We start from the raw sequence: 257009 nt of genomic DNA on the forward strand, positions 1-257009 counted from the left end.
GCGCACCACCTGCCGGCCATGGTGCTGTGAGCACCTGCGCCTGCGTGCGCGGCCCCGCTTCCCGCGCGCGCCCCCGCTCACCTCCGCGCGCCCCCGCCGCCCAGACCCCAGGCCGCCGCGCGACACCTGCCGGCCACGGTGCTGTGAGCACCTGCGCCTGCGTGCGCGCCCCCGCTCCCCGCGCCCGCGCGCCCGCGCCCCCCATTCCCCGGGCCGCCGCGCGACACGTGGCTGTCATCTCTCCTGACACGACCTCTCGGCCGCACGCGGCCGCCGGACCCGGCTCTGTAGGCGCGCCCCAGAAATAACGTCCAGGCTTACTCTCTTGGCCCCAATTTCTCACAGGGGGACCCTGAGGGGCGAAGTCCCTCTCCCAGGCCTTCCCTCCCCTCTCCCCGACCTCGGCCACCTCTTCTTCAGACGGCCCCCGAGTCGCGCGCCTCTTGAGTCGGCTGACCAGGATGATATAGCCCCCTCGTGGGTGGCCGGAGAGGGGACTGAGAGCCTCCGAGGGTCCTCAGCGAGGGGAGGGGAAAGGGAGACCCTCACCACCCTCAGAGAGAGCCGCGTGCTGGGAATGGAGAGCGACCTCCCTGTCCCAGGGTGGGCACAGCGGGGCTGGCACGCGCCATCTCTCTCCTCCTCCCTCCTCAGGGACTGCTCTCCCGCAGTGTCGCCCCCTCCTTGAGAGCTGGGGGCTGGCGGGCTCAGGGGCAGCCAGAGGAGGCCGGAGAGACCTGCCCTTCCCTGCCAGGACGGGGTGGGGGGGCTTCTCTCCTCCGGGCCACCTGCCTCCCCCCAAAAATGGGCTCCCTGGGGACACACAAGGCACAAATGTGCCAAACAGGCTGAGAAGGAAGGCAAAACCGCGGTGGCTCAGCGGTAAAGAATCTGCCTGCCATGCAGGAGACCAGGTTCGATCCCTGGGTGGGGAAGATCCCTGGAGGAGGGCATGGCAACCCACTCCAGTATTCTTGCCTGGAGAATCCCATGGACAGAGGAGCCTGGTGGGCTTCAGCCCACAGGGTTGCAAAGAGTCGGACACGACTGAAGCGACTTAAGCACGCACCAAGGCAAAATAGAAATCCACTCCCTGGGATAAGGCCTGCCTTTATTTGGGCCTACGCTTTCCCTATCCCCATCTGTAAAATGAGAGAATTCGACCAACGCCACCTCGCCTTCAGCTCTAACGTCAAGCTTGGAAAGGGGATGCCGGGCCCTCCTAGCCACCCTCCGGCACCAGGAGGCCAAGACTGGCTTTTCGTTCCGGAAAGCATCTCCGAGCGGTGCGGATGACCAGGAGGTTCCGCCCTTGACTCCGTCCGGTTTCCCCACGCTCTGGGCCATGGGCGCCCTCTAGTGTCGCCGTTCCCACCTTGCAGTCATTTACTAGAATCCCGCCTAGGGCGTTTTGTAAAATAAACTATAATATTGATGAAAAGTATAAAATGTATAGAGTTTTCAAGAACCTGTGCTCTACTTCCAGAAAACGGTCACTTTAACTTTGTAAATACTTATCTTAAATGATATTTACGAACCTGTGATATATATTATTTGATTGTACATGTAGAACTGTAAATAATTTGTACCTCTCTTGTATTCTAAAATAAAAATTACTTGGAACATTTACCACTTAGCATCTGAATGGGTCGACGCTTTTGTCTGCATGAAAGGGAAATGTGGAAAATACCTAGGAGTTGGAGAGCGGGCAGGAAGAGTTGTTTCACCTACTGGTTTTTAAAATAACCATCCTTGCCGCAGCTGGGGCATCAGCTCCCCAGAGAGAAGGCCACAGTATAAAGCAGTCAAAGCTCACAAGGTGCTGGGCAGATTCCTCCTGGTTTCCAGCTGACTCTCAAATATCAGTGTTTTGCTTTGTTACTGCCCCCAAATCTTTGCTGCTTTTTTATTAATTTTCATGGACAGCTTGAAGGACTCCATGCAGCCTGTGCAGGTGGACCAAGATGGACATCAAGTACCCTCCCAATGCCTAGAATTTCAAAATGCTCTGGTGCCCATTTCGAGACCCTCCTTCAGGAAGAACAAAGAGCAGGGAGGCCATGAGTGTAGAGCCAGGCCCTGGCTGTCCTCTCCAGGACCTCCTGGCCAGGAGGAGGTGCACAAACTGGGAAGTGTGAGTTCACGCCTGTGCTCCGGCATGTAACAGCCGTGAGGCTGTCACCCTTCCAACCTGCTGGCATCCATCAGGCCCACCTCTCTGTGCATTCTAGCTGTGTACACACACACACCCCCCTGAAGATGCTGGAATTCACACTTGTACATACAGGCCATTCCCATTTGGAGCTTCAGGTATTCCCAAAGACCCAGTACTTCGGGGACTGATCTTGCTCGAAGGTCCTGCAAGTTGTCCACTTGCAGGTCTTTGGGGCCAGTGGGGGACGTCACTCTTTGTACTCTTCCGCTTCATCCCATTAGAAATCTTGCTTCGCCTTTGATTCCTCGCGAGACGTTTTCCGATGCCTCTGGTGGCCCCTGACTTTCCCCTCGTCTCACTGCAACGGCAGTGTCAGACTTCATAAAAGCCAGTGGGCCGGCCCTTGGTCAAAAATCTAAATTGCTTTCTGTAGGTAATTTTACGAAGTTCCAACCGGCAGATCTGAAGGGCAACAGCTCCTGCTCCAGAACCCACCTGGTGGCAGCAGGCTGTAATTGCAGACTAAAGGGCTTGTGTTCGATAGCGTTGCTGGCACTAGAGATAAGATGAGCAGGGAGGCATTGGCTGCCGGAAGGCCTGCACGCAGGTGGGGGCTTCCCTGGTGGCTCAGCTGGTAAAGAATCCGCCTGCAATGTGGGAGACTTGGGTTCGATCCCTGTGTTGGGAAGATCCTCTGGAGAAGGGAAAGGCTACCCACTCCAGTATTCTGGCCTGGAGAATTCCATGGGCTATACGGTCCCCTGGAGAAGGAAATGGCAGTCCACTCCAGTACTATGCCTGGAAAATTCCATGGACAGAGAAGCCTGCTAGGCTACAGTCTATGGGGTCACAACGAGTCGGACACGACTGAGCGACTTCACTTTCACTTTCACGATACAGCCCCAAGGGGCTTCCCTGGTGGCTCAGAGGTTAAAGCGTCTGCCCGCAATGCGGGAGACATGGGTTCGATCCCTGGGTCGGGAAGATCCCCTGGAGAAGGAAATGGTAACCCACTCCAGTATTCTTGCCTGGAGAAACCCATGGACGGAGGAGCCTGGTGGGCTACAGTCCACGGGGTCGCAAGGAGTCAGATACGACTGAGCGACTTCACTTTCACTTTCATACAGTCCCAAAGAGTCGTGTCCCAAAGAGCTGGACACGACCGAGTGACTTTCACTCCTCGCTGGGAGGCTTGATACTCAAAGCCTAATCTCTTACTTTGTTCACTTTTCCAGCAGGGGCCTCGGGCTCCTTTCCCAAGAGTGCACGCCCCCCTCCTCCCAACAAAGGCACACAAATACACCACCTCCCAGTCAGCCTGCAGATTCAATCCGAAGGGCTTGCTGCATATCCTATAGGCATGCGGTATAGACCAGCTGGTCAAGGGGTAAAAATAAATAATTAAAGTCTTTTAGGATATTCAAAAATAAAATAAGAAATAAAAACAGATCAGATTAAATCACTTCCTTGCTTAGAACACTTCTGGCAGATTCCCTTTTCCCCAAGAATGAAATCCAGGTTCATCTTTGCCTAACTCTGCCCATCTGCGACCGAACCTGCTCCCTTACCCAGTACACACGCTGCAGCCAGAGGTGCTGGTACCACGGATGTATGTGCTTTGGGCGCTGTCTTGACCTTGTAACCTTAATCTTGGAAAACTCACTTATTCATTCTTGTAGCTTTGGGGGGTTAAATTACGTAGGACCTCTATGTACATGATTATGTTGTGTGTGAATAAGGCAGTTTTATTTCTTTTCCAATCAATATGACTTTCATGTCTTTTTTTATTGCATGGTTCAGGACCGCTGGGTATAGAGAGTTCTAGATAGAGGTCACTGCTCTGTGTTTGAAACTCTACTTGGCCATTCACTGGCTGGGTGACCTTGGACAAGTGAATTAATGTCTGTGTGTCTCAACTTCCTCAAATGACAAATGAGGGGATACTTCGCTCCTCAGGAGATTGTGAGGACTAAGTGGGACAATGGATGTAAGTGAAATACATGACTTGGGATCTGGCATGTGGTAAGTGCTCAGCAAACAGAAACCATTGTTAACACAAGGATGCCTTTGGTGGAGTGAAGGCTTGTGGCTGCTTCTACCACCCACCTCACTGGGCATCCCCCAGGGGCATCTAAGGCAGCTGTCCATCACCCCACCTCCTGCCCTTTCCATTAGCCATTATCCTCGGAGCTCTTGAAATGGAGGAACAGATATTCTAAGCTCTAAGCTTCCTTCCCACTTTGGGGCTGGTCTGCTGGGCTGCATGGCCACGACGGGGTGGGGCAGATTAAGGACAACGGCTTGTTAGCACCCATCCTGACTGCTTCCCATGGCATGGCTGCCTTGGGGAAGTCAAACTTCGTGCATGTTGGCTCAGGGCTTCAAGGGTGGGTGTTGTGGGAGAACCAGGCTACCTGGTCTGTTCTGATGGGTCTTTGGAGTCCTGTAGAGGCACTTCTGACATGCGCTATCAAGGTGATGGACAGCTGCCTTAGTCACGAGTCTGCCCAGATGTAAGACAAGGAGGGACAGACTGCCATTCTTAAAATTTGTGGACATGCTTAAGAGCTGCCATAGGCATCAAAACTGTTTCTAATATTTTGGGGAGAGGCAGTCCTCAAAACATGAGGTCCTTGGGTGGAAATCTTTGTGCACATCTCTGATTGCAAAGCTTCTGGAAATTGGGGGGTGGGGGAAGGAATTCCCTGGTGGTCCAGTGGTTAGGACTCCATGCTCCCGAAGAGCTCAGGGCTAGAGGGCTCCTGCTGCCTGTTTTCACGCTTTTCCTGATTTCCTTCCTGGTTACTTTCACTCAGAGTTCTCTGTGGCTCTCAACCCAACTCCCGAGCGTCAACAGTTCCTGGCCTTCAAGGCTCATTCGAACACCATTGCTGTCAGGAGGTCTTTCTGTCCTCTCGCAACCCTCTGATCCCTGAGCTTCTGACCGAACACCCTGATGCCTGGGGTAGAAACGCTCCAGAAATGCTTGCGGAATAAGTTCATTCATTGCACAGATATTTGCTGAGTGCTGTTCTAAGAGTACCTGGGTTTGTTTTTCTATTTTTTCATCCTGTGACTGCTCTGCATGGCATCTGGGATCTAGTTCCCTAACCAGGGGAAAGTTCAGTGACAAGAAATAAAACAGGATCGAGTGATAGAAACAGGACTAGTCTAGATAAGGTGGTCAGGAAGGCTTCTCCGAGGAGGTGATATGTGAGCTGAGATCTAAGTGAGGAGGAGATGCAGGAAGACCTGGGAGCAAGAGCGTTCCACGCAGACAGCGCCAAAAGTACACACACCCTTGGTGCCAGCACCTCTGGCTGCAGCGTGTGTACTGGGTGAGGGAGCAGGTTCGGTTGCAGATGGGCAGAGTCAGGCAAAGATGAATCTGGATTTTATTCTTGGGAACAGGGAAGCTGCCAGAAGTGTTCTAAGCAAGGAAGTGATTTAATTTGATCTGTTTTTATTTATTTTATTTTTGAATATCCTAAAAGACTTATTTATTTTTACCCTTTCCCATTATGGTTTATTTTTAAAAAGTGAAAGTTAGCCACTCAGTTGTGTCGGACTCTTTGTGATCCCGTGGACTGTAGCCCACCAGGCTCCTCTGTCCATGGGATTACCCAGGCAAGAATACTGGAGTGGGTTGCCGTTTCCTTCTCCAGGGGATCTTCCCAACCCAGGGATTGAACCCAGGTCTCCTGCATTGTGGGAAGATTCTTTTACCATTTGAGCTACCAGTGAAGCCCTGGTATGGTTTATTACAGGATAGTATATATAGTTCCCTGTGCTATACAGGAGAACTTTTTTTTTTTTTTTTTACTTTATGTGTCTTGCTCATTTTTGTTTCATTTTTAGTTACACGTTTTACTGAAGGGTAGTTGGTTTATTATGTTGTGTTAATTTCTGCTGTACAGCAAAGGGATTCCATTTTATGTGCTCAGTTGCAGAGTCGTGTCCGACTCTTTGCAACCCCGTGGACTGTAGCCCACCAGGCCCCTCTGTCCTTGGACTTTTTCAGGCAAGAAAAATTGGAGTGGATTTTCATTTCCTATTCCAGGGGATCTTCCTGACCCACGGATTGAAACTGTGTCTCCTGCGTTGGCAGGCAGATTGTTTACCACTGTGCCACCTGGGAAGCCCCATTCAGTTCATATATATATGAACATATACAGTTTTATACATATATGTGTATATATGCATTCTTTTAAAATTTAATTAACTATTTAGTCACATTGCCATAAAATAATTTTCTTTTTTTCTTTATTTTTGTATACATTCTTTTTAAAAAATATTTTTTTCCATTATGGTTCATCAGGCTTCCCTGGTGGCTCAGCTGGTAAAGAGTCTGCCTGCAATGTGGGAGACCTGGGTTCGATCCCTGGGTTGGGAAGATCCCCTGGAGAAGGGAAAGGCTACCCACTCCAGTATTCTGGCCTGGAGAATTCCATGGACTGTATAGTCCATGGACTCGCAAGGAGTCGGACACGACTGGGTTACTTTCACTTTATGGCTTATCACAGGATACTGAATATAGTTCCCTGTGCTATATAATAGGACCTTGTTGTTTATCCGTATATAATAGTTTGCATCTGTTAATCCCCAGCTCTCAATCCATCCCTCCCCTATTTGCCTGGCAACCACAAATCTGCTCTCTCAGTCTGTGAGTCTGTTTCTGCTTTGCAGATAAGTTCAGCTACCTCTGTCTGCTGTACAGAAATTGGGTGTAGGCATGGTAAAGGTAGAATCAAGGAACTGAGCTAGGTGGTGATGCCATTGGCTTGAGGTGATGGCCTGGTCCTGCACAGATGGGGAGGTAGATAGATATGGGAGGAAATGGTGAATGTTAGACCTGTTCAGAAATTAATATCACTTTGGGAGTTCAGACACCTACTCACAGACTTCTGGACCCCTCTTACAAAACCCCAGTGCTTAAATCTGGACTCAAAAACCAATATTTCTAACAAGCCTCTTGGGGATGTGATGCAAAGTCATCCATCAAGGATCATCATGCCTACCTCCAAGATGAGCTGACTTTGAGGAATGTAAAACACAATATTTTCTTGTTTTTGTTTTGGCTGCGCCAAGCGGCTCGTGGACTCTAGGGTCCCCGACGAAGGATCAAACCTGGGATCCTGGCAGTGGAAGCACAGAGTCCTAACTATTTGACCGCCAGGGAATTCCAATAACATAATGTTTGCTTAATGCAAAGCGCCAGACGCTCAGGATGTGCAGGCTCTAGGGTGAAGCAGGTGCAGTCAGGAGGAACATGGCCCTGCCGCCAACTGCTGTGTGAATTCCAGTCCCTTTCGGGCCCTCAGTTTCCTCCTCTTTAAAAAGGGACCTTTGGTGGACTGAATGTTTATGTCCACCCCAAATTCATATCTTGGAATCTTAACCCCAAGGTGATGGTAGTAGGAGGTGGGGCCTTTGGGAGGTGATTAGGTCATGAAGGTGGAGCCTTCCTGAATGGGATTGTGTGCCTTGTAAAAGAGACCCCTGAGAGCTCCCTGGCCCCTTCCACCATGCAGGGGTCACAGGGACCCCCTATCTGCCACTATACTAAGATCCACAACCCCAATATTGTGAAAGGCTCCATAAGCACAGCGCTGTGAGAACGGGAGGGATTATGGTTATGTCCATCCTTCCTTGAAACTGGATAGTGCCAAGACTATAATCCAGCATGCAACTATAGCCCAGGACTAGAACTGGTCTAGGAGCATTCCCAGGCCTGGCAGCCTGACTGAGCTATACTGCTTCAAAGGACACCACTGCCCTCTTCTGGTCGAGAGCAGATGCAACAGACGCACCCTTTCTCATACTTTTCTTGGCTCCAGCCCCTTCTCCTCTGTCCTCTGTCTTATGAGATGGTTGGATGGCATCACCGACTCAATGGACATGAGGTTGAATAAACTCCGGGAGTTAGTGATGGACAGGGAGGCTTGGCATGCTGAAGTCCATGGGTTCGCAAAGAGCCGGACATGACTGAGCGACTGAACTGAACTGAACTGAACTGAGCCCCTTCTCCAGGCAAGGAGGAGGGCAAGTGTCTGGTTGTCCGTTTACCGATGACCTGTGAGCAATTAGAATCTATGTAACTGACTACCTTACAGGGTTGTCTTTCTAGACAAATGTAGTTGTGAGCCACACTTAGGTGAAAGAAATGCTATCCTTTTGAAGATTTACCAGGCTATTGGTCTGATGGGTCTTCAGGAGAAAACAGACTTAATTTACTGGTCTCAGTGAGTAGTACTGATGTAACTTATTTCATTTCATCCTGTTTAGGATCCCTGTGCTGGGCTGTGCTGTGCTAAGTCACTTTAGTCTTGCCTGACTCATTGCGACTCCTGACTCTTTGAGACTCCACAGACTGCAGCCCACCAGACTCTGTCCACGGGATTCTCCAGGCGAGAATACTGAAGTGGGTTGCCGTGCCCTCCTCCAGGGGATCTTTCCGACCCAGGGGTTGAACTTGTGTCTCTTATGTCTCCTGCATTGGCAGGCGGGTTCTTTACCACTACCGCTACCTGGGAAGCCTGCATGAAGAATTATCACCTCCAATTCCCTGAGGTTGAAATTAAGTCTGTTGTGAATGCTGTAAAGCATGCAGGGCAAGGGTGAGGGAGAGGGTAGGACCTGGGGAGAGGGACACGCGAAATACTCCTGACGCCTAGATAAAACCACATATCCTTCCCTCTGTTCATCACTGAACCCTTAGGACAGCTCCTGGCTCATTTCGCTGTGTGAGTAAATGTACACGAAAATCTTTGTATTGTGTCCATTTGTCCTCCCTGTCAAAACACACCCGCTTGGCAAGATTTAAAGGTGTTCTTAGACGGTTTCTTGCTTTTTCCAAAAGAAATACCAGGGAAGTCAGCTCGCTTAAGAAAGAATGGAAACAGCACCTGCAGCACTGTTTGGGGGTGTAGGTGATGGTTGGTGTTGAACTAGCACTCACGAAGTGACAGTAATGTAGAATACAGGGGCTACGAGTAACAGTACGAAAAGAGGCTCTTTCCTCTGTCCAAATGGTGTTTTCTCCTCTTGATCCTCCTGGTCAATCGCATACCACCAAAAAAAGAGAGATTTCAGCAGCTTTGAATTGGAAGGAAACTCAGAGGCACATTTCACAATTATTTCTAACTCTGGAAAACAGTAAGTGAGATGAGCACAAGAGTTTTGCTGAAAAGTCAAGCGCTATGCAACCTGAGATTTTATTATTTGACAAGAGCAGCCTTGCCAATAGTAAAAATGGCAACTTGACTCCTTCCTTTCCTTCGTGTTAACCTAATGGTTGCCAATAGCCAACATGGAGGCCAGACCGTGAGTTCCCATTGGCGGCTGTTCTGAGGCCCCGCCCCTACAAGCGACGGCTGGGAATTGCGGAGACGGAAAGCGTGACTCCGAGTGGGGCTGCGCCTGCGCTAGTTATTGGCGCCAAGATGGCGTTGGAGATGAGGCTTCCCGTCGCTCGGAAGCCTCTTAGCGAGAGTCTGGGCCGCGAGAGTAAAAAGCACCTAGTGGTGCCGGGGGACACGATCACCACGGACACAGGCTTCATGCGGTACGTGGGGTTGTGGGGACTCTGGGCAGCAGGGGCGGCTGCATTGCTCTCTCTCCGCGTGAAACCTGGGCCTGTGTTCCGCATCTAAGTGCCCGCGGTACCCGGGGCGCATCTGCTGAGCGTCAGTTGCCTCGTTTTCGAGGCTTCGGACTTCCTGCTCCCTGCATCTTGTATGTCCCCGTCTGCAGCTGCCTCAGCTCCCCCGAAACCTTCCTGTCCAGGTCACTGGTAGCCTTGACTCGTGGGTCCTGTGCCTCAGGCCCCGATTCTGAGGCCTTCCTCGTTGAACCTGCAGCTGGGGTCTCTTCACGGGTTTCGGCGGAAGGGATGGTGGGTGTTTTTGACTTCGTCCACTTAGCCCTCAGCATTCCATCTCCTAGCCAGGGGCACGGTTTTGGAATGAGCCATTGTTTGGGCTTAAAGAAAGAAAGTGAAGTCGCTCAGTCGTGTCCGACTCTTTGCGACTCCACGGACTGTAGTCTACCGGGCTCCTCCGTCGATGGGATTTTCCAGGCAAGAATACTGGAGTGGGTTGCCATTTTGGGCTTAGGGGGCATGCAAATATATTATGTTACATGCACCAGAATAGGTAACTTTGAGTCTGAGGGCAGGCTCCAACTTAAGGGCAGCTGGGGTTCCAGTCCTGCTGCCATCACAATATTAGCTGTATCACCTCTCCGAGGTCAGTTTCCTCGTCTGTAAAATAATGATAATAACTATTTCAGAGAGTGGTGAGGATTCCATGAAAGCGTGGAAGAGTTAGTCCCGCAGTCGTGTCCGACCCTTCACCACCCGGTGAACTGTAGCCCGCTAGATTCCTCTGTCCATAGAATTCTCCAGGCTAGAATACTGGAGTGGGTTGCATTCCTTTCTCCTGGGATCTTCACCACCCAGGGATCCAACCCAGGTCTCTTGCATTGCAGGCAGGTTCTTTACTGTCTGAGCCACCAGGGAAGGATTACATGAGGGGTAATGATTATGAAAAAAACTAAGACTCACCGTTGTATCACCATCACAGTGGTCAACACTACTCATACCTCAGGCAGCCTCCGCCCTCCCCCCATACTCATATGAGAGAGGTACCGCATTTATTCCATTGCCCTTTAACCTCTTAGTTTGGCATTATTGGTTCCCAGGAAATCTTAAGATTCAATCCTTTATTCATGCAGTCAATAAATATTATCTGTGGTTGGGGTATAAATTGAACAAAGAGGAAATTTCTGTCCTGGTGGACTTTATGTTCTGAGAGAGACAGATGAGAAATAAGCACAACAAACAAGTTATTTAGAATATTTGCTGGTAAATGCAATAGAAAAGAATTAGGAAGTGAGGCAGGGTAAGCAGAGCATAAGTTGGAAGTATGATGGGGATGGCAGCCAAACAGGGCAGGTGACTGTTACAAATGGGAGCGTTGAGGAAGGCCTGGTGGAAAAAGTGCCATTTGAGTCGACTTGAGTACAGTGCAAGAGGTGGCCACGTAGGACTCTAAAGAAGGAGTGTTTAGGCAGAGGTGGCAGCCAGCACAAAAGCCTGTCTTTGAGGCAAGAGGAATCAGGTTTGAGGAACACATTGTTCTGGCTGCGAGAGGTCACCTCAAATATTACCCTGGTATCCTTTGTATCTTCCTGTTGCAACAGGGGCCATGGAACCTACATGGGAGAAGAGAAGCTCATTGCATCTGTGGCTGGCTCCGTGGAGAGAGTAAACAAGTTGATCTGTGTAAAAGCTTTGAAAACCAGGTGAGAGCAAAAGGTGTGTATTTTGTGGCATCTGAGTTGCACAGCCAGGTCTTTTTGGCCATGACACACCCCCTACCCCCAGCCCTGCCTGCCCTGTCGTTCTGTAGGGCTGGGATTTCGGGAATATGACTGGAGGAAGGGTAGAGTTGACTGTAGGTAAGGGCAAGCTTCAAAGGTTTCCCTGTGATATCTGACCTCTTCAAACTTGGGTTTCCTCTCCTGCAAAATGAGACCTTGCCTGACCTCCTGGGTAGGATTTTCCTTGGAATTCACCAAAATAGTGTGTATAAAGTACTTTACACAGAGAGCCGCCTGCCTTGAGGGCTCAATAAAGGTTAGCCCCAGAACATAAGCCAGTGGGGTTGGAACAGAGTGAGCAGGTGAGTAGTGGGAGCAGGTGCAGAGAGGTGAGGTAGGCAGTCTGCATGCCCTGCAGCCACGACAAATGTTTCTGACTTCCACTTTGTGCGGTCTAGGAAGGCCCTGGAGCAGCTGGAGCAGAAAGACATGATCTGCCTTCTGTTTTAATGGAATCACTGTCTGCTCTTGGGGGCGGGCGTGGGGCAGGGTTCGGGAGACAGATTCCTGCTCTGTTCTCATCATCTGGGTTGATGGTGGCTTGGACTGAGGTGATAGCTGTAGAAGTGGGGAATAGTGATCAGTTCTGCGTGTATTTCGTGTTCTGCGTGTATTTCGTGTTCTGCGTGTATTTACCGTGAAAAGCTGTAGGATTTTGTATGTGGGCTTTTCTACACGTAGGACTATGTCTGTGAGAAGAGATCGTTTTACTTCTTCCTTTGGGATGCTTTTTATTTTCTGCCTACATTGGTAAGGCAGAGGTACTAGAATCTGCTGCTGGACCTGTCCTGGAGCAGGAGAGAGAGGGGAGGAGGGAAATACACAGGGTTCCTCCAAAGACTCCAAGGACTGTGGCTTGAGCAACTGGAGGGGTGGAGTTGCTATTTCCTGGGCTGGTGACAATTGGGAGAGGATCCATTTGCTATAGTGGAATTGAAGGGGCTGCTAGAAAGCTTTGTTTGAGGTTTGTAACTTATGCAGATTCCTATTAGTCACGTAAGTGAAGGTGCTGGGTAGCCAGTGGTTGACTAGAGCTAGAGCCTGAATTCAGGGGAGTGGTGGACTCATCGGTGGTATTTAAAGCCATTGAGCTGGGTAAGCTCACCAAGTGAGTGAGGGCTGGAAAGAGAAGAGGCCCAAGGACTTAGCCTTCAGTGTGGAGGCTCTAATTCATCATTAGAGTTGGGAGGAGGAATTAGGAAACGGGTCCGAGACATGCAGCCAGTGGCTGGAGGAGATGTGAGTAGACCGGTTTGGGTGGTACCTGTCTCACTTTCCTTTCTCCTCCTCTGGCTGATGCAGAACTCGTCTGTGTTCCAGAGCCCACCAGAAAATATTCCATGCATATCCATTTTTCATGCAATTAACAAAATAAGGGGTTTCAGACTTAATGAACTCCTTGCAATAAATGGTGTAAGAATAGTTGATGGAGACTTCATATGCAGAGGAATGTTGGAAGTTGTCAGTTCCTGAAACTAAGTTCGAACAGCATGGTTATGTGAATTTACCAAATGTGGTGCCTGATCCAGGCCTGCGTGCTGTTTAACTGAAATCGCAAATGGTACTCGGTCTTGTCATGGAGTCTTTTCACTGATGGAGGACCTTCTGCTTTTTCTTTCAGATATAATGGTGAAGTGGGAGACATTGTAGTGGGGAGAATCACAGAGGTAAAGTCTTATCAGATTGGTTTTTACAAAGTAAAAGTGAGCTGGTGATCTAATGAATGAGATAGTCGTCCTATTACACGCAGTTACACGAAAGAAGGATTCATTGTGTTTGGCTCTTACATGACCTTTGATGTAAACAGTTTGTTTGTAAACAGTTTGATGTAAGTGGTTTGTCCCATCGGGGTTATTGTTCATTTACAGTGTGAGCTCTGGCCTCTGGAGTATGTGTCCAGGTGTGGGGTTCCTCTGTCTTGTAGGTTCAGCAGAAGAGGTGGAAGGTGGAGACCAACTCCAGGCTGGATTCAGTCTTGCTTCTCTCATCCATGAACCTTCCCGGAGGAGAGCTGGTAAGGATCTCCAGCTAGGACTGTTATAGCTTGCTGGTGAGACTGCTGGGATCCCTTGCTCCACCAGAGAACTTTGCTTTATACTGAGGTTGCCACTTGTCCTCCTGTTTGTCTGCTGTGAATTTTGCTGTCTGGACGTGCATGTAGGCTTTTCACTTGGCCCACGCCTCCCAACTCAGGCAGCAGTTGGTATGTGGTAGAATCTGGGATGTCTGTGGGGAAATCCCAAAGGAAAGTTGAGAGAAGCTCTCTCAGATGCTTGGTGCTAATAATTTTCCTTTTCTGGGTGTATCAGTTTTGCTCAGTGAAGGTCTTGCTTGAAAAACTGTGTTTACAAATCAGCTTTACATGAATCAAATGGCATTTGATTATTCCAGACAACCGCAGTACCTAAGCTGCTTCCTTTTGTAAAATGCCGTGCTTCAGCCTTATCTTCAGGCCAGCATCTATTTACAGAGAGGCTCGTGGTGCTTGGCTGGCTGGAGAACGCCAAGATCCAGGAGGCATGATTCAGTTCCTGAAAGAGCTTAGACTAGCAGGGACTGTGAGATAACTGGTCTAAATACCCGGCAGTCCAAGAGTAAACAAGTGTGTGATTGTACAAAAGGCGTGATTAAATTCCCCGTGAGAAGCTTACAGGAAAAATGAATGTTGGAAGTTGATCCTATCCTTGAAGGATGGCTAGAATTTTAACAATGAGTTCAGGAGTCTGAGATGAAAGGAAACGTGTGAGCAGAGATACAGTTAAGCTGGAGTTGGCCGGTCCTAGTGGAGCATGGTGGACCGCCACGGCAAGTAGGCAGGCTCGACTGGGTTTGGCAAATCACATAAGGAGTCTGAATATTATTCAGAGAAGAGGAGCCACGGGAAGGTCTGTAAGACGGAAAGTAGTGGCTATAGCTTTGTCTTGAGTGGCACGGGTTACCTGCCCTGGTGTGTGCACACCGTGGCTGCCTTCGGAGGTCTTGGGAGAAAGTGAAAGAGAAAGAAGAGATGGAGCGAGATCTTGGTTTAGGGTCGGACTCCCTAACGTGACCTCCTCCTTGTGTGTTTCAGAGGCGAAGATCTGCAGAAGATGAGCTGGCGATGAGAGGTTTCTTACAGGAAGGGGACCTTATCAGTGTATCCTTCACCTTGCATTCCAGCATCTTTATGTTTGCTGGGGAATGGGGCTTAGATTGTCGGTCTCTCAGAGGAGAAAACTGTAGTCCTGGCCTCGACCAAAAGCCAAGGCCTCTGCTGCAGCCTCTCTCTTTTCTTTTTACATTTAAAAAAAATTGAAGTATAGTTAGTTTTGGGGGCTTCCCAGGTGGTGCTAGTGGTAAAGAACTTACCTGCTAATGTAGGAGACGTAAGAGACGGGGATTCAATTCAGTCCTTGGGTTGGGAAGAGCCCCTGGAGAAGGCAATGGCTACCCACTCAGTATTCTTGCCTGGAGAATCTTATGGACAGAGGAGCCTGGTGGGCTACAGTCCAGGGGGTTGTGAAGAGTCAGACATGACTGCAGCAACTGAGCGCGCATGCTCACAATTAGATTTATGTGTATAGCAGAGTGAATCAGTTACACATACACGTATGAGAAGACGTATATTCTTTTTCACATTATTTTCCTATATATGTTATTACAAAATACTGAATAGAGTTACTGTGCTAGACAGTAGGTTCTTGTTTATCTGTTTATGCATAGCAGTGTGTATATGTTCCTCCAAGATTCCTCATTTATCCCTCCCTGCCCCATCTCCTCAGCCCAGGCTACCCTGCAGCTCTTGGTCAGACCTGCTGCGGCTCAGTCGGGTTTTTGGGTCTTGTAACTTATGGTGGCTCATGCTTGAAGCCAGCTCAGAGTTTCCTGGTGATGTTAACTTTCATCCCAGGAAGGAGAAAAGGTGGTGTTCATGTCAGGATATTCATGACAGCCAAGGGGGAGAGGTTAGGTCACAGCAGTGTGACCTCCGAGTCCATCTACAGCTGCAGGCGGGACTGGTGGACACAGACGCGAGGATGGAGGGGGAACCAGGGACACAGGTGATGAGAAAGTGTTTGTTCCTTCATCACCGACCAGGCTGAGGTCCAGGCAGTGTTCTCTGATGGAGCCGTCTCTCTGCACACGAGGAGTCTCAAATATGGAAAAGTAAGTTGGTCTCTGGGTGTTCTCACTGGATGAGTGAGACTTCAAATCCATTTCCCGGTCTCCAGCTGTCTCTGGCATTCTGGCCTAAAGCACCTGGAAGTTAAGCGCTAACAGGCTGGCACTGCACATGCTGACTTACGCGGTTGTGGGCCGGTAGCATCGTAAAGCACGACAACACTCACCCTTTTTCTGCGGAGTAGATTGTTCTGGCAGAAGAGCCCCTATGACCCTGGGGCCTTGCCCCGCGGCTGTCTCACTCTCTCCCAAGGGGTGTGGTGGCTTTGCATGGCCTTAGTGCTGAGTTGCAGCCAACGGAGCTCATGCACTGATGAAACGCGATGGCCCCCGGCCCTTGAACAAACATCCAGTCAAGAAAATGGATATTATTGTTAAGAAAGATGGGTTTGTCACTTGAGCCTCTAAAGGAAATTTTGTTGCTTTTCTTGCTATAAGGTGACAAGACATTATTGAGGCTATTTATTTTTTTTTAATGACAGCATGTTTTCCCAAACAAATGATGACTCATTAGTCTTGGCTTTGTTTGGGTGAACTTGCTCATTTTCTGAGTGGAAAAGAAACCTCGCTGGTCAGTGGAGTGGCTGCAGCCAGCCACGCCTGCACCCTTGAATCAGGAGGGGAGACAGGCTCACTGCCTGTGCTGACCTTTGTGGGCCCGGGGCCTGTAGCAGACGCGCCTTCTGCGGGATGTGGGCCTTGAGCTCACCTGCCAGGACTGGGGATGTATTTGTGCCCAGCCCTAGGCCAGTCCCCTTCTCCAGTGGCATATCTCGTGGGCAGGACAGGCGGTTGGGGTCAAGGTGGAACAGGGCAGTGCTCCTTGGCCCTCAAGAGGCTCAAGCCCACATCTTCATTGGCTCCACCTTCTCTCAGCCGTCACACCAGCCCTGGATCAGAACATGATGACGCTTGCAAAGGAGAATAAATGGTGGAGAAGAGAGTGAGAGTCACCTTCTGTTGGGGTGTGTAAGTGACACCTGCCTCCGGAAGGTGTCTCTCTCTACTGTGCGCATGCGTGTCATGGCAATTATCACCAGCAAGGACCCCGATTCCAGCCTCCCTAGGACACAGTCTGTACTCTGCTTTATAGTCGCCTCACTGGTGATCCTAGTGACTTAATGTACAATATATATTTTTTTTAGCTAGGTCAGGGTGTTTTGGTTCAGGTCTCCCCCTCCCTGGTGAAACGGCAGAAGACCCACTTCCATGACCTGCCGTGCGGTGCCTCGGTGATCCTGGGCAACAACGGCTTCATCTGGGTCTACCCAACCCCCGAGCACAAAGAAGACGATGCAGGGGGCTTCATCGCAAACCTGGAGGTGAGCACACACCTCCCGCCATTGCCCTGTTGGATGCAGAGGCACGGAGTGGGTACTGTGCTTCTGCGGCAGGTGGGGGCGCTCTCCGTCTCTCCCTGCTGCGTGGCTGTAGTTTGAGCTGGTTTGCATTTCGCTGAAGTCTGCTCAAAACATCGTGCTACCCTCTCTTGTTCTGGAGAGATGAAATCAGCGACTTTGATCTCTGTTGGCCCAGATGGCAGTTGCAGGGTAATAGCCAGAAAGCCACTGGGGGAGCCGTCCTTTTTCATCTTCCCTGGAGTCAGCAGTTTGCTTGGTTTGGAGTCCCAGAGTGATCCCGCCTCGGTTGTAAGTGGTTCCTGTGATCTGCTGTAACCGTTCACTCATTCTGGTCTCGATTCTGTTTGCCTCCCCTGGTAGCCGGTCCCCCTTGCCGATCGAGAGGTGATCTCCCGGCTCCGGAACTGCATCGTCTCACTGGCAACTCAGAGGATGATGCTCTATGATACCAGCATCCTGTACTGCTATGAAGCCTCCCTTCCACATCAGGTACACCACCCAGGGCTCCCCTTCTCGCTGTTGTGTGAACAGGCGTGCCGTGTCATCCGCTCCTCGTACCCCCACGTCCCTTCACCATGCCCGTCAATATGAACTCACCTGGTGGACTCCCTTGTTGGCTGGTAGAGCTTTCCCCGAGATGCTAATAATATTCTCAATGTCTGATGTCCATGTGAGGGTTTGTGGGCAGTTGGAGGTGCCAGGTGGGGCTGGTTTATGACAGCGACCCCTTGGACTTCATCTTGGCCATCCCAGTTTTAGCTGTCTTTCTGGTGAATGCTGGAGTAATAGCTTTGTTGTTCTTGTTAGCTATATCTCAGAGAACCTTGCTGATTTATTAAGCTAGTTCTAGCAGATCCTTTCTTGCAATACGTAGCCTCTGATAAATGAAAGGAAAACAGAAGGCTCGTGTTAGCCAGGCTTGGTTTCTACGTTTGGGTCGGCTTGATGGTGTGCTTACTGACTGAACAAATTTCCTTTTGTCTTTTCTTTTTCAGATCAAAGACATCTTAAAGCCAGAAATAATGGAGGAAATTGTGATGGAAACACGCCAGAGGCTTTTGGAACAGGAGGGGTAAGAAGAAGCATCTGAAGGCCAGGACTGTGTGGACCCGAGCAGAGCAGTCCTTGAAAGTGGAGAATCTGATTGGCAGTCCCTGCGTGCAGCTCAGTGAAGAACGGGAAATTCATCACTGGACCTACATCGGGCTGCCTCTACCTTGAAGACCTGCTTTCTCCTGTTTTAAGGCAAAGCGAGGGGGAAGGTGATTACTGCTGCCGACCCCTTGAGTTGCCCACAGACTTCGGGTGCTACAGGTAGTTTCAGGCCCTTAAAAGCATTCCGAGTTCCAGCTGAATAGACTCCTATCCTGGAATCATACGGGGAATCTTTCGTCTTGTAGTCACCGTCAACTCACCAGGCACAGTGCCCCATGAAATTGCCCCTATATAAAACGTAGCCTCCCTGATCTCCGCAGTTGTCTGCTTTGGCCTCCATTCCCACCTCCTCTACATCTCGAGAATGACACTGCAGAGTCTAGCTTGGTAAAATGAACCCAAGAGTCAGTGGAAGGACACAGCGACCAGGCAGCCTTTTGCTTGGTTGGTTCTCATTTCCTGTTACATGTTCTAGTGACAGATGTAAGTACATCCCCGCCAGGCTGCCTTCATCTGTCCTGCCTTTGAGGATGATCTGTAAGAAGCTGAATAATTGAGGACAGAGAGAATGAATGTTTTGGGTGCTCTGATAAATGTGAAAACAAAGTAAAAAAGTGGAGATGGAAAAAGAAAAGGTTTTCCTCCTATAACTGAAACAGCAATGCATTTACTTTTGAATAATTCAGGGTTGAAAGATAAAAAGATACTGAAGTTCTGTCTAACTGAGGATGGCTAGAATTCCTATGCATTCTTTTTCCAATGACTTTCTAAACATGATGCCCTGATTTGGGTTTGGGGTAAACAGTTCTTTTAAAGTCAGTATATGAGAGTGCTATCTGGTGATTTATTTTTTTTTTTTTTTTTTTTTTTTTTAATTTATATATGTGGCATCACTGTTTCTGTTCTTATATTCTGTTTAATACTTGGGAGTTAAGTACAGGTGAAGGATGACTTGGGAGACAGAAATTCTTCTGACAGAGACCCTTAAATTTAAACCCAGAACACCTAGTACAGTTTAACCTTAGGACAGTTTCAGTAGTACTTGGAGCATATGACCGTTTTGAAACATAGCTCAGCTCTTGTTAAATTGTACGTCTTTATAATATTCAGTCTATCTCCTGTTGTGAGGAGTTTGCAATCAACTGAGTATTGCACAGGCTATGTTGTGGCTGTAGGTTTGCTCCCTGTTTTTGAGATCATGTTCTAGGTTGTATGTCCCTGAAGAGAAGGGAATGGGGAAGGAGGGGAGTCTGCATGCCTGGTCTGGGTTGGTTTTGATCAGGGCCGTAAGTGGGTTCGTTGAATGTTTGCCCTTCTCACTTGGTCTGCCAAGCTGCCAGCCCATACTGTTCACTCAGTATATCCTGAATAGTGATTACCTACTAAGTGGTACTTTTTTTGTGGCCCACTAGAGGGTGCCCTTGTTAAGCATAATTTCAGTAAGTATTTTTTTTTTAAATAAAGCTGAAGTTTTTACACCGGTTCTGAATTCCTCTAGCACTGTGTAGGTTGCTTTGCTTTATAAGCGTGAGCACAAAATTAGGCTGAACTACGTCACTCTTAGTGGAATATATGAGCTTAAAGGGATTTATTCAAATTTGGCAACGTTTATTTACTTCTGTTAGGCATTTGCTGGGCTCTGGATTCTAGTTTTAAGTCCTTAAGAGTATCATTCTACAGCGTTACACAGTGCATCTCTGGAAAAAAATATTATAGTCTGGCTTGGGGGTTCACCTAAAACTAGAAAATAGCAGGAAGTAAATCGTGAGTAGGGATAAACCTTTAAATCAAGTGCTGCTGGCCTCTAAAGCATAGTTAGTCTCAATATTTATGGGAAATAGTCTTATTTGATTCTCATGATAACCTTGTAAAGTTTGATATGACTCGTTTATAAATGAAAGCCTTTCAGAAATTAAAGTGACTTCATTAAAGCTCATTAGCAACTATGGATCAGTAGGCTTAAGCTCTTTGGATGAATCATAAAGCAACCCTTGAGAGAAGGGGTTGGACTGATAGTGAAAGGATATGGGGTCCAGAAATTTCATTTCCAGCACTGAGACCTACACTTTGGATTATTACTCATTTTGTACACTGCCTGTCCCTCCCATGTCTGCTGTGGGAGACAAGGATGAGTCCTTCCACCCCCACGCTTCATTTGTACCCCAGCACCTAGGACAATGCTTGGCCCATGGGCTGAATAATGCTTATGAATGATTTATTAGTTCAAGAAGTGTGGGTTAGAGTTCTGATTTGATTGGTCAGTTTTAAGCTAGAGAGTGAAGAATGAAGATGCGTAGGAAATGATGAAAGCATGAAAAGGAATAAAAAGTGAAATCTTCAAAGAGAAAGGGTGATGGTAAAGAGAAGGTGATGGGTAAATAGAGGGAACAGGGTGTTGATGCTTGAAGACTGATCTGTAAGCCAGGATGATGTTCATCAGCCAGACTACTCAGTGACAGAGCAAAGCTAACCCAGTTAACATCTAAATTCTGCTTCTGAATTTGCTTCACATTCAGTACCTCCAAGGAACTCTATTTTTACAAGCTAGTATCTATAAAATCAGCACCATTTCCCAATCCAGCAGAAATATTTCTAAAATACACAACTGAACATGCAACACCTATAATGCTACTGGCTTTCCCCTACCATCAGTAGCAATTTCTAAAATATCAACTAACATTAGGTCAACAGTTACTTGATATTGAATGGTACAAGAGAAAATTCAAGGCTTTGGAGTAGTATCAATCTGGGCTCAAATTGTCACATGACTAGGCCAGTGACCTTGAGTAACTCACATCTTACTTGGTTTTCTCATCTGTATACAGGGGATAACATTACTTGTGTTACTGGGCTACAATACAGTAAGGATTAGATGAGAATATGGTTTATGAAGAGCGGAAGACCATAGTGTAGATCAGGTGTGATGAGTGGATTCCCTTAGAGATGGGTATATCCTGGCAGGTGCATTGCTCTGGGGAGATGTGGAGAGTGAAGAAGGGGACCAGGAGGGTACATTTTAGTTGCATAAAAATGGGTTATGGCATGTGTGGATCCGGTTGCATGGGTCATTAGCTAGTTCTGTAAACTCAACAGTTTCGGCTAACATGTTTTCATGTGACTGTGTACACCCCTGAAATTAGATCATGTAATCTTTTTCTACTGTTCCCCCCTCCCCACCACCAGTTTTATTGAGAAAAAGTTGACATACCACTGGACAGTTTAAAGATTCTTTCTCACTCAAACACCTATGTTTATACGATGCCTCCGAAAGGTTCTTAAAATGCTGTTAATGAGTGGGCTCCCTGATACTTCAAAGAAACAATTCGTTACCAATATGTCGATGCTCTCCAGTTGTTTATTTTTCGCTCGTTCTAATATTTATGCTTCTTGGAGTCAAGGTGGAAGTTCGGGGTGAGGGGCGGCAGTGGAGGCACCAAATAACGTCGGTTTCCTGGAGCGAACTAAATTCTCTCTCCTAAAGAAGCTCAAGGAAGCGATCCAACTCCGGTTCTGGGGAAATCCAATCCGCAGTTTTCCCCTTGCTTTGGTTCCTCGCCGGCCTTACCAACCCGCTTAGGGAGACATTGGCCAGCCCTGTGCGAGGCCGGCTAGAGTCCACCGGCTCCCGGGAGGGCGGGACCGACGCTCAGGAGCCGGGAGCAGAGGGCAAGGCTCGGGAGAGCGCGGGCGGGGGCGGGGGCGCCGCAGGACCACAAATCCCGGCCTGCCCCGCGGGCTACGCCGAAAGTGGTTGGCTGGGAGCTCTAGCCCCGTCGGCCAATGGGATGCAGGAGAGGGAGCTGACCCGGATTCTCGGGGACCAATGGCAGTGCAGGGGAGGCGGGAGCTTCCTTACCACTCACCTTGCCCCTCTGGAGAACCACATTTAACAGGTCATACGGGGCCAGGCCTTGGAGGGCTGGGAGACCAGAGCCGAAAAAAGCCGCAGCGTCTCCTAAGGCGGTGTCTGGAGGGTCCCGGTCCCCACGCGAGGCGTGCACCGGACGTCATCGGGAGGCGGGGCCGGGGCGGGGCCTGGCCTCGTTGTGGAGCGGCTAGTAATCCATCATGGCGGCCGCGGGGGTCGGTGACCGTCCCTGAGCAGCGCCGGAGCCGGAACCGGTTCCTGGGTCCTGCAGCTGAGGAGCCCGCCTTGCGTTGTCCACGGCCCCTACTTGGGCGGGGAGGCCGGGTCTTGCGACAGAGCCCGGGGGATGTGACTGCCTGGCAGCGGCGGCCGTAGCCACGTCCGGGCCCGGGGGAGGGGGGTGTCTCGGACAGAGACGCCCCCCCAGGCTCGAGGCAGCTGAGACGGCCGGGCCTCCTCCCCGTTCTGCCCTCCACCCGCCTTCGGGGCCGCGAGAGCCCGTCGTCCCTTATCAGCTCCATCCCGGCTCTGGCACCCTGGGGTTGTGGTCTCTTTCCCCAGACCTGGGAACACCCCGTTTCCTGAGGCTTGGAGGAGCGTCGCCCCCCGGAGTAAGCCGCCCGTGCCCCCCCCCCCTCCCGCCCCGGCAGCCTCCCTCTTTACCCCCGAGCCGCCCCTTAACTCCGAGTCCCGGCCTCAAGTTTGGCCTCGGAGCGCCCCCCTCATTCAAATCCCCTCCCTGCTGTCAAGTGGCCTCCCCTCCCCAGCCCCCCAACGTTGCTCCCGTGAGCCTGTAATGCCCTGACTTCTTCCAATGTCACCTACGGCCCCCTCAGCCTCAGCCCAGCCAGAAACTTTAATGCAGAGGAAAAGCCTGGACTGGTTTCACAGGCCTTTTAAAAAGCGGACTTAAAAAGTTGCTGGCCATGCATTCCTTCTCGTCAGAGGGCCAGCTCTCGCTGAAGTCGGGGTGACCCGTGTCCTTTTCCGGAGAGCAGAGTAGAGAAAAAGCAGGAGCGGCAGCTAGTGTGGCAGGAAATTTGTTGGAAGATGGAGACACCAAGATAGGGGGTGGGTGACTTCCCCAGGAAAAGTTCTGGAGGAGCATTCAAAGACCGATCCACGTTTCCTCGATGTGTGGAAATCGACACGACTTTAGCCTCACTGACCGTTGTACAGCATCCCCTGTGAATATTTCTCTTTAGGTTTTTCTCCTTGAAAGGGAGGAAACTTAGCCAGTAAAAGACACTTGAAATCCAGGAACTTTGAGGTCGCACTGCAGTTACATTACTTCGAATTGATAAACTGCGAATATAATCGGAACTCCTGTTTGCACGCGTCAACCTAAAATCTTCACTTCCTTTTTTGTGGAAGATGTCTTGTGATTGACCTCAGTTACTGACTGGTGGAGATGCGGTGAATGTGAAATCCCACGTAAAGACCGTTTCCTTCTCAGCTCACTGATCATTCTGAAAGATCTTGAACCCTCTTCTGGAAAGGGGTGCCTATCCTTGCTTTATGGGGCAGCAGCCTGGAAAAGTTCTTGGGGACCAAAGGAGGCCAAGTCTGCCTGCCCTGCACTTTATCAAAGGAGCAGGCAAGAAGGAATCATCGAGGCACGGGGGTCCACACTGCAATGTTTTTGTGGAACACGGTGAGTGCTCTTCAAGATTTCTGGTCCTATTTTCCGCTTTGCCATGCGTAAGGAACTTTGGAACCACAGGGCTTGTGTTGGTTCCTTCCAGTTCTATTTAAAACTTCAGTTCCTCTAGGTATCTTTTAGTCTCCGGTGGAACTTTCCTTGTATAAGAAAAAGTTACTTGATGACACTGGATGGCTTTATTCGAAGTCTTACTGCTTATTTCTTGCCTGATTCCCTATCTAATTCACCGTTGACCTTGGACAAGCCATTTTACTATTCCAGCTTCCTGAGGAGGTTGGACTTAGGGGATTTCTCAGGATCCATAGTCCATGATTCTGCTCTGACCTGTGGCCTGGGCTCTTCCTTCCTCTGAGGTACATGGATCCTTCACTGCTTTATCTGTGGGGAGCTTTCAGTCTTATGCTCAAAGGGGTTTGTGCACCTGCCAGAGCTGAAAACCACAGGCCCTAGTTGACACTAATAACCTTGATCTTTTCAATCATAAGTAGAACTTGAAAATCCTCACTTTGGAGCTCTGTGGAAACAGCTGAGGGGAGGCCACATTCCTTGTGAACTGAGGAGCCCCAGCTTTCAGTGGTTTCTCCTGAGACGGGGAGTAGTCCTTTCCTCAGAATGGAGCTTTTTCCTCCTCTCTTTGTTTCACATGACACTTGGGGCAAGAAAGGTTGTCTTTGACATTTTTATGAACACCACTGGCATTTGAGTGCTGACAGTACATATTATTCTGGTCACATCCAGTAATTCTGTGTGAAGTTTTAACGCTAAGGATCAGCTTAGACCGATGTCTGTGCCAGGGGCCAGCCACGCACCAATTAATTAGCATCCTGTTTGTACTGTCACGGCCTGACATTTTTCAGACCTAGTACTTATTTAAGTATCAGTCAAGCCCACCCACCCTCTGTAAGCAAATGGAAGACGTGTGCAAGTAGCATATACTTTGAAATTCAGTCACAAATACCCTTAACAACCTGTGACTGCAATAAACAAAGTTTTCTATTCAGTGAACTTGTATTTGACAATTGAGGTTTGATTTTCTAAATAATCTGGGTACTTGGATTTTACTTTTGCCTTGAAACATGCTGGATTTTACTTTTGCCTTGAAACACGAGTTGTATTTTAGCATTGGTTTTAGACAGGTAAATAATGTATTATGGTACTTCCCACGATCAAGATTTGTAAGTGAATTATTTGCATTTCAACTAGTGATGATCATGCAGCCTTAGGTAGTGAAAATTGTTCAGTCTCTGAGTCACGTCCAACTTTCTCCATAGACTGCAGCTTGCAAGGCTTCCCTGTGCTTCACTGCCTCCCGGAGTTTGTTCATATTCATGTCCATTGAGCCAGTAATGCCATCCAGCCATCTCATCCTCTGCCACCCCCAGTGAAAACTGGTACAGACATTTTGGAGAGCTTTGGCGAATCATATCTGAATTTAAGATGTACATAGCGGTGACCCAGTAATCTCCGTTCTAGGAAGCTGTCCTAGCATGGAATAGTGTAGTGCCCTTGGTGTGCCTTTCACCCCGTCAGAGGGTCCAGAGGTGAAAACTTTTCATATTAACACAGTACTAAGATGCTGGGCTTCCCCAGTGGCTGAGCAATAAAGAGTCCACCTGCAATGCAGGAGTCGAGGGTTCCATCCCTGGGTCAGGAAGGTCTCCTGGAGAGGGAAATGGCAACCCATTAAAGTATTCTTGCCTGGAGAATCCCATGGACAGAGGAGCCTGGCGGGCTACAGTCCATGGGGTCACAGAGAGTTGGATATGACTGAGCTGACCTTAGCATGCACTCACACAAGACGTTATTTGCAATTTTTGCAGTAATGGTGCAAATGTAATGCAGCTTCTAAGCATGAATCAAGGTTGTGGCAACTAACCATAGTAGCCATTGTGTTCTTCATGCCACGCACTCATAGTAAACTAGTAAAAATAAATACATACATATATTTTTTGGTTTTCACTTAAGGATGTTCCTGATGAAACAGCAAAAAGTATTAATTTTATCAGTTCTCAACTGTTATGTTTACATCTTTGTAATCTTCATTGAAGTACTTCTGTGTGCTCTTTGTCTCTAGGAAGAGCTTTGGGCAGTGGTTAGTTCAAGCCGAACCTGCTGCTTTTTCATAGACTACCATTTTTACTGACAAATTGTGGTTATTCAGATTTAAAAAATGTATTAAAAAGTGTTTCAAGGAGAACAGCTGGTAGTGTCTGTTGTCAGTGAAAACATCTTTGCTTTCCAGCAAAAATTAGGGTTTTGGAAAACTTGTATCTGCTCCTGTGAAGTAGAGATTGGTGGTAATATTTATAAACACACTATTTTGATATCTTATAATGAAATACATTATTTGGAAGACCTGCATGATTCAGTGAACTGATATTTTGTAAATGAAAACACATGATGTTATAAAGTCAAGCACAGGTGAAAAAGATTGATTCAAGGGGCAAGATGGACCATTGAATTTTAATGTAACAATACAAATATTAATTGATAAGAGTTTTAGATTCTGTATCAAAACTAGCCTTTAGGAAACTACCGCTTATTGAGTTTGGTGTAGCTTCAAAGAACAGTATCTACAGTTATCTACAAATGGGGGTAAACAAGGCATTTCCCAGTGAAAATAAACATGTTTATTTTTAGGTGAACAAATGAATAATTTAAAATTTTCAGCTTAAATTTATACTATAGTAAATATTGATGAGATAATCTATATAAATAAAAGCACTCTGGGGTTCTATTTAGTTTTCAAGAGTGTAAAGAGGTCGTGAGATAAAACTTTTTAAACTATTGCTATAGAAAGTCTATCAAGAAGTCATATAAGGGAGTGAGCAAACAAACAGAAATAGGAAATCACGTAAGGATGTTTATTGCCAACATACTGTAAATGCCAACACGGAAAGCTGTCTGTGTAATGGTGAGTGGAAAAAAGCAATTTGGGGATCAGTCTACATGGTGTGGCCCCATTTTTGTAAAACAAAAATTAGCTATTTATTTGTTCATGTACAGAAAAAAGTATAGAAGCATTTAGACTGACATAATTGTTAATCTCTAGGGAATTGGGATTTAGGTGGAATAGCAGAAAACTTTCACTTTTTACTTTGCATTTGTGATGTTTCAGACTTTTTACAACAAATTTGTTCTATTTTGTAATACCCAAATTAGGAGGGTCTAAAGAACAAATTGATGGCATCTCAACCAAATAGTCAATTCTTTGTAATAAATATTGTTTAATGAAAGAAATTGCCTAGATCATGTTTTAACTGAAGACAAGTGAATTTCTTTGGACTTTGGGTATACTTTTCCCAGGGGAGCAAATGGTTCTTGATCTCTCACAGGCTGATCTTTCTAGAGTTGGTTAATATTCATATAGTTTGGATTAAAAAACTTGCAGCCATTACATACAGTGTTGGACCAGACATGAATCTGGAAGCCAAGAATAATGTTGTGTGGTATGGTGGTGGTGATGAACCTGAATGGCAGCTTTTTGCTAGGATTATTCAGGTCAAAGGGCTAGCCATATGTACAGGCAACGGGGGGAAGGAAACCATGGTATTGTTTCATGGACCTTCTGTTCCTTTCAAATTTCAGTGTCTTGACTAAAAATTCACTTTTGTGAAAGTTGGTAAAACAGGATTGAAAGCATTCCTTAGTAAACTTGTTTACCTTAATGTGTCCTTCTTTTCTCAGCAAATATTTATTGAGCTCACACTATGTACCAGAAAGTGTTTTAGTCATTGGTGATACATTAGTGGGTAAAAGCACCTCCCTGCCCTCCTCAAACTTACATTCTAGTTGGTGGGGTTGTTGTTCATTGTTCAGTCGCTAAATGGTGTTTGACTCTTTGTGACCCCATGGACTACAGCATAGCAAGCTTCCTTGCCTTTTACCATCTCCCGGAGCTTGCCCAAACTCATGTCCATTGAGTCAGTGATGCCATCCAACCATCACATCCTCTGTCGCCTCCTTTTCCTCCTGCCGTCAATCTTTGCCAGCATCAGGGTTTTTTCCAGTTAGTCAGCTCTTCACATCAGGTGGCCAAAGTATTGGAGCTTCAGCTTTAGCATCAGTCCTTCCAATGAATATTTAGGGTTGATTTCCTTTAGGATTGACTAGTTTGATCTCCTTCCTGTCCAAGGGACTCTCAGGAGTCTTCTCTAGCACCACAATTCAAAAACTTCAGTTCTTTGGCATTCAGCCTTCTTACTGGTCCAACTCTTACATCCATACATGACTACTGGAAAAACCATAGTTTTGACTATATGTCAACCAAGTGATGTCTCTGCTTTTTAATATGCTGTCTAGGTTTCTCATAGCTTTTCTTCCAAGGAACAAGCATCTTTTCATTTCATGGCTGCAATCACCATCTGCAGTGATTTTGGAGCCCAAGAAAATAAAACCTGCCACTGTGTCTACTTTTTTCCCATCTATTTTTCATGAAGTAATGGGACTAGATGCCATGATCTTTGATTTTTTAATGTTGAGTTTGAAGCCAGCTTTTTCACTCTCCTTTTTCACCCTCATCAAGAGGCTCTTTAGTTCCTCATCACTTCCTATCATTAGAGTGGTTTTATTTGCATATCTGAGGTTGTTGCTACTTCTCTTCGCAATCTTGATTCCAGCTTGTGATTCATCCAGCCCAGCATTTCACATGATGTACTCTGCATATAACTTAAATAAGCAGAGTGTCAATATACAGCAAAACCTTTCCCAGTTTTGAACCAGTCCTTTGTTCCATGTCCGGTTCTAACTGTTGCTTTTTGACCTGCATACAGGTTTCTCAGACAGCAGCTCATGTGGTCTGGTGTTCCCATCTCTAAGAATTTCTTGTTGTTTTTTTCATCTCTAATAATTTGTCATAGTTTGTTGTGATCCATACAATCAAAGGCTTTAGCATAGTCAATGAAGTAGAACTAGATGTTTTTCTGGAATTCCCTTGCTTTCTGTATGATCCCATGGATGCTGGCAAATTGATCTCTGGTTCCTGTGCCTTTTCTAAATTCAGCTTGTACATCTCTAAGTTCTTGGTTCACATACTGCTGGAGCCTAGCTTGAAGGATTTTGAGTATTACCTTGCTAGCATGTGAGATGAGCACAATTGTGTGATAGTTTGAACATTCTTCAGCATTGGCTTTCTTTGGGATTGGAATGAAAACTGACCTTTTCCAGTTCTGTGGCCACTGCTGAGTTTTCCAAATTTGTTGGCATATTGAGTGCAGCACTGTAACAGCATCTTTTTTTAGGATCTGAAAATAGCTCAGCTGGAATTCCATCACCTCCACTAGCTTTGTTCGAAGTAATGCTTCCTCAGGTCCACTTAAATTCACACTCCAGGATGTCTGGCTCTAGGTGAGTGATCATACCATTGTGGTTATCTGGATCTGGTTTAAAGGGTCATTAAGACCTTTTTTTTGTCTAGTTCTGTGTATTTTTGCCACCTCTTAATCTCTTCTGCTTCTGTTAGTTTTTTGCCATTTCTGTCCTTTATTGTGCCCATCTTTGTGTGAAAAGTTCCCTTGTATCTTCAGTTTTCTTGAAGAGATCTCTGCTGCTGCTAAGCTGCTTCAGTCGTGTCTGACTCTGTGCGACCCCATAGATGGTAGCCCACCCGGCTCCCCTATCCATGGGATTTTCCAGGCAAGAGTACTGGAGTGGGTTGCCATTGCCTTCTCCATGAAGAGATCTCTAGTCTTTCCCACTCTGTTGTTTTCCTCTATTTCTATGCATTGTTCATTTAAGAAGGCTTTCTTGTCTCTCCTTGCTATTCTCTGTTGAGTATATCTTTCCCTTTCTCCTTTCCCGTTCACTTTTCTCAGCTATTTGTAAGGTCTCCTCAGACAGCCATTTCACCTTCTTGCATTTCTTTTTCTTTGGGATGGTTTTGGTCACCGCCTCCTGTATAATGTTATGAACTTCTGTCCATATTTCTTCAGGCACTCTGTCTACCAGATCTAATCCCTTGAATCTATTCATTATCTCCACTGTATACTCATAAGGGATTTGACATAGGTCATACCTGAATGGTCTAGTGGTTTTCCCTACTTTCTTCAATTTAAGCCTGAATTTTGCAATAAGGAGCTCAGCACCAGCAACAAGTAAAACATAGAGTTGCTGAGGAGCTGAATAACAGAAAAGGGGACAGGGAATGTTAGGGGGTGACTTTAGTTAGGGTGGCCAGAGGGGCTCTTTGAGAAGGTGGGGTTTGAATAAAGACCTAAAGAGGAAGGTGAGGGAGCAAGCCATGGAAATAATGGCTTTTAGGCAGGAGGGGAATCAAGGCATATGGGGGCCCTAGGTAGAGCTTGCTTAGCAGGTTCGAGAAGCCCAGAGTACCTGGAGCAGAGAGAGTGAAGGAGGGTTGCAGGAGATGAAATGAGGGAGCCGGGAGGTTGGCTGGAGAAGAAAGTGGCCTTGTTGTCCGTTTCGAGGATTTTGGCTTTTCCTCGTGTGGTCTTGGGAGAATTTCGAGAGAGGATGACCACAACCTGATTCACGCTGTAATGCAGTCTCTCTGGCTGCTTCGTCCTGAAGGGGAGCCGAGGAGGCAGGAGCGAGTCCACTGGCTGTTGATAGCACTAGTCTGGGTGAGAATGGCGCTGGCTTGGTCAGGGCGGTGGCCGCGGTCAAGGGGTCAGATTCTGTGAGTATCTGAAGGCACTCCTGACTAGATTTGTTCTTAGATGTGGGATGTGAGAGAAGTCAGGGGTCCGGGGACTGAGTGACTGGAAACATGGAGTTGCCTTTTCCTGAAATGGGAGCCAGAGGGTGGGAGGGTGAGGAAGCGGCGACCACCTGGAGCTGCTGCTTGTGCTTGCTGCGTGTGCGGTGCCTGTGCATGGGTATGTCAGATATGCATACATGCATGCTCCAAGCTTGAGTTCAGGGAAGCACTCCAGGCTGGAGAGGGAACTTGAGGGCCACCAGGTTCTCGCTGGCATTTAAAGCTACGAGAGTGGATGACATCCCCAAGGGAGAACCTCCGTGTATGTTTCACATAAGCAAGGTGCCGTTCGGTAGTTTATGAAGTTAAGACTTGACGCCTTTATGTAGGATTAGTTTGATTTTTTTTTTTTCTTTTGTGGGGGTCAGGGTGGTGATATTCAAAATTTTACAAGAGAATGATTTTAACTCATGTTTAAGTTTTAAATCCCATTTCTCTAGGTTTTTCCACCCTAAATCAGAAAGTTGCGGAGTTAAAAAAAAATTTGCACACAAGTTTTCCTGTTTTTCTTGGTAGTAAATGTTTTTAATATAAAATCATTTCAATTTGTAAAGCTTTGTAATGCTTTTCTAGTTAGTACTTTTTAAAATTGAAGGTTTTTTTTTCCTCTAAATTATTTCTAGATTTTCTAATTTTTAAGTTAGTACATTCTATGTCTTTCAGGGTATTACTTATTTAATTTGTACATATCAGATGTTTTATTATGAGCTTAACTGAAAAATGATTATAAGAAATTATTTACTCTCAGTTTAAAACTATTTCACTGTTTTCAAATAAAACTTTATTCAAGGTAATCAAATAGGAACTTGATAGAGCAACAATATAGTTCTCACTATTGTTAAATTACACTGTGCAACCATACAGGTTAGGAGGTGGGAAAAAGTACAGCTGTTGAGTCTTATAGGTATTGAAGTTCAATCAGGTCTTTAAATAGGTTGTTTGGAAGGATTATATCATGTACTTTATGTTAGGGATTGGGGTTGTGATACATGAACTAAGATGCAAAATTGTATGTTTGTGCATTTCTTCAGGCATCCTGTTGTTTTTCATAGTCTAATACATTTTGTATGGCTTTCTTGTTTTTCATAAAATCTTATTCCCCATTTTTTTGAAAAAAACTTATTTTTGGCATTACAAGTAAGTTTTTTAAAAATTTTATTGACCTATTACTTATTTTGGCCAAACTATTTTTGGCTGCACTGGGTCTTCCTTGCTGCATGCTGGCTTTCTCATTAAAGCCTCACCTGGCTTTAATTGCAGCAGGTGAGGGCTACTCTCTAGTTGCAGCCCACGGACGTCCCATTGCGGTGGTTTGTGGAGCTCTAGACACTCGGGTTTGAGCAGCTGCAGCTCCAGGGCTCCAGAGCACAGGCTCAGTAGTTGGGCACGTGGGTTTAGTTGCTCTGCGGCATGTGGGATCCAACTCATGTGCCCTGCGCTGGCAGGTGGATTCTTTACCACTGAGCCACCAGCGAAGTCCCTTGTTCTCCTTTTTAAGAAATAAGCTAATAATGTAGAAGAAAATAGAAAATTCAGAAAACAGAAAAATGGGATTAGTAACAGAGGATGATCAAAGATGATTTAACTGAGTTTTTACCTTATTTAAATGAAGCAACCTAGCAAAGAAAATAATAGAAATTGAAGAAAAGAAGAAATCACTTTGTATTGTTTAGGGACTTTGCCTGTGCCACAGATCTCCATGTGATAACCACTGGTGTGTTGTGAAGTGTGTTGCAAAGAAATGCATTTAATGAGTGGGAGGGAAAAGGACGAGTTAACATGATTGAGTTGGGAATTATACTCATAGGAGTATGTCAGGCATATTATCTGAGTCTATGGGCTAAAAAGATTAAGACCGCTACTTAGAAGATGAGCTGCAGTAAGGGGAAGCACTCCCTTAGGGCCTTCTGTGTACGTCTTCTGTGTGGTGGTTGTGCCCCGGACATCACTATTCTGTGTGTTCAAAACCCATCTGCCTTTCAGAACTCTGCTTGACTCCCCTCTCCTTCTTAAAGGCAGATTTTGATGTGTTGTTTTTAAAATGTTTAATTCCCAGATATTTGGGACAGTCTAGATATCTTACTGATTTCAAACTTAATTCCATGTCATCAGAGAACATCCTCTGTAAAACTGCAGTCTTTTGACATTTACTGAGATTAATTTTATGGCCCAGCCTTTGACCTGTCTTACTGAATGTTCCATTTGTACTTGAAAAGAATATGTGTTCTGCAGTTGTTGGTTGTAATTTTCTGTAAATGTGAATTAGATCAAGTTGGTTGACAGTGTTGTTTAAAATCTTCTACAGCCTTACCTATTTTGTGTATACTTATTTTATCTGTACTTTTGCTCAGTTTCTTTTTTGGTGTGTTTTGTTGTTGCCGAGCCTCAGATGTTAAAAATCACAGCTATGATGATAGATTGGGGGTTTTTTTGCTTTTAATTCTATCTTTAAATTTTTTTTTTTTTTAGCTTTAAAACCTTTTATTAGAAAACAAAGATGGTGTGGGAGAAGGGGGTAACTAAGCATTTAATTAAAGAAGCTAGGAAAGCAGAGTAATCCTACAGTACACAAAAGAAGAGGAGTGGCAAGAATAAAAACACCAGCTGAGAGATGGAAATGATCAAAAATGCCGCAAGCTGGGACTCCCCTGGTGGTCCAGTGGTTGAGCATCTTCCTGCCAACTAGGGGACTCAGGTTTGATCCCTGGTCCCAGAAGACGCCATGGAGCAACTAAGCCCATGCATCACAACTCCTGAGCCACCTTGCCTAGGGTGGAGTCATCCCCACTGCTGAGCCGGGAGTGCACCCCAGTGAAGAGAAGTCCCTGCTCACCACAATTAGTGCAAGCCCACTTGCAACAGCAAAGACCCAGCACAGCCAAATAAGTAAATAAATAGATAAAAAATTTTAAAATATACCAAAAGCTGACTTTAAAAGAAATTTGTCAAATAGGCAAACATCTAGTGAGATTGATGAAGAAAAAGAAAAGGCATACAAAAGCAATATTTAGAATGAAAATGTAACTATAGATATTCTGTTAGTTTTCATGTCATATAGTTTGAAACTCTATTAAGTCACCAGACTTTTTTTTTTTTCCTGTTTTTCAGTTGAGATACTTTCTGTTGATCTACAAGTTCACTAACTCTCTGCAGTTTCTAATCTTCAGTTTCTTTAAAATTTTTATGTCAGATATAATCAGTTTAAATTGTAAAATTTCCATTTGGTTCTTTTTTATAGTTTGAATTTTTCTATTGAGATTCACCATCTTTTCACTCATTAGGTCCATCTTTCCTCAAAATTCTTGAAGGTAGAGACCTGTCTGTTAATTCAAATATCTGGGTCAAGTGAAAGTGAAAAGTGAAAGTCACTCAGTCATGTTCGACTCTTTGCAACCCCAAGGACTATACAGTCCATGGAACTCTTCAGGCCAGAATACTGGAGTGGGGTAGCCTTTCCTTTCTCCAGGGGATCTTCCCCACCCAGGGATCGAACCCAGGTTTCCTGCACTGCAGGCCGATTCATTACCAGCTGAGCCACAGGGAAAGCTCAGTCTGGTTCATCTTGGGGTCTATTTTGATTGATTGCTTTTTCCCTGCCTTAGGAGTCACATTTTCCTGCTTCTTTGCATGTTTATTTATTATTATATATCAGATGTGCATGTTACACTGTAGGGATTTTCAGTCTTGTCTTACTTTAGAGAGGTTTTCATTTTGCTCTGACAGGTGCTTAAGTTACTGACATGTTCTTTTGATCCGGTAGGTTGTTTGTATTTTGTTAGAGTGAGTCTGTTTTTGGATTTATCCTTAGTCCAGAGGCAAGGCCCTTACTGTAGAGGACATTCTTGATGCTAATGCTTGACTTTTCTGGAATCTGGTGTTTAGCAAGGTCTCTCCACTCTGGACTGGCTGCACGTGCGTGTTTCGGGCCCCATGAAATCTTGGTACTTGTGTTCACTGCTCACCCTCGCAGCCGACGCTGCCTGTTGAGCCTATGGAATCTCCCCTTGCATGTGCGTCAGCCACCTGTGTTGTCTTACGCTTTCCACTTCCCAAAGCCTCCGCCTCTCGGCTGTCCTGCCTGCAGTTCTAGTTGCCTCAGCAGTCTGGAGTCCAGACCGTCTTCCGCAGCTCACTGGGACTGCTGCTCTGAGCTTGGGTGCCATCATCTCCCTGCACCACAGTTGGGAAAGTGCCCTGTGCAGGAAATTGGAGCTTCCCTGCTGTTTTCCTCTTCTCTAAGGGTCACTGCCCTGCCTGCTGTCTTATGCCTGTTTATTTTGTTCAGTTTTGCATTTGCTTAGGGCGAAAGGATATCTGATACTGCACTGTGGCCAGAAGCAGAGGCTCAGGTCTGCAAGTTTTTCAACCCGAGCAGTATATATCTATGTAGATTTCTGTGCTTTGATAGCTTCTTACATTCCACGTTATTTTTTATAAGATTGATCCATGTTGTTGTAGGTATTGGTAGTTTGTTCATTTTCATTGTTAATTAGTGTTGTGGTCTATAAATGTTCAAGAATTCATTTACACATGCTATTATTGATGGCCATGCAGATTATTTTCAGTTTTAGCTACTTACAAATAATGCTTCTACGAACGTTCTTACTATATACCTAGAAGTGGAATCGCTTGTTTACACGGTTTAGGCATGTTCCCCGTCAAAGAACTTTCCAGTCGTTGCATGAGTGTCGTTTCCATCAGCAGTAGAGGAGACTAAGTTTCTTTACATTCTTGTCAAACCTTGATTCTGTCAGTGTTTTAAATGTCCACTTTTCATGGGACTCTGCAGTAGTGTCTCATTGTGGTTTTAATTTGAACTTTTTTTGTAACTCATGATATTAAGTACCTCTTCATATGTTTATTGGCTATTTGGATATCATACATATATACACATACATATATGTGTTTCTTATTGATTTATAGGAATTGTTTATATATTCTCAATCACTTTTTGAATGCATTTATTGCAAGTATCTTCTCATACTTTGTGGCTTGTATTTTTTTTTTCTCTTATTCTCTTAATGATATCTTTAATGAACCAAAGTTCTTAATTCTAATGTTCAATTTAACAGTCTTTATGATTAGTGCTTTTTTTTTTTTTGGTCCTGTACAAGAAATATTTGTCTACCCCAAGGTCATGGAGAAGTTTTATTCTATTACCTTTCGTATTTAGACCTATAGTTCCCTTGAAATTGATTTTTTCCATATAGAGACAATGGTTTGTTCCCCTCCCCCCGTATTTAACTGGTTCTTTAACTGAGAAGAACGTCTGCTGCTGCATAAATCAGGTGTCCACGTGTGTTTAGGTCTGTGTGGGGACTGCTTACTTATTTGTTCTATATGTCTGTCCTTGCACCATGTCATGTAGTCTTAAACACTGTAGCTTTCAAGTAAGTCTTAATAGCCAGTAGAGTATGGAAAAGGAAATGGCAGCCCACTCCAGTATCCTTGCCTGGAGAACCCCATGGACAGAGGAGCCTGGGGGACTACAGTCCATGGGACCGCAAAGAGAAGCACAGTACTGAAGCAACTTAGCCCAGAGTAAGACTTGTTCTTTGGGATTGCTTTGGTTATTCTTGTTCCAGATACCTTTTAGATACATTTTAGAATCAGTTTAATTAATTTCTATACCAAAGTATTACTTAGTATCAATAGATAGTAGTAGTTGTAGATATTAAGGTAGATACTATGTTGATAGCTACACTCTCTTTACTAGTAATGCACAAGGGTAATTGTATCCCCAGAGCCTAGCTGAGAGCCTGTGATATCAACTTTGGGGACTTTTCAGTAGGAAATAGTATCTTGGATTTACTGTGGGTTTAATTTAATTAGTAGCTCTCCTCTGAGTGAGGTTGAACATTTTTAACATGCTTAAGGGATGTACGTGTTTATGTTGCTGCGAACCATCTCACCAGGCTCACTGTGTGGCAGACCCTAAAGAGGTAACTGCAGGGCCGGGTTGCTTGCCTGCATAGCCCCTACTGCCCTCGGCTCCTTCACTGCCCTGCACTTCACAAGGAACAGCCCCACCCCAGCCTCCAGAGGGGTTCTCACCAGGCAGTTTTTAGCTGTCGCTCTGTATTAGAATCTCCTTGTGTGTTAGTCACTCGGTCGCATCCTACTCTCTGTGACCCCATGGACTGTAGCCCACCAGGCTCCTCTGTCCGTGGAATTCTCCAGGCAAGAATACTGGAGTAGGTTGCCATTTCCTTCTCCTTAGGGGCTTGAGAAGACTTCCATCTAGGTTCCACCACTCGGGAGGATTTAATTGGCCTGGGGAGATACCTTGGGGAGCCTCAGTTTTTTTAATTTGTTTTTTAGCAGAGAGAGATTTTGCACAAAAGGATTACTGCCAGGGAGGGAAAGGGGCTGTTGTGCTAGAGAGAACACTGTGACCATAAGGTCTGCAAAGTGTCTCCTCGTTTTCGTTCTTGTTTTTAACCCTCCAGGTGATTCTGACAAGCAGCCAGGACTGAGCACCCCTGCCCTCAGACCCGCACAGCATCTGAACTGACCCTCTGATGGAAAGCAAGGCCTTCTTCCCTGGAGCTGGGGGAGGACAGCCTTTGCTTCTGGCAGTCAGTGTAAACCGTGAGGCAGCACCTGCAGGCCGGAGCCCGGAAGCCTTGGGAGGCTCGGCACTGGGGTGGAGTCGGGGAGTGAGGGGGACGGCGTAGGGCTGCTACTGCCAGCTGACCTTTGGACTTTGAATTATGTGGCATCACACTGCTTCCTGATTGTTTAAGCCAATTTTGTGTTGGATTTACTGTTACTTTTGGGCTTCCCAGGTGGCGCAGTGGTGAAGAATTCACCGGACAGTGCAGAAGACACAGGAGATAGGAGGGTTTGATCCCTGGGTTGGGAAGACCCCCTGGAGAAAGAAATGGCAACCCACTCCAGTACTCTTGTCTGGGAAGTCCCCCGATCAGAGGAGCCTGGTGGGCTACAGTCCATGGGGTTGCAAAGAGTCAGACACAGCTGAGCACGCCTGCACTTTCCTATAACTTATACCACCGGTGTTCTCGCTGAAAAGGCAATACATTTTAAGGTGATCAGTTATTTCACCGTTCCATTTTTTGAAAGAAAAATGGCAGATTCCATTGACAAATCATAATTATATTTGTTAGGCTCTGCGTTAGTCTTATGGATTCCCTGGTGGCTCATACAGTAAAGAGTCTGCCTGCAATTTGGGAGACCTGGGTTTGATCCCTGGATCAGGAAGATTCCCTAGAGAAGGAAATGGCAATGCACCCCAGTACTCTTGCCTGGACGATCCCATGGATGGAGGAGCTCGGCAGGCTACAGTCCATGGGGTCACAAAGAGTCGGACACGACTGAGTGGCTTCACTTCTGCGTTTGTATTCTACTTTCACACTTGTTTTTATGTTTTGTGAAACTGGCAAAATTCTGTCTCATAAGGATGCTTCTCCCTACCACTGACTTCCCTTGTGACTCAGCTGGTAAAGAATCCACCTGCAAAAATAAGTTAAAAAAAAGAATTCACAAGCAATGCAGGAGACCTGGTTCAATCCCTAGGTTGGGAAGATGCCCTGGAGAAGGGAAAGGCTACCTACTCCATTATTCTGGCCTAGAGAAGTCCGTGGACTGTATAGTCCATGTGGTTTCAAAGAGACACGACTGAGAGACTTTCACATATTTGGGCTTCCCTGATAGTGCAGTTGGTAAAGAATCCACTTGCAATGCAGGAGACCCTGGTTCAATTCCTTCCTGAGTCAGGAAGATCCACTGGAGAAGGGATAGGCTACCCACTCCAGTATTCTTGGGCTTTCCTTGTGGCTCAGCTGGTAAAGAATTTGCCTGCAATGCAGGAGACCTGGGTTTGATCCCTGAGTTGGGAAGATCCCCTGGAGAAGGGAAAGGCTACCCACTCCAGTATTCTGGCCTGGAGAATTCCATGGACTATATAGACCATGGGGTTGCAAAGAATCAGACGTGACTGAGCAACTGTCACTCTCCCTACCACACTGTACTAATTATATCCCTGAAGTATATTGCTGGACTGCCTTGTTACAGCACCACTTTGTTAAAGATAATAGGTTATTTTTATTGCCTTTAAACCCAGTCCTCGGTTGGTAGTGCGGCCTGGCTACTGCCACTTCTTGGAGACTGACTGGGTCAGCCAGTGCCAGCCCTGGCACAGTGCCTGACCCTCCTATGCTTGGCTGTTCCTGTGGTCAGCACCCCAGCTAATGTGCTGAGCTCCGGGTCAGTTTAAAGAACACAGAACCTCTGGCTTAAGGAGCTATTGTGTTTGTTCTGGACCATTTTACATGGAAGCCACATGGTAAAGCGTGCTGAGTGCCCAGGGTAAACACTGGTCAAAGACTCAGCTCATTTTCAGTGTCTTCCTTGAGGCCTGCTGGTCTTTTTAACTTGTCTAAATATTAAAACTGCTTCTGCCTCACAACACTATCTGTTCTTGAGAGATGACAGTTGGAAAACCAGATACAGTCATAATGCAAAGAACCTCAAAGTGTAAGATATTGTCAGAACATTGCCGAAGGGGAAAGAAATGTCATAATCGTGTTTACCTTTCAATTGCCCTTCCTTCCACAGTAGTAACTGGCGACATTTGATGAGTACATTCAGCTACTAGTCCAGTCACTTGTGATACATTAAGTTATTTAATACAACTACAGTTTCAGATACTTTTAACAGCAAGGAAAAAATGGAAACTAAGAAGTGATCATTATTAGCACATTTGGAAGGTTTGTTTTGAGAAGCACATCTGAGGTAGTTGCTGGGATCAGGTGGTCTGCGTGGGTGAAGGATAACATAAAAATGTTAAATCATGCTGTTAAAAGTAATAGTGACAGTTATTACTCTCCACCCCCCCACACCATTATTCAAAACAAAATATATTGTTCAGTGGCTACAAGGTAAGGAAAAGTTTTTATTCTTAGAAAAATGTGTGTTTCATTGGTGATATGTAAGCCTTTTCAGCCTAGCAGGGAAAATGGAGCTCTTGAAATACAAAAGTGCGTTTCTTCTGTTACGCGTTAGCAGGAAGCTGCCTGTATAGCCTTGTCTTACTTTGGCTGAGCCATGACACGTGATGTCTAATTAGTAGCACCTGCCTTGGCTTTGTCTAATCCACGATCATGCCATCATGTTATTGTCAGTTAAATGCATAGCGTTTCCTGATTTTTTTTAAAGGGCTCTTATTTTTGAAAAAAGTTTAAGATGTGGGCATAACAAGAGAAAGAGCTGAGGTTGTGGTGCTGGAGAAGACTCTTGAGAGTCCCTTGGACTGCTAGGAGATCACACCAGTCAATCTTAAAAGAAATGAACCCTGAATATTCATTGGAAGGAATGATGCTGAAGCTCCAATACTTTGGCTCCACCTGATAACAAAGAGGAGTTGACTCACTGGAAATGACCCTGATGCTGGGAAAGATTGAGGGCAGGAGGAGAAGGGGGGTGACAGAGGATGAGATGGCTGGTGACATCACCAGCTCAATGGACATGACTTTGAGCAAACTCCAGGAGACAGTGAAGGACAGGGAAGCCTGGTGTGCTGCAGTCCATAGGATTGCAAAGAGCTGGACACAGCCTAGCGACTGCACAGCATCAACAACGACATGACAGAGAGACGCCTTCAGGAAATACAAGATGTAGCACTTTAAAAATAGCTACTTTTTTCTTCTTACAAAAACAACATACATTTCTGTAAATTATTCAAAGAAGTAATTTAAAGTTCAATCAGGATTGTTCAAATGAAAAATTAATACTCTCCTGGAACAAGTAATACGTAATCAAAGTAAGAAAAATGTAGGTGTCCTACGACAGTTTTCAGGGTGCGTTGGGGTTAGTGTTTCCAAATTATGAAGTCATGGTTATGGGATGGATTCTGTAAGTTGATCAAACTCTGTATGACTTTCTAAGTTCACATCATTGTTCTGTAAGAATGCGTAATCATGACATAGATAGTGAGTCAGTGGAGTCAGTAACGCATGATTCTTTAATTGAAATGAAGGTTTTGTTTAAATTGGCTTGTGGGAGGACTTACCAGTAAATTCATAATGAATCCCATAATGAATGGCCACAGATAACACAACCCAAAGAGCCATGTCCTTGCGCCTGGGATGTCCTTGAATTGCAGGGCTGGAAAGAACTGGAAATCGGGTCCTTTTCTGTGCATAGGTACAAAGTTCCTAAGCTAAGTGGGCGGCTGCTCTGTGTGGTTGCTGGTCGTGGGGCTGCCTGCTCCCACAGACGCCACGGGAGACCCGTGAGCCTACCAGAGTGCCTGTGTTGGCCAAGAACTGTGGGTTACACAGAAGAGGGCAAGACCACACGTGTCCTCAGCCATTTACAATCCATCACAGAGAAAAACAAGAACAGGGTAAGGAAAATGTAGTGAAAAGGAAATTGGCTGAGAGCCTAAGAAAAGGGATAAAGTAGGTTTGTTGGGATTGGCAACGCCCAGCTGCTTGGCCACCGCATAGCGCCGGGTCTCTGGGGGCTGCAATAAGTCGGACCCAGACCTTCCATGCCCTTAGCAGAGCAGTCGCCAGCCCCATCGCCTGGGTCCTCTGTTGTGGTGCAGTGCTCATTCCTAGGCCTACTAAGGTTACAAGGTCACGTGTACTCTCTGGTTGTCTTTGGTTTGGGCTGAACTCAAAGGAGGGCCATCTGTGAGGGATAATAGTTCTCTTTCCCACGTACGTGGGATGTCTCCAGCTGCGTGGATGTCAGTCATTTTGAGGCTGTGCGCTCAGCAGTGAGTCAGACAGGACACACTGGGGCTTTTCAGTCATTAACCAATGCAGTGCACTTAGACAGACTTCTGAGAAGGCCAGACGACTACCTGCAAAAGCTTTTCTCCCCTGGCTGGAGGCTGAGTCCTATTTCAGCAAAAGGGCATTAGGTGAAGTGGAGGCTTGGACACCAGGCGTTGTCGTATACCCCTTACCTGTTGCGCCTGCCCCCGGAGTGCTTTCTCTGTGCAAAGCACCATGCAGAGCCCTTGCTGTGTTACTTTTTTAAATTATTATTTTTTACAATTTATGTCTAAATGTATTCTTTTTCTCAATTAATTTATTTTAATTGGAGAATAATTACAATATTGTGATGGTTTTTGCCATACATCAACGTCAGTCAACCACAGGTATACATGTGTCCCCCCACACACAGCCTGAACCCCACCTCCCACCTGGCGTATTATTTTTAAAAGTTACCAAATAATGCCAGAGCCCTTATGCTAAAGAACAATCTTAAGTGTGGGGTGTTGTAGCTTAAAGCCTTCTGGTGGTTCCTATTATGTGGAGCAGCAGTCTCTATTTTTGTAAAATATCACATACCTTTATCTCTCAAAAATTTTTGAGCAAGCAAATTATAGTTCCCAAATAACACCAGAGCCCTTGGGCTAGGGTGCAGTCTGGCGCTTTGTAGCTCAGAAACTTCTGGTGGTTCCCATTATATAGTGAAGCAGCCTGTTTTTGTGAAAAATTATGTACTCTTATCTAAAAATTGAGCAGGTAAACCATGTATATGTATATACATATTATACATATATATATACACATATATTCATTTTTTTTCTTTTGCTGAAGTTGTGTTAGAGTTGAATTGTTTTCACTTGTTTGCTTTTACAGAGATAAAAGTCGGCAAGAATAAAGGTCGGGAGGTGAGAAGGTACTCTCCCTTCCTTGGGACCTTTTAATTGTCTGGTGTGTAGGTGGCTTAGACTGGCCTGCCTAATAGACCACCCTGCAGTTTTGATTTGCATTTTTCTGTAGAAAGAAAAAAAATAAACAAACAACAGCATAACTCTTGATACCTCCTTGTTTCTCCCTTCCTCCTTCCTGCCTGCGAATTCTGGCTCACGATAGGAAATGGAAACTCCCGGAGTGAGGGGGAAATGACTTTCACATTTATGTTGATCATTCTGAAGCTCTTTCCCTCAGATTTCAGCCTGAACTCTTTTGATAACAGACTTTAGCTCTTGTTCTTTGAAATGCATATGGAAAATGTTTATCAGTGTTGAAATTGGCCCTTTTTTCCTTTCCTTTTTTTTTTTTTTTTTTGACCACACTCTGCCACATGGGGATCTTAGTTCCCCCTGCCAAGGGATCAAACCTGTACCCCATGCATTGGAAGTATGGAGTCTTAACCACTAGACCACCAGGGGAATCCTGAAATTTGTGGCATTTTTGATCTCATAAAACTCCCCATATTGTCTAATTATTAAACTCCTTCTTGTTTGATTGTGGCTGGTTCTGTTTTTGAAAGAGAAATTGAAGACTAAGTTAATAAATTAAAGTGAACCTGGAAAAGTAAGGCTTCAGAGAATGAGAGTATATGTTGAATCAAGCCTTCCCAGAAGTGAAAGTACAGACTGTGGAATATACAGGGGCTCTCTTGTCCCTTGACAGGTTCCTGCTTCTGTGTCTGCCTCCTTGTCCCAACAGGGAGATAAGGGTGATACTGAAATCATGATTTTTTCTGAATTCAGATTCCTATTTACCACTTACGAGCAATGTGACTGCCGATACGAGCATTGGTGTAGTTGATACTAGCTGAGGACATCCTCTGTGCTACACAGTTTGCTCGGTACCAGCAAAGAACTGCAGAGCCTCTTGATGAAAGTGAAAGAGGAGAGTGGAAAAGTTGGCTTAAAACTCAGCGTTCAGAAAACTAAGATCATGGCATCCGGTCCCATCACTTCATGGCAAATAGACGGGGAAACAATGGAAACAGTGAGAGACTTTATGTTTTGGGGGCTCCAAAGTCACTGCAGATGGTGACTGCAGCCATGAAATTAAAAGACGCTTGCTCCTTGGAAGCAAAGCTATGACCAACCTACTGCTGCTGCTGCTAAGTCACTTCAGTCGTGTCCGACTGTGTGCGACCCCATAGATGGCAGCCCACCAGGCTCCCCCGTTCCTGGGATTCTCCAGGCAGGAACACTGGAGTGGGTTGCCATTTCCTTCTCCAATGCATGAAAATGAAAAGTGAAAGTGAAGTCGCTCTGTTGTGTCCGACCCTCAGCAACCCCATGGATTGCAGCCTTCCAGGCTCCTCCGTCCATGGGATTTTCCAGGCAAGAGTACTGGAGTGGGGTGCCATTGCCTTCTCCTGAACAACCTAGACAGCATATTAAAAAGCAGAGATGTTACTTTACTAACAAAGGTCTCTCTAGTCAAAGCTATGGTTTTTCCAGCAGTCATGTATGGATGTGAGAGTTGGACTCTAAAGAAAGCTGAGCGCCGAAGAATGGATGCTTTTGAACTGTGGTGTTGGAGAAGACTCTTGAGAGTCCCTTGGACTGCAAGGAGATCCAACCAGTCCATCCTATAGAAAATCAGTCCTGCATATTCATTGGAAGGACTGATGCTGGAGCTAAAGCTCCAATCCCTTGGTCACCTGATGCAAAGAACCGACTTATTGGAAAAGACCTTGGTGCTGGGAAAGATTGAAGGCAGGAGGAGAAGGGGATGACAGAGCATGAGATGGTTGGATGTCATCTCTGACTCAATGGACAATGAAAACTCAATGGAGTTTTTTAGTAGGCTCTGGGAGTTGGTGATGGACAGGGAAGCCTGACGTGCTGCAGTCCATGGGGTTGCAGAGTCAGACATGACCGAGTGACTGAACTGAACTGAGCAATACAGCAAGCGGGTTTTTTTTTAATATATATATTTACAGTTTTATTTATTTGTTTTTGGCTGGGCTGGGCCTTCACTGCTGCTTGGGCTTTTCTTTAGTTGTGGAGAGCGGAAGCTACTTTAGTTGTGGTTCATGGGCTTCTAGTCGTGGTGGCCTCTCTTGTTGCGGAGCACACGTTCTGGGGTGTGAGGGCTTCAGTGACTGTGGCATGTGGGCTCAGTAGTTGTGGCTCCCAGGCTCTAGAGCACAGGCTCAATAGTTGTTGCACACAGGCTTTGTTGTGCCGAAGCATGTGGGATCTTCCTGGACCAGGGATCGAACCCATGTCTCCTGCATTGGCAGTGGATTCTTTACCACTGAGCTGCCAGGGAGACCCAGCAAGTCTTTTTAACTTCTCAGAGTCTCTGGTTCCTGATTGGCAAAATAGGAATCATAGTACTCCCCTTGATTGTACTGTTGATGGGAGAATTAAATGAGATAATAAAAAGTCTAACAAAGCCTGGAACTTAGCCTCTCAGTTCAGTCACTCGGTCGTGTCTGACTCTTCGACCCCATGGATTGCAGCATGCCAGGCCTCCCTGTCCATCACCAACTCCTGGAGTTTACTAAAACTCCTGTCCATTGAGTCGGTGATGCCATCCAACCATCTCATCCTCTGTCGTCCTGTTCTCCTCTCACCTTCAATCTTTCCCAGCATCAGGGTCTTTTCAAATGACTCAGTTCTTTGCATCAGGTAGCCAAAGTATTGGAGTTTCAGCTTCAGCATCAGTCCTTCCAATGAACATTCAAGACTGATTTCATTTAGGATGGACTGGTTGGATCTCCTTGCAGTCCAAGGGACTCTCAAGAGTCTTTTCCAACACCACAGTTCAAAAGCAGCAATTCTTTGGTGCTCAGCTTTCTTTAGAGTCCAACTCTCACATCCATACATGACTACTGGAAAAACATGACTACTTAGCCTCTAACAAATGTTAATTATTGCTGCTTTTATTATTTATAATTCTAGAATAATATACCTGTCAGTAATAAGGAGCAGGCCAAAAAGGACTAAACTAGAGGAAAATTAAGAAATAAACTCTAGTAGTGGTTGGAGAAGGCAATGGCAACCCACTCCAGTGTTCTTGCTTGGAGAATCCCAGGGACGGGGGAGCCTGGTGGGCTGCCGTCTACGGGGTCACACACAGTCGGACACAACTGAAGTGACTTAGCAGCAGCAGCAGCAGTGGTAATGTTGTGATGAGCAGTTCGCCAGAGACAAGGTTGCACAGTGTTGGTAATTATGGATTATCTGTAAACTCCATGGGTTATATCTGAACAACACAGGATGACACTGGAATGCAATGCCTCAAGAGAATTCTCAAGGAAACCCCTGCTTAAACTGCAAATACTTTCTTTAGCAAAGTACTTCCTTCAGGGTGGTTGGAGGATGTGAGCTGTAGAGCTCTTTCCATTCTTGCTCCTTGAAATGTGCCTCTGATCACCTGCCCTGAGGATTTCCTTGTCGTTTGGGCCTCCGGGCCGTTCTTGCTGTAGTGGCAGCGTCCTCTGACCAGATGCCTCTTTTTCTTTCCTTCCTGTAGTTTCTTATTTCTTCAGGACAGTTATCTAACCCTTAAATCTACTGCCTGTCATTTCACACACATTTTTTTTTTTTCAGCCCTTTTGTCAGAGTCTGCATAGGTTTTTATTTGTGAACCTTTGTAAATTCAGGAGGCACAGTTTGGTGTAACGTATTGTGGATAGGGACTTCCCTGGCGGTCCAGTGGTTGAGACTGTGCTTCCAGTGTAGGGGGGCATGAGTTTGATTCCTGGTCGGGGAACTGAGATCCTACAAGCCAGGCAGCACGGCCAAAATAAATAAATAAAAATAAGGAAATAAAACAATTTTAAAAATATTTATATTCATATATTGTGGTTACTTTGCTAGAGATTAAGTTCTGAGGTTTATAAGCAACCCTGCAAGCCTTTAATTTTCCTTGGTCAGAAAGATTTCTTACATGGGTAAAAGCCTAAGGAATTTAGTGGTCTACCAGAGCCTGGGGGGCTGCAGTCCATAGGGTTGCAAAGAGTTCGACATGAGTGAAGCAACTTAGCACACACATACGAGAGTATTTGCATTCTTTATGTTGTTGTGATGGCTGATTCTCCTCATGACTTTCTGGGCATTTGTCAATTTAAAGAAGTCTGTAGGAATTTGAAGTAAAGCCTAGACTCTGCTGGTTATTTGACAACTGGTTTTCCAGGCCCTTGCTTTCAGCTTCCTCCATTCCTATGCTATTTAGCCAAGTTATTTTTCACCAGCATCTTCATCTGCCATAGGATGAAGGGAAGAGGTGAATTTCTTTGAGGCTCTTCCAATACAGAATTATTTTTTGACTTTATGGTCCTTAGGCTTATGTTTAGTTACATAGTGAATGTGGGCTGACCCAGATGTCTTTGGAGAATGCTTTGGGCTCAAAGGTTATTTCATTCTTTATTACTGTGTTAGTGCTGATTTAATTATAGAAGATGCAGAGGGAAGATATAGAATAAACTATAAATAACTACCACCCACGACAACAGGACACAAAATGCTCTCACAGCCCCAGTAACCTTCCTCATGCAATTCCTTTGCAGTCACTCCCTCCCTTCGTCCTTAGCCGCTGGCAACCACTGGTCTGTTGTCGTCTCTGCGTTTTGTCTTTCTGAGAATGCCACATTTTGGAACCATGCACTGTGTCACCTTGGAAGACTGACTTCTTTCACTGAGCATAACACCTTTGAGATACATCCAAGTGTTGCAACTAGCCATAGTTTGTTCCTTTTCATTACTGAGTAGTAGTCTGCTGTACCGATCACCACAGTGTGTTTGTTCATTCATCAGTTGAAGGCCATTTGGGTCATTTCCAGCTACTGATGTGTATGAAGAGAGTTGTTATAAACCTCTGGGTACAGTTTTTAATGGGAATATAAGCTTTCAGTTCACATGGCATATTAGTTTCCTATGATTGCTAATAACAAATTACCACAAGCACGAGAACTTCCTTTCCCCACTGCTTTAGAAATTAGAAGTCTGAGACTGGTACTGCTGGGCTGAAGTCATTGTGTCGGCAGGGCCTTGCTCCTTCCAAGGTTCTAGGGAAGAACCTCTTCTTGCCTCTTCCAGCTTCTAGAGGCCACCAGCGCGCCTTGGCTTGTAATTCCTTCCTCAAATCCCTCTAACCTCTCACTTCTATCTTCTCCTGTTTTGTAGTCCTGTTTCCCTCAGCCTCCCCCTTCTTTTTTCTGTTATATTCATTTGCTTGTTTTATTATTTAGATTCCACGTATAAGTGATAACATACAGTATTTGTCTTTGTCTGACATTTCACTAAGCATGCTACCCTCCAGGTCTATCCATGTCCTTGCAAATGGCAGAATTTCATTCTTCTTTATGGCTTAGTAGTGTTCCACTGGAGAAGGCAATGGCACCCCACTCCAGCAGTCTTGGCTGGAAAATCCCATGGACGGAGGAGCCTAGTGGGCCATAGTCCATGGGGTCGCGAAGAGTCAGACACGACTGAGCGACTTCACTTTCCCTTTTCACTTTCATGCATTGGAGAAGGCAATGGCAACCCACTCCAGTGTTCTTGCCTGGAGAACCTCAGGGACAGGGGAGCCTGGTGGGCTGCCGTCTATGGGGTCGCACAGACTCAGACACGACTCAGCGACTTCACTTTCACTTTTCACTTTCATGCATTGGAGAAGGAAATGGCAACCCACTCCAGTGTTCTTGTCTGGAGAATCCCAGGGACGGGGGAACTTGGTGGGCTGCCGTCTATGGGGTCGCACAGAGTCGGACACGACTGAAGCAACTTAGCAGCAGCAGCAGCAGTGTTCCACCATACGTATGTGTGTGTACACATATGTGTGTGTGTATATCTCACACCTTCTTTATCCAGCCTTCTGTGATGGATACTTGGGTTGCTTTCATATCTTGGCTACTGTAGCAGATACTGCTGCTGTGAGCACTGGGGTGCATGTATCTATCTGAATTAATGTTTTTGTTTTCTCTGGATGTAGACGCGAGAGTGGAATCACTGGATCCTGTGGTGACTCTGTCTTCGGTTTTTGAGGAACCTGCACGTTGCTTTCTATAGTGGCCAGTTACATTCCCGTTGACAGTGTCCAGGGTTCCCTTTTCTCCACATCCTTCCCAGCATGTGTTACTTGTGGTCTTTTTGGTGATAGTCATTCCGACAGGTGTGAGGTGGTCGCTCACTGTGGTCTTGATTTGCATTTCCCTGTTGGTTAGTGATGTTGGACATCTTTTCATGTGTCTATTATGTTTTCTTTACCAAAAAATGTTTATTCACTCCCTCATCCCATTTTTTAATGTTTTTCTTTTTGATAATGTGTTTTATTAGCTGTTTATATATTTTGGATATTAACCCCTTATCAGTCATATCATTTGCAAGTATTTTCTGTCTTTCTGCAGGCTGTCCTCTCATGCTGTCACTGGTTTCTTTTGTTGTGCGAGAGCCTTTAAGCTTAATTAGGTCCCATTTGTTTATGTCTGCTTTTGTTTCTTTTGCTGTAGGAAACAGATCCAAAAAACTACCTACGGTTTATGTTAAAGAATGTTGTGCCTATGTTTTCAAGGAGTTTTATAGTTTCTGATCTTACATTTAGGTTTTTAATCCATTCTGAGTTTATTTTTGTATATTATGTGAAAAATGTTCTAATTATATTCTTTTACATGTTTTCTGAGTATACCAGTTATTGAAAAGACTGTCTTTTTCTATTGTATATTATATTCTTGCCACCTTTGTTGTAGGCTAACCATAAGTGTGTGGGTTTATTTCTCGGTGTGGGTATTACTAGGTCACCTGTTAAGTTTATTTAGTTTTATAGGAAACCTCCAAACTCTTTTGCAGAGGAGCTATCGTTTGACATCCCTACCAGTACCTTGCTGTGCCAAAATCCCCAGTTTCCTTACCAACACTTGGTATTATCTTTTTTTTTTTTTTTGCTATTCTTGTTGGATATTTCTTTCTGGTTTTAATTTGCATTTCCCTGCTGGCTAATGATGTTGAGAATCTTTTCATGTGAAAACTTTATACGTTTTAATTTTGCTCTTTTTACTGCCTTTATAAGTATGAGGGAGAAAAGGGTGAACTGAATCATAGCTGAAGAAAGAACATCATAGTCTTGGAGCAGAATCTGGCCCAACAGCACTGTTACACAGTATCGTTTCACATGCTCCTAAGTTTAAGCTCAAAGTCCTTCAAGCCAGGCTTCAGCAGTACATGAACCAAGAACTTCCAGATGCACAAGCTGGGTTTAGAAAAGGCAGAGGAACCAGAGATTAAATAGCCAACATATGTTGGATCATAGCAAAAGCAAGAGAATTTCAGAAGAACATCTACTTCTGCTTCATTGACTACACTAAAGCCTTTGACTGTGTGGGTCACAACAAACTGGAAAATTCTTTTAAGAGGTAGGAATACCAGACCACCTGACCTGTCTCCTAAGAAACCTGTATGCAGGTCAAGAAGCAACAGTTAGAACCAGACATGGAACAGCAGACTGGTTCAAACTTGAGAAAGGAATATGATAAGGTTGTATATTGTCACCCTGCTTATTTAACTTATATGCAGAGCATATGATGCAGAATGCCAGGCTGGATGAATCACAGGCTGGAATCAAGATTGCTGGGAAAAATATCAGTAACCTCAGATGATACCCCTCTAATGGCAGAAGCGAAAAGTAACTAAAGAGTCTCTTGATGAAGGTGAAAGAGGAGAGTGAAAAAGCTGACTCCAGACTCAGCATTCAACAAACTAAGAACATGACATCCATTCCCATTATTTCATGGCAAATAGGGAGAAAGTGGAAGCAGTGACAGATTTTATTTTTTTGAGCTCCAAAATCACTGAAGATGGTGACTACAGCCATGAAATAAAAGACGCTTGCTCCTTGGAATAAAAGCTAGACAGTGTATTAAAAAGCAGAGACATCACTTTGCTGACAAAGGTTTGTATAGTCAAAGCTATGGTTTTTCTAGTAGTCATGTACTGATGTGAGAGCTGGACCATAAAGAAGGCTGAGCACCAAAGAACTGACGCTTTTGAATTTTGCTGGAGAATGGGAGTCCCTTGAACCTCAAGGAGATAAAATCAGTCAATGTTAAAGGAAATCAAACCTGAATATTCATTGGAAGGACTGATGCTGAAGCTCCAATACTTTGGCCACCTGATGCAAAGAGGAGCCAACTCATTGGAAAAGACCCTGATGCTGGGAAGGATTGAAGGCAAAAGGAGAGGGGAGTGGCAGAGGACGTGACGGTTAAACAGCATCACCTGCTCAATGGACATGAATTTGAACAAACTCTGGGGATAGTGAAGGACAGGGAAGCCTGGTGTGCTGCAGTCCATGGGGCCGCAGAGAGTCAGACACGACTTAGTGAGTGAACAACAGCAACAGTACAATACCACATTGCAAATCTCTTTTATTCCATTTAATGTATCTTCTCTCAGGTTTCTTTATAAAATAGTATCTGAGTTGATGATATTCTTGATTGTGTTTTAAGAGGTGAATGTTATGTAGCTTTCTAATGAATAATTTTAAAAATCTAAAACATGTTGATTCTTTACCTAATTATCCTTTTAAATGAAGACTCTCTACCAGACCCTGTCTCCACCATGACCCCAAGCATGATATGAGTTTATCTTTTTCCTGCTGTCAGGCTGCAGTTCACACTGGTGTAACGTTGCTGTAGATCACTTTTAGGGAGATTTAATCATCATTTAGACTAGATTTGAAGTACAACCATTTATCTTCTCCTGAAGCAGTGGTAATTTATCGTAATAAATTGTGCTAAGTTGTTTTGGTCCTTGATTAAGTCCAACACACTAGCTTCTGATGTGTGAGTTCTTATTGAGTTATGAGGGGCAATTAAACGAATGCTGGTAACCATTATCTGAGAATTAAAAACCTCAGTTCAGAAAGGCATGGCAGAGTAGAGTAAATGAACTGATACAAAATAAACGACATATCTTTGTATTATTATGTTAGTCTAATTGTGTTCCTTTTAATATGACATTTGGGGTTTAATATAAATAAATAGCACCAAGTTTCAATCTCTGAAAACTGAAGAGCCCATTATTTAACCTAAAAATGGTCATGGCTCAGAAAATGGGATTCCATGTCATTTCCTTGCTACCTGCCAGAATCCACCCCTCCAAAGAGGTATCAGTTCCCCTGCTCCAGCTGCATTCTTTGCTTATCACTGTGGTGTTTATCACTCTGTTTTATAATTGCCTCTCTATCATTTCCTCTTACATGTCTTTAGAGCAGAGATTGTGTTTAGTGCTTATCGCATAGGATGTTCAGTAAGTATTCAGTGACTGAGTGTGTAATGAATAGTTGAACCTGGGTGATGTTTTGAGCTTGGAGAAGAAGAAACCAAGGGAAGGTGTGTTAGCTGTCTGAAAATATTTAAAGGATGGTCATGTAAGAGGAAGCTGGTCTCATCCTACACTGCTTTGGATGGCAGAATTACGAGAAGTAGATGGCAGTCACAAAGTAAAACGTGTTTGGGCTCAGTGTGGAAAGAGTTTTCAGACAGGAGAGCCGTTGAGCAATAGCACGAGTGCCTCGGAAAACCAGGATCATTTTATCACTGGGGTTATTTCGAAGGCGGCAAGATACGATGATAAAGAGGGATTCAGATTCAGTGGGGCCTCTCAGGATTCTTCCTTTCTGAGTATCTTCATTGAGTGCCCTAGGGAACGGTCTCAGGGAGATTATTCTTTAATAAGGGAGAGGAGATGTCTTCAGGTGGCAAAGGAAAAAGTTTGTTAGGAATGGCTTGGCTGCAGTAGTCAGGGTGGTACATGGATTAAGGCAGAAAGGCACTTTGGGCTTGCTTCAGCAATGACCTCAAATGCAGAGCCAAAGATTTGGGGGATATTTGGCAGCCAATGAAAGTTACAGAAAGTGAAGTCGCTCAGTCGTGTCCGACTCTCTGTGACCCCTAGAACTGTAGCCTACCACGCTCCTCTGTCCGTGGGATTTTCCAGGCAGGAGTAGTGGAGTGGATTGCCATTTCCTTCTCCAGAGGATCTTCCCAACCTGGGGATCGAACCTGGGTTGTAGGTAGACGCTTTACCGTCTGAGCCACCAGGGAAGTCGAAAGTTACAGAGGATTCCCATTAATCTGTTAGCATCATGAGAGTATCCCCGGTACTTAGAACAGTAGTTGACACATAGTACCTGTTCAATAAATGTTTGTTGAAGGAGTTTGTCAAAAGATCAGAGCCATGACTTAGCATAATCAGTCTGTAGTTTGAGAAGGAGGTAAGGAGAGCCTGATGAACAGCAGTGATGCCAAGAGCCATCTTGGGTATGGGCTTGACTGGCTTGGTCAAGTGGGCAGATATGGGCAAGAGGGAAAAGTGATTCTCTTGACCTTCAGTCCAGAAACAGCAGTGAAATCACAGAAGTAGGGCAGTTCCTTGTAGTTCTTGCGTGAGCAGAAGGTGAGGCTTGTTCTGGACGTGCTTCAGTAATGATGTTGGGTTGACAGTCTCCATCCACTCTTCTCACGGTGTTTTGCACACAGCTGTCACTTGCTCACCACTTACTTCCATGGTGTTCATGGTTCCCACGTGACTTGGGAAGTCTAGGTCTCTAGAGAGAATCAACTGTAATGATGAGAGTAAGTGCCTGGTCGGACTTACTCCCTGTAGATTCAGTAAGACATGCCCCTCACATGCTTTTCCTCCTCACTTGTAAGGTGTGTTTGATGTGTTAGCTATAATAGTGTGTAAATTAGGAGACCGTTTTGAGCGATTCTCTCCTTTTTTCTATCTTGGAAAAGCTAAGCAAAACTGTATTTTCTTGTGTTTTGGACACCCTGAAGCTCCTCTCCCTGGGCAGGTGGCGTTGTGGAATGAAGGCTGTCTCTGCAAACCCAGCGCCAGGGGCCTCTGCTTAGCTGCTGCTCTGCCTGGTCTCCAGAGATGGGGTCTGTGACCTGCCATCTGTGGGCACCTGCCCCGGGTGGCCAAGGAGGCCGGGGCTCGTTCCAGGACCTGTGCCTTTCACGCCTTTAATTGTGCAGAAAGAACACCCTTTAGCGTCAGGATAAGTTTCTGTCAGAATACCCAAGTGTCAACCACACTTCTCCTTTATTAAAAAGTGATCTGCAAACTGTGTGGTTGTTTCATTATGTATGCCATTTAGTATTTCTCTGTGAGAGAAGAGGCAACCACTTTTCTTATGAAGATGAATGGGTTTCGAAATGCAAAGATCAACAAATAGAAGCTGGTTCCCTGCTGTAGTAGCCTGCTTCCAAGTTTATACCGCTTTAGGAAAGCAGCTGAGTCTGGGAGGCTTTGTATTTTCTCAGTTCCTTTTCTTCTTGACTTTGGTCACACAGGGTTCACACAGAGCCGAACCCCCCGCCCCACCCCCCGCCCCAGGTCTCCTGCAGAGAGCTGCTTCTTGGGCTTTCTGCATCTGGGTGGGAAGTTTAATTAATTATGTGGTCAAATGAAAGGCATTTACTTCAGATCTTCTGTATGAAAGTGCAACAGACTTTAGATTTCCTGTTAGCTTATTCAGTGGGTCACTTAATTCTTTATGACTTTTAAAACATTTTGATGAATTCAGGCACAACAAAGTTGGTGCCTTTTTTAGCTGTTTTTCAGCACTGCTATAAATGGCCATTTTCTCTTCTAAACCATTGAAGTCCATTTCACTCTTAACATTTCCTCTTCACCTTTAGACTTACCTTGACAATGTCTAAGGCAGTCTGATAGTGTTTCACCGAAAAAGAAATAGGGCTGTAGGAGTTGAGGGGAAGATGTTGTTTTATTGCTGTTGTTTGCCAACTTATCTTCAAATGTCTAAGGGAACTTTTGTGCCCATGGTGCCAGCTGGCCACTGGCCTCTGCAGAATTAGCGTTGGCTGGCTATTCTATTATGTGATAACTGATCTGTGTCCACTTTGCCTTGACTGTAAGGAGGTTTTGAGGTGTGTGTGTCTGGGGCATTTTAAAAGGAAATGAAAACCAAACTCTTTCTTGCCCCGTCCTCATGGCTGTGGGATGTGGGCATTTGGAACCAAGCTCTTCCTTGCCCTATGCTCATGGCTGTGGGATCAGGGCATTTGGAATCCTCTAGAACCTCAGCCTGGGCAGAGCAGGGCTTCTCTTGGTGTTACCTGCTGGATTCGCTACACAGTTGACCTCAGGAAAAAGGGGAGAATCCTGAATGCTGGGTGGAAAAGGGGGTCTCAGGCCATTTTATTCTTCAGAATTTCCTTCTGACCTTGTGGGAGGGCAGTCTGGGGCCCTCAAAACTTGCTGTGTGAGGGAAGAAACGGAGATTGACTCAAGCATTCTTTCTCAAGAGCTCAGAACAAGTTGCTATAAGACGGGCTCTGAGTTCAGCCCACTGGGGAGGTCTGCTCGCCTCCTGGAGAACGCCAGATCCTGTTGAGAATCTAATGTCGTACAAGAAACTGGAGAGTTCGGGCAAGATTCTGAGAAAGCTGAGAAGCCATGGTCTCTCCAGGGCGCCCCCATGCACTGTCTTCTCTCCCCCAGGAGTGTTACCCCAGTTCCCTTCCTTGAAGGGATATCGTTAACATTACCTCGGCAGTCCCCTGACTTAGATTGAGGGCTTACTCTGAGTGGGCCATGTGCTGCTGTGTGCTCGACATCTCATGCCCATTTTGCTTTGCAGAGTGGCTAAGAGTTTGGGCCCAGGAGTGAGTCAGACCTGGGATGGAGTTCTGACTCTGTCTTTACTAGCTTCAGATCTGGCTGCTTGTTTTAGCTAAAATCATACCTGTTTCCTTGGGTTTGGGAGGGCATTCTCTTACTCATCAGAGCAGAGGGAGGCCTGGTAAGTGCCTGACAGCAGTTCCCCAGGGCTGGGGAGGCCTGGGGGCACCCCAAAGCTTGCCGACTCATGTAGAGCAAGGGGTGAGCGTTTCCCAGGATGTCTGCCATTTATTATAATTGTTGAGCATACCGTGTCTGGAATTCTCCTAGTCTCTGGCTTAATCCTCCAATCACGCTGCAGCGCCAATGTCACTAACTAGCCGCGCTTCCCATCTTCGCAGTGGTGGGCCTGGACGAGAGCCCAGGCTCCTGTCGCAGGCTTGGAAGGCTCAGCCTTGGCCACCTTGCAGCTCTTTAGTGTTCCCACTTTAGCCTGGTTCAAATGTGGTCTCCTTAGGATTGTCGCTGCCTTGCCTGTGGATCCTGGGGCTGTCGGGATGTCGTTTTGCTGTGCCAAGGAGAAGCAGCTGCTGGGTTCCGTCTCTTGCCCCCTCCTTAAAGGCAGTCCTTCGGTGTGGCGACTTCCAAGTGGCTGCTATCAAGTGGATTCCTGTTATTCTTGGGTTTGTAATAGACAGCGCCATCCTATAACAGGAGACCTGTTGTTTCGGAATTTCTTTCCATTCTCTTAACATTCACTCTTACAAATGTCAGGGGTTCTTGAAAGCAGGAAATACTCCATTCTTTTCCAAGTGGCTGCATAACTGATCCTTGTAAGAAGACCCCAAAATAGTAGGTGACAGCTTTTCTGCTAAAACATTAGGATAACACATCCTTAACATACTGCTTCTCTACTTTTTAACGAAGAAAATTTCTTTTATGTATTTTCTTGGTGGCTAAATGTATCCGTGCCGCCCACCCCACCGTGTTTTTGTGACTATTCATGGGCTTTGGCATATCATTGAAATCTGATAATTGACTTTGGAGTAGCAAATCACACCTCTAACCTGTCAGTCCTTCTCCACCCTGAAGCTTCTCCCAGCCTTTTCTCTTTCCTCTGTGAAGGAAAGGTCTTTTTTTGGAAGCATTTTAGGACCAGGAGGACAAAAACCAAGAAATGCTGAAATATCCTGTTTTAACCAGCTCCGCCTTTAATATTTTTGAAAAATCGTTGGTAGACATTAACAGATTTCTTCCATGCGATGTCACGAACATTGCATTTCGCAGCTACCATGTGACCGGAAGATTCTCCCAGCCAAATTATTCTGCTTTGAAATAATATAAATCTTCATTTAGTGGGTTATCCAGACACTTCTTCAAATTAAAAAATATATATATATTCAAAAAGGTTAGTATTGCCCTACCAGTGAAATCAATGTTACGTTTCTCTCCATTAAATAAGTGCTCGTTATTAGAGAAGAGAATGCGTGTTTTCCTATCCGGTGAGTCGTGTCTGTTACGTCACCTCAGTTGCGTCCGACTGTTTGCGACCCTGTGGGCTGCGGTGAATAGTGTGTATCTGTACATGTCTTTTGGTAAATACAGGTAAGAATTCTTGAGCTGCTAGCCATAGGGTGTGCATGTATGAATTTTTAATGAATACTGTTAAAGAGAATTCAGAAGTATAGAAAGGGATCACAAAGGAAGTAAAAGCTATCCACAATTTCACTGAGCTCTCCGATCCTGTTTAGAGATAACCCACTCTTTGTTCTGTGGAAACCTTTCAGATTTATTTCTCTGCTCAGAGCTATACTCCTCACATAGAAAAACTGTTCATTTGCTTTGAAAAACCTTTCACAATACATTGTAAATATTTTTCCATGCCACTGAATGTAGAATATGGTAACTTTTTATTTTGTGTTGGGTGCATGGGTGTGTACTTTATAGTGATTGCATATGTTTATACTGATTTTCAAATTGAGCCTTCCCAAAGGAAAAAAGAACAGTTGGGTGCATAAAGTCTGCCAGGCAGTGTGCCCCGCGCTCATACAGGAATCACCGCATCAGATCCTCACTTCATCTGGCCATGCGCACTGGCCTCCTCTTGCTTTCGGACTTTATGCTTTACAACTTATTTTTCATACAGAAACCTGAATAATCTTTCAGGAATGCAAATGAGATCATATTGCTCCTCTGCTAAAAACCCTCCAGTAGCTTCTCATTTTACTTTAGCTAAAAGCCAAATGCCTAACCAAGATCTGCCCCATCCATGTCCCCAGCCTCCCCCCACAGCCACATTGGCCCCATCTTGCTATTCATTAAACAGGACAGATCTGTTTCAACTGTAGGGTCTTTGCACTACTTTCTAGTTCCTCCGCCCTGGGGCGCTGGGTGATGGGCTTTCCTTCCTTTCAAATCCCAGTGTAAATTGAATTCAAGTGAAGCGAACCCCAGAACACATGTACTTGGTACGAAAACTTAATAAAACCTAGCTAAGGGGCTTCCCTGGTGACTCAGTGGTAAAGAATTCGCCTGCCAGTGCAGGAGACACAGGTTCAATCCCTGATCCGGGAAGATCCCACATGCCTCAGAGCACCTTAGCACGCGCGCCACAACTATCGAGCCTGTGCTCTAGAGCCCTAGAGCTTATGCTCTCCAGCAAGGGAGGCCACAACAGTGAGATGCCTGCGCAGCAACGGAGAGCCAGCACGACCAAAAATAAGTACAAGAAATAAATAAAATTAAAAATCTAGCAAAATGTAGGCTAGAGCATGTCACCTTATAAATTCCACTACTGACTCCACATTTTGGTGATTCTTTTCATTTCATTTAGTCCATTTATTTTTCTTTTGATGAAATATCTGCTGTATGCCAGCTCTGTTGTACTGGTGTTTGGTGGGGTTATAGCATTTAAAAAAAAAAAAGACAGTCATGATTCTTGCCTTTATGGGGTCCTTTGGGGTCATTAATCCTGCTGTGGAGAAGGCTGCCTGGTGGAATGATTCAGAACTCAAGTTCTGGAGTCAGACTGAAAGTGAAAGTGGTTCAATCATGTCTGACTCTTTGCAACCCCAGGGACTATACAGTCCATGGAATTCTCCAGGCCAGAATACTGGAGTGGGTAGCCTTGCCCTTCTCCAGGGGATCTTCCCAACCCAGGGATCAAACTCAGGTCTCCCACATTGCAGGCAGATTCTTTACCAGCTGCGCCACAAGGAAAGTCTGAGAATGCTGGAGTGAGTAGCCTATTCTTTCTCCAGCAGATCTTTCCAACCCAGGAATCAAACTGGGGTCTCCTGAATTGCAGGCAGTTTCTTTACCAACTGAACCTCTCAGAGAAGACTAGTGGGATTCAAAAATGTCAGTCCCACCACTTGTAAGTTTTATAACCGTGTTTAATTCTGCATCCCAGTTTTCCCATCAGTATTATCTGTTTCTGCATGACAAATCTCACAGATCTCCTCACAAATCTCCTCACAATGTAGAGGCTTAAAACAACAAGCATCACGTCACAGTGTCTGTGGGCCAGGAATTTAGAAGTGGGTTCCCTGGCTGGCTCTGGCTTGTGGTCCTCAGTGAGACTGCAGGCTGGACATCAGTCAGGGCTGCAGCCATCTGACAGCTTGACTGGGGCTGGTGGGGGAGGGGGGCCACTTCCAAGGAGGCTCCCTCACAGGGCTGGCAGGGTGATGCTGAGTGTTGGCGTGGGGTTCAGCTTTTCACCACGTGGCCCTCTCCACAGGCTACCTGAGTGGCTGCAGAGCAAGCAGTCCAAGAGACCACAAGGCCAAAACCACTGTGTCTTTTCTGACCTGGCTGCAGAAGTCACACTGTCATTTCTGCCATATCCTGTCGGTTATACTGGCCAGCCTTATTCAGTAAGGGAGAGGACTAAAGTTTGCCAGCAAAGGTCCATCTAGTCAAAGCTAGACGACCAGTAGTCGTGTATGGATGTGAGAGCTGGACTATAAAGAAAGCTGAGAGCCAAAGAATTGATGTTTTTGAACTGTGTTGGAGAAGACTCTTCAGAGTCCTTTGGACTGCAAGGAGATCCAACCAGTCCATCCTAAAGGAAATCAGTCCATAATATTCATTGGAAGGACTGGTGCTGAAGCTGAAACCCCAATACTTTGGCTACCTGATGTGAGTAAGTGAGGTCGCTCAGTCGTGTCCGACTCTTTGCGACCCTGTGGACTGTGAAGAACTGAGTTATTTGAGAAGACCCTGATGCTGGGAAAGATTGAAGGTGGGAAGAGAAGGGGATGACAGAGGATGAGATGGTTGGATGGCATCACCGACTCAATGGAGATGAATTTGAACAAGCTTTGGGAGTTGGTGGTGGACAGGGAGGCCTGGTGTGCTCCAGTCCATGTGGTTGCAAAGAGTCGGACACGACTGAGCCACTGAACTGAACAGAAGGTGCAGTGGAAATCACTGGGGACCACGTTGGATGCTGACTGCTATACCGGCCCTGCAGTGACCATCCTAACGGTACTCGCATCCTTGGGTTATAGTGAGGATTAAATGAGATTATACAGGTAAAGTGAGGAAAACACCCCAGGACACAGCAGGCACTGCAGGTGTCTCACTTGTGACTGTGTGTTGTCATTAACCACCACCACTACCTCCTCTGCCCACCCACATGAGAAGCGGCCCTAACATGATGGGTTTGGGGGGAGGGCAGGAAGAGGAGACATTTAAGCTGAGGCTGGACCGGGGGCAGGCTTCGGGGCAGTAAGAACTTTCCAGGCCAAGGAGCAGCACATGCGAAGGTCCTGAGTGGGCAGGCTGCTGAACGGGGAAGGGAGAGTAGCCACGACGGGGCAGAGAGCAGGTTGCGCCCAGCTACAGAGGCCAGGATGCAGCCATCACCGTGCTCTTTAGGGAGAGTTTCTTCTCTAGAAGAACAGCTGCGTTTATCCAGAAGGTAGCAGAAAAAGTAAGAGCTGAACTTCCTGGATTGTGTTTATCCTGCAAAGGGAGGTTTTTGTGTACCATGCATCTCCCCAGAGCTCTTTGTTTTCTTTCATTACCCCTGGAAGAATGTATGTCCAGGTCTTCTGGTTCAGACTAAACTCTGTCGCTGACCTTTCTACGTGTCAAACGTTCCCTCTCTTATTAGAGGGTCTGGGCTTTTTGTCTCAACGATGTGTTTGGTTTACTTAGCAGGATCAGCGGAGAAGGCAATGGCACCCCACTCTAGTACTCTTGCCTGGAAAATCCCATGGATGGAGGAGCCTGGTGGGCTGCAGTCCATGGGGTCGCTGAGAGTTGGACACGACTCAGCGACTTCACTTTCACTTTTCGCTTTCATGCATTGGAGAAGGAAATGGCAACCCACTCCAGTGTTCTTGCCTGGAGAATCCCAGGGACGGGGGAGCCTGGTGGGCTGCTGTCTATGGGGTCGCACAGAGTCGGACACGACTGAAGCAACTTAGCAGCAGCAGCAGCAGGATCAGACTCCTGTTCTAGTGAATGTGTGCAAAAACCTTGAAAATCTCTACAGATTTCTCATTCCTTGTGCTTGTATGTGTAGGGCCAGGCATTTTGTGTTTTGTGTTCCTGACACCTTGTGTGGATTAATTTAATCATTTCAGGAGATAACAGGTAGTATGGCAAAAACCACCACAATATTGTAAAGTAATTAGCCTTCAATTAAAATAAAAAATAATAATAGAAAAAGAAGAACCAGGTAGAGTTTGTGGTGTGCTTGGGGCCTGCCTCCAAAGACTGAATTTCCCCTACCCCTGTTCTTTGTGGTCAGAGTTGCCCATATTCAGAATTTGTTACCTTGCCAAGATGATTGTTTATTCTTTGTTTATTCTTAAATATAAACAATATGCTTCTCTTTGGATTTTGTAGGCCTTTTTGAAATTATATGCAGACATTTGTATATTCACGTGGCTTGTGTGTGTGTGTGTGTGTGTGTGTGTGTGTGTGTGTGAAGGCCTTTATTGCTTTCTCAGGGCAGTTGTTAGAGATGCGTGGAGAGGCTTTGCTGCAGTCATAGTGCTGTAGCCGGCAGCCCGGGCCACCTGGGTACTGCTCACCTGCTTCTCTGCCGAGTTCTCTCAGGAGGAGGGAGCACTGCACGCACGTGTGGCAGGATGGAAATCTCATCTACCTGGTAGATGCGGCCACGCCATGGTCTATTCTAATCGCCATTCACAAGCACTGAACGCTGTTGGCAGTTTTTCTCCCCAGGATCATCTTCATAATCCATTTTTGTATGTTATTATTTCCTCAGGAGAAGTTTTCTAGAAGTGGGATTTCTGCATCAGAAGAATAGGTACTTTTAAAGGCTCTGCAGACGTCCTTGGGAGTGCCGCCTGCAAGATGTGTCCAATAGAACAGTCTACCTGTGCACTGACAATAACAGAGCAGTGTTTATTTCTCTTTAGGAAGGAGGAAATTCACATCACTTTGTGGTGTGGAGCCGTAATTCCACCCGACAGCCCCTGTGTTTCTGATCTGTCTCTTAGGCCCCCAAGAACCCTTTTTGCTTTTTTTTTTTTTTTTCCGTAGCTTAATGCTTTAACAAATGTTGAGGTTTTTGAAAGTGTTATAAATCTAGCAGGGCATCATAGTTTGGCACATTTTCCAAATCCTGGCTCGAGCCAAAAAAATCAGTCCTATGCAGACGCTTAGTGGGGAAAAAAAAAAGCCTTATCAGCAGAGATAGGTACGGAGACATCACAGGGACCGGGTGCTGGTCGCCTGATGAGCGCTTCCCCGAGGAGGGCAAAGCCAAAGCAGAGAACTGGGCGAATTCATGAGAGCCTGTCTGGCAGCACGGAGACCAAGTGGGTGTGGGTCATCGCCCACGACAAGTTTCCCAGGGTTGCCGAGAAAGAGCTGCCCAGCAGGGGCTTCCGGTGCGTTGGTGCACGCCGAGGAATGCGGCCGTGGCCGGGGCATTGCACACACGCATGCCGAGCACACTTGCCCTCCCCCCCGGCGCCCCCCGCCCCCCGCTCCCCATCAGGCTGAACAGCCAGCGCAAGCTGCTGACCGCCAGCGTGGAAGGCGGGTCTGGCCGGACGGGACCGTTGGCTCTGGGAGAGAAGGGTGATCCCAGACAGACTCTCAAGAAGGACCTGGAGGAAAGAAGGGGAAACCTGTGGTGAACGGCCGCCCAGCCCACGGAGGCTTCTGGCAGGACCCGGGAGGGCCGCATAGGTGGGCTCCCCCGGGCAGCTGTGTCGGCCACAGCTCGTTAGGGCCCAGCTGAGAGTGAACCCTGTGACTGTGAAGAGGAAGACGGGCAGATGCTTTCAGGGTTGTTGTTGTTTGCGTTAATGGGTTCTCCCCAAACCTGGTCTTCGCATTGTGGTCCTGTCCTTTTTTTTTTCCCCATGGCTTCAGGCCTGGGGAGGAGGTGACAGCCTGTTACCATGGCATCGTCTCCCCAGGTGCCCGGCCCGCCTTCCCGTAGGTGTCGACCTGGACCACTCCCTCATCCCCACTCCTGCATCTGAGGTGGCAGCAAAAGCTCCAAGAAGAAGAACTTCTAGAATAAATCTTAGAAGAATCCTAGCATCCTAGAATAAAGGCTAAGAGCAAGTAAACACCACCCTGGCCCATCACCACCACCACCGCCTCTGTTGGGAAAAGTTCTCCGCCTTCCGGCCAGGTCTTTTTCCCCTCCGTGTCTGCTCGCCTACTGTCAGAAAGACCCTTCTGCAGACATCCGTGCCAGACCTTTTCACTTCCCAGTTTTCGTCCTCCGCTGGGTGCCCACCTCAGGAGGGAGTCCCCAGTCTCCCTCCATGGCCTGTGGGCCCTGTGTGGTCTGGGCCTGGTCTCCTGCTCAGACCCCCACTCCCGTCCTTCCCTCTGCCCACTGCAGTGCTCTGCCCTGTCACTGCCTGCCCCCCAGCCCTGCTCTGCCCTCTGCTGGGTACTGGTACACCAGCTCTGGTTACTGGCCTTTCAGATCATGCAGGCCCAGCTCACATGGCACCTTTAGGAAAGAACTTCTCCAGCAGAGCGCCCACGCCAGCACCAGCTCTTTCTCCCCCCTTTAATTTCTTCCCAACTCATGCCATCCGAACTCAACCTCGTTTATTTATGGAAATGGTTGTGTGTGCTAAGTCGCCTCGGTCCTGTCAGACTCTTTGCAGCCCCATGGACTGTAACCCACCAGGCTATCTGTCCATGGGATTCTCTAGGCAAGAGTACCGGAGTAGTTTGCCATGCCCACTCCAGAGGATCTTCCTGACCCAGGGATCGAACCCCTGTCTCTTATGTCTCCTGCACTGGCAGGCAGGTTATTTACCACTGGCGCCACCTGGATCTCCCAGCTGTCTATACTCCTAAAATGTGGAGGACCCCTTCATCACCCTACCGTTTTTATTTGGCCACACTGCACGGCATGTGGGATCTTAGTTCCCCAACCAAGGATTGAACCCATGCACCCTGCAGCAGGAGCACAGCATGTTACCCAGGGAAGTCTTTCATAGCCCTGTTCTTCTAAAGGCTTGCTTGGCCTCAAAATGCCCTGGAGAGTCTGACCTCATGAGGGAATACCAAGTTTTAGTTGTGAAAAAGTTGCAGTTTGTCTGAGAAACTCATTTGATTCTTTCAACCAGCCACAGAACAGCCCTCCAAAATAAAGTGTGCACACACATCCATCCCCGCCCGCCCTCTACACGCAGAAAAAGGCACCTCTTTTAAACAGGAGTCGTCACCCACAAATGAGCAAAGGAAATTTTCACAAGAAAAGCAACAATTGAAATTCAGCCCCCTAACATGTTAAACTTAGTCATCAAAATTTAGACAGAGGGCAATACTGGAGCAAAGGTCTTGGTTTATTTAGAAAGTGAATTACAAGAAAAAAGAAGTAACCACAGTACATGGTGCTTATTAAGATCTGAACTCAAGCAAACTGTAAAAATTGGAGTGGTGGAAATGCATTTATGAGCTGATTGGGGAAATTTGAACTTTAACTGAATATTGGATGATATTTAAGATTTACTGTTAATTTTTAGGTCTTATAACCAAAAGGATCATTATGTTTATAATAGACTTTATCTTCTAGAAGCACGTATTAAGATATTTATGAATGAAATTATGTAGTATCAGATATATGCTTCAAAATTATTTGGGCCAGAGGAGTGGGCCAGGGTCTAAGTGAAAGATGATCAGCTGTGCGTCAATACTTGCTGGAGCCAGGAAGAGCAGGACGTGGGGACACGGAGTATGTGGAGTGCCCGGAGGTTCTGATGCTCTTCTGCTTTGAGATACATTTTTTAAACTCCCATAATGCCTTTTTTTTTTTTTTAAACTGTGAGATTTTACCCCCAGACCCTGCATTTTTGCTTGTAGCTGTCTCCTGGCGCTGAGTCACTGCTTCTCTCAGTTGCATCTCTTAACATGGGGATCTTTCCCTGTGCCCTTCGTTCATGTGTACAACTGCCAGAGCCCACAGCCTCCTCTTTCTCTGTTTCCTTGTTGAGAGAAAGGTTTACTCAGCGGCCTCATTGGTGAACCTGTGAACTACTTTATGATTTGCCGAGCGTACCACTTCCTGGGACGCTTGGTGTGAGCCAGCATGTAGCAGCAGCAGGCAGACGAGTTCCGTTTTGGGAGCAGAGCTGCTCTAGGATAGAGTCCGCGACGACTCTGGCTGTGTGTCCTCTGTCTGATGGGGATGGAGGAAAGGCCGCACCAAGTATCAGGAACGGGAAGGCCTCCCCTGGCGGTCACTCTGCACCCAGTCCAGGCAGAGAGTCCCTCTGGGGCCCCCCAGAGCCCCTCTCTCATCAGCCCTGACTTGTACCAGTCGGGGGGCTGAGGGGGTTGTTACTGGTTACAGCCAGTGAAGAAGAAAGGTAGTGACTTAGGTGGTGGCCAGGAGTGTCTGACCTGTGCACTGCTGTGTTCCTGGCACAGAGCAGGATTTGTGGAAGGAAGGACTTAGTGTGTCTTTCCAAAGCCCTGGGGTACGTGTCTTTCCAAAGCCCTGGGGTACTTGTCTTTAATAGGCCCTCTCATTGTTGGGTCATTGGGAGAATTAAACTCTCTACGAGGAACCTACCTTAGAGCATTTGGAAGGAGTTAGGTACACGTTATTAGGGAATGGCTAGATAAATTATGGCCATGGTTCTGTGTAACATTCTGCAGCTGTTAAAGAAATAGAGGCAGCTTTACATAGACACGGAGAGACGTTGAAAGCATTCAGTAGAAAAGCAAGTGTAATATGGAATACAATCCCATTCATACCACAGGGAAAAGTGTGGGTCTGGACATGTGTAGAAAAAAGTCTGTTGATGGTGGTTATGTCATGGGAGTGGAATGGGTGCGGGAGTATGCTATGGAGAAGGGAAGGGGCGTTTTTCCCTCGTTATTTCACACGTGTCTGAAGTTGACCTAGAAGAGGAAGCAGTAAAGGGGAAGAAACAGAACAGTGCTTGTTACATAGTTAGCTCAGCAAACTGTAACTTTTATGAAGGGTAGTTATAAAGTTAATAAAGGATAGAGGTCAGTGACAGAGAAAAAAAATCTGACCAGTTTTTGTTTAACTTTTCTAGAATGCAACTTCTTTAGCTTCTTAAAATACAACTAGTCTTTAATTTGGAAAGACCTGTGGACCTAAACTGTGGACCTAGTCAGGTTTATTGAGGTATAATTTCCATATAGTATAAAACTTACTCTTCAGGGTACAGTTCTGGGGACTGTGACAGATGCGTGCAGTGGTGTAACTGCCACCTCATTCAGGACACACAGCCCTGCCCGCATCCCCCACATCCCCAAGCGCTGCTCCTTTGGAATCGTCCCTACCCCGCTCCCTCCTCAGCTCCTGGCAACCACGGTGAGTTTTCTGTCCTTATATGTACAGGGCATCATATAGCAGTCATATAGTATATGGCCTTTGGAGTCTGGCTTCTTTCACTTAGCGTCATGCGTCGAGTCATTCTCGGCGGTGCATGTTACGTGAGTCCCTCCCTTTATGTCTCTGAGTGGTATCCCTTTGTGTGGACGTGTTACTGCTCGTGTATCCAGTCACCAGTTGAAGGACAGTGCTCCAGCCTTTTAGAGCACAGACTTCTGGCTTTTGCTCTTAGCTTAATTTCTATGAATTTTACATCCTTTTTTTTCTTAAAAAAACAAAACAAAACAAAACACCCTAGAAGATTGCTGAGATTTTATAATATAGGCTGTTACTTCAGACTCCTTGGATGAGAAGAGCTGCATTAAATACAAATTATTTGGAGATTTTAATTTTTTTGTTTATTTGGCACATGTAGTGTTTACCGTGGGCCAGGCACTGCTCTAAATATTGCTTTACAAATATTTATACAGTCGCAGGCACATAGTGAGTGCCATATATGTATTTGTTAAATAAATAAATAAAATTGAAAGTTGCCAGATAACCTGCGCCTTATACAGAAGAGCTGTGGGGTTGGGACAGCGAGGCAGGAGACCGGGATTGCAGGGCCTAGCGATGTTGCTGCCCCATCTCTCAGCCCTGCCCCAGTTACAGTTGCTGTGGGGATTATCGACTCTAGGTCTCACTAACATGAAATCAGGATCCCAGCCTGAACCCTCCTGAAAAGACCAGGGAATATCTTATTAGACTTATATTAAAGTCTGATCATTTGTGAAAGTAATCTGTTGTACCCTATAAAGTGTGGCCCTCCCGTCCTGTTCTGGAGCACATAGCGCACCGTACTGGCATCTGTTAGAAGTGTGCTAAAGTCAGTCACCGCATGGTGGCACTCCCTTAAAAAGTGAGATTGGGAAAAGCTAGAGGTTTGGGCGTGGAGTTGAGTACAGGCGGCTGGAATGCCAGTGTATGTTATACATTTGTGCTTTGAGCTTGAGGGGACAAACCTAGAGCCCTTTCATTCTGTTGGCTCAACATATCATGCAGGTGTCAGAATATAGGAACATTTGTTCCTTCTTAAGCCCTGTGACATATTCATGGTACATTAACCAGTGCTAGACTTTTGAAATGCTGCAGATATCTTCACTCAGAAGCGTGTGTGCTTATTAGGGGAAAAAAAAAATCTGTAAAGAAGATATCATCGATATTTCTCATTCAAAAATTGGTATTAAAAATGCTGCCTGATAATTACTCTAGGGAGTGCAGTTTTAACATTTTAGTTGTGATTCTCTTGAAGCAAAGTGTACATGCCCTATAGGTTTAAAACGGATACTTCCAAACAGTTCTTGCTGTGACTGTCTGGATTTAAGTGATTTGTATCAGAACGTCAGGCTGGTTGGGCTTCCCAGGCGGCACAGTGATAAAGAATCCTCCTGCCGATGCAGGAGACTCGGGTTCGACCCCTGAGTCAGGGGGATCTCCTGGAGGAGGAAATGGCAACCCACTCCAGTGTTTCTTGCCTGGAGAATTCCATGGACAGACGAGCCTGGCGGGCTACAGTCCATGGGGTCACAAAGAGTCGGACACAGGCACACGGTCGGCCCTTCTGCACCTTTGGGAGATATCTCCCATTGTAATAATTTGCCCTTAAGGATTTTCATTCCCAAGTATGTTTAGAGATTCATTTGCCAAGTATTTATTGTTTGTTTACAGGAGCACAAGGCATTGTGCTAGAGCTGTGGGAGATTCAAAGATGGTCCTGTTTTTCAGGAACCAAGTTGAGAAGATGAAACACTCAAGCATTTAATTCAAATGCTAGCCATGATTTAGTTCCCATTAAGAGTGTAGGTGAGAAGAATTACAGTGGTCGAGAGGAAGGAGAGCCTGCCACTCACTAGGGTGATGGATCAGGGAGAGATTTGGAAGTGGTGTTGTTTGGTGGGGGGAGATGAGGAGAGAGAGCTTTGGGGCATATGTGGAGGCCAAGAGTAAAGAGGTGGGATTTCACTACAGCCCAGGTATGACTGTTGAAAGGAGTTAAGGGTACAGGACGAAGACACAGCTTCTGGGCAGAGTGTATGTCAAGCGCCCGAGGAAAGGAAAATACAAGGCCCGTAAGGATTAGGTTGTGATCCAACTCTGCTCACCCTCCGGGTTTTATTGTTGAAGGATCTGGGATGGGACGGCATAATGTCATAGGACTTGAGGGAAATTTAGCATCGCCTGTAAGCACAGATACAAGGGAGACTTTCACTGGTGACGTGACAGGTTAACTGTTCTGAAAATCCATCTAATAAAAATGCTTAGACACAATGCTTAAACAGATGACATCTTTTAGTAACTTGCAAGAAAAGGGAGAACTCCTCAAGGCCTAAAAAATAACGGACAAACTGAAAATTAGAGGCGCAAGCTGAAACCACAGCTGTCTTGGCGTCATTTGTGTTTTCAGTAATCAAGAGGCCTTTTCACACACCACCACCCCCAGATAGTTTTACTGAGGTGTAACTGACCTCAGTTCAGTTTAGTCGCTCAGTCGTGTCCAGCTCTTTGTGACCCCATGAATCGCAGCACGCCAGGCCTCCCTGTCCATCACCAACTCCCAGAGTTCACTCAAATTCACGTCCATCGAGTCCGTGATGCCATCCAGCCATCTCATCCTCTGTCGTCCCCTTCTCCTCCTGCCCCCAATCCCTCCCAGCATCAGAGTCTTTTCCAATGAGTCACCTCTTCACATCAGGTGGCCAAAGTACTGAAGCTTCAGCTTCAGCATCAGTCCTTCCAATGAACACCCAGGACTGATCTCCTTTAGAATGGACTGGTTGGATCTCCTTGCAGTCCCAGGGACCCTCAAGAGTCTTCTCCAGCACCACAGTTCAAAAGCATCAATTCTTCAGCGCTCAGCTTTCTTCACAGTCCAACTCTCACATCCATACATGACCACTGGAAAAACCATAGCCTTGACTAGATGGACCTTTGTTGGCAAAGTAATGTCTCTGCTTTTCAATATGCTGTCTAGGTTGGTCATAACTTTCCTTCCAAGGAGTAAGTGTCTTTTAATTTCATGGCTGCAGTCACCATCTGCAGTGATTTTAGAGCCCCCCAAAATAAAGTCTAACACTGTTTACACTGTTTTCCCATCTATTTCCCATGAAGTGATGGGACCAGATGTCATGATCTTAGTTTTCTGAATGTTGAGCTTTAAGTCAGCTTTTTCACTCTCCTCTTTCACTTTCATCAAGAGGCTTTTTAAGTTCCTCTTCACTTTCTGCCATAAGGGTGGTGTCATCTGCATATCTGAGGTTATTGATATTTCTCCCGGCAATCTTGATTCCAGCTTGTGCTTCTTCCAGTCCAGCGTTTCTCATGATGTACTCTGCATAGAAGTTAAATGAGCAGGGTGACAATATACAGCCTTGACGTACTCCTTTCCCGATTTGGAACCAGTCTGTTGTTCCATGTCCAGTTCTAACTGTTGCTTCCTGACCTGCATACAAGTTTCTCAAGAGGCAGATCAGGTGGTCTGGTATTCCCATCTCTTTCAGAATTTTCCACAGTTTATTGTTACCCACACAGTCAAAGGCTTTGGCATAGTCAATAAAGCAGAAATAGATGTTTTTCTGGAACTCTCTTGCTTTTTCAACAATCCAGCAGATGTTGGCAGTTTGATCTCTGGTTCCTCTTCCTTTTCTAAAACCAGCCTGAACATCTGGAAGTTCACGGTTCATGTATTGCTGAAGCCTGGCTTGGAGAATTTTGAGCATTACTTTACTAGCATGTGAGATGAGTGCAATTGTGTGGTAGTTTGAGCATTCTTTGGCATTGCCTTTCTTTGGGATTGGAATGAAAACTGACCTTTTCCAGTCCTGTGGCCACTGCTGAGTTTTCCAGATTTGCTGGCATATTGAGTGCAGCACTTTCACAGCATCATCTTTCAGGATTTGAAATAGCTCCACTGGAATTTCATCACCTCCACTAGCTTTGTTCATAGTGATGCTTTCTAAGGCCCACTTGACTTCACATTCCAGGATGTCTGGCTCTAGGTGAGTGATCACACCATCGTGATTATCTGGGTCATGAAGATCTGTTTTGTACAGTTCTCCTGTGTATTCTTGCCACCTCTTCTTAATATCTTCTGCTTCTGTTAAGTCCCTACCATCTCTGTCCTTTATTGAGCCCATCTTTGCATGAAATGTTCCCTTGGTATCTCTAATTTTCTTGAAGAGATCTCTAGTCTTTCCCATTCTGTTGTTTTCCTCTATTTCTTTGCAACTACTACTGTTTAAAGTGTACGATCTGATAAATTATGACGTATGTATACACCCCTGAAATCATCACCATAATTGAAATAATGGAAATATCACTCGTTAGGTTTTCTTATGACCTCCTGCAGCCTTTCCCCGTCTCCACTGCCCCGTCTCCTGCCAGCCACTTCCCTGTTTTCTGTTCCCATGTGTTAGTTTTCATCTGTGTAAAATTCTAGAAAATACAGTCATGTCCTGAATACTCTCACCTGTTCTGAGAGTCACCTGTACTGTTGTGTGTATCGGTAGTTTGTCCCTTTTTATTGCTAAATGCGACCCTTTGTCTGGACATGCCGCACTGTGTTTATCCGCTCACCTGTTATTGGACGTTCGGGTTGTCTCCATTTGGGGCTGTTACAGATAAAGCTGCCAGAACATTTGTGAACAAGTCTGTGTGGACATATGCTTTATTTCCCTTTGGTATATAGCTGCAAGTGGAGTGGTTCACTCATACGGTGGGTGTCTGTGAGACCTGGATTTTAAAGGCTTTTGGGGATAGGAGACAAAGTCTGGAGCTTGTGTTAAACAGGCAGGTGGAACTGAGACTATCGTATAAAGTTAGGATTATTGAAGTGCTACCTATTTCTCTAGCAAAATGGTAGAATGAAAAAATAAGCCCATTGGCAGATTTTCTCTCTCGTTTTTTTTTAAACTTGTCTGATTTGGCCTGTACTTTGAATTGCTGGGGCGGTAGGGGGGTGGTGTGGTGGTGGTGGGATTCTCCTTGGGTAGTTTTTACCCTAGGCCTGCCTTCTTGTGAACTTTGTTTGTTTGTTTACCTGACCTATGTAGTCTGGGGAATTCCAAAAAGAGGAATTATCTTAAAGAGATCCTGGGTTGATAGAGTTCCCAGATACTGGCAGTAGTCAATACATATCCTCTTTGGATATAGCTGCCTTTATTCTAGCCTTAGCCCAGGATTCCCAGAGATAAAGCCTCTCCAAACATGAGCTCAAAATCCTCACTTTAAAAACATGAGGAAATAAGCAACTGTGAGTGCAAGAGAGAGAAAAAAAGCAGTAGTGTGGAGCTTTAGATACTAGAATTATAATATAAAATTATAGCTTAAAAGCAGAGCTAAAATCCTATGAAGAAAGATCTGGAAGAATTGAAAGCAGAGATACATAATCAGTGAAGTTAAACCTTAGTAGATGAATCAAACCATGTGTTAGACATAGCTAAAGAGAGTCTTTGTCAACTGGGAATAAAGCTGAAGAAACTCCATAGAATACAGTATAGAAAGACAAAGATGAAAACTGTGAAAATTAAGTCTAAAGAAACAGAATGAGATAATTTAAAATAAACAGCGAGGCAGAAAAAGATAAAAGAGAGTGGGGAAAAGGCAGTATTTGAGAAAATGATGCAAAAATTTCCAAAAATACTGAAACTCAGAAATATTTACATTTAAGAATCAGAGTAAATCCCAAGTAGAATTAAAATTAGAAAAAGCATTATCCAGACAAATTAGTATAATATACCACCAAAGGCATAAAGATGATCTTAAAGGAGTCAAAAAGAAAATTGATTGCCTCCCAGGGAGGCTTCTCTGCTGCAGCAGTGGAAACCAGAAGATAGTGGAGCAGTGTTTTAAAAGGGTTGAGAGAACATGATAGCCAAACCTAGAATCTTAAACTCAGCTAAAATATAATTTTTTAATAATCAGGAAATAATGTTTTCAGATAAATGAAAACTGAGCTTTGACCTGCAGCAGACTCTCGCAAAGAAACTTTTATACTTTAAGGAGAAAGGACCCCAAAAGGTAGAATAGATGTCTGCAATGCAAGAGACTGTGTGTGCGCTTGAGTGGTATAGCCGCTGTGAGATACAGGAGTTAAACCTGAGGGGTCAGTCTGCTCTAGGTGGCCTCTGTGAAATTTGAATCAGGTGAGCTCTAAGTGAACCTCAGTTGACAAGTTGTGGTAGCTGATTTCCAGGCACCCTGGTGGCCAGGATGGTATCACACAGGAGAAAGCCCCGGAGGGGCTGGGCAGAGTAGGGAGAGTGCAGACCACCATGGAAGCCGTGAATCGGGGCTCTTTGTATTCTCTTTGTATTAATTTCATATTTGCCCTCCTGGACTTTGCCTTTTTTCTAGGGTTTTGGGAAATTTCCTTGACTACCTCTCAAGCTTTAAAAAAAAAAAAAAAAAAGTAATTAATTAGGCTGCCCCAGGTCTTAGTTGTGGCATGTGGGATCTGGCTCTCCCGCCAGGGATCAAACCTCCATTGGGAGTATGGCCACTGGACCCTCAGGGAAGTCCCTACTTTTCAATCCTTTTTTTTTTTTTTAAGAATTTCTATTTATGTAGTTGGTTATTTTTTGACTTCATTGGTGCACGGGCTTTCTTTAGTTGTAGTGAGCGAGGGCGGCTCTCTTCTCGCGGGCTCAGCAGTTGCAGCTCCCGGACTCTAGAGCACGGGCTTAGCTGCTCCTCCTCAGCATGTGGGGTCTTCTCGGATCAGAGATTGAACATGTCTCCCCTGCATTTTGCAGGCAGCTTCTTTACCACAGAGCCACCAGGGAAGCCCTCATTTATTTTTTTTTTTAATTTCAGCAGTCATGTTTTTAACTACCAGAGGGTTTCTTTCTTAATTTTTAAAATCTTTTCCCTAGCATGACATTCTTGATTTCTCAACATGTAATCCTTACGAGACTCTCTGAGGGTATGAATTAGAGGAGTTGTAGGGTCTTGTGTTTTGGTGCTTTAAAGTTTTTTTTTCCCCACTAAATTATCTGTTCCCTTCAGGGTTAATCTGTTTGTCTTGATCTCTTTCTGTGATGCTCTAGGCTTTCCTCAAGAGTCTGGTGGTCCTTGTTGTCCATGGAAAAGTGGGAATCGGGAGGCTGAGTGTGTTGTGTGTATGTGAGTGAGTAGGGGAGTTAAGAAACCTTCTCCGGTGGCTTCTGTGACCTCGGGGCATCAGTGGGCTGCATTTGTGCTCTGCAGACTCCTTTGGAGCAGACTCCTCCTTGCTGGTGGGGTGAATGTCCAGGGGTGCAGAGGTGGGTCAGGGGTGGGTTTTGGCTGTGGATGGTTTTGTGCTCAGGCTTGCATCCCTCAGGTTTCACTCCCCTGTCTCACTTCCACCCTACATTCTGCTTGCCATCTCAGAGCTCAGAGTTCTCCCGGCACATGGGCTCCCTCTTAACCACTCTCCTCTTTCAAGACTGCGCAGCGGTGATTTCCTCTGCTCCGCTTCACCAGACAACGTGTACCCATCCACTTTCAGATTCTAAAAAAATTTAAATAGAACTTCTAGTCTGATGACAACCCCGCTATCTTTTCTCTTCCTTGTCGTGGGTTTAGACTTCCTTTAAAATTCCTTTACTGTAATTTAAAGGCGCCGCCGTCAGAAGAGGAGTTGAGCACGCGTGCTCAGTCCATCATCTTTCCCCAGAAACCCAGTCATTATTTTCCCACCGTTGATGATGATGGATGACTGCAGATAGAGGAAAGCATAGGCCGTGGAGCCAAATATAGAGCTTAGAATTTTTTAGAGGTTTCTTATATTTTGAAAATTTGTCATTTTCTCCTTGAAAATTAAAAAGTTTGTGGCAATTAGGGAAGAAAAAACTTTCTAGTTGATTGAAAATTATGATTGAGATTTAAATATTACCATATATTGAGAACTAGGACTTAGGAATTTTCCTAACTACTTGTTCACAAAACAGCCCCTCGTGCGATGTGTTAGCAGCCTCTGGTCTAAGCAGCTGCCAGGTGAACGAAAGCCGAGCTGGAGCGACAGAGTGGCAGTACCAGCACTGGAGATGTGTATGCAGTTGTTAAGATGATTCAAGTGGTAGTTATGGCAACGGAGATCAACAGAGGGAGAAAGAGGGAGATACTGGAAAAGCAGCCGCACATTTTAGTAACAGTCATTATTCACAATGGCAAAGCTGTTTACTATAAAAATTCCATCCTCCGTTGCCTCTTTGCTGCCCTCCGCCATTTTTTACTTTATGTTAGAGCTTGCTGACTTATGGCTTAATGGGGTACAATTTCACCTCTGATACAAAGTCCTGTAAAGTCTTGAGATATGTTAAAGACTTTAGTCTCCAATAGTAAATCCCGAAAGGGCCTTGTACTGTTTATCCCTTTATGCTTGGGGAGGGGGAGCGTATACATTTATATAGAGAAATGAGTTCAAAGTGGTGCATTTGATGGTGAACTATCTTAATTGGGTGCCTCAACTAAGCACCCAGCAATACAGAGCGTGTGAGTAATCTGTTACCTGAGGAGCTTCTCTTTAAAACACTGTCATACTTCTGATACTTTAGGTGGCTGATGTGCCGCAAGGCTCCTCTGTCCATGGAATTTTCCAGGCAAGAATACTGGAGTGGTTGCCACTTCCTACTCCAGATCATCTTCCTGACCCAGGGATCGAACCCTTGTCTCTTGTGTGTCCTGCATTGGCAGGTAGATTTCTTTACCACTATCGCCGCCCATGTTGAAAGGATAAAATAGAAATATGATGAAGTTGCGTTTGATTTTGAGAGATACTACAGGCAAAGCCTGACATTTAGCTTGATTACTCGCTCAGCTGTTGTATCAATAGACCGCACTCAGCTTTCTGGCACCACAGATGCCTTTTATAATTTGAGTGTTCTCAGAAAGAACACTGTGAAAATGATCAGCCCCAAATGTAAACTACTTTTTTTTTTTTTTTTTAAACACGAACATTTTATGTTGGTTCAGTCTCTACCTTTTGGTCATGTGTTTTGGGAAGGAAGCAGTAGCGCTTTCAGGAAATGCGCTGAACCAGGTGACCCTGAAGTTACCTGGCTTTCAGGCCAGGCACCTGTAGCCTTACTTGCCTTTGCCACATTGGCGGTAATTGGGACTGTCTATGTGACCGGTCTCCGGATGAAGCCCCTTGAAGCTTCAGGCTCGGACTCTGTTCCCCTCATACTGGTTCTTATAGCCAGCGCTTCCTTGCCTCGGGCCTTTGTCCTTGCTATTTCCAGGTGAACTGTTCCCCCCGCTTCTCATATCCCACCCTCTCCTCTCCTTGGCAAACATCACCTCTTCCTCGAGGTCTCATCTTACCTGTCACTTTGAACGAGGCCTCTGCACTCTCAGCCAGATCGTCTAGCACCTGTGTTAGTCCTTGTTAGCACTTCTCCGTGCTCACAACGAATCCTATTAGTGTGACAGTCACTTAAAGCCTCCCTCCTTCACTAGACTGTCAGCTCTGTGCAGGGAAGGCCCGTGGCTGTCGGGGCCTGCCTGCTCCATCTCCAGTGCCCGCATGGAGCCCTGCGCGTGCCGTGGGCTGCTGCTCTTCGATTTTGAATGGCCGCATGGAAGTCCGCCACGGCCAGTCCTCCCCATTTCCCACTCTGCCCGTGATTGCTGGATGCAGTTGGGGACTGATGCAGGAGTTGAGGGGAACCATTCGCTGCTGTCTCTGTTAGCACTGGAAGGAATATTGAGTTACAGCCAGCTCTCAGTTTTTTCTAATAATGGGGCAGGAGAGCAATGATAATTGAAGTTGCCCTCCCACTCCCCACACACACAAAAAAAGATTAGAGGAGAGAACTGGAGATGTGTAAGAGACCCAGCACTGGAGCAATTTGCACTGGATTTCTTGTTTTCATTCTCCTTTTACTACATAACCAAGTAAGTCCAAGAAAGTAGACTGGACCCCACATGGGCAGAGAAGGTGGATCTGAGGTCCTGAAGAGGACAGGCAAGCTAAGAAAAGATGTGGAAAAAGTGGTCAGGGTCTTTTACCAGTTGAAGAAAGTTTTCAGACCGTGATGAAATTGAAGATGAGAAGCAGAGCATTCTCGTCACCTGCCCAGTCCTAGCAGTTGTTGTGCGAATGAGTGCCTGATGGATCTGTTGGCTCCCCAGACAGCCTTTGCCTGGATATATTCACAGTCTGTTTTGAAGTTGTACAGAGAAGCTCACTTGCGTCATTCTGAAGATGCAGTGAGTCAATATAGTCCCAAGGGAGCAGTAATGGCCTTAAACAGAAACTTGGAATGAAAAATAGCTGTGGATTTAAAGACATAGTACTTTCTTCCTATGACTTCATTTGGTGCTGGTAAGACTAATTCACAGATAATCCTCTTTAAATGATAGTCCTTCAACACATTTGGAATTTTTTTTTCCCCCCTTCACTTTTCTCATTTAACCTTTTAAAAAAGGTTGGGTACTTGGTTTGGGGAGACGCTGCTGATAGAATTCTCTACCACTCATTTGCACAGTCATGCACTGCCAGCACAGACACATACACATACGCCTCACCTTGGACTTCTCAGTGTAGTTTTCACTCATCGTTCTTGACCTCAGTCGTGTTGACATGCAATGGGATTTTCAGTGGAGAAGAATCACCAGAGAAGAATTTTCATTTAACAACTGACTGTATTTATATACACTATTTCAGCCGGAATTTTAAATGGGTATCTTTTAATAGAATGGCAGATAACATCTCACTGTAACAAACATCAAGGGGATTATCCAGATTCCTACTTGAAAATGTCTTTTATATTAGCAAATTTGCCAGCTGCATTGTTATCTATTAGTGTGTACTAAAAGTATATTATTTTGGCTTATATTGAGATTAGAGAATTCCCAGTGGAATTTTCCCTCTTAACTCTCTAAATCTGCATTGCTTTTTTTTCTCTAGTCTCCTAAACAGTGAGGCTTCTGGGCAGGAAATGAAAGCAGCAGCAGCAATATAGAATAACGCAGTGGTTTTCAAACGTTGTAACCTGTGTGGGGAACATATACGCTAGTACGATTCACTCTGTGTGTCTGAAGAAAATCTGTGAATTAATACACACCCACCCTCTTCATCCTGCACAGTGATTTTTCTGTTTTATTTCAAAAAGTTGAAAAATGCTGGGCTATGCCTTACTAGTGGATTTCATGACCAGGAATGAGTCCTGATCCAAGTTTGAAGAGACGGTATAAAGAGTATGGGCCCCAGAGTTTCTCTGCCCAGAAATCCTGACTCCACCGTAACTGGAGTGGGATCTCATAGTTACTGGGTTACTCCTTGAAAGCTTTGGCTCTGACTCCCATGAGATAGGAATGGTGATAACACACACCCACCTCAAAGGATTATTGAGAGGATGAGGAGAGGCCACGAGCTAAAGCTCTTAGCATGGTGCCTGCAGAGACCTCCCCAGTAATTGTATTTAATGGCTGCTTCAGTGGGGGTCAAGATTCCCCTTATTAAGATGCTGCAGCTGTATTGGCTTCATGGGAAGTCATGAAATTTCCTTTCCTGAAGATATTAAGAAGGATTGATTGTACTTATCAAGAACATTTATTTGATTTTCTTAATTTTTTATTATGAAAATTTTCAGACCGGTAAAAACTTGGAATAATAAGTGCAGAGAACAACCAGTCTATCCCTCCCCTTGATTCATCAGCTATCAACAACTGCCACACCCTCTCCGTCTCTCTTTACATACAAACACCTCCTTTTTACCCAGCCACCTGGAAATTGGCTGTAGACGCCTGATAGCCGAGAAAGGACCCTCTGTCTTCTACCAACGCAGCACCATTGGCCCACATAAGAAAATCAGCCTGGATCCAGTAGCATTGTTCAACGTGCGGTCCGTATGCAAAATTCCCCAACTCACAGGAATGTTTTAAAGATGAACCATTCAAAATAGTTAAGGATGAACCAGATGTCCTAGGAAGGTCCTCACTCCTGTGAAGATGAAAATAAACACCCAAAGTGTAGCTCTCACGTGGAATATTAAATCAGCTGCTGGCCTCCTTTTATATGAACCACAGAGAGCTGCTGAGATGAGATGGAGCCTGGGGTTGTCTCCTCTGTGTGGGGACAGCCATCACACCTGCAGTAGAGAGAGCATCCTTTACTCGGCCAGTTCACAGAGATGTGCTCTGATAGTAAAGTGAAGCACTGGAAAGGTACCCGCCAAAATGCAGAGAGGTGGAGCAGCAGGTTGCATGTGAATTTAGACAGCTGTGAATTGGGAACCCGTGTTTTGTTGGAATTAGAATGTGTCTGGGTAGAAATTTAAGTTCTTCCCTCAAATTGAGAGTGACCAGGGTGTCTTTTCGGAGAAGGCAATGGCACCCCACTCCAGCACTCTTGCCTGGAAAATCCCATGGACAGAGGAGCCTGGTGGGCCGCAGTCCATGGGGTCACTGAGAGTTGGACACGACTCAGCAACTTCACTTTCACTTTTTACTTTCATGCATTGGAGAAGGAAATGGCAACCCACTCCAGTGTTCTTGCCTGGAGAATCCCAGAGACGGGGGAGCCTGATGGGCTGCCGTCTCTGGGGTCGCACAGAGTCAGACACGACTGAAGCGACTGAGCAGCAGTAGCAGTAGCAGTAGCAGGGTGTCTTTTAAGGAGAGAATTTAAGATGAGTAGTAGGGAAGTTTTGGAGAAGGAAATGGCAACCCACTGCAGTGTTCTTGCCAGGAGAATCCCAGGGACGGGGGAGCCTGGTGGACTGCCATCTCTGGGGTCGCACAGAGTCAGACACAACTGATGCGACTTAGCAGCAGCAGCAGCAGCAGCAGTAGGGAAGTTTGTGCATGTGTGTTTTTTTAAGTACACACAGTAAGAAAATGAAAGCAACAAAGGAAGGTATTTGGTAGAAAGTAAGGTCTACCTTGCTAGTTTGTCCTGTGTTTTTTCAGAGCTACTTTAATTGTGAAATGTCCATTATTTCACACTTAAAAAGCTCTATAACAGATATTTTATAACTATAAATGGAATATAGCCTTTAGATTTTGTGAATATTGTGCACCTGTAACTTATATATCAATTGTATGCCAGTTTTAAAAAGTGGTTAAAAAATTAAAAATTGAGAAGAAAAACTCTAATATCAGGATGGATCTTATAGTAATTCTATTAGAATACCATGTGGTTTAATGATACATAAAGTAAATCTGTATCTCACAGTGGCGTCTTAGATGTGATGAAGTTTAATATTGTATGTATATACAAGTTAGTGTGTTCTTTTTGGTTTTTCCCTCTCTTTTAAAGACATATAGTAATGTAGACGAGTCACATAGATTTATATACTACCACCTGCTGTGCAGAGATATGAGAATCTTTTTTTTTTCTATAAATCACCAATCTGTCTTCCTCATAAATTGCCATCTTGTAGTGGCGAGAAGTGTTTTAATTAGCCAGTTAACAAGGTCTGATTTCCTTTCAGTTTAAAAATTACCTTCTGGTTAAGCTCTGAGGCGTCCACATTTCCCTCCTCCCCCTCCCCTGCCCTTCCCCAGGAAAGAATGGCATCTGAGTGGCTTGAGGATGATGAGGTCTTGTGATGAGGCCAGGCTCCCTGTTCGCTGCCTTTGCTGATCTAGTCCCGTCTGGTCCCTGGGCCCTTTGTGCAGACGTCCCCAGAGGTGTGTTTGGCAACCTTGCGTTCTGTTTTAGTCTTTGTTTCCATCAGGTCCGGCTGACTAGCCTTGTCTGCCTTTTCAGTGCATTCACCCTGTGGCAGATGACATGGCTCTTGACTTGGTTTTTTTTTTTCCGTGAAGCAGAAAAGAACTTCTGAGTTCCTTTCTTCCCACACAGAAACTAAGGGAGGCTCAGAGTGCTTCGATTCAGACTTTCCCTGTGTCTCATCCTGCCATGCTATGCCCCACTTTTATTCTGTGGCCTTCCCTGTGTATGGATGGGAGGTTGTCTCCTGCAAGGTGGTCCCCTCTCGAGTTTCAAGTGGGGCACAAGCCCATTATTTCCCCTCCGTCTACTAGCCTCCTCCCCTCCCGTCTCTGTGCCAGGTCCCCATTTATTGCCTTTCATCTCCAAATCTGTTTCTCTTTGCCCTGCTTTGTGACATGGGATCTGGACTCTGTAAGCATTTCTCCTTTGCCAGCTGGCTTCATGTTAGGCTTTGTCAGTAAAGGGACAGAGTTGAAGGGACCCCGCAAGGCCATCGAGGGAGAAGGGGTTTCCTTCCCCATTTCCGGTGTGCTGATTTTCAGTGGGGCGTGGCTTTTCATGGACTACGCCCAGTGACATTCAGCATCCCTCCCAGACCACCCAAGAGGCCACACTGGGAACTGGCTCCACCCATTCACACTCTCTCCCGTCAGGTTTCCCCACCGCTTGGCCCACGTCCAGAGGCCTGTGTTGCTCCCACTGGCAGGTGTCCTTGCCCCCAGCTAGCTGTGTGTTCCTGCAGTGGAGCAGGACCTCTCTGTGCAGGGTCTGAGCCTCATCCTGGGAGTGGCGGGGAGGCTCTTCTAAGTTGTTAGTTCCTTGCTCTTGTGCTTTCCGTTGGCCCTGATTGACTTAGGGCAGGGGAAGTACCAGCGGGGTGTGTGAGAGCTGGATAAGGATGTGGTTTGGAGTGAAGGCTCGGGATCACGGGGCCGATGTAAGCAGCTTGGCTGGGTACTTGGGCCCTGTAGTTAATGGATGCCAAATAGACACATAGGGACTCTTAAGAACACACAGTTAGAAAGCCCTCTTACTAGTTAACAACTTTTTGTTAGTTAATTCTTTATATTAAAATTTCCCTGCACAAATTACTGCTGTGGTTTCTGTCTCTTGACTGATACGTCTGTCCCTGACTGATACGTCATCCCTGCCCTCAGAATGTTGCAGGAAGGGGAGGTGATGACATGTCTGTCTATTTGCTTCTTCCTCTCTTCTCGTCACACTTTGATATGGGAGGCTTAGACCTTCTACTTCTTTCTGGTAGGACTTAACTCCTCTTATGTTGTCTCCTCCCTCTTCCCTAAGGCAATAAACATCTCTGCCAATTTGTCATAGGACATTTAAGTTGTTTTGCTAACACAAACAGTGCTGCAATGAAAATACGGCATATATTGAAATTAGTCATTAGCTTTCAAAGCTGGTTACCATATAGTAACAAGTAACAAAAGTTGGACTAGTAAGGATGAAGGAAGGACAAAGAAATGACTAGTTGGAATGAAAGGAAAGACTAAATTACTTTTATTTAGACTATTTCTTTTTATATTTTAAAGCTCTGGTATTAGGTATAGACACAGTTAGGACTGTTTAGACTTGAATAGGCCTCTTTATCATTATGTATCATCCCTCCTAATTCCTGGTAATACTTTTTGTTCTGATAGCCACTTCAGCTTCCTTTTGATAATGCTTGTGTAGTTTTTTTTTCCCTGTTCTTTTACTTTTAACCTACCTTTATTATTACCCAAGTGGTAAATTGCTGTAATTTTCTACTTGGAGCCAGGCACGTGGTTGCTTGGGACAGGGAATTGCTTGGTCCTCTTAGTCCTGTGCTGGGGCTTTCTTAGCATTCCAGCACTTCCACCCTCTGTGGCACACAAACTCTACCTTCTATGGCAGGTGAAGTTGCTCAGTTGTGTCCAACTCTTTGCGACCCCATGGCCTGTAGCCTACCAGGCTCCTTTGTCCATGGGATTTTCCAAGCAATAGTACTGGAGTAGATTGCCATTTCCTTCTCCAGGGGATCTTCCCGACCCAGGGATCTAACCCAGGTCTCCCGCATTGTAGGCAGACGCTTTACCGTCTAAGCCACCAGGGAAGTCCCTCTATGGCAGGAGTGGAATATAATTTCTCACGGGCTGCTCCTCCCCAGCAATAGCAGACCTCTATATTGTATCAATGCCCAATTCAGCCAACGATGTCTTTGCTTCTCCTCCACCCCCAGAAATGGTAGATCTTTGCCTGGATCCTGGGGTGCAGGGAGGGTTTCTTGCCCTTCCCCCTGGTGGATTAAAAAGCACTATTTGAGAGAATTGTCCAGGAAGTGGGCACGACTTTATCCCAAGTCAGTACTGGGGGAGGTGAAGGGCTCACCAGTCTCCCTCTCTGCCCCCAGTCTTTCTCATGAGCATCTGGTAGAATCCTCATGGGAAGGAGCTCGCAAGTCAGTCCAGACAGCAGGGATGTTTGGACCCCCCAGAGATCTGTTATACTAAGCCACAACTGGCTTTATAAGAATTCATTAAAATTTCAGCTGTTTCCCTTTTACCTGATTTTTATGGCATCCAGCTTTTTCTCTTGTGCTCTGTGAAAGGTCGCAGTTTGTATGTCTTGTCTCTCCTTGGAGGGACTTGTCACTCTTTAGAATTCAGTTCACTTGGTTACCTCGTGACCTCAGCTCTCTTTGATTAGCTCAAGAAATGTTACGATTTTATAGATACTCTTAACTTTTTCTTGTTAGGTTGAGAGAGACTTTCTCTTACAACTTTCTATATCTTAAATGGGAGCAGAGCTCTGTATTATTTCTTCACCTGTTCCTCAGCAGGAATACTTGGTAAACTGGAGTTTTAGGTCCCTCGCAGATCAGTATAGGTTGCTAATGCAAGCACTGTATGTCTGCTTATTCTGTTTTCCATGTCTACCATTGGCTCAAGTTGGATCACCCACTTTTTTTACTTTGTATTTTGAAATTATTTCAAAATTTACAAGCTATTTACTAGGATAGTATAGAGATTCCCACATGCTCTTTACTTAGATTCATTGATTTTTAGGATTTTTGTCAGTTTACATTTGCTTTAGCCTTCTTTCTCGCCAACCCCCCCCCCCCCATATGTGTATGTGGATATAAAATTCATTTTTCTGAGTCAGTTGAGGTTGTAAATTTGTCCCTTGATGTTTCAAATATATTTCCTTACAACAAGAATATTCTCTTATTTAACTACAGTGTGATTACCAAATTTAGGAAATTTTTAACTCTGATGACTGTATTTTCGTTTAATCTGTAATCCGTGTTTCCAGCTTTCTCAGCTGTCCCAGTAATGCTCTTTAGAGCATCTCTCCACCGCCACCCCCAAGTGTAGGATCCAGCCGAGGATCGTGGATTGCATTAAGCAGTCATGTTCTTTAATCTCCTGTAATCTCGAACAGTTCCTTAGTATTTCTGTCTTGCATAGCACTGACATTTCTTAACGAATATAGGCCAGTTATTTTATAGAATGTTTTTCAGCTCTGGCCTGTTTCCTTCCTGTTAGATTCAGGTTATCCACCCCTGGTTAGAACACTACAAAAGTACAGTCATGTCTTTCCCATGGTATGACATCCATGTACCCACAGTGTCCTTCTGCCTGTCATTAGTGACATTGATTTTGATTATCTGGTGAAGTGTGTGGTTTGGATAATTAGTTGTTGGTTTTGCTCTTGCAACTAAAAAGCAATCTATGGGGAAGACATTCTGTGACAATGTAAATAGTCTGCTGTTACAAATCTTTACCCCCAGAATAAGCATCCATTGATGATACCCTGGTACATAGACTCAGATGACCTGGAACTTTGGTGGGGGGAAGGAGGGGAGTAGTGTGCCTGTGACAAGCCTTGGGCTCTCTGAGGATAGAGAAGTGAGTTAGCTGGTGATCCAGGACTATTTCTTGTGAAGCCAAGACTTGAGAGAGGTTAAAAAAGTTAAAAAAAAAAAAAAAAAGTAACATAAGAACTGTGGCTACTGATCTGCTCTCACATGGATTTGGAAACTGATTTTATACTATTTGTGTGACCCCCACCCCCCTCCAATAACTACAAGTTGGCAATCTTGACTTAAGGTGGACCTAGGTTTTTAGTGGCCTTGGGCGCTTGACAGAAGCAAATCAAAGTCTTCTCTGGACTCAAAAGAGTTCCCGTGGGTCATTCCAACCAGTGTGAACACACCAAGAAGCCAACAGGCTGACACACAGAAACAAGATATGAGCAAGCGTCACTAGAAATCATAGTCAGCTCTGACATCTAATGATTTCAGATATTTGAAATATTGGATATTGAATATAAAATAAATTCACTTAATAATTTTTGGAAACAAAAGGAGGAGTTGAAAGTATGAGTAAATAAAAAGATATCATCAAGCAGAACCAGGCAAATTTATTTTAAAAACCAAATATAATGTCAGGAAGTAAAAAGTGTAATCTTTGAAGTAAAAATTTCAAGAAGGGATTGAATATGGAAACGGATCTAGCTGAAGAGAGAATTAGTGAACTGGAAGATAAATTTGAAGACATAACAGAGCTTGCAGTTTGGAGAGAGGAAGAGGCAGACAATGGATTGGTTAAGAGAGAGTACATAGTGAGAGGATCCAGCTTATGTTTAATTGGAGTTCTAAGAAAAAGTTGCTGTGGGGAATGGCCTAGAGGAAATACTGAAAGCAATAATGGGTGAAAATTTTTATAACTGATGAAATCAAGCCATCCCTTAACATTTGTGAGAGCTAGTGCATCAATATAAATGGAAACTTACACACCATATGTCTAAATATTTAAAAGTTACAAATGTAACAAACTATTAAATAAAATATGTTCTGTATTCCTTTCTTGGTGAATATACCACAGTACCCTAGAAATTTAGAGTATCCAAACTTCACAGAGTTTTGCACTGGCGTGTAGCAGCACACACTGAGCCAAACCCTGGCCTACGGCCTGACTCGCTTCTCTTTCTTCCCCCAGCTGTTTTCTGCACTGCCTAGAGGGCTCGAGCGCACACGCACGGATGTTTCACCCTACATATATAATCTCAGTTCATACTTCTCACAGATGTGCCACCTGAGGACACCCTCTGGTATGTGTCCACACTGCTGGTGTCTTCCACTTTTAGAGTAGACGTGGGCAAGAGATCCAGGTAAACCCTGACTGTGGGCTTGGAGCTGTTTAGGTAGGGGATTCCAGGGTCCTGGGTACCTGAAGTATGCTACGCAGGCTCTGGGTGGACATATCCCCTGAATCTTGAGACCACTTGCCTTATGGAGAGAGCTGGAGTCTGTTAAATCATGGAACTGAGGACAGGGGCCTCTCTTGTCCTAAGTTCTAAGGGTGGTAGAGAGATAAAAATTCTCAGGTTCAGGAAGCCTATTAAAGTTCAAAGCAGTCAAAGAGAAAAGGGAAAGAAGGAAAGAAACACATGTCTAAATCTATAGTGAACCTACAGAACATCAAAAACAGAGAAGACTCTTAAAATAGCTATGGAGAAAAGACAGATTACCTACAAAAGAGTAGAGCTATGGTGGCTTTTCTACAGCTAGAGAAGCCCTGAAATGGTAGAACAATATTTTCAATGGAGGCAAAGAAAATAACTGTTAACCTAGAATTGCATAGCCATGAAACTGTCTTTCAAGAATGAGAATGAAATAAAGACATCTTCAGATAAATAAAAAGAATTTACCACTGAGAACTCAGCACTAAAAGACATTTCCAAGGATATATTTCAAAAGGGAAATGACTCCAAGAAAAAAAGTAAAATTTAAGAAGCTGAATAGACCCAGAAAGTTGGATTAACTTGCCTGAAGATCCCAGATGGTTTAGAGCCTAGCCAGGACTTAAACCTCCAAATCATCTTTCTTCCATCCAGACAGAATGAGAGTGAGAAAGTTGAAAACAGAATAGCATTTCTGTCTAGGAAGTAGATCTAGGGTGCCTTGGGGTTCACTTGTGAGGTAAGCCCTGCATGTTTGCCAGGACCCACCATCACTTAGGTTGAGGCAGTCTCTGGGAATTTGCTCTGAGCTTCTCATTGCTAATGTGTCATTTTCCCTTTCTCTGGACACTGAAGTGGTTGCTCAGACTGAGAACTTTCTTATCTTTATTTTCTGCCCTTAAGAGGCCACATGCTAGCCTAAGGCCACAAGTAACCTAAAGCCTCTTCTGTGTTGCCAGGAATGTGACCACTTTCATTTCACTCCTGGGCTCTTGATTTTCTTCTTTTCCCTTTCCAGTTTCCATCAGCTTCTTGCACTGACCACCCTTCAAGTGTTTCATCCTTCTCCCAGCCTTCCACAGACCAGTAGCTGCGTCAAGTAAGATTTCTGACGTAGGGTCCTGGGCAGCACAAAGAGTGGAAATAGCGAATAGGGAGAGTATAAGATGGGTTAAGATGTGTGAAACATGTTGAATAGAATATTTTAAGAGAAAATCAACTAGAATCAAATTAAGAAAAAAAGATTTTTAAGAGCTATTTCAAATAATACTGTATCTTCTTTTTACGTGGTTGTGCTGGCAACATTGGTCGTGTGACATCATCTCATTTGGTGTCATATGAGATGGCCGATATTATCTCAGCTGTATGGGTAAAGGCTGTTGGGCTTAGAGAGGTTAATTGACTTGCCTGTGTTCATGAAGGGACAGAGTCCCAGGACTCAAGCTCATGCCTTCTTGGTTTCTAATCATATACTCTCCACCAATACCATCTTGCTTTGTATAGTAATGGCTCATAGATGTTGCTAAGGAACAACACTTTTTAATCAGCCACCAAGAACCATATGAAATTTGCTTATTTTTAGTATTCCTGTCAGTATTGATGAATTTCTTCAAAAGTTTCTTCCAGAGATTTACTTTGCTCTGCATTCCCCTAGTTCCTCCAAGTACTCAGCCTCTACCCGCTTTGTTCTCAATAAGTATTGTGAAGTCTAACCTGGGCCCAAGTAATCATGAATTTTTAATGGATGGTAGTCATACTAATCCGGAGAAGGCAATGGCAATCCACTCTAGTACTCTTGCCTGGAAAATTCCATGGACAGAGGAGCCTGGTAGACTGAAGTCTATGGGGTCGCTGCAAGTCGGACACGACTGAGTGGCTTCGCTTTCTCTTTTCACTTTCCTGCATTGGAGAAGGAAATGGCAACCCACTCCAGTGTTCTTGCCTGGAGAATCCCAGGGACAGGGGAGCCTGGCGGGCTGCCATCTATGGGGTCGCACAGAGTCGGACACAACTGAAGTGACTTAGCAGCAGCAGCAGCAGCAGTAGTCATACTAATCAGGAATCCCTATAATTGGAATGTTCTTAAAACCTTTCAGGACATTGCTGATATTATCCTCTGGATGGATTTTAGAAGTTTCAGACTCTTTCTTCTGAGAAACAGCTGTGGTCCATATAAGCTGTGTTGTGAACTGCACATTTTGATTTGAATTTCAATACTGAGCTTTGCCTGCTTTTTAAAGAGTGAGGTAAACCCAGCTAATGAGTGAAGTTTCAAACCTGGGCCACCATTATCTTGCTGTGACACTGGATGGTGGTACATCGCTATCTTGTTGAGTTTAAGTTTGTGACTGCCTTTAAGTCATATGTATTATTTTTTACCTGTAAGCTTACATCCATAAATATAGCAGAATACATCATAGTCAGGTTCATAAGCTAACTGATTTATTTTGGTGATTTAGTGAGCCTGGGAAGAATCTTTTTTTAAAGGTCTAGTTTAAGATACCTTAGACCATAGAAATATGTGTGTCTCCTGGCCTGTTCTGTCTTTTGAAGGCCAGATTTCATCAAAACAAATGAATCACTGGTTTTTCTTCCTTCATCATCCCCTAATTGGTTTCCAAAATAAAATGATTAATGGCTGCATTTCTCAACTGCACTGTTTTGATTACAGTCCTGCCACCAGTACTGATGATACATTGGGAAACACTTTCATAACGGGTGATATTCCTGACTGGGTCACATGACTTCATGAAGGGTTCCCCTGATATATTGCCACTAGGAAGTCTTCAAAGAAGCAAGCTCTTTTTTATGCTTTTGTTATAAGTTAGGGAAAATGATTTTAAACAATGAAACCTTGTTTATGATTCGGATTCCCCTTTTTCTTGAGATCTGTTTTAGTTTTCAGATTGGAAAATAAGTACGCATTTTTTAGCGTTCCCTAGAGCATATTTTAATTCAAGGAGTGTTTTTGTTTGTTTGTTTTTTAACCAGTTTGTGTGAAAGCATCATCAGTTGACCCACTGGCAGAATGTTGTTATTCCTGATTATAGGCCTCTCTCTCCTGGTATCCTCAAAAGAGCAGCTCCCTTCACATTTCTTCAGCACGTTGATGCGTGATATGGAGGCATAAAGCTATTTGAACTAGCTAGTGCTAGTGAGACGCAAGGGTTTTTGAGGGCATCCACTTGTGCTACAGTTGGGCCTTTTGTTCATTGGTACACTGGTCCTTGCCATGATTTCTTATGGCAAGTTGGCCATTGAGTGTTTCCTTTATAGCAACAGGAAGGAATAATTACCCAGATATTATGAAGTGGGTGGTTTTAGAATTCCACTTCAGATGGCATTGACCCTTAATGCAGCTGGTTTTACTTAATACATTTTGTTTAAACAAACCCTGTTCCTGGAAATGGTTTCAGAATAGTCTGTTCCTTGTAGCTGTTTCTTTGCTCTTATTTTTAAAATTGTTTTCCCAACAATATCATAAGTACATGAGCATGACAGATCCTACTTTTGCGTAACTGGCCAGATATATTTTGTTCAGGTACACTTCTCTGTAAGGGACCCTGATGTCTAAAAATTGCAGCTGGCTGAAGAGATAAATTACAGAATAGGTATTTTTCACTTTATAAGCATGAACAGTTCTTAATAAAAAGCCATGGCTGGGCTGATTAAGCAATCAGTATATTTTTCAAGTGGGATGTAAATTTCTAATTATTTAAAATTTTATTTATTTATTTATTTTTACTTAGAGGATAATTGCTTTTCAATAAAGTGTTGGTTTAAATGTCTATTTTAGGTATGATACTATAATACCAAAAATAAATTTTAAAACAGACTAAATAGAAATAAAAAATAAGACTAGCATTCTGTACTCTGACTTTTCTAAAATAAATTTGTATTACTTTATCAAAAAATTTTTAGTGAGAGAATCTTTTTTATATATTGATTTTTTAAACTAGTGAATGTATTATTTTATAAAAAACATTATCACAGAAAATAGGGCTGGCTTGGCTTACTAACATAAGGACGGAAATCCTAATATTCTGTAGCATGCTGGAATGCAGTAGGGGGTTCTTTGGAATTTAAGTTTATTGATGTATACCTCAATTAAATAAAAAAAAGAAATGGCGCTTATGTAAACCTCATAACTCTAGAATCTGGTCAAAAGCCAGGAAACAAACGAGTGGAGTCCCAGTGAATCCTTCAACAATAGATATCTATCACTATCCTTAGAAAACAGGGCTTATGGAAATTCACCTTAACACTGTTTGCTTAACAGTGGAATTAGGTTCTTAATTCAACCAACTCATCCAATCAATAATGAATAACTATAGGAGTTGGCTCTAAGTATGTACAAAGGTGAATTGGACATAAGACATAGTTTCAGCTGCCTGGGGAATTCACAGTCTAGCTCTTCTTTTGAGCAAAATATTACTTAAGTTGTTGCCTTAATGGTAGGCTAAATCTGCCTTGGAATTAATCCAAGGTGATTTAATTACTATGAAATAGTTACACCAGTAAGACTTAAATTCCAGAGAACGCCCTACTGGACTCCAGCATGCTGCAGAATATTAAGATCCCTGTTCATATGTTAGTAAGCTAGGCAAGCCCTGTCTCCTGTGATGACTTTTTAAAAGTAAAATAATGAATTTGCTAGTTTAAAAATTAATGTGTAAATAAAGTAGATTGAGAAGTCATACTCTGACCCTTGTGCGGAACTACTTGGTTATTCCATTCTCATTTCTTGCATGAATAAAAACTATAGTCAGTTTTGTTAGATGTCTTTCCATCACTTCGTTGTGCAAATGTAAGCAAAAATGAATTCATATACTTTTAAATCCCATTCTTACACAAAGCTAGAATACCAGTTCAAAGGTGGTCAGGCAGTAGGAATTCTCTTACTTGGGAGAAGATCAGCCCTTTTTTTCTAGTCAGGACTTCAGCTGATTGGATGAAATCCACCCACATTAAGGAGGGCAATCTCATCCAAAAACACCCACATGGAAAGAACCTGAATAACATTTTGACCAAATATCTGGGTACTCTGTGACCCAGTTAAGCTGACACATAAAATTAACCATCACAAGGGTCTTGCCCCAGTTAATGGTAAAATAAATGCTACCCTGGTCTTGCCTAACAACATTTAAGAGCAAAACCCCAAAGGATCAAACTATTTCCCAACTGTATCTCAGAACAGAGCTAAAGAATAGTTTTAGCAATGGAAAAATACCTAGGACCTAATATGGTAAAATTCACAATGTCTGCATCCAATCAAAAATTACTAGGTATGTAAGGAAGTAAGAAATACAACCAGTGACTGACCAGAAATGACACAGATGGTACAGTTAGCAAATATGGACATTAAAATAAGTATTATAATTGTATTCTATATGTTTAAGAAGCTAGAGGAAAGATTGCATTAGAGACATGGAAGATTAACTTCTAGAGATTCTAGATGAAAAATATGCTGAATGAAATTGATGTCAGAATAAACAGCATAGAAGTAAAGATTAGTGGTTTTGAAGACAATGTAAGTTGTCCAAAATGAAACACAGAAAGAAAAGAATCGGAAAAAAGTTAATGAACAGGGCATCACTGAAGTGTCGCCCCAAGTGTATATGTAATCGGAATGCCTGACAAAGAAAAGAGTATGAGGGACAGAAGAAATAACAGAAGAGAAGAATAACTGGGGAAAAAAAAAATCTCCAAATGTAATGAAGGTAATAAGCCCATAGATCGAAAAATCTCAAGAAACTCCAAGTGTTAAAAAACATGAAGAAAAATGGTTTCAAGGCACATCATACTCAAATCATTTAAAACTACTGATAGAGAATAATGTGAAAAGCAGCCATAGAAAAAGACACATCGTGTATGTAAGAATGAAGCTCAGGCTGACAGCAGATTCCTCTTGGAAAGCAGTGTAAGCCAGGCGGCCGTGGAAGAACATCTTCAAAGTAACAAAAGAAAAAGAAAATTGTCAACCTAGAATTCTTTTCTTGGTAAAAATGTCTTTTGAAAACAAAGGCAATATAAAATCTTTTCCAGACATATTAAAAGCTAAAAGAATTCATTATTGGTGGGCTACCACTAAAAATATGTTTAAAAGAATGTTCTTGAAGCAGAAGAAAAATGATACCTGGTGGAAACCAGAGCAACAGAAAGAAAGTAATACACTGGAAAAAGGATAACTATTACAAATATGTAATATTTCTTCTCTTTATTTAAACCTCTCTTTAAAAGATATGTCTTTTAAACAAAAGCAGAAATAACACACTGTGGCATTTATACCTTACGTAGAAGCAAAGCACAAATGGGAGTGGGGAAACGGAAGCATACTATTGTAAGATTCTTTTTCTGATATTTATTTATTAATTTGGCTGTGCGGGGTTTGAATTGTAGCATGTGGGATCTTTCATTTTGGTGCACAGACTCTCCAGTTATGGCACACAGGCTTAGCTGCTCTGCAGCATGTGGGATCTTAGTTCCCCCACCAGTGATCAAAACCATGTCCCCTGCACTGCAAGACAGATTCTTAACCACTGGACCACCCAGGAAGTCTCAAGATTCTTATACCATATGTGAAGTCAATATATCATTTGCAGATAGATTGTAATAAGTTAAAGATGTATATGATAAACTCTAAAGCAGCAGAGTTATAGCTAATAAGCCAACAGAGATAAAGTGTAATCATGAAGTTACTTACCACAAAAAAGGACAGGCAGAAAAACTTGGAAAAATGAACCTAGAGCCAATTGCACATCAGTACTTGTCTTGTTCAGTTGTTAAGTCGTGTCCAACTCTTTGCAACCCCATGGACTGCGGCACACCAGGCTCCTCTGTCCTCCACTATCTTCTGGAGTTTGCTCACATTCATGTCCACTAAGTCATTGATGCTGTCTAACCATAGCAGTACATCTGAAGCTTACTTTTTGAAAAAGAATAGATTGGATAAATATAAAATAACAAGATGATAGATTAAACTCTATCATTGATATTATGTTAAATAGAAAAGTTGTAAATGTCCCAATAAAAAATAGAGATTGTCAGATTGGATAAAAAAGTAAGACCCAATTATATGCTGCCTAGAGTGAACGTACTTTTAGTATAAAGATGTGTTGTTATTTATTGCAAAGTTTTGCCCAACTCTTTTGATACAGATAGATTAAAATCAAAAGGGTAGGGAATAATGTACCATATCAACATCAGTTAAAAGATAACTTGAATGGCTCTATCAGACAAAGTAGCTTTCAAAGCAAAACATATTACCAAGGGTAAAGAGAGTCATTTCACAATGATAAAGAGGTCAGTCTAATTAGAATCTATAATCCTAAGTGTTCATATATGTATTAGAGATTCAAAATACATGACTCAAAAACTGATAGAACTTCAAGGAGAAATCCACAATTATATTTGGAGCTTTTAACACTTCTCACTCAGCTGATGGAACACATAGACAGAAAATCAGTAAAGATATGGGAGGTTTGAACAATAAAAACAACTATCTTGGTTTAATTTATGTTTACAGAACACTCTGGCCCCACTTCCAAATAGGAGAATACACATTCTTTTCAAGTGCATGTGAAACTGTTACCACAATAAGTCCTTTTCTGGGCCATTTAAAGGGTCTAATACATGTAAGTTGATTCAATTCATAGAAAGTATGATCTCTGACCACAGTGGAGTTAAATGAGAAATCAATAACAGGAAGATATCTGGAAGAGCTTTCAACTATTTGCAAATGAAATAACACACTTTTAAGTAAAACCATGAGTCAAAGAAAAAAAAATCAAAAGTGAAATTCTTAAGTATTTGGAACTGAATGAAAGTGAAAATGCAATGAAAAATTCGTGGGATCTTTGCTCTTCCTCGAACCTTCCCCAGCCATCCTCCCTGCCCTACTGACTGTACTTTCTGTTCCCTGGGCTAGGAAAGTGCTTCCCCCATAGTTCACGCTACCTCCTTTGGGTCTTTGCTCAATTGCCATCTCCAGTGATGGTTTTCATAATCACTTTATTTAAAATTTTGTTCTCAGTCCCTACTGTTCAACCTCAGCATCCCCACCCCTATTAACGTGCTTTATTTCCCTAGTGTTGTTTTGTTTGTTTTTAATTTATTGTTTGACTGTGTGGGTCTTCACTGCCGCTTGGGCTTTTCCTCTAGTTGTGGGGTGTGAGGACCACTCTCCAGCGAAGGTACAGGGGCTTCTCATTGAGGCGTCTTCTCGTTTCGGAGCGCGGGCTCTAGGGCACGCAGGCTGTAGTAGCTGCGGCATGAGGGCTCAGTAGCTGCAGCTCCCGGGCTCCAGAGCACAGGCTCAGTAGTTAGCTGTGTTCTGTTGCTCCATGGCAGGTGGGATCTTCCCTTACCAGGGATCCAGCCCGTGTCTTCTGCATCGGCAGGCAGATTCTTCACCACTGAACCACCAGGGAAGCCCTCTCTAGTGGTCTCTACCTTCCATGGAGTCTATAATTTACTAGTTTATTTTGTTGTCTGTCTGCCGCCACCCCACCCCAACCCCGGGAGTGTGAACTGTCAAGGGACAGGGGTTCTTTTCCCCTATATTCTAGCTGTTGTAACCCTGGCGTGTAGGACAGTACCTAGCTCTTAGTAGGTATTCCATACACATTTGCAGAATATTTAATATTTATCTATTAATATTTATATTAATATTTATCTCTTAATATTTCTCTTATCACAGAATATTTAATATTTATCTCTTTTGTTCTCACAAAAAAAATAAAGAAAAGAATTGTTAATCCACTATACTCAAATACAAAATAAAAAAAATTTTTTTTAAAGAAAACCAACTTCCTGTCTAAAGATATATATTCTCAGATTGTCCCATGGTTTATAACCAGGAATTTTTAAACCCATGGACTTATGAGGGGTATTCCTCTCCGTCGTGGTGAAAGTGAGGGGTCATTATGAGAGCAACATTAGTCAAGGAGAACTGTCAGAGGAGTTCTTAGGCAGATCAGTTGTAGAAAGGATAACGTGTGAAATTGAAGCTCTGAAAGTTGACCCCTTTTTATTTATTTATTTTTTATTCCTTTTTAATTAAATACTTGAATATTTCTTGGAAAGCTAACGTGTACCCCCATCCAGGCATAAATGTACCCCATTTTGAAGGCTAAGACCAAAGTTTCTTTAACTTAACGATGGATACTTGCTATTTAAGCAATCTACAATGAATGTATGTATATTTGAATGAATATGTGTATATTCACATCCACTTGTGTGTGTATGGATGGCTATATAGAGTAAACCCCCCAAAATATAATCACTGGGTCAAAGGGGAAATAAATTTATAGTTTTGATAGATATTGAATATTGTCAAATTTCCCTTATGGGGCTTTTTGAGACTCAGGAATCAGATATGCAAACCCTAGGCAGAGTCAAGAGCTCACAACCCTAGGCAGAGTCAAGAGCTCACAACTAAAGTCAAAGGCAGTTCTGTGGCCTTAAAGAGTGGAAAGCTGCAGAATTAATTAAACAGTGCCTTCAGTCCTTAGGAGACTGCAAACCTGCTCAGCCCCACCCCATCCTCGTCTTTGTACACCTTACCAGCAGGAAGTTGAACACCCAGGGCTCTGGACACTGTTTTTCATAAAGCTTTCTGGCTCACTTGATCTGGAAATGTTGAGAGGAATCAGTTGCAGCCAGCCAGGGCTGATGTGATTTGCTGGAGACCTGCCCCTCATTGTCCTGTGGCCCCAATGCTCCTAAGTCCATCTGTGAAGATTGACTGGCTATGGGCATGGTCTAGATAAGGGAAGCCAGTCTTTGGGTATGGTGCTGGCATTTGTAAGTTCACCCCTCTAGGACCACTCCATTTGTTCCACTAATGTAATTCTCACCAGCCAAATCAAGTCCAGTAATGCAGTGCCCTCTCACAGCCCCTGAGGGGTGTTATTCACAGGGAAGCACCCAGCTGGGGCTCTGGCAGTGAGTGGATTCCCTGAAGGAAGAAGGAAATGTTTTCATTAAGTTATAATTTACCTACAGGAAAATGTGCCCCTTTTAGAGGTTTGCGTTTTGACAGTGCTTACAGTCATGCAGGGCTTCCCTGGCGGCTCAGCAATGAAGAATCCGCCTGCAGTGCAGGAGATGCAGAAGACGCTGGTTCCTGGTTCAATCCCCGGGTCGGGAAGATCCCCTGGGAGGATCCCCTGGAGTGGGCATGGTAACCCACTCCAGTATTCTTGCCTGGAGAATCCCATGGACAGAGGAGCCTGGTGGGCCACAGTCCATGGGGTTGCACAGAGTCAAACACGGCTGAAGTGACTAAGCCGAGCACACACAGTCATGAAACTCCCACCACCCTTGAGATCTAGAACTGCCCCATCACCCATGCCCCCGGCCCGGATTCCTCTGGTTGGCAGCATATCCTCCCAGCCCCAGCAAGCACTTTTCAGTGTTGTTTCCTGAAGATGTTGTCCGTTATAGGATATCATACATAGAATTATGAGTCAGAATGCATTTGAGGTTTGTCTGTGCTGTTCCATGTAATCAACGTGGTTCATTCCTTTTCATTGCTGAGTAGCGTTCTGTTGTGTGATGGTGTGGCAGTGTGTTTATCCACTCAGTGGTTGAAAGACATTAGAGTTTCCAGTTTTTGATGGTTATGAATAAAGCCACTATACTGTATGTAAATTCACATACAGGTTTTTGTGTGAACATTAGTTTTCATTTCTCTTGATTAAATAATTAGGAATGGAATCAGTAGGCCATATGTTAAGGGTATGCTTAGCTTTTGAGAAACTGCCAAACTGTTTTACGATGTGAATGTGTTACTTTGCATTCCCCATCAGCAGTTCACACCAGTTGCTCCACATTTTTACCAGCACTTGGCATTTTCTCCCAGTCTTGTCCTTTTCATTCTCTCAAGAGTATCTTTAGAAGAGCAGAAATTTTTAATTTTGATAGAGTCCGGTTTATCAGTTATTTCTCTTAAGGTTTATACTTTTGGTATTGTATCTAAAAAATTTTTGCTGACGCCAAAGATACAAAGATACTCTTCTAGAAGTTTTGCCAGTTTTCATTTAGCATTTATGGTGCATATTGACCAAGTGTCATCATTTTGCATATGGATGGCACAGTGTTCCAGCTCCATTTGTTCAAAAGACCGCCCTATCCCCACTCAACTGCCTTTGTACTGCCTCTGTGGAGAAGCAATTCAACACATACGTGTGAGTCACTTGTATGCTTTTTAGTTGATTTCTATATTCTGAAAGGAAATGGTACTGTGCTACTGGTTTCTCCACTGGAAAACCTTTCCTGACATCTCTAGGCAGAATGTCTAGGCTCTTCCTGGGTCGGGGGAGATCCCCTGGAGAAGGGATAGGCTACCCACTCTAGTATTCTTGGACTTCCTTGGCTCAGCTGGTAAAGAATCTGCCTGCAATGCAGGAAACCTGGGTTCAATCCCTGGATTGGGAAGCAGCCCCTGGAGAAGGGAAAGGCTTCCCACTCCAGTATTCTGGTCTAGAGAATTCTGTGGACTGTATAGTCCCTGGGGTCGCAAAGAGTCAGACACGACTGAGCAACTTTCACTTCACTTCTAGACAGAATTAGCCACTTCTTCTGGGCTCCTATAGCTATTATGCATATACTTACTATTGAAATTTTCTAAACTGAGAGATGGCTCAGTTGGTAAAGAATCCACATTCAGTGCAGGAGACTGCCTGCAATGCAGGAGATCCGGGGTTCGATCCCTGGGTCAGGAAAAGCCCCTGGAGAAGGAAATGCCTACCCACTCCCGTATTCTTGCCTGGACAGTCCCACAGACAGAGGAGCCTGGCGGGCTACAGTTCATGGCGTCTCAAGAGTTGGACATGACTTGGTGACTAAACCAACCACAACCTTGCAATTCCTTGTTTCAGTGTCTGTTCCTCTTTCCCATGTCTCTCTCAAGACCAGCATCTTGAGAAGCCTGGAAGTGTGTCTTCTTCCTTTTTATCGTCTTCATCACCACTGGCTCTCTAATGTTTGTTGAATGAGCAGCCCATTCTCAAATCTCTGATGACAAGTCAAATCTTTGATTAACAAGTAATAAGAGTTTTATGAGAGCTAAGTCAAGAGTCAGACAAGGATCAAGAAGTGAAGATAAATACCCAGATCTCTTTAAAGCAGGAACTGTCTCTTATTCTAGTTTGATGTGACCTCTGTTTTGCCAGGCATGCATGGGGTGGATCCATTATACTAGGTACAGTTGGGTTATTGGTGGAATCTTGGCTTCGGAGCATGCCGGCTTCTTGAGTCCCTCTTCCTGTGAGATTCCTTCATGCTGGGCTTCAGTCACAGTGGCTTCATTGGGAATACAGTCTTTCCTCAGTACGTCCCTTGAGTTTTGGTTTTGTTTCCTTTTTGGGGGGCCACACTGCAAGGCCTGTGGTATCTTAGTTCCCTGACCAGGAATGGAACCCATGACCCCTGCAGTGGAAGCTCAGAACCCTAACCACTGGACCACCAGGGTATTCTCTCCCTTGAGTCGCTTTGGAGATCAGACAAGAAAAAGTAAAGAAGTCTGGACAGTATTGAGAATTATGGACTGATTAACTTTTGCAGTTCCTTTGTTTGTCAGAAACTTCAGACTCATGAAATATTCCTTCCTAATTAATTCCAGGATTTAACTGGTTGCTTCTCCTTGGACTTCGGAAATGTAATATTTACCACCTAGACATTTTTCCTACAATAGATCTTAAATATTCTTAACATTCTGATCTCAACTAATTTACCATGATTTTCGGTTTCTATGAGAAGTTTTAACAGTTTGGACCGTGTGTCCAGAATACGAGTGGTGCCAAGGTGCATATTTGGGAACTCAAAAGTTGCATCCCTGCAGGCTCTGTGAAGTTGGAGGCCGGAAGCTGCAAGGACTCGTGAGCATGTCCGAGTGCTTCTTATGAACGGGAGGCATGTTTCTGTGCGTTTCAATGTTAGTCTTTGATGCGCCAGGTTGTCTTAATCAGCCTGAGCTGTGCCCCCCACTCCCACCCAGGTCTTAGTCCTCCTGGTTGTACATCCAGTCCTCCCCCACACATACACTCCTCAGCCAGGAATATGCCAGGAGACAGGATAGGTAGCAGGGCCGGTGGAACTGTTTCACGTTTACCCTCTGGGAATGGGGCTCTCGTTAGAATCATCTCGAAATGAGATGCTACATACCCACAACGCACAGTGGGTTTTCCGTTCGCAGCAGGGAACTGAGCGGCCAGGCTCTCTCACCCTCTCTATGCTCTCCAGTTAGGAAATGGAGTCAGAATCGTAGAATGCATTGCTTTCTTTCTTTTTTATTAACATTTTTTTTTGAGGTAAGATTTACATGCTATAAAATTTACCATTTTAGTGTACAATTCAGTGATTTCTAGTAGATTTATAGAGTGTGCGGCCATCACCACAGTGCAGCTTTAGAACGTTTCCATCATCCTAAAGAGATCCCTTGTGCCTCTGCAGTCGGTCCCACTGCCACCCCCAGGCAACCGGTAGATCTGCTTTCTGTGTCTGTAGATTTGCGTTTTCTGCACATTTCATATAAATGGAATCATGCACTGTGCGGTCTTTGTGACTGGCTTCTTTCACATCACCGTGTGTTTTTCGAGGTTCATCTATCCTTTGTTGCTGTTGTTGAGTGGCTCCACAGTGTCCAACTCTTTTGTGACCTCATGGACTGTAGGCCACCAGGCTCCTCTGTCCATGGGACTTCCCAGGCAAAAATGCTGGAGCGGGTTGCCATTTCTATTGCAGCACTTCATTCGCTTTTGTTACTGAATATTAACTCCATTCTTTGGATATACATTTTGTTTAATTCATCAATCAATGGATATTTGGATTGTTTCCAGTTTTTGACCGTTACGAACAATGCTACTGTGGACATTCATGCGTGGATACAGTTTCATTCCTCTAAGGTAGATTCCTGATAGAAGAGATTTTTGAGTCTTACAGTAAATTTATGTTTAACTTTTTAAGAAACTGCCAATGTATTTTCTGTAGCAGCGCTGTACCATTTTAGGTTCCCACCAGCTGTTCAGTCGTTCAGTCGTGTCTGACTCTTTGCGACCCCATGGGCTGCAGCACGCCAGGCTTCTAGTTTCCCCACATTCTCACCAGCACTTGGTTTTGTCTGTCTTCTTGGTCATAGTTATTTGGGTGGCTGTGAAAGAAGTACCCCATTGTGTTTTTAGTTTCCCTTTCTAGAATAACTAATCATGCTCAGCCTCTTTTCACGTGCTTATTAGCCATTCATGTTTCCTTTTTGGTGACACTCCAGTTAAAATCTTTGTATCCATTTTTTATTTGATTTGCTTACTGTCTTATTGAGTGTCGAGTTCTGTGTATTCTGGATACAAATTCTTTCTCAGATATATCACAGAACACAGAGTCTTTTAATCTTCTTCACACCAGTCCTGGAGACTGTGGAAGGTAAAAGGGACAGTTGAATACTACAGTTAATGTGTAATATTTGAGTCTTTGCTCTGAGCTGGATACTGGACTGTGTTTTTTTTTACAGCGATTATTTAAAACACTTTCTCATTTTCTACAGCTTATAGGGCAATTTCAAATGCTTGCTCTCTGATTAACAGTTTTTACTAGATAAAGAAAAGAAACAGTTCATTTGGGAAATTCTTAGCTTTCTAGGAGTTAGAACTGGTCTTTAGTATTATGGTAAAGAATAAATGGCTGTTGTACCGACCCGGAATATCAGTGGTTTGAACAACTGCATGTTTCTTTCCGGCTTCTGTAACAGTCTGGCATCGGCAGTCCTGCATGTGTATGAGGACTCCACAGACTCTACCTTGTTACTTTTAGGTATAGATTATACTTTGTGATCCAAACGGCCCCTCCAGCTAGCCTGTCCCCTTGCAGGCAGTGGGAAGTAGAAAATGCGAGGGAAGCTGTTCTCATTCCTTTTGAGAACGTGGCCCAGAAGTTACACGGCGTCATTTCTGCTCGCCATGTCGCTCAGGGGCTCTCACATCCGACTCTTTGTGACCCCATGCACTGTAGCCTGCCGGGCTCCTCTGTCTGTGGGACTCTCCTGGCAAGAATGCCTGAGTGGGGTGCCATTTCCTCCTCCAGGAAATCTCCGAACCCACAGTCTCTTGCATCTCCTGCACTGGTAGGTGGGTTCTTTGCCACTGGTGCCACCTGGCTCTAGCAGAGCACCACCTCTGCTCCCCATATCATTGGTTAAAACTTCAGTTCAGTTGCTCAGTCGTGTGTCTGACTCTTTGTGACCCCCTGGACTGCAGCACGCCAGGCCTCCCTGTCCATCACCAACTCCGAGAGCTTGCTCAAACTCATCTCCATCGAGTTGGTGATGCCATCCAACCATCTCATCCTCTGTCATCCTCTTCTCCTCCCACCTTCAGTCTTTCCCAGAGTCAAGGTCTTTTCCACTGAGTCAGTTCTTCACATTGGGTGGCCAGAGTATTGGAGCTTCCCTTCAGCATCAGTCCTTCCAATGAATATTCAGGGTTGATTTCCTTTAGAATGGACTGGTTGGATCTCCTTGCATTCCAAAGGACTCTCAAGAGTCTTCTTCAACACCACAGTTCAAAAGCATCAATTCTTCGGCACTCAGCTTTCTTTAAAGTCCAACGCTCACATCCATACATGACTACTTGAAAAACAGTAACTTTGACTAGATGGACCTTTGTTGACAAAGTAATATCTCTGCTTTTAAATATGCTGTCTAAGTTGGTCATAGCTTTTCTTCCAAGGAGCAAGTGTCTTTTAATTTCATGACTGTTTGGAGCCCCCAAAAATAAAGTCTCTCACTGTTTCCATTGTTTTCCCATCTATTTGCCATGAAGTGATGGGACTGGATGCCATGATCTTTGTTTTCTGAATGTTGAGTTTTAAGCCAACTTCCACTCTCCTCTTTCACTTTCGTCAAGAGGCTCTTTAGTTCTTTTTCACTTTCTGCCATAAGGGTGCTGTCTGCATATCAGATCTGCGTATCTGAGGTTATTGATGTTTCTCCTGGCAATCTTGATTCCAGCTAAAACTTAAGTTACATGGTAATGACTAGGTACAAGAGGGACTAGGGGCCATATGTCCATCTAAAACTTAAGAGGCTGAGGGTGAGAGAGGAGAACAGATGTTAGAGGCCATTGTTGGGCTTGGCAGTTCCTATAACTAGTCTGTGTGGGATTCCCATGACTTTTTCATCAAAGAAAGTCTAGTTGATATGCTGTTATTGGCCTAAACCTTTTGGAGGAGTTCATTTTACTATTGTTTTAGAATTGTTCTTAATGGTGAAGTAGCCATAAATACTAAATATGAATTATTGTTACTTAGGGAATGTGACGGTACCCTAGTGATCAAATACAGTTCTGGAGCTGCTTTACTGAATATAGATTTTATATACCAGTGGTAGGAAGGTGGCAAACAAGAGGACACCCTCTGCCAGGTCAGCTTTGTTTTGTAGCTTTTCAAGTGGCTCTTTCCCCCAACAGTGCCGTTTAATGAGCAGTTTCTCCAATGTTAACTGTAGCTGCTCTTCTCTGGTTAATCTGTAGTTCTGTATTAATATGCCAGATCTGTCTCTTTAGGAGGAAAAGGAGCAGCAGTGTTTCGTTTAGAGATGTCATTGCTTCTCTAAGGACAACAGTAATTTCTAACAAGTGTAGGGAAGAAATCTTCTGAATCCGTTTGTCCTTTGTATGTTTAAAACCTTGACAACAAAACAAATTGGTATTGAATGTTTGGAAGAAACAAACATTAACGTTCCCTTAGCGTTTCATTTCTAGGTTTTTCAGGCCTTGGTAACAATTACCAAGAATTCCGCTTTCCCGGGTGCAGCTCTGCTGCTGAGAAGGTTTTAATATCGAGGGAGCCCATACTTTCACAGCCCATTTCAGCTGCCCCAGAGATAACTTGGATAAACACGGGCTCCTCCACGTACCTCCTAATCCCTGCTGGGTCTTACACTGTGGGGAGGTTCAGACAACTTGTTTTCTTTCCCTTCTGGCCCTTCTCTCTACAGTCCCCTCCAGCTGCCTCCTTCCCCCCACCCCCAAAGTAACGTGATCCCCTAGGCCTGCTCTGCTGCTTTCGCAGATTCTTTTAGTCTTACAGAAAGAGAGGAGAAAAGATTAACCATTGATTTTCCAGTTCAGACGGAACAACACTATAAAAGCCAAAAGCAGTGCTAGTGTTTGAAAATAAAAGGAGTACTGTTCATAAATAACCAGCACTGGGCTTTTCTTTTTTCAACCAGTTCTACTTAAGTGAGCTTAAATTTACTTTATTATAAAGAAAATAGTTTGAAGCCTTTAGATTTCGGCAACATTGCTCTGTTTTATTTGTCTTGTAGATTTCTCGATCTTCATTCAATATTCTGATTAAAAACAAACAAGACTTTCCACGATTTAAAATAAAATTCTGTGGCATTTATTTTAAAAGTTAACCAAAATGAAAGGGACAAAGACAATTCATGAAATCATGCGAAACCTCTTTAAATTGAATTCAAGCAACTTAGAGTTTAATAAGAATATCCCAAACTATTTCTGTTTAATAACGTATCTGTTTATAACTTAAAGTTATGTGACTGGATTTAAGAATTCAGGGATTGGTTGTTTCTTCACTACCAGCAATATTAAGATTTGAGACCAGTAGCTTGCAACAAATTTTAAATAGTTTTTCAGCCTCATATCCTAAAATTAGTCTGTCAGCTCTTGATTGTGGGTGTCATATAATGGAGAAAGTCTAGCAAGGTAATTCAGAGATCCAGGCTCTTTCCCTGGCTCTGCCACTAACTGGCTGTAAGACCTTGTCAGGTTACTTAACCTGCCTCAGTTGTTTCATCTGTAAAATGGTCAAATGAGACTCTGATTTAAAATGATTAAAGTTTGCAGACCTGTTTTCATTTCTACTACCTCCCCCAAGCCCTACTGGAACAGCAGTAAGATGATTTTTTTTTTTTAAGTGAAAATGTATAAGGACAAAAAGAACCCAATAAGCAAAGCAGATAAGAAAGGCAAAACTGTTTTTTGAAACTGGAAGGCAGTCAAGAGCGTGGTAATAGGACTTCCCTGGTGGTACGATGGATAAGAATCCACCTGCCAATGCAGTGGACACAGGTTCGATCCCTGGTTGGGGAAGATTCCACACGCCACAAAGCAGCTAAGCCCCCCAGCCACAACTACTCAGCCCGCATGCTCCTACTATTGAAGCTTTCGTGCCTAAAGCCCGTGTTCCACAACAAGACAAGTCACCACAATGAGAAGTACCACAGTGGAGACCTAGTACAGCCAAAACTAAAGGAATAAACTCATTAATAAAAAATAATTAAAGAAATTCATATATATATATTTAAAAACTTGTAATAGACCTAGCAGAATCAAAGAAACTAAAGCCTAACCTCTTCTGAGAGAGACACTGATTAGAAGTAAGCCAGTTATAAGAATCTGAGAGGGGAAAAAATAAGAAATTGGAGTCTTTAGTACTACAAAAAGCAGGGGGTGATGAGGCTCTTAACTGAAATCAAGGGGATCAGTTGAAAGCCTGTAAAGGAGTTTTTAGATTCTTCATACCCCTCCCCCTCCCTGTACAGCCAGATGACCACTTCTCCTTCCCACTTTCATGAGACTAGAAGTATTATTGAGAAATTGCCCTATAAAGGCTCCAGACTCTGGGGTGTTACCCCCAGCAGAGGTGTGGGTACACCGCTGGGCTGAAACCAGTGGGGGTGGGCAAGAGCAGATTCCTTTTTGAGTCTGCATACTGAATAATGAGATTCTCCAGCCCGCTTCCTAACAGAGAAGAGATGGAAAGAATCCTTTCTAGAAGAAAAAAAAACCAAAAACAAAACTGAATGGTCTCAGAGAAAAGCTGACTTGGGCATTCTCTTGATGGACAAGTAAGCTCACCCCCTCCCTTCATCTAAGTCCACATGTTGTGCCCTTTCTGTGCATACTTTTTAGCTCCTCTCCCATGTATAATGAATGGACAGCCAAATTAAAAGTGCATGGTAGATAAAGGGTAAAAGAAGTTCACAGAGAAAGGGAACACAGTGGAAATAAAGACAATGTAGGAAACAGAAGAAGAGTTCAGAAGAACTGTACAGGAGGCTTGGAAAATAGTCGCTCTCAGAAAGCAAAGCATAAGGCAAAGACTCTGACAACAAAACAGAACAGGTAAGAAGGTTAGAAGCTCAGTCCCAGGGCTTTAGTAGCCATCTGGCAGAACTTCCAGAAAGAGAGACCTGAGAGCAAATGGAGGAGAATTTATGAAACAGTAAATATCAGAAAAATTTTGGAACTTAATGAAGTGAGTATTTTCTGGAGTTCAATGACTTAAATCTTTGAATTGGATTGGCTCCCTGAGTGCACAGTATAATATATGAAAAAAGACTCACTCCAAGCCATTTCATTGTAAAATCTCAAAACACTGAGAGTATTAGAAGATCTTAAAAGCTTCCAAAGACAAAAGCAGGTGATATATAAAAGATCAGGAGTCAGAGTGGATTTATATTTCTAAACAACAGAACTGAGAACTAGAAGATAGCAGAGAGAGAGATACCTTCAAAATTAAGCAGGGAAAATGATTTTCAACCTACAGTTCTATACCCAGCCAAACTCACTGGAATGGAAAGGCATTTTTTTCAAACCTGCACCTCTCCCCACCCCCAGGAAGCTACTGGATGGTGAATTCCAGCTACAGGAGGATGTGAGTCAATAAATAGAACTGAGGCTAATATTTGGAAAAAATATTACTACTTGTTTAACAGATATTTGAAATGTTTGGGGAAAAAACAGTAATAGGTATACAGAAGACTAAACAAATGAAAAAAATCAAGGCAATTCTTAGGTTGGTGCAAACATAACTGTGGTTTTGGCCCGTGAATTTTAAATCATAAATATACATCTTTATTAATCAAAAGAGAAACTGTTACCATCAACACATTTTTTTTCCACTGGGAAATAAATTTGTTTATTCTTTTAGCATGACAAACTCTTGGAAAGCATTTCCCGCCTCCTGCTGGTTGTGGCAGCATTTTCCCTGCAAAAAGTTGTCAAGATGCTTGAAGAAGTGGTAGTGCGTTGGCAAGAGGTCAGGTGAACATGGCAAAACTTCACAGCCCAACTCTTTCAACTTTTGAAGCACTGGTTGCGCCGTGTGCGGTTGGACATTGTCATGGAGAAAAAATGGGTTCTTTCTGTTGACCAATGCCAGCTTCAGGCAATGCAGTTTTTGGTGCATCTCATTGATTTGCTGAGCGTGCTTCTCAGATATAATAGTTTCGCTGGGATTCAGAAAGCTGGGGTGGATCAGACGGGCAGCAGACCACCAAATAGTGACCGTGACCTTTTTTCAGGTGTGAGTTTGCTTCGGGAAGTGCTTTGGAGCTTCTCAGTCCAGCCACTGAGCTGGCTGTTGCTGGTTGTCATATAAAATCCACTTTTCATCACACGTAGAATAAGAGAAGACAACACTTCAAAACGATGACTTTTTTTGATCTGCAGTCAGCCCGTGAGATACCCACTGACCGAGCTTTCTCACCTTTCTGGTTTGTTTCAAGTGCTGAATAACCTTAGGTAGAATGGTCAATGTTGAGTTCTTCGGCAACTTCTCATGTAGTTGTAAGAGGATCAGCTTCGATGATGGCTCTCAATTGCTTGTTGTCAACTTCCGATGGCTGGCCAGTAGGCTCTTCATCTTCAAGGCTTTCATCTCCTTTGCAAAACTTCTTGAACCACCACTGCACTATTTGTTCTTTAGCAATTCCTGGGCCAAATGCATTGTTGATGTTGCGAATTGTCTCTGCTGCTTTATGACCCATTTTGAGCTCGAATAAGAAAAATCACCCGAATTTGCTTTTTGTCTAAATTTCCACAGTCTAAGATAAAATTTGCAGCAAGTAATAAGTCATTAGCAAAAAAAAAAAAGTGAGAAATGCACATTAAAATGATGTATAAAATAACTACATTTATTTAAGAATGTATTCCAATATCAAATGGCAAAGTTAACAGTGCAAAACTGCAATTAGTTTTGCAACCTAATAATATCTCCAGGATAAACAAAGTTATATAGTAAGGGAAACATTCACAGTATATTATTGGTGGAGCAATGAACAATATTTATGTCATCGCAATAATGATCAACACTGACCGTTGTTGATTTAACCAGAAATTGTGATTGTATTGTTATGGGAGATTGGAGATGGTGATAGCATGGTACTACTATAACCAGTTAATATAGCATGTGGAAAGTTGATGAATCCAGAAACAACAATATGAGGATATTAAGAATCTGAAGAAGGCTGCCTTTGGAGAAACAGACAAGGGGATGGAGTCAGGGGACTTCTGATTTTATTAGATGACTTTTAGTACTATTTGTTTTTAATCATGTACTTTTATTGCTCTGATTAAAAATAAAAATAAGACTATTTAGGGCATACCAACAATACTAGTTTCCTCTGGGAGAAAAATCACTTAATAGTAATGTTTGACTTGTCAATTATAAAAATACAGTAAAATCTTTCTAGAATGAGATTTTCTAGAAAGTGGATGTAATTACCCTAAAGCAGTTCAGATGTGCCTCTCCACCCCACCCCCGTTGAGAATTGTAGGTCTGGAACTACCAAAGGGAGTAACAAAACAATCAGTGTTTTGCGAAAGACAGTCCTATGGGTAGACTGCACATCAAGTTCTCAAGTTCTGGGCCTGAAATAGACTTTCACTAAAGATGTGCGGTGTGGAGTCTGTGTTTTGCCACCAAGCTGTGGTTGTAAAACTTTGTCTTTAGAAGTTAAAGATAGGACTCTCTGTGACATTTGAACCTTGGTTGCTACTCTTACCCTATAACTAGTGTTTCTTTCCCTTAATAAAATAAGTTGATTTCCTTGTCCCTTGGAAAACCTCCAGACTGCTTTCACTCCCTCAGACTGTGTTTTCTGGAATCATTTTCACGTATCACATTTGTTAATTTTAGCTCTTGACTTGGTCCCAGCAAGACTTAGGCAGGAACACAGACCACCACCTGATACAGTAAGAGTCCTCTTTTGGAAATAAAAATACTGTTCACTGAGCACCTTCTCTGCATGGGGCACTTTTCATACACTATTTCTAATTTTCATTACCCAGCGAGATGGCTACTCTTAAGACCACCCCCACAGTTTTACAGACTAGAAAATTGAGTCACTTGGCTATGCCACCACAGTGAGTGGAAAATCTGAGACTGAGAATAAGGTCGTGTGATGTCATAGCTCTTTCAGCCTCACTGCATGGCCTCCCATCTCACCTGGTTCCCCCACACCAGAGTACCTGGACCTTTGTGACACTTGACCAATAAACAGTGTTATCTCACTGAAAATCTATGATACTTAAAGAGATGCATGCATGCCCTTTATATAGGGGCAAAAGTAGGTATGGTTGATATGTTCTTCTAAGCCACATTTTCCTGTGGATTGGACCCATCACTTGGGAGCCTGGCAGGCTCTCACTAGACAGTGTCTGCAAGTCAGAGGATGTAGTCTCTGTTGGCATGTGAAATAGTGAAATAGCAAGCATGTACATATCTCAAGATCTTTGCTCTTTCCTCCTAAAGTTATTAACTGGGCTGGAAACTGGGAAGGGATCAGTCAGATCTGGGATCATTTGGTCCTGGGGGTCCCAAAGCAGGCACCATATCAGATTTCATGTCTCCCTTAAATCCCCACCCCCATCCTGCTGCTCCCAGGTAGAGCTTCCACATCCTGCCTCCTGCATCCATATCCTGCTTTCTTCCCTGGAGCAACTTCTGTGGGGGGCCCTTGCCTATCCACGCCGCCCCCCCCCCCCGCAACTCTACTTTAAAAAAAAAAAAAGACTGGACTCCAGACTTTAAAAAAGTTCATTCTTTATCCAAAATTTTCAGAGAAAAGTCCTCTTTTGGTAACTTGTTTTCAGTTCAGTTCAGTCGCTCAGTCGTGTCCAACTGCGACCCCATGAATCGCAGCACGCCAGGCCTCCCTGTCCATCACCACCTCCCGGAGCTCACTCAAACTCATGTCCCTCGAGTCCATGATGCATCCAGCCATCTTATCCTCTGTCGTCCCCTTCTCCTCCTGCCCCCAATCCCTCCCAGCATCAGAGTCTTTTCCAGTGAGTCAACTCTTCTCATGAGGTGGCCAGAGTATTGGAGTTTCAGCATCAGTCCTTCCAATGAACACCCAGGACTGATCTCCTTTAGAATGGACTGGTTGGATCTCCTTGCAGTCCAAGGGACTCTCAAGCGTCTTCTCCATCACCACAGTTCAAAAGCATCAATTCTTCAGCACTCAGCTTTCTTCACAGTCCAACTCTCACATCCGTACATGACCATTGGAAAAATCATAGCCTTGTCTAGACGGACCTTTGTTGACAAAGTAACTTGTTTTAGAGTTATACAATTTCTTAAATGCAGAAACTGCTTTCAGATGAATAAATTTTAGAAATATCCATCCCTATTTGTCCTATTTCCAGGGAAAACAAGAAGGAGCTCTTCCTTCTTCCAAAACAGTTGTCAGACTGACATATGCACGCAGATCATCTTCAGATCGTGTTAAGATACCACCATTCCATATATTCTGATTGTGTAAGTCTAGACTGGAGAGCGAGAGTCTGCATTTTAAACAAGCATCCCAGGCAATTCAAAATAGGTTGTCCATGGACCGTGCTTTTAGAAACACAGTGCAGATCACAAATTTTAATGTAAGTAAGCAAAGAGTCGGACACGACTGACCAACTGAACTGAACTGAAGGACCTTTATTCTTTCTCATTATTCTGAATATATTTTAAAATATTCTTAAGTAGTTCTAATTCCATCAGCTGTTTCAAGACATTTTTCAGTAGTTAATGATTTTTATTTCATCCTCTGGCTTTGCTACAATTATCCACCTTTCACTTAAATTACAAATTATGTCCATTTTGGAAAGTTCAAGGGCTTTAGACCTTACTAATTCCTAACTATGTGAACCTGGACAGACTGTTAACCCGTCCCTGTACCTGCTTACCCCTCAGTTTCCTTACCTGTGAAATGGAGTTAAAGTACAGAAAATCCATAGGATTGTTGGAAGGTTTGTGCCTGGCACATATTAAAAGGTTATTCCTTTCCCAACCTGAGTACAATGTAGGAAACAAGTTACTTCACAATCTTTTAGATTTGTTTTCCTTTTTAAAAAAAAAAAAAAAAGTTAATGGCCTTTAGGCTTAAGATTACTTAGAAGGAATCCTTCTTGGGCTTCTGTTCTATTAAGGCGACTGGAGCTCTCCTGTCTGCTTGTAGCAGAATGTTTTTTGTACTTGTGAGTGAGTTTCAAAAGCATCAAAAGCTAGATCTGGAAAGAATAGTCCTAGTTTAATTTGGTAGTGGGGAGCTTGGCGATATTTTCAGTGTTCATTGCTGCTAATTCAGAGTGTTTTCCCAGACCTGTTGATGTATGGTTTTATAACTATTTTAAAAGATCTGGACACAGTTTATAAGCATTACTCATTTTAAGATGTTTTAAAGGGATAAGATCATTTTAGACTCAAGAGAAGAATGTTAGTAATAGTCATTAACTTTTTAAAATAAACTTACATCTTAATATAAAATATAGCACATGCAAATATCTGGACCTGTATTAATTGATAGAATTCAAGGATATGGTTAAAATTGCAAAAATGCCCACTGTTCTTGTCATTAAGGTGCCTATTTGAATATAGCCCATCACATTACATCTGAAATGCTATATATTGACCAACTTTATTATAGTCTGATCCAAAGTCCTTGAACTTTCTAAAAGGTACCAACACACTAGTTTTCAGCTTATTTGTATTGGTGGCGCCCTTTGGGATTTTATTTTTGGCATTATACTTGGAGGTTGAAAGGTTCAAGTAACAGTTGGCCGTCATTACACACGGGCTGTTTGACATAATGATAGTGTCTCCCAGCATCTATCAATAGATGGCATCCACAGTCACTTGTCACCTCGTAGCCCTGTAGCCCTGTGTCTCCAGGCAATGGGAAGTGCTGTGTCTTCTTAGCTGCTCATGACGTCTGACCTGGTACCACAACACAAACCACAGGTCACTTAGACATTTTGTATATGAATCAGAATTTGACAGGACATCTCTGAAAAATTAATGATACCGTGGCTGGGAAACACTGTGATACACACTAGTCACATCTAGTCCAACCTTGAACTGTCAGGTTTTGGCAGACCTGAGTGAAGGTCTTGTTACTTAGCCATTCCTAGTATAGTGAAGATACCCAGGTTTTTGTCATTATAGGATAGGGTGGACCACAGATGAGTCCAGCTTTGCCTCTGGGACTGATGACTGTAGCATGGTAACCTTAGTTATTTAGCCAAAGATAAAGATATGTAGCTTTAATTTACTTGGGATTTATTTTTGGTGAGAAGGGTCTGCATAATCCGCTGGTTAGGAGCCTGATCCTTGGAGCCAGGCAGACCTGGGGGTAGTCCAGCTCAGACTTTGGGCGAGGTGTTTGACTCCTCTGAATCTCAGATTTTCACCTGAAGAATCAGGATGATAATTCTGTTTTCCATACAGAATAGTTGTGCACAGGTAATGATTGGAGGGTGTTTCTCACAGGAGTCTGACTCGTAGTAGAATCTCAGTACCCCTCAGCTCTTAGTATTCCTGGACGCTATGATGTATATACTAACTTGATTTTTCTCCCTGTTGCAATTTAGTTATCTAACACTGTTTAAACAACTTCTCCTTCCTATACTTACTGAAACGTTTCCAATTTTGTTAAATTATTTGGTATGTCTGGATTCGTATTCCACTGATGTAGATTTCCCATTTGGTGCCAAGTCACACATTATTGCTATTTTTTATGTTGTTATATGTGATGATATTGTCTATTGGAGCCAAGCACAGCAGTGAGTGAAAGTAGCTCAGTCGTGTCTGATTCTTTGCGACCCATGGACTGTATAGTCCATGGGATTCTCCAGCACAGAACACTGGAGTGGGTAGCCTTATCCCTTCTCCAGGGGGGAAATGGGTTTTAAATAATGTTTTCCCCTCCCCCGATGGCACACACCAAACAAAAGAAAGAAAAATGAGGCTTCTTAAAGAAGGGGCACAGGCCATGCCCCTCATCAGGGGGAGACTAAACTCTCTTTATTAATAATCAGACATTGTGTTTGACCTCACACGTCTCCTTTGTCTCCTAGTCTGGATGTATGACTTGACAAATGTGTTGCAAACTTGTGTAGTACTGTGGGTTGCAGCTCTCTGATTATTCACTCCTCAGACACTCACTGAGTTGGCCTTAATCACAGTAAGCTCACCGAATAGAAATGAAACCAGTATTGATAACTGCAGAGGAATCTGCCTTATTCACCAACAGTCAGGGGACACGGGGTTGGCCGGGGCACCGCGCCCGGTGCAACTCGCTTGGCCTTCAGCGGTGCAGTTGGGGGGTGGGGGGTGGGATCTCCTCCCAGAGATGCAGGAGGTTCCTAAAAGTGATGCTGAGCAGGCCCGCCCTCCCCTGACTTGCCTGCCATAGTTGCTGATGTCTTTTCTTGGGGCGTCAGGACAGTACTTCGAAACTCGGAGAACCAAGACGTGCCGCGCTTAAAATCGCCATCCCCCCGCTTTCCTTAACGTCAAAACCCGCGAGGCGTCGGTTTTGGACGGCGGCCCCGGCCGGGCGGAACACGGGGCAGCCCTTGGGTGCGGGCGCGGCGCGCAGAGGGTTAAGGCGGCGGGGGCGGGCCTCGCGGGGCCGGGCTCGGGGGCCCTTTGTTAACAGGCGCGTCCGGAGCCGAGACCGGGAGCGGCCGCGGGCGCGGGGCGGCGGGGCAGGCGGCATGGCGGGGCCGCGGGGGCCCGGGGCGGCGCGCGGGGCGAGCCGGGCCTGAGCCCGCCGCGGAGGGCAGCCCGGGGCGCGGGCTCCCCGACGCCTCCGGCGCGCCAAGATGTTGGAGATCTGCCTGAAGTTGGTGGGCTGCAAATCCAAGAAGGGGCTCTCGTCTTCCTCCAGCTGCTACCTAGAAGGTGAGCTCGGGGGAACGGGCCGAGGGTGGCCGCGTGTCCGCCGCCCGGCCGGCTGCCTGGCCGGCCTGCCTTCCTAGGCCTCGCCCGGCCGCGCGCGCGCGCGCTCCCTCGGCGCCCGCCCTCTCCCCCTCTACCCTCTGCCTTCCTCCCTCGCCCTCTCCCGCTCTCCGCTTCCTTCGCCCGCCCCTGGGCGCCGCCGCCAGCCCGGAGGGTGCGGGGCGCCGGGCCCCCTCCACCCCACCCCACCCCCGCGCGCACTAACCCCAGGGGTGTCGGAGGAGCCCACACCGGGAGGGCCAAGTCGCGGGGCCCCCACGCCTGCAGGGTCTCCCAGAGAAAGTTTGAGAAAGCGAAGCGTACAGGCCCGAAGGGCCTCGTGAGCCCACGTCGTGGAATTTCCACCGCTAATTGGGAATTACTCGTCCAAAAGGTCGACCCGTGTTTGTGAAACAGACGATTTTCATTAAAGTCTCGTGGACAAAAGGGAACACGGCTCTACCATTTATGGATACAGAATTTGAAGTGATCTTTCTACACCATCCCCCCCGCCACCCCCCAACACACACACACACACTCTCTCCATCTTATCTACGGACCACGAAGAGGTCGTAAGAATTCTTAAGACTTCTGCGGGGAGAAAAGAGAAGTTCTACCGCATTTTAGGAAGATTTTGAATGAGTCCAGGGCACTTGGAGGAGGGTCAGCTCGTGTTAAGTTCCTTCCATAAAGCCTCAGAGCCCGGGCGGTTCACTTTTGCCCTCTTCCCATTCTACTCCCCTTTTCTTCTCTAATCCCCCGTCTCCCCCCCGGGACCCGGGCCCCCGGGCCTGGGGGGGTTTGGGGTCTGTCCGGGGAAGGGGGACAATGGGAAAAAAAAAAAAAAACAACCAAAAACCAGTTGACTATGATGAGTGGCCTTCATTTTGTAGCTTCAGGATGAAGCGGAAATTTATCTGACTTGAGGACTCGTGGCCCCAGACTATTGGCTTTCAGCAGAAAAGTTAATTGTACTTTAGGGATGTAAATCTGCTTGCATTTGTCTGTCCTTTTTATTTAGGACTTAAAACAGGAGGAGAAATGTAAAGCTCCTTTTAGAACAAGCAGTAGAATTCCGGCTACTGGAGTGCCATTGGAGTTGTAACGTTTTTCTCTTTAAAATGAAGGAGAAATGAACAGGAGGCCTCGTTCATTGTCTCACCTACTTTTATTTTCTCTCCAACTTTTTGACCCGAGGGTCTGCATGAAGTCACAAGCGCAGCTCAAACCATAAACACCAGTGGTACAGACGAAATCAGTTGGCCCTTCTTGCCATGAGACGTGTATATTGGCCGCCTGGGAGAAGGCGCATCCAGATGGAGTGGGCTCACAAGATATAGCTTTAGAGGGAGAAGATGGTTTATTTGTCCCTAGAAGTTGGCATGTGAGCTGCCAAAATCATCTTCAGTTAATATGTTGCTTATTTTCCAAGTTGCTCAGAATTCTGAGCACATTCTCATTTACATCTGTAACGAGTTAGTGTTAGGCATCACCATCCATTTTGCAGATGATGCTTCAGGCAGAGTAGATGAATGGACTTTTGTAGCCGCAGAGATGGAGGAAGGTTTAGGTCGCAGCACTGTTGTGACACTGTTTTGTATTCCCTGGAGGTAAACAGTAGATTTAGTTCTTACCTGGATGGTTTAATTATGGGGTTTTTTTTTTTTTTTTTTTGGAGGTGAGGGTTTACAAAATCTGATGTTTCTTGAAATGACGTTGACTCTCAAGTTTAAAAAAAAAATTCTGATTACAGCAGACTACCTGGCATTAAGTCTCCATCTAGGAAGGGATCACTCTAGGAATTCTTTTCTGTTACTGAGTTATCCTTCTTTCATTGTTCTGTTTAATTGGAGAAGGTAAATGAAATCATTGTTTTGTAGTTGAAGGAATTTAACAGACCTAAATGATCTTTTCTTAAAGACTGGATGTGCTATTAGCTGCTTGGGAAAAATATTTCTAACATCTGGATAAGTAATCCAGCCCTTTTGTTTTTACCGACATCCTAAATCAGTCAGTGTTTATTGACACACACTGGGGGCCAGGTGTCCCAAGTGCCCAAGAAAATAGAATATGATCAAGTTTTCCATTGAGAGTAAGTTCAGCCATATATGCAACTTGATCATGCATCTATTGAGATTTAGGCCTAGCTGTCAAAGCAACAATTATTAAATGCTACTGTATTCCAAGCACTGTTTGAGCATACTATGTGGTTTTATTTGCTTATTTCTCTTGATAGCCCTTTGGTTACTTCCATTTTATAGATGAAGAAAACTTGACGCATCTGAAAGTTAGAAAGCTTGTCTACGGTCACAGAGCCCGCAAGTGGTGGTGCTAGGACGTGAACCCTTGCTGTCTGGCCCCAAAGAGCCCAGATTTAGCCACTATATGCTTTACCAGCTATGACTGTTCATCTCCTTTGGAACTCTCTGTGGATGTTAAAATAGTATCTTCAGAAACACTCTAAAGCGTGAAACAGGGATTTTTTTCTTTCTAATACTGATTAAAAATGACTACTTTTAGCAGTAAAATTTAAAATGTTTAAATATTTATTAGAATAGCTGTACATCATTAAAAAATTCTTAAAGGTTAGTGAGAAGAAATTCTGTTCTTCATCCAGAAACCTCACTTGAGTTTCTTGTGTACCCTTCTAGAAACATTTTATGCATATATAGTCATTGATAGCATTTAACTTCCATGTTCCAGCTTTGCAAAAATGTATGTTTATAGGTGTATCTGTCCTTTATGGCTACATTGAACTTTACAATCTTAGGTCAACTTCAAGCACTGAATTTTCTGATTATAATTTCTTCTCTCTCCTAGAGGTGTGAAAGAATCATGAACATTCGCCAGTTGAATTCTTCCCGCCGCCCCCCCCCCCGCCAGGTTACTTTGACTTGTTCGTGTGTTTGTTTGCGTACACTGTGCATGAAACTTACATGTGGACGTGTTAGTTCTGTGAAGTGAACTCTTTGTGAACTGTCAACATTTATTTTAAGAGCCCACTTTGAAACGCTTCTATTCAGCAGTTAGCTTTCTGGTGGAGGCTTTGTGTGGTGCCAGCCACACAGATACACTTTTAGAACTCCTGCCTCACAGAAGCTCATGCTCTCTTTCTAAATACTCTCTTCTGAGGTCATCAAATACTTCCCTTGTTTAGTAACAAAGAAAAATCTGAAGCTCTCTCTGTAACCAAATAGAAAGCCAGTCAGTCCTTTTCATTTGAGGGTTACATTGACATTGTTGAGCATCAATGAGGTGACAGTTCTTTGGCACCAAGCACTTCATAGACATCCTCACTTCATTCTCATACTGACGCTATGAGGTTTCTAGAGAGGAGGAGGAAGAAGGGCCCCAGTTCAGTTGGGTAGGAAAAAACATTTGAATTTGGAGTCAGGCGAACCTAGTTTTCTTCATGTCTCAACTCTTCTGCCTTCTTACCTCCAAGACCGAGAGAACAAACATTCTCTGGCCAGCCCACCTTCAAGGATTGTTTCTGAGGATCCAGGAGATGAGTCACAGGAAAGCTTTGAGACCAATGAAGTGCTAAGTGTATGTATTTATACTGATGTGAGGCTCCTTTGGGATGTCCTTAAATCCAGGCAGTATTATGGCTAGAATGTTGCCGAGGTCCTGTTCTCCTGGCCTGCCTGGCCTGGATGTCAGCCATCCTGGCAGTGAAGTGACTGTGGCATGTTGCTCTCTGAGCCTCGGTGTTCTCATTTCTAATAAGGCTCATCATAGTCCCTGCCTTCTTGAGTTGGGAGATTCACATCAGACATTTCATTTAAACTGTTTAGCACAGAGCAAGATGTTAGCAAATGTTAGCTGTTGTTAATTTAAATATTTCACGGTCTAAAATGTTGGCATTGCCAATTGCTGTAATGGCTGAATTGTGATGATAGAATTTGAACTAAACCCACCCATAGTTTTTCTTGTTAAAAAAGCAATTTGTTTCCAAGTTTGCTTTGATGCCTGTAATTAATACTTCCTGTCCTTGGTTGTAAGGAAGAGTATCTTCTCTTCCTTTGACCCTTTCTTACTCCCATGGTGAATATTTTAATTGTGAAAGAAAAATCCTGTTGGCAGGAATAGATGCCATAGTTGGCATCTTATTTCTCCTCTCTAGAGATGCATTTCCACAGCTCCAAACATGTGAAAACTGAAAATTTCATACTACTTATTACCTTATTGTAAAATCAGGCCACAATTTTATCAGTGTAATCACTGATCTGAAATAGAAACAGGAAAAATTGTTGATGGATAGGTTTTAAAAATGCCTAACATTGTACAGCATGGTGACTGTAGTTAATAGTGCTATATTGTATATTTGAAGATGACTTAGAGAGTAGATCTACGTCCTCCTCACAAGAAAAGTCATTTGTAACTGATGGATGTTAACTAGACTCCCTGTGGTAATCATTTCATAAAATGTGCATATGTCAACTCATTATGTTGTACACCTTAAATTTAGACAATGAGGTATGTCAATTCCATCTCAATAAAACTGGAAAAAATAAAACCAGAAGTATATGTAACCAAGAACCAAAGATCAGAAGAGACATTGAAAGAATTTAACTTTCCCTCTGTAATGGTGATCTGGCATTGAGAGTGCAGAATCCTAACCACTGGACCACCAAGGAATTTTCGTGTTTTTTACTTTTTTTTTAGTGGAAAAATTTTAAACCTGTAACAAAAGCAGACAGCATAGTGAAGTCCCTTGTACTCCTGTTCATCTTTAATAGTTAGCACTTATGGTCAGTCTTGTTTCTTGCCTAGTGAAGTTCCAAAGCTGTTTGGAAAAATAGCATGTTAGTTGCTGACTTTTGAGAGACTTAACTTTGTCCTCAGATACTGAAAGTTGTTATTCTCTGAAATTGGCTTTCGAATGCTTCCATCTTAATCCACACCTTCGATGCTTTGTTATATACTGTCTGTGTTAGGTGGTGGTGATAGAGCAGACAGACAGGAGGAGGAGGAGGTACAGACTAGGAGACAAAGGCAAGAAGACAAGTTGAGACAGGAGAGGCGGAAACCAAAGATGAGAGAGAAGGAGGGGGTTAGGGCTAGGACAGGGGCAGAGGGAGGGTGGGGGAAGGGAACAAGAGATGCCCGAGTGGAGCAGGAAAAGAGCGAGCCAGATCACGAGAGAGCAATGCTGAGACTGAGTGAGACTGAGAGACAGGTAGCCGATGGAGGGATTCCTGGAGAGAGAGCATGTGAGGCTCTTCACATCTGATTCCATTTCCTGCAGTCTCAAGTATGCTCATAATAGAGGCTCCTCAGTGGGTTGTGGGGATTTCGTGCAGATAAAGTGCTTGGCACAGTGCTGGCACTCAGCAGGGATCAATGAGTACTAGCTGTTGTTCCCTTACATTCAGTTGCATAAACTTCAGCCTTATTACTTAATTCTACCTAATCCCTATCAGTCTTATCAGTCCTCAAATTTAGCCAACAGCACTATACACTGAATACCTTAACCTTAAAATTTAACCTAAAGATGGGCCATGAATAAACCGAGTTGACCATTGTGTTTTGGAGACAAAATACCTTTATTGGGGTTACATTCGGTTGCTCCAGTTTCTGTTGTTTGCTGTCCAGTCCCTAAGTCGAGTCCCACCCTGCAACCTCACAGGCTGCAGCACACCAGGCTTCCCTGTTCTTCACTGTCTCCCGGAGTTAGCTCAGATTCATGTCCATTGACTCAGTGATGCCATCCAGCCACCTCATCCTCTGTCACCCTCTTCTCCTTTTGCCTTCAATCTTTCTGAGCATCAGGTCTTTTCCAATGAGTTGGCTCTTTGCATCCAGTGGCCAAAGTATTGGAGCTTCAGTATCAGTCCTTCCAGTGAATAGTCAGGGTTGATTTCCTTTAGGATTGACTCCAATTAAAGTTATTCCAATAGTAATGCCCGATGAGACGACGTTCTAGGGAAATTGCCTTCCATTGGGCAGCCTCTTCACTTCACTCGGGTCTAAGTGACCCAGGAGCCTTGATGATGCTCTAACAGAAAACAGGAAATGCGAAAGGAGGGCTTACATACCCTCCCAAGCCTGGCAGGCAGAGGGGGAGGCTTTCAGTCTGTTGCAAATGGCCTGTGACAGAAGAAAAAAGGCTTTTAAGGTTAGAGGGCTCACTGTGGCCACTTTGACTCTGGGCCAGTCCTAACCCTTTCTTCCCTCACAAACAAGAAGTCTGTGGAGGCATCTCAGCCTGTTAGGAGACAGTAATGAATCCTGTTTCTTTTGAAAGCACAGAGAAAGGTACTTTCATGCTACACCTTGTTTGGGGTTCTTGGCTGTGGTGTACATTCCATTTAAAAAGTTACTGTGTTTCCTAAATCTTGCTAAGTTTTACTGGTTGGGTTGCATCTGCTTCTCATCTTTCCCGTCTGCCACTTATGCTGTTCTTACTTAAAGTTGACAGGTCATTAAGGTGCAGTCTTCAATCATGACAAATGCAGGATTTTCTTACAACTGAGTTCATTCTAAGAAACCCTGAGCAGGGCTGAGTCATATATTGTATTAGGCAGGGAAACTGAAGACTGTGAGAACGCTCCATCTCTGCCCCAGAGGAATTTACATTATTGTGGTAACGATAATAAGAGAAGGGATGATTACCCTTTGTTGCAGTGCCCTGGTGCCAGGCTCCATGCCCACATCGGTGCGGAGAACTTCTCCACCCGCAAGTATGCGTTGACCCCCGCCTGACGGCTCGACTCGGTTTTGAAGCCATTGTGCAGTTGAGAAACTGAGGCACAGAAATTAATATCTTAAAGACATGGTGGGCTGTGATTTGAACAAGGCTTGCCCACCCTGGAGCCCAGGCTTAGTGTCCCACGAGGGACATGGGGGCAGATTCCTCACGGCGCCCTTGACGGACATCAGGTCCTTCCCGAGTGTGAGGCGAACCGGAAGTAATCAACCAGAGGTGAGGGGTGGGGATGCAGAAGGACCAGTCAGAGGTTTCCTGGAGATGGGGCCTGCGGGAGGATGAGGAGGGGCTAGGCATTCCAGGGGGAGTGACTGGCCCTGGCCAAGGTGCTCACGGCCGAGGCAGCAATGGGGAACCCACAGGGGCATATGGGAGGAGGCTGAATGAAGAGCAGGCGTCCTGAGGGAAGATCGTCCTTCTGGAGCTCGGGCTCCTCCCGCAGAGGTGGCGGCAGCAACAGCTCCCGCCGGTGTCTGGGGGGAACAGTGTCTCCTACATGGTCGGGCCAACTGCCAGCTTCCCCGCGAGGCACGGGATAGCCTTGTTCCTCACATCGCCTCAGCTGACGGCGCCAGTAAACGTTTCTCTTCGGCTTCTCGGCCGGCGGCCATCTTGGTGGATTTTAACAGAAGAGCGACTTGGGTCAGATCTGCATTTTTTTAGGAAGCCCGCTCTGGTGGCAGTGCGGAGGTGGAACGAGGGGGTCAGATCAAAGCTGGGAACCAGTCGAGGGTGTGGAAAGTACAGGCTTGCTGAGAGATTTGGGAGGAAAAGTGGCCAGGCTGTGGGTGTGCGCTGACTGGGTTGAGAGGGAGAGGGGTGTGAATGTTGGGTTCAGAATGATGTGAAGGTAGTGGAGTCTTCTTTTATGTCGGTCCTTGTACTCCATTTTTAGTCATCGTAGACGTCATTGACAGTAGATTCTTAGAAAGTGACACGAAATTCCTTTGTTTTGTTTTCGCTTTCTGGTTGAGCGAAGGGGGACAGGGACTGTGTATCTTCAGAAGAGTTAGTATCCGAACTGCCTATCTGGACAGAGGTTAGGATGGAGAATTCTGTTTTCTAAAATTGACTGCCTAGGAGTATCACAATATAAAAAGGTTCCCAGCAATAGTTACACCTTGGGCCAATTTAAGTAACTTGTTAAAAAACTTTTTTTATTTTTTAAAGGGGATTTCTCTGGAAGCCCATCTAATTTATTGCCTATAACACCCCTATATGGGAAGTAATGGGAAGAAAATTATTAGTTCTTTTTACTTAAAAAGAAAGAAACTTGCATAATCTGGACTTAATAGGAACTTACAGCGACCCCCTTTTTAGGCCTGTCTCTGTCAGGTTGCTGGGTTCTGCTGAACCACGTCAGTAGACATGAACCTGCAAGGCCCTTGGGCTCTGGGATGACATTCAGAGGCTCCATGTCCTTGGATAGAACAATATTTAAGACTTTATTTCACTGAGTGCTAACTGAAAATTAGTGTTTTATCTTTTTTCTTTTTACAAATGTCTATAACAAACCACAGGAATATTAGCAGTGCTTCCACAGTAATATTAGCAGTGCTTGTGACTTTGCCAGCAGTAGAACGCAGATATTTTCATATTATCTAACAATGGTGATTATCACCTAAATTCATCACTACTTTGAAAGGACAGCTACTGCTGGAGCTTGCAATTTAATGTGTTAATAAAGGAGCGTATATTTAATGCATAGTGAAGAAACACTGTATTACAGATTACTTTCAAAAGATACTTTGAGAACTGTTTCAGTACAGTTGTTCTCTGCATTGCTCCATGTTTATTTGATGTGTTTGCAGACTATTCTGAGGCGTTCCTGGGCATCACCAGAGGGCTCACAGCACAGCAGAGGTGAAGCCCCTTCCCTGAGTAGGCTTGATGTGTCAGGCCGGCCTTGGGTCCCTGTGTTAATCAGGCTTCTCTTGCTAGGCATGGTCTCATTCAGAGTCTACTTTCTTCCTAACCCTGCTGAGTTCTCCCCACTTCACAACTCCTGGTAGTCCATGTCTGTGTCCTTAAAAATTAATCCACAGGACAGCGCTTGTATTCTGTTAGACTTTTTGCTTTGAGGGTGTGTACATCTCCCTGAACAGTTGTTTCTCCATCAAGGAGCAGAGGCTGTGTTCCTTGCATCCTTACCTCGTTGCCCTACCCTTGCTCCCCAGCAGCTGACACAGTGTTTTGGGGGCGCTGGGAACATTGTGTTCAGAGTGTAAAGTTAATGCCAAGCCTTATTCAACTAAACTTGTTTTTTAGGTTTAACTGCTCTGGGTGAGGGTGTAAATTACAAAATAAAGGACCATGTAGAATGTAGATAAAATGACTTTCATCGAGTTCAGATTGTGGGAAATCATCCTTTTCCTCTAAGCTCATATTATAAAAAGTTGTATCAGACTGTTATAAACTGACTTGAGAATAGTCTGAGCATGATCTCATCGGTTGGAACCGAGTGTGAAATAAAACACGAAGCCGTCCCTCTTTTTTGAAGGATCTGTTTTATAGATTTTTAAATTACAGAGATTCCTTGAACTGGAGGATCATATTGAAGGGCCCACAAAGGAAATAAGACTAAAGCGACCAGGATTTAAATAATGGAATGTGAGCAAAAGTAAAGGGGGTGTTTATCACGTGTGACATGCCCCGTCCTCTTTCCCCTCCGCGCGCCTCCCCCCGCCCCCACCAAGAGCCACGAGGTGGACAGTAATGACTGCCACATAGCCTGGCTGTCTGACTCCGGCAGGAACCTCGAACTTGCACGATCACCAACAAGAAGGTGGGAAGCTTTCCTGGAGGTGAAGCCTCCCTTTCCCTCCCCTTCACCCCCTCCTCACTCGTATCCCTCCCACCTCCTCCCTGCCACTCCCATCCCCTCCCGCTTTGGGACTGAAGTACCCTGTTCCCCTCCTCCTTGGCAGTGGCAGCTTTAGCAGCAGCCCCTGAGAGTCTAGACCAGACATGCCATATGGGAGAATCTTTTGTAAACATTTTTGATCAGTGACTCACAACTTTTAAGAAAGGATTATTTTGTATAAAATGATCTTTAAATTATACTTAAAGACCCAAGTGCTTTTCTTCGAATGCCGTCCAAGTAAGTTAATCACTCACAGCTCCAGTGAATTCTGTGGCATCATTCTTACAGACTTTTCAGTTTGTTGTCACAGTTGGAGCCATAACTTTGGAGCACGTTTAGATACCACCATTCTTGGTATTCAACTGGCTAATTAATGACTTTTCCTGAGTTTTGTGGGTGAGTGGAAACCTTTTTATGAAGGATATGGTAATAACAAAAAGATTTCCAATGAGGTGAGAGGCATTCTTGAAGATAAAAATCTTAAACATTTTAAAGCTATGACTCAGGATGGCACAGAAAATGTTAAACTAACATTTTTAAGAAGAGTAGATGCAAGGATTTCTTTATCCGTTGGCAGAAGAGGGGAGCTATTTTGGGCATCGTTTTTTTAATGACTCCTTTGAGCTCCTTTAAGGGTCCATCCGGGGACTGGCAGGAAGTTCATGTATTAGTCAAGAAAGATTTAAGTACATTCTGCAACTTGGGCCTTGTAAGCTGTGATCATTTTTAAGGTTGACGAGCATCGTTCACTATGAAATGAAGCAAGGAACTTGGCATTTATTCGTCGTGAGTCAATTTTGACATCAGCCTGGATTGGGAATTGACTGGAAGGTTTTGGTGTTGGACTGTGGCTGCACTTCAGTGTCTCGATCCAGAGGCATGCATGAGCAATACTTCCCTTTGGGCTTTGGCCATTAATTTGTGGAATGGAGCAAGAACTGGAGAGGAAAGTCGAGAGGCTGCCTTGGATTTCCTGAAGTCCTGTTGAATCAGAAAGCAGTGGGAGGCCCTTTCCTTCCTGACAGAGCGGCCTCATCCCCTCACATGGAGTTCTCAGCCTCTGTCTCCATGTGAGGGACAGTCCCCCTTTAATAATCCACACTTTAAATCAGTAGTCACCCCTGGGCTGGTGTCTCTGTTCTGCCCATTCCAGGTGTTTTCCAGGCCACTTCCCCCGATTATGTAACTTTGATCAAATCCAGATGCTGCAGAATGTTTGATAGAAGAGGTCAGATGGCCTTTGAGAAGAAAAGCATTTCTGTATTCAGACTCTAGTTTAATTTCCTGTGTAGCCTTGGTCTGCCAGAGTCGTGTGCTCACGCCCACGAGGTTGGGATCCTGCAGGGAAAGGCACATGGACTTTTTCAGGACAGAGAGAGGAGTCCATCCTCCCCCTGTGTACTTTTTCATGTTAGATGATCAATTATATAAGTGTCAGCTGGCTTCTTTATGACCATTTTTCTATTCTTGTAACTGTTCTCTGGTTATAGAAACAGTTCACATTCATGATGAGAAGTATGCCAGGATATAGAAAAGAAAAAAGAAAACTTAAAATGTTTGTAATCCCACCACCCTGTGTTAAACTACTGTTAATGGTACTGTTGACAACTACCATGCATTAACTACTGTTCACATTTTGGTGTAGTTCCTTCTGGACTTTTTTCAATTTTTATAAAATTATGGATTGTTATAGTATGTTTCCAAGTTGCTAGATATGTTTTTCCAAAAATATTTTAAATGACATTATGACTATATTTTATGGATGGACCACAAACTAACCTATCTTGAATGGGTAAATATTTTGTGCTTTTCCTTTTTGGTGCTGTTATTTTAAAAATCAGTACATATAAATCACTGGAGAAGGAAATGGCAACCCAGTCCAGTATTTTTGCCTGGAAAATTCCATGGACAGAGGTGCCTTACGGGCTGCAGTCGGTGGGTCTCAAAGAGTCAACACAGCTGAGTGACTGAGCGTATACAAATCATTGTTTGGGTCTCCTGGGATAAATTCCTCAAGGTATATCTAAGGTGATGAAATTCTTCAAAGACTCAGTTCAGCTCATGTTTCCAGTTTTTCTCCTAAAATGTTCCAGCAGTGTCTACATCAACTACTAGCATTGTATGAGAATGCCCATTGCATTGAAGTTTTACACTGTTAGTCTCAAGAAAATGTCCCTCCCCAACTTGACAGAGAATTTGCCTTTCTTTGATTACAAGAAAGGTTAACATGCTTTCCTTGTTTAGTAGTAATTTAAATTTTCTGTGCATTGCTTATTCATAGTTTTGGTTTGTTTTTCCATAGTGGGAGTGTGTATGTTAGTCGCTCAGTCACTTCCGACTCTCTGTGACCCCATGAACTGCAGCTCACCAGGCTCCTCTGTCCATGGAATTCTCCAGGCAAGAATACTGGAGTGGGTTGCCATTTTCCTTCTCCATTTTTCCATGGAGGAGGGTTTTATCTTTTCCCTTTTGATTTTCAAGAGTTCTTTTATGTTAAGGTTCCTTTGCCTAATAAGTCTGCTTAATATAACAACCATAAACGCTCTTTTGACTTACTTTCACTTAACTGACTCTCTGCAGCGTGGAACGGCCTGGCTCCCTTCATAACACACGCCTCTCTGGTGCCCACAGAGTCGAGCAGCCGCTCCTCTGCCACATTCTGCTCCCACCCCCTGAGTCACAAGCACACCCAGAGCCACTTGTGTTTCTTCCCACATGCCTTTTTTTCAGATATTCTGGTTTTATTACTTGGTTCATATGAAACCAGTGAAATCCAAATGTGAAGAGATTTGTCTATGAAAATTTAGGTCAGTGCTTTAGAGAGACTCTATAAATACAGGTGTCTTTTAAAAAAATTGTTTCAGGACTAGGTGTGAGTGACACAACTGTGAATAGTTGGAAGGGATTGTACTGGGATTTTATAGCGAGTGGCCCACCCTCTTCCTCCACCTGAGGAATGTAGAGCTGGAACTGAGATGAGGCATTGTGGGTGAATGGTAAGACAGCATCCAACTCTAATCACACACCCACACTCAGGACAGTCCTCGGCCCTGTCGTCAAGATTAGCAAATCAGTGTACATTCAGGCGGGGCTCGGGGATCTCATGTTCTAATTTTGAAGAATCCCCTGCTTTCACCAGCTTTTCTGGTTGATTGGTCAGCCTCTGGTCACGATGGCACTAGATACGCTTTTAGAGCTATGTATATTGTAAGTACTCAGAGAACAGGGCCTAACACATCTCACTAAGCCTTTTGCACATTCTAGGAAATGATAGTGTCACAAGACCCTCTTGAAATTCTCTTTGCCCTCATGATTCACAGGATGAAATACCAAGCGCAGTGGTGACATAATTTGGGACTTACTCTTTAGAAAAACAATTCCTGAAGATTCACTGTAGTCAGTAATGCAAAACTAGGATAGAGAGGGCTTCTTATTTATGTTCTATTGGTTTATTTCAAAGAGATTGCTTAAGAGTGTTTGTTTCTGAAAGTTTTCCAGTCGTGTTTCTGGAAGGTTAGCCTAGTGTCTCAGATACTTTAGGTGCCTCTAGTGTGTCCTTTGAAGTGACTACTGGAAAATCATGCCAACCCCTGAGATGTGTGTCATTCCCCAAGAAAACATGTTTGGGAAAAACATGTTTCCCATAAAAAAGGGGAAAACTGAAACAATTTTGTTTTCTTGCTTTTGTGTTTTGGCATAAAAATCAGAATTTCCCACTTTCCTCCTTTTTAAAAGTTTGATTTCTTACTGTAGTGTCCTTAAATGAATATTCGGATTTCACCCCATAATATTCTACAACTGTAAAGATCTACTTGGAGTAGATTTGCTGCCTTGAAAGAACCTATGGAGAGTTTGAACAGAGTTCAAAGAAAAAAAAGTAGAAGAAACTTCAGGAAAAAATACTGAACTGTGTTTAACCCCTTAGTGGGTAATAATCACACGTTCCTAACATAAAAGATGTTGATTGGTTTTCAACTTTTAGAATATACTTAGGTGATGGCACCCCACTCCAGTACTCTTAGCCTGGAAAATCCCATGGCCGGAGGAGCCTGGTAGGCTGCAGTCCGTGGGGTCGCAAAGAGTAGGACACGACTGAGCGACTTCACTTTCACTTTTCACTTTCATGCATTGGAGAAGGAAATGGCAACCCACTCCATCGTTCTTGCTGGGAGAACCCCTGGTGGGCTGCCATCTATGGGCTCACACAGAGTCGGACACGACTGAAGTGACTTAGCAGCAGCATAGACAAAAATGGAAGACTTTGTTATGACAAAATGGAAGAACAGAACTTTTACACAAAGTAAAAGAAAATGAAAAGAAGGCCTACTTGGAGTATGTATGTGGGGAAGTAGGGGTAGGTAGACGGAAGGGTAGGAAGTTAATATCCTTATCTTGTGAGGTAAATCATTGAGAGATACTGACTCTAGCAGGGAGAACAGGGAATTAAAGTGGAAGTCTCTTACTGAAAATAGAAAGGTAAGTAGTTGAGCCTGGTGTGGGAGAGGGAAGGGCAGTTGTAATGATAGGATAGCTTGTGTTTAGAGAGATGGAGGTGATCACCAAAATAAGGCAACTGTTACCTCTGGGTAACAGAAGAGTGGGATGGAAAATGTTTGTCCTTCATTATAAGCCCTTCAACGCTATTTGATTTTTAAATTATGTATTATGTTAACATTTGTACATTTGAAAACATTTTAAAGCAAGAAGCTTTTGCTCCGTATTATAACATAAATTAGCAATGGCAAAGAGGTGTGCGGGTGGACCGTCTCTTTCTCATATAATTCATTTTGAGTTAAAGAACTTAAAGTTTAAACCGTTTGGCAACAGTAAGTAATTACCTCTCAGGAATGTAAATGCTTAGGGTTTTTCACAGGATTTGGAAATGGAAGAGTCTCATTTTTTAACCCCCTTTTTTATTAGTAAGTAGTATGTACACATGTTAAGAAGTAAAAGTAAACCAGGAACGTATAATGTTGGAAACACAGATTTTGCTCCTGATAATGAAACTTTTTTCCATTTTTTTCTCTTTCTCTTCCAGAAGCCCTTCAGAGGCCAGTAGCATCTGACTTCGAGCCCCAAGGTCTGAGTGAAGCAGCTCGTTGGAACTCTAAGGAAAACCTTCTTGCTGGTCCCAGTGAAAATGACCCCAACCTTTTCGTTGCACTGTATGACTTTGTGGCCAGTGGGGATAACACTTTAAGCATAACTAAAGGTAAAGGAGCTGTGGGCAGCTGCTAGTGGTTGCAGGAGACAGAGATGGGGGGAATGTGGCTTGACTGGCCACACCTTTGCTTGTTGAAAGAGCAGTTTGGAATGCAGAGAGAGCCAGAAAAACTAAGAGCATCTTTATGAGAGTCACTTTTGCTTCAGGAGAAAAGTTCTTGAATAGTTCTTAGCAAAAGCAGAGCTTTCTCTATTTTGTATTGAAAAATACATCTGGACCAAACACTAAAAACACAAAACACTTTTTTTTTTTTTTTTTTAAGAAAAAGTATTTTTCTACAAAAAGCTTCCTTATATTAGAAACTAGGGCACTTGAATAATAGATTTATAAAAACTGTGGTTATGTATTTATCTACATATTCACTGTCAACGGGAAACTGCATACTCAGGCAGTTCTAAGTGCATATATTTATGTGGACCTGCTGAAATGAAGTAGGTATTTAGGAATTTGGAGATTTTTTTTTTTTTAGCAATTACAGAAGAGTGAATGAGAATGAACGTGTTAGCTTTTAAACCTGACGAGTCCAGTTCGGGTTCTTTTCTTCTAAGGTGAAAAGCTCCGGGTCTTAGGCTACAATCACAACGGGGAGTGGTGTGAAGCCCAAACCAAAAATGGCCAAGGCTGGGTCCCAAGCAACTACATCACGCCGGTCAACAGCCTGGAGAAGCACTCCTGGTACCACGGGCCTGTGTCCCGCAACGCCGCCGAGTACCTTCTGAGCAGCGGGATCAACGGCAGCTTCTTGGTTCGGGAGAGCGAGAGTAGTCCTGGGCAGAGGTCCATCTCACTGAGATACGAAGGAAGGGTGTACCACTACCGCATCAACACTGCTTCTGATGGCAAGGTAGGCGGCCCTAGGCAGGGGTACCGATGGGCCCAGGCGGGGCCAGAGAACCTGCAGCTGGGCTGCTAAGTTCTTGCAGCAAAGCAAGAAGATGTTTGAAACAGCAGGCATCATCCCACTAACCTGGTCAAAGACCCTCTGTGGAGGAGCAATCATGTGCAGTTAGAGGTCTGCAGCGTGATGTTCTTTCATTGTCCTCCTGGAGTGGTGTGGTCAGCAGTTTCATAAGACAGGTAGACTGTCTTTTGGGTTGTGGACATACTTCTTACATTAAGACTCTCCCTTTTTAGAAAATCTCTTGTTATAGTAATTTATCCTTAGTGAGAATTCACACAATGGATGGTTATTTTTAAAGTGAAAGATCACCTTAATAGTACCTTTCCAAAACAAGTGTGGTACATGGGCTTCTTCCTGTCGATAAAATCACATGTGTGTGTAATATTTTTAAATAAAGATGGGATCACATTATACCTATATATTTCCAAACCTGAGCTATAGTTTTGTAAAGGAGTTGATATATATGGTTTCTTGATCTTCCCATAAACAGTCATTAAGAGTCCATGAAGGGAAAGGAGAAATTTACATTTACTGAGTTCCTACTATTCTTTTAAACCTTACCTTAGTCCTCAGGACAGATAGTGCTTTTATCTGCATTTTTGCATTAAGGAAATGAAGGTTTGAAAGTGAAAGTCACTTAGTTGTGTCTGACTCTGCGACCCCAAGGACTAGACAGTCCTTGGAATTCTCCAGGCCAGAATACTGGCATGGGTAGCCTTTCCCTTCTCCAGGGGAGCTTCCCAATCCAGGGATTGAACGCAGGTCTCCCGCATTACAGGCAGATTCTTTATCAGCTGAGCCACAAGGGAAGCCCAAGAATATTGAAGTGGGTAACCTATCCCTTCTCCAGCTGATCTTCCTGACCCAGGAATCGAACTGGGGTCTCCTGCATTACAGGCGGATTCTTTACCAACTGAACTGTCAGGGAAGCCCCCAGTGAAGGTTTAGAGGGATAAAATTTCTTTATTGAAGATCACATAGTGAGTCATCGATGGAACCAGGCTCAGATTCCACTGTCTGCTTCATGCTGTCATCGAGGGTATAGATAGGTGGATTGTCGGCATGGGTCCAGATGGTGTATATATTTTTTAATAACATGTATTGCATGCATATGGTTTTTTTTTTTTTTTTTTTTTAAAGAAAATCAATTGCCATGAAACATAATTCTGTCCCCTAATTCAGTTCCCCTGCCCAGAGGCAACCACTGTGACCCTTTTCTCCCATAGTTCCTCTGTGTATACTTGTTTATACTTTTTAAGAAACACAAGTGATACATAATCTACACTGTTCCGCATCTTGCTTTTCCAATCTAATAATATATTTTGGAGATTGTTTTATGGCAGCACATTCAGAACTGCCTCATTCTTCTTAATGACTACATGGTATGGATGGACCGTCATTTTTTTAAGCAGTTCCCTGTTGGCCAATTTTTGGGCCATTTCCAGTCTTTTGCTATTATAATGCCGTTATGAGGTGGACTTCAAGCCTTTTAAAAAAAATCTTGGCCCACTGTATAAAAAAAAAGAGCTCTACACCACCATCCCGTATACACAGTAGTAACAGAAGATTCAGGAACCCCTACTCATGACTCTTACTGTATGTAATGCACTCTGCTATTTTGTATACCATTCTGTTCTGTTTCATTTAAAAACATTCTGGGCATAATCCACTAAATTTATTCTGTAGACCCCACTGGTGGGTCATGACCAGCATTTTGAAATTACACTGCACATACTTCTATGTGTACAGTCCAAGTTATGCAAGATAAGTTGCTAGAACCGATTGAAGGTAATACATATCTAAAACTTGTATAGATGGTGCCAGATTACTTTCTTTAGGAATTGTGCAGATGTATTTTCTCACCAGCAGTGTTGTGAGAGTGTGTTCCCTTTCCCCTCCTTAGCAGTCTGTTCTCAGACTTGCAAAAACCTATCACTGACTGGTAAAGATGATACCTCATTATATTTACTATACCTATGCTTCCTAAATTCATCTTTTCTTATATATTTGAAGTATACCAAATTTACATTTGTATTTAGGTATATTCTCTTTCATTGGTCTGTCTCTTCATATACCAATACCAGACTTTTTAATTGTACAACTTTAAAATATATTTTAATATCTGGTAGGGCTAGTCCTTTTTTTTTTTTTGGCCAAACCTCGGTGACAAGCAGGGATCTTAATTCCCTGACCAGGGATCAAACCCATGCCCCCTGCATTGGAAAGCAGAGTCTTAACCACTGGACCAACCAGGGAAGTTCCTAGTCCCCTTTTCTTAATCTTGCTAGCATTTTCGTGGCTATTCTCACACATTCATTTGTACCATATAGACGCACAGTACATGTCTTTTTTCAGTGTTCTCATCTGATGTTTTTCTGATCCTTTCCGTCACTCTCCATGTCTTTACACCAGCACCAGAGTCTGTATGACAAACAGCATAGGCTGCTGTTGACGGGTACCCAGAGTGCGGCCTCATCAGCATGCTTTGCAGGCCATTGTTCTCAGCCCAGCTGTGGAGCCAGGTCCTTCCATTCTGCGGATATATTCCAGGGTGCTGGGCCCTTTGCAACCTTGCCTTCAGGCCACAGGGGAGCCTTTTCAGTGAATGAGAACAGAGTGCACCACCCATGGCGGGGAGGTGATTTCCTGGAGCTGACAGCTTGCTTCCCATCTGTGCTGTTTACCCAGGGCGAGCCATGCTGCACCGCAATAATCAGGCGAGGTCTGTACTGAACAGGATAATGGTTTCTTTTCCCTGGAGTTGTTTAATCAGCATCCTTGGAACAGATGCAGGGCAGGCATGATCTAGTTTGACAACTCATTAGCTGGGGGTCGGTCTGAAATATTGTTAAAGCGGGGAGAGAGCAAGGCCTGCGTGGATGTATGACCTGTAGCATTCATCTAATGAGGAAGCCCAGCTCCCTGTCTGGAAGCTGGTGTGTGCCAGGTGGGTTCCTTTCATTCCAGGTAGTCCACGGGGAGCTGACCAGGCAGTGTCCATTACTCGGCAGCTCATGAGTATGTCCTAGGTTTCTTGACCCCCCCTCTCCTCCTCCACCCGGCCCCCAGCAAAGACTCCGTTCAGCTGTCCCAGCACCTGGAGACTTCTCAGCCCATGGGGTCATCAGGTCACACTCGAGGGGACTCTGTTGGGTGGGGTCGTATTCCTGGAATGAGTGGAACAGCCTCAAAGTCGGAGGGAGGGGGAGGTATTACAGCGGCGCATGGGACAACGTGGCTCGGCACTGAAAAACGCAGCTCGCATAGCAGAGCTTTGATGCAATCCTTTTTGGATTTCGAAGGGGAAAATTTAAAGTTTGGTGGGAGGAATAGGCCAGGGTTGAATAAGTTTAATTCTTATTTTCAAATTAGCTAATCTTTAGAAAACAACTGAATTTTTAGAAGATTCTTCTCTCAGGCCCCAAAGGATTTCTTTCTGCCTCCACCCTCTTGGCTCTGGTTTCAGCAGCCCTTGTGGCTGGTCAGTCGGCCTCGGGCCCCAGAGCCCAGGACTCCGGGAGTCTCAGGCTAGCCTCTTGGAAGGGCCGTACCAAACAGCCATTGTTGTTTCCTGGGTGTCCTGCGAGGTTTAACAATCTCCAGATACCCTGGGATTTGGTTTTTGTTCTTGATGCTTTCTTAAAGTCTGGAACCCTCTGCCAGCGGAATTAAAGGCTGCTGTTCTTCTCCACCACCCACCCCCGTCATTCTCCTGTTGTTTGGTTATTTGTGTCTCTATCTTTCTTACTTGGCGGGACGCCACTGCCAAGCTCCACAGTTCCTCACAGCCCTCGGTAAGAGTCTTTCCTTCCTTTCTTCAACGAGCCACCCAGTTGGCATTTATTTTCATGGGCTGCTGAAGTCACAGATTCGGGGTTGACAGGAGCAGAATCTGGGCTTAGCTTTAGCAGAGGCAGCGTGAGGGGGCACCACCTGTGTCAGCTCTCGTGTCTTTAAGACCCGCCCGCCCTGACACCGGCTTAGCAGGTGCAGGCACCTGGTGAAAAGCCTGCTGAACCAAACTGACCTTCCCTAGTCCAGGAGACCAGGGGGAATTATTAGTGAGCACTGCCTTCCTGCTGGTGTTTGAGGAGCTTGGGAGTTGCTGGGCAGGTGTCACTTCTAGCCTCACAGCCTGTAAATAACACATCCGAGGTGGGACGCCAAGGTCTGAGGCAGCCAAAGGTTGCCCAGGTCTGATGAGCCCGTGAGCCTGGCTGTCAGGAGGAGAGCTGTTCCTGGTGAGTGTCTCTGACAGGCCCCATCTCTCGGGTCCCCGCGTGATTAGGAAGACGTGCAGCCCTGGCTGAGCACCCAGAGTGTTTATGTAACTGGGCACATAGCATGGTGACATGCCATTCATAATGCTCATTTCACTTTCTCCTGTGCACATGCCATGAATTCCTGATGAAGATTCCCTCAGTTCACTAAGCAACATGCCGCTCACAGACCAGCCCTAATCAGAAGGAGGCCCCCAGACTTGACTCTTAGAAGGTGGCTGTGCCGTATGTTGAAGGGAGAGCAGTGTCAATATTTAATAAATGTCGGGATGTAAATTTTATGTTGAAAAATGAACTGAGTCTCAGGGTCTGTAAATTTAATTATTGAGAAGGATAAAGTTTGCCCAGTCAGGGAAACCTCCCATCATTCTGAAATCTCTTAACCAAGGAGCTTGAGAGGGAATCAGCTGAGACCAAGAACAAATTCTGCATAAACTAGGGCTTAGGGGAGCCATTAGCATTCTGTGCAACTGAGTGAACTTGATCCTCGGGTTGGAGAGCGCCGCTTTCAAGCTGATGGGGAGAAACGGGTAGCAAGCCTCGCTCCCAGGCGACCTGCCCCGGGAGCCCAGCAGGCGGAACAGGCTCTTCTTCTGCCTGTGCTGTGCACAGATTTCCAGGCTGGGAGGGTCACTCTGGTCCCAGGGGGATGCCTCCTTGGAATGGCTTTTCCCTCCTCTCATCACTCCTTGTTAGGAAAAGTGCCCACCAGCTGAGCAGCCAAAGAGAAAAGGACTTGGGGAGCTGGGGGTGGTCTGCAGCCTGTAGTGGTGCAGTCAGACTTTTCCCGAGAAGGACAGGGGTTAGGAGCTCTCCCCACGTCCCCGACTCCGTCATCTTTGTGAACGGCAGGTGCACTGGTGACTTAACACTGACTGGGGTGCCGTGTCATCAGTGTGCAGACATTAAACTGAGGGCAGGCTCAGCAGTGCCCTCCTCTGCCAGCCCCCGATCCTGCCTCATTCAGAGGGCCTGCGGGTGGCCCATGGCCTCTCCCTAGAGCGGTTCACTCATGGCTTGGTCCTCGGCCCTCTGAGGTGTGAAGGTGGGGCCTCCTCACCCTGACTGGTCCTCCCACCCAGAGGCGCCCTCTTCCTGAGGGACAAGCTCCCCAGGGCTGCAGAATCGTTCTGCATAGTTCTTGGGGTTAGAATTTTATTTTAGTAGAATTGCTATAAAAAGAGTGCAGATTATAAACCTCTAAGCCAGAATCATTCCTGAATATTCATTGGAAGGACTGATGCTAAAGCTGAAACTCCAATACTTTGGCCACCTAATGCAAAGAACTGACTCATTTGAAAAGACCCTGATGCTGGGAAAGATTGAGGGCAAGAGGAGAAGGGGATGACAGAGGATGAGATGGTTGGGTGCATCACTGATTCAATGGACATGAGTTTGAGTAAACTCCAGGAGTTGGTGATGGACAGGGAAGCCTGGTGTGCTGCAGTCCATGGGGTCGAAAAGAGTTGGACATGACTGAGCGACTGAACTGAAGCCACAGTTTGCCACTGGCTTGCCTGATTTTTAAAAATTTGTCATCTTCCCAAGCAAAGAAAGATCTCTTATTAAGGACTCCAGTTTACCTCTTGAGAGCTATAGATGGGATCTACTTTTATATTTGTTGTTATTTCCTTCCTTTAAACTGTTTTACTGCCTAAAATTGCAGACATGCAGAGAGTAACAGAGCCTTCTGTTGTCAACAGCCGAGGCCGCAGCCCCGTCATAGGTGTTCTGGGCTTTTTCTTCCTGTGTCTCTTTTTTTCTTAAGTAAGGAGTTAATACAGCTGCAGCTGACTGATCCTGTTCCTTCTGTCCCTCTTGCTTCAGGCATCACCACTGTCCCAAATCTGTATTCCTTCTTCCCACATCTTTGCAGTTTGGGCAAGGCTTACGAACACCTAGTCGTGATTTTAAAGATCCGTTCCACCTTGAGCGATTGTCAGCTGCCCTTAGTAAGCCAGCAGAGTCACTTGTATGCCTGGATCCCAAGTGTTCTCTGTGAATTTTAATGTGAATTGGTTTTGGTAAGGAAATACCCCCTCACTGCATCATTGAACCAAAAAGAAGGAAGGAAGATAGCCGTCCTGTCCTCATGCTGCTCTCTGCCAGCCTCTGCCTTTGCCTTCCTCCCCTTTGCATGTTCAGACGAAGATGCCACATGGAGGGGTTCGCTGTGTGGGTGCTCACCTGCTGTCAGTCTCAATTTGAGACTGACGTGTATTTGTGTCTCTATCCCTTTTCCTTACTTCCCTGTGCTGGAGGGGGCTGTGTGGCCTCTGTGTAGCCCTCCATGCCCCCACTCTGTCCTGAGAGAGAGCTGGCAGGGCATCCCACATGGCCACTCCACGGGCATTTGCAAGTCTTGGCCTCTGATGCTTCCTACTCAACCCAGATCGAGGGAGTAACAGTTAGAAGATTTACGTTTTATTTAGTGATTTTCCTCTGATCACTGTTGTTGCTGTTCTGTTGTTAAGTCATGTCCAACTCTTTTGCAGCCCCATGGACTATAGCCCTCCAGACTTCTCTGTCCATGGGATTCTCCAGGCAAGAAATACTGGAGGGGATTGCCATTTCCTCCTCCAGGGGATCTTCCCTACCCAGGGATCAAACCCACGTCTCCTCCATTGGCAGGCAGATTCTTTACCACTGAGCCATCAGGGAAGCCTGATCACTGTTTAGTTCTAGATAATTATATCATTATAAGTTTAGGGTAATAAACATAATTATTGTAATTCATTTTCTTTTCTAACCAGCAAATACTAAGTTCTCCTGTTTATTAATTTAACCAACAACATTTATTGAGTACCAGTTATGTGCTTGTATCTTTTTCTGGACACTGGGGACACAGGATAAAAGCGGATGGCCAAAGGGCTCTATTCTCATGAAACTGGCATTCTGGTAGGTGGAGACAGACAGTAACCAAGCAGGTAGACCAGAAATCATCAGCCTGAGGTAAGTACAGTGCAGAGAAGTAAGACGGGGGATGAGAAGACTGGTGCTGAGCCGTGACTGCGTTGGCCAGTCAGGGAGTACTTCATGGATGCTGCCAGTGTGCTCTGGCTGGTTACAGAGAACCACACATGTGGCGGTCAGGCAGGCGGAGGATTTCACAGAGAAACACAGCGTGAGTGATTTTCTCCACCCGGGGTCCTGTGTGGAGGGTGGTTCCTCTGAGGGGCTGCTGTGCGTTAAGGCTCCTCAGAAAGAGCTGGCCTCCTGAGTCACTGGGTTCTGCTCGCTGGCTGAAGGCTGTCCCTGTCTCCTCAGCTCTACGTCTCCTCAGAGAGCCGCTTCAACACGTTGGCCGAGCTGGTCCATCACCACTCCACTGTGGCCGACGGGCTCATCACCACTCTCCACTACCCGGCCCCCAAGCGCAACAAGCCCACCGTCTACGGCGTGTCCCCCAACTACGACAAGTGGGAGATGGAGCGCACGGACATCACCATGAAGCACAAGCTGGGAGGCGGCCAGTACGGGGAGGTGTACGAAGGCGTGTGGAAGAAATACAGCCTGACGGTGGCCGTGAAGACCCTGAAGGTAAGCCCGGGACCTGCCTGGCGGGCCGTCCAGCGAGACCAGCCACTCACGGTGCCTCAATTCCGGGGAGCCTGTTGTCCACTGGGGCATAGCCATGCGCCCTCCGTCGCCTGCCTGCACGTCCAGCCCCTGGCTTGACTCCCTGGCACATGCCGTCTGGGTTTTTGTGAGCGGGTTGACTCATTCTCTTATTCTCCACGTGTTTCCACATATGCTGAGAGCTGAAAAGTGCTATGGGTTTTTTTTTTTGGTGTAAAACGATTAGTCATTTGAAGGAGTTTTTTCATCCTATGGCAAGGGTGTTTTAAAGCTGCGGGTTTCCGTTCAGTTTGTGTGGCATTTGAATCACTTCCTATTGAGTTAAGAGGGCGGGGGTGAGTGGGCAGGGAATCTCTTGAGTTTTGTAGGAGACAAAACCAAATCTGTGGGTTTTTTTTTCAGATGTGAGAGCAGATGCGCCAGGTGTTTCTAGTAGGTTCCAGTTCTCTGTATCATGTGTCCAGACTCCTGGAAAGACGAGTGTGGGGCTGCCCCCACCAGGAGGCGTTAAGAAAACATGAGGGCTTCTTGCTAACTCAGATACTGTCTATTCTGTGCCCTTACCTGTGGCTTTCCCTCTCAGCTGATGCCTAGTGTTTTTCATGTCCAGGTGGCTCTTAGGATGCCCAGGGAGGGAAGTTTTCATTTGCAGGCCTCCACCTCCTTAAAAGTGTGACCCACAGTTTTAGCTGTGGCGAGAGTGTCCCCTAGTGTTGACCTGTGTGGTTTTCACTTGTTTTAAATAAACTCCCAATTCCGTTGAGCTGTGCCCAGAAATGGGAGAGAGGGGAGCTCCATTTTGCAGCTATTGGCGGAGAAGCAGAACTGAAACACCCACCCCTGGGGAAAACGAACCCGAGTGTGTACGCGCTTCTCGAAGGTCGTTCGGGTGCATGTGGCCAGAATGCCTGCCCTTTCGGGATCCAATTAATGCCCTGATACTCTCACTCAAAGGTATGACAAAATAGAAGTTGTGGTTTCTGGTTGCTACGAAGTGACACTTTAGAGAAAAGATCCCATTCTTTAGTCCCAGAGACCAAAGGTGGCTTCCTGGCCTTTGTACTGAGCGCGTCCCGTTAGCTTGGTCCTTGGATGCAGGATTGATACACTTGGTTGGGGGATGGCATGAATATTTTGAGTACTCCTATATATTTTCCAGATAGTGAAGAATTTGGTAAATGCTTATCAAGTTTTAAAAATCCTCTCATTTGCCAGACCCTGAGCTTAACACTGGGATTGTGAAAAAGGAATTGGACAGAGTTCTTGGCCTCGGGCCACGTCTAGGCAGTTAGAGTTGTCTGTTTGGAAGTAGGTAGTCTGAAAAGTGCAAGTGTTAGTCTCTCAGTCGTGTCCACTGTTTGCGGCCCCATGGACTGTAGCCCACCAGGCTCCTCCGTCCATGGAGTTCTCCAGGCAGAAATACTTGAGTGGGCAGCCATTCCCGTCTCCAGGGGATCCTCTTGACCCAGGGCTCGATCCCGGGTCTCCTGCACTGCAGGCAGACTCTTTACTGCTGAGCCGCCAGGGAAGCCCTACTCGCAGGCTAGTTGGTAGGAGAAATGGGTCGGTGTGCCACTCGCTGCACCATGTGTGATGGAGGCTGTGATTGCGACAGGAGCTCGGAGCTGTAGCGCCACGTGGGGACGAGAGGAGGGATGGGTGAGTGCTGCTGGCCAGGGAAAGGGCAGGATGGACCCGAGCCTGCCACAGAGGAGGAACAGGGTGAGCGAGGGGACGGAGCTGGGAGAGGGAGGTAGGGGGCAGAGTGGACTCGGCATGTCTCAGAGCTCTCGAGCCCGCCTGAGGAGCTGGGGTGCTATCCCGGAGGCAGTGGAGCACCCTGAAGGTTTTGATACACAGGAAGAAGGTGATCGGATTCACTGCTCCTGGGACAGCCCTGTCAACGGGCTTTGAATGAGCTCCCTGGCAACGGCAGGGAGACGTGTGCTCCCGTGTCCCCATGTGGCCACAGCTGCAGACCAGACCCCGGGAGACAAGGCCTTGGCTGGCTTGCAGAACTGGTCAAGGCCCAGGCGCTACCCACATGCTTGCCGGGATTTGCCAAAGCCAAACAAGAGAAAAGGCACAAATAGATAGCGGTCTGGGAGAGGCCTGTTCGAAAACTTGAGGAGGAGGTAGCAGTTGCACTTGGGGAAACTGTAGCCCACTAGCTGTGCCGAGCCGTTGTTTTCTGAATGACTGAAGAAGATGCTTCTAGAGGAGAGGCTCCCTGGAGCTCAGGGGGGTTTTATTCTACCCGTATATCACAATTAACTGGAAGTGGGTGTCTTCTAGAATGTACTTCTCTAATGATGTGTTATTAAGCTTTTTATACTTTTAATGATTTTCCCTAAGAGCCTTATTAACTTATGATCCTGCAGTTGATGAAAAAAAAAATTACAGAATATAGTTAGTTGCATAGATTTCTGTCACTAGTCAGTCATTCCCAGTGGCAGCTAATTAGGGAAGGGGGAGTGTGTCGTTTTCTAGAGGTGAATTAACCCAATAATAAGGTACTGAGCAATGGCTAAAGAAATGATCCTTCCTTGTAGCCCACTCTGCTCAGAAAGCGTGTGCGCAGTATGTTTCCTGCTTATCGGATCAGCCTGGTGTCAGTCTTTGGGGCATTCATCTCCACTACAGACGTGGAGTTTGTGTGGGCTCTAAGTGGCGGTGGTGGCTGTCGTTTACTGATGCTCCCAACGTGCCTGGCAGAGTCTGAGTGCTTCATGCTCTGCATAGAGCATCTCATTTAATCCTTCCAACCTGAAGAGAAGGCTGCTGATTACCCCTACCATTTCAGAGTTGAGAGACCTGAAGCAAGGGGAGGGTCACTAACTGGCCTGGCATCAGTTGCATGGCTGGCAGTGACAGAGGCCGGGCTTGAACCCAGACATCCTGCTGCAAAGCCAAGGTCTTTCTAAAAACTGTTACGCAGCGTCCACTGCCTCGTATACCATGACGAACACACACAAACTACAGTTGTGCACCTTAAAAATCACCTTTCCCCAGCCGCCCCCCGCCCCCGTTCCCTTCCCCCACAGGCTGTGATCTGCCTTTCTCTTGAAGACACCTTGGAAAGTCCTCATGTTCTAGCCCAAGCTTTTGTCCGTTTAGCCAATTCTCACTGAGGCCCTCTTTATCCTTCCTGTTTGGTATCGCAGGGCCCTCTGCAGACAGAACCAGACCCTCCTTAACCAGTGGGGGAGCAAGGCCCTGCTTTTAACCACCACTCTGTATTGATCCTCCAGGCAGCACTGGTGTCTTCTCTTCAGGGCAGAAGGAAGACCAGAAGAGAGAAAAAGGGGACTGTAGGTTGACCCCTTTTCATACTGTTATGGGGTTCTCAAGGCAAGAATACTGAAGTGGTTTGCCATTCCCTTCTCCAGTGGACCACATTCTGTCAGACCTCTCCACCATGACCCGCCCGTCTTGGGTGGCCCCGCAGGCATGGCTTAGTTTCATTGAGTGGGAGAAATATCAATAACCTCAGATATGCAGATGACACCACCCTTATGGCAGAAAGTGAAGAGGAACTAAAAAGCCTCTTGATGAAAGTGAAAGAGGAGAGCGAAAAAGTTAGCTTAAAGCTCAACATTCAGAAAACAAAGATCATGGCATCCAGTCCCATCACTTCATGGGAAATAAATGGGGAAACAGTAGAAACAGTGTCAGACTTTAATTTTTTGGGCTCCAAAATCACTGCAGATGGTGACTGCAGCCATGAAATTAAAAGACGCTTACTCCTTGGAAGGAAAGTGATGACCAACCTAGATAGCATATTGAAAAGCAGAGATGTTACTTTGCCAACAAAGGTCCATCTAGTCAAGGCTATGGTTTTTCCAGTGGTCATGTATGGATGTGAGAGTTGGACTGTGAAGAAAGCTGAGTGCCGAAGAATTGATGCTTTTGAACTGTGGTGTTGGAGAAGACTCTTGAGAGTCCCTTGGACTTCAAGGAGATCCAACCAGTCCATTCTGAAGGAGATCAACCCTGGGATTTCTTTGGAAGGAATGATGCTAAGGCTGAAACTCCAGTAGTTTGGCCACCTCATGCGAAGAATTGACTCATTGGAAAAGACCCTGATGCTGGGAGGGATTGGGGGCAGGAGGAGAAGGGGACGACCGAGGATGAGATGGCTGGATGGCATCACTAACTCGATGGATGTGAGTCTGACTGAACTCCCGGGAGTTGGTGACGGACAGGGAGGCCTGGCGTGCTGTAATTCATGGGGTTGCACAGAGTCGGAGCGACTGAACTGAATGGAGGTTGACCCCTGTGGTGGGAAACTGGAATTACAGCAAAGGCCTCCTCATGGGGAACGTTTAGTTTGAATTTTTACAGTCTTTGAGCTGTCTAGTAAAAGTTTGTACATCAGCCATCTTTGCATAAAACAACTGTGTAAGGAATATAATTTGGAAAAGTCTGCCATTGATCTAATTGTGTTAATATTGACTCATAAGCTAGCTGACAAATTTACTGTTAAAATAGCGGAAAATAGGACTGTTGAAAAAAGTTGGAGTTTAGCCCCGTCCTCAGCTGCTGACCTGTTTTTCCAGTAGGTGATATATATACATAGTTCCCTCCACCCTTGAGTGTCATGTCCTCCCGGAAATAGTCCACACGTGTGTTCTCTTTTTAACCATGTGGTAGCCTGCTACAGATACAACTCTGAACCTTCTGTTGCTATATCTTGGCAGTTCCTCCTTGACAGTACTCGAAAGGTGGCCTTGGTTTTGGTCGATATTTTAGTATCTTGCCAGCCTTCTGTAGACATGCGTCTTCTCTCCGCTCCTTCGCTGTTACACGCAGTGTACAGGGACTCTCCGTGTTTGCACATGTGGGAGACTGAGCTGGTAGGTCAGTCCAAGTGCTCGTACCAGTGCACACTCCAGCACCCGTGTGGAGGAAGTGCCCGTTTTCCACACCTGCACTGACACAGTATGTGTTCGGTTTGGGTTTTACATTTCTTACTCCCCCCACCCACCCCCAGGAAGTCGGTCTTACTGGAGAGCTCCAATCACGAGCCGACAAGGGAAGGCCCCAGGACACCAGGAACCCTGGCCAGTCTCCGCGGTCGCTCTGGCTTCGTGAGGAGCCATGTGCTGGCGAGAGGGGCTGCTGCCCTGTCACGTGGGTCCCCTCTGGCCATGGAGCTCAACACGGCTATGCTACTGGGGACCAGAGTCTAGGGTTCCTCTCCGAGATCGTCCCTTATGGACTTTTCCCTTGCGCTTTAAGCCCCCCACCTGATTTGTGAAGCAGCCGCCTTCCTCACTCTAGCTCAGAACCTGCCCTGTCTCTCCCGCGTGCTGATCCTGGTCAAGCTGATGGTGCAGGGCGGCACTTCAGTGTGCTTGTGACTGCACTCCTCTGCCGTTGGGTAAACACGAAACGTGGAAGCTGATCTACCTTAGACACGAGCCCAGCTTGGCCAAGAGAGAGGTCTGGAGAGGACCGAGAGCTGGGCTGGACTTAAAAATGGTGTTCTCTCCTGTGCCATAGAGTTCCTGCTTTTGGAGATGAGGCCAGTGAGCAAAAAGGATGAAGCTACCTGTGACATGTTGAGTCTGAGAGAATGTGAAAAAGACCCCAAAACCAATGTTAAGTAAAGAACCAGCCTGTCTTCCATACAAGCAATATGTTTAGCCTGCTTCTCAGGAATAGAGATCAGCTGTCTTAGTAATAGTGACAGTGAATCCCCCAGAGTGGTGATGACCGTGTTCTGAGTGCTGTCCTCGGCGCTGTGTACGAGCCGGGTAATGCTCTTCTTTCCATTTGGTAGGCAAGACAAGTCCAGCAATACTGTTACCTGTCACGTAGGTGACTTACCATGGTGACACAGCAGCAGAGCTCGGTAGGGATAACTCACGAGCATCCTCTTAACCACTGGGCCAGCCACAGCTTTCGTCCACATCCAGTCAGGCCTCGTGAAGAGAGGCCAGGGGACCCATCTCCCTCCTTGACAGACAGGACTGAAATTCACAGCCTTTACTCACAGTGTGGACTTCGCCCTAATCATTCAGAATTCCTTTTATTTTACTATGTAAATGGAAGAAACCTCTTCAAAAAGGTGATGGAGATTTTTTAAATGAAAGGACTATAACAGGATAGCATCAGGGATACTTCTAGTTTAACACAGCTACCAATGTAGGATGCTGTTAGTAGTTTAAGTTAAAAATTGAACCAGGCCTGCTTCCAGCAGGGGGAGACAAGTTCACACAAGATTGTCCTAAAAGACAAAAAACAAGGAGTTATACTGTCCACATGCCGTGCGTGTGTGTGAGTGAGTGAATGAACGGAGAGAGAAGAGAAGGATGCCTTTGAAAGCCGAAGAGTTCCTTTGCATGTCCACGCCCCTCAAGACCTGGAACGTGGTTCTTGTAGAAGAGTCAGTAGCTACAAGAGCAGTATTCCTTCGGAAATGACCTCACTCTGCGTGGTTCGTTAGGGGGCCTTTACGCCTACAAGCCTTCATTCGAGGGCTGCTTGTTGAATGAACTCTTGGCTGAGCAGGAGTCGTACAGGCCCTGGTCCTTCCTGTGAGTGGCATTGAATCCTGCGGTTCCGGCCGGCACTTGCCCTCCGGCCATCCATAGTAGTGTGTCACCCTGGTAGATCAGAGCCCACCGCCCCAGAGACAGTGTGGTCCTGCAGTGCGGGAGACCTGGGTTTGATTCCTGGGTTGGGAAGATCCCCTAGAGAAAGGAAAGGCCACCCACTCCAGTATCCTGACCTGCAGAATTCCATGGACCATGTAGTCCATGGGGTCTCAAAGAGTGGGACATGACTGAGCAGCTTTCACTTTCACCCTGGTAGATCAGAGCCCACCACACCGGAGACAGTGTGGTCTGCTCAGCATGCTCAGGACAGAGAGGACTTGAAGAATTAAACAGCCAGGAAGGTGGTGGCAGGGGTGTGTTCTTTTCCCACCCATGCAGCTTGACACAGACACCACCCAGGATGTTTAACTGACCTTAGAATGGCTCACCTTTTTTTTAAAAAAAAAAAAAACAATTTTCTTTCTTTCTTTTTGGCTTTGCTGGGTCTTTGTTGCTGCATGGCTTTTCCCTAGCTGCGGTGAGTGGGGCCGCCACTCTAGAATTGCGGTCCGTGGGCTTCTCGGTGCAGTGGCTTCTCTTTTTGCAGAGCACGGACTCTAGAGCACGCAGATTTCCGTAGTTGCAGCACGTGGGCTCAGTAGATGCTTAAAAAAATCTGCAAACAATAAATACTGGAGAGAGTGTGGAGCAAAGAGAACCTTCTTGCTCTGTTGGTGGGAATGTAAATTGATACAGCCACTATGGAGAACAGTATGGAGATTTCTTTAAAAACTAGGAATTAATTGTGGCTCATGGGCTTAGTTGCTCTGCAAGGCATGTGGAATCTTCCCAGACCAGGGATGGAACTCAGGCCTCTCGCATTGTTTGGTAGATTCTTTTCTTTTTTTAATTTATCTAATTTTAACTGGAGGATAATTGCTTAACAATGTAGTATTTGTTTCTGCCATACAGCGACATGAATCTGCCATAAGTATACATATGTTTCCTCCCTCTTGAACCTGCCTCCCACCATCCCACCCCTCTAGGTTATCACAGAGCACCAGTTGAGCTCCCTGCTTCCTGCAGCAAATTCCCACTGACTATTTTACATATGGTAATGTATATGTTTCTATCTCAATTTGTCCCATCCTCTCCTTTCCCCACTGTGTCCACAAATCTGTTGTCTATGTGTCTCTAATACTGCCCTACAAATAGGTTCATCCGTACTATGTTTTTAGATTCCATATGTAAGAGTTAATATATGATCCTGGTTTTTCTATTTCTGATTTACTTCAGTCTATGTAACAGGCTCTAGTTTCATCCACCTCACTAGAACTGACTCAAACTTGTTCCTTTTTATGGGTGTGTATTATTCCCTTGTGTATATGTGCCACAACTTCTTTATCCGTTCATCTGTCGAAGGACATCTAGGTTGCTTCCATGTCCTGGCTGTTGTAAATAGTGCTGCAGTGAACACTGGGGCACATGTGTCTTTTGAAATAGTTTTCACAGGGTATGTGCCCAGTAGTGGGAGTTTTCACAGGGTATGTGCCCAGTAGTGGGATTGCTGGGTCATACGGTGGTTTTAAGGAATCTCCATACTGTTCTCCATAGTGGCTGTTATTAACTTACATTCCCACCAACAGTGCCAGGAGGTTCCCTTTTCCCCACACCCTCCCCAGCATTTGTCGTTTGTAGATTTTTTGATGATGGCCATCATCTCATACAAACCTCACTGTATTTTGGTTTGCGTTTCTCTAATAATAAGCGACGTTGAGCATCTTTTCGTATTTATTAATCATCTGTATGTCTTCTTTAGAGAAATGTTTGTTTAGGTCTTCTGCCAAATTTTTTATTGGGTTGTTTGTTCTTCTGATATTGAGCTGCTGCTGGGTGGATTCTTTACCACCGAGCTACCAGGGAAGCCCTCACCATTTCTATAGGGCAGTAAATTATGTCTGCGTTTCAGTCCCACCAAGCCCTGAGCTGAGTGATTCAGGGGGCTGACACACATCCTCACTGGTCCTTCTTCGCTGGTAAACATGATTGACCAGAGCAGGACAGTGCTCAGTAGAGGGTGACCTGTCCTCTGGAGGTCATCCCCAGGTGCCAGGGTGGGACCCGGCAGCTACAGTGAGTAGGACACTTTAGCTCTTTGTTTGCCAGGGGGGCCGCAGGTACAGTGTAAAGAGGGCCCCGCTTTTAAAGTAGTTGGTCAAGCTTTCTTCTTGGTGAATCTAGTTTTCAAGACGTGCTCTCCCTGTCTCCCCTGCGGTCTCGCTCTTCAGACAGACTCAGACTCCATGTTGAAACCTGGGAGGGTGGGGTCTCACTTCCCTCGTTGGCCTTTATAGCAACAGACTACGTCACATCTCATCCACTGGCTTCTTCCTTTGGTGGTCAGAAAAGAGGTCTCCCCGACAGAAGCCCACCCCCATGATCTTGATAACAGGGCCAACCCCAGGACCCAGCATCGCAGCACTCCACCCTGATAGGTGAGGAAATGTAGAAATATTGTCACGTTTGCTCTGGGCCTATGCTAATACCTTTGTCTCCCCTTGGCATTTAAATACTGTGAACTCGCTAAAACGTGGTGTGGGCTGGTGATCACATTTATGAACCCGTTGCTAGGGGAGCTGCTAGTGAGGCTTGTTTTAGGATCTGAGTAAATTGACCTGACAGGTAGTGGCGATTGCTTCATTAAGGGCCGCTTGAGACCACGTTCTTAAGAAACTCAGCGTCCTGTCTTGCTGCCACATCTTGAGGCCCTGTTCTTTGGTAGTACTATACATCTTTTTGTGTCATCAAGGTCTCTCCTCTTGAATCAAGTACCTTTTGGATTCTTCAAGTGATTTTTTTTTTTTTTTTAATGTTAAACGTTTTGGGAGTCCTTGGAAACCAGCCATTCCTTAGGAAAGTGGTACCATGCTTGTGGTTGCCTTCACACATCTCCCTCCCTCCCCGTAAACTTCACTAGGTGATGGAAACAAGTAGTCTGCATGGAGTCACCAGAGCAAGTCACCAACATACCTAGCCGGCTTTGCTGTCGTGCTCAGGGTGAGAATTCAAAAACTCCACGCTACAGTGGAAAATTCTTTGTGCTGTTGGGCTGATGACTGGCTACCTTGGAACCTGTCCAGAAGAATGTCGTGGTTGAAACCGGTGGACCAGGATCATTGCCCGTCAGAGCTCCAGCTTGTGTTAACCGTTCAAGTCGTACTTCCCCACTTGAACACTTTCCTTGCTGAGATAATGTCATCACTTCTTTCTTTCCTACAGGAGGATACCATGGAGGTGGAGGAGTTCTTGAAAGAGGCTGCAGTAATGAAAGAGATCAAGCACCCCAATTTAGTACAGTTACTCGGTGAGTGTGAGGAGCTCTGAACTTTGAATTAAATTCTCCGAGTGATACAGGCGCTGTTGGAGCAGAGGTGAATGGCTCACTGCCTTAAAGTTTCTGGTCTGTACGTCTGTTCCCCACCTGCATCAGCCCTTGGTACAGAGGCCTGTGTTGAATGGGTGTGTTTGTGTCCGTGCACCCCTACAAGTGAGAGATGGGGGGTGTGTGTGTGTGTCCATGTGCCCACATGAGTGAGAGAGAATATTAGAACTTTTAGTTGATACCCAAAAGTGGTCAAGCACAAGTCTCAAATCAACATCTTGAAACCTAAGAATTTCAGAAGTTCCTTCCTGAAGCAATTCTGTACGTAGAAATAGCCATATATCCATTGGGGTGATGACTTAGTATGTTTGATGTGGCCCAGCCTCTGCTCTTGAACTCAGCGGCAGCCTCTTTCCTGTTGAAGCCCATGGGCTTGAGAGGAAGAAAAAAGGGGGGGCCATGTCCCTCCCGCGGAAACATAATCTCAACCGGCGAGTGCGTGGAGTCATCGCAGGACGTGGGCCCAGGATGTAGGGCAGAGTGAGAATCCGTCTCAGAAGCCTCGTTCTTCAGGGCTCATCTTTTCTGGTGTGTGTTCCGTTGGAAGCGGAGCGGCACGCTGAAGCCTTGTCTCGTTGGCAGGGGTCTGCACCCGGGAGCCCCCGTTCTACATAATCACTGAGTTCATGACCTATGGGAACCTGCTGGACTACCTGAGGGACTGTAACCGGCAGGAGGTGAACGCCGTGGTGCTGCTGTACATGGCCACTCAGATCTCGTCCGCCATGGAGTACCTGGAGAAGAAAAACTTCATCCACAGGTAGGAGCCCCAAGAGGCCGCCCTCCCCGCACCAGCGGAGTCACGGGGCAACCACGGGACCCGGGCATCCTTTTACAAAAAAACACCCCAACCTACAAGGTCTTCTGGCTCGGCTTCTGACTTTAGTGCCGGCAGCTGCTTGGACCTTGGAGCAAAGGCAAACACCAGGTTCCTGACGTTGCCAGGGTGAGAAGTCTTTCACTGCAGAATCATTTTGGACTCAGAGGAATACTGAGTGGAGTCTATCAGAAGGCGCCCCTTTGCGCTGGCAGGGCTCCCTGTGGCCTAGGGCACCTGTTACTCCCCCAGGCCTGGGCTTCATCGGTAGGGTCGTGACCCCTTCCCAGCAGCCGCTCGGGGGTTTTTTCCCCACAAGCTCTCAGAAACGGCCCTACACGGGCTTTGTTCCCATGTTGTGTGTGTATGTGTTTTCCCCTCCCTTCTGGTAATTATCATTTCATTCTCCACTTAACTTGCTGTCATCTGGTTCAGGGATGTTTCCACCATTGTCAGGACTGTGTATGCGTAGTTCTAAATTAAGCATCTTGGCTGCTTCAAAGCCTGGAGTGTTCTGACCTTCAAGCATGCCACAATTATCTTGGTCTCCACATTCTTTGCTGGTGGAAATGGCTTCCTAGCAGAGTGACGGCCTGTGCAGGACAGGGCCTGATGGGCTTTGCCGGAGTCTTCTATACAAGATGTTCTCCAGCCACCGTGGTGACCTTTGCTTCCCAATTAACTCAAGTATGAAACCTGTACACGGGACTTCATAGTGAGGAGTAAGAGGAGCGTGTGTGAACTGCTGGCGGTGCCTTGTATGACGGATTTTTCTCTGCTCCATGAGAGTCTGCTTCAGAGGCTCCTGTCACTCAGGAAAGTGAACCCTCTGAGGCTGCAAATTGAAATTTCTCGACTTCTGGTTTGCCTCGCGTGGCTCGGTTTGTTCTCTCTTCATTCATGCAAACTTAAAATGCTTTACCGAAATCCTATTAGGCACAACCCTCCTGAATTTCCTTTCCCTCTCATTGCTGGTGATCAGGCTATCTCACATAGCCATCGCCTTCAGCGGGTGCCTCTTCTCACCCCGCACTCCAGGTTGCCTTGCGATTTCATGGTTAACGTCCGTGAACCAGAGATTAGGTTCCTGCCTCCGTGGGAGAATCAGGAGGCAAAAGGAAGGCGATTATACAGGAGAGAATCCATAGAATACATTTGGATACGCATCAGGAAGAAATAGGAAAGTGGGAAGTACAATTTGGATAAAGAATGTCGTGGGCTTTATTTTATCCTGTTGAGTCTAAATAGGACAAGCAGAGACTCACGCTGAGTAAGTTTCTCAAGATCAAGGCCTGGCCTGGATGTCCGCTCCCAGTGCCTGGCACAGGGCAGCAGTAGCTGAACAGACTCCTAAGGACACTGTCCCCAGGCATCAGTCAGTGCTCTACTGTGAATTCACTACCACGTACAGCCACCCTAAGAAGCAAGCACTGCTACCATCATCTTCATCTTATGGGGGAGAGAACTGAGTCCTAGGGTGATTCGCTCACTCCAAGTCGTGGGGCCAGGGAGCGTATTCCCCTGCCACCCTCTGCGGGTAGAGCTTGGTGGTTACTATTTACAAGTAGATGTATTTGTTTAGGATCTCCCATTTTCCCATTGTGGGTGTTGCCCCTTGGTAAACAGTGGTGGAAGATTTGTAAAGCTGACAGCCAGCCAGGAACTCACAGATAAACTGTTTCCTTTCCCAGAGATCTTGCTGCCCGAAACTGCCTGGTAGGGGAAAACCACTTGGTGAAGGTGGCTGATTTCGGCCTGAGCAGGCTGATGACAGGGGACACCTACACAGCCCACGCCGGGGCCAAGTTCCCCATCAAGTGGACGGCACCCGAGAGCCTGGCCTACAACAAGTTCTCCATCAAGTCGGACATCTGGGGTAAGGGCCACTGCTCCAGTTTTCTCCTTGCCCTCATCTAGGGTGGGGCTGTGTCCCCATTTTGCTTTCTCTCCTTGCCTTTTCAGTTCCTTTTCCCTTGCTTTTTCATTTCTTTCTCATTGCTTCCTTCTCTTTTTGTTTCTTTTACTTCTTTTTCAATTTTAAAAATCTCTTCTCCCATGTTTTTTCTCCTAAATGAGGTAAAAGTGAGGGTTTTTTTTCCTCTTCCAAAATAATTCAGATGAACTCTTTCCCCTAACTTAACAACTTTATGTCTTCTTCACTGTTAAATTGCCTGGATGTGCAGGGCAGCCAGCCCACCCTGCAGGCACCCAGGGTCTGCCTCTGTGGAGAGAATGCTGCAGAGTCTGGTTTGAGATTCAAGTAGAATGTTCCTCTCCGAAGCCTTGTGTGACAGTATTTTATTTTTACTTTTTGTTATGCAGATTGTCAGCAAGCAGTCAAGGAGGCAGAGTTGCCTGGTGACTCCAGGCACTTGCCACCCCCAGCTTTGCTATCTTCACCTCGTGGTACCCTCTCACCCTATACCCCCGCCCAGCCCCAACCCTTGTTATTTCAAAGTAAATTCCAGACAGCATAATGTTTTGTCCATGAATATTTCATATGTCTCTTAAAGACGGCTTTTGTGTTTGTAGAACCGCAGATTGAGTTTAGTTTCTGAATTTTGCGTGCTTAGTCACTCAGTTGTGTCCGACTCTTTGCAACCCCTTGGACTGTAGCCTACCAGGTTCCTCTGTCCATGGGATGTTTCAAGCCAGAATACTGGAGTGGGTTGCCATTTCCTTCTCCAGGGGATCTTCCCGACCCAAGAATCGAGCCAGTGTCTCCTGAATTACAGACAGATTCTTTACCTGCTGAGCCATCAAGGAACCAGTTTCTAAATATTAGCAAATATCAGTGTTCAAATTTCCAATTAATCATAAAAGTCATGCTTTGTTTTTTTTTAATCTGTTTGAATTGCGGTGAAAATACAAATTTCCCAGTGCAATTAGTTGATGATATCCTTTAGGTCTCCCCTAATCTGTAAACTCCTCTTTTATCTCTCTGTGTCTCTCACTGGTTGTTCGTGGAAGAGATCCTGCCATTTGTCCTTTAAAGTCTCCCACATTCTGGATTCTGCTCACTGTCTCTCATGTTCCTCAGCCTTCACTGTTCCCAGAAAATGGGTAGTTGGACCTAGATACCTTGATCACATTCGGGTTTGACTTGTTTTGTTTTGGTAAGAGTACTTCATAGGAAGGAGGGTACCTTTGATCAGTAGCCCCATAGTTCTTGATTTTCCCTCTCTGTCTAGAGCCACTGATTTATGAGGGGGTTGCCGAATGACAGTTCCCTGGTTCTGTCATTCCTTATTCATTTATGAGCTCCATGCTTCTATAAGAAGAAACTTCCTCCCTCCTACCATCTGATTACAGTAAGGGGTACAGTTCATACAGGAAAGACAAATATAAACTTCCTTGCCATTATTAACCAGTTTCCAAGATAACAGATTGATTTAATACCCTCCAGTGGTGACCAATTAGGTTTTGTTTTTCTTTTGTATTATTACAAGCTCTTGGATTTAATTATATTTGAGTATATTATGGATTAATCCACTGCAGCAGTTTTTTAAAATTGATATTCAGATTGTCTCAACTTTGGCCTGTGGGAACTTCAAATTATTCCTGGTTCTTTCTGAGAAAACCCTATAGTCTTCTATAGCATGTGTGCTATCTGAAATGAATGAAATACTCCAGGTTCATTCTCTGCCCCAGACCTGAACCACTCACTTCTCCAAGGAATTCAGGTTCCTTAGTGGGACCTGGAATTTCAGTGATTTCGTTAGATTTTAATGGAATTTTTGGAATTGGAAGGGACCTTAGAGATAACTTCATGTACCCAGAAGAGAGAGGGGCCTGTTGGAGGCGCGCGGCTAGTTGGTCACAGAGCCACGACTGGAAATGGCCTCTTCACTTTCAGTCCCAGGTGCCTTCCACCACATCTCCCAGTAAGATGGCCACGCTCCCTTAAAGACCCTGGAGGGGCTGGTCACCCCAGGCCCCTCCTCTCCTATAGCATGTGCTAGTCCGTGGGCATGAGCGACCGGAAAGCCTCATTCTGTCCTGTTCTGTCCAGGGCTGTTGGTAATTAAGAGCCTCATAAAATGTCAGCGTGTCTGGGCTGCTTCTGAGGGTATAACTTCTGAAGTCTGCTGCATAGTTAGCCGGTTTTGAATGCGGTGCAGTCAAATCTTAAACGCATCTTCAACAGTCTTGCTCTTTCTTTTTTCTTTTAGCATTCGGAGTGTTGCTTTGGGAAATTGCTACCTACGGCATGTCACCTTACCCAGGAATTGACCTGTCCCAGGTGTATGAGCTGCTGGAGAAAGACTACCGCATGGAGCGCCCGGAAGGCTGCCCAGAGAAGGTCTACGAACTCATGCGAGCATGTGAGCCTTCCCCACCGGTTCCGACGTGGGCTCTGTAGGCAGCCTAGTGCGGGGCGTGTGTGTCAAGGGAGGGTTAAAAGTGCTCCATTTCCTCTCTTCTTTCCCATTCTTCAGAAGCAACTACTGTACAGTTTGGTACTTTCTTTTTTTCCCCATGTTTCTATGTGCCTTTATTCATATATAGTATTTTACGTATGAGGGTTTTTTGTTTGTTTTTCATGCAAAACGAGACCGATGGATACCAAACCTGGGTGGATAAAAGTCACTCAGAATATTTGCCTACTATACAAGAAATTTGCATTTATTAATAAGAACCCCAAGTTTTACAACCCTGTAAACTGTAGCCCGCCAGGCTCCTCTGTCCGTGGGATTGCCCAGGCAAGGATACCGGAGTGGGTTGCCATTTCCTTCTCCAGGATCTTTCCAACCTAGGGATCCAATTTGCATCTCCTGCATCAGTCAGAGGATTCTCTACAGCTTAGCCACCAGGGAAGCCCATATATATTATGGGCCCTGAAATTTCAGCAATTTACATACATACATACATATACACACACACGTGTGTGTGTGTGTTATATGTGTGGTGTGTGTGTGTTGCGTGCATGTGTGTATGTGTGTTATGTGTGTGTTATAGGTTGTGTGTGTATAAGTATGTAACGTGTGTGTACGTATATAAAATGTGTAAAAATTTATCACCTCAACTCTTTTTTGTACTTAGCAGTGGAACAGGCCTGTGTTTCCATGTCTGTGATTCAGAGCAAGTGAACTCTCTTTCCCCCACTTTCCTGTCTCATATCTTTATGTAGCTGTCTGGCATCTATTGCATTATTTATTCATTCATCCAGTCCACTTTTGATGAGCATTTGGTTGCTTTACACATTTGTTGTTGTTGGGTTTTGTTTGTTTTTTTGTCATTATAAATAAGGCAGGAACCAGCACCCTCATACATAGACCTCTGTGCACTTTACTAGTACTTCCAGAAGTTGAACTGTTAGTTCAGGGAGCTAAGTGCATTTTAAATTTTGATAGGTTTTATCATCTTTTTCTCAAAAAGGTTATATGAATTGATACTCTCAACAGAAGTTTCTGAGAGGGATTCTATGTCTTCACCTAATGGGATTTAGTCATCCCTTAATCCTCATTTTAACCTTGTTTTAATTAGTACATCTTTTCTGATGAGGAATTTGGGTTGATAACCATGAAGTAAGGGTAAGGTAGGAAGCAAGCTATTGGCTTTAGTAACTTTCTACATTTGCTGGAGGCAGGCTGGTAAAATCCTATTTGTAAATGTAGTTGTTGCTGTCAGCCTGTCTCTGGGATTTTAGACTCTGTATTCCTGCCAGTATGTAAAATTTTCTCAAATTCTCAATGTCTGTAATAGGACACAGTGACATTCATCACTTTAACTTGTCATAGCAAAAGATGCTTAAGCAGGATTGGAATGTTAATTTCCAGACTTTCCACTGAGAATGTCTCCTCCCCCCATGTTAGCGAGGCCTCGTGGGCAGTCTGACTTGGGTCTCATCTGCAGGTTGGCAGTGGAATCCCTCTGACCGGCCCTCCTTCGCTGAGATCCACCAAGCCTTTGAAACAATGTTCCAGGAATCCAGCATATCAGATGGTACAGTGCCTGTCCTGGGGGTGCCCGTGGTGGGGAGCGAGGTCGACTTGGGAGGGACAGCCGTGTGGGGCCCAGCCCAGGCCTTCAGTCCACTTCCTGCTAGAGCGTGTGGGCCAGCATCTCGCCGGAGACCAGAAAGCGGAGCAGGGGTGCTGAGGGTGGCTTTCCGTCTCTTGCAGCCAGGGTTCTGAAAATTGCTCAAGTACTGTTTCTTCAGAGTGTGTGTCCCTTTTCTGTAACCGTATATAGTTTACTACTGTTGCCTTAAAAAGAAAAAGCCAACATACCACAATGATGCCACTGCTGATGACTGCTGGTTTTGTTCTTAATTTTTTTGGTGTTTCTTAGAAGTGGAAAAGGAGTTGGGAAAGAAAGGCATGCGAGGGGTTGCAGGTACCCTGCTGCAGGCCCCAGAACTGCCCACCAAGACGAGAACCTCCAGGAGAGCTGCTGAGCACAAAGACACCCCCGACATGCCCGAGACACCCCACTCCAAGGGCCCAGGAGAGATTGGTATGTGCCCACCCCCCACCCGCCTCGGGGGCACCAGGGAGTCAACCCTAAACTGAAAGGCAGGCACATCCCTCATGAGTGGGCCAGCTGCAAAGAGGAAAGTTCTCCTTTTCTCTGCACTCTCTACCCACCCCACCCCCCGCCCCCATCAGGTAGGAGCCATTGCTTCCGCGGTCAGTCTAGTCAGATAGGCAGAGATGTTCATGAAACCTACCAGAAACAAACCCACCTTTTCATGTATCATTCACACTGTTTGTGGTTGTTCTGCATTGTGGACAGATAGAGCAATAATAAACACTGAACCAAACAAAGAGCAGCTCGTTGTGAAAGCGCTGATACGAAAAGCTCACTGGTGCTGATGGAGCCATGAGACCCCCGGGGCAGAGCTGGGGTCCTCGTTGTCTCTGAGAAGAGACTGTGGTGTTGTCCCCTTGACTAGCGAGGGCGGTGGGAGCACTGCAGGAGGGGTTAACATGAGCAAACATGGACCCAGTGCTTCCTGTGTGCCAGGCTCTGCTCTGAGCAAGGCTGCTCTGGTTTTGCAGTTGCCCCAACCAAAAAAAAAAAAAATACAGAAGTATGGATTCCAGAGCAGACCAACTTAGTGGCGATGTCTGCAGTGGGCCAGGTGTCTGGGTTTTAGCTGCCTCTAGGGGATTGCTCTGATGGGCCACACACTCTGGGTGAATGGGAAGGGACAGGACAAAGCCAGAATCTACAAGACCCCATGATTCCAATTTTTTTCATCATGTTCTTGTTCAGTCACTCAGTCGTGTCCAACTCTTTGCAGCCCTGTGGACTGCAGCACACCAGGCTTCCCTGTTCTTCACCATTTCCTGGAACTTGGTCAAACTTATGCCCATTGAATCAGTGATGCCATCCAACCATGTCATCCTCTGTCCCCTTCTCCTCCTGCCTTGAATCTTGCCCAGCATCAGAGTCTTTTCTAATGAATCGGTTCTTGGCATCAGGTGGCCAAAGTATTGTAGCTTCAGCTTCAGCATCAGTCCTTCCAATGAATATTCAGGCTTGATTTCCTTTAGGATGGACTGGTTTGATCTCCTTGCTATCCAAGGGACTCTTCAAGAGTCTTCTCCAACACCACAATTCAGAAGCATCAATTCTTCAACATTCAGCCTTCTTTATGATCCAACTCTCACATCCATATGTGACAACTGGAAAAACCATAGCTTTGACTATATGGACCTTTGTTGGCAAAGTGATATCTTTGCTATTTAATACACTGCTTAGGTTTGTCATAGCTTTTCTTCCAAGGAGCAAGCATCTTTTAATTTCATGGCTGTAGTCACCATCTTCAGTGATTTTGGAGCCTAAGAAAATAAAGTCTCTCATTGTTTCCCCATCTATTTGCCATGAAGTGATGGGACCCGATACCATGATCTTCGTTTTTTGAATATTGAGTTTTAAGCCAGCTTTTTCACTTTCATCAAGAGGCTCTTTAGCTCCTGTTCGCTTTCTGCCATAAAGGTGCTGTATCTGAGGTTACTGATATTTCTCCCAGCAGTCTTGATTCCAACTTTTGCTTAATCCAGCCAAGCATTTTGTATGATGTACTCTGCATATAAGTTAAATAAGCAGGGTGGCAATATACAGCCTTAACATACTCCCTTCCCAATTTGGATCCAGTTTGTTGTTGCATGTCTGGTTCTAACTGTTGCTTCTTGACCTGTATACAGGTTTCTCAGGAGGCAAGTAAGGTGTTCTGGTATATCCCAGCTCTTCCATAGTTTGTTGTGATTCACACAGTCAAAGGCTTTAGCGTAGTCAATGAAGCAGCGGTAGATGTTTTTCTGGAATTTTGTTGCTTTTTCCATGATCCAGCAGATGTTGGCAGTTTGATCTCTGATTCCTCTGCCTTTTCTAAATCCAGTTTAAACATCTGGAAGTTTTCGGTTCATGTACTGTTGAAGCCTAGCTTGGAGAATTTTGAGCGTTACTTTGCTAGCCTGTGAAATGAGTGCAATTGTGCAGTAGTTTGAACATTCTTTGACATTGACTTTCTTTTGGTGTGGAATGAAACTGACCTTTTCCATTCCTGTGGCCACTGCTGAGTTTTCCCAATTTGCTGGCATATGGAGTTTACACCATCTCTTAGGATTTGAAGTAACTCAACTGAAATTCCATCACCTCCACTAGCTTTGCTCATAGTGATGCTCCTAAGGCCCACTTAACTTCTCACTCCAGTATGTCTGGCTCCGGTGAGTGATCACACTATCGTGGTCATCTGGGTTATTAAGATCTTTTTTGTATAGTTCTTCTGTGTAATCCTGCCACCTCTTCTTAATATCTTCTACTTCTGTTAGGTCCATACCATTTCTGTCCTTTATTGAGCCCATCTTTGCATGAAATGTTCCCTTGGTATCTCTAATTTTCTTGAAGAGATCTCTAATCTTTCTCATTCTATTGTTTTCCTCTATTTCTTCACATTGATCACTTAGAATTTTCCACAGTTTGTTGTGATTCACACAGTCAAAGGCTTTAGCGTAGTCATTGAAGCAGCAGTAGATGTTTTTCTGGAACTCTCTTGCTTTTTCTATGATCCAGCAGATGTTGGCAATTTGATCTCTGATTCCTCTGCCTTTTCTAAATCCAGCTTGAACATCTGGAATTTTTCAGATTTCTTATCTCTCCTTGCTATTCTTTCATCATGTACCCATATTTTAAAAGTTGAATGTGTAGCTCCTATACATAGGTATTGTATATGTACTGCTGCACAAATACATTTACTATGAAATATAGCAAAAATATACACTTAAAAGGTTTACATAAGAGATAAATTATCCTGCTTCCTTTGCACACTCCCTGGACCGTCTTTGCTTGCCCTGCTTCGACAGCATGTCAACTATCTAGAACCTGGCCCCTCCATCCTTCTGTTAGTCGTCCTGACGTCAGGAAGTGGGACAGCGGTGAGGAGGAGGGGCCACTCTGAGAACTTGCGGCCTATTAAAAGGCCAGTGATAAGCCACCATGTTCATTTACCCCCCATCAGTATTCATCTGAGGGGTATTATGATATGTAATCTCATGGCACGCCAAGAGTGTCAATTAGCTGTTCAGCCCCTGAAACAGAGCTGTGCATAATTCACTAGAAATTCACTCTCTTTGCCTTCCTCCAACGGGGCTGAGGTTTGCGGAGGGCCTCAACTTGCCTGGATCTGGGAGTCCTGTGTGCAGCCTGCTGTTCTGACAGATCCCCATCCCTCAGCTTCCCAGGTGCTGATGGCCACCGCGCTGCTGCTGCCCTCGGAGGGAGAGCTCTGTCACTCGCTCTCGGGGAGCTTGGCAACGCCAGAAAGATTTCTTAGGCACTGTTATTCATATTTGAAGAATGCCCATTTAAAAGTTTTAAAAGGTCACCCTTCTAGTTCCCCGAGCATAATAGCCCGTTGTCACTGCACTCCGTGGTACGCGGCCCCCCTCCCTCCTGCCCGGGCTTGCGGGAGCCGCAAGCAGCCGCCTGGTGGGAGAGGCCCAGCTCCTGACCCTGTGCTTGGCCTTGTCTGCCTTGCACCCTCCAGATGGTGGTGTGCAGGGGCCTCTTCTGCTTTAACAGGGGTGGGGTGGTGGGCGCAGGTGCCTCAGCTTTTTGTTCTGCTGTCTTCAAGGAGAGAGATCTTAGCTCTGCCCAGTAATAACAACACCAACATGCAGTGACAACAGCTACTGAGGATTTCGTGCCAAGAGCTGTGATAAATGCCCCACATCCATTCCATTCTCACTGCAGCACTCTGGGTAGCTCTAATGTGCTCCGTTTTATCGATGAGGAAGCTGAGGGTGAGCAGAGAGAACTCGCTTGCCAGGGGCGGGCAGCCCAACCACACACGCAGGCCTGGCAGAGCCCAGATGCAGGGCCTCTCTGTGAGGAGAGGCCGCCGGCCCACGTGAGGCCAGGCTCGTCGCTTCTGGCCTGGACTTGTTCAACTCTTCCCTGTGTGTTTCAGATCCTGTGGACCATGAGCCCGCTGTATCTCCACTGCTCCCTCGAAAAGAGCGGGGTCCTCCAGATGGCGGCCTCAATGAGGATGAACGCCTGCTTCCCAAAGACAAGAAGACCAACTTGTTCAGCGCCTTGATCAAGAAGAAGAAGAAAACTGCCCCGACCCCTCCCAAACGCAGCAGCTCCTTCCGGGAGATGGATGGCCCGCCCGAGCGGAAAGCGGCCAGTGAGGAGGAAGGCCGGGAAATCAGCAACGGGGCGCTGGCGCCGGCACCCCTGGACGCAGTGGAGTCGGCCAAGATGCCGAAGCCCAGCAGCGGGGCCGGGGTCCCCAACGGAGCCTTCCGGGAGTCTGGGGGCCCGGGCTTCCGGTCGCCCCACCTGTGGAAAAAGTCCAGCACACTGACCAGCAGCCGGCTGGCTGCCAGTGAAGAGGAGAGCGGTGGCGGCGCCAGCAAGCGCTTCCTGAGGTCCTGCTCGGCCTCCTGCGTGCCCCACGGCGCCAAGGACACAGAGTGGCGGTCAGTCACCCTGCCTCGGGACCTGCAGTCCACCGGCAGGCAGTTCGACTCGTCCACTTTCGGAGGCCACAAAAGCGAGAAGCCGGCCCTGCCTCGGAAACGGGCAAGCGAGAACAGGTCTGACCAGATGACCAGAGGCACGGTCACCCCGCCACCCCGGCTGGTAAAGAAAACCGAGGAGGCTGCCGACGAGGTCTTCAAGGACGCGGCTGAGGCCAGCCCAGGCTCCAGCCCACCCAGCCTGACGCCGAAACCGCTCCGGAGGCAGGGTGTGGCTGCGCCTCCCTCCAGCCCTCCCCATAAGGAGGAGGCTGGCAGGCCCAGTGCCTCGGGGACGCCCGCCGAGCCAGCACCCGCCACCAGCCGGACCGGGCCAGGAGCTTCCGGAGGGCCCAGCAAGGCCGCTGCCACTGCTGCAGAGGAACCCCGGGGGAGGAGGCACAAGCCCGCCTCCGAGTCCCCGGGGAGAGACAAGGGGAAGCTGTCCAAGCTCAAACCCGCCCCGCCGCCCCCGCCCCCCACCTCCACTGGCAAAGCTGGGAAGCCCTCGCAGAGCCCCAGCCAGGAAGCGGCCGGGGAGGCAGGCGCCGGGGGGAAGGCGAAACCCGTGGCTCTGGCTGCAGACGCCGTGAACAGCGACACCGCCAAGCCTGGCCAGCTGGGAGAGGGCGCCAAGAAGCCCGCACTCCCATCCATGCCAAAGCCCCCGGCATCCACCAAGCCGGCAGGGACCCCAACCAGCCCCACCCCTACCCCCGCCACCTTGCCGTCAGCACCCTCTGCCCTGGCAGGGGACCAGCCGTCCTCCACCGCCTTCATCCCACTCATATCGACCCGCGTGTCTCTTCGGAAAACCCGGCAGCCTCCTGAGCGGATCGCCAGTGGCGCCATCACCAAGGGCATGGTGCTGGATGGCACCGAGGCCCTGTGCCTGGCCATCTCCAAGAACTCGGAGCAGATGGCCAGCCACAGTGCCGTGCTTGAAGCCGGCAAAAACCTCTACACGTTCTGCGTGAGTTATGTGGACTCCATCCAGCAAATGAGGAACAAATTCGCCTTCCGTGAGGCCATCAACAAACTGGAGAACAACCTCCGGGAGCTGCAGATCTGCCCAGCAACAGCAGGCGGTGGCCCGGCAGCCACTCAGGACTTCAGCAAACTTCTCAGCTCCGTGAAGGAGATCAGCGACATCGTGCAGAGGTAGCAGGAGCCGGCGGCGCATGAGGGCTCCCTGTGTGCGCCCGGGGCAGCGGGCAGGCGGCCGGCAGGACCCACACGTGGGGACCTTGGCCTGGAGCTCTGCACCGGGCAGAGCAGAGGCCGCCATGGAGCACAACGCCACGACTTTGTCCTGCCCGCCATCCTCCTGCACTCGCCTCCCCGCTCCGCCTGGCCCCTGGAGCCTCATCCAAGTTCTGTCTGTGGCGTTCCCGCTCTGTGGACTGCCGTGGGCACGCCAGCCTCCTTTCTGCGTGTGGGGCTTCAAAACTGAGCTCTCGGGGCCAGGCGGGAAGGTCGATGAGCACTTCCTTTCCATCTTCCACCCTGGAGAACCTCCACTGGCTCTGCCTTCGCCCTCTTTGTCCCGAGGAAGGAGCACCCTGAATGGGAGCTGAGTCAGCAGGGCCTGGGGACTGTCCCCTCCACTCACCCCAGGCAGCGAGTGTACACTCCCCTCACTCGGGCCGCCTGCTGAGGACATGTGTCCAGAGCCACATCCTGGGAAGTGCGGCCCGAGGATCACCCCACTCCCCACCCCCCCGCACCATCCCCCCGTGTGAAGGACAGCTCTTGACTGAGGGCTGAGACAGGCCAGGGCGCTGCCACCAGCCATCCTCTGGGTCCCAGTCTGGGAGGAAGCCAAGGAGTCTGCGATGGGGAGAGTTTCCTCGCCGTCCTCTCCAGGTCCTCAAGGCCCCGTCACCTGCTCTCCTGTGACGTGCACTGCTAATCCTGGATAGAAAGCTTGAGTCTGGAGGGTAGCAGGGTCGCGGGGGAGCACACGGGGGCTCCAGAGGCAGGAGGGGGTGGCGAGTGTGGGGGCGCAGCCAGGCCCAGGATGGCCCAGAGCGGGGCCTGGCAGGTCGGCAGTGAGCACAGTTACCTTCCTTCCGAATTCCCAGGGGCCCTGATAAGGTGCTCAGTCTTCACTTCCAGTTGCTCTCTTTCCATTCCATCGTGCTCCTCCAAGGCAAAGTAGATTCTTGCAGGGCTCTTTCCCTGGTGACAAGCCAGTCTTCAGCTTTCCGGAGTTCTTGAAGCATTTCCAAGCTGCCCTCAGCACAGCTGCCACCCCAGAGAGAAGGAGCCGCCATCGGGCGCCCAGCGTGCACGCAGGAGGGAAAGGACTGGGGCACCAAAGCCCCGCCCAGCGTGGGCTATGCCCCGATGGGCACGTAGCTTATGTAATTACCACAAGCAACACTTAACCTAATGTTCCGGTGGGAGTCATCAGGGATGAAGAGAATCAGACAAAGGAAACCCCAGGAAGGGTCTCAGCAGTCCTCAGCGTCATCTCCCCAGGCTGCCCAAGACTAGGCTTGGGGGCAGGAGCCCGCGTGCCCTTGACCTTGACCTGGAGCAGCTACTGAAGAGTGGGCCGGCACCTGCCTGGGCCTTGCTCAGGAGAACCGGAGGAGAAACCAGGAGGAGACCGCCTCCCACCCGCTCCCCAGGCCGCCCTGTGCCCATGACCTCACTCGGGCCCTGTTTGTACACTAATCACCTGAGTTTGTCTTTTATTTCTCTGATAGAGATGGTTTCCTCTGGGTTGTTTTATGCTGTTTTCACAGCTCCTCACCTCTTTGCCCCCCCGGGCTGCTGTGCTGCGCAGACCGAGGGGGGTGTGTGCCCGAACACCGCCAGTGGCCTTGCAGACGAAGCGGAACGAAGCCCACCAGGTCCCCTCCACTGCCCGTTTCTGAGGTACTTGTCTCTTCCTGTTCACATGATGTGCCACTATATTTTGCATTTATACTTTGGTATTACACTCTTTTATAGACTTGCCCTTTTATAAATTACCTGTAAATAGTTTTCCACTGTCCTCCCTTCTGCAGTGCCTATGGTGTCTTTTTTATTGGTCCAGTACATTTTGTTTCTGTATATGACTCTGTGTTTTTTGAATCCACGTCTCTCCTCCGTAGTATTTTTTAAATAAATGTTTACAACACCAGACCTTGGGGTAATTGCTGTGGTCCGTAATTCTTCCCTGTCATCCTCAGAGCCCCGGCGCGTGCGTGGGCCGGGAGGGAGCCAGGCTTTCCAGAAGCGGCCAGGCCATGTCGGATCTCACGTGACAGGAGAGAACAGGAGTTCGGCAGAACCCCGCACCGGCTGTGTCACCAGCCAGCCCTCACGTTGGGCCCCTCTGCGCCCTCGAGCCCTGCTCGCCAGCGGCCTGGCTCGGCGGCGGCACTGAGAACAGGCTGTGCTCCCACGCGGGCTGCGGCCGTCTGGCGTGGGAAAGGAAGACCAGCGTCAGCAGTGCCGCCCATGCCTGAAATGGGGAGGGGAAGGTCACGTCCGGAATGCCTCTCTGGCCTGAAAGTGTTCAGCCCTCCCCACGGGCTTTTTCTTTTTCTCCTTGCATTTGAATTCACTTTCAGCCACTGTCATCAGTCCCCAAAGCGCTGTCCACTCACTCGTGTTCAGTGCACCAGGCGTCTTATTTCTCGGTGGACGAAGACGAGGAGGGTGTGCCAGCCTGCGAGGGGATGGAGCCACCAGCCAGGGCCACGGCGTGACTTCTCCCACGGGGACCTCCAGAGGGGGTTTTGACGTGTCCTCAATATCCGTTCTCCATTTGACGCCAGCTGGTGGCTTGGAAAGTGGACGTCGGGGAATTGAGTAGCTGCCCCTTGCTAATGATACTTAATGATAGAGCAGGCCTGTCAGAGGACGCACTTCCTGTCCACCAGAGCCCAGTGAAGACACGGTCCAGTGGAGCCTCTCTCCCAGAGACCTGGGCAGTGAGCCATGCCGCTCCGTGGTGGGGGCAGTGGAAACGCCAGCCCCGGGACGAGGTCAGCGGGACCCGCGGTGTGTGCTCAAGTGGCATGGCTCCAGGCAGCACCAGGGAACAGGTCTTCTCGTCTCACGGAGGCAAAAGCGGGCCCAGGCCACAGGGTGAGTCAGTGGCAGAGCTGTCAGTGGACACCAGAGCTCCCGAGTTGGGGACTTCCACGGGGAGCAGGCTCTTCCTTTGAGTGGCAGCTCTCAAGTCTGAAAGAGGACATGGGATTGCAGTGACAGTTCCCGCTGACGGCTGCTTCCCCTGGGTCAGGCGTACATGGGTCCCGGACTCCTCATGGCAGCATCGCAGACGGGGTGAGCTGTCCCGTCTTCCCACTGCCCAGCAGAGAGCTCGTCCAGTCACAGCTCCCACGCGGTGAGACCAGGACGAGGCCTCGTGTACGCGCAAGTCACCCTGGCAGCTGTATCGGCATGAGGCAGGGTCTCAGAAGGCTCTAATCCAAAGTAACGTCTTCCACAAGTGTCAGGCAAGCTGAAGAAGCTTACTTGGATCTCACCGTTCTAGGTCAGTGGTCCTGAACCTCTTAGGTCACAGAACCCCTTGAGAACCTAGTGAGGACTGGAATATAGCCCCAGGAAGACATATCTGTGTATACACACAATGGTGGCCAAAGGTCTGAGTCATGCCTTTGAGGTCCAGAACCAAGGAGGGGGCACCCAAGGGCCAGGCCCCAGAAGGCGGGCAGCTGCTATTGACATGGTTACCTTGAAATGTATAAGCCTCCTGCCTCAAAAATTTTAAAACCTTTCAGATCCCCAAACTGAAAGCAATCATCAAGAGGGGAACAGAATAGGTAGGGGTGGTGTGTTCATGCCATGGAATGTTGGGGGGCACTGGGAGTGGGAGGGGTCAGACTCACCCCACTCCATGGTACATGGTGCCGGGCAGCTGCCAGACCCAGCACAGTGATGTTTAAACGAGCACGTGGTCTGGTGGAAGAGGTCAGAAGGGCGGGTGACGCGGGGTACGTAGCCTGGGTGGTGCCAGCTAATGGGTGTGTCACTGGCTGGAAACTCATCCAACCACGCTTAGAATTGGGGCACATTCCAGATGTGTGTTAGGTTGCACTGAAGATTTTCTTAGAATTACAGCTCCCAGGGGAGTGCTTTTAGCTACTCTACGAATACACTCCGCACCACCATGGGAAACCCCCACACATTTTCAGAATTAACGAGGGAGGTTCTGTGACCATCTTCATTTCATGGGTGGGAAAGCTAGGTTCAGAGATGTGCGGCAGCTAGCCCAAGGTCACACAGCACGTGCCTGCTTAACACCTACTGTGCCTGACTCATCTGGCGACAGTCCAGATGGCCACAGCACAATCCGCGGAGATTGGGGCTCCAGGGCCAAGCTCACCTCCCCTCCTCCATCGTGAAAGGGAAGGTTAGAACTACAGCTCGCCCAACCCTGTCGGCATCAGGTGTTTTATAGATGGCACTCCTCAGCTGAGCACTCAGGGCGGGGGGCCCATGTCAACGTGCTGTCTTCGTACAGAAGATGTTAGGTGAGACAAGACTGCCCAACTGTGGTGTCCCCTGTCTTTGGTGCCAGCCCTCCTCCATGGTCGCCCCCCATCTCGGGCCAGGGCCCCAGCTCCCTGTCTGGACGGTTAGAGCGCCCTGCCTGAGTCTGGGTCTCCCCTGGTATGTGTCTTGCAGCATCTTTGGCGCCAGGCGCTGTTGGGATGAGTTGACGCCTCACTTTCTGCAGCTGCTGGTGATGGTCTGCTATTGCTCCCGCCCCCAACCTCTTTTTTTCTTGGACATTTTTATTAATATTTCAAACATGCAAGAAAATACTGGCAAATATTCCCCATCCATTTTAAGAGCTAAATACCTGGAGATCTGCACACCAAGATGGAGCGTTGTGTGTGTGTGTCTTGAATGCTTAACATGAGCGAATGCATCAGCTCCCAGGTGCCTGGGCCAGAGGACAGCACGGCCACGCCAGGTGGAGCCGGCCGGGCCACCGGGGGAGCGTAATTGCCCTGCTTCCGAAGCAGATGTTTTCCGAAGAGCCTCACCCTCACTAATCTGGGGAGTAATCTCCATCAAGGAGAGGGGGCTGTGTGGGGATGGCACGAGAGACCCCCAGACCTTTACAGAGCCGGGGGGGTCGAGAGGTGTGGGGAGGTTAAAGAGGAAGGTTAGCCAAATGCAGTGGGAGTGGATTTAATAGATCAACGCCCATAGCAGTTTGATTGTTTTGATTTTCAGGTTTATTGAACTTGAATGTACAAGCAACTGGAGAGGACAGCTTTGTTGTTGATTTCTGTTTAATGATGAAAGCCTAATGACAGGTTATCCACTTTTGAAGGCCCTCCCCACTCCCCCTCCCCACTTTATCTCGGATTTCTCCACCGAGGTTAACCTAATCCTAGTAAATTAAAAGCCAGCCGGTGCATACCCACAGCGTGCGTAAACACGTGCGGGAGCGTTTTCCCCCTCGGTGACCTCCAGGTTCTCAGTTCTCACCGTTAGTGACTGCGGGGGTGGTCCTTTAGTCCCAGGAGTAGAAGTCGCCCAAGCGCGCGGGCCAGGGGACCTTGCTGCAGGGCGTCCCTCTGCCCTTGGTCTGTTGTGTTTCCCCCCACCCCCGTGTGTCACGAGCACATTCTCTGGGTTCTTTGTGTGTGTAAATGAGCTACGGGGTGGAGTACTTACTCCAGGATGCTGCCTCGCCTCCCCCTGTATCAGAGTGGAGGTGAGCACGTGCCTGGGTGACAGCCCAGGCTAGGACGCTGCCTGCCTCCTCTGGCCACCCCGTGTTGTACGGCCTCCGCAGCGGGGCTTTCCTTGACTGGTTTCGTGAGCTTTCCCTTCCTGGCTTCAGGGCCGAGTGTTTGCTTCTTTCACCCACAAAGACCACCCCCCACCCCCAATCAACCTGTCACATTAGCAGCAGACCTCCCGGCTCCTCCCTCCCTCGCCAGTGGCAGAGCCCAAAAGGTACGCCGTGCCTCCCAGACTCAGCGTCACTGCCGGCCCTGAGCCCAGGACATGTGCTCTAAGCAGCTTGCTTCAGCATAAGGCGAAGCTCCGACTCCTGCGTCCCCGCCCCTCCCTGCATCCCATTTCTGCTCCCCAGTCAGCCCGCCTCTTTTTGTGGCTCAGATCTGTCACCCCTTAATGAAGTGACTTTCCGGGCTGTCGAGGATTGAGAGCTGCTACCGGGGAACCTAAGTCTCTAATAGAACGGGAAAAACACTGCGAAATGCTCTGAGGTGCCAAGCTGGGCCCAGGCCCAGTGTGGTTCTAAAAAGGCTAATAAGAATCTACCAATTAATTGTGACAGCTCAATGGAGAATTATTCAATTGTGAACAGGGGCAAGTCACGGCTCCCAAGGGAGGAGGAGAGGTGTTGCCATGGCAACATCGATACAGGTTCTGGTCCTGGCAGTTGAAGCCAGCCAGGGAGTGAGGAGCATCAGACTGCTGAAGCTGACTAGGGTCGGAATGCAGGACTCACCAAAGCCACGTTTGAAGGAGATGCTCCGCCTCGCCCCAGGGCTGCCCAGTGCGGGCTTCCCTCGGGGTAGAGCAGTTGCTTTCAGAATCCTCCTCGCTTGGAGAAAACCAGGGCAAGAGCTGTCTAGCGCAAGAGGAAAAATGCACCACCCCGTGTGTCTTTCCCTGTACCTCTGACCATGGGTATTTCACCAACTGCCAATTAAGGAGATGCCGGGAGAGGTGTGTGGGGTACAGGAGACACGATTTCCATCTCCCCAAAGTCAAGGCAACTCACAACTCAGGAAGTGAAGTTCCCAGGGCACAGAGGACCTGCAGGCAAGAGTCAGGAGGGCTTCCCGTCAGTTTGCAGTCACTACAACTTTTATTTCAAAAGACAACAATACATTCACATTCTGAACACTGGACACTCAACCTTGCTGCAGCAAAAAAAAAAAAAGTATTCCTTCCTCATTCACCTCCCACAAGACTTCTCGGCTTGGCAAACGTTGTACCACCGATGAGGACAGTTGTCAGAAGGGCTGGGCAGCGGGTTCCGAGTGGCATCGCAACACCGTAGCAAGTTTATCTTGCCAGAGGGATGTTGTCTTAATGGGATGGAGAACAAGATTTTTTTTCCCATTGTTAACTTTCAGAACCACAGTCTGTACCCAGTGGAATGTGCTCGCTCACAGTCGCACTTCAGATGTCAACCCCTGACGTCCTGGTGGAGACTGTCAAAACTTTGGTTATCCTACGGAATCACTCAGGCCACCTACCTTTAGGCCAGAGCCAGCACAGCCAGCTCTGCCTGTTCAGATTCGTGGTCCAAGGGCATCCTCAACTCCAGGCCCCAGGAGGAGGGGGCTGAAACGCAGCAGACTGCCAGGGGGCGGTGCCGGATGTGGTATCTCTTGTTACCTTGCTTTTCTGGTCTTTTGAGCTCCTTTTTGACACCATCCAGGGTTTTTTTGCTTCAGCAAAGTTGGAAATCAAAAGTAAGCACCCACCTAACCAATCCTACTGCTTTTATAATTCCTATTGTCGTCCTTTATAAGAATACCCCACACCTTCTCAGTATCTTGGTCTTTTGAGGCCAGAGGAGAAGCGTGTGGAAACGGCGGGGATGGGGTCGGGTGGAGAGGGGCCCTTCCCAGGATCGCTGGCCCCTTCACCCCCGGCCAAAGCGGAAGCTGAAGCCCCCTTTCTTCCTGCTGTAGCCGTTGAGCTCCTCAGCCAGGGTCCCCAACGGGCCCCCCACCTTCTCGGCCTCCTCCAGGAGGAGGCCAGTGGCCTCGCTGCCATCGTCCTGCCTCCCGAGACGCAGCTTGAAGCCAGCACGCGCCCTGCCCAACGCCCGCAGCTCCTTGGCCGTGATGAGTAGGGTGTGTGGGTGCGGGGCTCTTGGCCACCCAGGGGGGCCCCACGGGGAGGGGTGTCCCCCCTCTGGGTGCGTCCAGCTTATTTCACGTCCGGTGCCCCCTACGGCGTCCACGGGCTCCTCTGTGTCCAGCACCGGGAAGCAGGCACCCAGGGGCAGGAACAGGAGGTAGGGCAGGGAGTAAGGGTTCCGCATCTGGTCCAGAAGAGAGAGAGGAGGAGGTTACGGGCTGCACCCCGGGGCCACGCACAGCTGTGCGCTTGCTTCCCGGGGCCCCGGGCCGCCGTCAAAGGCGTGAGCTGGCTGCTCAGTTGAGCCCAGCCTGCAAGCAGCGTGAGGAAGTGTCACCACGTTGGGGGACCAGGCCTTTATTTTCTTAGCAGGTTCAGGAGCCAGCCGCGCCAATTAGGCTGGTTCTCCCTCTCCTGCAATCTTTTGACGGCCTTGGCAGCTTAGCACACTAATGCCGCTGCCGCTGGGATGGCTTACAGGCGGCCCTGGGAGAGCTCAGCAAATTTGGGCTCATTCTTCCCTTATTATAATTATTGACTCCTGGGCCGTATCATCTCAGAGCCATAGGGTAGAGTTAATAGCATCTACCCCTCTTCGTTTTCAACTCGATAATTAATGGGTCTGGTTAAGCTGTTTAGCGGGGATGCTCTGCTCATGTCTCTGCGACGTGGAAGCCAGTCGCTCCCGAAAGCAGGAACCAGATCTGACGGCCCGGCCTAACTCAGACATCCTCCCAGAGAGGAGCGCTTGCCAGCGCCTGCTGAGCACCAACTGTGTACCTGAGTGACAATGATAGTCGCTCAGTTATGTCTGACTCTTTGCGACCCCATGGACTGTGTAGCCCGCCAGGCTCCTCTGTCCGTGGACTTCTCTAGGCAAGAATACTCAAGTGGGTTGCCATTTCCTTCTGAAACTGTGTAATCTGGCTGCGAGGTAAACCTTTGCCTGCATGGCTGCACTTTTACCTTCACAGTAAACCTAACTTGAAGCCCTGCTATTCCTGTTTTTATTTTCAGGCAAGAGAACTGTCAGAAAGGCTAAGAGACTGTGCTCAGGACCCACAGCTAGAAAGCAGAGGCTCTAGGGTTCCCGATTCTAATGGCCAGGGGGCTTCTTGGGCTGTAGGCCAATTTAACCATCCCCACCTGATACTGTCCGGGAGGGCCTCCCTTATTCCCTTCTACAGAGGAGGCAGGATCCCCAAACGGGTGACCAGCCCAAGCTCTCAGTTCTGTAAGTGACAAAGCTAGGATGCAAGCCCAGGTCTAATTGGGCTGGACGCGGGAATGGCTCCTCTACCCCCTTCACAGCGGTCCTTGGGGATGCGAAACAGAAATAGAGCTTCCCCTCAGTGCCCCTGCCTTGGCAGTAACTGCTCGTCCCCTCGCAAAGGAAGCCTCTTTGGGAATGACCACGGTGGGTGGAAGCTGGCTGGTGAGGAGAGCTGAGGCTGGAATAGAGGGAGCGGGTTCTGGAGAAGACAGCCCAGGCCTCCCAGAGCTCTTTCCAGACATGGCTCCCTTGAAGACATTTCAAAGTGTACTCAGCCCCAAAGCTTAAAAACAAATATTAAAACATGCCCTCCCACCTCTTCCCAAATCCAGCCCTCCTACGCCTCTCTCATCTCCTGAGGCTGGGGCAACCTCTTACCTGCCTCGGGGAAGCCTCTCCGTCAGCATCTGGGTGGGGTGGGGGCTTTTCTCAAGGGCCTTCCTCCCCACAGAAAGTGAGGCAGACAGCTTTGAAACCAGGTGGGAGTCCAGCCGGTGGATGAGTCCACCTGGGAATGGCCTCTGTGTCTCAAAAGGGGGGGTGCCTTCTCTCCTTCCCTTTGCGGGCAGCGTGGACCCCTTCAGGAATCCAGTGGGAGCTTGGAACCTCCACACCAAAAACTGGGCCCCAGCACAAGTTGGGGCTCAGGCCCCATCATCCAGGACTTGGCAGGAGAAGACGGGGAGGCCCAGTGCCGAGCCCTGGAGGGCACCCGTGGCCAATCTCTGCCTGCTCTAGGCAGCAAGATGAGGTGCGGCTCACCACCCCTTGGGGCCTTCCCAACCCTGTGGGTCCCCAGGATTCCTACCGCCTGTGCCCAGCTCCCGACCTGCAGGAGGCCTGAGTGCGATTCCTGCCGGGAATGGAGCGGCCGTACTCACGGTGCTGCGGGTCTGCTCCCAGCTGGGCGGCTGGACCTGGGCCAGGCTGGGCAGAGCTGCTCTGGGTTCTCGTCCAGGAGGTGCGGCTCCCGCGCGCTCCCTGCTTTATATAGCCCCCCCCCACAAGGGGGCCTGTGCCCTGGGCACTCCTGATTGCTGTGCATTCCTGACCCTGGGATTCCATTGGGGACCTGGTAGTGAAGGATGGGACTGCGTGGACCGCGTTGATAAAAGACCCAACACAAACAGGATGTGGTTTGATGAGAGGCCAGACAGTGCCGCCCTTTGGGCAAAGGCAGCCTTGCTTGGAGGAGCCGGGGCGCCTCGTTCACTGTGAGTCACAGGTGTGGCCCTGGGGTCCCACCCGGCCCGGAGGAACCCTAACAGTCCTGCCTTTGTCGGATCTGCTTGCTGGGCCAGCACCTCCACCCCCAGGGGACTCAGGAGGCCAGACGGCTTGGAGCCCACCCTGGCCTGTCGCACGGGTGAGGTGAGGAGCTGTGTTCGGTGCCACAGGTCGCCTGCTCCAGAGCCTTACGAGGGGCATCAGTGCCAGGCTGAGCTGGGCAGCGTGAGAGGGCATGGAGGGGGGCGAGACCACCCCCTCTCTCAAGTCCACACCCCTTAAAACACTGGAGAGTGTGCCTTTTTGCAGGGAGGCTCAGTCCCACCAGACCCCACTGCCCAGCGTGGCGGGCCCCTCTGAGCCTCACCTGGGGAAGGACGGACGGACCTGCGAGTGTGCTCAAACCTCATCCGCCTCTCTGCCGCCGGCCGTGGAGACGAGGCTGTGAGCCCGGTGTGGGGCTCGTTGAGGCCTGGGTGAAGGTCACGGTAGTGGAGGGCACTGGCGTTGGTCACTCCCCAGCCGCTCACTCCCTGGTAGTTTCCCCCGTGAGCTCGGAGGCCCGGGTGGGGAGTGCACGTGTGCGCACCTGCACCGCTTCCCCACAGCGGGGTACAGGGCTGGAAGGGGCGCACCATGGGTGCACAGGTCCCTGTGGGGTCCACTCTGGTCCCTCGGCATCTTGCTCACACCTCAGGGCACTCACCCCACAAAGTCCGGTGTGCCCCTCCACCTGCCCTGTGTGTGATCGCTGAGCGCCCCTGGGGCCTGCTGGGCACGGGGCAGGGAGCGGATGGGCTGCGGGCTAAGCCAGGGGACGGGGCCCTTGGGTAGCATGTTCCCCAAGGCACCAGCCAAAGGGGCATGGCCAGTGCCCAGCACAGGGAACTGCTCTCCTGGGGGCCCCCACTAGCCCGTAGCAGCCCACAGACCCAGGAGCATCCCTCCCGGCCCCTCCCCTCCCCCACCCCTTCCCCATCCACCGTCAGTGTCTGGGGAGACCAGCAGGAGGTGCCCAGCACAGCCCCAGCCTCTGTGTCTCACCCAGCCTAGATTTTCCGGAGCGTGCCAGGCGGCGAGGTGAGTAGGGGCTTGGTGAGGCTTCGGCTGCCCAGCAGTTGTCTGGGGGTGGCTGTTCAGGCCGGACTGAGTACTGAGCCCAGTGGATTCCGGCTCCAGGGCCCTCACCCTGCTGACCTGCACTGGCTTTGCCTGTGAGGTGCTGGTGTGCCTGAGTGTTCAGTTGCTTCAGTCGTGTCTGACTCCTTGCGACCCCGTGGACGATAATTTGCCAGGCTCCTCTGTCCATGGGATTCTCCAGGCAATACTGGAGTGGGTTGCCGTGCCCTCCTCCAGGGGAATCTTCCCGACCCAGGGATCGAACCTGCATCTTGGGCTCCTGCAATGCAGGCGGATTCTCTACCGGTGAGCGACCGAGGTGCTAAGGAAAGGGGTGGGAATCAGCCCACAGGGGAATAGATGGCATTAAAGACCCTTCCCCACTTCCAGCGACCTGAGGGAGGGGCTAGAGTCTTTACTCCCCTCATGGTGACGGGTGGGGAGACAGAGGCACCGAGATCAGAGCTGTGTCCTGGCGCTCCGGTCTCCAGCCCCGTCTGTGGCAGGAATGAGGTCAAGAGGAGGCAGGCAACGCGGGCTGCCTCCGGGCCCCTCGGAGGGGTGTGCTCAGCCTCCTTGGTGAGGGCGAGGACTTTGCAGGCAGGCGCAGGCAGAGGGCACACCGTGTGCCAACTGGAGCAGGTGCAGGGCCAGGTGTGTGTATACGCGAGCACCTGTGCACACGTGTGTGAACGTGTGCATGTGAGCTGGGAGGTGCGGTGTCCTTTCATCTCCCTGGTGAGTGCTGGCTGGTCGTGACACTGGGTGTTGGTTGATGATGGAGCGCAGCCCGCAGTGGGGTCACTGACTCGCTCTGGGGCCTTGGGCCAGATGCTTGCCCTCTCTGTGCCTCAGTTCCCATGTCTGTCAAATGAGACGGTTTGGTTCCCATGCTGTGCCCTGCAGAATTCCTCAGGGATGGCTGTGGACAGTGGGACAGCAGAGGTGGGGGTGAGCCCTGAGGGCCATCCCCCTCCCCCTAGGAGGAAAGTTCCACCTAGCTGTTAACACACTGGGCCTAAAACAGTTCTGCTGTGAAAACAGCCCCTGGCGTGGTTCAGGACGTGGGGGGCCCAGGGCTCTGAGAAGTGGCCATAGAAGGTCCCAAGTGTTGGGCGTGGGTGGGGTAGGGGGCAAGACTGGGGTCAATCAGGAGTCCTCCACCCCAACCCTGGAGCTGGGGCACCCGGAAGCAAGTCTGATGTCAGATTTGGTGCCAAACATCCCAACCCCAGGAGCTTGCCAGCAGCTCCCCAGGACACCTGGCCCAAAAGATTGGTTTCAAGTCTCTTCCCAGGCTCCTCAAAACCCCTGGACTTCCTCCAGGGAACGAGCCCCACTCCTGAGCAGGAGGGGGTAACAACTGTAACACGCGGGGGTGACTGACACGAGGTGGCAAGTGTGACACTCTGTAGGAGAGCGGGTGGGGTCTGGCAGGGTCAGCTTCCAGAAGCAAAGGCTTTCCCTGGCACCCCCAGTGAGCACGGGAGGCCGTGAGGGAAGGGGTCCCAGGGCCACCAGGCTCCCTGGAAAGCCGTCCCTGCGGAGTGGCAGGGCTATGTCCCGGGATGTCCAAGCTGACCGGCGGCCTTTGCCCTGGCAGAACCTGCCAGGAACCCGCGGGGCGACACAGCCTGGCTGTGGTGAGCCCAGGCCCCTGCCTCGGATCTCAGATGCCTCCCTCCGCCACGCTTCAGGCTCACATGAGCCCCTAGGGTCGGGCTCCCCCCTGCTCAGCCACAAGGCAGCCGTGGCCTCGGGCAAGTCTGATCGGTGCCTGAACCTCCACCTCCTCCTCCTGGTGGGGGCCCGCAGCAGAGCCCGCTGTGGGGAGGGGAGTGTGAACCACAGGGCACAGGTGGGCCCAGGGTGGAGGCTGCTGGCATCCAGGGGAGCCGGGACAGTGCCCTCTTCAGAAGCATTGGCCTCCCAGTCGGTTGATCCCCCTCAGAGCTCCCGGGCATGCCGGCTGAACCCTCCTTGTCCTGGGACTCTTACCATGTGGATTCTCCCCTTGGTAGGTTTAGTCACTCAGTCATGTCTGACTCTTGGAGACCCCATGAACTGTAGGCCAACCAGGCTCCTCCATCCATGGAATTCTCCGGGCAGGAATACTGGGGTGGGTTGCCATTTCCTCCTCCAGGGCATCTTTGTGATCCAGGGATTGAACCTGGGTCGCCTGCACTGCAGACAGTTCTTTACCAGCTGAGCCACCAGGGAAGCTCACTATTTGTCACTAAAATGCCAGCACCCCTCGTCAGCTCCGAGAACCTCCGTGTGCCTGAGTCACCGGATCTCGGAACGGTGCTGTGAGCTGGGCCAGAGGAGTTGGGTTGGGTGGCGGAGGAGCAGGGTCCCCCTGGGGTGTGTGTGTGGCCCGTGGGAAAGCAGGCACCCACGGCCACCTTGGTGACTTCCTGAGGCCTGGCTCAGGGGTCTCACCCCGCGGCATCCCCGTGGGCCTAATTTGGCGCCGTCAGCGGGCAGGACCACATGCCCGTCCGCGAGGACACTTTGTGGAGGGGACCAATGCTAAGGACGGTCTAGGGAGCCTTGGGCCGCAACTTCGGTCTACACAGGCCAGCAGTGCAGACACCCCAGCCCGGGGGTCCCCTCGCAGGCCAGCCCGAGGCAGGACAACTGGGCATATTCACTTCCCCTGGCCCCCACCAGGTCCCCAACGCAGGCACTTGATAAATACTGGATTTCATTACAGCAACTCAGGGGGCTGCTATGTCCTGAAGCTGCAAATTTGATGAATAAACAGTCGTTGGGGACTGATTTTCTGAATGGGGCTTCCCAGGTGGCTCAGTGGTAAAGCAGTGTTGTGTCAGTTGCTCAGCCGTGTCTGACTCTTTGCGACCCCATGAACTATACCCCGTCAGGCTCCTCTGCCCATGGAATTCTCCAGGCCAGAGTACTGGAGTGGGTAGCCGTTCCCTTCTACAGGGGAGCTCTCCAACCCACGGATCGAACCCAGGTCTCCCGCATTGCGGGCGGATTCTTTACCAGCCGAGCCACCAGGGAAGTGGTAAAGAAGCCACTGCCAGTGCAGGAGACACAGGGGATGTGGGTTCGACCCCTGGGTCAGGAAGATCCCCAGGAGGAGAAAACGGCTACCCACTCCAGTATTCTGGCCTGGAGAATCGCATAGACAGAGGAGCCTTGCAGGTTACAGTCCATGGGGTTGCAGTCGGACACGACCGAGTGCTTGAGCACAGTGACTGATTTTCTGAATGAAGAGTCTCCACTCCTCAGGACTTCAGCCCGGCCACAAGAGAGATCCACTGAGACCAACTGGGACCCTGGGGACCGTGATGGGAAACAAGGGCCCAGGCTCAGCCCCGGGAGGTGCGCTCTTGAGGCCGGAAGGCCTCCCCTCTCCCACCCCGATGCCCAGGCTGCTGGGCAGGAGTGGGGCCGGTTCTTCCCCGGGGTCTCATGCGATTCCTGGGGGTACAAGCTGTCTGGGGAACAGGGGTTGCCCATGTCAAAACAGCCACGCTGGGGAGTGTGCACGAGGCGGTCCTGGCACCCTGGGTGTCTGACCCCCCCTGTGGGGCACCGAGCAGCAGGAGGCGGAGGCCTGAGTCGGTCACCACGAGACTTTTTATTGGAGACAGGACCACACATGACGCCAAGTGTACACGGGCCCCATGAGCACCCGTCCCGGGCTGGGCTTTGTCCCTCGTGTGGACGGTCAGGCAGCCTGTGGGTATGGCAGCGTGGCCAGGTCAGAGCCCAGTGTACACTCCTTACCCCTCATCCCCACCAAGGTCCAACGTCAGCCCCCCCGGGCCTGCCAAGTCCTGCGAGCTGTGTGGGCGCTCGGGGTTTGGAGGCAGCCCTCTCCCTTCTCACAGATGAAGAAACAGGCCCTGGGGAGGTGCCGGCCAGCCCATCGGACCAAAGCCTTGTGTCCTTGTCTGCATGCCCCTTAACAGTCTCTCCCGTGAGCGTGTCAGTCCTCAAACTCCATGTCAGGGCCCTGTCCCGGGTCCCCCGAAGTCGGCACACACAGCGTCCCCACCTCCCTCCCCTTCTGCTGAAGTGTAACACGACCAGCGGGTCCTGTCGATGGACCTCACGAATCCTCTGAACCCTGGGTGACGGGGCTCCCAGCTTCTGGGCCAGAGGTCTGCGTGGATGAGGGTGCGTGGCCATGGGGGACCCGGAGGCGGTGGGTGCTGGGGTGTGTGGCTGTCACTTCTGCTCCAAGACCAACGTGACAAAACCTATTCACATGCAGCTGCAGGGGGCCATGCCATCTGAGAATGGCCCCCGGCTCCGTGCTCAACTCCTGCTGACCGCGTCGAGGCCTTCAGGCTGGAAACCCAGGGCCCATCCACGCTACGAACTCGGGGAGCTGGGGTGGCCGGCTGGGTGGCGTCTCAGAGATGGATCCAGAGTTTGAGCGGCAAGGATTGAGGCTGATCCCATAAAACCTACCTGTGCCTATGGAAAGGAACTTTCAGAAGCGGGGAGGGTAAATGCCCTGCCTGAGGGTCCCAGTAGAGAGAGCGCCCCTGACCACGCCGCTTGGTTCTCGCCTTATCGGGGAAGGAAGGAAAAAGCAGGAGGGGGTTGATCAGGCAATGCGGTATGGCTGGGTCACAGGCAGCCCACCGTCAAGCCATCGACTCTGTCATCGTGATGGTGGGTCGGCGTTCGGGCGCAGTGACCGTGGGTCCCAGGTGGCCTTTACACGTATCTGTCACCTCTCCGTCTCGGTCGTGCTGTCGCTCCCCCTCCGGCTCCCCCAGCACGCCCTTCCTTCTGTGGTGACTCGCATCTCTGGTGACAGCCACGTGCACTGGAATCACACTGTGGGCTCCTCCAAGCCGGGGTCCAGGCCTGCCTCGTGCACCTCAGCCTCCTGGCCCTGGGAAGGGGTGCCCTTTAGGAAGTGGGGTGCACTGGCCTTGGCTGTCCTCACTGTGATGGGCCGTGTGCCCATTCAGCCAGCTTTCAGTGTGGCCGTGTCCCTAGAGATGCTAGACCTGGGTTGTGGAGGGGGACCAGGGATATCCAGCAGGAAGGAACCAGTGTCTCCAGGTTTGTCCGACATCCCTAAAAGCCACCCTTGCCCGGCCCCCAACCAGGCCGAAGCTGTGGCTCGTCTGTTCCTGGGCCAAGCCCTGGTATGAGCACCCCTGAGCCTTCTGACGCACACGCACATCTGTGAACCCATTAACATCACGCTCACCAGGAGCGTGTTTGATGACAGATCAGAAAGCGCTTGGCACTTTCTAAACAGTGGCTGGCACTGCGAGGCTGGCAGCAGAAGCTGGCTCTGGTCTGGAGCTGGAGGGGGAAGGGGGGGTCCCCAGGATGAGGACGCAGGGCTCCACATGGCCTCTGCTCCTTGGCTGGGGGGAGTCCCAGAGGCCGGGGGCTGGGGCGGCTGGCTCTCTTGGTTTCTAGAGGAAGGGGAAAGGGCCAGCAGGGGGGCCCGTGTGGTCGTCTTACACACATCTCCAGCACACCGCCCCCACCCTGCCTGCACTTGGCACTCGTGTTACCACCCTGGTGACTCTGGGCTGTCATCGCCAATTCCTTGGCTGTCTCTGATTCTGGCTGAGGGCCAGGAGAGCAGGGACTGGGTCTTGTCTGGAAAACCTTGCCAAATGCCCAACAACCGGGTGAAGCTGGAGGGGACTGGCCAGGTCCCCTGGCATGTCAGAGGCCCTCGGGGCCTTTCCTGCTGTCCGTGGCCAACTCCAGTTTATTATTATTAAAGCACAGACCTTGGTGGGAGGGGAACAGAGGGCTGGATCCCACACTCCCCACTTGACTGCCTTCAGGTGTCCTGGTTAGGAATCACTTCCAGCCCCTGCCTGAGGAGGGGGTCGCTGGGATGCCCACCCTCTGGGCTGCTCTCCAGGCTGATCTCCTGGCCCTCTCAGGTCCCTACAGACAGAAACTCGGCAAAACAGCCCTGGGCTTGGTTCTGACACCAGGACCCCAAGGCTGGTTGAGCAGGACGTCATGGGCTGACGTCCCCACTCTGCCCCTCCTGGCCGCTGGCCTGGGGAACCTGCGGTTCTTGTTATGCAGGAGCGGTAACAGTGCACTGAGCGTTGAGAGGATTCCATGAGAAAGGTCTCTGAATGCCTGGGAGGTGCTTCAGTCTCCCCAACTTGCCCAGTGACACCCTCCCTTTCCCCTGACCCAAGGTGGCAACACCCACAGTCAGCAGCAGGGGGCGGCCTCCCCATTGAGACAGCCATGTCCGGGCTGACCAGGTACCAGCCACCAAACCCCTCTGGGTCCAGCATTCTCCGTCCAGCCTGCTCCTCGGAAGACCTAGGATTCCAGAGTCCCTGTTTGGAAATTGATGGTGCGGGTGGCACAGCCCCGCCAATGCCCCGAAAATCAAGAGGTCTTCACTGGCCCAGCACAGGTCCTGTGCCTCCCACAGGCAGGAGGATGGGGTGGGGCCAGACTTCAGCTGCCCCTGGAAGGCAGGAGGATGGGCAGAGCAGCCAAGGGGACTGGGGGCCTCCCAGGCCTGAAAAGACATTGGGAATCAGGGTGGGTGGGTGGGGAGGGCTCCAGGGAATGGATCTCAGTCACCCCGGGGTGTGAGTTCCTGAAGGCAGCTGCACCCCAGCCTGGCCTCAGGACATAGAGGGATGTGGCCACCTAGCCCGTGGGCACAGGCAGCCCTGAGTACCACGACTCCCCAGTCCTTGGGCGAGAAGGGGACCTCCAGGCACCAGGGAAACTGAGGCGGGGTCTAGAGGGTCAGGGGAGGCTGGCGTCGGACCTGCCTAGAAAGAGCTGACCCTTCCCTCTGTCTGCTAGAAGGGCTCCAGGGGTGCCATCTGCCCCTCTTCCGCCGCCCATGACTCCAGATGTTTGGGCTGGCAAAGTGGAAGGGCTGCCAGGAGCACATGGCCGACTCCTGGCCAAAGCCGAGGCAGACACGTGGCCCATGGAGCTAAAGTCCGGGCAGGCAGAATTTGGGGTGGTCAAATTTGCCCCGCCCCATCAGCAGGGGCATATTGGGGGTAGGGACTGTGAAGGTGCTGTGTGGCCTCACTCGTTGAGGGAGTGCTTCTGGTCGGGGTTGGCCTGGCCCACCCCATGGTGAGAGCAGGTCAGTCATGCAGGGGCAGGTGGGCATCTGGGCAGGAGCAGAGTTGGGGTGGGCGCGGTGATGGCGGCGGGCAGGGCTAGGGGCGTGGTGACGGCGGGGACGGGGGCGAGGGGTGGGGCGTGGTGACAGCGGGGGCGGGGAGAAGGGCGGGGCGTGGTGACTCGGGGCGGGGGGGGGGGGGGGCGTGGGGGGGGGGGGGGGGGGGGGCGGGCCATCAGGGGGGGGGCGGGGCCGGAGCGCGCCACTCTAGCGGTCCTCACGGATCGGCCGGATCTTCATCTCGGAGAACTTGAGTGAGTACTGCCAGCCAGTCCAGGAGGACCACTCGACGCCGTCGGCATAAGAGGCGTGTGCGCCGCGCAGGTACTGCCCGTTGAGGTTGGACGTGTGGCAGTTGCGGTACCACCAGGCGCCGCGGTAGAAGGCGGCGCAGTTGTTCTCCGAGTGGTCACTGTCACGGTCCTTGGTGGTGAACTTCATGCCGCTGTGCTTCAGGAGGGAGTCCCCTGCGCAGGTGCACACAGGTGTGTGTTCAATAGGGCACAGGTGTGTGCACGTGCTTCCCGTGCACGACGCACACACGTGAGCGTGCGCTCACCTGCCCCTTCCCACACCTTTGGTGTCCACAGGCAGCCCCAGCGCCGCCCTGATGGTCCGAGCGGCTGTCCCCGCAGCCTCTCCCTCCTTCTAGCTTTGCCACACACCCTTTTCTGGGTTTTCTTGCCTCGGCCCTGGGAGGAGAAACCCAGCCCAGAGTGCGTGGAGAGGCTCAGCAGAGCTCAAACTCCAGATGTCCTGATTCCTGGCTCTGGGCTCTTTGCTCATCTGCAAAATGGGAGGTTCTGTGGGAGAGGCCCTGCGAGCTTTATGTGGCTGGGGTGAGGACTAGCTGGGGATTTGGTGTTGGTGATGAGAAGACTTGATGCTGGCCCCTGGCCTGGAAAGACTTTCTTTTGTCCTTCCAGCTGGGGAAGGGGCTGGGCTGCCCCGGCCCTTCCCCACCCCCAACCGCGGCCTGGACCCCTACCTGCCGTGCCAGAGTAGTCGGCCACTGTGAGCGGGTATCCGTCTTCCTCAGGGTCCACAGAGAAGAGCCCCACGCCAAAGCTCCCATAGTGGGCATAGGCTGTGCCATTATCAAAGTCCTCCAGGTCCACGTGTAGCTCATAGGCTGCCTGAGTGGTCAGAGCGTGGATCCTCTTGAGCCCTGAAATACAGGAGAGAATGATGAAAGAAGTTGGCGGCTGAGGAAGTGACCTCCCTGGAAAGAACCAAGGGGAGATGAGAGCTAAGCTGATGCGGTTGGTGACAGAAAGGAGCAACTACCACCAAGGGTGTACTTTCAGCCCTGGGCTACTTCCTTCTTCCTGCAGAGCTGTGTTTGGCAGGAAACAGGACCGATGGTTTCTCATGGTTTGTGTTTTTTGTGTTTGCTTTAAATCAGGCTGTGCTTCCCAAATGTTTTAAGCTAAAGGCTGGTAGAAAGGCTACAGGAGTCAAGAGGAGTCTGGAAAACCTTCTGGGTTAGGGGTGATGGAGCCTCTATCTTCTCTGACACTCTGGGCTCCGGCCAGATGGGATCTGGCCCTCACAGGCACTCCCTGGCCTGACAGCCTTTGTACATGCTGTTCCCTCTGCCTGAGACACTTTTCCCAACTCTCCTCACCTGCTTTGATGTTGTTCTTTAGTTGCTCAGTTGTGTCCAACTCTTCGCAACCCCATGGACTGTAGCCCACTAGGCTCCTCTGTCCATGGAGTTTCCCAGGCAAGAATACTGGGGTGGGTTGCCATTTCCTTCTGCAGGGGATCTTCCCGACCCAAGGACAGAACCCACATCTCCTGCGCTGGCAGGTGGATTCTTTACCGCTGAGCCACCAAGGAAGCCCCCTCACCTGGTTACTTTCTGTTCATTTTCAGATCTCACTTCCTCAGGAAGACTGCCTGACTTCCTGTCGAGGTGGAGGACCTCTGCCAACCCAGGTGCCCCCTGTTGTTGTTTATCATTCTGGTTCCAGCTGCCTATTTCCATGTCGGGCTCCCCCTTCCACCAGTGTGGAAGCTCCATGCGATCAACACGACTGTCCCGCTCACTGTGGAACCCCAGCATCTGAGGTGGGCCAGCTCACAATAGGTGCTCAATAAATGCTGGCCTAGTGGACGAGAGGCAGAAGACCATGCCTGGCTCTGGCCACCCCTTAGCACACCCTGTCCTACTTCCTTCCCTGCCCCGTCCCTCCCCTCCTGCGCTCTCCTGTGCCCACCCTAGGGTCTCATGCCAGGCCCTCCCCTTCCCCTTCCACCCTCCCCCCCTGCTACTCACACTCAAGGTGCTTCCCTGCCAGTTTGATTATCTCTTGATTAAGAGGGCTTTTAATTAAACGCCTTACAAGTTATTGGCACCAAGTAACATTTCATCAGCCTGTCCCTCCTGCCTTCCTTTCCTGCATGGGTCAGCATGTGCATGCCCCCAGGGCGGGAGGGCTGTGTTGGCTCCTCCCCAACCAGCCCAGGGAAGACTCTGGTCCAGGTCCAGGGCAGAGAAAAAGGAACCATGACGAGAGCAAAAGCCGTCCAGCAGCCAGAACCTCCATGCATCCACTGGAATCTGTCACTGAGGACCTGGCTGCCGGAGCCCAGGGACCTCGTCTCCCTGAGCTAGAGCCTCATAGCAAGCTGCTGGCCCTCTCTGGGCCCCAGGCTGCACACCCGTGGAGTGAGGGCCAGAGGGCTTCCCAAGCTGCAAAGGGCAGACCATAGGCACCACTGACAGAAGCCCCCACCCCCCAGACAGCACTTACAAATGCCAGGTGCTGCTATGAGAGCTTCACGTGGATTAATGAAGCCGGGGGGATTCGAGTGAGTCCGATTTAATTAAAGGGTCCCTGTACAGCTCTTAGAACAGTGCCTGGCCCACTGCACACAGGATCCAGGTGTTTGCCTCTGCTGTCGTGATCCAGTGAGATGGCTGCTAGTATTATCCATGTTTCATAGAATAGGCGCCAAGAGGTGAGGTCACTGGCCCAGGTCCTACAGCTGCTAAGTGGCAGAGCTCAACCCAGGCAGGCTTGCCCAGACTCTGTGCGCTCATTTAGTTCTTGCCCAGGACAGATGATCTGATCCAGGAATAAGGCAAGAGGGAGCCCAGCCCCGTGGGGATGCTGGAAGATTCCTTTCCCCACCTGCGAGTGAGCCCCATGGACCCCCATTAGGACAGCACTCTGCCGGGATAAGCAGAGTTCCACTCCTTAATGAGCCAGCCCAGTGCCTACGGGGAGCCCCGGGGCAGGTGTCCTGAGGGAGGGGCCAAGGTCTCCCTCCTCTCTACCCTTCTTCCCCTCAAGGCCCCCTTCCCCCCTGCCTCCACCTCCCTCATCTTTACTCTCTGGGTTTCTCCAGTCCTTGTTGATCCGCCAGGATGCTCGCAACCCCCACTTCCCTGGGCCCCTTGGGTGATTGGAGTTCCATCCCCACCATCCATCAGAGTTCAGATCACAGAACGTGAAGAGGAAGATGCAGAAACATACTCAGACCCCCATTGTCATCCCAGTGAACTCCCAGGTGGATTAAAGAGCAGAACCTACCACCAAAAACTGAAAAAGCATTTTAAAAATAGACATTTTTATGACACTGGGAGAGAAAAACAGGGCCTAAAACTCAGAAGATATGAAGGAAAAGACTATAATCAACTACATTCAAAAAAAAGAGTTAAAACTCCTAGGAAATAAGCAATAATGTTACCCAAAAAAGAGAGGCTGAAAGACAAATGACTGGGAGTACCTATGTATCAGGGGTATCTGACAAAGAATCAATAACCTTAATATATAAAGAGCTCTCATAACTCAATAGGAAAAGACACAACACTGGATGAGAAGGTGGCAGGGGAATGTGGAGAAGCAGAGGCAGGGCCCAGCACAGGCCAGTTGAGTTCTGGGCTCCCGCCAACATGCTCATCGGGGCTCCCTGCTGCCAGGAGCCGGCCAAGGCTCCACTCAGATGCTTTTCCTGCACTCAGTGGCTGCTGACAGATTTCGGTTAAGATGCCAGGAGCGGTGGGGGCACCAGTGCTGCCCTGGTGGTGGGGGTGATGGGTGCTGACCCTCAAGGGGAGCATGAGGGTCGTCCTGGTTTTCCAGCACCTTCATCGGCCACAGCTGCCTGAGCCGGGACAGAAACCAGGTCCCAGGGCGCCCCCAGCAGGACGGGCACACATCCTCGCGGGACCCACCCGAGGACCCACCCACGGCAAACGCACCGCCCTGGGCTTCCTGCTCCTAGAGCACGTTCCACTGGATGCTCAGGTCCCCTTTCTATGCAGAACCTGGGAGCTGACCTGGGCATGAGGAGGTCATGGAGACCTGGCTGGCATCCATATGAGGAGGGGGGCTCGTGCCTGACAGCATGCATTGCACAGGGAGAGGGTGGGCCAGGCGTTGGGCGGGGGTCTCACCTAGCCAGTGCTCCCCCGTGAGCTTGCCGAAGCCATCGCGGTATGCCTCCCAGCCTCGGAAGAAGTTCACGGAGCCATCCTCCCGTCGCTGAAACACCTGAGGGGATTGAGAATGCAGAGCTGGCCCCAGCCTTCCCAGGACCTCACATGCGTCCCTCGGCGCCCCCACTGCCCCTCACCCGCCCCCTCAGGGAGCACAGGGGCTGGGCCTCAGGTCTCTCAACAGCTCTCGCTGGGACCTGGACCCGGGAGGCTCATGGTATCCTGAGGCAGAGAGACTGACTGAACGCCCCCAGGCCCTGAAACGCCCCCTCAAGGAGGAACTGGGGTGGACTGGGGTGCAGTGGAGAAAGCCAGACTTCCAGACCCACTCTGCTGCCTCGCTGTGTGACCCTGGACTGGTCCCATCCCTGCGGGGACCTCAGTTTCCCCACCGGTCAAATAATAAGGGGGTGAACAAGGGTCCCTGTACCTTTTCCTGGGTCAAAACAAAACTGAACAAAAGCTCATTGTAGAGTTTTTAAAGACCAATAACACACACACACAGGGTGTCCCTGGTGGCTCAGATGACAAAGCGTCTGCTTGCAATGCAGGAGGCCTGGGTTCGATCCCTGGGTTGGGAAGATTCCTTGGAGGAGGGCACAGCAGCCCACTCCAGTATTCTTACCCGGAGAATCCCATGGACAGAGGAGCCTGATGAGCTACAGTCTATGGGGTTGCAGAGTCGGACACGACTGAGTGACTGACACTTCCCTTAACACACACACACAGACACACACGGGGGCTTGGCTGGGTCTCTCAATACTCCCCTGCTACATTCACGTACATCCGCCCCAATCCTATTAAAAAGCCCCTGGTAGATCGGCAGGGGGCCCTGGGAAAGCAGAGCTCTGGCCACCGCAGAGCCCTGGCCACCTCTCAGGGGAGCACCAGAAGTCCGCAGCCAGCCGCCGGGCCGCTTCTGTTCTTCATTTTAATAACATTCTTGATTTGGGAGTCCGGAATCCCATCGGTTAAATTGCTTTGAAATAAGTAGCACGCTGGTCCAGGCCAGAGCTGCCTTGAGTATTTACAGGATCCGCTGACAATCCTGTTCCCCCGCTCGCCGCCCCCCGTCCCCCCTCCGCCCCCAAGCCTTTCTGTCTAACAAGCCTTTTTCTTGCTCATTTGCAGAGGCAGCACTCGCCCCCACCGCCTCCATCTGCGCTCGCGTCTGAGGTGTTAGAGGTTTGGCCGCCGCACAGAGCCGCCCGATCCATTACTAAGCAGCCGGACTTCAGCCGCCTGGAACCGCCCTGTGCGGCGTCTGCCCGCAACTGCGGGTCTGTCCGCGGGGCACGGTCCATCACCGCGGCCGCTCCGGCAGCTCTGACGTCAGGTGGCGGGAGGGGAGGGAGGCGACACCTTTTTCCTTTGCTTCGCTACCTTCAACCCGGCCTGGCCCTGACACGTGAAAGTCCTCAGAAGGGACGCGAGCAGAAGGAAATTCGATCAGGCTCGGAGATCAGAGAGCCGGTGGAAAGCGGGTATTGATGGCTGCGGATTGGGACCCTGAGCACGCGCCCTTTGAAAAGCCTAATCCTGGCAGAAGCTCAGACACTCCCCCGAGAAGGCCTCGGACAGCAGAACCTGTTTCTGCAGGAAGAGCAGGGCTGGGGGGGTGGAGGGGCGTGGAGGCGGGGAGGGCTGCAGGGGCCGAGGAGAGGGACGGGGGCGGGGAGGACAGCGGTTCCCAATCTGGGCTCTAGAGCTCGGGTTCTGCCACTTAGAGTGCCAGCCAGTGACGCTGCCTCGCTGAGCCTGTTTCCTCATCTGTAAAATGAATATCTCAGCATCAAACCCCGCTGACCACCGGCTGTAGATAGCTAAGATTGTTAAAAAAAAAAAAAACAAACAACAACAACAACAAAACTGCCTGCAATGCAGGAGACCTGGGTTCAGTCCCTGGATGGGGAAGATCCCCTGGAGAAGGGAATGGTAACCCACCCCAGTATTCTTGCCTGGAGAAGGCCATGGACAGACCAATGGGTTGCAAGGAGTGGCACAGGGCTGGGGGAGTAACACTTTCACTTTCACCCACAGACAGTCAGCTCAGGGCCTGGCACATGGGCGGTGGTCAGCCCATACCAGCCAAGAAGCCCCACAGCCCCAGGACACTGGCCACCAGGGCCTCCCCTCCTCCCTTCTCTCCCTGCCCCCGCCCCAGGCCATATTCCTCCCAGACTTGGGCATGTCTCCTCCAGAACTGTCCCAGGGGCCTGTCCCAAGTCTATTCCCCCAAATGTCCCACTGAGCACATCCATGTCAGGAACCAGCTGGGAAACCCAAGTCAGGGCCCTTGGGGCAGGGAAACATGGGGTGAGGCCTGGTTAAGGGGATTCCCACCCAGGCAGGAAGCAGGGCAGATCAGAGGAATAGCGGATGGCCAGAGGGGCTGGTTTCTGGGACGGGATCCAGGGTGACCCTGGAGCAAGGGCCCATCCTGGCCCCTGCGTGTCCCAATGTGTGGCCCAGGAACATCATTCCTGCCCCCGGGGCCACACTTGCCTCACCCACCGCTTAGCCCGCCTCCCAAACCTCAGCGAGGAACAAATCACAGAGGAGTTGGTATCATTATTGCCATCGCTGTTGTTTTTCCTGTTCCCGCTATTATGAAGTGGAAAGTGAGGGTGTCACGCTTGCAGGCACAGGCAGGACATGAACCCTAGCCACTGGGACAGACAGACCGGCTTGGGTTGAGAGCTGACCACAGCTGACACTCAGGCTAAGTTCTCCTTGTCCGGTGCACACACTTCCTTACCCCTATCCTGGGAGCCCAGTTCTGGGTCCCCTGACCCGCCCCGCTTTCCATTCCAGGAGACAGAAGCTCGGACACTGGCCAGAAGTCAGGCAGCTATGAGTGGACAGTCTGACTCACCCCTCACTCTGTAGCCTGAGGCCGTGCTGGACACCGGGAAGTCCGCGTCTCACCACACATCCACATGTTCACTTGCCACCCACCAGGGGCATCCCAAACCTGCCCCCTTGTCTCCTCGGCAGGCCTCTCAGGGCCAAGAGCTGATCTCTCAGCATGCCCCCAACTTCAGCCCCCGTTTCCTGCTCCCTTTCCAGGCTGGGTGCCAGTAGCAGGCAGGGCCCCGGCTGGGGCTCAGTCTGGGTGAATGATCAGAGGTGGTGAGCAGACATTCCAGACCACGGGGGCCTCCTGGCCTCTCTCCTCCACTTGGGAAGCACCTGCCGTCACTGAGAGCAGCAGATGTCTTGACAATCCGCCGCAGCTCAGAGGTCAGAGCATCGTTTGCCAACATGGGCGCTCTTCCGAGTGGTAACAAACCATGACCGACCCCTTCCAGGGCTGACACACAGCTGTGCCGCAGTTCCAAAGAAGTGGCTTTTAGACTCTTGGACCGTGACCCAGGGAAATGTAGTCGACATCCTGACACACATACTCACAGCTCTTTGTATCTGAAACAAAAGCTTCCCGAAACGATACTTGTCCTTCAGATGGATGGGTGTTAATATTTTCCACCCTGTTCTTCTGTTCTATTCCACTCCATTTCATTAAAAAAAAAAAATGTTGCTCACAACCCATTAAATTAATTTCTCCACCAGCCAGTGGATCACGACCCGCGGTTTGAAGTTGTCGGCCTTTGCCATGGGCTGTCTTGATCCCACAGCTCCAACTCTGGGTGACCGGGCGTGCCGGGCAATGGCTGGGATCTCAGACGCGAAAGCCCTGGTCTTGCCCTTGAGCTGGCCACAGCATGCCATATGCGTCCCAGGTCCTCCCAGGCTCCTCCCAGGCTCCCAGGAGTGTTTTTTCGGGGTGAACTGCAGTCGTGGCTTCAGGTTTTTGGAAAGCAGCTGGGCTTTGGGGACCCTGGAGGGCCAGATGTCACCCACCAGAAGGCCTTCAATTACAGAGCAAGGATCAGCCAGACAAGAAGATACAAAGAAGAAAGCAAGGGACTTCCCTGGTGGTCTAGTGGTTAAGACTCCACGCTTTCACAGCCAAAGGCCTGGGTTCAATCCCTGGTCGGGGAACTAAGATTCCCACAGGCTTCTCCGTGTAGCAGGGGTAAAAAAAAAGACCTCTTGGAACTTCCCTGGTGGTCCAGTGGCTAAGACTCGGCATGCCCAGTGCAGCGGGCCCAGATTCGATTCCTGGTCAGGGAACTAGATCCCCCATGCTACAACTAAAAGGTCCCATGTGCTTCGAGTAAGACCTGGCACAGCCAAATGAAAAAAAGGGGGGAGGCAAGTGAAGGATTGAGGCGTCCACCTCCCCCTCCTCCATCCCGGCCACGGAACAGGAGTCTCCATTTAGGCAAAAAAGGTGGAGGAAAGGTGGGGAAACAAACGATTAATTTTAGGGCTAAAATATCCACTGGCCCAGCTCTTGGGGCCTCTCCTTCGGGTTCCGGCTGCAAAGTGATTGATGGAGAAACGCTCCCGCGGCCTCTTGGGCAGATGCCATGAGTGGGAAGACAGACGGGCGCGTTTTTCTGGTGCTGATTCTCAGAAGCCAGCCGCCTGCCGCCCGGCATCTTCCAAGTGCTGCTCGAGGAGGCTCTGCCAAGGGAGCGCTGGGCCCACATGGTCCTGCAGATGGTGCCCGGAGGTTTCAAAGGAAGGAGCCGCTGCATTTGGGCGGCAGGAGGGGGTGGGGGGAGGAGCAGAGCGGCCGACTGTCCCGTTTGTCAGACAGGCTCCTGGGGGCCCGTCTCGCGCTCCGCAGGTTCAGTGTCCTCTGGGCCTCTTCCTCCGATGGGCCCCAGCTGATCTCGTTAGCCACGCTGCCCAGAGTGCGGAGACCTCCTGAGAGTCGGCGCGGGGGGGGGGGGCTGGCTCTGTGGTCACCCCGGTGCCTTCAAGGATGATCTCAGTCCTCCCCACCACAACCCCGGAGGGAGGGGTTCATGCTCCCATTTGACAGATGAGAAGACTAAGGTTTGGAGAGGTGGTGCGATCTCTGCGGAGTAGGAGTGCCTCAAGGCAGGGGCCCACTGAAACCTGACGTTGGGAGACTGACAGTACACAAAGCTGAGGGTGGCCCAGGGGTGCCCCATGGCTAAGGGGGTGGACGCTGCCCCCTAGGCCTGTGAGCCCCCCATCCCTCCCTCATCATAGCTGAGCTGAGTGGGTCCCAGGAAATGCACTGGGCTGGCACCCAGGAGATTCAAGTTCTAGCCAGGCTCCAGCCAAGGGCCGTGCGACCATCTGAGTCTTGGTTTCTCTCTTCCGCAAAATGATAGGGTTGCTGCTGCAGACCCCGTGTGGTGTGCCTGGACTGGTGGGGGGACTCAGACCCTCAGAGAGCTCACGGCCCCAGGAGAGATGGATGCACAACCCAGCAGCCTGAGGGCAGAGCAGCTCCCAATCTGAGGTGTTCTTCTGATCTTCGTGCCTCAGTTTTCTCATCTGTAAATCGGGAATTATAGGAGCTCCAACCCACCAGCATACAGGTGACATGGTTAAATGGGCTGGTTGATAACAGCATTCCATAAGGGTCACACTTGTTACATTTGTCCGGAGCTCAGAGGAGGATGAGCCACCTGCTGGGATGGTTGGGAGGGTTGGGTCCTAGAGGGCTTCCTGGAGGAGGAGATGTTTGGGTGAACTGCAGATTGAGCAGGGTCTTGGCAGGTGGTCAGAGGAGCTGAGGTGCAAGAGAGGCACAGGGTGGGTCCAAACACTATGAGGTGGCGGGGGGAGTCTCTGCCGCCATCGAAGGGTCCCCAGGAGGCAGCATCTGAGATTTTTCCTCGACTGATGAAGCTGCTGCGGAAACCATTTACAGGCAGAACTGTGTTGGTTGTGCTCCACCAGCCTTCCCAGGCCTCCTGAGCAGGCGGTTCCAGGAGGAGGGGTGGCAGGCTATGGCAGAGGCGGATTCTTGTCTCTAAAGAACAAAGAACTTAGACGTGGAACAAACACAGCCCTTCAAAGCCGGCCCCTGGGGACGCTCTGCCGGCTTTCCCAGGAGGCAGTTGCTCCTCCAGTCCTTTCTGGACACCTCTGGGCAGCAGCTCCCAGCGCCTGGGCTTGCTAGCAAAAGCACAATTGCTGGAATAAGGCTGAACTGGGTTCAAATATTGGCTGTGCCTCTCGTGGGTCGTGTGACCTCAGACAAGTCACAGGACCCTTTCTGAGCCTTAGTCCCCCTCTCTGTAAAAAAAAAAATAGGTCCCATCAGGGACTTCCCTGGGGGTCCAGTGGCTAAGACTGCGAGCTCCCCATGCAGGGGGACCGGGTTTTGATCCCCGGTTAGGGATCTAGATCCCTCACGGTGTGACTCAAGATCCTATAGGCCGCAACTAAGACCTGGGCAGACAGATAAATAAATATATTTTCAAAGGCCCCATCGGCAAACCCTTTGTCAGCCCTGCAGGGTCACAGTGAAGACGCCACGCAGGAAAAGGCAGGTGTGAGCCCGGTGGGGTGGGGGAGGGGCATGGTATGTCTAACCTCCCTCTCCTTCAGAACCAGCCGCCGAAGCCCAGAAGGAAGTGGGCCCACTCCTGTCTGTGACTGCAAATGGTACCCCTGGGCCTGGCGCCCCGCCACGTTTCCCAGGCTTGGCAGGCAGCGGCTGTCGGCTCCAAGCAAACAGCGCTCAGAGCTGCCATTTATCAGATGCTGAGGCGACGGGCTGAGCTCCACATGCACCCCCCTCCAACCCCGTCTACATTCAAAGTTTGAAAAATCCTAATCGCTCCCGGCGGATCACTCACGGACCAGAGGGGTGCCGTCAGCAGTGGATGTGGTCATTACTAGCGTGCGCTTGGAGGGCTCCCCCGGAACACTGGGGAGCCGGGTAACAGCCACTGATGTCACGGCAGGTCTCCTCCTGCCTCTGCAGCCCCTGGGACACGGGAGGAGACTGCACCCTGGCGGACCCCCAAGTCCTGCTAGGCGGCGACCCCAGTGTGTACCACAGCAACACCCCCCTCCCATCACCTGCATCCTGGCATCCTGGCTGAGGCTGGGAGCTTTTATCTCTCCTGAGCCTGATCCCCTGCTGGGCTGGGCTCTGTTCAGGGGTTCAGCTCCTTTGATGTCTTCCCAGTAAGAGAAGGATTTTCCTCAGCCTGGGGAGCGCAGGTAGGGAGGGAATGGACATGGTGGGCGGGGAGGTTTGCTCTCGCAGTGGAGCCAATTAGAGGCCTGTCTGAGCCGGCTGACCCTGCACGGCAGTCAAATGCCTGGCAGAGAACGCAGGCTTGGGCACTGGGCTGGTGGCGCCAGGGGAAAGCTGGCGGCACCGTGGATCTGAGCGCGGGGCACAGAGCGGAGTCAGTCCTATTGCAGGTCCCCGCGGTAGGAGACGCTGAACTGGACCTGACTTCTGTGACCTCGACTGGTGATTATGCAAAGATGAGGGCTTGGCAATCAGGCCAGCTGGCAGCTCTGCTGAAGCAACCCTGGCGGGGACAGGCTGTGTCCCCAGGGGCCGAAGAGCAGGACAGTGGGGGACCCAGTCTGCGGACGCTGGCTGGACCCTCCTTCCAACCACAAAACCCGAACCGGGCCCTGGGCCTGGTCATCCTGTTCCCCAGGCCCTGACAGGTGGCCACGTCAAACACAAGGGCCACCCCGCTGGCCAGATGAGGGAGGGGACACCCCCGAGGGATGTGACCTTCCCAGTCTCTCAGGGCCCCGGGGATGAGCTGGAAACGGCTGCTTCATCCCACGCATCACCCTTCCAAATGAGGAAACTTGGCTTCTGTTTTTAACACATCTTCCTCCTCTTTAAAAACACTGCTTGGGATTCCCCCAGCGGTACAGTGGTGACGACTCCGCCTTCCAATGCAGGGGGCGTGGGTTCGATCCCTAGTCGGGGAACTAAGATCCCACGTGCTGTGAGGTGCAGCCAAAAAGGTAAAAAATAACAAAAGACACTGTTTGACCGTAAGATCCTACAGGGTAGAGCCAGTTCTTCTGTTCTCAGGGAATTCCTAAGGCTCAGCAAGGACCCTTGGTGCCTCTCCCTCTTCCTCTGCCCCTGCCCCACAAGCGAGCAGCATGTGGGGGATTCTAACGCCCACCCCCCCACCATGAAGAGCACTACTTTATTCCCATTTAACAGGTGAGAAAAATGAGGTTCCAAGAGGGGAAGTTATGCCCCCAGAAGATGCCAACTGTTACCCATCCGGCAAGTATTTAGGAGCACAGATGGTGTGGAAGCACCGTGTGGATGCCTGAGCTACGGGGGCCACCAGGTGACCAGCTGCCGCCCTGCAGAGCTTTATAGCCTGGTGGGGACACAGACGGACAACACCTGACAGGTGCAGAAAGGGAGCACGAGGGGGGGCCCGGGAGGACTCTCAAATGACCCAGCGACCAAGCTGGGCCCCTTGCCCAGGGTCACAGGCGAGCAGGGGGCAGACTGTGCATCCTGCCTTCCTCCTCCTTCTGCGGGGTGGGTGTGGGTGGGGTGCACGGGGCAGGGTCAGCAGTGGCCTGGCTCATCAGCTTGACCCCGTGTGGCCTGGGTCACTGTGGTCAATGGTGAGTGTGGAGAGGGGCTGGGGCTCCATCAGGGCCAGTGGCCACATCAGCAGAGAGGCCACCTTGAGGCCTGTGTCCCCCTGTCCCCTGACCTCATTCCCACATGGCGACTCCCACGCCCTCTGCAAGGGTTCAAGGCCCCTGCAACCCCTACTCCTGAGCTGCTCGCACATTCTCCACCTTGGCCCCACGTCTCTGGGTCACTCTTTCCCAAGAGCCCACCGTGGCCCCAGGGAGAAAGCCCGACTCCTATAGCATCTGCAAAACCATGCTACCCAGGCCCTGCCTGCCTCCCCACCCGCGCCTGGCCCCCTGAGGGCTATGCCAGCAGAACGGAGCCACCAAGGTCCCAGAACAAGCCCTGCCCTGCTCCGCGCCCCTCACTGCACATGTTCCCTTTGCCTGGACATTGTTCTCACCTCATCCCCCTGTGCCCCAACCTCCCGGTCCAGGAGCCTCTCTGGCTGCCCCAGGCAGGGTAAGGGGGCTCTCCTCTGGGGTCTTCGTGGACCCCTAGCCCTGCAGCCCCCATACAGGTTGGCTGACTTGTCTAGCTCCCTGCCAGGCTGGCACCTTGCTGCGGAATCCTCTGGCCCGTGGTTGGCACCCCATGGTTGAGCCATAAACTGACAAGTGACACCGTGTGACAGTTGGTTCCACGAACCTGCAGGAGGCTGGGCTGCTTATCTGCCAGGCGAGTGCGTGCTGAGTCACTTCAGTCGTGCCTGACTCTTTGCGACACTATGGACAGTGGCCAGCCAGGCTCCTCTGTCCGTGGGATTCTCCAGGCAGGAATGCTGGAGTGGGTGCCATGCCCTCCTCCAGGGGATCTTCCTGACGCAGGGATTGATGAACCTGCATCTCTTATGTCTCCTGCATTGGCAGGCAGATTCTTTACCACTAGCACCACCTGGATGACCTTGAACAAACCTCTTGCCCTCTCTGAGGCTGCCCTGTGGGTCTCCAGGGGTTGGAGGAGGGCTGGAGCAGTGCCAGCAGGGCCACAGTATATAAACTGTAAAGTGCCCCTAGGCAAACAAGGATGCTGAGTGCCAACCTCTTGCAGTTCCGGCTCTCTGGGAAGCAGGTTCTGGTTGGCGTGTCTGGCCCCAGGCACCCTGTCCCCCGTGTTGGCACTCAAGGCCCGGCAGTTTGGACATGGAGCCTAAATGAGGATGGATGGTATCGGGGTCCAGCAAAGCAGCAGCCAGCTCCCTCCCACACAGCAATTGAGTTTCCGAGAGATTCCGTGTGGCAGGGAGGTGATCCTGACAGACGCCCAGAGGTATCCGGGAAAAGATTGCTTTTGACGGAAGCCCAAATGGATATTAACGTCTGTGGGCCTCGCTAGCCCTTCTCTGCTGAGAATGGCCTTTCTTCCAGGCTGGCTGATCCAGGTGTCTGAGCGGGAGGGCTGGGCAGGCCTGTGCACCTCATTGACTCCCCTCTCATCGCCCCCGAAGCCCAGGCCCAAGGAATTACCCGCCTCCCGGCCCCAACCCTGATTGACTTCCCGGGAGACTGGCTTCCACTCCACCCAAGTGGAAGATGCATGGTCCGGGCTGGCATCCTGGTCTTTCATTAAGCCTGTCCTAACCCTTAACTCTGATTTCTGGTCTCTGGCTGGTGTAACAGAGCTGTTCTGCCCGCCAAGGGGGTCCCAGAGGTGGAAGCCATAACTCAGATGCTCCAAGATAGGAAAACAAAAGTGCTTTTAGGCTCCGATGTGAGTCCAGTGCATTTAAACACTCCTCTCTCCGGAGCTTGTAGGGACGTTTAGAAGAATGTTTGTCTCGGGGTCCTCGGGGGGCTCTCAGCGGCTCTCACACCAGCTCCTGATGGCAGCTCTGCCCTCCGAGAGCATCTGCTTGGGCCCTGCCCACTCGCCTCGCTCAGGCCTCCCCGTCTCGCCTCCTGCTCCGTTTGGCTGACCCCGCTGCCCTCACCCTCACATGCCAGCACGCACCCCCCAGGTGTTTTAGTTTTGTAGCTACATTCGCCCTGCAAAGGCAGAGTTGAGGACTTGCGGCGCAGACCGAGGGAGACCTGTGTGTCGACCCTGCTGTAGAAGGGGCTTCTCCGCTGGCTGATCAGGAGACCTCCAGGTCTTCAAACCAGGGCCTCTGCCCCGCCACGCCACCTCCTCCTTCTCTTGGCCCCGAGGAGGTCTTGGGCCACATGCGGCTCTCACTCTTGCCTTTCCATTGCTCCCAATTCCCATCGGGTCAGGAACCAGGAGGTGCAAAGAGATGGCGACGGCTCCTCGTCAGGAGGCCCTGGGCGCGGGGGCTCTGCTCACAGCAACGTGCTGCCCCTTGTGTCTCTTGCACACGCACCATCTACTGAGTAACTGAAAACCTCCGCCCTGGAACTCACATTAGCAGCCGACAGTCCCAGGACCCAACCTCAGCAACCCCCCACCCCTCCAGAACCACTGCCCAGGGTAGGGGCAGGGGCTGCAGGCTCCTCTCAGACTTCGGGATCTGACACCTGCGCCTAAGTGGCCCCCACGTGTCAGCACGTGCCCCCCACTTGCCCTGTGGAGGCTTTGGTGAGATCACGGGCAGGTTTGTGATGGCTGGTGAGCCCCTGGGCAGGGCCAGGCAGAGCACCCTGGCTCATGTTCACAGCCTCCTGGGTCACCCCAGCATCTGCCCGGACCGCCTGCAGGGCCCAGAGGAGGCCCCCGCCGGGGCCTGGCGCAGGCGGGCGCACAGCCCGGGAGACTCACCGTCCAGCCGCCTCCATCTGTGTGCATGTCACAGTAGACCTGGAAGCCGGCGGGGTCGTGTGTGGGGAAGACGGAGTAAACGCCGTCCTCCTGCTGTCCGCTCAGGAGGACGTCCAGACAGTCACGTGGCCGAGAGCCTGGGACAGGGAAGGCCGTCAGGGCCCTGGGCCCCGCACTCACGTTCCTGCCCACTCTCCCGTGTCCCTGGGTCTCTGACTTGTCTGTCCAGCAGTGTCAGGTGGGCTCCAGAGCACGGGCCTCGGGGGCAGACTGGCTCTGCCTCTCCCTGGGCGGGGCTGGTGAGTGAGCACCCTCTCTGAGCCTCGCTTTCCTCATCTGGAAAGTGGGTGCAATGAGCTCCACCTCATCGGGCTGGGAGAAGGGTCAACAGGAGGGTATAGGTAGGGTGCTCAGTGCTGCCCGGCAGCAGAAAGTCCTTGGCACACAGAAGCAGTGTAGCCTTGCCAGTCGGTTAGCGGGGGGGACGTTGTGGGAATGAACCTGGGCACCCAGGTCATCCAAGGAAGGCAGCCCCCACCTCACTCACCATTGGCGCAGCCGCGGGGCCGCGATCCCCTGGCAGGGGCCCTCTGAAGGTCAGCCTTGACGTGGGGTCGGGCCAGCCCCCGGTCCCTCTGCAGGGCATCCAGGACATCGCTGACTGAGTTCACCAGCTGAGCCATGTGGCCTTGGCTCTCAGAGAGAAGCTGTAGGGCACAGAGGCGGGTAGAGCTCTTGGTGAGCAGATCACTGGGCGGGTGGAGCTCCGGGTGGGTGGGGCTCCAGGTGGGTGGGGCACTGGGTGGGTGGAGCTCCAGGTGGATGGGGGCACTGGGTGGGTGGAGTTCTGGTTGGATGGGGCACTGTGTGGGTGGGGCTCCAGGTGGGTGGAGCTCCGGGTGGAAGGAGCCCTGGGTGAGTGGAGCACTCAATGGGTGGATTGCTGGATGGGTGGAGCTCCAGGTGGGTGGATCACTGGATGGGTGGAGCTCCAGGTGGGTGGAGCTCCTGGTGAGTGGAGCACTCGGTGGGTGGGGCTCTGGGTAGGTGGAGCTCCACGTGGCTGAGGGCACTGGGTGGGTGGAGTTCTGGGTGGGTGGGGCACCGTGTGGGTGGAGCTCACCCGGTGAGTGGACCACCGGGCAACAGCTCTGGCGCACACACACTAGTCCTCACGGTGGAGGCACTCTCCTGGTGCGAGCCCCTGACTTACTCTGGCCGCCGCCCACAGTGGTCTCAGCCCCGGTGCGCAAAGGACGGAGGCTCAGGTGGGAGGAGACACCAAAGGCCCTGTCCTTCATCCATTTCTGTGCCTTCAGCCCAGCTGAACTGACTAAAGGGGACCCCACTGTTCAAATCCCAGCTCACTCACTTGCCAGTTACATGGCTGCAGGTGAGTGATTAACCCAACCTTGAGATGGGGCTAACCTAGCCTCTCTGGCCCGGGTGCCTTGGGGATCAGTCACAGCATGCAGCCCCCAGCAGGGACTCAGCACTCAGCACCTGGGTGCCTGCCCCAGTATGGGGATTCATGAGGCACCTTCCAGATTACAAAACATCTTCACTCAACATCTCTTCTCATCACCCAGCAAGGCTACAAAGCAGGGGTACTGGGTCTGCCCTCCACAGGTGGGGCCCTGGAGGCCTGCACTCCCCACGCATACTCATGAGAACCCAGCTTTGACTTTCCAGGGCTCTCTGATGTCCACCCCTTCACCTGACCCCATAGCATTGCCAGGTGGAAGGGCTTGAGGTGTCATCCCCTTGTTACAGATGGGGAAACTGAGGCCCAGAAGGGGAGGTCCCTGTGGAGGACACACTCAGGCCATGACCCACAGGCTGACTGGCAGGAAAGGGACCCAGGGCTGTGCCATCATGCGGGGAGCCTAAGGTGGGGGCAGGCCGGGCGATGATTTGGACCCAGGCTCTGGTGTTGATTTTGAGTTTTGGCTCAGGACCCTCCTCCAATCACTTTCAAATAACCCTGGAAGGGTAACTAAACCCTTTTCACATTACTCTCCTCCCCGCGAACCACCGCAGTGGGCCCTGTTTTCTGGGGAGGGGGGAAGGTTCACGACAGCATGTGTTCGTGCTTCTTTCTTGATTTGTATCATTCCCACTGTGATCGCGGTCCAGAGGTTTGGGGCTCAGTTAGTGCAGCTCTGTTCACCTGGGGTCTCTCGGTTGTGCCTGCTGCCTGAGGGGTCTGTGGTCTGTCACCTCCCCACCCCAGGGCTCCAGCGGGAGGGAGGCAGGGTCACAGGCAGACTGCAGTCAGCCAGCGAGCATGCAGCTTGCTGGGTCTTTACACACCAAATCTGTCACTGGCCAGATAATAGCTCGTTCGAGGAAGGGAAATAGAAATATACAGTGCCAGCGGTTCACAAAATATGATTCTCAGCTTGTCCGGGAGCAGGGGCCCAACAAAGCTTTTAGTTTCCTTGTCAGTTTCCCCTCTGCTGAGCAGGTGATTCAGTGGGGGCTCAGGCCCGGGGAAGAGGCACCCAGACGGGTGGAGAGAGCATTGAGGCGGGGTGGCAGCTTTCTCCCGGGGTTTTATTGCAGTGTCCTGGAGACAAGCCCCATTGAAGGAGCCCTGCGGTGGGATGCAGGCTGCCCCAGGGAGCAGGGGAAGGGGGAGGCCCTGCGGGGTGTGAGCAGGAAAGATCACCAAGCCCATCGGTTCAGTCGAATCTGTACTGCCCATCCTTCTGTGACGAGGCAGACACACTCGAGAAACTCAGGCACGGCCAGCTCTTGCTAACGGGCAAGGAAGACCTCAGTTTAAACCAACAAATGATTAAAGTTGAAAATGTACATAAAAACATGCCCTGAATTAATGGGGAAAGTCAGTCCCTGCTCGCTGAGCCGCACAGCTGCATTCAAGAGGACTTGGCGACTTTCAGAGGCAGTGAAATCGGAGCTGCTGTTTCCAGCACTTCTCAGTTGTTGGAGCTTAAACAAGTTGCTTTGCCATGCTGAGCCTCAGTCTGCCACTCCATAGAATGGGGGTAACGATTCCCTCCACTTCCTGGGCTTCCCTTGTGGCTCAGCTGGTAAAGAATCTCCTGCAATGCGGGAGATCTGGATTCGCCCCCTGGGTCGGGAAGATTCCCTGAAGAAGGGAAAGGCTACCCACTCCAGTATTTTGCCCTGGAGTATTCCATGGACTGTATAGTCCATGGGGTTGAAAGAGTCAGACTTTCACTTTCACTTCACCACCTCTGGGGGCTATTGTACTGCAAAGTGCTTATTACACACACTGTGGACCAAAAAAAAGATTTTCAGTGGTGGCTGCCCATAGGCTGAAACTTCAGTTTACAAAGTTGCTACCATCATAATAAAAGAAGTGGGAATGTGTAGACAGCGTCTCTCACGTGCCACACGCCCACCGAGCCCAGTACAGCTATGAGTGCCAGCATCCTACTGCGCATGGACCACGCTAGCCCCATGTTACTGGTGAGGAGGGCAGTGCCCCGCCCAGGGAGGGCACTGGAGGTGCTCAGGGACACACAGCTGGTCCTCAGTGAAGCCTTGACTCTACTGACTCAAACTGTGAGCGCAGGAACTCAGCTCTGCCGCTCCCGGGCCAATGGGTCTTAGACATCTGTACATCAGTGCACAGGAGTCACCCAGGTGCTTGTTGACCTGCTGGGACCCGGGGGTTTGGGGGTGACATGCCTTTTAATGAGCAGCTCTGGTCACTCCAACAGGGAGTGCTGTGGGCATTGCTCTGAGAAGCCCAGGTCTCCGGCTGACAGCGGAGGGTCTGGGAAGCTTGTAGAAGGGGAACTAGGAGCTATGGCAGCACGGCTCTGCAAGACACATGGTCTCTGAAATCACCTTGAGTCTGTGGGAAATGAGTCAAATTAAACATTCTTGTGAGAAGTGAATATATCAGGTGAGCCGAGGCAGTGCTGGGCCCCAGAAGAGCCATCAGTCTTTCGGGGACGGCTCTAGGCCTCCGTGCAGGTGAGCGTGTGGGAGGCCCAAGGCTCCCACCCAGTCCCCTGCCCCTGCCCTGAAGGTGAGTGTTTGCGGGCGGGCCGGGCTGTCCAGGGCTGAGCCACGAGGAGAGTGAAGTGAGGCGCCCAGATGCCCCAGAAAGTCTGGAGGTCTCCCCAAACCCTGAGGATGGGGGGCGGGGCCGCTGCAGATGGAGGGGCAGCAGGAGGGCAGCTGAACCACCCCCCAGGATGGGGAGGCCACCTCTCCATCAGTCACCCTGACAGGATGACAAGGACTGTAATTTCTCCAGCTGCAGCCTCCGGGGGAGGGAAAAGGCCCGTCACTCTTGAGAGGGTGAGTGACCAAATGCCTGGCCATCTCACGTGTCCGGAAATGGGCTGGACCCATGGCAGGGGTGGAGCTCACCTCCCAGTCCCGAAGGACCTAAGTCATGGGGGTGGGAGGTGGGCAACAGATAGGGTAAAGGCTGGAGGCTGGGCAATGCTCCAGAGGCCAGATGCCAGGCCTAACCTGGCCGCTGTGCACAAGCATGTGGTGAGTCGCTTCAGTTGTGTCTGACTGTTTGTGGGGGGCTGTAGCCCCCCAGGCTCCTCTGTCCAGGGGATTCTCCAGGCAAGAATACTGGCATGAGTTGCCATGCCCTCCTCCAGGGTATTGTCCCAACCCAGGGATCAAACATCTGTGTCTCTTACATCTCCTGCGTTAGCCGGTGGGTTCTTTACCACTAGTGCCACGTGGGGAGACCTGGCCACTGTACCCCGGGCACATCACTGTCCCCTGGCGGGCACATCGCCCCACGTGGAGCCCTCCCGGGTCTGGTAAGGGCGAGCGGGAGGTGGACTCCCACTCTGCAGCCAGACAGGCCAGGCTCGGGTCCCCAAGCTGTCATTTTCAGCAGGGTGACCTTGAGTGAGGGTCTTCGCCTCCCTGAGCCTCGATGTCCTCATCTGTCAAATGGGGGCAATGATAACTCGCCCGCCCCATAGGCAGGCGCCCAACGCCGTGCAGACTCGGGAAGGGAGAGCTGCGATGGTGCACCAGCAATGCTACAAATCATCGCGCTGTCTCAGCGGAACGGACGCCTCAGGGCCTTAGTTTTCTCTTCTGGAAAACGGCAGAGGCCCAGTGAGCTGATCCTGAACCCTGATTCTACGAGGGGGAAGATTCTTGCTGGTGCTGCAAGCATGGTCAGTGTTAGAAACCCTTCACCCAGATCCACCTGGTGCGTGCTGGGACCTACCTGGCTGGGCTCTGGTCGGGGCTGGAGTGGGGTGGAGGTGTTGAGGACATACTAAGGGTCTGGTTGAGCTCTTCAGTTGGCACCCCCCTTCCCTGGAAGGCTGTGGGCATCAAATGGCAGTGGATGGGGTGACCTGGTGGAGGGGGTACGGCTCTCTCTGACCACATGGCACAGCCGAGGGTGGGGGTGCTTGCCACTGAGCACCACATGACCTTGAACTTCTACTAGCCTGATGGAGGCCACGTCCTGTGTCTCCTGTGTCCACCGGCACAGGCGCGCCTGGGAAGCCCCTCCAGGCCTGGATTTGACTCGATGGATGGATGACTACTGCATGCCATGGAGACCACACTAACACCCAGGTCACCAGGATGGCTGCACGAGCTGTGTGACCTTGGGTGAGACTCTCACCTCTCTGAGCCTCATCTGCTTGTCCGCAGAAGGGAATCACAACAGCCCCTGGCCCTGGGACAGAGTGACGCCGTGGGCACCAGGCACTCAGCAGGGCCAGCAGGTGGTGGCAGCCACCCCACCCACCCCTGCCCAGACCCTGAGGGAGGCACAGACCCCCACCCTTACCTGGATGAGGCGACCCTGCTCGCTCTGGAGGGCGCTGAGCCCCTGGCCCAGGGCGCCGTGCCCCTTCCGCAACCCGGAGCACTCGGCCTGCAGCTCCGAGGCCCGGGCGAGCAGCCGAGGGAGCTGATCCGCCAGCGTGTCCAGCAGTTCCTGCTCCTGCTCGCCCGGCAGCCGTGGCTCGGCCTGGCGCTGGCTCAGCGCCTGCAGCACGGAGGCCTGGGCGCCCTCCAGGCGGGCGAAGCCGTCAGTGAGGTCAGGGCACCGCGGGTCAATGAGGATGCTGAGGCGCGAGCTGTCGGCCCTGTCCACGGTGACCAGCGCGCTGTTGGCCCCAGCCGGCCCGGTGCTGACGACGGGCGGGGGCGCTGTGCCGGGCGCGCGGGCGTGGTTCAGAAGCAGCACGGTGCCGGTGGCCGCCACGGCCAGCAGCACGGCGAGGGACAGCAGCACGGTACACAGCACACAGCTGCAGCTCGGCCGCTGCAGGCCAGCCCGGGTGCATGGACGCAGACAGGACAGAGGGCAGGTGGGAGAGAGAAGGGACAGCATCAGGGGCAGGCCCGGGCCTCCGGCTCCAACCCTCGGGCGGGGCCCTCTGGCCTTTGTGAAGCCTGGGTGAGGCTCCTTCTGGGAGACGAGGGAGAGGAGTCTCAGAGAAACAGAGCCCCAGAAGGGAGACAGAGAAACAGGCCCGCACCGGCCGCCACCAAAGACGGCAAGAGAGGCAGGGAGACCGAGATGGGGATGGCGACAAGAGGAACCAGGGCAGAGAGCCAGGAGATGGAGAGACAGTCCCTTCTCCCTCGCTGCCCCTGCCCCCAGCGGGCACATCACCGCACATGGAGCCCTCCCGGGTCTGGTAAGGCAGAGCGGGAGGTGGACTCCCACTCTGCAGCCAGACAGGCCAGGCTTGGGTCCCCAAGCTGTCATTTTCAGCAGGGTGACCTTGAGTGAGGGTCTTCGCCTCCCTGAGCCTCGATGTCCTCATCTGTCAAATGGGGGCAATGATGACTCGCCCGCCCCATAGGCAGGCGCCCAACGCCGTGCAGACTCGGGAAGGGAGAGCTGCGATGGTGCACCAGCAATGCTACAAATCATCGCGCTGTCTCAGCGGAACGGACGCCTCGGGGCCATGGGCTGCTGTCACTGAAGGTCTTTTCAACCCAGAGCACCCACACCCCGTGTCCTGAAGCCACTGCAGGCCCACGAGGCTGCCGTGAGTCCCCAGGCTGGGGGTGGCCTCCTGAGCACCTCTCCACCCCCTTTCCTCTCCTGCCTGCCCTTCCTTCCTCCCCCTCTTTCACAAAGCACCCCCTCCACCCCCTGGACCCAGTGCAAATTGTAATTAAAGGAGGCACCATGATGGAACACAAATCCAGACTCACTGGCCCGCATCACTCATGGCCCAAGGGAAGCCTGCAGAGCAATCACAGCCTTTGACACACGGGGACACTGAGGCCCACAGAAGGCCAGGGGCTTGCCCATGGTCACCCTGCAGATGTGAAGCTGGGCTAGGACTGGACCCCCCACCTCCCGCCTGTTCCCGGGGCCAGGAATGTCCAAGCGCTGAATTTTCCCCACATTTTCAACTTTCTGAATCCAAGAGGCATCTTTAAATGAGTTAGTATATTAAAGCACTTGGAGCTACGCCTGGCACACTCTGTTTGCGCAATAAATATTAGCGGCTTTTATCATCTCATGATCAATGTGCACAGAGCGTCTGGAGGTGTCGGGTGTTTTATTTTCCACCCAAAGTGCTATTTCTGTGTCATTGATGCTAGAATGTCCCTTCCCCCCACTCTTTTTTTTTTGTCTCCATATCTCAACATCTCTGACATATGGGAGGATCTTACAATTGTGATTGACAACTTTCTTTCTTGGTGATACATAAAATAGCCTCTAGGGACGTCCCTGGTGGTCCAGTGGTTAAGACTCCATGCTTCCACTGCAGGGGGCGCAAGTTTGATCTCTGGTCAGAGAACTAAGATCCCATGTGCAGCAGGATGCAGCCAAAAAAAAAAAAAAAAAAAAACAGCCTCTTATACAATGTTTTTCTATGAGAAAATATAGTAGAGCAAATAGCTACTTTTCCTTAAATTCAAATTCTACAAGTAACTCCTGAATCTCCCATTTGGCACCAGAGGAGGAGGGGGTCAGGGGTCTGTGTTGTTGAAGAGACAAGGGAGAGGGTTCCTTAGCCTGTCCCTGCAGTGATGAAACTCAACATTCTACCCCACCTCTCCCCACACCTGCCCAGACATGCTGGGATTCCACACAGTGGCACGATTTACTCCAGCCAGACCTGAACACGTCAGCTTCCCTCCGCCAGCTCTACACAGGCTGCTCCCTTGGCCCGAGGCATCAGCTTCCCCTCCTTCTCTTCCACAGCGAAACTCTCTTTCTTCAGGGCTCAGCTAGATGTCACTTCCTCCAGGAAGCCTTCCTAGACTGTTTCCTCAGCCCTCCTCCCAGTTTGGGTGAGGCTCCTCCTCAGTGTTTCCACAGTCCTTGCTCCCCCCTAACAAATACAGTCATCGCCTTTGACTGTATTCATTCACTCAAACATCCATTCAGTATTACCTGGTGTTCCCCTCGAGCCAGGGTCCAAGCCAGTCCCTGAGGGGTAGCAGTGGACAGCCATGCCAGCCTTGCCCGTAGGGACCTCGTGTCCCATGGACTATGACTCTTACCCTCTTTGGGGGCATGATCCCCTTGGAGATGATGTGGATACAAGGGAAGCTAGAATTCTGGGGCCTGCAGAGCCCAGGTCTAGGAAACCTGCTCTAAACCGTGAGCCCCACCCTCCCCCAAAAGGCATAGAGCGGCTGGTTGTTGGATGGGTGGAGGGCAGGACAGATGGGCTAGGTCATTTCTCCATGACCTTGTTGGCATGGGAGGAGGTGAAAGCCCTGGGACCCATGGTGCTTGGCAGGGCAGAGGGCCATGACCTCCATGCTGAGCCCTGTGCCCACCCGGGATGGCCTGGCACAGAATGAAGGCTGCCTCCAGGCTGCCCCAACCTTGCCACGAGTCAGCAGGATCCACGGGGCGGGCATTGCATTGTCACCGCTACCACTTGAGCTTATGCTGTGTTCCCACCACTGAAACCTCCAAACATCCCCTTGTTGTGGTTGGTTACATTTTGCAGATGGGAAAACTGAGGCTCAAAGAGAGAAGAGCCTTGCCCAAGGTCACAGGAACATTTGAACCCAGCCCTGGTTGACTGGGTTCAAACCCATCACCCGTTTGGGCGGCTGTTGCTGACCATCCGACCACAGTCCTGCCTTGTGGGAAGCCTGGCCAGGGTTTGAGACAAAGCCCTGTGTCAGCTAGTGAGTCCCTGTCAGTCCCCTCCCGGACTCCATCGCGAGACACCTTGCCCCGAGCAGCTCTGAGTGCCGTCCTCCACAGGAGAGTGTTAAGGTCCCCAGCTGGGGAGGCAGAGCGGCCAGCCACGTCCCCCGTGTGCGTCCCCAGGTCCTCTTGGGCATCTGCTTCTACCCAGGCCCTCGGTCCCTGGCGGGAAGGCCAAGGGCGCAGAGGAGGGGGCACGCTGGAGAATGCTGCAGGGGGTCCCCCTGGGGGAGGGGGACGCCAGAGCCTGGAGATGAAACCAGCCACTCAGCAGAGGAGAATCAGTCTTCAGAGATCACCTTAAACATGAAGTGCTGTTCGCTTTTATAGGCTGCAGTTTACGTGCCTTGCAAAGAAATCTATCCGAGACCATAAGGGGGGCTTCGAGTGCGAGCCGCCCAGTGGAGCGTGCGGGGGGCTGGCATTTAACTCATCAGCCCTTGGCCGGGGCGGAGTGGTGCATGCCTGGGGTCCCCACCTCCCAGGGGCAAGGAGCCCGTAGATTGGGAAAGTATCCCAGGTCCGGGGTGGGGGGCATACGAGGAACCCCAGGGTCTGAGACCTGCTGCTGGGGCTAAACACCTGTGCCAGCTTCCGGCTAGGGGGGATGTGGCTTCGTCCCCTGCATGAGCCCTAGTGCGGGCCCGCGGTCCAAGGCGGCCCAGGACGCCCCAGCCAGGGTAGGACACGGTGGGCTCACGCCAGGGGAGGCAGGAGGAGGAAGCCCCAGAGCTGCCTCATTAGAGGGGCGGCAGTGTCCCGACTGCCTCCTCTGAGTCCTCAGCCTCCAGGGACAGCCACGGGGTCTGGCTGAGACTAAGAGGCTCTGGAAGAAAGGGCTCCCGGTGCACTGCACCCCACTTCTTGTTTTTTTTTTTAAGGCCGTACTGTGCAGCATGTGAGATCTTAGTTCCCCAACCAGGGATCGAAACTGTGCCCCCTGCACTGGGAGTGTGCAGGGGGCCACCACCGAGCCACCAAGGAAGTCCCTTTCCCTGTTTTTATAAGGGAGCTGGGTCGTGGTCCCGTGAGTAGGCTGAGACTACACTCCTTGTAGCAAAGTGGGAAGAAGAAAACCTCCCCCAGGGGGAGGCCAGGCAAGGTGAGATCCAGGTGCAAGCCGCCCCCAGCCCCCATCTCCTAGGAGCACCCCAGCCCCAGAAACACACGGTGTGGGTCTGCGTTAGGAAAGCCAAGGTGCGGCAGTGTGGTCTGAGCCTGGCAGAGACTCAGAGTTGCACCTGGGCTCGTGGATCGTTGTGAGCGGGGCAGCCCAGCCCCTGCCCAGCCCAAAGACCCTGGGGGAGACTTCCTCCTCTCTCCCCAGGAACACACATCTGCTCCCCCAGCCAAGCAAACAGCGCCTGACCTGGGCTGGGCTCTGATGCTTTGGCCCTGGCAGAAGGAGCATCCCAGAGATCCCTTAAAAAGAGGAGGTGGTTGTTCTGCTCAAAATTCTGGTGGGGGGTGGGTCCCAAAGACTTAGGAAGAGGGCTTGCTGGCTCACTCTATGAGTCCTAGGGGAAGAGTTCTCTGTCTTGCCAGGGGCCTCTCCACATGACCCACGCTGAAGGCCATCTGAAGCCTCAGGCCACCAGGAAGGCCCCAGGAGACTGGCCAGAGGTGTTCTAGGGACAAAGAGAAGGGTCTGGGAACTGCCTGTATCCACCCCTCCCAAAGGAGCTGAGCCACCAGAGAGCACCCAGCTCTGAGTCTATTTCCGATGAGGGAGGGTCTCTTGATATGTCCTGTGAGGGTCTTGCTCACCCTCCACACCCCCCAGATCTCCAGGCCTCCAGCCCACTGACCCCTAAACCAGGCTCGTTCCACCTCAAACCTGAGCCCTCCTGAGAGTTCCACCCAGGGATGGTATCAGCCTCACCAGCCCCCTCCAAAACAGGGGACCTCCCTGGGCTCCCCTCCCTCACCCCCACCGCCAGCCAGCACCTGGCTGCGTCCACTCTTACCTCCTCGAATCCCCAGGGCCCCTCTGTTCCTATGGCCCCCCAGCCCTGATCTGGTCCAAGCCGCATCGTCTGCTTTAAAATCACCGCAACCATCTCCCCGTTAGCCTCCCCACCTCCTCCCAGCCCTACCAACCAATACCCCACCCAGAGGCCCAGGACCCTCCTGATGGCAAAGAACCCAGGACGCTCCGCTCAGACCACTGCGGGGCTGCGGAGGCCTCAGGAGCAGGTCCCACCCCACCCCCAGCCTCCGCTATTGCCCCCTCCCCCCATCCCCACTCCTGCCCAGCTCTCTCCAGCCGCCTGCCTGCGTGCTAAGTCGCTTCAGTCGTGTCCGACTCTTGGCGACGCTATGGACCATATCGCCCCGCCAGGCTCCTCTGTCCACGGGATTCTCCGGGCAAGAACACTGGAGTGGGTTGCCATGCCCTCCTCCAGGGGATCTTCCGCATGCGGGGATCGAACCTGCATCTCTTAAGTCTCCTGCATTGGCAGACGGGCCCTTTACCACTAGCATCACCTGCATTTCCCCCAGCACACGCTGGTGTCACAGGTCTGACAGACACTGTCCAGCTTCAATGCTAAAGTGGTCTCTGACCTCCCACCCCAGCCTCCAGCCTCCTCATCACCGCCGCACGCTGGGCTGGGGGTGAGCTCCATGGGCAGGGGCCCAGGAAACAGAAGGAGAAAGGAGTCCTTGACTGGCAGGCCCTGTTCTCTTCCGCCTCCTTCCCTTCCAACCCGGACACAGTGACCTCCACCCAAAGCCCAGGCAATCAGGACAGAGGCAGCATGGTTTTCTTTATACTGCCCATCGTGGTTTGTCATAATCCCATGATGCGAGTGTGTTCTTCCCAAGAGACTCTAAGTTCCCGAGGCACAGGTTTACAGCTGTCTCTCCTAGAAGAGGGAGCGACTCTATAAATAGCCACTGAGTGAATTAAATGCAGCAGGGTTTAGGTTAGACATCAAGAAGAACTTCCCAATGAGAACTGTATTCCCTGTCTGGAATATTTTTCAAAGTTTTGAAAATATCAAGAGACACTGCCTGGGATGGTTCAGAGGTTGACCTCCCTGTGAGGTGGTTTGAGTCAGGGATTGCTCAGAAATGAGCCTCCCCGCCCCCCCCCACCCCCCTGCAACAAGAGGAGATAGTTACAGGGTGACTTTCTGCCCCACACTAGAAGATTAGGAGAATCGTGACTATTTCTGGGTCCTTTTATCTGAGCAACTCTGAACTCCTGGCAAATATCCCACCATCACCTGCTGCCCTAAGGGTGTGAGAGCCCCTTGGTTTCACAGGGGGAGAAGTGAAGCTCTAATGAAGTTGGCACCTTGTGCAAGGTCACTCGGCAAATGAGGAGCTGAGGCTGGACAGGCCCAGGACACAGCCGGCCCGAGGCTGTCCGCAGAAACAGCAACACTTGGATGTAGGCCCTTCAGTGGCAGTGGGTACAGTGTGTGCCCTGGGGAACCACGCACTAGGTACCAGAGCCCTCTCCTCGGGAATTACATAATGTGCCCGAGTGGGAGGAGCCAAGGGCAGCCAGCCTCTCTTCCCTTAGTCTTACCAACAAGGCTCATCGGCCACCCAAGTTCAAGTCCTGGCTGCAACTCTCAGCCTCAGTTTCCTCATCTATTTAATGGGTCGATCATTCCTGCTGCCAAACTCCTAGAGTGGTTTGACTAAGAAACGAGAAGTTATGCAGATGAGCACAGCTGGCACTCAGACTGTGGCTTTGGGGCCTTTTCTGGAGGAAGTGCCTTGTTAGAGAACCTCGATCAGAGCCTTCTGGAGGGAACTGGGTGGTCATATTGCTTTCCCTGGTGGGCAAAGAGGCGATCAGGACATTGACAGGCTGGCAAAGGGGTCAGGCTGCTCTGAGAACCACCTTCCTCAAGGGTGTACAGTGCTTTACAGTTTGCAAAGCACACCAGTATTTCACTCAACTCTTGTTAAGTCCTTGTGAAGTGAGGAGGAAGCAGTGATTGCTGTTCCCATTTTACAGATGGTAAAGTCCGGACTCAGAGAGGGGACGTAACTTACCCAGTCACAAAGCATGTCAGTGGTGGAGATGAAACTGGAAGCGATGGACGCCAGAAGGCCGGGCCCAAGGGAACCCTGGCTCCCTTTTGACGGTGGGCACAGGAAAGGGCTTGCCTCCTACCTGAAGCTTCAGACAAGCCTGGAGCTGGCAATGGGACAGCCTGTCTACATGTTGGATCACCAAAGGGGTGGAGTGAGAAGGTGGTGTTTGATATTGGCCCAGGCCACTGGGACCACAAGCTCTTGGCAGCCTCCGATGCCAGGGGCAGACAGCTGGGCTCTGGCCTGGTGGCAGTTGCAATATATACCCCACGACGCAGCAGAGAGGCCAGTGCTGACCCAGGAGGCCTTAAAGCCACATTTCAAATAGATCCCCCAGAAGCGACCTCCCCTTGAGACACATCAGCACTCGCTGCTCTCCCAGCTCCTCCTGGCTGGGTTTCATGCAGTTCAATTCAGCAAAAATCCCTCAACTCCCAGTCTGAGCTGCATGGAAAGATAGGAGCTTGGATCCAGGGTGAGACCCCAGGATGGGGGCCCAGAAGAAGCATGTGTCCAAAGGGAGCTCCTGCTAGAGGAGGGACCAAGGCTAGGGACCAAGGCAGAGATAAAGGCAGCTGAGTGGCACAGGCTAAATGCTGCTGGGAATCAAGGCAGAGCCTAAGGGGCATCAGGCATCAGGGAGGGCTTCCTGGAGGAGGTGGCATCTGAGTAGGTTTTGAAGTATATGTAGGGTTTCCCTGAGTGAAGCATGTGTGTGTGTGTGTGTGTGTGTGTATGTGTGTGTGTTTGGGGGACGATGAGGTAGCAAACTTTTGGAAACAGGCAGTCTGGTGTCATTTGCTTGTTGGCAAATGACAAGCAGTCAGTACCTGTAAGGGGGCTCACAGGAAAGGAGAATGGACCAGGATGCATTGGGAGAGGCATGGAGTCAGATCTGCTTTGAAACTTTGCTCTCCTGCTAACATGCTGTGTGACTTGGGTGCATGCCTCGACTTCTCTGCGCCACCATCCTCCTGCAACAAGGGCACGTGCACCCCTGCCTCCCCACCCAGGCTGCTGCCGACAGCGAGGGTGTGCAGACGGTTGGGAAAGGGCTTTGCAAAGTGTGGAGGCATGTGGCTCCAGACAACGCTCACTCAGGCTGCTGCTCCCGAGAGTGAGGGGCCCGCCAAGGCCCGCCCCTGCCACCCCCCTCCTGCCTCTGCAAACAAGAACTGTTCCTTCCCCAATGACATCTGTCTGGGAGAAATTTGAAATTTAAAACGGGCAGCTCCATTATTTCCTCTCCTTGGCTAGCAGACCTCGGCATCTCGCCTGCCTGCCCCAGTCCCTTGGCAGCCCAGCCTGGGGCGGCCCCGGGGCTGCCCTCCACTCGGCTTCCCATCCCTAGCCCCCTCTCCGGCCAACCCTGGAGCTCTGCCCTCACCCGCCTTCCAGTGCACAGCCCTGGGCATCCTCCACGGCCCCCTGAAGAGGCAGCACAAAGCATGGGATGAACAGACCTGCAGCCCAAGGACCCGGGGTTCAAATCCCAGCAGAGCCACAGGCCTGGGGCAGAAGCAACTCTCTCTGAATCCTGCTTCCCTTGTCTTAAAGCTGGAGAATCACAATATCCAGTGTTCTTACAAGAGGCAAATATTTATTGATCCTTTGCTGTATGAGGGTAGGGATAGGCTGGCTAAAGTGTGAGGATTCAGAGGAGATGAGGGGGAGGGGTCGCATGCCAGGTGCCTGGCACGGGATGCTACCCAAGGTGGGATACTTGGTAAATGTTCAGATGCCCATTGTAGAGATGAGGAAACAGAGGTTCGCGCCCAAGGGCTGGTGACATTGTGAACTCTATGGGTCCCTTACTTTCTCTGCGCAGGCGTGCACCTGAGTCCGTTGGAGGAGCAAGGGGGCCCCTGCAGGGGTGCCGCCCCCATCGGCAGACCGAACCCCAAGTTCAAGGGTCTCCCCTGGAGCCAAGGAGGGTGCCCGCCCCAATTCGGGCCTGTCGAGCCTCACGGGAGGTACGCCCCAAACTCCAGCCCGGGTGCCCAGCCCGCGGGTCGGAGCCGCCACCGCCTCGCCCACCGCGCGGGACCCCCGTGTCCCCACGCCCTGGGCCCGCGCGTACCTGCGGCTTGTCGCGCGGCCGGTCCTCAAGTTGGGAAGCGCCGCCCATGGTCTTCCACCGGTCGTTGACCATCTTCCGGCAGGACCGCTGGCGGGGACGCTGGGCGAGGCGCGCCGCTGCGGAGCGCAAAGGCGCCGAGGTGGGCGCGGGCTCGCTCTGTTCGCTGGCTTCTCGCCTCGGTGCCCCGCACCTGGACGGCCCGGGCCAGCGGGCGGGTGTGCGAGTGTGTGTGTGTGCGTGTGTGTGTGCGTGCCGGCGTGTGCTCGGGTGTGTGCGGGCGACAGCGGGAGCGGGAGCGCGAGAGCCAGAGCCGCCGGCCGCCCGCCGCCCGCCCGCCGCTCGCGCTGCGCGCCGTCCCCGCTCCCGGCTCCCGCGCCTCCCCTGCGCGCTCCTCCCTCCTCCCTCCCTCCTTCTCAATCTCTGTGTCTTTTTTGTCTCGGACTCTCTTTGCCTTTTATTGCTCCCCCGCTCTCCCTCTGATACACACGCACACACCGCGGACGGCGATGGGGAAACTCCACCTCCCCAAAGGCTAATTAATAGAGAAGAGGCGGGCCGGCAGAGACCCCCGGGGCCAGCCCGGGAGGACAGCAAGGAGCCGCGGGCAGCCCTCCCCTCGCCGGGCCCGGAGAGGCTTGAGAACCCCGGGGGCCTCCTCCTCGCAAACTTCCTCCCGGGCCGGACCCGCGCCAACTCACCGTGCGCGGGAAGCGCGGCGCCGGGCAGGCCCCGGGGGGCGTCCCCGGGGGGCCTTCGGGCGTCTCCAGGGAGCGGCGCCGCGCTCCTCCCGGCCCCCTCAAGGCTCAGGCGCTCACCCTGAGACCCGGCGGGGTCCGGGGGTGGGGGCCAGCCGAAGGGCGCCCCCTGCGGGTGTCCGAGATCTGAGTCCGGGTCCCGGGGCAAGTGCGCCCAGGCCCGGAGTCTCCGGTCACCAGGGACCGCCCTCTCCCGACCCTGACCCGCGAGGCCGGCCCTGGGAGCTCCTCGGCCAGAGCTGGTAGGCCTGCGTCCGGTGCTCGCGGACAGAGAGCCGGCCCCACGCCTTCTTCTCGCCCAGGCGGCCCGCGGTTGTCGCGTGCGAGCCGCTCCGCGCTCTGCCAGCGCTCGCGGCCGATCGCCCGCATTCCCCGGGCGCGCCCAGCGCTGCCTCGGCCCCCGCCTCCTCCTCTGCCCGGGAGAGGAGGGATTTGTGCCGGGAGGGGGCTTCTTAGTCGCCCCCTCCCACCGGCAGCACTTTAAAAAGCATTTAATCCGCCCGGTGTAGCCTTCAGAGGTAATTGACAAAAGTCCTTAATCTGCGCTGTTAACGAGCTGCTATTGTGACTCCTGACCGGGAGGCGCCCACACGACCGAGGCCGTGCTCCCGGCCGGCGGCCCCCTCCCCCGGGCCGCCGTCAGAGCCTGACCGACTGCCCCTCCCCCGCCCCTCTCTGCGGGGGGGCCCCCATTTTTCGGCTCCCCCAGATTCAGAATAGACTCCCGTGTTCCCTTCCCCACGCTTCTTCCCAGAGCTGCGTTCAGGCTCCCGGGGCGCCTTGGCCCGCCAGGCTGTTCCCTGGCACCGTCTTCGTCTCTCTCCCACCGGCTCCCAGTCTGTCGCCCCGTACTCGTCCCTCTCCCGGGGCCCTCACGGGTGCAGCAGACTGCCTGGGGGTGGGGGGCCCTGAAAGCTGGGGTTGGGGGGCACTCGCTGCTCCTGGCATCCGAGTGGACTGTCATTCACCCACAGAAGGTGGATTCCCAACCTGCCAGCCGCCTCCTCCTTCCAGAGCTGTCTACCAGCCTTACCTGCAGCCCACTCCCCAGGCCCAAGGGAAGCAGTCGGGCCACCTGGGAGTTTGGGTCCCCCAGCATCGACTGGGAGTCGGGGACCTGGGTTGGAGTCCTGATCCCTGTGCTCTTTCTCGATGTCATCTCTCACTTGAAGCCTTTCCTGTAGGTTAAATGGATTGGCAGGGGGGCCATCAGCCTTGCAGAGAGGCGTGTGGTGGCCAAGTGGCCTGGGGCAAGCAGCTGTGCCTCTGAGCCTCGGGTTCCCCACGGTTGCTAAAGGGCCAACATCAGCCTCTTCAGAGGGCCCTTGTGAAGTTCTGAGAGACAGTGCGTTGAAACACCTGGCAGGGTGAGACCTCAGACTCCTGCTGTGACCTTGAGGGGATTCTCCAAGCCTGGGTCTCCTCATTGAACAAGAAATCGCCACCTCCCCCTTCTAAATGGGGACTTGTGAGGTTTGCAGACGTGAGGCTGGAACTGCAAACCTGAGTCCGATTTGGGGAGAGGAGGTAAGCTCTAAAAGTGTCACTGTGCAGAGAGAAGGTCACCCTCTGGGGGACCCTGAGCTTAGATTCTGAGTGGAGGGGGTGCTAAGGGCCAGCAGAGTTTTGGGGTATCTGCTCTGGATGGGTGGGGAAGACATCCTAGAGGAGGGGGTGGGGCACTGGGCTCTGAAGGTGGAGACACCTGGGATGTTGGGGGCAAGGCATTCCAGGCAGTGAAGCCGCAAAGCAAAGGCAGAGGATGGAAAATGACAGTTCCCCGGCACAGGCAGGTACCAACCAGAGGACACCAGCCAGAGGACCTGCTCCCAGGCCTGCAGAAGGGCGGTTGGACAGGTAAGCGGGGGCCACCTAGCGGCTGCTCCGAGCACTGTTTGCGGTCAGCCTGTCTCACACGCTGGGCCACAGATTCCTTCCTTTCCTGCCTTCGGGGGTGTGGTGAGTGCTGGGTGTGGTGAGTGCTGGGTGTGGTGAGTGCGTGTGTGGGAGTGGTCTTCACCCATGACCCCCGCTGTGATGGTGGCCCCTGCTCAGTCCCCCTAGAAGAAGAGCCCGCCCAGAAGAAGGAGGCCGCTGGCGTTTGTGCAGCGCCTTACAAGCTGCCCTGTCTGGGGGAGAGGAGGGTCCACCCTCTGTTTGTGAGCTGCAGGTCTATGTGAGCAGAAGGGCAGCTGACCCCACAGAGGGGACAGTGCCCCTCCCTCTAACTTCCTAGTTGGTGTCCACAGAGCCCCCGGGAGGAGCCCAGGTGTGCTCAGTGGAACCAGGGCTGGACCAGGGCACTCCAGCCAGGACCTCAGCCAGGACCTCAGGGAAGCTGCTCCGGGACCCCACCAACTCCCTACACATCCCCTCACCCTTCTCCCTCTGGTTCACGGAGTCTCCGTGTTCCTGTCTTTCCTGCCTTTGGCCACTTGGACATGATGGCTGCACCGACAGAAATCCCTCGTGGGGGATTTTTAAATTCCCGAAAGAAGGGCTCTGATTCATGCCGCTCATCTTTTGGAGCCAGGACATGTCACTCATAGGTCATCAGCTGTCCTTGGTCAGGTGCCCGCCATGGTGTGAAGGAGGGGATGGCTGTGGGGTCCTGATGCATGGTACCCCCTTTTCTTTGCAGGGAGGGGGTACAGGACAGGCTGTGAGGCCTGCCAGCCTGAGAGGGATGGAAAGGAGGAGACCCTTCTCATCAAGGAGACGAGCATGGCCAGAGACGCCGGGCGACAACATTCAGGTTACTGCTGTCCGACTCGCTAGGATCCACTGCCCCTCATTCCTACACTCGGCCCTGCACTGGGCACACAGCATCCTCCCAGCCACCCTCATAAGTGAGTGATATTGTTATCCTTGTTTCACGGATGACAAAATTGACTCCCAAAGGTAAGTTACATAACTTGGATAAAAGTGCTATTAGCAAGAATGATATAAATAATAGCTGCCATTCAGAAAGCATTTTTCATGTGCTGTGTACCGTTCATCAGCAATAGATCTTATTTCACGTGGTTCTCCACAAAAGCCCATGGATGTTATCGATATACCCATTGCATAGATGAGGCGACTGAGGCTCAGAGAGGTTAAGTCCCTCAGCCAAGATCACACAGCAACTGACAGAGCCAGAATGTGAACCGAGGGCTCCTCACTGCTGGAGCGCATCTTCCTTTCTTCCTCGCCTCTGTCCTCTTGCTTGGCCAGCGCTGGGCCTGAGCCCAGCGCTACGAAGCCGGCCTGTGGCAGGAGCTCAGCACACGTGGGCTGAATGTTGAATATGCTTTGTCTCATGGGGACCGGCTAGCCGGGAGGTTGGGACCTCTGGCCTTTGTCCACCCAGCCTCTGCCCCGCGCTGCCGAGGGCGCTTGACTCTCACTGTAAAGCTGTCTCAACTTCACTCTGACAGTCACATTTATCATTAAAAATAAATTTATCTTGGCTTCCCACAGCATGGAAAGCTACCATGCGGTGATTCAATGGGCTTGTCACCCCTCACGGTTAGGCACGGGGAGTGGAACAACTGGATGGTCTCCAGCGCTGGCTCTTCATTTTCTGCGGCTGGAGGCAGAAGCGTACAGTGGGCTGACATTTAATTTAGAATCCAACATACCTTGACATAAACCCATAATACAAAGGCGGGGGTGGGGGCGGGGGCTGCCAAGCCCGGCTCGGGTGGGCGGGTGGGGGGGGAGTCCAAATGACAGGGCGGGTTTCTTTCGTTTTATTTTTTATTTTTGCTTTGTCAACACTGAGTGGTGATGACAGGCTAGAGGCCGCGATCAAAGGCAGGAATTAGCATGGAGTGGACGTGCGCGTGTGAGCGTGAGCTTTTGGCGCTGATGCGCTGTGCATGGGCGGTGGGTCTGCGCCCCGAGCCCCCTGGGATGCTGTGTGTGGCCACCTCTGCTGCCGGTCTGTCAGAGGGCGCCAGGGAAATGCAGGCCGAGGCTGAGACCGGAACCCAGGAGCAGGATAACTCAGGCCTGGCAGGCGAGACAGGGCCTCCCTGTGGGTCTCGGTGTCCCCAGCCCTCTTCCACGTCCTCCGAGACGTGATCAGCGCTCTGGAAATACGGAGCGGGGGGGGGGGGGACACTGGTATTTTCAAAGCTGGAGGCAGAATTCTGGCTTTTTATTCAGCAAAACATCCCAATGGACCACTTGGGTGTAAAAAGCTGAGGCTCAAGCTTCACTGGGGAGGGGAGGGCAGGACCTGGAGAGGCGGGGAGGCAAGAAACTCAGGGAGAAATGTGGTTTCCGCAGAAGCAGCTGGAAGGGGAGGGGATGTGGGGGAGGGGAAGGGAGGCAGAGGGAACCAGAGGGGGAGGGGCTGAAGCCCACCCAGCTGCCTAGGGGCCTGGGGAGAAGGCTGGCCTGGGATCCCCAGCGCTGATGTGAGTGTGAGCGGGATGTTTGTGGTTTCCGAGCTATGATACAGAAAAGCCCATCTGCTATCCCCCGGTCTTTGGTTAAGAGTCTGCTCTGCTCAACAACCTGTGTTGGAAAGGCTTGGGAGAAATGAAGGGAGTGGGCCCTGCCCCTACCGAGGTAAGCGCAAGGCACAGTGAAGGGTCGGCCATGGCAGGGGACGGGAGGGATGCTACGGCTGTGGTCCAGAATTCAGGCCAAGCAAGAAATCCAGCTGGCAGGTGATTTAAGCTTTCGTTATAGAGGAATCAGGGTAGGTGCTGTTTTACTGAATGCCCGCTATGCACCGTGTAGGTGACTTGAATTTTCTCACGGAAACCCTGGCCGGTACCTAGGAGGCAGATTGCTGGCATTTCTTATGCCCCTTCACAGATGAAGGGACAGCTGAAGCATGTGAAGGCCGGTGCCTTGCTCAAGGTTATACATCTGATAAACATCACAGCATCAATCTGACCTCCGCATTCTGGTCCCAGAACCCAATCCTTTAGAATTCAGGGACCCCTATGTGGCTAACCCTCAGGTTCCCGATGTTTGTTGTTCAATAAGGAAGACTGGGTGAAGAAAACAAAATCTCTTGCAACCAGTGGCCACATCCCAGCCTACACGTGGCCACACCTTCAAAGGTGGAGTGCCTGTTTCTCTGCTTGTCTCCTGTTCTGGGTGCTGTGATACTGGACTCACCGTCTTGAGTCCCTGCACTGCTAATTCTTGTGTCTGCCGACCCTCACTCGTGGTGGCTGCTTCCCTGTGTGTTTTGTAATTTTGGATTGCGTGTTCCAACTTGGTCAGAACTTTATCTTTGGGAATCCGGTGTGTTCTGAGCTGAGAATTTGTCCTTCCCTGGAGGAATGGCTTTTGTTTCCACTAGATAACTGAAGATGCTTCAAACTCAGAGCTACTTTAAGTTCTTATCTTGTAGGTAGAACGAATTCAGACCCCAAATCCTCATGAAAACAGATTTCCGTTTGGTCATCCAAAGTGGAAACTTTTCCCTGGTCCTTTTCCCTTCCCAAGGTGGAATTTTTCCTAGCCTGCCCATCTCTAGGCAGGTTCCCTGGCCCCGGTTCTTCTTGGTTTCTGCCCCTGTTGATTCCGTCTTTATTTTTCAGTCTAACTACACATTTAAAAGAACATCTGTGGTATCGTATCCAACTTTTGCAGGCGCCTGTTGTCGTGGTAGGTGTCTGTGGTGGTTTAGTCACTCTTTCCCAAGAGCCCACCGTGGCCCCAGGGAGAAAGCCTGTCATTTCTGTCGCCCTGGGAAGTTCTCTTCTGCGCCTCCCCCGCCACACATGGTCCCCCCAGAGGTGACCCCTGCTCTGCCTTCTATCACCACAGCTTCATTCTGCCTTTTCCTAAAGTTCACGTAGGGGAACCACCTGGTGTGTGTTCCTTCGGATCTGGCCTCCTTCCCTCAGCGTTGGGCTGAAGAGATGCGTCCATGTTGCGTATTTCGGTCGTTTGTTCCTTTTTCCTGCAATAGTATTTTATTTATGGTTCTGCATAATTGGCTTAAGCACTTCTCTGGTGATGGACGTTTGGGCTGTTTCCATGCGGGGCTGTCAAGCCCAGCGTTGCTATGAACATTTGTACGCCCGTGCTGGTACACACATGTACACAGTCCTTGGAATCGTTGGGTGACAGGGTGGGAGTAAGTTTAACTTTATAGGAAACAGCCAAGTTGCTTTCCAATGTGGCTGTACACCCTGACACCCCACTAGCCGTGTCTGGGGGGGGTGCAGGTGCCCCTTGACTTACACCTGGCTTCCTCCCAGTGTGCCTGTGGGTGCCACGTGGGTGATGGTGGCTCTGATGGGGGTGCTCGAAGCCCCATCGCTTGCTCCCTCAGTCATTCTGCAAACATTTCCTGAGCACCTCCCCTGCTTTGTCCCATTCATTAGGGCCTTGGGATGGTTGGGCAGCCTGCCCGCTGGTGCCACTCTGCCCATCAGTGTGCCCTCTCCCATCACACCTGCCTGAGGGTCTGTCTTGCGGCCGTGGTCTGGAGGGCAGCTCGGCTGTCATCTGTGCTCTGAAGTTGATGTCTTGCTGAAACCTCAGAAACGTGTCAGCTTGTGGAAGTGCCTGTCAGTCATCATTCTACTTCCCAGTCTGCCCCTCCCCGCTCTCTCTAGCCGCACTGCCCAGTACCCAGCAGCATCAAGGGCTGAAGGCCGTGCCTCCTGAAACAGTGGTCCAATTGCTTCGCAACATGGTTGTAGCCTTTGCTACCCCCGTTAGCAGCACGAGGGGAAAATAAAATTCAAAGCCCAAATTGGACTTTCCTGCTGGTTCAGTGCTCAAGACTCCACGATTCTGCTACGGGGGGCACGTGTTTGATCCCTGGTCATGGAAATAAGATCCCACATGCTGCATGGCACAGCCGAAACAAAACAAAAAAGCCCAGATCTCCCCGAGAACAAGGCTCCGGCCATGCACTTGTGGTGGACATATTTCCTTGTTAAACTCCTGCTCCTTCACGTGGGCGGGTATGCCCTCAGTCTCCTCCTTCACTGAGGGTGTGGCCCAGGCTTTCTGCTGGGTTCTGACTCCCTGCCTTCCCGGATCTAAAGGCCTTGGAGCGGGAGGTTCCAGGTAGCTCTGTCCCATGCTCCAAGTCTCACCTGAGTGATAGAGGAGGCTAGACAGAGAAAGCCCGGCAGGCAGACAGGCCCCCGGGAGCTCCTCTGGGTCAGAACATCCCAGCGGGGATTGGCCTGCCCTCCACCGGGGCCCAGGGCTCAAGAGCCGTGGTTCCCGTACCATCCGTGTCCCCTTCTGGAGACCCATCTGGAAGCCCCGCGCACCCAACACCAGACCCGGTGAGCACTGGCTGAGAAACAGATGGGACAGACTGTGGCAGGGGTGACCGTGATGAGCCCAGGGATGGGAACACTCAGACTGGAGCCTTTCGGGCTTAGGTTCGCAGGTAATGCCATCTGTCCATCTGTGTTTCTGTCTTCAATCTCATCAGTTTTTCCAGTTGTAAAAATCACCTAGTTTAGCTAGGTTACCGTTTGGGGGTTCTTCCTTCCAGTCTTTCTTCTAAGTATTTGCCGGAGACTACGGGCTGTGGGACTAGCAAAGGCTTGGGAGTCTATCTGTATGTACCAATACATAACACAGACGGGAAAGAATCTTGGCAGTGTTTTTCTGGGCAGGCCGGTGAGGCTGAGATGGGAAAATACCAGCAACATTTATTCAACATTTACCAGATACCAGTGCAGCGGGCACGGCTGAATCTCTGTCTGTGTGGGTACTCATGGTTCCAGAATGTGCTGTACCTTCTCCCCCAAAGGCAGCCCTTGGCCAGCAACAGAGTGGAGTCAGGAGAGTGAGGGGTAAATCCCCAGCTCCCTCGCTGTTTGTTGAGGGCGTGGTCTGGCCCATTTCCCAGAGTCCCCTGGGGCTGGGGCTGCAGACTCCACAGTGTGATCTGATACACATTCTCCCCACCATGCTGTCTGCCTCCACCCCCTCCCCCCGCCCGCCGCCATCTCACCCTCCTCCTCCCCTGGCAGCGCTTCCTGGGATCACCTCCAAACAAACCGCTTGTGTTTACGTCTCTGCTTCTGGGAAAGCCCACATGAGGCAACCAGGTGTTCTGTGTATACGCTTCACCTTCGTCTCCATTCCTTCTCACAGTCATTCAGGAAATTCTAGCGTCACCGCACCCCGCTTGCTGCTGCTACTGTGTGCCAGACGTGGACCACGCTCAATGCGCGGATGCAAGTGGCCGGGCATCTGTGCCCCAGTGACCAGGTCTCTCCCTTGACCCAGAGGAGGGCCCCAGGCGGCGGTGGAGATGGTTATTTCTGGCACACATCATGTTTTGCCAGATGGAGGGCCTGCGATACATAGCTTCGCGTAACCTGATTGTGAGAATTGGCCCGTGTTCTTGGTGATTCCAAAACTCACTGTTAGAGTTAGGCTTGTGTCAGAGCTTCCCGCGTGGCAGAATGCCAGCCGACAATGCAGGAGACATAAGAGACGCGGGTTCCATCCCTGGGCTGAGAAGATCCCCTGGAGAAGAAATGGCAACCCACTCCAGTGTTCTTGCCTGGGAAATCGCACGGACAGAGGAGCCTGACAGGCTACAGTCCATGGGAATCACAAAGAGTCGGACACAACTTAGTGACTAAGCAACACCACCACAAAGCTATTAGCTAATATGTACGGAAGGGGATCTCTGCCCCAGGAGCTGAGCTTAGGCTGCTCAGAGTGCTGATTCATCAGACCCTTACAGGTGCCCGTAGCTCAGTCCCGTTATTCTCCCCATTGACAGAAGAGGAAGCGGAGGCACAGGGAGGTCACCGCTGTAGACTGGAGATTTACATCCGGGTCATCAGACTCCAACTCCAGAGGGGTGGGAAGGGGACATGGCGTTTATAAGCCTGGCTCATTTTTAGACATTTATCTCTATTTTCCAGTTGTAAACAATGCACAACAGCCTCCTACCACCCCCCATTGCTGTCGGCCTTGCTAATTACTTCCTTAGGGTGGATTTCCAGGAAGAGAATTACAGGGTCAAAGGACGGCACTGTCTTTAAGACTCTTCATCCCCATCGCCCTGCTCTGGCCTTGCTTCTGGAATCTCTCGCCTTCTTTCCCACACCGTCTTGAGCCGAGCATCATCGGGAGGCGTCCAGCCTTGGCCTCCTTCCACCTGGCCCCCGCGTGCCCAGATCTGCACCTGACCTCCAGCCTGACATCCCGGGTCCTGTCTTGTATCCCTGCCAAGGAGGCCAGAGGCTCTCAGTGAGTCAGCTTTTTTCCAGAAAGGATGGGAGAAGGGAGGACAGGAGAGTCTTAATGGAGGGACTATGGTTGCTCCCAGTACACAGTAGGGGCTTGGTTATCACTGAATGAATGAACAAACAAGCAAGATGCCTGGCCTGCCTAGACCCACTGCTGGTCGCCCAGCAGCTCCTTATGAAGCAGCTTCCCCACTCTGAAGCCCACAGGGCCAGCTGCCATGCCCACAGGGCAGCCCCCCACCACTGGGGGGCAGGAGGGAAGGGACCCCTCAGTTTTGCAACTGAAGCCCCAGAGCCATCCCTGGTCCCGTCTCCACTGTGCACGTGACAAGTGCTTTTCTTTCTGAGATGAGTGCTGCAGCCAGGGCTCCTTTGCTCAAGCCAAGTCCCTGCCAGGACACTTTGGAGCTCACTTTTCTAGTCTGAACAAACCAGGGAACAAAAATGCCTATTGTATCGGTTATCAACTGCACCCTTACAAATTACCCCGAAACCTAGCAGCTTGAAACAACAAACACTTATCATCTCACACAGTGTATGGGGGCCAGGACTTCAGGAGCAGCTGGGCTGTGTGGTTCTTGCTCAAGGCCCCCTCTGGAGGGTGCAGAGAAAATGCCGACGGAGCTGCATCATCTGAAGGCTTGACTGGGGCTGGAGGGACCCACTTCCAAGGTGGAGAGCGTACGTGGCTGCTTGGAGGGAGGCCTCAGTTCCTCCTCGCCACATGGCCCTCTTGAGAGGGTGACGAGCATCCTTACAGTATGGCCCCCGGCTGCCCCCATAGGAGCAGGTCAGAGAGAGCAAGGGAAGCCACCGTGTGTTTTATGATCTGCAGTTAGAAGTCATACTCCATCATTTCCTCCACATTCTGTTCATCAGAAAGAAGCCCCTATGGACAGTCCACACATAGGGGGAGGGGAATTAGGTTTGCCCTAAGAAAGGAACGGATATTTTTTTTCAAAAGCCCACCACAGCTGCCTCCCAGGGGTGCTGAGAATACATGGAGATGGGTCTGACAAGCTCTGAGCCTAGCGCTGGGCACCCACAGGCCCTCTGTTTTATTCTATCTATCCAGCACCCAACCTGATTACAATTATCCAACACCCAGTCTATGTCAAATGGCACCAACAGCTGAGTCAAAACTGGGATCCAGAGTGGATTTGCCTGCAGCCTCAAAGAACTGGTACACCTGGGAGATCCCAATGCAGGCAACTAATGCAAGAGGACTTTCTGCTTTAGGTGTTCAGGAGGAGAAACGAGGCAGGGTTGCCTGGAACAGTTGTCCAGGCTGTGCACTGCACAAGGGCACCTGGCTACGGGACTTCCTTGGTGATCCAGCGGCTAAGACTCCAAGCTCCCAATTCAGGGGGCCTGGGTTCAATCTCTGGTCAGGAAACCAGATCCCACATGCCACAACTAAAGATCCTGTGTGCTGCAACGAAGACCCAGTGCGTCCAAATAAATGATGAATTAACATAATTAACGAAACAAAAAACAAGGGCACCTGACTGAGAAAGGGGGTGAGAACCGAAATGGGCGCCTTTCCCTAATTCACCAAGAGCACAGGATGGGAGGGTGGGGCTGCAGAGGCCTTAGCATGTGGCTAGAAGGCAAAGATTTGGATAGGATGGTACAGACTCACCCAGAACATTCAAACCAGCAGCCGTTCCCTGGAGAGACTGAGACTCTGGACCCAAGAGTGTGGCTAATGGGCAGGAGGGGGTTAAGTTCAGCTCAGCAAGGGGAAGGGGCCTTGTCACCATGCCTACCTGAGCTGCAAGGGTGAGTCCAGCAGCTCCATGGACGCAGTCACCTCGTCCCTGCTGCCTCCTGGGACTGGGAGAAGGGCCTGGCCAGGAGCCTACTCGGGGGACTGGAGTTCTGCAGGCACAGAACTGGAGCCACCTGCTCCTGGGGCCCTGAGAGCCCGCCCCAGAACCTCCAGCAGTAGCCAGAGCTTGGCACGAGGGCTGGGGCCTGCCCTGGGCAAGGCGGGCCCTCTAGATGCACCTGGTTCATCCCGGGGGCCACAATAGCTGTTATCGCCTCCACCACCACTTCTGGGGGTGGGGGTGTGGTAAGAGCAGCTTCTGGAACCTAACCCCGAAGCAGGCCCCGTTTAGCCACATCAGGCCCCACAGTGTCAGAAAGGAGAGTGGGAAGCACAGTCCCTTCCCCATGCCGATCCCGCCCCCCGTGGGCTCAGAGGCCCCCTACTCTGATCACGTGAGAATCCTGCCTTCTGGGCTCAGTCCAAGCCTCTCGCTCCCAATCCAGGGCCTGGCTCACCCGGCGTGTCCAACCCCCTTCCCCCGCATCACTGTACTGGGCCCCCACTTGCCTCCTGGCTTGCACCCCTGGGGACTGCCCTGCCACCTTGGCCTGAGCTTGGGTGTACTGGGACCCCCACCCCCACCCCAAGGAGTGTGCTTCCAATACAAGGCCTCACTGTCAGCCCTGCCCACCTTCCAAACCCTACAAAACCCTTGGCCCAGAGCAGGAACAGCCATTCCCTGAGGGTCTGCCTTGTGCCCAGCAGTCAGGGAGGCAGACTGTCCCCTCCCTCCAGGGCACCCAGGTGATGGGAACCAGCAGGGAGTGTGGGGGCCACAGAGGAGGGGGCTGGCTCAGGGCTGTGCGGGGGTGGGGGGAAGCCAGGGCCTCCCGGATGCCCCCAGCTCCTGGCACCAGCTCTGTTCTGCCCGGAGCCCCGTGGCTGAGCCCTGAACTCAGAGCTGACAGCCATGCTAATCCCGTCTCAGGCTGGCAGCCGCCTCTGGCGGGAGGGGGCACTGAGGCACCCCAGAGAGCTGCTTCGGAGTCCCCATTCGCTGTGGATGGTAGAGTGGTGCCACCGGGAGATTAGCTACACCCGGCTGGTCCCCAGCAGCCGGCCCCCCTCCCCCCACCCCGGCACCCAGAAAGGAGGCAGCGGGCTATTAAGGAGAGTCCTGGGAAGGGGGCGAGGCAGGAGGAGGGCTAATCAAGCCTCCTGATTGTAACTGTCCGAAGGTGCCGGCCTCCTCGTGAACGCGGGGACCTCGCGGCCTGCCTCTGCGGCTCCGCGGGGCTTCTCCCTGCTGGGGCCATGCTGGCTAATGTTCTTTCAGCATAACTCTATTTAAATTCACATTTCCATCATCCCCCAGAGAAGCCGGCGAGAGAGCTGAGCTGCGTGGTATAAGCCAGCAAAGGATTAGATGGGGTGGGTGTTATTTTTTCCTTTTCTTTTCCTTGGCGATGGAGGTGAGGTTATTGGGGGTCGCAGTTCTAGAATCCTGCACTATCAGAGTCAGAAGGGCCATGAAGCCGTCCAGTCTAACTCCCTCCAATGTCTGGGGGGAAACTGAGGCCACAGGGCCCTCAGCACACGGAGCAGGGCCCCCTCCCCAGATTCCTTCCGGGGCAGGTATCCAGGAAAGACTCAGAGCCCAGATCTCTTGCCCCTTTGGAACTGGCAGGTGGGACCACCTCCCTTGAAGCTGAAGCCCCTCAGAAGCCCCCCAGAGGCCCCCCCTCCCAGGGTGCTGGCTGAGCGAGCTCCTGTCATGAGTCACCTTTCTCCAGAACACAGCTGGGGCCTCGTTTGTTCCACCGGAGGCCCCCAGGGGCTGGCAGAGGCCGTGGCCTCCTGCACTCGGAGGAGGGAGCAGGTGAGGGGTCATCAGACGGGGACCCAGGCATGGGGCCAGCTGTGTCCGCCAGGCCAGGAATGTGGCTCCCTGGGGAGGCTAAGTGATGGGGGAGGGAGGGGGAGGGGGGCAGAGGGGGACCTGGAGGGAGGAGAAGGCCCTCCCTTCGTCCTGCTGCCCACCTGGAGGGTGGGGGAAGCGTAGGGCAGAGACAGGCGGCAGCAGGGGAGCGGAAGTTAGCTGCGTTTGGGATGGAACTCATGAATGCCAAAAATGTTCAGAGAAGCATCTGGTTTTGTTTTTTTTTTTTCAATCTCCCCCACTATCAACAGCTTGGGTGCTGCGGAGGGGGCTGCAGCCCAGCCTGGAAGTTCCCCCCGCCAAGAGGCCCTGCCACCCTGGGGACACTGGGTTCTGTGTGTGATGACCTCCTCCAGGCAGTCAGGCAGAGCCCTGGGTTGCCTGGTGTCCCTGGGACCCACAGCTCAGCCGCTCAGAACGGCTCTTCACCTCCAAGGCTCCTCATCTGAGACCAGTGGGCGAGGGGGAGCTTTGGCTTCTAACCCACCAGGATGTACTGGGTCCTCTCCTCCAGGGTGAGGACGGTCCATCCTTGGGTGGGGGGGATTGGTGGCAGGGTAGCCTCCTGCGTGGATCCCAAGGCTCTGGGCTGCTACCACTCGCCCCAGCGTGAGCCCTCTCCTACAAGCCCATGGACCAATATGTTGTCCCATTCCGCGGCCTGTGCTGAGTCCCGATCCAGGCTCAGAGAGGCTGAGACACCCACCTATGATTGCACAGCCAGGAAGTGCCCTCATTGTACCTTGGGCTGCCCCCATTTAGGTGCCCAGGTGCCTGCAGTCTGCTCCCTTTTCCATAAACTGTCAGCATCCGAGTCGAGAGGGCTTATAAGGAGCAGGATAGGGTAAACCATGCAGTTGGCCACCCCAGGGCTCCAGCCCCAAAGGGACCTGGAAAAGGCTCTCATTGGATACAGTCTGGCCAGGAACTCGGGGACCTTGCCTCAGACCCTGGTTGCCCCAGCCCGGAGGCCCCTGAAGAAGCTTGGTTCCAGGGACGATGATGGTGAACGGGAGGCAAAATGGGAGCTGAGTGTGCATCCAATTCCAGGAGGTTCTGTGGGAGTTCTGTCCAGTCCTGAGCGACTCCAGTCTCAACTGCCGAGACCAGAGTGGGCCAAGAGGTGGTTCTGACCCGAAGTCTCTGCCTGGAAAGGAAAAGTCAGTTCTCCCTCTTCAGGCCCTGGGACCATCTCTCAGCTCACACAACAGGTGTGAGGCCTCAGACCAAAGTAGGAAGAAGGCAGGTGGCCTGAGGCCAGGATGGGCTCTGCTGACCACCCGGCTGGGGACACTGGGCTGACAGTGGAGAGGGATCTCCAGCTTCTAGAATCTTCCGACTGCTGAATCTGAGGACCAGAGGCTCTTAGAATCATGAAATCACAGGCCTCCCAGGATGTTTGGGATAATATTTTTTAAAAAAAAAGAAAAGTGAGAGATAGCAAATGGCAAAGGAATTTGGTAATTCTTCCCAAATGTGAGCACGGCTGATTCCTTTGTGCCTCTTGGCGGGTGGGTGCGGGGTGTCTGGGAGGGGGTGGGAACACGGAGGGGGGTGCTGGAGAGGCTGCCAGGACACCTGCTGCTTCCTGAGCCGGAACCAGAGACTGACACCCACTCCAGATGTCGCCCAGCCCCCCACCTACCCCCACCTTCTCCTGCTAACTCCCACCCCTGCAGCTGGGTCCCTGCTAGTCTGGGATGCCACTGTGACCAGGACAAGCTCCCAGCCCAGCGCGCCCCCCCAGGCCCTGCCCCACCTCCCCCATCTTCAAATGAGGTCTCTGGATTTGATTTTAGCCAAGATACTCTGTTTAAAAGAGATCTTTTATGGAACCCTGTGGTTGGAGAGCAAAGTCGTTCTTGGGGGGTGGGGAGGGGGTGCTGAAGGCCCCCGGCTCCCTGCTGGCCTGCCAGCCACCCCCTTCAGCCCCGCAGAGCCGCTCCGCAGAACCTGAGCTGGCAAGACAGACATCTTTAACCCCTGGCCTGGAGGGATGCTCTGCAGAGGTAACATCAAACCTGCACACACTGGAAAACCCTCAGAGTCTAAGACAATGGTCAGCTCCTCAGATGCCAAGGGAGCCTGGGCTCCTTGCCAGGCTGGCCAGCCGCTCTGCTCACATCTCTGACCAGCTGAGCAGGGGCCCGGATGTCGGCCAGCAGAGGTCACTGAAGGAGGTGGGGGTTGGTGTGTCTGCTCTGAGAAGGGGCCTTTACCCTCCAGCCTTGCCCTTGAAACCTTCCATGGAGCAAGTCTGGGGGGAACCCTTGAAACCTTCCATGCGGCACATCCTAGAGGCAGAGGTCCACGTGCGGGACTGTGGGTGCCGGTCATGTGTCATCTCTGCACAAGGGATGATCAGGGGCTGGAGATGCTGGGGCAAGTCTCAGGGACTCCCAAGTTGGACCCTGGGAGCTGAAACTTGCAATACTTGGGGCTACATGGTGCTGTTCTGGGACTCAGGGGACCAGGCCTGGCCCCTGGCAGGTGCTTATTAACTACAGATTAACTGACACAGAGGGGCTCATCTCTCATCTCGGCCTGAAGCTGGGCTCCTGGGTGGTGCCCCGGAGTCTTAGAGCAGAGCCAGCACCCCTTGGACAGTGGGAAGGGGTCAGCTGGCATGGGGGGGTCACCCAAGAGCAATCGAGTGTCCTCTGTGATGTGTAACTCTGGGAGGCAGGAACTTCCTTAGGGGTCTGACCTGGTCAGGAAGGGTCAGTGGAGGAACTGAGGAAGTGACAAGGAGTAGAAGAGATGGGAAGGCTAACAGGTATTATAGGTGAGGAGGGGAGGGAGCCAGGGCCCTGTGATGGAGGGGGCGGGGACAGCTGGCAGGGAGGGGAGGGAAAGGGTGTGCGATAGGGGCTGGTGGGAAGAGCGGCCAGACTCTACATCCCCTGCATGTCCTGCTGGGGACGGAACTGGGAACTCACTGATGGTTTCAAAGAGGTACTTGATGTAATCAGATGGCGCTTCCGGAAGTCCACTCTGATGACAATGGGAGATGGACTGGGGGCCCATGAGGGGCTGCACAGGGGCCAAGAGAGGTGCTGCCCACTTGGACCAGCCTGGGGTAAAGAGGGGGAGTGGAGAGGACAGAGTGGGCGGGTCCTTAGGAAGGAGTGCCAGAAACAGGTGAAGGAGAGATGGATGTCAAGGGGTGACCAAGCTGGCATCTGGTGCAGGCATTTCAATGACAGGGTGCTTTCAACAAGGAACCCAGGTGAGGACCAGCCTTGCAGGGGAGTGGATGTAGATCTGAAGCTTTCTACTGATACCCTAAGCTGGGGAGAACCCTTGAAACCTTCCATGTGGCGAGTCCTGAAGGCAGAAGTCCATGTGCGGGACTGTGGGTGCAGGTCATGTATCATCTCTGCACACGGGATGATCAAGGGTTAGAGATGCCGCGGCAAGTCTCAGGGACTCCCAGCTTGAGAATTCCAGGTCACCGTTCTGGGCAGGGCACCTGCCGTGTGGCCAAGGAGAGCTTCCTCCATCAAGTGGCCAGGACAGGACATCGGTAAGGACTGGTGGCCTCCTTGTGGGAAACCCCTGGGGTCCCTGGAAGGCTCTGGGTGGCTCTAAGAGTAGACAGAGGCTACACAACCATGTGGATGGTGCTGGTTCAGGCGCTCAGTCGTGTCTGACTCTGAGACCCTGTGGACTGCAGCACAGCAGGCTTCTCTGTCCTTCACTGTCTCCTGGAGTTTGCTCAAACTCATGTCCACTGAGTGGATGACGCCAGCTGACCATCTCATCCTCTGTCATCCCCTTCTCCTCCTGCCTTCAATCTTTCCCAGCATCAGGGTCTTTTTCAATGAGTCAGCTCTTCCTTCACATCAGGTGGCCAAAGTATTGGAGCTTCAGCTTCAGCATCAGTGCTTCCAATAAATATTCAGGGTTGATTTCTTTTAGGATGGACTGGTTTGATCTCCTTGCAGTCCAAGGGATTCTCAAGAGTCTTCTCTAGCACTACAGTTCAAAAGCATCAATTCAGCCTTCTTTATGGTCCAACTCTCACATCTGTACATGACTACTGGAAAAACTATAGCTTCAGCTAGACAGACCTTTGTCAGCAAAGTGATGTCTCTGCTTTTCAGATGGTGAGGAGCAGCAAAGTGAGTCCTGTGGCTCACGTGGGTTAGTCAGAACTCATAGCTGCCGGGCCACTGGGATGTAGGAGGGTCAGTAGCAGCTCTTCCAAGATGCCGTGAATCTACGAATCTGTGACCTCTGATTCCCAGACACTGATCTCTGAGTCAGGGATTGGGGCCTGTCACAAGCAAAACTCCCAGGAGGGCTGTCTCCATGCCCTACTCCCAGGGATGTCTCCTGCTGACCTCTCGCCCTTGGCAGTGACCCCCAACACGAGTGGAGGGTCAGAGGATGGAGATGAAGTGGGGGGCAGCCTTCCCACAAAGGTCCCACAGGCTGGGGGCTGCTTGGAATGGGACCAGGCAAGCCTGAGTTGCAACCCTACTCACACAGCTCCACAGACATCCGCATGATATTAATAATGGAAGGGCCTTGCACTTGGCTCCCGTAGGAGCTTGGAATGCCAAGCTGTCCCACCACAGACAGATGAGGGGACTCGGGTGGGAGGGGGGCTGCCATGGGCAGGGTGGCTCTCCTGCAGCCTGCCCCCACCCCTGGGGGGCTGTCTGAGCCTCTGTAAGAATGCTTTGTTAAGCCCCATTAAATATGCATCACCCCCTTTAAACTTTAATGGAGTACTTTGAGGTGTCACATTTTTCACCCCCTGGGATGAGTGAGGGTTGAGCCGCGGAGAGTTGATGTCTGGCACTGGGTGAGGACACCCCTCGGCTAGGGCCTGGTCCTTGGACAAAGCACAGCTGGGAAACACTACCCACAGGTGCTGATCTAACCCTGGTGAGGGAGGGTCCTTCCAGTAGAGTTTCTTCTCTGGGCAAAGCTGGGGCCAGCAAACTTTTCCTGTAAAGGGCTGGCAGTAAATGCTTTAGACTTTGTCGCATGTGCCTCTTAGATTTCTTTCTGCAATCCTTTAAAAACGTGAACATCTTTAGCTTACCGGCTGGAGTTGAATTTGACTGTGGGCCATAGTTTGCCAACGCAAGGGCTACCATAGTGTACCCAGAGAGGGAGGAGCAAAGGCTTTGGAATCAGGCAGTCCTGGGCCAGGAGTGGTGACCTTTGAAATAGTCACCAAGCTGTGCAACTTCATTCCACTGATCAGAACAGTTGCCAGTTGTGAGCAGAGCACATGGGGACCTCCGTGCCTGGGTCCTCCCGGCTCTGCTGCCCACCCCCCATCCTGTGGAGAACCCCCACCTCAGGACATCTGTTTTCTCTCTTATTATAAAGTGGGTACACAAATGGGGCCTCAAAAGACTGCTGTGAGAAGTAAATGAGATAAGATGGGAAACACTGACCAAAGCAAGCCAGGCGGTTGCACCTCAGGCTGCCCATCAGAATCATCCCAGATCCTGAAAAAATACTCTGGGCACAACCACCGTGAAGGAACAAAGCGAAGCTGTCTGCTTTTGCCACATCTGTTCAACATAGTATTAGAAGTTCTAGCCAAAGCAGTTAAGCAAGAAAAAGATAAAAGGCATCCATCAGGGAATCCAAATCAAAACCAGAGATACCACTTCACACTAATTAGGATGGCTATATATATATATTTTTTTTAAAAAAAAGCAGAAAATAGAAAATGTTGATGGGGATATGGAAAGATTGGCTCTCTGTGCACTGCCTGTAAAATGTAAAACGGTGGCTCCTCAAAAAATTAAAAATAGAATGATCAGTAATTGCACTTCTGGGTACATTCTGAGAAAATATATTCCCCAAAGAATTGAAAGCAAAGTCTCAAAGAGATATCTGTATACCCACATTCATAGCAGCTTTATTCTCAGTAGCCAAAAGATGGAAGCAGGGACTTCTGTGGCAGTCCAGTGACTAAGACTCTGCAATTTCGATTCAGGGGGTCCAGGTTTGATCCCTGGTCAGGGAACTAGCTCCCACATGCTACAGCTAGAGATCCTGTATGCTGCCACTAAGGACTGGCACAGTCAAATAAAGAAATATAAATTTTTTTTATAAAATGGACGCCCAGTGTCCGTCAGTGGATGGATGAATGGACAAACAAAATGTGGTACGTCCGTATACTAGAAAATTGCTGAGTCATAAAAAGGAATGACGTTCTGATGCATGTTACAGCGTGGCAAACAAAAGAAGCCAGACCCAAAAGGCCGCATACTGTATGACCCTATTTATATGAAATACCCAGACGAGGCAAGTCTGCGGAGACGGGAAGTAGAATAAGTAGAATAAATGGTTGCTGGGGTCAGGGAGGGGATTGGGAGAGGTGAGAATGGAGACTGATGGGTCTAGAGTTTAGTGGGTCTAGAGTTTCCACTGGGATGATGGAAAAGTTCTGGAGACAGATGATGGAGATGGTTGCAGGACATTGTAGATATATTGAATTCTATCGCATTGTACACTTTAAAATGATTAAAACAGCAAACTTTATGTTTTGTGATTTTTACCACTATAAACAATTATCAGGAGATATCCAGGCTGGTGGAACTGGACTGTGCTGTGTGAGACGCAGGAATCTGGGCCTCTGATGTGCAGCCAGGGTTGGCTGGCAGACACTGAAGTGGGGGTCTTCAGGAAGTGTGCACTTGGAGAGGAAGCTCTCGGGAGAGGGGGAGTGGGACAGAGAGGGGAGCACTTTCTCTCAAACCCCGTTCTACGGAGCCCCAAGGCCCATGCAGTGTGTGCACGGCAGGAGGGCTGGACCGTTGAGCCGGCGCTCTGCAGAAAAAGAGTCCAGGGGCTTCCCTGGTGGCTCAGTGGTAAAGAATCCGCCTGCCGAAGCCAGGAGACACGGGTTCAACCCCTGGTCCAGGAAGATACCCCGTGCTGCAGAGCAGCTGAGTCCGTGTGCCGCAGCTGTGGAGACTGTGCTCTAGAGTCTGGGAACCGCGACTACCGAGCCCACTTGCCGCAGGTACTGAAGCCCCACCGCCCTAGAGTGTGCTCCACAATCAGAGAAGCCACCGCCAGGAGAGGCCCAGGCACCGCAACTGAAGAGCAGGCCCCGCTCGCCGCAGCCAGAGGCCCACACAGCAGTGGAGACCCAGCACGGCCAGAAGTAGGTCAATTATTCAAAGAAAAAGGAAGAGTCCAGTTGCTGCTTCGCTGGTTATGGTGACAATTCCTAGACCAGGGTGGGGAAGGCCTGTTGCTCCCTGTGGAGGCAAGACTCCAGGACCAAGCTCCAGAGATGTGTCCCAAGTGATCACACCAGTGTGGCCACTGAGCGAGGCCCCAGGCCCCAGGAGGTGTTGCTGGGCAGGAGGGTGGCCAAGAGCGTGGGCTGGGGTCCCAGCCCTGCCATCGCAAGCCGTGTGACCTGGATCTGACTCCTCCCTCTCCCAGCTGTTGAACAAAGCTGTGAAGATCTCCCCTTCCTGCAGTGGCAAAGCTGAGAGGGGGCAGCGTGTGGGCCTGGCAAGGGGCGGGTGTCCAGCAGATGCTCCTGCGGTGGGCGCGCGGATGCGGCCCAGGCTGGTCTGATGGGGCGAGACAGGCAGGCCCCTGAGACGGGTGTCCAGCCCCAGCGCCCTGCCCCCTGCCCTGCTCTGGGGGGGGCACCCCAGCCAAAATGTAAACCTTGCACAGAAGCGGGTGCGTGTTATTGCTGAGCTCGGAGGAGGAGGCCTGAGGTCCCTCATCCGCGGGTGGCCAAGGACACTCAGAACAGGCTCCGAGGAACAGCGGAAGGGACAGGAGGTAGCTGGTTTCTAAAACGCTGTGTAGTTATCAGTAATCTGTGATAGCCAGGCAATTCACACATGTTGAAGAAGGGAAGGAATGAATGAGTGAGCGGAGGGGGATGAGTGAGGGAATGGCTCTCTGGCCCCCCGGGTGGGTGTTCACCTGTTGTGTTTTTTATTTTTTTATTTTATATTGGAGTATAGTTGATTTACAATGGTGTGTCACAGCAAAGTGATTTAGCTATACATATTTGTATACCCGTTCTTTTTCAGATTCTCTTCTCATAAAGATCATTACAGAGTATTGAGTAGAGTTCCCTATGCTATACAGTAGGTCCTTTTTGATTATCTGTTTTATATATAGGAGGAGAGCATGGCAACTCACTCCAGTATTCTTGCCTGGAGAATCCTTTGGACAGGGGAACCTGGGTGGCTACAGTCCCTGGGGTCGCGAAGAGTCAGACACGACTGAAGTGACTTAGCATGCACGCACTGTGTGTATATTAATCCCAGCCTCCGAATTTTTCCCTCCCCTGGCCATTGCCCTTTGATAATCATACGTTTTCTATGTCTGTGAGTCTGTTTCTGTTTGGTAAATAAGTTCATTTGTATCAATTTTTTTTAGATTCTGCATATTAGCGACGTCCTATGAGGTTTGTCTTTGTCTGCCTCACTTCACTTAGTGTGATCGTCTCTCGGGCTGTCCATGCTGCTGCAAACGGCGGCATTCCCTTCTTTTCAGAGTAATATTCCGTTGTGTGTGTGCAACAAGGCTTCTTCATCCGTTCCTCTGTTGATGGGCATGTAGATTTCTTCCCTTTCTTGGCTATTCATTCACCATACTTAACACAGGACTTGGCCTGTCTGTTCCTCAAAGCGGTAGAAACATATTTGAAGGCTGACAGAACAGGAGGGGGCCAGTGTCCCAGCTCACCTCTGTGAAGGCAGTTCTGTGGCCGCGGGTGAGTCACTTCTCTTGTTGGCCCCCATGTTCTCATCTGGAAATGGGGTCTCTGCACTTCACTCACTGCTGGACTCCCCAGGTCCCCAGATGGACCCGGCACATCAGAAATTTCTGGAAAGGGTAACTGCTGCTGGACTAGTGGTCTCTGTGATCGTCACCTCATTTAACCCTCGAGACCACCCTGGGAGGCAAGAGTTGGGCCTCCTTCATTTTGCAGATGTAGAAACTGAGGCAGGTGAGCTGGCCCCGGGTGGGAGGTCACAGCCTCGCCCATCCCTCTGACCGTCATTCTGAGCATTGGGGTAGAGGTGACCACATGCCTGCCCCCACTGCCTTAGAGCCGGAGGACCAAGGACAAGATCTTGAGGCTGGAATGACAGCGGGCCCAGGACTCCAGCAGCTTCACTCGAGCTCCCCAGGAGGTTCAGACTCCACCGCTCTCCTCCCCCACTTCTTACGTCCCTCTCCCACAGCCCCCCGATCGCTCGTGTCCCCCATTCTCCGGGTGTCCGCCTGCAACCCTGTCTGTGTCTGTGCACGCGTCTGTCTCACGAGTCCGGTGTCCGGTGGGGCTGGAGGAATCTCACTGTCTGTCTCTCTGTGTGTCCCCCTGTTGTTCATGTATTTATCTGTGTCTCTCTCTCTCCATCCCCTTCTCTCTGTGGATTTCTGCCTGTATCTCTCTCTGTCGTACCTCTCCGTATAGAAGTGTCTCTCTCTAGTCTCGTTCCTGTTAATCTGTGTCTCTCTGGGCCTCTCTTTGTCTCTCCGTGTCTCTCCAGGTCTCTCCATGTCTCTCCAGGTCTCTCTGTGTCTCTCTATGTCTCTCCGTGTCTCTCTATGTCTCACCATGTCTCTCCGTGTCTCTCTATGTCTCTCCTTGTCTCTCCAGGTCTCTCCAGGTCTCTCTATGTCTCTCCATGTCTCTCCGTGTCTCTCCGGATCTCTCCATGCCTCTCCATGTCTCTCTGTGTCTCTCTAGGCCTCTCCAGGTCTCTCCATGTCTCTTTATGTCTCTCCAGGTCAGTCTCTCCCCCTCCCTCTGTCCCTCTCCTTCAGTGGAATATCGATCAACCCGGTTTATTATGCCTCGCTTCTTCTCAGAACATTTGCCTTTGAAATTGCAGCAGGCGGGCTGCAGCCTCGGGTGGCCCCTGGAGCTGCACAGGCCCCTCGGCCTGCTGGGGACCCAACCCAGAGGGTGCGGGGTCTACCACCCCCACGCCCTATTTGTGCAAACCCCAGACCGACCCCCCGACGTCTCTGTCAGCACCTGTGGCTTCCAGGCCATGGGGACCAGGTGAACAGAGGCTCTTTTATTCGGAGGGAGAGCCGGGCCGGGGTTCCTGCACCCCCACCTACCTGCTCTGGCCCAGTAGTGGCCCCATCTTTCTATGTCAGCTTTCCTTTGCCAGAGCTAGTCACATGTCTGTGTCTAACATCCAGAGGGCACGAGCTGATGCCCAGTGTAGGGCAGGAATGACTTCCCAGACCTCATCCCCAGGCCTGCCTCCCTGTCCCTGCCCCTTTGTTCCCTTAACCCCCAAGTGGGCAGCATGATCCGAACCTCGGTCACGCTGCCATATCCATGGGCCAACCATCACATATTTACAGACCCTTTTCTTCAAGCCCACTCATTTGTTTGTTCGCTTTGCCAGGCAAGGAGAGGGGCCCTAATTCAGGAGTGTCTAACTGTCCGCCTGCACACGGAAGATGCTCCAAGCACGCAGGGCCACGTTGGCATATGTCCAGGGCTCCCCGCAGTACCTGCGCCGAAAGTCCTGATGCATAAAAGATACATGAGGCCCTGAGCTATGCTTTCCGTGGCGAGACTTGTATTAGACATGAAGCAGTGCGTGGAGTGATGGAAGTGTGTGATGTGTGCGCCTGTCACTTGGGTATCTACAATGTGCCCCGTGGCTTCCTAGCAGAGAGCAGGGAACAGAGGGACACCAAGCTCTGAATGAGGATAGCCAGCCCCAGGAGAGGCCATGGCCAGGGGGCGGGGGGGCGTGGGTGAGAGCCCAGGGCTGGGCACCTGGCTGTGCTGGTTTGAATCCTGGCTCCGCCACCGGCCAGGGGTGTGACTTACAGCAAGTAAGGTAGGGACTCTGGTGTCTGGCCGGGTGTGTGCGTGCTAAGTCACTCAGTTGTGTCCGACTCCTCTGTCCATGGGCTCCTCCAGGCAAGAACACTGGAGTGGGTTGCCACGCCCTCCTCCAGGGGATCTTCCCAACCGAGGGATCAAACCCACGTCTCTGAGGTCTTCTGCATTAGCAGGAGGGTTCTTTACTCCTAGCTCAACCTGGGAAGCCAGTTAGATCCCCAGAGCCCCCTAATGGCACTGGTGCCCATCTGCCAGCTCCTCCAGCTTTGCCAAGAACAGTTTACAACCATTGGCTTCAGTTTACACAGAAGCCCAGCCGCTCCTCGAATAAGACAAACGCTGAGGGTACAATCTATGTTCCCGTGCTGAGCCCAGGGCCCGACCTGAAATCACAACCTCGTTGGCCTTCTCTCTTTCCTGGTCTGCTTCCCCTATTCCTTCCGGCTTCTCCTGGGAGCACTTCCTTCATAAAATCGCTTGCCCTAAAATCCTCGACTCAGGTCTGCTCCTGGAAGAATCCACCTAACGTAAGCAGGTGACTTTGCCTCTCTGAGCCTCACTTGCCTCATCTGTAAAATGGACGTAACATTCCTCACTGCTAGCACGAGGGGCCTTAGCGTAGGGCCTGGCACACAGCAAGGGCCCACTAAATGAAATCTCTTCTGATTACTGTGGAACACATAGCAGTCCTGTCAGTAAGGGTACTCAGGAATGAGGCATTGCCCCTCGGGCAGTCGGGGTTGTCCCAGTTCACCTGCCCAGTGACTGGGGAAAAGCAGCTTTAGCAATGTCTGTTGGGACTTCCTGGCGGTCCAGTGGTTAACTCTGTACTTCCACTGCAGGCAACAAGGGTTCAATCCCTGCTTGGGGAACTAAGATCCTGCATATCATGTGGCGTGGCCAAAAAATAGAGAAAGAAAATGTCTGTAGCCGCCTCTGAGTCCTGTCCCACCCACCTTTTCCCATCAGAGTTTTCGTCCTTGGCTCTCTGATTAGAACTGCTCTGCCCAACTCTCAGGCCATGGGTTGGTGCCTTGGGGGTTGTCAGTTAGGAGAGCCGGTTTGTCCTCTAATGTGGCCATTTCCTGGAGGCATGGCCAAGGCTATGTGGGGCTCCGGGTTAGAGAGTGATGACATTTTACCTCATGAGTGAAGCCATCCTCATTCCAGGCGGCCTTGAGGGTCTCTGAGCAGAGGGCAGAGCCGATGGGCTGTAAAAAAAAAGAGCCGAGGGTGGGGGCCGCCTGGACCCCTGCTCGCCCCTACCCCAGGACACCCACCTGGGTCTGAGAAAACCCAACTGGCCCAGAACCCCTTGGCAAGTCACGCTGCGTCCTCCCCAGCTTGTGGCCATGTCTATAAAGAGTAAGAGTAAGGGGTCAAGGCAGAGACGTGCCCTTGCCCCAAGCAGGCCAGGGCGAGCCTCTCTTCCCAGTCCAAGGGAGATGGTTTGCTGTTCTGCAGGCTGGTTCAAAGAAAAGGAAAAGGAAGAGGGAAGAGGGAGGCTGGTCTCGGTCCTGTGCCCTCCAGTTCTTGGGTAGACATCCCAGCCAGGCCATCCAGCCCTCCACATCCATGATTAGGGCGGTGCTGGCCTATTGGAAGGGGTGCCCACTAAGGGCAGCATCTCACTCAACCCCCTACCCCAAGGGGAGGGACACTATTACACACAGCCCACCCACCCCGTTCTGATGAGGAAAAGGCTCCCCGCCTGTGAAGAGGGGAGTCAAGGTCAACCAGGGTGAGCTCTAACCACTGGACTGCTGTGCCCAAGTCTGTGGAATCACTGACCCCCACGGGTCCCTCCAAGGCTCTGCCCCTGCCCTCCGGAGTGGCAGGACATACAGTACCCGAGGACTTTCCCCACAGCTGGGCCCGGCTTCCCCATCCCCCCAGGACATATCTCAAACCTGCAGTTGGGGTTCTCCAGCTTCCCCAGAGCTGCCTTTATCCTACTAAGTCGGCAGCCCCCGTGGAAGGAGGTCATCTGATTCCTTCTGGCTCTCCCCCACTACCCTGCCCCTCCCGCTCCCACCTTCCATCACAGAGAAAAAAAAAAAATCCCAGGAAGATGACTAACATCAACTCAGCCTGAGTTGCCAAGACAACCTATCCTGCCCACCGCTGGCTGGTGGGAAGGGAAAGAGGCTGGAGGGGAGACCCCACCCACGCTGGCTCTCCCCCACGGCCCCCACACTCCAGCGGGGCACCCCTGCCATGGGGCTTTTGGCCCCACTTGAAGGCGATGGCTTTCATCTGCGAGAGGCGGTCGTCGCGGTACATTTCATTCTCTCAGGTTCCTGGTGCCGAGATAATTGAGGGGGGAGAGACGAGCTGATGGAACGAAATCCTCTCCACTGTGGAAGGAGCTGGGTCACGCTGCTTCCTCCTGCTGCCTGCTGCCTGGCCTGTCCCAGGCAGGGATGTGTGGGCAGGATGGCACAGGGGCCAAGACGAGGGGGCCCTAGGGGTCAGACCTGCCTGAGTGCCAATCCCAGCTCCACTGTCTCTAAGCTGCGTGACGCTGGGCAACTTACTTAACTTCTCTGAGCCCCAGGACTGACCCAGACACTAGTTATAGCCTTTAGGGGTTCATTGGGACATCAGACAAGAGATGGTGTGGACAGCTCCTCCCGGGCATGTGGCACCCAGGAAGTGGGCAGTCAGTGACAAGGGCTGGTGTGGATGCCGCCCCACCCCCACCCCAGCCTCCAGAAGAGAAGGGATCGGATGGTCACGTGGAGCCAGCTGGGTACCAGGCCCTGCTCAGGGACCCAGGAGGAAGCATCAGACCCTGTGTGCAGTTGGTTTGTGTAACAGGTGGGATCCAGAGAGAGTGAGAGCTACAGCTCTCTCATTCTCTCAGCAGGGAGGGCGAGGTGGTGGAGGCCCACCAGGCTGGTGTGACTCGAAGCCCAAGGTCTTCCCCGGAGCCCGCCTTCTGCAAGCAGCAGCCCTGCTTTGTGGCTTCGGCAGCGGCGGACATGGGGCCTGCAGCTGACAAGGGTGGGGAGACTGGAGCCTCCTCCGGCCCTCGGAGAGGTCCGGTCTCCTCATGACCACTCACTCCTCCTCTGACTCTGGCTGGGCCTCTTCCAGGGCAGTGGCCAGGCTTTCTACCCACCCCCGTCCTTGTAGTGACCTCAGAACCGCAATAAAAGCCCTGAGAGACACACAGAATCCAATCACCTGTCATTAGGAGTCCTCCACGTCGCCTCTAACGTAGAGGAAGGAGGAGAAGAGTCCCGGGCAGGAGGAATCGGTAAACTGATTAGCTGAATCCAGTCCTCTGGGGAGGGGGCAGATGTGGTGAGGGGCTTTCGACGGGCTGAGCAGAGGAGAAAGAGGGGCCCAGCAGCATGAGCCCGCCAGCCAGGGGGGGCCCAGGGAGTGCCATGCTTTCCATGCTGGCTTAGCATCTATCAGCCCCAAGAAGCTTTCGGAGGGCGAATAGGCACCCCGAGACTTCCCTGGTGCCTTGCAATGCAGGGGACGTGGGTTTGATCCCTGGTTGGAGAACAAAGATCTCACGTGCCGCAGAGCAACTAAGCCCACGGGTCTCAACTACCGAGCCCTCTCGCCTCGACTAGAGAGTCCTTGCATCATCACAGATGATCCGTGTTCCACAACCAAGACTTGATGTAGCCAAATAAATAATATTAAAAAACTAAAGAATAGGCATCTTTAAGAGAATCTAAACAGCAACATCAATAGCTTTGTCTGAAGCGTGTGCAGGTTGAGTGGCTTACGCATTTCTAAGTTTCAGGAGCGTTTTGCTGTTTAAAGCACTAGTTCAGCCTTGTGATTCGAATTTAAAATATGAGATTGAGCACTTGATTTAGACTTGGGATTTCAGGTTGTACTCTTGGGAAGTTTGTAAACAGTGCTGGAGTTTATAGATTCCGTATATTAGACATACAAAGGGTGCACTTAATTCTGCAGTGAGGCTGGCTTCTCAGTCAGATCACTGCAGTACCTAAAGGAAAGCGGGATGTATTCAATCTGTTTATGCCATTTCAAAGGCTTTAAGGAGTTGATTAACTAGTTTTGTAAATGGGAACAAACGGTAATCAGTGGCCCTTGAAAGAGACTGTGTAGATGTGCTGAATTTATAAATATAGAAATAGAAATAAAATAGCTAGATGTAAACTGAACTTAAGAAAGCCCAGCATTTTTGTCTTTATTTTTATTTTTTGGCCACACCGTGTGGGATTTTAGTTCTCCGACCGGGGCTTGCACCCCGGGGACTTCCCTGGTGGTCCAGTGGCTAAGACTCCACTCTCCCAATGCAGGGGGCCTGAGTTCGATCCCTGGTCAGGGAACTAGATCCCACATGTTGCAACTAAGAGTTTGGGTGCCACAGTTGAAGATCCCCTGTGCCGCAAGTAAGGCCTGGTGCAGCCAAATAAATAAATACATAAATATATATTTTTTAAATGGCTTGAACCTGTGCTTTCAGCAGTGAAAGCTCAGAATCGTAACCACCAAACTGCCAGGGAATTCCCATAACAGCATTTTTTTTTAATATGGAACATTCATGAATCAGATCTGAACGTTTAAAGTCAAAGGCATTGTCTGAGTCACCTTTTCTGAGCACAAAAGTCACCCAGGGAACAAACCAATCCCAAGGCTACATTCGTGCCTCCTTTCTCAACTTCCTCCCGTGCACCTCACCTGCCATGTCCCTTCCCAAAGGTGAGCTCTGGAGGTGACAGGCCTGCTTGGACTCATGGGTTTATGGTTAACAGGATAATGTCTGGCTTCAGCGGGAAACACCAGGACCTTTGAATCTGGCCTTGGTCTCTAATGGTGGGGCTACCTGAAGCCTTTAGCTGACCCTCCCAGAGGGAAGAAGCTCCAATATGAACCAGGAAATGTTCAAGGTACTTCACCAGACAGCAAGAGCTAACACAGCTACCGTGTTATTATGACCAGGGATAGTAGCTCACGCGATCACCATGATGACCCATTTCACAGAGGAGGAGCCTGAGACACAGAGCTGTGGGTGGCAGGGCTGGGACTTGCCTCCAAAGAGTCTGGTGGCAGAATCTTCGCTCTTCATCAGGCTCTTCTCCTTCAGCCTCTCCCCTAGCCTCCCACCTCCGTGAAGCAGACACTGTGGTCCCACTGTGTAGACCAGTCAACCGAGGCTCAGAGAGGCTAGAGACTGGCTCAAGGCTGCATGGCCTGCACGGGACAGACACTTTGCAGCTTGTGGCCCTTCCAACATCTGTGCAGCCCAAATCCAGCGGGGCAGGTGGATTTCCACCCACAGTCCCCGGATGGTTCTGATATAATTACAGTCGTGGCCAGTGTTTTGCAGGCAGAGCACAGGGCCTCAGAGCGCATGGAGCAGGGAGATCGGGACTGGACTGGGCACTGGAGTGGGTGCAGGGGAGGGAGACGGTGGGGAAGGGGCAGGCCGGCTCCAGGTGGGCAGCCCCTCGGAGGTGTTTCCTGGCTTTGGACTTATTTCTGAGACCAGCTGGAGGTGATTGGAGGGTTCTGAGGAGTTAGACTCATGTCTGAGGGCCGTCTGTCACTGGAGGGGAGCAGAGAGGGCACTGGAGCCTGGGCCAGTCTGATGGCTGGAAACTGAGCCAGGCGGGTGGTGCATGGAGATGGCTTCAGAAGGCAGCCTGCACAGAGCTTGGCAAGGATGGCTTGGAGGAGAGACTGGACGTCAAGGAGGACCTCCAGGGCCTGACCGGGCCCGGGCACCTGTGTGGACCTCCCCTCTCCACACGGAGACCCTGGCCCACCGCATCAGGCAAAGCCGAGGGCCTTCCGCTGGCCTGGAGGGCGACCGGAGGGACACAGGAGCACGGCCGCAGGGCCGGCTGCAGCAAACCAGCTGCCCTGAGGTGCCCTCACAGCGACCTGAACCGCTTAACACCCCCCAGAGGAGTCCGGGTAATTCAGTCTCTCTGTTTACTCCCACGGTGAGTGCCTCTGAATCTTTCAACTTGACTGCTGACTGTATCAAAATTCCCGTGGTAATTGGATCAGGTGCAGTATTTTCCATGAGGATATTAAATCAGGCCTTCTGCCTGCGTCCAGAGCGATCCGTTTCGGAATATAAAGACGCAGGAGATGGCATTACCCGAGGAATTTTTCCTCCTTTAAACTTTCTCCCCCACTCTTAATCATGGCAGCTCTTTATTTGTTGCCAAATAAATTGGGTCGTCCTCTCCTCTCCCAGTTATCAGCCAAAGGAAAGGAAAGACGCCTGGGGGTCGAAGAGGGAGGCTGGCAAGGGTGTGGGGCGGCAGAGCCCAGGTTTGCCCAGGACTGTCCCACCTCTAGGGACCTGTGGGCCCAGGCGGAGTGGTCAGTGGTGTGTGTGTGTGTTGCAGGGGGAAGCAGGGAGGTGTGCATAACCAACCACTTCACTGCCCCCAGTCTCTCCATCAGGCCCCAGGGAGGGTCACGAGGTGGGAGGGGGGTGCTATGCACTTGGATGGGAGTCCTTGGTCAGCCAACCTTCAATGGGGGACTTTTTCCCGCAATATTTATTAATAGTTATTTATTTGGCTGCATCAGACCTTAGTTGTGGCACACAGGATCTTTATTACGGCATGTAAGATCTCATTACCTGACTGGTGATCGAACCTGGGTCTCCTGCGTTGGGAGCATAGAGTCGTAGCCACTGAACCACCAGGGAAGTCCCAAGGTGGGACCTTCTGATCATCTGTAACCTCTGTGGGAGAAAGCTCCAGGTCACAGCAAAACTCAGAGCTGGGAGTTGGAAGCTCAGAGGCATTCATTGTTTTAGAAATAAAAAAGATGGGGGTGGGGAACTATTAAGGTCACATCAGGGGTTGAAGAGGCTGCATCAAAATGGCTGTTGTTCCCTGGAGAAGGAAACGGCAACCCAGGCCAGTCTTCTTGCCTGGAAAATCCCATGGACAGAGGAGCCTGGCGGGCTACATACAGTCCACGGGGTTGCAAAGAGTCGGACGCAACTGAGGACACATGCACGGTCAAAAATAAAATATTTTTTTTAATGGCTGTTGTTTGGAACAAGACAAAGACGGTGGTCGCATGACCATGTATTGGCAGTATTTATCACCAGATCGTATGCTTTAAAACGGATACTTTGGGGACTTCCCTGGTGGTCCAGCAGTTAAGACTCCACTCTCCCAATGCAGAGGGCCCAGGTTCCATCCCTCGTCAGGGAACTAGACCCCACACGCCAAGAGTTCAGGTGCTGCAACATGAAGATGCTGCGTGCCACAGCCGAGATCCAATCCAGCCAAACAATAAATTTTTTTAAAAATGGTTACCTCTATGTGACAGGAGCTTCATGTTCATTCCGAACAGTGGCTCCACCAAACGCCGTGTTACCCGCCACTGACTCACTTCAGTTATTCAACCAGTATTGACTGAGCTTCTGTTCTGTGCCAGACCCTGGTGTAGGCTCTGGGGATGTAACATGGAGCAGAACATAGGTGCTTCCCTTGGAGAGCTGGCATCTGGTGGGGTGCAGGGCGGACAGAGGACAACAGTGGGGAGGCCCAGGCACAGTGGGGCCCATCGGGACCTCAGCTTTTATTGTCAGCAAGCTGGGAGCTTTGGGAGAGTTTTGAGCAAAGGAGGGTTTTAATCTGACAACTGATCCCTCTGGCTACTGAATACAGGATGGACTAGAGGGGCCAGGGACCAGCCTAGGGACCCCAGATGGGAGGCCAATGCAGTCATCTAAGTAAGAGTCAGTGGTGAAAATACAAATGAAAGCCACAATGAGATCTAGTACATAGCCACCAGAATGGCTAAAATTAAAGACAGATATCACCAAGTGTTGACACACACCTGGAGCAACTGGAACTCTTACACATTGCTATGGGCGTGTAAAATGTCACTGCCAATTGGAAGACGTGCTTGATATTTTCTGGTAAAATTAAACATACCTCTTCCCAACCCAGGGATCGAACCCATGTCTCCCACATTGTAGACAGATACTTTACCATCTGAACCACCAGGGGAGTTACTTCTACCTACCCTATAACCCAACAATTCCACTCACAGCCATATAACCAAGAGAAATGAGGGCTTATATTCACAAAAAGACACATACCAGTAGCTTTCTTTGCAATTGCCTCAAATTAGAAATAGCTTAAATGTCCATCCACAGGAGAAGGAATGAAACCATTGTGTATCCACAACAATGAAATATTACACAGCCGTGAAAAAGGAGGAGCCCCTGATATACTCAGTGACATGGATGCATCTCCTCACCCCTAATGTCAAACAAATCAGAAAAGAGACACTAAAGAGTACATATTAATATTATACAGTAGCATTTTCCTGAAGGTTTAGAACCTGTGGAGTGACTTAGAGTGACCGAAGTGTAGCTCCCTTTGGAAAGGTGACGATGACAAGGAGGGAGCTGGAGGGGACCTTCCCTAGTGATCCATGCTCTTGGTCTTGATCCTGGTGGTGTTTTTACAGGTACAACGAGTGTGCTTAGTCACTCAGTTGTAGCTGACTCTTCTCAACCCTTTGGAAGGCAGCCTGCCAGAGTCCTCTGTCCATGGGATTTTTCAGGCAAGTACTGGAGTGGGTTGCCATTTCCTTCTCCAGGGAATCTTCCTGACCCAGGGATCAAACCTGAATATCCTGGGTCTCCTGCATTGCAGGTGAATTTCTTACCCACTGGGCCATTGAGGAGACCCCTTTAGAGGTACATATCTATGGAGAAGGAAATTGCAACCCACTCCAGTACTCCTGCCTGGAGAATCCCATGGACAGAGGAGCCTGGTGGGCTACAGTCCATGGGGTTGCAAAGAGTTGGACATGACTCAGCGACTAACACATATCCCTGGAAAAATTCATCAAGCTAGCAAATAGCTGATTCATTGGAAAAGTCCCTGATGCTGGAAAAGATTGAGGGCAGAAGGAAAAGAGGGCGTCAGAGCATAAGATGGCTAGATGGCATCACTGATGCAATGGACTTGAACGTAGGCAAACTTCGGGAGATGGTGGGGGACAGGGAGGCCTGCCATGCTGCAGTCCATGGGGTCGCAAAGAGTTGGACACGACTGAGTGACTGAACAACAACGTGTACTTGTTGATACATTTCACTGAATGTGAAATGTACCTTGGGTGGGGGGGGAACTGTCATAGGATGAAAGAGAAAGAATCCAGGCTCCAACCAGGTATCAGGGTGATAGGTGTGCAGGCGGAGGCAAAGGGCCTGTAGAAACTCACTCCCCATCTGGGAGCTCACCGCTTCCGGGCCTTCACACCACATGATGCCAGCCACCACCGCCTGCCCTTCCCCATGGACCCTGCCCCTTCCTCTGGGTGGAGGCACCCCAGGTGGGCAGATGGGCACTGAAGGGGGCAGGTGGCCTGAGGAAATGCATATTTATCTGGGAAACTCAGCCCGTTTGTCTGATGGGGGAGGGGCTGGTGGTGAGCACCGAGGGACCAGATTCCTGATTATAACTTCATCACGGGCGCTGGCTATTCGGGAGGCACTGATATTTATGGAATAAATACGACGCGATTTATGGCTGTATCTCCCTCTGATGTCCCATCTGATATGCAATTCAATTTCTTTTATTGTCTTTGGGCTCTTGCCATGGAGGAGAATGCATAAATAAATAAATATATGGGCAAATGGCAGCCGGCAGGCCGGGCCGGGGCTGCCAGCCCGCCGTCTCCAGTCCCATATTAGGCCCATCGATCACGGGTTATGAAGCCCAAGCTTGTCCCCCGGCTGGGATGGGGAGCAGACGTGCCGGTCACTCCTAGTTATTTAGGGGCCCCCGCTGGCAGGCTGCCCTGCCTGCCCTCTGCCTGCCAGAGGGCCCAGGCAGCCCTGCTCAGGACCCAAGGCAGTGCCAGTCACTTGCAGGGACCACCATCCCACCCCCCAGGCCCAGGGGTCCCAGCTCTGCCGTGGTGGAGAACACCAAAGACTGAGACATGTGCCCCTTGCCTGCTCGCCTGTGGTGACCTCATGCCAAGTGGCCCGGCCACGCTTCTGCTGTGGAGTCACGCCACATCTTGAAAACCAAGCAGGGGGCAGCTCTGAGCCTTGGGGGCCTGCGTAAGTCCCCCTGCTTGATCCTCGCCTCCCCATCTGAGGAAGGGGCAGCAGCCTTCATCCCCCAGGGCAGCTTCCAAGACACGGGACACGCTCTGCGCACCGGGCTGGGTGTTCATATAGGCGCTGTCCGGGCACCAGCTGCTTGAGGGGCCTCAGGAGCGGGCAGACCTCAGCCCTGCCCTCAGCCAGCCCGGCTCTGGGGCTGACAGAGGGCTCTGTGGCCGGGCCCCTGCCCTTTGCTGAGGACACAGTTTGGAGAGGCCTGAGGCAGGCTTCAAGGCTGCCCTCCACAGCTGTCTGTGGCCCCGTCTCACGCGGACTCCCACACCCCGCAATCTCAGGAGTCTGCAGCGAGCACCCCTCCCGGGGGCCCTCGGGGATTGTCTTCCAGAGGCCTGAGGCTGGGTGCCCCCTCCGTCTGCATCTCCCCAGGCCAGCCAGGCCACGGGGTCTATGACCACCTTGCCCAAACCCTCAGGCTCCGGGGCCACATCCCTTCCCCCACCCTTCCCTCCCCCTCCCCCCACTCTCCCCCCTCTCCATCGGTTCTAGTCTCTCTTCTTCCTCCAGCTCCCATAGGGCCTGGCGGCTGGACCCCTTGTCTCATGGCTCCACAGCCTTCAGCTGGGGTGTGCTTACCCCCAGCTCTGGTCTTGCCATGCATACACACATGCCACAGTTACACACACACACACACACACACAAAAGACACACAGGTGCCCATAGCCCACACCCATATGCAAAACACACATATCCATGCATGCATGCGCACACATGCACACACACACTGCACACGCATGCCCATACCCCACATTGATCACAGGCACACACACACACACATCCCCCGTGCACACACGCACACACACAGCTCACATGTGCACATGCCTCGCATTGGTCGCGTGCATACATGCTGCACGCTGCACGCTCACGTAACACTCACAGCTCATGCATGCACACACATGCACGTGCACGTGTGCTTGTGCGTGCGCACACACACGTATCCAAATGAAAGCCTGACAGCTCCAGCACATCCCCGACACAGCAGTGTGGGAAAGAAAAGCAATTTGCGAAGAGGATCGCCACTGAAGAGAGAAATTTCCCTGCTGGGGGCGGGACAGACAATTGACCTCGGCTGGGAAGGAAGAGGGTGTGCCAGCCGCGCGAGCAGAGCAGCGTGTGTGCAAGTGCTCTGTGACCCAGGCAGAGCAGCCCGGATGCTCTCGGAGGGAGTTCTAACCTGACATGGATGCTGCGGGCTCTCCTTTGGGTGGTTTGTCCTGGAAATTGGGGCACGTGGGGGAAGGCAGGGCGGAGAGGCTGCTAGAGAGTCTGAGAGAACTGAGTTCAAACCCCACCTGACCACCACTCCGCACCCCCCCCAGCCAAATAACTCTGGGTGAGTCACTTTGCTCCCTGAGCCTCAGTCTTCCCATCTGAAGCATGGGTCGATACTGCTTCCTAGAAGGATCCCGTGAGGAGGAGCCTGATGGTTGATGTGATGAGGGTGAGGGTTCACCCCTCCATGGCTGCAGCACGTGGGGGCCTCTAACCCCCTGTCCCCACGGCTACCACTGCCTGTGGGACCACACTCTGCCCTCCCGCTGTCCTCCAGTTGGCCCCCAATGGCCCACACCCTCCTAGGGGAGGCACAGACTTGGCAACCTCACCGCTTTATTTTCTAGATGCTCCTGCTCCCACCTTGGCCTTGGATTGGCCCCAGCAGGCGGCATAAATACTGCAGCCCGTGAGGGAGCCCCATTAAGCCAGCACCGGGAATGCTAATGGCCCGCCTGGTCCCAGGCCGAGAATCCCAGCCTCTCCCTGACATTTGTAAAGTTCACGTTTTCAAAACAGAGTCACGTGCAGGGCGAGGTGCGTTTGTAGATCACTTTCCGGTCGTGAGTCATGGGCTGGCGAGCTCCCTCCCTGCCCTCGGCCTTCACCCGCTTTCACCAGCAGCCTTGCTCCCAAACCAGAACCTGGGCCTCGCTGCCAGATTACTTTATCCCTCTCTCCTTCCCTCCCTTCCATTTGCTTCCATACACTCACTCATTCACTCCATACTATTCATGGACCACTGAGCGGACACCCTGCCTGGGGTGCACGTTGAGGACAGAGCAGGAAGCCACCGGACCCTCGTCCTCTGGGGCCAGCAGCCCAGTGGGAAAGAGGAACACGAAACAATGATGGGTTAGAAGTGCCATGAGGTCAGGGCTGGAGCATCCTGAGAAAGCGACATCATCCCGAAGTCTGAGGCCCAGAGGAGAAGCAAGAGTCAGGCTGGTGAGAGGAGGCAGAGACACCAGCAGGTGCCAAGGCCCTGGGGTTGGAAGGGACCCGGCACGTCTGAGGGTCTGGAAGGTGCTGGCCAATGGTGCAGGGGTTCTGGGGTCTCAGGATCTGAGTTCTCATAGGCTGCCTTGACCCGAAAGGAATGTGAGCTCCTGCAGAGACATGCAGATCTGGGGGACAGACAGGGGTCTGACTCAGGTCTGGGGGTCCCATCTTGTTCCCAGTGGTGCTCACAGTGCTGATGAAGAGTCCCTGGGGGAGCTGGAGGCTTATCTGTGCCTTCCCCTCCCTGGCTGGGTTCCGGCGCTGACTTATAATCACTGTTCCCTTGTCCTCAGCTGAAAGAAAATTGTGGAAACGCAATTACTGTTTAAGCTGCGGCAGGGACTGCTGGCGGGGACCAGTGTCTGCGTGTAACTGGTCACTCCGCTGAGGATGCTGTGCCCTCATCTGCTGCTCTGCATCCCATGGATTCAGCCCACCAGTGTCCCCGCTGGGCAGCGGAAGGGGCGGGGAGCACAGGAGCCTGCCCTCAGGAAGCTCCCAGTCTGCTGGGAGAGAAAGACAGACGAGCGAGGACGAGTCGTGTGTCAATTGTGGTGCAGGTTAGGGAGGAAACCACTGAGCCGTGCAGGAGCAGGAAGCTCAGGAGGCCAAGGATGGTCTGGGTCAGACTCTCCACGTGGGGACCCTGGGGAAGGGAGGGACGTGGAATCTGGGGGGGACAGTGCTCCAGGCATAAGGCGCAGCACGTGCAAAAGCCTTGAGGCAGGAATGTGCTCTGTGTGTGTGGGAAGGAGACCCGTGTGGCTGGGGCTGAGCGGCCGAAGGGAGAGGGTGGCAGGTGCGGTGGGCGAAGTGGGGAGGGGGCCCCCAGATAGTGCTCCTAGTGCGAAGGTAGGGTCCCTAGAACTGGGGGCAGAGGCCGCGTGAGGAGAACCCAGGGAGAGAGGTGCTGGCTTCCCACGCGCACGCACTCGTCCAACACCATGGTCACCTTTATCATTGTTCTCTCCATCATCCCCACCGTCGTCACCGTCACCATCCTCACCATCTTCATCACCACCATCAGGATTCACACATCCATCATTCAGATGCTCTCATCCTGCACGCACTTTTCATTCACTTACCATCCCTTCACCATGCATCACCCTTCATTCAGTCACTAGGCATTCTGCAAGCATCCACTTTGCTGCCTCCCCAAGGGATGAGGCACACCCCTTCTGCCTACCCTCCAGGGGCCCCTAGTCTGGCAGGGGTGGGGTGGATGCAGACAAGTAAGAAAGCCCCCCGAGGAGCAGCTGGGCTGTATGATCCGCCCACAGGTTGGGCCCTATGTCCTGGTGCTCCTGGCTGACCTGTCTCTGGGTCACTTCAGCTGTGTGTGGGCAGTGTCTGGCACAGCAGAGATGTGACTGAGTGGGCCCGGCCACGGGGTCTCCCCAGGGAGTGCCAAGCCCAAGGATTACTGCACTGGACCCTTAGTGTCCAGAGGAAGAGAGAGGGGACCTAGGAGGGGCCAGAGGCTGGGCCTAGGGCTAGAGCCTCTTACTCGGGGGGAAGGGGAGTGACCAGCCCCTTAGGAGAAGTCAGAGAAGGGAGGCTGCTCTCTGGCAGCCCCCATGTGGAGTCCAGCTCTTCAGCAGGACATGTGAGGCTGGCCCTTGCCCACCCCACCAGCTTGCCCTTTGTGCCACCCCCAGCCCGTCTCTTCCCAAACTCCCGTCTCCAGCCACTCTGGACTCCCTTCAGTTCTTTGGTTTTGCCTGTAAGCCATATACATGCTGTTTCCCTCCCTTGGAATGTTCATTTCCATCCCCTTTACTGGCTATCTCCTCCTCTCTGGGTCTTAGCTGAGACCTCACCTCCTCCAGGAAGCCTTCCCTGACTTCTCCAGACCAGGGTAGGCACCTTCTCTTTATTCTCACTTCCCCAGTGCTTACTCTGATCACTCTGTGTTATCATCACCAGTCTATTATTGGAGTCCCCCAAGTGCAGAGACAACTTCACCAGTGCATCATTCTGTCCCCTGTGTCCAGCCTGGGCCCTGGCATGTGGACTCAGTAGTTGTCCAGCCAGTGAACGGGTGATGAGTGGACAGCCAGTTATACCTCCTTTGCAGTCCAGCCTCTGGTCCCTGTTCCATCCAGAAGAGGGGGCGACATTTACCCATCTGGGCCCCCTGGATTTGAAGGGCTATCCAGGGTTGACTCAACCCTAGACCCAGGCCCTGCTCAGGCTGGAGACAGAGCGGGGTTGAAACAGTTGCTGTACTGAGGGGTGGCATGCCCTGAGGCCAAACATGTCCCTGGGCCTGTCTGAGCTTGTTAACTCCAGGGAGAAGATGCTCACTGAGGGTGACAGCTGAGGGGCCCCTGTCAGCTCCCATTAGCACAAGCCCTCCCTCTCCGCCCTGCCTCCCATCCCATCTTTCAGGTCTCCACTGTGCTGTCACCTCTTCCAAGAAGCCTCCCCTGATTGTCCAAACTAAACTTACTTCTTTGTCCTGGCCCCTTATCTATTTCCTTCATGGCTTTTTACCATAATGTCACTACATAATTTATCAATTTGTTTCCTGGGTCACCGTCTGTCTCTCTAATTGTCTAGGAAACAATTAGGGTGAGATTGTGAAATACCCACTGCCTGCACCATGGCAACACCAGTGGCTGGCATAGGTGCAGCCCAAAGGAGTGGGTGAATGAATGAGATGAGAGTAAAGTGGAAAGTGTGGCTCTGGGACCAGGCATACAGGGCTTGAATCCAGGCTCTGGGGTGGACCAGTGGGGTGGTCTTGAGCAAGGACCTGCCTCTGGCTGAGCCTCGGCCCGCCTCCCGGTCTGAACTTACCTGCAGCTGGTGTGCTCAGCCCAGCTGGGCCTGGCTCCCAGAACGCCTTTGCGATGGCCACCTTGTCCTTGCTCAGAGGTGCAGGGCGGTCACTGAGAGGGACAGAGGATGATCACATTGTAGACAGATGGGCTTGGGCCTGACAGCAGGGTCCTAGGGGGCCAGTGTAGCCCTCCAGACCCCCAGTTTTGACCTCCTGCTTGTCTGCCTGTCTGCTGAGCAAGTGAAATCTACCCACTTGACAGAAAGGAAGACTGAGGCCCATTCAGGCAGACAGAGAACACAGAATTAAGTGCCTTGGAGCCAGTCAGTGCATCATGAAAAATCACCTAGACCAATGCTTTTGCTGTCCCAACGGGGAAAATGAGGTGCCCCAGAGGGACAGTGCCCCGCCAAGGTACCACGATGACTCTGGGCCAGCCCTGGCTCCTTCTGAGGCTGGGGGCCGGGGCTGCTCCCCCTCTACTAGTGCCCTCAACTCCAACAAGGCTATGGAGCTGTCAGGCAGGATCAGCAGGGTCCTGGCTCCATTTCCCCAGATTTAATTAACAGGCCTTTCATCTCTGTCCTGAAGGAATCTGCTCTCTTCTGTCTTCTTAATTAACATTCATTAAGCAAATCAGAACAGGGCTTTTCTCCTCCTTTCTTTGCCTGGAAGGTTTTAACCCTTGGTAGGTGGACTGTGGGGAGGGGAGTCTGTGCCTCTGCTTGCAGCTCCAAGCGGGAGGTCAGGCCTCTGCAGGGGCTCCCCAGGTCCTCAGGATATGCAGAGCCCCTCCTGGCCCCCGCCATCTGCCACACCCGGACAGCAGGGCCGCCTCCCACAACACCTCCATGCCCCTCGGATTCTTGAAGGAAACTAACGTGGGTTCTGCTGCTCAAGAGGCTTCCCATCATCCTAAGACGATGAGTTAGGACACTGGGCCTGTTGTGGGCTCTCCAGGCTGCAGGAAAACTGAGGCCATGTGCCCCCGTGGCTTCTGTGACCCCACAAAGACTTGGGCTTCAACTCATGTGTGTGCGCAGACAGGGCACAGGCTGCAGGGATCATGGCAGGTCCTGCGTGGAGCTGACCTTCAGACTAGTCTCTCCCTCTCCTTTCACATTTTTTTTTTTTTAATTTTTGGTCATCCTGCTCAGCTTGTGGGGTTTTAGTCCCCCAACCAGGGATCAAACCCATGCCCCCTGCAGTGGAAGCACAGAGTCCTAACCACTGCGCCACCAGGGAGATCCCACTCATGCCTTCACTTGATGGAGGGTTGGCAGCGTGCATCTTTGGTTGACATTTTGTGGTTCCTAATGGCAACTCCCACAGGTCTCCTAGCTCACTTCCTGAAGCTGCACAAGTGTTTGCTGTCCCTTTATCATGCAGATGTGAGGAGTTATCCTGAGAGTTTGTGGGTGCACAGACACCCCGTGTTTGGGGGCCACATTCCTAGATGGCTTCCTGGCATCTGGGAACCCCAGCCCCTCCTTGACTCCCATCCTGGGAGAAGCTGATCCCAGGGATGGGAAAGGGCTGGGCGAATATCCTCAGTGAACCACGTGCCCTCTCTGGGCCTCGGTTTCCCCATATGTGTAACCAGTGCCCCTGGGGCCCAGTGACTATTCTGGTCCGTGGTCCACCGTCTGTGTGGGACAGCAGAGTTGGCCTTGGTCGCCAGGGGGCGAAAGGAGCCGGTCCTGTAATGTGGCCAATGTCGCCACCTGGTGGTGGGTCGGGGGGAACAGGACCAGCCGGACTGGGAGCGCTGGGAGGAGACGTTCAGGCAGACCGAGGTGGCTGTCCAGGCAGGATGGTCCCCTGGAGAGCCGCTTCCAGGAGCTGGGTAAGGCCAGGGAGCACCCAGCTGGCGCCTCTTAAAGGAGCCATCATCTCAAACCTGGCTCCTGTAGGATAATCCTTTGCTAGCCATGTGGTTCCTGCTCAGTTCCCAAACATTCCCTGAACTGTGTGTTCACACAATGGGGACACAAGGGTGAGGTGCCCAAGGTCCCTGCCTCCCACAAACACACAACCCTCAGCAGCCTCAGAGCCTCTTCAGGACAAAGCCCCAGTTCATCACCATGGTGCCCAGCATCCCACTTCATCCGGCCTCTGCACCCTGCTCCAGTCTTAGCCCCCAGGACTAGCCCCCCACCCAGAGCTGCAAACACCCATCAGGCTTCCCGAGCCATTCAGACCTCTGACCCTCTGCACATGCTGTGCCTGAGATGCCCTTCCCCCCATTCATCCATTACCATATAGCTTGCTTATCACCTCTTCTGGGAAACACCCTCTAGGTCCAGGCAGAACTATCTACCCTGCCCTCCTTACATCCCAAATTCCCCATGCACAGCCTTCTGTTACATCCTATCACCCTGTTCATGGACATCAGTGGCTATGGTGTCTACTTCTGTTTTATTGACTAGGCCAAAGCCTTTGACTGTGTGGATCACAACAAACTGTGGAAAATTCTTCAGGAGATGGGAATACCAGACCACCTGGCCTGCCTCCTGAGAAATGTGTATGTAAGTCAAGAAGCAGCAGTTAGAACCGGACATGGAATAACAGACTGGTTCCAAATCAGAGAAGGAGAACGTCAAGGCTGTATATTGTCATCCTGCTTATTTAACTTATATGCAGAGTACATTATGCAAAATGCTGGGCCGGATGAAGGACAAGCTGAAATCAAGACTGCTGGGAGGAACATCAATAACCTCAGATATGCAGATGACACTATCCTTGTGGCAGAAAGCGAAGAATTAAAAAGCCTCTTGATGAAAGCGAAAGAGGAGCGTGAAAAAGTTGGCTTAAAACTCAACATTCAGAAAACTAAGATCATGGCATCCAGTTGAATCACTTCATGGCAAATAGATGGGGAAACAATGGAAGCAGTGACAGACTTTATTTTCTTGGGCTCCAAAACCACTGCAGATGGTAACTGCAGCCATGAAATTAAAAGACACTTGATCCTTGGAAGACAAGCTATGACCAACCTAGACAGTATATTAAAAAGCAGAGACATTACTTTGCCAACAAAGGTCCATCTAGTCAAAGCTCTGGTTTTTCCAGTAGTCATGTATGGATGTGAGAGTTGGACTATAAAGAAAGCTGAGCACCGAAGAATTGATGCTTTTGAACTGTGGTGTTGGAGAAGACTCTTGAGAGTCCCTTGGACTGCAAGGAGATCCAACCAGTCCATCCTAAAGGAAATCAGTCCTGAATATTCATTGGAAGGACTGATGTTGAAGCTGAAACTCCAATATTTTGGCCACCTGACTCATTGGAAAAGACCCTGATGCTGGGAAAGATTGAAGGCGGGAGGAGAAGAGGATGATAGAAGATGAGATGGTTGGATGGCATCACCGACTCGTCATGGACATGAGTCTGAGTGAGCTCCAAGAGCTGGTGATGAACAGGGAGGCCTGACATGCTGCAGTCCATGGGGTCACAGAATCAGACAAGACTGAGGGACTGAACTGGACTGAACTGAACTGAACTGAATGGATCCTCCACCCACTTCTACCTTCCCAGTCTCAAGCAACATCTGATAGTCCTGAGCATGTTTAGAAATTTATTCCTATTTTCTTTAGAGTTTTTCTGGGAAAGGCTACTAAGTTTTATCAAGTGTTTTCTCTAGCATCTATTTATACGAGCATATGACTTTCTCTCTTGGTTTACTAATTTTAATGAATGGAGAATATAAGGGGGCATCTCCTGGGGGTGGGGGAATGAAAGGCTTCTCTCTCAAGTGATGTTTGCAGATGAAACACAAATCCTTGGTCACAAATATCAGGTTAGAATCTCTGCTTTGAGAGCAGAGAAAAGCCAGCAGCAAAAGCAATTTTCAGAGTTAATGGAACCATGCAGACGTAAGGAACCATGGTAGGATCCTGCCTAGGGTGACTTCACTGCTGAGAGGAAACATGCAATGGGAAAGACCAGATTTTTTAAAAACCTGCATGTCCCCTTTTATCTCAGGACTGGAAAAGCACTGGGGAGAGGTTTCCCCGTCAGCAGCCATTGAAACCTCACAATCGCAGTAATGAACCTGTATCACCACCCATCCCATTTTACAGATGAGGACATTGAGGCTCAGAGAGCCAAGGTTCCCCCGCAGAGCCAGGGCAAGGCAGCCGGCGGGGCTGAGTCCCCAGCCGGGCACTCCCGGGCACGTCCACCAGGTGGGGGTGAGCGCCCAGAGACGGAGCGGTCGGGAGGTGGGGGTGCTGCCCGCCGTCCGTCCCTCCCTCCCGCAGTGGGGCCCGCCCGCCGAGGGGAGGCGCGGTCCGCGCCCACCGGAGGAGCCGGAGCCGAGGCGGGCTCGCAGAGCCGGGCGCGCACGGCCGAGCGCAGGGTCGTCGGGGGCCCGACCATGGGCACGGCGGCGGCGCTCCTGTTAAGCCTGGCGCTCCTGGCGCCGCGCGCGGCCGGAGCGGGCATGGGCGCGTGTTACGACGGCGCGGGGCACCCGCAGCGCTGCCTGCCCGTGTTCGAGAACGCGGCGTTCGGCCGGCTCGCCGAGGCCTCACACACGTGCGGCCACCCGCCTGAGGACTTCTGCCCGCACGTGGGCGCCCAGGGCGCGGGGGCGCCGTGCCAGCGCTGCGATGCCGCCGACCCCGCACGCCACCACAATGCCTCCTACCTCACCGACTTCCACAGCCAGGACGACAGCACGTGGTGGCAGAGCCCGTCCATGGCCTTCGGGGTGCAGTACCCCACCTCGGTCAACATCACCCTCAACCTGGGTAAGCGCGCTCCAGGGGGGCAGCACCACTGCCTCCTCGTCCCCTCTCCCACCGTCGCGGGCCCCTGGGTTAGCCATAGGATCCAGACTGGGCGGGGGCGGGGGCGGGGGGGCGTTGCTCAGGAACGGGACCGGGAGTCCTGGCCTGCTGCAGGCCATGGGGTCTGGAAGAGTCCGCCCCTCCTGGGAGACTGAACGACAACCGCAGCAGGAATGGGACCTATGTCCAGCGCTATCTGAAAGGATAAACTGATGGGTGTCCCCTGGGTCTGGGAGAGATAGGAAGCCTCCTGGGAGCCCTTTACAGAGCAGTGGATTTGGGTGCCAGAGCTATGCCAAGACTGTCCATCCTAGACCGGGAGCTGTTCTGGGCAAGGAGGGGGGTGACCTACCCGGGGTCAGCTGGTCAGCTATCTGGGGCCTGGGCTCCTCGTCCTGGCTTATTGGGTGACTTCTGGGGTTCAGTGACCCCTGAGGTTGTGTGCCGTCCCTGGGGGTGTCCCCGGGGATGGAGCCAGCCTGTCCATCACAGGGAGGGTTATCCTCAAGGCAGGAGCCGAGTTTCACCGGGCTGCCGGGTAACTGGACCGGATGGCCTGGCCCCTCTGTTGTGTCCAAGCCTCCCTCCACCCAACCCTAGGCCAGGGCGCAGGAGCCCTTATGTATGTGTTCAGTAGTGGCCAACTCTGCAACCCCATGGACTGCAGCCCGCCTGGCTCCTCTGTCCGTGGGATTTTCCAAGCAAGAATACTGGAGTGGGGTTGCCATTTCCTACTCCAGGGCACCTTCCCGACCCAGGGATCGAACCCATGTCTCTTGGGTCTCTTGCATTAGCAGGCGGAGTCGTTACCACTGCAGTGTCTGGGAAGCCCCTTAGGTCCCTGGCTATCAGAATCCGGAGTCTGGACCCACCCCTTTACTCTTGGCACTGCCCCCATTGCAGGGAATGGAAATAAAACACGCCCTCCTGGCCCCCCACCCACTCCAGAGCCCTTTCAGGGAAGGAGTGTTTCAAACTGTCCCTACTCCCTTATCTGTGGGTTCAAAATCTCCCAAAGCTTTGAGAACTCAAGAGTATTTTTATACACTCATTTTGGCTGCTAAACCTGCCCTGAGGCTATTTATAGACCTTGTTGATCCTAGAGTGAATAGTCATACGTTTGGTTACTGAGATGTTATTTGAATATGGCTGTTGGCCCCAGACCCAGCTGGGGGTGTTAACACAGTCCATGATAAAAGGGCTGCATCATCTCTCCAAACTCTGGAAAGTTCTGAATTCTACACTACATCCGGAGACTGGATAAAGAATTGCGGGAATGTATCCCTGTTTTTCAGATGAGAAAATTGAGGTTCAGAGAGGTTAAGTCTTTGGCCCAAAGACACACAGCTGCTCAGTGTTACTGGCCTCTGTGTATATCCAAGAGACGAGCATAAACTCCTTGACATGAGTTCCACCCACCCGTGGAGTCTGTTCTTCCCAGCTCTGGGTGACAGTGCCTTGGGGAGGGCTGGGAGATGGGACTGAAGTGGTGGGTGGGGGAACGCTGAGCCTTCTCAGAAGAGCAGGCTGGTGCTGACTGCCACCCCAAGAAGCTCAGTTGCTCTGGGGTCTTGATGGGCCTTGACACCGCCCACTGACCTGCCAGGCCTGCCAGGTGGGGCTTGTCGATGGAATGGGATGGCTGGGATGGGGCAGGGTCTCCATCCAGCAGGGCGACAGGAAGCCAGTGCGGGGAGAGAGGCTGGGGGACCTGGCTGGCCTGGCCTGGCAGGACCCCAAGGCCACAGGAGGAGGAATCTGGGACTGGGGGAGGCTGTGGGAGACACTCTGTTCCGTGACAGAGGGTGTGGGATTGGCTGAGGTTGGGCTTGTGTGGGTGGAGCCCAGGGCAGGCACAGATGAAGCAGGAGGGTGGGGAGCATCGGTGAGTCTCATCTGGGGCACTTCCCATTTATTCGCGCTGTGTGCCAGGCCCTGGGTGGGGCACACACACACACACACACACACACACCATACACACGTGCACACACACTGCACACACGCGCACACACACCACAAACGCGTGCGCACACACACCACACACACACATGCACACACACCACAAACACACACACATGCACATAGACACACCACACACATGTGCACACACAATCACACATACTGCACACACACAACACACACCACAAACACGCACACACGCGCACACACACCACAAATTCGTGCACATACACACCACACACAAGCACACACACATGCACACATGCACACACACGCACATATATATACACCACACACACACACCACACACACACACACACACACACACACACCGTTGTTCTTCCCATTGTGTTGTGTTGTACAGCACCAGGCACGCAGGAGGGGCTCTGGAAGGGTCTGCACAGAGAGGGAGTGAGTGAGTGCAGCATCACCTCCTCCGTCCTGTGCTCTGGGCCCAGCTCAGGGCCTCTTTTGCTGCTCCAGGACTCAGAGCAGCCTTTGCCCTCGCGCCCAGCACAGCCACTCACTGCATGAATGCTACCCCCTCCCAGTGCCCTGTCAAATGGGGTGAGAGCAGCCCCTCCTGGGTGGTTGTCCCGGCCACCCAGCTCAGGTCGGCCCAGTGCTTACAGGAGCTGGGTCCGTCCTTGTGTGTGACCAGGGGCCTCTGCTCAGAGCAGCTCAAGCTGCGGCTCCCCTTGAGGGTGGCCTCTTCCAAAGGGCTTGAGAAACATTCGCCCAGCTGGCTCCCAAAACATGTCCTGACCCCGGGTTCCGTCTATGCAGGAGGGGTGCTGGGAACCCACAGCAGCCCTGGATGTGGCCCGTCTTTGGTTCCATTCCACTTTGGTTCTCTCCACCCCGAGCCACGGATGACACAGTAACGGGAGAACAGGCCTGGGGTCTTCAGGAGCTCCCAGTGGGGCCCCGATCTCAGAGGAGGTGGTTGGGGGAGCCTCTCCCAGCCCTCGGGCCTCCACTACCGACCTCGCCCCCTCTTTCCTTGACCTCGTGGGTGGCAGCTCCGGAGTGGGGGGCCCGGGTCTTCTGGAGGGAGGGGGGTGAGGGGCGGGGGAAGGACAGGCGACCGTCCACCCTGGAAGGAGGTCGCCACTTTCCCAGCCCCCTGCAAGCTTGCAGACATCTGCTCCGAATCCCTGAGTCCAGTCACCCAGCTGAGCCTTCCTGTCTGGGATAAAAGGCAGCAGTGGGGGCTGGCAGCTCCTCGGCCTCCACAGAGGCCCTGGGAAGTGGACAGGCTGGAGCCAGGGGTGGGGAGAGGTGCAAGAGTGGAGGTGGATGTTCATCGGGGGATCCTTCCCATGTGCTGGGAACCCCACCAAGCCTGCACCCCCATCCCAGCACCATCTGATCCTGTATAGACAGGGAAGCTGAGGCTCTGAGCGTGGAATCAGTGCCCAGGGTCCCACCAGATACCTTGGGACCCTCCCCACCGTGCTCTTGCCCTTGTGGATGATAAGCGTCCAGGTTAGGCCTGTCAGAGCCTCAGCCTTTGGCTAGGCTCGGGTCGGTGGGGTCTCCCTTCTGCTTGTCCACTTTCTTGAATTCCCGAGAACCTCCTGGAAGGACCCTTAAGTCCCTGAGCAGGTGAGCCCTGAGCCCCTGAGTGCGGGGAAGGCTGCAGGGGTGTGGAGGATGGGCTCCCAGCTGGGGGCTGTCCCCGGGTGGACCAGTTCTCTGGCATCCAGCATCCGGTCAGTGTCTGCCCCGCATCACGGAGCGAGAAGACAAGCTGGGCCCCTGGAACCATGTGGATGAAGATTTACGCTCTGGGGACATACCCAGAGCGGACCTCCTGGAGATCTGAAGGGTGTTGGGAGCTGATACGAGAAGGGAGGACCTTCTAGGTCAAGGGAACCACACAGCGGGACTAGGAGGCCGCTCCGTGTGCTCTTGGACCCAGCGGTCTGCCCAGCCAGAGCAGAGGGAACCAGAGGATAGCGGGGCCTGGCCCGGTGGGAGCTGACGTCAGAAGGACCTGCTGGCCCCTGCGGAGCCCGACGCGGGCTGCGTCTCCCGAGCCCTGGCTCCGCTGCGTCTTCCTGTCGAGTGGGCGGCCGTGTTTGCATTGGCCGAGGCCAGTGCCGGGGGGGGGGGACCAAGTCCTCCTTCCTTCTCCCTGGGGGCTCTGGCTGGAATGCTGGGGCCCCAGGCAGGTCAGGGGGTCACGGCAGCCGCCATGACTAGCTTCCACCGCAGAAGCAGCCCCCACGGCCCTGGGCCCAGCTGGCCCTGGCCGCCTCACCTGGCTCTGGGCTCAGGATCGACCCGGCCGTTGTAGGAGCGGGAAGTCCCCAAACCCAGGAAGATGCAAGCAGCCTCCGGATCGCCCCTCTCTCCCCAACTCTGGCCGCGTCACCTCCCCGTCAGCAGGGCCGATGACGGCCGGAGACTGCCTCTCTGCTCTCAGTCTTTGCCTTTGCTGTTGCATTGGCTGGGGAAACTTCCTGTTCCCGCCTTCTCTGGATCGCCCGTATCTCATTCATAAAGCAACCGAGTGCCTACCACGCGCCGGTCCCTGTACCAAGCCCTGGGGATGCAGCAGTGGACAAGCTGCTCTCCCCTGCTAGGCTTTGAGGTCACCTCCTCCAGGAAGGCTCCAGGTTCCGGCATTGGGCAGAGGGCCTGCCTCTGTGTTCTTGCAGCCCTAACCTTCCCGTCACAGTCTAGAGCATGAGCGTGAGCTTTGGTTCGTTCGTGTCCATCACTGGCTCCAGGCAGCAGGGAAAATGCCTGTTTTCACAGCTGTCCCCCAGCACCCAGGGCAGGGCTGCCTGTGCACTGGTGCTGTTGGTTGGGTGGATGAATGGAACAGCAGCGAGCATTTAGTCACGTGTGTGCCAGGGACTATTCTAAGTGCTCTGCAGTCATTTATTCATGAATCCCTCTTATTGTGATGCCCGTTTTGCAAATGGGGAAACTGAGTCACTCCGTTTCAAACACATGCCCAGTTCACACGAGGGGGGTTAGGTATTTCGCCCAAGGCCACAGAGCTGGTAAGCATGCAGCGGAGCTGGAATGTGAACCCCGATTCATGAAGGCCACACCGTATTTCCTCCCGGCAACAAGGAGCAAGTGGGTGAATGCGTGAATGACCGCCGGGGGGGGGGGGGGGGGGGGGGGGGGGGGGGGGGGGGGGGGGGG

At 50.1% G+C, this 257009-nt stretch overlaps 6 protein-coding genes across 7 annotated transcripts in view; 4 read left to right on the plus strand and 2 right to left on the minus strand.

Annotated features, from left to right (window-relative positions):
- Positions 1-1360, plus strand: part of PRDM12 (PR/SET domain 12) — a 16907-nt gene extending 15547 nt beyond the window's left edge. Inside the window, exons 6-7 of the mRNA XM_040225730.1 lie at positions 105-287; positions 1157-1360. Of these exons, the coding sequence (XP_040081664.1) occupies positions 105-287; positions 1157-1360 (387 nt within the window). The remainder of the gene's footprint in view (positions 1-104; positions 288-1156) is intronic.
- An 8201-nt stretch (positions 1361-9561) lies between these two features.
- On the plus strand, positions 9562-20076 carry EXOSC2 (exosome component 2). The gene is made up of 9 exons (XM_040225402.1): positions 9562-9719; positions 11357-11458; positions 13158-13203; positions 13461-13550; positions 14607-14672; positions 15614-15682; positions 16843-17019; positions 17419-17547; positions 18054-20076. Exons 1-9 carry the CDS (start codon positions 9598-9600, stop codon positions 18132-18134), a joined length of 882 nt encoding a protein of 293 aa, XP_040081336.1. The 5' UTR covers positions 9562-9597; the 3' UTR covers positions 18135-20076.
- A 1928-nt stretch (positions 20077-22004) lies between these two features.
- Positions 22005-160032, plus strand: ABL1 (ABL proto-oncogene 1, non-receptor tyrosine kinase). 2 transcript variants are annotated; one of them, XM_040225400.1, is made up of 11 exons: positions 22005-23735; positions 126175-126348; positions 126909-127204; positions 134809-135081; positions 144942-145026; positions 145687-145864; positions 147613-147797; positions 150094-150246; positions 151778-151867; positions 152216-152380; positions 156342-160032. In XM_040225400.1, exons 1-11 carry the CDS (start codon positions 23600-23602, stop codon positions 158060-158062), a joined length of 3456 nt encoding a protein of 1151 aa, XP_040081334.1. In that variant the 5' UTR covers positions 22005-23599; the 3' UTR covers positions 158063-160032. The 2 variants fall into 2 exon arrangements, with proteins under 2 accessions (XP_040081334.1, XP_040081335.1); XM_040225401.1 differs by lacking the exon at positions 22005-23735 and adding an exon at positions 111370-111525.
- Positions 160033-164310: 4278 nt separating this feature from the next.
- On the minus strand, positions 164311-167461 carry LOC120852103 (pyroglutamylated RFamide peptide). The gene has a single exon (XM_040225403.1). It carries the CDS (start codon positions 165911-165913, stop codon positions 165509-165511), a length of 405 nt encoding a protein of 134 aa, XP_040081337.1. The 5' UTR covers positions 165914-167461; the 3' UTR covers positions 164311-165508.
- A 9221-nt stretch (positions 167462-176682) lies between these two features.
- On the minus strand, positions 176683-207486 carry FIBCD1 (fibrinogen C domain containing 1). The gene is made up of 7 exons (XM_040225404.1): positions 207415-207486; positions 197925-198404; positions 192687-192846; positions 192140-192276; positions 180898-180994; positions 177478-177657; positions 176683-176956 (listed from the first exon to the last, which is right to left on the minus strand). The coding sequence occupies exons 1-7, from the start codon at positions 207484-207486 to the stop codon at positions 176697-176699; spliced, it is 1386 nt and encodes a 461-aa protein (XP_040081338.1). The 3' UTR covers positions 176683-176696.
- A 43958-nt stretch (positions 207487-251444) lies between these two features.
- LAMC3 (laminin subunit gamma 3) overlaps positions 251445-257009 on the plus strand; it is a 66962-nt gene continuing 61397 nt past the window's right edge. The window contains exon 1 of the mRNA XM_040225405.1: positions 251445-251846. Within this exon, the coding sequence (XP_040081339.1) occupies positions 251471-251846 (376 nt within the window). The 5' untranslated portion in view covers positions 251445-251470. The remainder of the gene's footprint in view (positions 251847-257009) is intronic.

The sequence above is a fragment of the Oryx dammah genome, unplaced genomic scaffold (assembly GCF_014754425.2).
Source record: "Oryx dammah isolate SB20612 unplaced genomic scaffold, SCBI_Odam_1.1 HiC_scaffold_25, whole genome shotgun sequence".
NCBI classification, from domain to species: domain Eukaryota; kingdom Metazoa; phylum Chordata; class Mammalia; order Artiodactyla; family Bovidae; genus Oryx; species Oryx dammah.

Bases quoted from the DNA above. Each gene is read 5' to 3' on its own strand.
- EXOSC2 (XM_040225402.1), top strand. From the start codon at position 9,598: ATGGCGTTGGAGATGAGGCTTCCCGTCGCTCGGAAGCCTCTTAGCGAG. The intron at 13,204-13,460 runs GTAAAGTCTTAT...TCTGTCTTGTAG, and splicing joins TAGTGGGGAGAATCACAGAG to GTTCAGCAGAAGAGGTGGAA. The intron at 17,548-18,053 runs GTACACCACCCA...TTTCTTTTTCAG, and splicing joins AAGCCTCCCTTCCACATCAG to ATCAAAGACATCTTAAAGCC.
- ABL1 (XM_040225400.1), top strand. From the start codon at position 23,600: ATGGGGCAGCAGCCTGGAAAAGTTCTTGGGGACCAAAGGAGGCCAAGT. The intron at 127,205-134,808 runs GTAGGCGGCCCT...CTGTCTCCTCAG, and splicing joins ACACTGCTTCTGATGGCAAG to CTCTACGTCTCCTCAGAGAG. The intron at 152,381-156,341 runs GTATGTGCCCAC...TGTGTGTTTCAG, and splicing joins CAAGGGCCCAGGAGAGATTG to ATCCTGTGGACCATGAGCCC.
- FIBCD1 (XM_040225404.1), bottom strand. From the start codon at position 207,486: ATGGTCAACGACCGGTGGAAGACCATGGGCGGCGCTTCCCAACTTGAG. The intron at 192,847-197,924 runs GTAAGGGTGGGG...TGTGCCCTACAG, and splicing joins AGCAGGGTCGCCTCATCCAG to CTTCTCTCTGAGAGCCAAGG. The intron at 180,995-192,139 runs GTGAGTCTCCCG...CAATCCCCTCAG, and splicing joins CAGATGGAGGCGGCTGGACG to GTGTTTCAGCGACGGGAGGA.
- LOC120852103 (XM_040225403.1), bottom strand. From the start codon at position 165,913: ATGCGGAACCCTTACTCCCTGCCCTACCTCCTGTTCCTGCCCCTGGGT.